The 255,846-nt window shown below is 47.6% G+C and overlaps 1 protein-coding gene and 1 pseudogene across 2 annotated transcripts; both read left to right on the top strand.

Moving 5' to 3' along the window:
- Positions 1-26,837: 26,837 nt before the first annotated feature.
- LOC311188285 (class I histocompatibility antigen, Gogo-OKO alpha chain-like) lies at positions 26,838-249,507 on the top strand (the record flags this gene model as incomplete). The annotated part of the gene is made up of 5 exons (XM_084259420.1): positions 26,838-27,084; positions 247,814-248,089; positions 248,662-248,937; positions 249,057-249,176; positions 249,452-249,507. The coding sequence occupies 5 exons, from the start codon at positions 26,838-26,840 to the stop codon at positions 249,505-249,507; spliced, it is 975 nt and encodes a 324-aa protein (XP_084115546.1).
- LOC311167654 (class I histocompatibility antigen, Gogo-OKO alpha chain-like) lies at positions 27,236-247,758 on the top strand (annotated as a pseudogene). The gene is made up of 8 exons: positions 27,236-27,559; positions 28,135-28,410; positions 175,085-175,279; positions 175,854-176,129; positions 176,250-176,393; positions 247,327-247,402; positions 247,457-247,621; positions 247,689-247,758. The product of its transcript is annotated as a class I histocompatibility antigen, Gogo-OKO alpha chain-like (transcript).
- Positions 249,508-255,846: the final 6,339 nt, after the last annotated feature.

Here is a 255,846-nt window from a genome sequence, read left to right as displayed (position 1 = left end):
ACCACCTTCTTGCGCCTCTTCACTTCCTGTGGTGTTGATGACTTACGCACCTTCATGTCCTTGGACACTTTCCTGACACCTTCAGAGACAGCCACGCCAGAAGCCATGTTTCCCGAGAAAGCAAGGAGAGCCAGGAAAGGCAAGAGCTGCTACGGCTGCTGCCAGAATCCGACTGCATGTGGCCTTTCCAGCCCCTTCTGTTTAGTATCAGATTCTCTATTTTATTTTTTTTTAAGATTTATTTAGATTCTCTATTTTAACAGAGGAGAAGCTGCAGCTCAGTGCAATAGAAGTTAAGACAGGGATGAAGACGACCCAGTCCCGCCTCTGCTGGAGCAGGAAAGTCATCAGGGAGAGACACAGGTCAGTGTGGGGAGGGATCTGATGGGCAGGGCTGGGCCAGTCTCCCCACCTCCTCACGTTATGCTAGTAGGAGCACAGACAGACACATGCAGGTACCCTTTGCAACAAGAGAAGTTAGGTGGTCTTTTCTTTTTAAAGATTTATTTATTTGTGCATATAAGAGCTGGGATACAGGCCAGAGTTGTGGGGGGGGGTGAGAGGATTCACCAGAGACAGAGTGAGGAACAGAACAGGCAGATCTACTGAAATACACTGCTGAGGGCAGCAGCGGGTGAATCAGGAGAGGTCTGCTGTGCCATGTGGGTAGCTCCCTGGCAGGGGATCGAACTCATGCTGTAGTGGCTGTGGCGAGCTTCATAGGTTGTATCTTAAACCCTTTCACCACCAGGGAGGCCCCAGAGTTTTACTTTAAAAGTTGGTTGGGGCAAAACCAGAAGACAGACCCTGATTAAAGTGCCCAGAAGATGAGACTAAGGAGCGATTATGGGGTGGGTGAGCTCCCCCATGGACTCCATCTACACTTTTCTTTTTTTAAAGATTTATTCATTTATGCATATAAGAGCTGGGATAAAGGCCAGAGATGCGGGGGGTGAGAGGATTCACCAGAGACAGAGTGGGGAACAGAACAGGCAGATTGACTGGAATACACTGCTGAGGGGAGCAGCGGGCGTGACAGGAGAGGTCTGTCTCGCCATGTGAGATGCACCCTGGCCGGTTGGGGACTGAACTCGCTCTGCAGAGGCAGCAGACCACCCCATAGTGCCGTGCCCAAGTCCATGTGCCACCAGGGAGGACCACCATCTACACTTTTCTAAGGGTCTTCCTACCCCACATATCCAGACTTAGTATTTCTCTCCTTCTCTTCCTGTAGGAAGAAAACATTTTGTGAGAGGTCAGGGAGGAGGCAGGACCAAGAAGTCCTGAGGAACTGGCCTGTCCTGGTCTTCAGGACAGGATCAGGGAACATGAGGAGAAAGCACTTGTGGGAGCTGGGCCAGCCTCCTCCGTCCTTAGCAGGGACATTTCCTTTTTACCTGCAGCTACTCAAGTGAGGTCCCCATGACCAAAGTCATCAGTTGAAATATTTGTCCTTCATTTTTCATACCAAGGAGTTTCATGAGCTTTACAAAAAAGTGTCAGCAAACCTGGCTCTCAGCTGAGAAAGTGCATGTATGTGAGATCATGCCTCACAGTATCAAGCAGATGTTAGACAAGAAATCTCAGACCTCATATGAGGTCTTCTCTACCTGAGAGCCTCTTCCTCCAAATCACAGGTCCAGTGAGCACAGCCCCAAGGAGAACCAGGACAGCAATGATGTCCACGGTGGGGAAGGAGGACTGAGGAGGTGGCTCTGGAAGGGAAAAGTTGAGACTCTGACTTTCAGGCCTCAGCCCCCATCCTGCTGGAGGGCTCCAGAAGGGCTCCTGATGCCCCTGAGAAGCTCTGTGCCCATGACCCCCTCCTTACCCCATCTCAGGACTCGGGGCTCCAGCAGCCCCTCATGCTGCACACGGCACGTGTATCTCTGCTCCTCTCCAGAAGGCACCACCACAGCCGCCCACTTCTGGAAGGTTCCATCCCCCCCAGGCCGGGTGTCCACCAGCTCCATGTCATGGGTCAGGTCCTCCCCATCTCACTGCCAGGTCAGGATGATGTCCACAGGGTAGAAGCCCAGGGCCCAGCACCTCAGGGTGACCTCATGGTCAGAGGTAGCATAGTGGGTCATGAGTGTCTTTAGGAGTTCTGAAAATTCATACTTTAGGTTACTTTCACAGGCCACTGAAGCAGCCTCATGTGACCATCCTGAGAATGGACAGATAATTGCACTGGGTGGACAGAGTGCAAAACTGGAACACCAGCCTGGCCTTGGATCACTGGGATAGTCTCTTAATCCTTGGAAAGTTCTAGAATCAGGGTGCAGCAGTTCAGGGTAGCAGGCTGCAGGGCTCTGAGGGAGAGACTAGAGAATTCTCGTCTTGACCTGGATAGAGGCCCAAGTGACTCAGGAAAGTTGGAGTCAGGATCCAAGACCTCTGAGAATCAGATGTGAGCAAGAAATACACGGTTCACCAGAACACCGCCAGGATCAGAGAGAATCAGTTATTTCAGGACTGTTCCTCACCTGGAGAGAGCGCCTTCCTTAATTGCCCCCAGGAAGGGCTGGCACTCTAGGGGTCACTTTCCAGGATCTGGACACCAAGGAGGACTCCTCACCTTCTGGGGCCATAGGAGGGTGGTATCTGGCCTTGAGCCCACTCTGCTTCCCTGTGCTGGACCCAGCCTTGGCCCTAGGGGAGGCCCGAGGCAACTCTTACTTGCACGCAGTGTCCGGTTCCCTTTCTTCAGTTTTCCTTGGAGCCACTGGCCACACTCGTGTTCCAGGCGGGGAGTGTGGAATTCCGAGCGAGGACCTCCTCCCACTCACCCTCCCAGGTCTGCACCTCCATGCCCGCTGGGGTCCTGGCGCGCAGCTCCTCCATCAGGGTGAGGGGATCAACGCCGTCGTAGGCGAACTGATTGAAGCGGCTTAGGCTACCGTCCAGGCCCACTTCACAGCCATCCCTCACCTGCAAGGTGTGAGGCACCGGCCGCCCCCGCCACGTCAGCCGCACCCACTTAGCACCTCCCATCCCCAGGCAAGCGCAGCTGCTGGGGATTTGTAATAAACTAAAATAGAAACAGGGTAAAATTTCCAAGGCCTCGGGGGAAGCTCGGACCCAGAGACTGGAGGGAACCCCTGTCCATAGGCGGGGATCACGCACCTGTTCCGCTCTGGTTGTAGTGTATCCGCAGGTTGCTCAGTCGGAGCCTGGACAGGTGTACGTGGCTCTCGACAATCCGCTTTTGGCTCTCCCAACCCCTCTAGCTCCATCCAGGGCACTGTTGCCTCCATTTTCAGACTCGGGTCATTGTTGTGGCACCGCAGGAACTGCGTGTCGTCCACGTAGCCCACGCAGATGAAGCGGGGTTCCCCGGGGCCAGGCCAGGACATCGCGGTGTGCAAATACATTACAGAGTGGGAGCCTGGGGGAGGGGAGGGGCTGAGACCCCAACTCTCCTCTGGGCGCCAGTGTCTGGGTCCGAGGATGAAGGGGCCGGGCAGGGGGAGAGAGCAAGGGGATTCGTGAGAGTAAAAAGGGGTGGCAGGAAAAGGTCAGGGCACAGGAGTGGGTGGAAGGGAGGAGCAGGACACCGAGGTGTGGGGTTTGATGTGGGTTGAGGAGAGGGCGGTCGGGGGACTCTTCCTGGGTCCTGGCCACTGCAGGGTCCTCTCACTCCTTCCAGGCCAAAGCCTGGAAGGACTTTTCTCCTCCGAACTTTTCCCCTCTGAACTTCGCACTCACCTGCCCAGGTCTCAGTCACGACCAGGGCCCCGGACAGCAGCAGGAGGTAGGTTGGGGGCGGCATATTCCGGATCCTCCTGGTCTGGGAAGACTCCAAAACCCAGTGCAGACTTACACCCCGAAAACCTTGACGCTGACTGACTTATGCGGACGGTCGTGTACAGGGAATTAGAGCTGGGCATGTACAGGGTGAAGGACTTGGCGCAGCCTGTGATAGGGCAAAGTGGAGATGAATATTCCCTGCGCTTGGCTCCCCACCCAAACACTGTCCTGAGGCCTGAAGCCCTGAGAACCAGCCTGAGAGCTGGGAGTGGGTCCCGACCGACCCTCCTGCAGGTGGCTCTTGGCTCTGGCGTCTTTGCTTCTGCATTGAGGAGCCTTTCTCACACCGTCTCTCTGAGTACCAGGGTCTGTTTAAATCAGCGATTCTCAAAATTTTTGTCTTTATGATCTGAATACACTCTCACAGATGAATGAGGATCCACGATAATTTTGTGGATTATATCTATCAATATTTGCCATACTAGAGATCGAAAATTAAAAAATACTTATTCATTTAGAACGATATTAGCAACCCTACATGTTAATAGGAATAAAATATTTTTATGAAAACTTTTATTACAAAATAAAAAGTATAGTGACAATGTTAGGGGGACAGGATGTCCTGAGCAAGCTTCATACAGGCTTTGTGGACTCCACCCCCACTCCAGACCAAAGCCATCAGGACACTGGGAATGACAAATCCCTTCATCACCACAGAGAGGGTTGCTGGGACCTGAGGGTGGGGTTAAGCTGCCAGATTTGGTATGAAACCTGACACATGGGCTTGTGTTGGCCGCACATGGCTCTTGGCTCGTCGCCAGCTCTCAGCGTGCCATTGGGATTCCAGGTCAGCAGAACTTGTAGGACGCATTCATGAATTTATCTCCCTCTTTTTCTCCCTGAGTTATTCATTTCTAAATTTCTCCTTCTTTTGTAAATAAACCTTTTATTAACCATTTGTGTGTGCCTGCAGTCAAGTCTTAATAAGGCCCTTTTAAGCGCGCAGGTGAGGACCCAGTCACACAACCCATTTCATATGGGGGTTGTCCTGTAAAAGTTTGGTGTTCAACGTGGTTGACCAGGTTACACCTCTGGTTGACCAGCCCAAAGTAACTTTCCTTGCGATGGTCACTGCAAGTGCCACTAGGTCTGCAGGATGCATGGTGTAATCTCTGTCTCAGGTCTTGAAAAGTCTGCTTTTTTTCCCCCTTGTGTACAGCTCTCTCTTGTGGGTGTATTTTTTAGTAAAGCCCGGCCTCAACCATGAGCTTAAGCAGTTTTATCCCTACTTTGAGTTCTTTCAGTTTTTTCCAGCCTTGAGTTTAAGTAGCCTTTTTCCATTAAATATTATCACCAGTTTTATAAATGTACATAATTTGATAAAACCTGGTATATGGTACATTTTTTTACTCCTGTACACATATGTGGGTGGTTTACAAGCCATCCCTACTTTACAATCTTTGCTTCTGGTTTTTTTTTTTTTTTGGTAATGTGCATAAGCGCCATTTGCTACATTCTTGTTTCCATGAGAGGTAGATGTTCTACTTCACATACTGAGAATGTGCAAGAACACATTCAGGCTCTTAACTTAGCTATGCAACAACAAATTCAGGCTCTTAGCTTAGCTATGCAACAACAAAATCAGGCTCTTGATTTAACTATTAAGAGTATGAGGGATGAAAACCGTAGTGTTTTTGAGTCAGCTTTTAAAAGCATGCAGGATCAAGCTTTTAAAAGTATGCAGGACCAGCTACAGGCTGCCCTCCATAAATTGGATATGGCAGAGGTTCAGCTGATGGCACAGAGAAGGGATAAACCTTCCCCTTCCCATGAGGACTGCAAGATGGCAGAGTTAGAAGAGGAGGATTATCACGTGTTAAACACCTTAAACACATCAGGACAAACACCGTTTCCGTGTGACAAGGCCCCTCCCACGCAGACTCCAGAGGTTTCACAGCCTCCACTGCGCTCCAGGGAAGAAAAAAAAAAGGCATCTCCCCCCACTAGATGGGGCACCCACTTTGGCAGGAAGAGTCACCCTGAAGCAGGACAATTTCCTCTCTGACAGATGCCGATGGGTGGCTTAAATGAACATGGGCGACCTGCTGGGTACTTTTGGTCACACCATCCCTTAAGCACCGCGGACCTCCTAACTTGGAGGAGCTCTGTCCCCTCATATCGGCAGGCTCCTAAGAGGATGGCGAACTTGTTTACCTCTGTGTTCCTCCCCCACCGCTCTAACTGGGCAGACACACAGTCCATGCCTCAAACTTTGCTGACTCTGCACAAGCAGAGAATGGTTTTCAGGAAAGCCAGGGAGGAGGCTGACTGTCTCCACCAACAGGACAGAGAATCCCCAGAGCCAGAGATGGTTGTCCCCAGAGCCATAGTGGTAGATCCTGAATGGGACCCCAACAATGGAGGAATGGCGATGTTAGAGCTCTACAAAAAATGTTTACTGGTAGGACTGCAGCAGGGAGTCCCCAAGCAAAAAAAAATTAACAAAATATTACAACTTGAACAAGGAGCTAACGAGAACCCATTGAAGTTCCTTGAGAGAATTATTCAGACGTGAACCAACCCCACGGATACTAACCCAGATGCCCCAGAAAATGCTCGTCTGATCACTATGGCGTTCATCACACATAGTGCCCCAGACATAAGGAGAAAGTAAGCAAAGGTGGACGGCGTCACAGAGATGAGTCCGTCCCAGGTAGTGGACATTTAGGGTTTATAATAATAGAGAGGACAGGAGACCGAAGCCTGTAGCGGTTTTTGTACAAAGAGAGCACAGGACAGGGTTTCAGGGAAACAGTCACAGACTGAGACGTGAACCCAGAAGTGAACCCAGGAGAAGAGAACCCCTAGGGAGAAATCAGTGTGCTCACTGCAGGGAAGAGGGACATTTGAAGTGCAGCTGTCCCAGATTACAGGGATGCGGCAGAGGTAATAATGACAGAAGACAGGACAGAAGACTGAGGACACCACGACATGATGATTCACCCAGGGGTGACTGGATGGAATATGGACGGAGCACACGGAACCCAGAGCCATGGAGAGAGGAAAGGAGAGAAATGGTAGCCCAGAGTAGAGGCTCAGGTGAAGATAGGAGGGAAGACGGAGAGTAGAAGGAATCTAGAGCCAAGAGCTGAGCAAAGGAGACAAATGATAGTACAGGGAGAAGGTTCAGATGAAGAATAGGGGTGCCCGGGGGCTCCACTAGATCTAAAGAAGCCCATTACAATAACCCCCTCAGAGCCCCGGTAACACTCGTTGTGGGGGATCGTCTGATTGATTTCTTGGTGGACACTGGAGCGACATTCTCAGTTCTGAATTCTAAATTGACTAAAGTGCGCAAAGAGACCGCAGCAGTCACTGGGATCCCAGGAAGGCCACAACAGAAAGCCTTCTTACAACCTCTGGATGCCGGCTGGGCACCACACAGCTCCAGCACAGCGTCCTGTACATGGAAGAATGTCCAATCCCGCTGCTTGGTTGTGACCTTTTAAGTAAGCTTAACGCACGAATTATGTTTTCACCCAAAATTCTGAGGCTTCACCTACAGGTACCTCCAGAACATGCTCTGTAGTTCCAGATGTTTTTTACTCAAGATGTTCCACCAAAAGTGAAGTTTTACCTTCAGAAATCATTGAACGAGTAAGTAAATGGGTATGGGCTGGTGGGACCCCAGGACGTGCGAAAAATGCAGAGCCTGTAAAGATAGAAGTGATTGAAGGGGGCCTCCCTGGTGGCACAGTGTGTTGAGTGCTGCGCTGTGAAGCTGTCCGCAGCCTCTGCTCCGCTGGTTCGATTCCTGGCCGGCCAGGGAGATGCCCACATGGCGGGGCAGGCCTCTCCTGCCTTGCCCACTGCTCCCCTCAGCAGTGTATTTCTGCCTGTTCTGTTCCCCATTCTGTCTCTGGTGAATCCTCTCACCATCCCTCGCTTGTGTCCTGTACCCCAGTTCTTGTATAAAAATAAATAAATATTTAAAAAAAAAAAGAAGTGAGAGAAGGGAACAAAACCCCAAGGAGGAAGCAATACCCCTTAAAGAAGGAGGCCTTGAGGGGAATTGAGCCAGTGTTAAAAAGATTCCTTCAATCTGGACTCATTAGGCCCTGCCGCTCACCATACAACACTCCGATGTTGCCAGTGAGGAAACCCCATACAGGCCGTTTTGTCCAAGATTTTTGGGCCATTAATGACATTGTCCAGGATTTATATCCCGACTGTGCCTAATCCCTACACCTTATTAACTGCCATACCTGGTGACTTTGGATGGTTTTCTATATTAGATCTTAAAGATGACTTTTTCTGTATCCCAATAGATGTTCAGGATCAACTGCTTTTTTTTTTTTTTAAAGAGGTATGTATTTTTATTTATTTATTTGTTTGTTTGTTTTGTTTATACATGCACTGGGTACAGTCAGAAGCGCGGGAGGGTGAGAGAATTCACCAGAGCCAGAGCGGGGAGCAGAGCAGGCAGAAGGACCGAAGTACACTGCTGAGGGGAGCAGCGGGCAGCAGGAGAGGTCTGCGCACCATGTGGGACCCTCCTCCGGTGTCCGGGGGGCAGCCGGGAATCGAACCGGTGCTGCAGAGGCCGCGGGCAGCTTCGCAACCCAGCGCTCAACTGCTGCACCACCAGGGAGGCCCAGGATCAACTGCTTTTTGCCTTTGAATGGCAAGACCCTAAGTCCAAGAGCACCCTCCGGTATTGCCGGCCTGTGCTTCCACAGGACCTCCCTGGTGGTGCAAGGAGTTAAGACGCAACCTATGAAGCTATCAGCAGCCACTGAAGCAGGAGTTCTAGCCCTAGCCAGGGAGCTACCCACATGGCACAGCAGACCTCTCCTGACTTGCCAGCTACTCCCCTCAGCAGTGTATTTCAGTCAGTCTGCCTGTTCTACTCCCCACTCTGTCTCCAGTGAATTCTCTCACCCTCCACGCCTCTGGCCCATACGCCAGTTCTTATATGTATAAATAAATCTTAAAAAAAAAAAAAAAAGAGTTATAGGTATCCCAGAAGGTGAGGAGAGAGACCAAGGCACTGAGACACTATTCAAGGAAATTAAGCATGGAGTTTGGTAATTGCGTCACCATTGCTTTATTAGCTATAAAATAAATAACAACTTTAGTCATGCAAGATGTTAACAAAGTGGAAATGGTGTGGGGTAAACAAGAACTGTACTACCTTTGCAACTTTTCTGTAAATTTAACAGTATTCTTTAAATGTTATTTTTTTTTAATGTCCTCAATACTAAATAGATTGTAGAAGGAAAAAATGATCCACTTTCCTGTTTTCCAGAGACTGGAATCCAGGGACTTGTTTTGTTATCCAGGGACTGGAGGGGTCCTGGGGAGAAAAGCTGGAAACCTCACACACAGGGCAGGCTCCAGAGTCTTCTCTCCTCTGAGTCCTGCTTCTCTGACTCCTCACAGAGTATCTAACCCCAGGACACCGGACCCCAGAGCCCCCAACTCTGCCCAATTCACACCCCGCCCCATCCTGGCGGCTCCACCAGAATCCGGAGCAGCGCGGCAGCGCCCCCGTGTGGCCACAGGGCTGAGCACAGGAGCCCAGAGCCGCCCTTTCTCCTGCTCAGCCAGGCCCTCCCCAGGCTCCCTGGGCTCCCAGCGGCAGGACAGGGATCTGCCACAAGGGGGCGCCCAAGTCTGTGTCAGTTTTAGTGTCCTCATTTTTAGTCTCCAGTGGACATGACAACTGGTTCCTAGATTCTGAGAAAATCCCCAAATATAAAGGTTGCCTCAGTCTCTTGGGATGGAAACTTAGATCCCAGGGTCCCTGTAATTTGTTTCTGCTTCTGCTTCCAAGGACAAAAGGCCTTCCTCCTGGGAATCACCTGACATTCTCCATCCTTGGAGGAGGGGAGGGCCTAGGAGAGCCCCCAGGGCACTGACTAGGAAGATGGGGAGACTCCTGGAAAAGAGAGAGAAGATGGAAATGGGGAATTTAGGGGACAGAGGTGGAAAGGGGTACAGTGGGGAGCCAGAGAGGACCGGGCAGGGACGGGGCAGCATCGGGGACACTGTGGGGGGAAGGTCTGTGTGGGCTGATCTCAATTACAATACCCAGTCAACCAGCAGATGAGAAGTGCCTGAAGAGCAGACTCACAACCCCTGAAAATATAGATGTGGAGCACATTTTCTAGTCACCTTCTTCCCCTTTTTCTTTTTTCCTTCCCCTTACAACTGCTACTGTATGATTATTCTATTAATAAAAAGGCCAGGATCTTGCTCTTCAGCAGCATGCTGCATTATGTAGCCTGCTCCATGACTCCCATTTCTTTATCAGTGTGGTGTTGCCAGATGCAACACTTGGTAAAACACCCATATTTCCAATAGCCAGTCAACTAGAAGGGAAAAAAGAACCTTATTGGATATATGCAAACTAACATTTTGACATGAGAAAATAGAATACTTAGTAAAAGTTTTACTGCTGCAAACCAGCCGCAACAGTCTGGGTGTCAGGGGTTCCTGAAATTTTGGACAGCGCCGGCGCAATTGTAGAAAATGAGTGAGGATGAGATGCAAACACTTAATCAGGGTGCGACCCGGACCATTGTCAGACAACATGAGTAGCATGGCTTCCAGCATTTTACATCCTCGGGAGAGAGAAAGAAAGGAAATATTTCAGTTAGCTTTTATATATATATATATTTTTATTGAAAGATATATCAGGGCCTCCCTGGTGGTGCAGGGGTTAAGATACAATCAATGAAGCTATCTGCAGCCACTGCAGCACTAGTTTGATCCCCAGCTAGAGAGCTACCCACATGGTGCAGCAGACCTCTCCTGACTTGCCTGCTGCTCCCCTCAGCAGTGTACTTCGTCAATCTGCCTGTTCTGTTCCCCACTTTTCTCTGGTGAATTCTCTCGCCCCCCTATCTCTGGCCTGTACCCCAGTTCTTATATGGATAAATACATAAATCTTTTTAAAAAAAGATATATCGGGCCTCCCCTGGTGGCGCAGGTGGTTGAGCCCTGTGCTGTGAAGCTGTCTGCAGCCTCTGCAGCGCCGGTTCTATCCCGGCCGGCTGGCGATGGTCCCAAATGGTGCAGCAGAACTCTCTTGTCATGCCCGCTGCTCTCTTCAGCAGTGTATTTTGTCAGTCTGCCTGTTCTGTTCCCCGCTCTGTCTCTGGTGAATCCTCTCACCCTCCTGCGCATCTAGCCTGTACCCTGGTTCTTGTGTAAATGAATAGATAAATCTTTTAAAAAAAGATATATATCAAAAGATATATTTATGGGCCCAGCTTTGCATAAGTTTTGTAGTTTTCTTTAGTTTCATGACAAAACTGTAGTTTTATTTCTTAGTGTGAAAGAAGTTTAAAAGAATTAATGTTCATAGAGAGAAAGGAAGAAATAACATTAGGAATAAAACACCCAAAGTTCCCCAGCCCCTCGTGGGTAAAGACCCAAACACACAGCCTTGGCCCAAAGCAGGCCACTGTGGCCTGAAAGGTCCCCCAATGCTAAGGCACCTTCAGGTGGGGACCTGGGAAGTGGATGAAAGGAGCCAGTAAGTCTGGGCCAAAAGGAGCAAAATTAAAGTACAAGGGAAAGGTCTGTCTCCCCCCTGGGTCTCTTCCAGGAGTCTCCTTCCACGTCTCTAAGTTCCTGGTTCAAGTCCAAAGCCAAGAAGCAAGGCGGCTTCTCCACACGCCTCTCTCCTGTGTGTCTCCCGGGGCTCTCTGCGCTGACAAACCTTTATGTTCTGAGCAAATCATCCATCAGAACAGCCTGTCACAGCTGACACTCTTGGTGTCTGTCATGAGCAGCCCCAGAACTTGCCATCAACCTCCTGGGTATCCTGCCCCTGGTACATCAGAAGGCATCAGTGTCCGGCACTCTTTGGGGCATCAGCAGGGCAGGATCTCAGTTTAAACAAGAGCTTTAGTTCAAAGAAAACAGATCATGAGTCATGTAGCATGTATGTGCAACCTGCATGTGTGCAGATTCCTCTACTAGGTATGGACCCTTCCTCCCTGGCCCCCTCTCAGAAAGACAGAGCTAAGGTAGGGGAGAGGACACTGTGGTTCTCACCCCTGTGCTCAATTGCAACCACTCAGGCTCAGGGAACAGCATGACGTTTCTCTAACAAACAGGAGAGCAGGGAAATAAAGAGTTTCTAAGGCCTCAGTGGCCGGCTGTGTCACCCAAGATAGTGTCCGCTGTGTCCAATAGTCCCAAATTAAGGCTGCCTGTGTAAGGTGGTACAGTCCCATCAGAGAGGGCCTGGAGCTGGTGGAACAGCCGGAAGCACTGGGCCAGGACCCAACCCATAGTGGCAGCAGGAGGTGTTCCCAGGGGGTGCTCCCCTCTGAGCATCACCCCAGCAGGCACAGCCACAGTCTGAATGCTGGGCCTGAAGGGAAGGAGGCAACAGCACCGGGAGGTGGTGCCGGACAGTCAGCAGCAATGACAGGTCTCAAAGCTGACCTTGCTGCTGTAGCCCCAGTGGGCTGCATGCCCTGGGGTGGTGTGTGGGGACAGAGAGCCTCTGCTGCAGAATTGGTTGCCGCCATTTCCATGACACTGACGGTGGCTGCTGGTAAAGTGCCCACCTACTGTACCCACTGCCACTCCCGCTGCTGAGTGCAGTGGCCACAGCTGTCAGGGTGGCCTCAGCCCTGTCCTCAAGCAGCGGCCTTCTGGAGCCTGCCAGAGCTGGTGGGGTCCATTCATACCCAGCTGATGCCCCCCAGCTATCATCCCTAGCTCAGTGAGGAGGTCCTTAGCGAAGCTGTCCTGTGGCACCCACTGCAGGGCGGCCTTGGTGCTGCCCAGAAGCAGCTCCTCTGAGGGGCCAGGGGTGGAGGAGCCAAGCCCTAGGGGCTCCTGTGCTTAACCCTGGCTTGCTCTGGGGGAGGGGCCCTCTGAAGTCTGTCTGCCCCCTGTCAGGAAACTCCCCCTCTGCCACCACCTCTAGAGCTGCGCCCACCAGCTCCCACCTGCACACACAGGGTGCCAGGGTAGGAAAGCCCCACTGCATCTGCCAGCCCTTTCAGACTCCTGCTCCCACTGGCCTCTGGCTGTGCCCACTGGGGCAGCTGCACCAACAAAGCCCACATGTCCCACCACTCAGGGGGCAGGACAGAGCTGGGTAAGCCACAGGGATCTGGAGTCAGTGTTACACACTACACTATTATATACAGACATATACACATTCACATGTATCTATTAATGCCTTTAGTAAATTTTACTTGAAAAATCTATGTTGTAAATTTGTATGAAACGAGTAAGAAATCCATCCAGGAATAGTGACAGATTTTCCTTATGCTGAACCACTTCCTCATGCCCACCTGGATATGCCTTCTGGGAGAGAAAGCAAAACAGACCCCCCAGCACATGTCTTGTCTTTTTCCTCCCAGGTCCTCACAGCTCCCTGATCACCGACATCAGGGGGATCCCAATTTGGCTGTGTTGCATCGGGCAACCCCACACTGACAAAGACGCGGGAGGCGTGGAGCAGGCTGCATAATGCAGACTGCCGCTGCGAGCAAGATCCTGACCGTTTTTATTGGTGGAATAATCATAGAGCATCAGCTACGTGCGTTAGGAGGACAAGGAGAAAGGATGGGTGAAACTCGGGAATGTCATCAAGGGCTTGGGGGGACATGAGTCTGCTGACTATGTTATCAGCTTGATGACCAAGTGTTGTAATCGAAAACTGGACCCCAAACCCCCGGCCATGTTTCTAATCTTATTAAGAAGGCATTCCAGGGCCTCCCTGGTGGCGCAGTGGTTGGGTGCTGGGTTGCGAAGCTGCCCGCAGCCTCTGAGGCGCCGGTTCGATCCCCGGCTGCTCCCCGGCCACTGGAGGAGGGTCCCACATGGTGCGCAGACCTCTCCTGCCACCCGCTGCTCCCCTCAGCAGTGTGCTTCGGTCCTTCTGCCTGCTCTGCTCCCCACTCTGACTCTGGTGAGTTCTCTCACCCTCCTGTGCTTCTGACTGTACCCAGTGCTTGTATGTATAAACAAAACAAACAAACAAATAAATGAACAAATCTTTAAAAAAAAAAAAAAAAAAAGAAGGCATTCCACTGATCAGCCTTTGGGGTCCCTTGTCATACATCAGTCCTCAGCGCCCAGGGTGTTCCCGGTCCTATCTCTTGATGCACACCCTTTCCAGAGTGATCCAGCTTTCTGCTCTTGATTGGTATGAAAGTCACCTTGTAAGGTTTGGCTCATATGACTGTGACTGGACCGTTCTGACCTTGGTATAGGAATGCAGAACTGCAGGTAACCGTAATGGTGGCTGAACGGGCCACTGAAGTCTGGCAGACCCACATAGTTGAGCCCCAGGATGTATGTGGGCGTGTTACAAACGCTCAGGTCTCGCCCAGATCCAGCAGCTCAGAGTGATGAACAGGGAGCCTGGGAATCTCTTCTTCATCATGCCCTGCGTGTGAGGCTGATGCACAGCCAGGTGGGAGTCATGGTTTTGACCTGCTGCTAAAAGTGTGATCTGAAACCAGCACATCAGCACCAGCGCTGTTATAAACACAGACTCTCGGGCTCTGTTCTAGACCTTCTCAGTCTTCATAAGCATCCCAGTGACTCCTCGGCTCACTGAAGTGGGCCTCTTTGATCTTTGTGTCTTCTCCACGTGGGGTCAGACTGTGCAGTGAGTGGGGCTTTGGTCTGATCAGGTCACCCAACAAATATCATTACATCATATCACCTCCCAGATCTATTTCTCAGTTTACATATTTCACCTGTGCTCCAGGCTTGTCTGACCTTTGCCACTGTCACTGTATTTTCAGTAACCCTCAGCTTCAACTCTCCTAATGAACACCTCGGATGCCATTTCCACAAATGTGCTACTTCTGAAGCCTGCTCGTGTCACCGAGGGCTCCACATCTCCACTTCACAGTCTGAGATGTTGGGTGGCATCCTGACCCATCTTTCTCACAACCCAGATGTTACATTAGGAAATGCTGTAAAGTCCACTTCTAAATATATCCAGATGCAAACACTTTATGTTACTTTCCTCATCATACCCCATAAAGCTACCAAATGTTCCATCTTAGAACCTGTGCTAGTTTCCCACATCTATCTTCCCACCTATCACCTTCACCTCTTGATTCTGCACAGCAGCCAGACTGAGGCTTCCAAAAAGAGGTTGCACCATGTCAATCTCTGCCCAGAAAGGTCCGGTAATCCCACATCTTACTCAGAGAAAAACCAGTCTTCAGTGACAAGAATAAATATTTGGCAGTTATTTCTTTTTAGGAAAATACATTTAGATGCACAATATTTTACAATTATTTCACAATATTTTACAATTATTTCATGATGGTTTGAAATAAAAACCATAAAATCTTTAGTTAAATAACCCCACATCTGGACTGAATCATGGTAGTATAGATATTTTTTAGAAATTCCAGTGTAGGGCCTCCCAGGTGGTGCAAGGGGTTAAGACACAACCTATGATGCTATCCTCAGCCACTGCAGCAAGACTTCGATCCCCGGCCAGCCAGGGAGCTACCCACATGGTGCAGCGGACCTCTCCTGACTTGCCTGCTGCTCCCCTCAGCAGTGTACTTCAGTCAATCTGCCTGTTCTGTTCCCCACTCTGTTTCTGGTGAATCCTCTCACTCCCCCGCTTCTGGCCTGTACCCCAGTTCTTGTATACATAAATAAATAAATCTTAAAAAATAAAGAAATTCCAGTTTATCTATTCATCAGTAAAATGCATTTCACAATGTCCCCAAAGAAGAAGCTTCCTGTGTGTCAGGAGTTGACAGTGTCATCACACCTGCTAGGAAGTGGGTCACTTGCACAGTCACTACTAGATTCCATCAGACCTGCTGTCATACTGAGGCTTCCCGTGAACAAAGTACTACAAGTGGTCATTGCCAGACCAGCAGGAAGACGGAGCTCACTCCTGACACCAGACACCACCTGAATCCTGTACTTATGTTCCCTTGTCATGGTGCTGAGCCTTGGTGCTATTAAGCACAATGAGTTTTCCTTAATGAATTTTGGGAGTTAAAGCAAAGGTATATTACCTGGCTCCCTCAATAATTTACTATCTCTCCAACTTTTTAAAAATTATTGATGAGACTATATAAGTTATAGATTCACTGGCTAGGAAGACACAGTGACCTCTTAGGTCAAACCCTGGTGTTTACCCATGAGGTTGGTTTCTCTTGGTCTCTCACCATGACCATCATCTATCTGTCAGCAGTGCCCTCAATGTGGAGTTTCAAATGCTGTCATTGCTATGTCTCCTGGCTGGATATAGATTATTTCCCCTCATTAAAAATATTTAATAATGGAGCAATAACGTGCTCAGGGTGTCCCCGGTGGTGCAGCGGGTTGTGCACAGTGCTACGAAGCTGTCCACAGCCTATGCAGCGCAGGTTCAATTCCTGGCCCACCAGAGAGTTATTGACATGGCATGGCAGACCTCTCCTGTCTCACCTGCTGCTCCCCTCAGCAGTGCTTTCAGTCCATCTGTTTGTTCGGCTCTCCACTCTGTCTCTGGTGAATTCTCTCACCTTCCCGCACCTCTGGCCTATACCCTATTTCTTGTATAAATAAATAAATCTTTAAAGAAAAAATAATGTGCTCAGTCTTTGTAAAGTCAGCATTGAATAATTTCTCTCTCTCTTTTTTGGAAAGATTTATTCATGCACAGAAGAACCGGGGCACAGGCCAGATGCATGGGAGGTGAGAAGATTCACCAGAGCCAGAGCAGGGAACAGAACAGGCAGACTGACGAAATACACTGCTGAGGGGCACAGCGGGCGAGACAGGAGAAGTCTGCCATGCCATGTGGGTTGCTCTGTGGCTGGCGAGGATCGAACCGGCACTGCAGAGGCTCCAGACAGCTACACAGTGCTGCGCTCAACCTTCTGCACCATCAGGGAGGCCCTAATTTCTCATTTTTCACAACCATTTCCTGCTTGCTGCTGTGCTTTTCTTCTGTCACCTTCTTCCATAACTGTGGTCTCTTTCCTTCAAAGGAGGAATGAGCCTCCAATTCTACCCCACAATGTAAATTATTGTTCACAGCTGAAGTCAAAAGAAGAGGTGAATGTCTGCATGGTGAGCTGAGCCACTAATAAGTGGCCTTAAGATCTGAAGACATGAAAATCACCATCATGAATGGAAACTGAATGGCTTCATCAGCACTATCCCCAGGGCCTCAGGGATCAAACCCCTGACCCACACTTACCTGCAACCTGAGTGTAGCTTCCTCCTTGTCTTCCTGTGGGATGAATCATCATGTGAGACAAGGGAGGAGTCAGCCCGTGCAGTCCTAAAGGAATCTTCTAATCCTGGAATACTTTGACTAAAGACCCAGGTCAGGACTGGGAAAAATGAAAAAAGGAAGTGCGGGGACTGGACCAAATGCCTTCTGGGCAACATGTGTGTGGATGGTACTTCCCATTAACCAGGCAGGGCAAGTTCTCCCTCGGACTTGAAAGCCCTCAGTGGACAAGAACCCCCAGTCCCTTCCCTACCTGAGTGCTTCTTCCTCCAGATCACAGCTGCAGCCACTGCAGCTCCAGTGAGCACAGCTCCAAGGAGAACCAGGTCAGCAATGATGCTTTTGAAGTTCTCAGAAGGGCTCCTGATTCCCTTGAGAAGAGGTCCTGTGCCCAAGTCCCCCTCCTTACCCCATCTCAAGATAAGGGGCTCCAGCAGCCCCTCATGCTGCACATAGTATGTGTCTCTCTGCTCCTCTCTAGAAGGCACCACCACAGCCAACCACTTCTGGAAGCTTCCATCACCTGCAGGCCTGGTGTCCACCCAATCCATGTCCTGCATCAGCTCTTCCCCATTTCTCTGCCAGTTCAGGCTGATGTCCACAGGGTAAAAGCCCAGGGCCCAGCACCTCGGGGTGACCTCATGCTCAGAGATGGGGTTGTGGGCCACATGTGCCCTTTGGGGGTCTGAGTGGGAAGAATCGGAAATTTTATGGTTTATATTTTCTCCATGGACACTGAAGCAGCTTCATGACGATCCTCAGAATGGACAGGACAATATGCTTGGAAGAAGGAAGCACAAACCCCAGAAACCAGCCTGGTCTGGGAGTCCGGGAGAGTAGGTGAGAGCCTGGGGTAGGATGCAGGTCTCTAAGCATTTTGTTGCTGACTTGGGTGGAGGGTAATGACACAGACAGGCAGGAGTGAGATCTCCAAAAATGCTCTCTGACTAAAAATCAAGATCTTGAGGGAGAAACTCATTGTTCCTAAGAAGACTGCCAGTGAAAAGGATCCTATGCAGGGTGATTTCAGGGGGTGGTCTCCCCTCTTTCTCAGGAGAAACTGGATTCCTTAACTGTCCCTCAGAAAAAATAGGAGCCGCTGGACCAGTCTCTACTACAGTTTTGAAATGTGACAGACAGCTCCTTCTCTGACCAGAAGGGGGCGCTTTTCTGACCATGATTCCGTTTTCCCTGAGGGGTGTAAGCCTCAGGGAGATGAAAGACTCCTCAGCACCTCTTACTTCTGAGCTGCAGCACCTCCTTCCCCATCTGCAGGAGTCTTGGGAGTCACTCCACGCACCTGCCCTCCAGGTTGTTCATTTTGTCCTTTGCCCAAACTTCCTCCTCCACTATGGCAGGTGCCGTAGCCTCTCGAAATCACTGTGGAATGGGATCTGTGACCTTCCCTGGGCAAATATTGTTCACCATCCTAGCTCTGATTGTAGTAGCTGCGCAGGTCCTCCAGGAGCCATGTAGGGGAGCTTTGAACCTCTGTGCCTATTGTATTTTGTTCTGTATCATTGTCCAGATGCTCCTGTCCCATCTGCTCTACCCTGGGCTCCAGCACCTCCACACTGTGACCTGGAGAGTCGCTGTCAAACCGCCTGAACTGTGTGTGTCGTCCATGTAGCCCACGGCGATGTACTGGGGCTCCTTGAGGCTGAGCTGGGAGGTCTTGGTGGTACAGGTCAGAAGCGTGGGAGGGTGAGAGGATTCACCAGGGACAGAGTAGGGAGCAGAACAGGCAGACGGACCGAAGACACTACTGAGGGGAGCAGTGGGCGAGACAGGAGAGGTCTGCTGTGCCATGTGGGCTTCTCCCTGGCCAGCGTAGAATTGAGCCAGTGCTGCAGAGCCTGCAGACAGCTTTGAGGTGCGACACTCAACCACTGTGCCACCGGAGGCCCTGGGAGATCTTGGTTTCGAAAAGCCTTAGATAGTGGGAGCCTGGAGGCAGGAAGGGGTGAAAGCCAGGCTGACCCATCTCCCTGGGTCCTGAGTCCCAGGAAGATGGGGCATGAGGGGAGAAAGTGTTCAGGGAAGGAGGAGCCTCCAGAGCTTGAAAAGGGGCATCAGGTGGAGAAGGAGTGGGTCTCAGGGAGACAGAAGAGGGAGCTAGTGTGGGAGGGACAGAAAGGCACTAGGACTGAGAGGAACCGTGGGGGGACAGAGGGGCCTAAGGCAACAGCCTCCACCAGAGAAGCCTTTTCTCTCCCCATCCTGCACTCACCAGCCTGGGCCTGGGACACAGCCCTGGAGAGAAGCAGCAGGAGGAGGTTGGGGGCCCCATGACCAGCACTGCTGGGGTCTGGGGAGCTTCTGACTCTAGGCTGGTGGACAGAGATTTAACTGGGGGCCATGCTGATTGGCTTCTCTGGGAACCTCCAGGCACTGGGGACTGAGAACTGGGGGGGAGTCACAAGTGTCCAGGGTTCAGCACAGGTGGTGGAGACAGAAGGGAGGCTAAGGGGGCAGTGGGGTATCCCCAACAGTAACCTTCCTGCCCTGGACACAGCCCTGGGGCCTGGAACTATGAGAACCAGACTAGGGCCCTGGGGCTTTGCTCTGTCCCTCCTCTCCTCACCCAGAGCTTTGTCACACTGTCTCCCCGATTCCAGGCCCAAGGACTGGGTCAGCGCTTCTCAGTCATTTTCCTTTCAGAATCTGCATAAAGTCTTACAGATACGTGAGGACGCCAAGTATACTTTTGTTTATGAGGTATTACTACCCCTATTTACCACCCTAGGAATAAAGCTGTGTTTAATCATGTAACTATTTCATTTAGAATAATATGTATAACCCAATGCATGTTAACAGAAAGTGTTCTTAACAGAAATAATATTTCTGAAAATAATCGGGGCAATGAGAAGAGTGGATCTTTTGCATTTTATATTTTTGCAATTGTCTTTCTTGTCTGTCTCATTAGAAGACCTTTGCATTTTCATATTTTCTTCTCCATTTGGTCTGTTGTTCTGGTTGAAGTCTATGAAAAAATACACACTGCCTTACTATTACTATGCAGACACTGCCTTACACAAATATGTTGAAGTAGTGTTTTCAGACAATTTGAAATATTCCACTTTGATACTACATTAAAACTATACAGGTGGTGTTTTGGTATTTTCTCCAAGGTTAATTGCAAAGTGAAACCTGAAACAGTATCATTGAATATTTCTTATTCTGTTACATTTCCATAGTGTTCTTGTAGAAATAAATTCTGGCCTTTTATCCAGGCAGAGGAAGAACAATCGGTACTTCAGGAATGGTGAGGTCAGCAGCTTTATTATTCATGTATGAGGTCCCAGACCTGGGTAGCCCCATAAGGTTTGAGCACTGGTTTAAAGACCAAGGGCATTTGGTTTGTTTCCAAAGCTTAGCTATTGTAAACAGTGCTGCTATAAACATAGGGGTGCAGGTGCTCTTTGGAATTAATGTTTCGGTGTCCTTTGGGTAAATACCTAGGAGTGGAATTGCTGGATCCTATGGAAGCTCTATGTTTAGTAGGTCCAGAAATCTCCACACAGCTCTCCATAGTGGTTGGACCAGTTTGCACTCCCACCAACAGTGCAGGAGAGTTCCTTTTTCTCTACATCCTCGCCAACATTTGTTGTTGCTAGTTTTTTTAATATGTGCCATTCTCACTGGTGTAAGATGGTATCTCATGGTAGTTTTGATTTGCATTTCCCTGATGACAAGTGATGTTGAACATTTTTTCATATGCCTGTTGGCCATTTGCATTTCCTCTTCAGAGATCAAGAAGGTGTGGTACATATACACCATGGAATATTACTCAGCATTCAAAAAAGATAAACACATGCAATTTGCAGCAACATGGATGGCGCTGGAAGGGATCATGCTCAGCGAAATAAGCCAGAAAGAAAAAGAAAACTACCGGATGGTCTCACTCATAGCAGGAATCTAGAAAACTTAAATAAGGGACCAGGAAAAAGAATAACTATAAGAAAGTGAAAATCAAAATCAACAAGCAACTATGAACCAGAGACACTCTATGGGGGTTGGGGGGCGGGGAGGGGAGGGATTGGGGTCAAAATAAGGGGGTTCCAATTGTATGGGGAATATAAAAATAAAATTTATTTTAAAAAAATCAACAAAACAAAACAAAACAAAAAATAAAGACCAAGGGTTCCTTTTATACACAACTGTGTCCATATCTCTTACATTGATAGTGATGTGGTTTTTGTGGTCTGTGGGTTTAGAATGTGGGGTCCTTGGGGTCACTCTGGGAAAGGTTTCACCAGAGCTCCTATTTCAGCGACACATGGAGATTTCTCCAGGCGAGTTTCTCCACGGGACAGAGACACTAGTTATATTTAAAGGGAAGGTTTATTAGGGCAAGAGACAGAAGAGTAAGACACTTACATAGACACAGGTGGGCAGGAAGAGCTGCTCCGAAAGGGACAGGTTTGCTGAGAGAGGCCTGCGTGGTTGCAGGCGAGCAGCCTTGAGGAGAGCTGCCTCCACGGAGGGAAGTCAGTGAGGAGAAGCCTTGGCAGGTACAGGTCATGGCTGGCAGGGAGGCTGCTGCCCTGCGGAGAGAGATATCTGTCACAGGTGGGCAGAGGGAGAGCTGCCCCAAGCTTGTGCAGACTGCACTGATATAGTCCTTTTCTGTTGGGAGGGGCCACTCCTTGTAAGCTTTAGGGTTAGTGGCTGATTTGGGATAACTTTGCAGAATCTGAAAAAGACCTGAAATTCCACAATGGGCTCAATCTCCCTATCTTTACCTTTGGATGCACCCTGGGATACCTGCTTGGATGTTATGCTTTGTAATCTAGGCTTTGGCGCCAAAGGATCTTAGTTTTCACAACTGTGTAGTCTGAGCAGAAGGATCCTAGTTTCCACAACTGTGTTGATGGTTATGCTAATCTCTTCTACCCCCATCCTTGTGAGAGCCAGTGTAGGACCAGGATGGCCACAGAGCAGGTTATTTATCATTCGGCAGATGGGGTAAAGGAGAGTCCTGGAGCCCGCATTGGTTTTATTAGGCTTTTATTGAGCTTTACATGTAGTGTGGCAAACAGGTACAGGGTAGGCAGGGGTGCCAGGGGGCCAGAAAGCCTGCAGGCCTCCTAGCCCCTGGCAAGTCTTCACTTTGGGCTTCTCTGGCTACTTTCTCCCCTTTTCTCTTCTGCTGCTCTCCTGCTTCTGCTTCTCTGGAGCCTATCTCAATACCCCTCCCACGGCCCACAGAAGTAAACCAGACAGCTTGCAACAATGTAACAACTGCAGGTGCCCCATCAGGCAAGGCAATCCTGATGGTGGAAGGGCAGAAAAGCCTGAAAACCATTTATCCTACAGCCAGGTTTCTGGTCTTGTGGTGCTTCCTTTCTTCAGTTGTTTTCATTCCTGTCCTCCATCAATAGAATCGTTTTCAGCAGTGCAGGGTCAGGACTGGATACAGTGCAGGTTTTCTGATCCCATGCAGACCGGGTAAAGGAGGAGTCAGAGTCCTCAGTGGGCTTTTTGCAGGTCTTTTATTGGGGTTCACCAGGCATATGGCAGGCAGAGGTGTTGGGGGGGCGGGACGCTGGCAGGCCTCCCAGCCCCTAGCAAATCCTCACTCTATCTGGGCTCTCTGGTGATCTCGGCTTCTCTTTCGGTTTCGGCTTCGGCTTCTACTGCTGCTGCTGGCATCCCCGTGACACCGCCCTTAAAAGCACAGTCTTAGCTCAGCTGAATCCCATCTACCTATGCCCACACCCTATTCCAGGTGCCCGCCATCAGGCATGCATTGAGGACAAGGATCCATCATCTATCCTGATGGCGGAAGGGCAGAAAAGCTTGATATTTTCTTTACCCTACAAGCAGGCACAACCAGTTGCTGCAAAGTCCCCAGACAAGGGGCGCCAGGCAAAGGGGGCAAGATGAGGTATTTGAGGATGCCCTTTAAGAGACAGGCCAGCTGGTTGACTGCCCAACGTTGTAGATAAGAGTGCTCAGGCCCTGGCCATGCATCTTAGAAGGGAAAGAGCTGTGAGTAAGCAAACTTGTTAATTATGCCTGCATGGGAGTGTTCATTGTGTTACAGGGCAGGGAGAGGAGCACCCCAGGCCCCGCAAACCTGCCTGCTCTAAATAGGTTCTGTCATCGGCCATATCAAGACAAAACATTTAAGACTGTAATGGAAAGGAAATTGAATACAATTAGTAAACTATATAGAAAAGACAAAGAATATAGTTTCTAAATCCAGCACCCAAAGTTACCCGTCCCCTCATGGGTAAAAGACCACCCGAATGGGATTGGCCCAGAGCGAGGCCCAAAAGCCTGCCACAAATCTAAAGCATCTTTTAGTGGGGACCCACAGAAAAGGATCAGAAATAACCAGACAAGTCTGGAGGGAAAAGAGCAAAATCAAAATCAAGATAAAAGCTAACATTGCTCTCCTCCCCATGGGTCTCTCACCCACGTCTGTTTCAGGACCAAAAGGCAAACGCAGTTTCTTCACATGTCTCTCTGTTCCATGTGCCTCCTCCATGTCTCCTTCTGGCTCCATCCTGCTTCATTTCTTCTTCTGTCTCCTCTCCAGGTTCTTCTCTTCTCTTTAGCTCCACCCTCCTTTGGGTGGGGCGAGGGAACATTTTCCTGGGCACCACTCTATTACAATTGCACCTAGACTGGAAATTCTGCTGGAATCTTTATATTCATTTGCTCAATAATATATTTTCTCATCACTCTCTTGCATATTGGTTGGGTCTTGTGCTAATGTGTGATTTTTTTTTTTAAAGTAATATATTGTTCCACTAAGTTATAAAGTCAAGGTCCATGCAGGAGGCCAAATGCAAAAACCCACCAGGCAGCCCACCTGGGAACAGCCCACCAGGCTTCACTGACCCCCACCATGGGTCCGTGAAGTCCGCCCGGGGCGCAATAAATTTTCCCTTCCTTTGAGAAAGTTTAGCCTGGCTCTCCTTTTCTTTACCAGGCCAAACCTTTCATAAAGCTCTTCAGTATTCATTACACTGGAATCAAATTATTTATTTTTTTAAAAGATTTATTTATTTATGCATACAAGAGCTGGAGAACAGACCAGAGGTGTGGGGGGTGAGAGGATTCACCAGACACAGAGTGGGGAACAGAACAGGCAGATTGACCAAAGGACACTGCTGAGGGTAGCAGTGGGCTAGTCAGGAGAGGTCTGCTATGCCATGTGGGTTGCTCCCTGGCTGGCCTGGGAATCCAGAGCAGATTGAGGCTGCAGAGGCTTCTGATTACCTTATAGGTTGCGTCTTAACCCCTTGCGCCACCAGGGAGGTCCCTGGAATCAAATTATTTAAAATTTTTTTTTTCACTTTATTTTGCACCACAAATCCCAATAGTAAAAATAGTATTGGAAGTTGTCAAGTTAGTAAATGATGGAGAACAGACTGGAAAGGAGGTTCCCCAAGACCAGAAATCTGGCTCACACAAGGAGCAGGGGGTAGAAGGGATTAACACAGCCACTGACACAGATCTAGAAACCAAGATCCTTAGGCACCAAAGCCTAGATTACAAAACAGAAAATCCAAGCAGGTATCAGACTGCTGTCTAGAGCACAGGCCCAAGGGTAAAGATATGGAGATTGAGCCCATGGTGGAATCTCTGGTCGCTTTCAGATTCTGCACAGTTATCCATAATCAGCAACTAACCCAAAGGCTCACAAGGAGTGGCCCCTCCCCAACAGAAGACTGTATTAGTGCGGTCTCTGCACAGGCTGGGGTAGCACTCCCTCTGTCCACCTGTGACTCTGCAGGTGCCTCTTTTCACCAAATCTCTCCTCCGCAGGGCAGCAGCCTCCTGCCTGCCCATGACCTGTATCATGCCTGCACTTCTCTTCATTGACCTCCCTCAGTGGAGGCAGCTCTCCTCAAGGCCGCCCACTTGCAACCATGCAGGCCTCTCTCAGCAAACCTGTCCCTTTCTGGGCAGCTCTTCCTGCCCACCTGTGTCTATGCAAATATCCTTTACTCTTCTGTCCCTTTCCCTAATAAACCTTTCCCTAATAAACCTGAGCAGCCCCGATATAAAAATGGGTTGCCTGGCTGTGGGTTCTCACCTGCGCGCATAAAAGGGACTTATTTGTACTCCACTACAGGCACACACAAAAGGTTAATAAAAGGGAAAGGGACATGAGGAAATGTACAACTCAGGGAGAAAATAGGGAAATAAAGTCTTTAATGCGTCCTACCCTATTCGCCAACCTGGAAACATAAAGGCACTCTCAGAGCTGGCCAAGTGCTGCCAGCTGGCGGAGAGCCAAAAAAAGAGCTCCCCACCAAAGCCCACGTGTCTGGTTTTATACCAAACCTGGCTGCTTAACCCCACCCTGAGGTCCCAGCCACCTTCCCTTGGGTGGTGACGGGATTTGTCTTTCCCAATGTCCTGATGGCTTTGGTCTGGAGTGGGGGTGGGGTCCACAAAGCCTGTATGGAATTAGCTTTAGGACATCCTTTTCCCCGTAAAAAACCTTCCCTTTAAATATAACTAGTGTCTCTGTCTTGTGAAGAAACTTGCCTGGGGAACTCTCCACGTACTGCTGAAATGGGAGCCCTGGTGACATCTTTCCCAGAGTGACCCCAAGGATCCCTCACTCCAAACCCACTGACTCAAAAACTCCATCATTAGCATATCATAGGTTATTAGTATTCTTTTTAAAAAAGATTTATTTATTTATGCACACAAGAACTGGAGTACAGGCCAGAGGTGTGGCAGGTGAGTGGATTCACCAAAGACAGAGAGTGGGGAGCAGAACAGGCAGATCTACAGAAATCCACTGCTGAGGGGAGCAGCAGGTGAGGCAGGAGAGGTCTGTGGTGCCATGTGAGTTGCTCCCTGGCCAACTTGTGCTGCTGCAGCTACAGGTCACTTCACAGTGCTGATGCTTAACCCCTTGCGCCACCAGGGAGGCCCCAGGTTATTTATATTCTAAAGTAAAGAAGCAATAACATCTTTTAAAAAGGTTTTATTCTAGTAAAGTAAATATTTAAAGCTGTAACCCACGTAACAAAATTATACATGGGATCCGTAATAATTTGTGAGACTGAACAGAGTTTCTGAAAGAAAAATGTCTGAGACTTGCGGACCCAGTCCCTGGGCCTGGACTCAGGGACACGGTGTGACAAAGGTCTCTGAGCAGGAGAGGAGGGGGCGGCAAAGTCCCAGTCTCGGGGTGTGGCTGTCTGGGTATCAGTCCCCAGCGCGGGGTGCAGGGCTGGAAGGTGACTGCTGGGGATTCGCCCTCTCCCCTCGGTTCCGCTTCTGGGCTCACAGCCTGGGCGGGTCCTCCTGCCTGGATACTGGTGACTCACCCCAGGGCTCACTCCCCAAAGAGGCAAACGCCCCAGAAAATATGTTCACTATTTGCAATGACAGCTACAGTGATTTCATCCTCCTGGGCTTCTCTGACAAGCCATATTTAGAGAAGATATTGTTTTGGGTAATTCTGATTTTTTATGGCTTGACTATTACAGGAAATATGATCATAATTCTTGTCTCCTGGAAGGATCCCAAACTCCACAGGGAGGGGACAGGGCGCTCCCAGAGGCGGGAGCGAGGGCGTGAGCGGGCGTGGGAAAGGCGCGACCTCGCCACCGCCCTAGTTGTCCCCCCACCTCGGCCCCGCCCCGTCCTGGCCCCTTTCCGTCCCCCGAGACCCCAGCCTCCTCTGGCCCCCCGAGTCCCGGCCATTTTCGTCCCGCAGCCGCTTTTCACTCTCATTCGTCTTTCACCCACTTTCTGTCTCGTGGGCGCCCCCTGGGACTCGAGCCCCCGAAGGGGAGAAGAACAGGCCGGGTCTCCCCTCCCGCCCCCAGGCCCCCACTCCCTGAGGACTTTCTACACCGCGATGACCCGGCCCGGCCTCGGGGAGCCCCGCTTCATGGCCGTGGGCTACGTGGACGACACGCAGTTCGGGTGGTTCCACAGCGACTCTCCGGGCCAGAGTGCGGAGCCGCGGGCGCCCTGGGCGGGGCAGGTGGAGCAGGAGGAGCAGGAGGAGCGGGACGGGAGGACTTGGATCCTAAGGGACCGCATACCTTGGTTCCCAGCGCACCTGGACTCCCTGCGCGGCCTCTACAACCAGAGCGAGACCGGTGAGCTGGCGCGGGTCCGGGCCGGGTCAGCACCCCCATCCCCACGGACGGGGGTCGCCCAGGGTCTCCCCCTCCAGGCTTCTCTGCAACCTGCCCGGGAACAGCCCTCGGGACTTTCACCCCCTTTCATTCTGTTTAGTTTATTCCCGGCGGGAGGGGGCGTGGGCGGGGAGATCCCGGAGTGACGGGGCAGGGTCAGGGTCTCACACCTTCCAGAACATGTTTGGCTGCGATGTGGGGCCCGACAGGCGCCTCCTCCGCGGGTATGATCAGTTCGCCTATGATGGCGCTGATTACCTGGCCCTGAACTAGAACCTGCGCTCCTGGACCGCTGTGGACACGGTCGCTCAGATCACCCGGCGCGAGTGGGAGGCCCAGGGTGAGGCAGAGAACTTCAGGAACTATGCGGAGGGCAGGTGCTTGAGGTGGCTGCGCACATGCCTGGAGTCCGGGAAGGAGACTCTGCAGCGCACGGGTAAGAGGGGCCTGGAGGCCTCCCGGTCCCCCCCTGCCTGGAGTCACTGCGGGAAATGAGTCCTCTCTCTAGTCCCGAGAGGGGGGCTCCCCTGGGTTTCATGTTCTGCACTAGAGAGACTCCCAGAGACTCTGGCTTCTCCTGAAGGACAGGGAAGGGATCCCGTCTCTCCTGAGAAAGACAGACAGTCCCTGACATCACACCTCACCGGGTCCTTTTGACCAGGCGGCCTGTTTGAGAACCACGAGTTTCTCTCTCAGTCTTTTTTCTGGTCTGAGAACATTTTCAGTTATGTGATTCCTGCTTTTCTGTGTCATTCACCTTCCACCCAGGTCAGGAATAAAAAGTCTGTGTTCCACTCCCTCTGCTTCATCCTACCCTGGGCTTTCCTCCTCATTCCAGAACTTTCTTAGGAATAGGAGAATCGCACAGATTCCCCAGATTAGCCTGTTTTTTACAGTTTATGCTTCTTCCTGCCACACCAGTTGTCTTGTCCATTGTGAGGATGCTCTCATGAGGAGTCTTCAGTGTCCATGGAGGAAACACAAAATGACTTTTCTGATTTACCACCTCAGATCCCCCAAGGACACATGTGACTCACCACCCCACCTCTGAGGATGAGGTTACCCTGAGGTGCTGGGCCCTGGGCTTCTACCCAGAGGACATCACCCTGACCTGGCAGCGAGATGGGGAGGACCTGACCCAGGAGATGGAGCTGGTGGAGACCAGGCCTGGGGGAGATGGAACCTTCCAGAAGTGGGCGGCTGTGGTGGTGCCTTCTGGAGAGGAGCAGAGATACATGTGCCACGTGCAGCATGAGGGACTGCTGGAGCCCCAAGTCCTGAGATGGGGTAAGGAGGAGGATGTGGGCACTGAGGCTGTTCTCAGGGCCATCAGGAGCCCTTCTGGAGCCCTTCAGAGGGTCAGGATAAGGTCTGGGGCTCAGGGTATGATCTTCCCTTCCCTTCCAGTGCCCCCTCCTCAGTCCTCCATCCCCACCGCGGGCATCATTGCTGGCCTGGTTCTCCTTGGAGCTGTGCTCACTGGAGCTGCGGTGGCTGCAGCTGTGATGTGGAGGAGGAAGCACTCAGGTAGGGAAGGGAGTGGGGGATCTTGTCCACTGGGGGCTTCCATGTCCCAGGCAGAACTTGCCCTGCCTGTTTATTGGGTAGTGCCATCCACACACATGTGTTGCCCAGAGGGCATTTGCTCCAGTCCCCCCTCACCTCCTTTCTTCTTTTTCCCCAGTCCTGACCTGGGTCTTTAGTCCCAGTTCTGGAAACTTCCCTGTGGTGCAGGATTAGAAGATTCCTTTAGGCTTCTGACCTGACTGCTCCCTGGTCTCACATGATTTTTCTACCCACAGGGAGACAAGGAGGAAGCTACACTCAGGCTCTAGGTAAGTGTAGATCAGTGGTTTGACCCTGAGCCCCTGGGGACAGTGTAAATGGACTCCATGGGGGAGTCACCCTCATCTGTCCCTCCTGTGGTGTCATCTCTTACCAGGTTCCGTTTTGTTCTCAACCAGGCAACAATAGTGCCCAGGGCTCTGATGTGTCTCTCAGCCCCTAAAGCATCTTTTAAAATGAATGTGATGAGGGCCCTCCACGGTGGCACAGTGGGTTGAACGTAGTGCTGTGAAGCTGTCCGCAGCCTCCGCAGTGCAGGTTCGATTCCCGGCCAGCCAGGAAGACTCCCACTTGGCAGGGCAGACATCTCCTCTCTCGCCCGCTGCTTCCCTCAGTGCTTTCAGTCCGTCTGTCTGTTCTGCTCCCCACTCTGGTGAATCCTGATTCACCAGATCTGGTGAATCAGGTCTCTGGTGAACCCTTTCACTCTCCCGCGACTTGGGCCTGTACCCCAGCTCTTATATAAATAAAAAAAATTTAAAAAATGAATGTAATGAGGCTTCTGTTATTCACACCCTTGACAGCACCTGGTATTGTGCAGAGTTTGCATTTTCAGTCTCTCCTAGGTGTGATGGTGTCACTGTTCTTAACTGTGATAGTGAGCATTTGTTCATATTTTCACTTTTCTATGAATACAGTTGCCGTTTGTATAGAAGTTTTGTACATTTTTACAGATGAGGTGCCATTCATTTATTACACTATTTTTGTCCTTATTAAAATTGGGTTATTTCTTTCTGATCATTGAGTTTTCGGCATTATTTGTAGATACAGTCCTTTGTCAGATTCGTGATTTGCAAATGTTTCCCCCCAACTCTGTGACCTGAACTCCTTTACTGATGGGAAAACGAACACTGTTGCCCAGACAGGAGCATGGAGATACATATATTTGGAAGAGAAAAGATAAATTGCTAGGTTTTGAGCAGATACTGGCTGATTGGGGTGTTGGGGGTGGAGGGGAATGACTTATGCGTATCCTTGAGTGTTATTTAGATGTCCTTGTATGAGCATGAAATATGCTTTCTAAAGTAAATTACACTTCATTCCTCAACTTATAAAACTCTTCACACATCATGACCAAATCACGTGTTAAGACCAGACTGACACGTGGGTTACAAGTAATGGACCTGCTCGTCATAGTTGCAAAGTCATGGTTTCCCTTTGGGTTTACTCTGGTATTGTCCATTCTTGGGGTGTTGGACACGTGTAATGACCTGTGTCCATCATGAGAATATCATACAGAGGATTTTCACTGCCCATAGTGTCTTCTGTGCTCCAAGGATTCAAAAGCAAAAAGGAACCAGTGGAATCACATCAGACTAAAAAGCTACATAGTGAAGGAAGCTATCCTTAAAATGAAAAGACAATATCAAATTGGAGAAACTATTTGTACATCATCAATCCAATAAGGATTTAATATCCAAGATCTACAAAGAACTCCAAAACAAGAAAACACCTCAAAACAGAGGAGAGGAGCTAAATAGGTACTTTTCTAAAAAAGATACACATGTGGCCAATAGATATATGGATACAAGTTTATCATCATGTGCTGTCAGAAAAAATGCCAATTAAAACCACAATGAAGGCCTCCCCTGGTGGCGCAGCGGGTGAGCACTGGGCTGCGAAGCTGCCAGCAGCCTCTGCAAGCCAGTTTGATCCCAGGCCACAGGCGAGGGTCCCACATGGTGCAACAGACCTCACCTGCCCCTCCTGCTGTTCCCCTCAGCAGTGTATTTCTTCGACAGCCTGCCTGTTCTGTTCCCTGCTCTGGCTTTGGTGAATTCTCTCACCCTCCTGCGCTTCTTACTGTACCCAGTGCTTGTATAAATAAATAAATAAATCTTTAAAAAATAAATAAAACCACAGTGAGTTCCCACCTCACATCTGTGAGAATGACCCATTGAAAGGTGTGGAGAAAAAGGAACTCTGGCACATGGTGGGTGGGAATGATGTCTTGTCCTGTCAGTGGGCAGAATGAGGGGTTCCCTGGACCTTCAAAACTGCACACTCTACATGGGATCTGCCATCAGCTGCATAAAGACAAAACATACACTAAAGTGTAAGACCTTCAATAGAAAAGAACTTTAATACAATTACTATAAAATAGAGAATCAGTGTGCAATAGAGAGAGAAGAAGAGAAAGAATATAGTTAGTATAGTTCCCAAGTGAAGCACCCAAAGTTACCCGTCCCCTCATGGGTCAATGCCCAGCCAAACAGGCTGGGCCCAAAGCAGGCCCACTGGGGCCCGAACGCCTGCCACAAGGTTAAGGCACCTACTGGTAGAGACCCATGGGAAAGGGTCAGGAGGGGCCAGGCAAGTCTGGAAGGAAAAGAACAAAATCTAAATCCATGACAAGATAACAGCGGTCATTGTCAGCCTCCCCATGAGTCTCTCACCCATGTTTTTAATCTTTCACATGTCTCTTTCCATGTCCCCAACTCCATGGCACAAGTCCAAGTGAGAAGCAAGGCGTGGTTTCTTCTTCCCATGTCTCTCTGCTCCATGCACCTCCTCAGTCTCCTTTCCCCATCTTGCTCCATGTCTTCCTCCTCTTCCTTAGCTTCTCATCCCTGCTCAGCCCCACCTTTCCTTAGGCGGGGCGGTAACTTGGTACCTCCGTTTTCTATGGATAGCACATTGGTCCTGCCCCTATGGGGAAAAAAAAAAAATGAAGGTTCCTCAAAATAGACCTGTCATATGGTCAAGGATCCCATTCCATGGTATTTATCCAAAGAAGTTAAAACACTAATTCCAAGGAATATGCACCTCCTACAGTCACTGCGGCACTGTCTACTATAACCAAGCTATGGAGACAACCTAAGTGCCCAACGGCAGATGAGGGGATAAAGAACACAAGCTATACACACTATGGAATACTACTCAGCTGTGAAAAAGATGAAATATTAAATTTGCAACAACATGATAGATATGGATGGGATTATGCTAAGTGAAATAAATTTGAAGGAAAAAGTTATATACAGATGATTTCATTCATATTTGGAATATAAAGAAACAAAGTTGGGACAGATGAAACTAAACCAAAACATATTCTATATATATGACTGTAGAATTGAAGCTATCGCTGGGGGTAAGAGTAGGAAACAAAGTAGGAAGAGGGCCCGATGGACTGTAGTGAAGACTACGGGTGCCCTTAGGGTGGGTGTGATGTGGTAACAAACATCTGAAGAGATGTGACCCTTGCCTCTGAACACATGCAGTGTGTAAACCAATGCTAACCTCAACTGAATAATACAATGAGGGGGAAAAGAAAAGAAAAAGGTAAATTGTCTCCTCTATTGGTCACTGACCTCAGGACTTGGCCTTCGCCTCCTCACTGCCATGCAGGGTGAGGGGCTGGTTGCCCACAAGGGCAGAGGCAGGAGGTGCAGGGACTCCTGGGGCTGCCCAGGCACTGCTGAGTAGAGACACTGCAGAGAGGGAGGCTCTGAGGGGACCAGAGACAGAGGGTCAGAGTACCCCAGTGCTGAGTGAGGGTCTGGTTCCCAAGGAGAGGGGAATGTGCGCATGTGTGTGTGTGTGCGTGTGTGTGTGTGTGTGTATAACAAGAATGACAGGGTACACAATATAAAATGATGGGAAGTCAATTAACATCAAGCCCCAGAATAAAGTAATTCAAATTTCACACAGTGTAAAGAGTGTCAGAACAACACCCCAATAAATACAGTTCCATGGAGAAGGAGCTTCTGAGTGGGACTGAAAAAGCATTAGACCTGCAGAAGAGGAGGAGGTTTATGGTTGGCTTGAGGTGTAAGGAGCTGGGCAGGACCCCTCCTCCTGTCCTGGCCCCTGCTAGGATGTGGTGGCATCTTCACCCCTGACAGCTCACTCATTACCCGAGTGTTAACATTATCAATGGTCCACTGCATTCCCAAGATGTCCTCCTGAAAGCATCCCCATTGCATAGTCCCAGCCTCTCTGCCTCAATCCCCACCCCCACTGCAATTCTCCAGGGTCTCACCTATAGGGGCGGAGATACACTTCAGAGCACAGGGACTGTGGCTGCCTGGGGGAGAACACAACAAAACTTGGTGAGAGATGAGACCACAGGAGAAACTGATGAGAGTGACTCTCTCATGGGCTCCATCTACGCCATTCCCAGGGCTCAGGGATCCAAGCCTTGACCACACTTACTTGCAGCCTGAGTGTAGCTTCCTCCTTGTCCTCCTGTGGGAAGAAGCATCAGGTGAGACCAGGGAGTAGTCAGGTCAGAAGTCCTAAAGGAATCTTCTAATCCTGCAGAACAGGGAAGTTTCCAGAACTGGGACTAAAGACCCAGGTCAGGACTGGGAAAAATGAAGAAAGGAGGTGAGGGGGGACTGGACCAAATGCCCTCTGGGCAACACCCGTGTGTGTGGATGGTACTTCCCATTAACCAGGCAGGGCAAGTTCTCCCTGGGACATGAAAGCCCCCAGTGGACAAGATCCCCCACTCCCTTCCCTACCTGAGCACTTCTTCTACCCCCTCACACATGAAGCCACCTTGTGTCCAATGAGCACCTCTAAAGAAAACCGAGCTGGAAATGAGGACCACGGCAAGGATGGAGAACTGAGGAGGTGGCACTGGAAGGGAAGGGAAGGTCAGACCCTGAACCTGAGGCCTTGGTCTGACTCTCTGAAGGTCTCCAGAAGGGCTTCTGATGGCCCCGAGTCAGCCTCTGTGCCCACATTTCCCTCCTTATCCCATCTCAGGACTAGGGGTGCTATCAACCCCTCATGCTGCACATGGCATGTGTATCTCTGCTCCTCTCCAGAAGGCACCTCCACAGCTGCCCACTTCTGGAAGTTTCCAGTCCCCACTGCCCCCGCCTGGTGTTCACCAGCTCTGTGTCCTGGGTCAGGTCCTCCCCAACTCGCTGCCAGGTCAGGGTGATGTCATCAGGGTAGAAGCCCAAGGCCCAGCACCTCAGGGTGACCTCATGCTCAGAGATGGGGTGATGGGTCACATATGGCGATTGGGGGGCCTGAGTAGGAAGAAATGGAATTTTAATGCTTTTTGTTTCCTCCATGGACACTGAAGCAGCCTCATGTGACCATCCTCCAGTGGAGAGAACAGTGTAGATGGAGGGAGGGGCACAAACCCCAGAAACCAGCCTGGTCTGGGAGTCCGGGAGAGCAGGTGAGAGCCCAGGGTGGGATGCAGGTCTCTGAGCATTTTGTTGCTGACCTGGGTGGAGGGTGATGACACAGACAGGCAGGAGTGAGATCTCCAAAAATGCTCTGACCAAAACACAAGATCTCGAGAGAGAAACTCGTTGCTCCTAAGATGGCGCCGGTCAAAAGGATCCAGTGAAGGGTGATTTCATGGGTGGTCTCCCCTCTTTCTCAGGAGGAACTGGATTCCTTAACTGTCCTTCAGAAAAAGTAGGAGCCTCCAGGCCAGTCTCCATCCCAGAGCTGGAAAACGTGGCCGACAGCTCCTTCTCTGGCCAGAAGGGGGCGCTTCCTCACCATGATTCCATTTCCCTGCGGGGTGCGCGCCTCAGGGAGATCAAAGGCCCCGCAGCCCTCTCACCTCTGAGCTGCGGCGCCTCCTTCCCTATCCCCAGGAGTCTGGGGGCCCCTCCACGCACCCGCCCCCATGCTGCTCCCGTCCTGCTCTGCCCGACCTTCCCCCTCCCCCTCGCGCTGGGGAGCTGAGCCGCGGGCCCGCCGGGTCCAGGCGCGCAGGTCCCCGCCCAGGGCGCGTCCCCGGCGCCGTCGTGGGGAGCTGGTCGTGCCCGCGGGGGAGGCGCCGTCGGGCCCCGCGGCGCAGCCCAGTGTCCTCTGGATCGTGGGAGACCCTGAGCCCGCCCTTCAGTCACCCCGTGGTCTCCCGCCCGCACCCGATCTCCCGCCCTGAATAAGCCCAAACTTAAATGAAACCTAAAGGGTGAAAGTCCCGCGGGCTCTTCCCTGGTCAAGGGGCCTGGCAGGGGCCAAGGCCTCAGGGGTCATGGGGGCCCCGAGACTAGGGGTGGGGGGTGGGGGCGGGAGCCGTGACCACCCCCACCCCCCCCACCCCCCCCCCCCCCCCCCCCCCCCCCGCCATCCCCGGCCAGCACTACTCCCTGGCCTGGCTCTGGCTTGGACACTTTGAGCCTCGGCCTAGTGTCTGCTGAGCCACGTCTCCTCGCCAGACCCTCCTGTGGTTCTGGTTGAAGTCTATGAAATAAATGTCTACAGCCTCACACAAATATGTTGGAGTAGTGTTTTCACATTACTGTGAATATTCCATTTTGATACTAAATTAAATCTATACAGGTGGTATTTTCTCCAAGGTTATTTGCAAAGTCCTCTCTTGCATAAAACTAACTGCAGTTAGTTTTAATGTGTGATTTTTTTAAAGTAATATATTGTTCCACAAGTTATAAAGCTCTTCAATGTTCATTACACCGGAATCAAATTATTTTAAAAAATTCGTTTTATTTTTCACCACAAATCCAAAAAGTAAAAGTAGTACTGGAAGTTGTCAAGTTAGTGATAGGACACAATTTTCCATGATTCTAGTTTTTTTCTGAGCACTTATATTTGGTCAAGGTGAAGTTACTGTCAGTTAGCAATTGTCAGTTGATTTTCTCAAAGGAGCACACACTCATTTTCAGGACAATGTCTGCTCATTAACCAAATCAAATAGCCACAGATTTTGTCATTCATTCCTTCATGTGAAGTCGGTATTGCCTACAAAAAAAAAAGAAAAACAGTCTAATTCATCTCATGCAAATATTTTCCTTAGCACATGGTAATTGGGGACTCAGCAGGAGTGTTGCATGTGCACTTGCCTGTCATCACATCAGGTGCTGTAAAATGTGGATTTGAGGATGATAGAATAATGATAATTTTTAATGCTTCAACCAAGACACTTTGAAATGAAACTGGCTTGGAGTTGTGTTTCTGAGGTAAGTAGTCGTGAAGAATAAGTGCAATTAGGAATATAAGCTCCATTTTTAGTAAGTTTTACCTCAGCAGATGGCAAAATAGTGAAAAAGCCAATGGTGTCTAAGTGGCGTTTTGAAAATAGTTTTGACCTCATGGCTCCTGTGACAGGCTCTGGGTGACTTCAAGGATTCCACAACCACACTTTGAGAAATGCTTTTCTCAGTGAACCGGGGAGCATCTCCCAAGTGTTCTCTGCCTTTGCCACCTCCTCACTTCCCAGCATCCCTCTCCCTGGCTGGCTCCTGCCTCCCCAATCTGCCTCCCCTGCAGATGCAATGGGGAGCAGAGAGAGGACCCGGAGACGTGGAGCTTGCTTTGTCATGAGAGATGGACAAGGAGTAAAGGTGACAAAGACACATGTAAACCCGACCTGAGCCAAAGGCTGGGAGGAAGGAGCGTGTTTATTATGAAAGTAGAGCAGTAGGAGCACTTCTATTATTTTAAATAATATCAAAAGATGTAAAAAATATATTAAAAACAGGGCCTCACTGGTGACATAAGGTTTAAGTCTGAGTGCTATCACTGCTTAGAACTGAGTTTGATCCCTGGCCAGGGAGCAACCCACATGGGGCAGCAGACCTCTCCTGTCTCACCCACCACTCCCCTCAGCAGTGGATTTCAGTGGAATTGGCCTATTCTGCTCCCTACTCTGTGTCTGGTGAATCCTCTCACCCTCTGCACCTCTGGCCTATACCCCAGTTTTTCTATGCATAAATAAATAAAAATGAATCTTAAAAACAAACAAAAAATTACATGCAGCATCCATCTCAGACCCAGCAAACAGCAGAGGCTGGAGACCCAGTGGTGGTGCAGGTGCAACAAGACACAATGTGGGACTCAGTCAGCTGGAGTCAGGCTTTGTCATCAAATGAGTTTGATGTCAAATTAGAGAGGGTCAGTCCACCATCCAGCTGTCAGGCCAGAAAGTCTGGGCTGGTCTGCAGCCCCAGCCAGTAGTCAGGCACCACCTGGGAGACTCAAGGGATAGCTTAAACTAGCCCTTTGTTTAATTTTTCTATATCTATATCTAAGTGACATATTTGTCTTTCTCCTTTGGGCTTAGCTCCATCCACGTTGCCCCAGATGGCATGAGTTTATGTTTCTTGATGAGTAGTATCCTATTATCTATGTACCATCCCTTCCACAGCTCGGCTACTGTAAATAGTGCTGCAGTGATCAGGGGGGTGCCAGTTTCCTTTGAAGTAGTGTAAGGTCCTCTGTGGGTGTGCTGGCACCTGCCGCCCTAAAGGGAGCCAGAGTCTCTGAGAGCAACTGCTTATTCTGCGCAGGGGGTTCCAGGAGGTTAGAAGTTCTGCAAACAGAACTTTTTTATTTTTTTAATTTTATTTATACAAGCACTGGGTACAGTCAGAAGCGCGGGAGGGTGAGAGAATTCACCAGAGCCAGAGTGGAGAGCAGAGCAGGCAGAATGAAGAAGTACACTGCTGAGGGGAGCAGCGGGCGGCAGGAAAGGACTGTCTCACCATGTGGGACCCTCACCTGTGGCCAGGGATTGAACCGGCGCTGCAGAGGCTGCGGGCAGTAGAGGCTGCAAGCAGCTTCGCAGCCCAACACTCAACCACTGTGCCGCCAGGGGAGGCCCCCAAGGTTGTTGTTTCCAGAGCCTGAAGTCTCTTGCAATTGTGCACACGATTGAGAACCACAGTGATGAGTCCCCTTCTGGGCACTATCCTTCCATCGGCTCTAGCCTGTAGGCCCCTATCGTATGGGTACTGTATTGCTCGAGCCCATGGTTTTGGCTTTGGGGCTTTTTGGCAGCCCTCTTGTCTTATAGCCTGTGCAGGTGGGTGCCACTGCGGCCTATCCTGACATCCCATCCTCATGCCCTGTGAATACCCTTTTCAGTTGGGATCCCAGCCGGTGTCAGAGACACCAAGGGTTAAAAGCTCTTTATGAGTTGCTGGACAACACCAGCAACAAACAGCTCTTTCAGACATGAGGTCCAGAGCCTTTGGTGCTCCTATGAGGTGATGTCAGACACTGACTGGAGGCCCCATCTCTGACAGAGGTCTTCATCCTCTCTTCCTCCCGCAGAGGTTGGCTACTGGATGCTGCTTGTCTTCTTTCAGCTTCTGGCCCTCCTTTCTTCGGAGGCCAGGAACAGAGTCTTCCCCTTCTTTCTTTGGAGTTTGGAACAGAGCCCCTCAGCTCCCTCTAACCCTGGCTTATATCACTCTTCAGGGTGTCCCAACATCAAGTCTGGTTGGACTATTTTTCTTTTTTTGTGCAGAAGAACTGGGGTATTGGCCAAAGGTGTAGAGTGAGCAGAACAGGCAGACTGAGTGAAACACACTGCTGAGGGGAGCAGCTGGCAAGGCAGGAGAGGTCTGCTGCGCCCTGTGGGTCAGATCCCAGCCAGGGATCAAACTCAGGCAGTAGTGGTGATGGTGCCGAGACTTAACCTCTAGGCCACCAGGGAGGCCCTGGACCATCTTCATCCTTGGCTGACTGGACCACCTGATTGGTCCTGCCCATAACCCAGGAAGCATGCAGAAAAGGGCAGTTCTGAAGAGCAACTGCTACAACGGACTTGTGGTGGAGCAGCAGAGTGGAGACCACCGCTGCTGCTGGCTCCCGCCACCAAGTCATCTCCCAGATCTGTGCCCAAAGATGCGGGGGACAGTCACAGGCCCCTCTTCCTGAGGCAGGCACTGTGGGACTTTGCCACCTGCCCAGACCCCTTCCCTCACCGAAGCAGAACTGCTTTCTAGTGCTCTCTGAAGTGAAGGATGCGGAGGCTCAGCCCTGTTCAGTGAAGCGCGACCCAGAGCCAAGTCTGGAACCAGGATGTCTCCACGTCTCCTCGTCTCTCCCCTACTGGCTCATGCCTCCAGCAGGGAGGTGACCTGCAGTCCCGAGGAACCCACCACTCCATGTCAGAGCCTAGGGCACAGGTGGTCACGGACCTGACAGGACTGCAGGGTCCTCAGTGCTCCCCAGCCCTGAGTTGGAGCCATCTCTGTCCCGGCCTAAGGACCTCCCTCCCGGAGGCCTCCGAGCCCTTCCCAGCTAGCGCAGGCCTTACCAGCTCCTTCAGCTCTGCCAGCTTCTCCCGTACCTGGCCGAGTTTCATGGCCAGCTCGCTCTTGGTGTGTTGCTCTGTTTGGAGGGAGCCGGTCATCTCCATACTCTGATGGGCCAGGACAGACAGAAGTAACAATGAGACGCCACCCAATACAGCTGGAGACCCAGAGCTCGGTGTCCCCTCCCACATCAGGAAGAGGTCATCCCCAGCCCAGGGCACCCCAGGCACCTTAGCTTCTTGCCAAGCGCTCTCTGGGCTCCGAATCTGATCATCTCCTGCACCCACCCTCTGCCCGGGACTCCCACGTCACCCGCTCTCCACGGGGATGAACACTGCCCACCTCAACACATCAGTCTCAAAAGCCACCCCTCCAGCCTCCAGACCCTTCAGAGCCAACTGCTCCCTCAGTTGCCACATCCCACCTTGCCGCCTAGCAAAGTGTCTGCTGCCAAGGGCCCATGGGAGATGGGTAAGTGTCCAGTTGATTTTTAAAAGACAACGGGCAAAATGTCCCAGTCACTCATCTCTGGTGAACCTCACGCACTTGCACTTCTGCTACAAAACTCACCTTAGTCCTTGCACCTATAACAAAAGCCCCCTTTCTCCTAAGCCTGCATTTCCCACTCCTAAGCTAAAATGAATTCATCACTTCGGAAAATCAACTGCAGTGTGGACTGTTGGTCTTTGCGGGACATGCCCAGAGGGCAAGGCCCGTGTTTGGGGCGGGGGTTTGTGGCTCTCCTAGTAGGACGGGCCCCTGAGCATTCACCCTGGAGGCTTGGAAGGCCCAAATCTCACACCCCTGCTCTGGAAGCTCTTCCCAAATGACCTCTCATCCTTCACGGTGTATTGTATCTTCTCCAAAATGATAAAGATGTGCGGGAAGGAAAACAACGATCAACCAAGCAGGTGAAATCGCAGACGTGGACACACCGAGGGTTAATGATGGCAACATAAAATCAGCCAGAGGCCAAATACCTCAACCAGACAAGCCTCGGGCATGCACGCTGGGAGAGGCCAAGCCAGAGAGGGGGTCTCGGCACGGCCTCACCTTCCTCCTGTCCAATGGGGGGAGGGCTACCCCATTGGAGCGGTTAAGGTCGGACACAGCACCTGCAGAATGTCCTGAATCTACAGGAGGTGAAAAGAGAAAAACAAGGGCAAGGGGAGGAAGAGAAAAGCGGCTTAGAGGAGACAAGAAGGTCAGAGAAGGAAAGAGAGAGCAGCTCTGGACGATGGATGATGGAGACATGGTCGAGGGATCATACCACGGCCTGTGCCTTCTTTCCAAACGGCCACTCACCACCTCGCCTGAGGCAGGAAGCAACATGAACCAAGAGATGATCAAAGCTACCAAATCAGTCTGGAAGACACTGATCTGGCCCAACAACTTCATCTTCCAGTTGAGGAAATTGAGGCCTGAGAAGGACGTGACTTTCCCTGGGATCACCCAGCAAGTCGGTGGCAAAGACGGACTCCCACCTCAGAGGACACCTAATCCCGAGCACCCAGGGCTCATCTGTGCCGCCCTAAAGGGAGAGGGTGTCCTCATTGACTGGCTTCCCCTTGAGGCTGGGGATGAGGGAAATTGCCAGAGCAAGAAGTCCATAGCGACGCCCTGTACTGAAGGCTCACTGCGCACCAGGCCCCGCACGAAGGGATGAATGCACAATCCTCTCACGGATGCTGCCTAGATTTAAGTAGAGCTGTAGCACCCTGACTCACAGGTGGACAAAGAGCTTAAACAGTGTCGCCCCAAATCAGATCCCCAGCAGAGCTACGGAGAGGCCGCACTCAGACCCAGGGTTCTTACCCACTTCTTTCATGCTCTTCACCTCTCACTCAGCTGCCCCTGGAGCACCCCTCTCCCAGCCTGGCTGAGCAAGACTTACATACTTACAACCACTTCCAGTGGTCTCTTGCAGGAAGCCCCATGATGTTTTTCCTTTGGTAGTCTCTCAACTGCGGAGAGGAAAAAGAGAGTTGAGGCTCACGAGAATGGCAAGCCCCTGTACTCACACCCCACTTTACAAGTTAGATTTGCCATCTGACGTCATGCCACCAACATCTCCACCAGGTGCTGTGAGTAGTCCCCCCATCCCATCCTCCCAATGACAGAAGAAATGGACTGATAACTTGGTTTAAAGAAAAAATGTTTAGGAATTTTCACTCAGTCTTCAGACTCGAACACTGGGATGCCATGAATCAGTAGCTGCCAGCAGGCAGCGCTGCTCAAGCTCCTGCACCAGTGGATGCTGATGGCAGGAGGCAGTGAGGGGACAGCCAGGGGCACAGCCAGGCCCATTTCAGAGCAATCTGTCACAATCTCACATATGTCTGCATACGTGCATTAACACAGAAGGCTTTTTTTCCTCAGGAGACTCAAGCAGAATTGATGCTTCAGTCGCCTGTTTATCCTGTGGTGAGCTGAGCAACCCATGTTGAGACGACTGGGGGAAGATTCCCAACTGGGAAGGTCAGTTTGCTGGGGTCTGATCCACAGAGGGTAAACAGATCACTCCAAAGAGCACTGATTGGGGGGCACTCTGGCCCCAGGGTCATAAAGAATTACAATGTGAGATGGAGAAGTCAGACAAAAATTGGAAAGTCTCCGTGGAGAAGTAGAAACCCCGCAGAAAACCAAACTAAACAATTCTTCCCAGTGTCTCCCAGAGCAGTTGCCAGCGTTTCAAGTTTACTAGGGAAGCGTAGGCTTTGTAGGCGCTCAGTGTTTAAAGGTGGGGTACAGTACAGAGCAAGCGAGCCTGAACCCTCTCCCGGGGTCGGGTCCCATGGTCTTGGGTCCCCTTCAAGTTGGTAATCTGAAGCCACAAGAGAAACCTGAAAGGGGGTTAGTCCTGGGGGCTGGGGCAACAAATTAAGCACCCAGCTCTTGATGTGACATAAGGATGGTTCCCAGGGATTGTGACGTAGCTACTTTCCACCCCTTGCCCCTCCACGCACATTCGCCGCTCCTCTTTGTCCTGGGCCAGCCCATTTATGAGAACCCCTTCTCTAGGTGCTGCTCCCTCATTACTGCTCTCTGGTCTGGCAGAGAGCCAAGGGGGTGGCTCAGGCCTGGTTATGAGGGTCTTCTGCAGGGATGCGATAACGTGGGTGGAGAAGGAGTTGGTCAAAGGTGGTAGGAGACATTTCCTGAATGTGAGCCTGTGTGAATTTCAGGAGGCAAGGAGCAAAAAGAAAAAAAAAAGTAAAGTCATCATTAGCATTGGCCCCAAGAGTGGGAGGAGCCATGACACTATAGGATTTTGAAACCATGTCAGCGGGGAATTGGAGCCCCCAATTTCCCTTTCCACGTCTTTGCGTAGTTTCATGAAGGCTTCCACATTTTGTTCTACAATCTTTGATTCATTGATACAATAACAATATTCTTCCCTGAGGAACAGGCAGGTGCCCCCCTTGTTAGTCGTCAACAGGTCCAGAGCCCGCCGGTTTTGGAGCATGGCCTGTGCCAGGGAGGGGAGCTGTCTTTGTGATGATGCTAAAGACACAGAGGTTTTTTCTAAGGAGGGGTAGATACCTTTAACCGAAATGTTAGAAGTGCAGGAAAGAAAGCCGACAAGGGCATCAGTTGGATAGCAGGGGTAGCTGTGATTGGAGTCCCATAGGGGGACTGAGAGTTGGGGAGTCTGGCAAGCAGCGTCTGTAATCTTGATCATAGTGGTATTGAGATGAATTGGAGATGCTGCCAGTAGAGGCCTCTGAAGGGAAGCACAGAGGAAACAAGAAAGGTATTAGATCCAAAAGAGTTATGTAGGAATAGTATAGCGTTTTGTATTTTACGAATCCAGGTTGGGGGTGTCTCAGTCTTTTCTGATGATGTTAGCTGATTTTGTAGGACTTGCTCTGAATGGAGGATGTCCTGGGAGACTTGGACTGTGGCATTTTGTGTCGGGACATAGTCCCTTGAGATGGGAAAATGTTGCCACTGTGTAGGAATGCCAGCCCGTGTACCCTGTGGCTTGGACTCCCTGTACCCAGCGTAGGTCCCAAGGACCTGAAATAGTATAGTTAACTTGATTCGTATTGAAACCCGTATTATGACAGATGGAGAGAACATTCGGCCTTTGTCTGGAAGGTGCACTGCACATGACGGGCAAGGGCACCTCCCATATTCTTTGTAGGTATTCTTGCAATGATAAGGTTTGATGGTAAAAGAAAGAAAACATGGTGTTCATAGTGTTGTTCATTGATGAAAGAGTTAGGGTGAGAGTGATGGGTGCTGTGCATCCGGCCTGTGGGCATCCGCAGTACCCACCAAGTGGGTACTCTCCGTGGATCCTGAGACAAAGGTCTCCCTAACTTTGAATTTCCACACATAGGACACTGAGCTAGGGGAGATTTTGACAAGAAATGCGCATCCTAGTAGGACCCAGGTTACAACATACATACTGTTTGTCTTCGGGCGCACGTTTGACCCGAGAGAGATGGTGCCAGCAGGGGTCTCCCAGAGGTGTTACCGCTATAGGCGTGATGAGAATGACTGTGTGCGGACCAGTCCATGGAGGCTGCAGTGGCTTTGGCTGAAGCGGTTTGAGCAGAACTTGGTCTCCTGGATGCAGTGGTGGGGAAGGTCAGTTGAGGAGGTCGAGATTCGGGCAGGACTGGGTAAGTACCGGTCTGCGTGTTCCTGGAGCAGTTGCAGAGCTCTCAGGAGAGTTTAGTCAGGTGACCCTTGATTAGCCCATTGGCGCGCTCCACTTTCCCTGAGGATTGTGGGTGGTGGGGAATGTGAAGCTTCCAGGTGATACCCAGAGCTGCGGAGACCTGCTGAGTAATCTTTGAGATAAAAGCTGGACCATTGTCAGATAGGACAGATGTGGGGAGGCCAACGCATGGGATAATGTGGTTAAGAAGGGCCTCGGTTACCCCCTGAGCCGTTTCTCTAGCTGCGGGGAAGGGCTTGACCCAACCTGTTATTGTATCAACCGTTGTGAGCAGATATTTAACTTTTTTGTGAGTAGGGAGGTGAGTAAAATCAACCTGCCAATCCTGTCCGGGTAAGTGTCCACGCAGCTGGTGAGCTGCAGAAGAAGGAGGTTGGCGAACTCCCCCTTGAGGTGATCCACGAGCACCGGTTTGACGATGGGAACACAGCTGCCAGACTTTTGCATTCAAGGAGGGGTGGAAGAGCAGACTCAGGATTTGGCGTTCATTAGGTTCTAAGTCGGAGTGATGGAGGGGACAGATAGAGAGAGAATAGGACCAGGATCTGCAGCAGAGTGAGTGGTGGGAGCCCTTGTTGCTGCATCAGCCTTGTTATTCCCTGTGGTCACATAAGAATTGTCCGTGTGGTGTCCTTCACAGTGGATAATGGCAACTTCAGTTGGAAGCTGCAAGGCCGCTAGAAGCTTAAGGGCAAGTTTAACGTTCATGATGGGGGACCCCTGGGTGGAGAGGAACCCCCTTTCCTGCCAAATCGCAGCAGGACTGTGAGCCATAAGGAAGGCATATGTTGAATCCGTATAGATCGTGACTTTCTTATGGTTGCTGAGGGTCAGGGCCCCGGTAAGTGCTCTGAATTCTGCCTTTCAGAAGGTGGTTCCCCCGGGCAGCTTTCCTGCCTCGATGACCTGATCGAGGGTAACCATGGCCTAGGCAGCCCTCCGCTGACCTCGCGCACCTTCGCAAGAGCTGCAGTCTACAGACAGAGCCCAGTAGGCAGCTGACAAAGGGGAGTCGGCCAAACCCAGTCTGGAGGTTTGCATTTCGCCCAGGATTTCAGGGCATGAATGAGCGGCAGAAGGGGGGCCAGAGACAGAAGAGGGGCTGGGTTGAGAGAAGTTGACTGAGTGAGACTCGCCAGAGGGTTTTCGATAAAGAGCACGTGGAAGGCCTGTGAGTGGGCAGGAGGGAGAGTGGAGAGCGGGCGGGGAGACAGGAGGGCCTGAAGGCTGTGCGAGGAATGTGCTTGGACAGGTCCTCCCAGAGTAAGTTTGAGGGGTTCCCGAATGAGTAGAGCTGCCGCCGCCAGGGCTCTAAGGCAAGGTTGCCAGCCCCTGACGGTGGGATCCATCTGCTTGGAGAGATAAGCGACAGGACACAGGGCTGGGCCCAGAGGCTGGGAAAGGCCACCTGCCGCCATACCCCTATGTGCGTCTGTGCACAGGAGAAAAGGCTTTTCTGGGTCAGGAAGGCCAAGGACAGGTGCCCTAAGGAGGATATGTGTGAGTAAAAGGAAGGCCCTGCAGACCTCCCCGGGAGATTGGAGACGTCCTTCGAGGGAGGCTTTTGCTGTGTCGTACAGTGGCTTGGCTAGGAAAGCAAAATTAGGGATCCAGTGACGGAAGAATCCGACCAAACCTAGGAAGGAAAGGATTTGTTCTGCCGATTCAGGGGAGGGAAGGTCCCGGATGGCCTGTTTGTGGTCCACCGTCAGCTGTTTGGAGGCAGGAGTTAGTGGAAGACCCAGATAGACGGCTGTGGGAACTGAAAGTTGGGCTTTGGACGGGGAGACACGGTATCCTTTTGAGCCCAGGAAGGTGAGGAGTTGTGCAGTGTGTTGCTGAGATTGTGGCAGAGAAGGTCTGCAGAGAAGGAGGCCAGCAACATATTAAAGGAGAGCCCAGAAAGGAGTTGGACTTACCTGCTACCTTGACTGTTACCCTGGGCTCCTTGAAGTCTATCGGGGTCGATGAGTCCGGGCCTCTTCAGTCCTCAGCTGCCAAACCGAAGACCGCCGGTGGCAAGAGTTGCAGGGGCTGGAAGGACTGGTCCACCGCAGCCAGGCATGGAGGGACAGTCACTTTTCCAGTGACCCTGGACGTTGCAGATGGGGCATGGTCCTGGCAGGTGTTGAGGCATTGTCTGGTCCAGTGGCCTTCTCGACCACATTTGAAGAAGGCTCCCAGCGGTGGTCGGTTGGGGGCCATGGGGCCCGTTGTCGTCCTCTGTCGGCCGGCAGGCACTGCGGTGGTTGAAGGAACATGGCCTGGCAGTCTCAAGGCCCTACCAGGGCCTGAGCTTGAAGCCCAGCCTTCTGGAGACTACGGGGTTCCCTCTCTGCCCTGTCCTGTTCCTTCCGGTTTTTAAAAACTGTCAAGGCCATATTCAGCAGATCCTGGATAGGGGTTTGAGGACAGTCCTCAGCCTTCTTTAAAAAAAAAAAAAAAAGGTTTATTTATTCATTTACACTAGAACAGGGGTCCAGGCCAGATATGTGGGAGGGTGAGAGGATTCACCAGAGACAGAGTGGGGAACAGATCAGGCCGACTGACGAAATACACTGCTGAAGGGAGTAGCGGGCGAGGCAGGAGAGGTCTGCTGTGCCATGTGGGACCCTTGCTGGCCGGCCGGCATGGAACCGGCACTGCAGAGGCCTCGGAGAGACTCACAGCGCGGCGCTTTGCCATCTGCGCCATCAGGGGAGTCCTCTCAAACTTCTTAAGCTTCTATTAATGTCAGGAGCTGACTGAGATATAAAATGGGTAGCCAGAACTGTTGAGCCTCCATTTGAGTCAGGGTCAAGCCTGGTATGGCGCTGGAACGCCTCCGTCAGGCGACTAAGGAAGGCAGCAGGGTTTTCTGAGGCAGACTGGGTGATCTCCCTGAGCTTAGCAAAATTTACACTTTTGTGCACAGCCTCTTGGAGACCAGCTAGGAGACAGGTAATAAAATGGTCTTGGTGAGTCCTGCCCTGGGGGCCCTGCCTGTGTCAGTCTGGAAGCCCCACCCCAGCTCTGGGCTGGGAACTGCTGCAGAGCCTGGGGCCATGGTTGTGTCAGTCACAGGGACCTGATCTGCTTGGTCTTGGGCAGACCTAAAAACCTGCTCCCTTTTGTCAGAGGTCAGGGTGGAAGAGAGGATCACATGTAATCATGACAAGTAAGGTCACAGGCTTGGGTAAGACAAGGAAACTCTTTGGTGTAGGTGGTGGGATTGTTAGTGAAAGAACCTGGAGGCTTTTCAGTCTGGGAGAGACCAGACAGAGAGGAAGGACCATGGACTCTAACTCCTCCTTCAGTCCCTGCCACTTCCCTGAGGGGACCCAGAAGAGGACCACCCAGAATGGGTGTGGTGGCTAGGAGGTGAAAAAAAGAGGGGAGGCCGGATTGGGGAGCTGGAGGAGGTGAAGACTGAGAATCTAGAGGATCAGAAAACGTTGAAGAGGGTCCAGAGAGGGGAAGAGTGAGAGGAGTCTCAAGACTTGGAGAGTGTGGCAGGTTTTCAGGAGGGAGGGGCTGGAGGGGGGCACGGGAGCACAAGAGAAAGCAAGCCTGGCCCTAAGGGATCTCTGACCATTTTCCATTGCGGTGACAGAACTCTTTAGGTCTGTAAGGATGGAGAAGTCAAAAGCGCCATGCTCGGCCCGTGGGAGCCATTGTCCAATTGGTATTGAGGCCACGCAGCGCTGCAGTAAAAGATGAGACGCTTAGGGCACATATCTGGCCTAAGCTCCAAGGGACCGAGGTTTGAGAGAAGGCATCTGCCGCGAGGGTGATAGATAAGCTTCAGTCAGAAGTTGGCTCTCAGAGAGAATTTGATTCCTATATTGGTCACACACACACTTAAGTTCATACAGGCAAGCCAACCCCAGGTTCCCAAAGTACCTCCGACTGAAGACAGCCACTGAGACTTGTCTTACCCGGGCCTTCCACCTAGGTGGATGTTCTCTGGCTGTGGAAGTCTCTAGGCTCGAGGACCTGCAGTGCAGATGGTCACGCAGGGTGTTGAGCTGATAGGCCGCTTGTGCCGCTGTCAGGGAGCAGGCCGTCAGGGAGCCTTCGAAATTCATGCTGGGGGTGCAGCCCCCATCCCCCTATGTGAGCTTGCTGCTGGGGCAGGGCAGCTGCCTTGGGAGCTTTGGAACCGGATCCACCACAGGGCAGAGGAGGTCTGACCCCTCCTCCTTATTGTGGCAACTGAGTCGCCTTCAGGAAGGCTCAGGTTGTCTGATGGCTTTGGAAAGCCTGAGGGTCCAAGCCACACCCTCGGCCCGCAGCCACCTTGCAACCAGGCAGGCCACAGAGCGCCTTGCCTCCATGCCTGCTGTTGCTGTTCCCGCCAGCACAGGGCCACGGCAGTCCCTGTGCCCCAGGTGAAGCACCGAAGCCCGCCTGCAGGCCCGTGGACCTGGGCCTGTTGTTCCATAGTGTCACTTCTCCTTTTTCAGCCAGGGGACCTCAGTGTCGGCTGACCTGGGCAAGTCGGCTTCTCTGAGTTCTACCCAAGCTGGTCAGTAAAACTTCCCCACAGACCTGCCTGCCCCCGCACCCCTACACTGATGCTGGCTCTTCTGCTTTTCCACACCAGGAAGGGCCCAGCCTCACCTACACGACCTGTGGTCCCCCAGCCAGCTGAGGCTCCCCTCTTAGACTTATAAGCCTGTGGCCACTAGCATCTGGCCTCCTGCCCTCCCTGCCTCCCCAGGGTCCATATGGGTAACTACTGTGCTTTCTGCCCACCCCAGGGGGCCCCCGGTGCTCCCTCCAGCCATCCTCTCAGCTCTGCCCTCCCTGGGCAAACAGTGGTATTCCCCTGTCTTTCTCCATCAGAAATGGTGGAGTCACGTGGGGCCTGAGGCCGCCTACTCCTGACACTAAGGGTGACCCTGGGCTGGCGGGTTGAAAGACAGGGGAGCAGAGAGGAGGGAGCCGGAGGGGGCTGATCACATGTCTGGCACAGGGGTGCACTGTCTCGTGTGTGTGAGAGGCCAGCGAGTGAGCAGGGAGAGGCTCCAGCTCCTGCTCCTGCATCCCCCCTCCCTGTCCCCCCTCTCCTCTCATCCAAAACCCCTGCCCACACCCTCCCCTGCTTCGTCTTCCCTCCCCACCTCCCCCCCAGCGCTGCAGCCCAGGCTGCACCTGCCTTCCCAGCTCTCCCCCTTCTCTGCCCTCCCCCGTTTTCTCTCTGCTTCTCTCCAGCTGCCAGCTGATCGGGTCAGGCAAGTCCATCCCATCCTGAGAGCCCCAGGGCCCCCTTCGGCCTCTAACCAGACCCCTCCTCTTCCTGGGACACCTCTCTTCCCGGGCCTGCCTGTGTGACTGTTCTGTGACTTGGCCCCCGGCCCCCAAGCCTCCCCCTTCATCTGTGACTTTAGTCTGTTGTGGTGGTGAGCTGACACCCCAGGCGTGACCTCGGTGACTCTTGTGCCTCCTCGGTGGTATTGTTCCTGCCCTGCTCTATGCATGTCTATAAATACACGGCACACACACACGTGCAAGCGCGCATCTCTGGTGCTGGGAACCGCTGGCTGTGCTGTCCTTCTGAGTCTTGTGGCCCAACTACAAGCAAACACTGTCACCCCAGCCACCCCCGCAAACACGTGCCGCCTCCGACGAGCCTCCCTGCCATTCCCTGCCTGTGCACAGTCAGCCCCCCCAGCCACCTTCCTGCCCCTTCCACGAGCATGGGGGTGCTGCTCCGGCAGCTTTGTGCTTCTGGCCGCGACCAGTCCTGCTGTCTCTTGGCTGAGAATGAAACCCATTTCTGAACAATGGGGAGCAACGTGTTGTGTGCTGGTTGTGTTCTGTGGCATTCAGGGGGAAGGGAAGGTTTAAGCATGGGGGCGCAGGGGTGCCTGGGAGGCCCCAGTTTTTCCCAGGCTGCTCGGGAAAGCACCTGCACTTAGCTGGTCTTCATCTGAACCCTGCTGTGGCCATCAGGGGTAGAGTGCCAGCCTGGAGGACTCATGGGGCCTGGGTGGGAGCCCCAGAAGAACAGGGTGAGAGGAGAAATGCCTAGGCTGGAAGCCAGTACTCTGGCCCTCCCGGGGCAGCAAGCAGCCCACAGGCCCTACAGGTCAGAGAGCTGAGGGGGATTAGATGCCCTGACAGGCAGCGCCAATGCGCACCTTGCACCCCGAAGCCTGCCCTCTGCTGGCAGGACCCACACCCAGCACAGCGCCTGAGCCCAGAACCCAGGGCCCCACCACGTGGTGAGTTCGGTTTATTCAGAAACAAAAGTGAAACACCAGGAACCACTCCCTGGCCTTGCCTCCTTCCTCTGTCCTGGGCGATCTATAAATAAGTTTCCTCGATGTCAACTGATTCATAGAAACCTCCTCTCCCAGGGGCCACCCCAGCCTCCGCTGTGATACAGGGGCCATCTCAGTCCCATGTACACATGTCCCAGCACAGTATGTACACCGCGGGGCGCCCGCGCGCCTTCCGCCTGGCCTCCACCAGCCACCCCGGCCCGGCTTCTGGTCAAGCCCAGTTTTCCACAGGGTTGGGGGAGTGTGTACCCCCAAATTGCCTCAGTAAGCCATGCATCCCCTCTATGGGTACTTTCTGTAAAAGAAGCAGTGAAGGCCACCTCTCTGCAAATCCGGGGTGGTCCCAAGATAATCAGGCTCAGAGGCCCATGGGACTTTTGCAAAGACAGCAAGTGGAGGCCACCCCCTTGTGGACTGCGGTGGCCTCATACCTGTGGGGCATTCGAGAGGAGCGACGGGGGAGGCCACCCCTTTGCGGATTGGGGTGGCCTCATGCCTGCAGGACTTATGTGAGGAGGGGGATGGGGGAGTTCTCCCCTTTGTGGATTGGGGTGGCCTCATACTTTTGTGAGGGGGTAAGGGGGAGACCACCCCTTTGTGCACTGGGGTGGCTTCAGGCCTGTGGATCTTTTGTGAGGGGCGGGACGGGAGAGGCCACTCCTCTGCAGATTGGGTGGCCTCATGCCCATGGGACTTTTGTGAGGCGGGAAGGAGTAGGCCACCCCTTTGCACATTGGGGTGGCCTCATGCCCGTGGGACTTTTGTGAGGAGGACAGCAGAAGCCACCCCTTTGTGGATTGGGGTAGCCTCATGCCCGCAGGACTTGAGGGGTGATGGGGGAGGCCACCCCTTTGCAGATTGGGGTGGCCTCATGCCCGCGGGCCTTTTGTGAGTGGGACAGGTTAACCTCAAGCTGCAAGACATGTGTAGTGAGCAGAGCCCCCCCTTAACAGGTGGGTTCCCACAAAATAATCGGGCACACAGTCCCATGGGGACTTTTGCTAGGTAGTAGGAGAGGCCTCCCCTTTGCAGATAGGGATCACCTCCAGAATAATTGGGTGCAACAAAAAGTAAAAATAAAAAAAATAAAGAAAAATCAAAACAATTATTGGGTCCAACAAAAAATTAAAAACAAAACAAAACAAAGAAAAACAAAAACAAAATTGGGTGCAAAGGCCCATGGGGAAATTTCAAAAGGGAGCAGGGGAGGCCACCCCTTTGTGGATCTGGGTGGTCTCAAATAAACCACTGCTATCTCTGTGGCTACACTCTAGACAGGTGTTGGTGCCCACCTGCCCCAGCTGGTATCTCTGTCTGCACTTAGCCCCCGTGCTGGGCTTTCAAAGTGCTGCCCCGCTCGACGTGGTTGGGGTGAGGTGGGGGGCACGTGGCCCAAAATTGCCTAATATAACCTAGGCCCTCTGCAAGAAGGACTGGTAAGGATTCAATTGGTCATTCAAGGAGCCCCTATATTGTAGAACGGAGCCCCCTAAATAACTAGCTGGATATTTCTAGCTCCTTGCCTCTGGAAGTATGATTAGTCCAGAGTTAAATGAAGACACAGCCCTAACCTCAGAGGCTAGGGTCTGCACCTATTTCACCCTATTAGATAGGGGAGTTGTTGTACCCCTTTTTTAAGCCCAGGGATGAAAGGACGACTGGGAAGGAGAGCCAAAGGATGGGGGGGGAAAGCCTGGGGAACAGGGATGGGTTGGTGAGGGCCAGGTGGGGGCAGAGCCTCCAGCCCCATGCCGGTGGCCTAGACCACCATTATCTTCACCTCGTTGTCGTCAGCCTGGTAGAAGAAGGGAAGGCATGGGCTGTTTCCAATGGTGACGCCTTCCTGGGAGTTCTGCATTTCTTGAAGCAGCTGAACGACCTGCTGCGCAGAGGCGTTCTCGAGGGGAGTCAGGCCCAGCTGGGCCTCACCCTGGGTCGGCTGCACATCGTGGACAAGGCTCACCTTACTTGGTTCTTTAGAGAGAGTAAGGGCATGAGCAGGGCACAGCGCAGGTTTTCTGATCCCATGCAGACCGGGTAAAGGAGGAGTCAGAGTCCTCAGTGGTTTTGCAGGTTTGTTATTGGGGTTCACCAGGCATATGGCAGGCAGGGGTGCTGGCTGGGGGGTTGGGAGGCTGGCAGGCCTCCGGCCCCCAGCAAATCTTCACTTTATCTGGGCTCTCTGGTGATCTTGGCTTCTCTACCGGCTTCAGCTTCGGCTTCTACTGCTGCTGCTGGCGTCCCCGTCACACCGCCCTTAAAAGCACAGTCTTAGCTCAGCTGAATCCCATCTACCTATGCCCACACCCTACTCCAGTTGCCCGCCATCAGGCATGCATTCAGGACAAGGATCCATCATCTATCCTGATGGCGGAAGGGCAGAAAAGCCTGATATTTTCTTTACCCTACAGAGAGACAGAGACAGGATGCTGTGTGCCTGGCGGAGTGTGCTCTTCCTGACCAGCCCCCCGTTAGGGGCTTTCCTCACCTTGGACGTTGGCGGTGCCAAGCTTCTTGGGGACTAGGCATGAGCTAGTGGGCTCAGCAGCAGGGTTCTGGGTGGGTGCTCAGGGCTTTGCCCGCCATTCGTTGCGTGCCTCCACCAGCCGCAAAACCAACTCTTGCAGCTCTAACAGCTTCACCTGGAAGCAGAGATGCTCAGAAGCCCGCCCCGCCCCCAGCCGCACCACCATGGAGCCAGAGCTCTGACTACCTTCATCTCCTCTTTGTCCTGGGCCAGCTGCCTTATGGACTCCTCCTTCTCTTGGTGCTCCTCCCTCATCACTGCTCTCTGGTTCTGGTAGAGAGCGATGTATTCTCCTAGGGGGAGGGCGCACAGACAGCTCAGCTGCTGGGGTCTCCCCAGCCTCTGCATAGCACCCCAGCTGCAGGGCACAAGCCTCCCTGCTCACCGATGGTGTCAGTCTCTCCAGACATCTGGATACATCGATGCTCCAGCTCCTCCATCCAGTCCTGTTATCCCACTTTTTCCTGCATGAGCTCGGTAAATCGGCCCTCGGCCAGACAGCGGGCTCAGGGGCTCAGCAGTGCCCCCTCCTCTCTGTGCAACCCCGCGCCAGCAAGTCCCCAAAGGAGAAGGATCCAAGTTGTCCTAAGGGTGGCTTCCATCTCTTTGGAGTGCTCCTTTAGGGGTGTCGGAAACTCTTCACCAGACTGAGACTAGCACTGGGGACAACACTCCACCAGAGTGTTGATGCTGTGTTGCTGGGCACTGTCCCTTACAGTTCCCTCCCTCTGTATTTATTTAGTTCCAACAGGGAGTCAGTTAGTTGGTGATTTTGTTCTGGTCATGAGGTGGCAGAGAGACCTGTCCTTGCAGACCTTTGCTTTTTCCCAGTGGTTCTCGGCTGGCCTTAGGCTATTTGTAGGTCACCGTGGAATCCTTGTCTTCCTCTGATGGCGCCCGGAGCCGCTCGATCACCTCTGTGGTGATTTCTTCACCGTTCTCCACAGTTCCCATTTGTGGGGTGCGGTGCCTGAAATAGTTCCTCTCTACTCAGTGTCCCACTTGATCTGTAGTTCGTTCTTGCAGTTTTTTTTTTTCCCCTCCTTTCCGTTGGTCGGAGAGAGCCTACTCAGTGGGTGGGGGAGGGTGGTGAAACTTTTCTCAGACGTGACCCAAGAACCCCAACTGTGAACCCAACACCTCTCCAAAATATCACTCCTCACCAATGTCAACGTTATAAAAACAAGCAAAGTCAGAGAAACAATCAGCAAGAGGCACATCGAGGAGAACTGGCTGTAACTGAGTGAGGCAATTTGGATTATGGAACATAAAATGTGCATTAGGGAAAACTGATGAAATTAAGCACGGAGTTTGGTAACTGTGTCAACATTGCTTCATTAGCTGTGAAAAAAAAAAAGACAACTGTATTCATGTAAGATGTTAAAGTGGAAATGGTGTGGGATTAATAAGAACTGTACTATCTTTGCAACTTTTCTGTAAATTTACCAGTATTCATTAAATGTTATGTTGTTTTTTTTTTAAGTCCTCAATACTAAATAGGTTGTAAAAGGAAAAAATGATCTACTTTCCTGTTTCCCAAGGTTTTGTTATCCAGAGGCTGGAGAGAGGGGTCCTGGGGAGAAAAGCTGGAAACCTCACACCCAGGGCATTCCCCCGAGTCTCCTGTCCTCTGAGCCCTGCTTCTCTGACTCCTCACAGAGCATCTCACCACCAGAATGCCGCCCTCCAGGACCCCCAACTCTGCCCATCTCAGAACCGGCCCTGTCCGGGCAGCTCCACCAGAATCCGAAACACTCCACCAGAATCGGGAAACAGTCAGACAACCCTTTTTATACCAGGGCTGCCCTGTAACAGTTTGGCGCAGTAAAGAAAAGGGGAGCCAAGCTAAACTTCCTCAAAGGAAGGGACAATTCATTGCGCCCCCAGGCAAGCGTCATACCCAAGATGGGTGTCCCTGAAATCGTGCCCGTTGTGGGGGGAGATGTCATTTCATAGGGTGAGGAGAGGTTAGGCAGGAAAACTGGGTTGGTAGCGGCGGGGAAACAGGCTTAGGGGGAACTAAGTTGTTTTTTCGTGGAGCCGAGTTGTTTTCTCCTGCTTATGGCTTCAGTTTCGGTTTGATGGAATCAGGGGTACTGGTGTCAGGGCCATCCTGTTGTTTGTATGTGGGCTTCCCCATTCCTGGCCCCTGCATCAACCTTTCGTACCAGCCTTTTGTTGAAAAGGGGCAATGGTTCTCTCTTTGGCTACTTCCTGCTGGACAGGGGCAAAGACCAGGGTGGGCGCTCAGGCCTGGTTATGAGACAGTCTTTGCAGCGCGAGGATATGGGTGGAGAAAGAGTTGGTTAAAGGTGGTATGGGACAATTCTTGGATCCGGTGTTGGATGAAATGGACTAAGCATGGGGCAAAAAGAAAAAAATGAGGAGATTAGGATAAGAAGCCCTGTGAGTGGTAATACCTGGTCCGAGGCTGTGCTGATCTGGAATTGCTGGGCATAGACAGAAGAACTGGAAGTGGCTTGAAGAGATGGGATTAGAAACAGAGGAAGGAGAGGGGCCTCCCCGGTGGTGCAGCGGTTGACGGTTGAGCGCTGGGTTGTGAAGCTGCCCACAGCCTCTACAGCACTGGTTCAATCCCTGGCCTCAAGGCGAGGGTCCCACATGGCGGGCAGACCTCTCCTGCCGCCCACTGCTCCCCTCAGCAGTGTGCTTCGTCAAGTCTGCCTGTTCTGCTCTTCGCTTTGTCTCTGGTGAGTTCTCTCACCCTCTTGTGTTTCTGACTGTACCCAGTGCTTGCATAAATAAATCTTTAAATAAAAAAAAAAAAAGAAACAGAGGAAGGAGAATCAGAGGGCCTCTACTCTATAGGCTGAGTGGGATGTGGACCAGGGATGCATTGATGCAAACCCGAGTTGGGCCCATGTGCTTGTATACATACTGCTTGTCCACAGGGACCACTTTGACCCTGGACAGCTGATGCCTTGACAGCCATTGGTGTAGTCAGGATGATCGTGTGTGGACCCATCCACTTTGGCGGAAGTGGTTTTGGAGAGATGGCTTTCAGAAGAACCTGGTCTCCAGGGCACAGCAGGTTGACAGGTGCATCAGGGGACAGAGGCACAGGTTGTGGCAGACAAAGGTCTGCGTGTTCTTGGAGCAGCTGTCTGAGCAAAGAGAAGTATGGAAAATATCCAGCCAACAGTGTAGGTTGGACGCGGAGCTCATGGTTAGTAAGAAGAGGTCTGCCATACATCCGTTCAAGGGGGCTCAGGAACAAGGGGCCATGGGGAGTGGTTCGGAGGTGCACTAAAGCCAGTGGGAGCAGCTCCACCCAGGATTTGTGGGCTCTGTGGAGAGTTTGGCTAGGTGGTCTCTGGTCAGACCATTTACCCGTTCTACCTTACCAGAGGATTGCAGTCGGGAGGGAATGTGTAGTTCCCAGGTGATGCCCAGGGAGGAGACCTGTGGAGTAATCTTTGAGATAAAGGCAGGTCCACTGTCCGAATGGTGATGGTGTCCCCCGTAGTAAGAAGAGGGTGTTACCTGCGTTAGGGAGTGGAACACCCGTGAAGCCTGGCAGGATGGAGAGTCGAGGATTGGGAGAGGGAGATGAGAGGGTCTTTGACAAAGAGAGTAGAAATCTAACAGACAAGAGGGTGATGGAGGGGAGAGAGCCTGATGAGTGAGCAGGTCCTGGAGCCAATGTGGAGAACTAACATTTACAGTTTGGCCCAGTGTGGGTTTTAAGGCCTTAGGTCTAGCGAGACGAGAAGCTGTCGCAAGTGCACGCAGGCAGGGCTGCCATCCTCTTACAGTGGGATCCATTTGTTTAGAGAAATAAGCAACTGCTCGCTGGACTGGTGTAGGTTGGCCCAGAACCCCTAGAGCAACGCCCTGTTCCTCATCTGTCAATAACAGGAATGGCTTTCCCGGGTCTGGGAGTGCGAAGGCTCATCTCAGAGAGCTTTTCCTGGATAAAGCAGAGAAAATGGGGTGTAGAAACAAATAAAAGCATGATCATGATCACCAGGCCTACTATGGGAAGGATCCATGGCAGTAAGGGAGAGTTGGTCCAAGTTTGGATGTCCTGGCCCCAGCTTCAGCTGACAAAAGGTCAGTCAGAGGGGGCTTTGCTTGTCAGATGAGCAAGCCCAGGAATGTGTTGGAGGAGGGGGAGACACCTGAGTACCCACGATTTCTCACCAAAACCTCCCTCTCAGACCTTCAACACTTTCTTTTGCTTGCTTTCATTCTAATGCCATTTCATTTTACCCATCTGGCTTTACATAATCTTAAGGCCCTTCAGAATATCCCTCTTCCATACATTTCTTTTTTCAAACACACATAATCACCTCACTTGCATTTACCAGACTTAGCAAAACCTTAGTTTTAGAAGGGAATTGAACACCATCTAAACAATGATGAAAAAACACAAATTTAAGGTAGACAGCCCCTGTAGTTTTTCATTCCTGTACCCAGTGATTTAATTGGCAGGGAATGGTGTCCAAAGCCTGCATCTGTTGGGCATATTAATGTTTCCAATTTGGCTAAGGTCACCCTGCAGGGTTTGAATCCAGGGAGGAGGAAGGGTGGGTAGCCCTCTGGAGAGGATTTTTAAAAGGAGAAATTCCAACTGGACTGACAATGTGTAAGAATCCCAAGTTGCAAAATCCCTTCTGCACGTACTCCATGACGAGCTGCAGCTTCAGCCCAGGGGACACTGGACACCTAGGTGTGCTCACTGCGGGACTGAGACTGATCATAGCCTAGGCTTCGTGGAGCAGGAAGATGTGCGGATTTTCCAGCTGAGCAGGTCATGGTGGATTAGGGCTGCTCTGTGAATAACCTCTGCCCACCTTGGAGAGTCCCGTTTGGATTCTAATATACTGGTCCCAGAGTCTTTCTTAAGGGGAACTAGAGAGCCTATCTTTGTGCTCCTTGCAATCTGCACGATTTACCACCCAGGCCCAAGCCTTTGCAAGAGCTCCTGCATCCTCTGCACCATCTGTGTGCCCAGGGGTGAGCAGCAGGTCTCTCCCACCAAGGGGGCAGTACCTAAGATGGGGGAGAGAGGCCTAGGGTTCTTCGCCTGTGGCCCTGGGACCTCTGGAGGCTCTGCCCACACAGCCCCACACCCCTCTCCTGGTCCTGTACCTGCTCAACTCTCCCCAACCCCTTCACACGCCAACCCTCACCCGCTCTGCTCCTCTCCAGATGCTTCACCAGTTTCGTTGCCTGCCTGGTCCTTCACCTGCTCTGCTCCAGGGACATCAGTGCTGCCCAGACTTCTGTGCTGCAGTCCTGTGAGTCTCATGCTGCTCTTGGCCCCTCTGACTGGGCCCAGCCCCGGAGCCTCTCCAGAGCCTCAACCTTCCCTGGTGTACTCCTGTTCACCATGGCCACTGAGTGGTTGTTCTTTGGGGGTGGGGGGTCTTCTGCCGGGTATGGCACTATTTTTAATCTTTGTTGCTCTCCAGTTCCAATGCTGCACAGCAGCAACAAAATTCTAGGATAATTTCTAATACTCTATCTCTGGCCCTGATGATTGCTGAAGGGGCCACTGCACTGGAAGGCCAGTCACATATTTGGGGACGTCTTAGGGTGGTGCTGGAGGGCTGGGGAGCTGGACTGATTGGGTTGGCCCTGCTTTCCTGGTCCCTCTCTAGCTGGGGTGCTGTCTCAGTGGTGCTGCCGTGCTCCCCAGTGTTCTCCAGCTGGAGGACTGACACCGCGGTGCTCCTGTGCTCCCCAGGGTCCTCCTGCTGGGGTCTAGCCACAGAGATGCTGGTGACCCCCAGGCATCCTCCAGCTCTGGGCCTAGCACAGAGGGACTGCCCTTTGGGGTGTCCTCTAGCAGGGGGCTTGGACCTGCAGCAGTGGTGTGCTGCTGCGCATCCTCCAGCTCAGGGACCTGGTGGAGTTGACCCTGTTGTCCGGGGTGGCATCCTTTCCCCTCTTTTGGATTTCCTGCTTTCGCAGGATTCCTGGCCTTGGGGCATTCCCCAAAACCTCAGGCTGAGGGAGTGGGGTGGGTATCCTTTCCAATCTTCTGCACTGGGTGTTTTCCCAGGATACCCGGCCTTGGGGTATTCCCCGAAACCTCAGGTGCCGGCGGGGTGGGTGTGGGTGGGGAGTCCTTGTAATCAGGGTAACCGGGATCCCGGAAGGTGACACGCTTCGGCACCTGGAAGGTAACGCGCCTGGGCCGCTTCTCGCCCTCCTCCTCATAGTCCTCCTCCCCCGCCTGCTTCCTGGAGCGGAGGATCAGGTAGGTGGCCATGACCTCGCGGTACTTGTTAGTGTCAATGGCCTCCCGAATTTCCTGCCTCTGGTAGCCCAGGCGCTCCATACCTTTGGTTATGGCCAGGTCCTGGGGCAGAGCGACGGCTCGCTGAAGGGCAGGAGTCCCCTGCTCGTTTCTGCTACCCAGGCGTGCTGCTGGATGCTCTCCAAGGTGCTGCGCTTCCAGGGGTCCCGTGCCAGCATTTTGGCCAGCAGGTCCCTGCCCTGGACCATGAAGTAGGTGGTCTGGTGGACGTTCCCACCCAGGACGCACTCCCTGATTGCCCTGAGGCTGGGCCCCCTGAAGGGCAGTGTGCCGGTCACCATTTCGTAGGGCATGATGCCCAGGCTCCACACGTCCACCTTGGGGCCGTTGTACTGCTGGCCAAGGTAGACCTTGGGGGCCCTGTATTCTGGGCGACAGCAGCACGTGCTCAGCGCCTGGGGGAAGCCTTGGACACTGAGCCCGAAGAGGTAAAGGACCTATACAAAGAAAACTATAAAACACTATTAAAAGAAATAGAAGAAGACACAAATAAATGGAAGGACATCCCCTGCTCATGGATTGGTAGAATAAACATTATTAAATGGCCATCCTACCAAAAGCAATATACAGATTCAATGCTATTCCAATCAAAATCTCAATGTCATTCTTCAAAGAACTAGAACAATTATTGATGAAATTCATATGGAATTACAAAAAACTCCGAATAGCCAAGCTCTCCTGAAAAAAAAAAAGAAGGGAATGGAGGCATCACACTCCCAGACTTCAAACTCTACTACAAAGCCATAATCATCAAAACTGCATGGTATTGGAAGAAGAACAGACACACAGACCAATGGAATCGAATAGAAAATCCAGAAATAAACCCACAGATTTATGTCAACTAATCTTTGACAAAGGAGCAAAGACTATGCATTGGAGCAAAGAAAGTTTGTTCAATAAATGGTGCTGGGAAAACTGGGTTGCCACATGCAAAAGAATGAAGCTTGACCACTACCTCACACCATACACAAAAATCAACTCAAAATGGATTAAAGAACTAGACATAAGACCTGAAACCACAAAATACATAGAAGGAAATATAGGCGAAACACTACATGATTTGCACATCAAAGACATCTTTACAAACACATCACCCAAAGCAGTGATAGTGAAGGCAAAGATAAACAGCTGGGACTACATCAAATTAAAGAGCTTCTGCACAGCAAAAGAGACAATAACAAAAACAAAGAGAAACCCCACCAACTGGGAGAACATTTTTTTTTATTTTTATTTTTTTTTTAATTTTGTTTTTTATTTATTTTTTTAATAATAAATTTTATTGTTATATTCCCCATACAATTGCTGTCCCCCCATTCTGACCCCAATCCCTCCCCTCCCGCCCCCGCCCCCCTAAAAGTGTCTCTGGTTCATAGTTTTTTGTTGATTTTGATTTTCACTTTCTTATAGTTATTCATTTTCCTGGTCCCTTATTTAAGTTTTCTAGATTCCTGCTATGAGTGAGACCATCCGGTATTTTTCTTTTTCTTTTTGGCTTATTTCGCTGAGCATGATCCCTTCCAGCGCCATCCATGTTGCGGGAGAACATTTTTTTACACAACACTAATGATAAAGAACTGATCACAAAAATCTGCAAAGAGCTGATGAGACTCAACAACAACAAAGAAAATAATCCAGTCAAAAATTGGGCAGAAGAGCTAAAAAGAAACTTCTCTGAAGAGGAAATGCAAATGGCCAACAGACATATGAAAAAATGTTCAACATCACTTGTAATCAGGGAAATGCAAATCAAAACTACCATGAGATACCATCTTACACCAGTGAGAATGGCACATATTAAAAAAACTAGCAACAACAAATATTGGCGAGGGTGTGGAGAAAAAGGAACTCTCTGCACTGTTGGTGGGAGTGCAAACTGGTCTAACCACTATGGAGAGCTGTGTGGAGATTTCTGGACCTACTAAACATAGAGCTTCCATATGATCCAGCAATTCCACTCCTAGGTATTTACCCAAAGGACACAGAAACATCAATTCCAAAGAACACCTGCACCCCTACGTTTATAGCAGCACTACTTACAATAGCTAAGCTTTGGAAACAGCCCAAATGCCCAAAAATAGATGACTGGATCAAGAAGATGTGGTACATATATACCATGGAATATTACTCAGCATTCAAAAAAGATAAACACATGCAGTTTGCAGCAACATGGATGGCGCTGGAAGGGATCATGCTCAGCGAAATAAGCCAGAAAGAAAAGCAAAACTACTGGATGGACTCACTCATAGCAGGAATCTAGAAAACTTAAATAAGGGACCAGGAAAATGAGTAACTATATGAAAGTAAAAATCAAAATCAACAAAAAACTTTGAACCAGTGACACTTTTTTGGGGGTGGGTGGCGGGAGGGGAGGGATTGGGGTCAGAATGGGGGGGGTTGCAATTGTTGGGGAATATAAAAATAAAATTTATTATTAAAAAAAAGAATAACTACTTTTTAAAACTAATGCACATGACCAAAGTTTTAAAAAAAAAATCAAAAAATCTGTTTGTATCACTATCTAATGCCTTAGGAGTATTAGTTATAAATGACAACTATATAAAGTCTAATAAAAAATTCCCAATTTTGAGATCAGGATTTAAGATTTTGGTAATCAAAAACTAGATCAAAACTTAATGGTTGAATTTGTAGCATTCAAGCCTTACAGTTTTCATGTTGAGTATCAATATTTTATGTTGAAATGTCTCTATTTTCAAAAGGAAGCACACAGTATTCAGGAAAAAAAAAAGAGTAATTGACCTAGTCTACATCAAAAAAGATAAGTTTGCATTTTGATGGTTAGTCCTAAATCTCTTGATAAAATTCTTTTCCAGAAAAATCCCAGATTGACTTCTTTCTTTCCCCTTGTCCTAGCAAAATCTAGCCTCATGGGCAAGTTCCTTAGCAACACTGTGTTCCTCACAGGTATGTAGGAAATGTATATGATATTAAGTCTCTCTTATTTTTCTTGGTTTTCATCAATCTATCTAGTACTTGCCTAAGAAAGAAATTTGGTTTTTGGGATGTTAGAATTTGCAACTCTGAAATTAATTTAAAATTCCTGTCCTAAGAAAAACTAACAGCTACAATTGGTATCTCTCCCTTAAATTTTTTCTTTTATCACTATTTAAATGGTGGCCAAATTTCATATAAAACTAAGGTCTTATTAAGTTTAAGAATGAGAATGTTAAACAATATCACTTTCTCTAAATATTGTTGAGCTTGCAGGTTTATTTTTTTGCTTGTTATAAGAAAACTAAAATTTAATGACATCTCACCTAAACAAATTAAGACAGTTAAAATATGTGTTTCTGTATGAGATATCCAAGATAATAGGGTGGTCCCCAGGTAAAGGGGAAGTTCCAGGTTCCCTGCCCAACCCAAAGGAAGAGAGAGAAGGGAGCTGAGAAGGAGAGAAGAAGCTGCAGTGGAGACTGAGAAGGAAAGAAGCAGGATGGAGCCAGAAGGAGACCTGGAGGAGGCACATGGAGCCGAGAGACACGTGCAGAAACTGCACTTGCCTTTTGGTCGTGGACTGGGTGACAACAGCATGGGCAAGAGACCGGTGGGGAGGTGACAATGGTGGTTTTTGTCTTGATTTTGATTTTGCTGTTTTCCTCCCACACTTGTCTGGTTGTTTCTGATCCTTTTCTGTGGGTCCCCACTGGAAGGCGCTTTAGACTTTGGAGAGGCTTTCAGGACTTGCTCTAGGCCAATCCTGTTTGGGTGGACTTTTCCCCACAAGGGGATGGGTAACTTTGGATGCTTATTTTAGAAACTATATTCTTTACCTTTCCTGCATTGTTTACTAATTGTATTAACGTTCCTTTTCATTTAAGTCTCATATGTTTTCTGTTGATGCGGCGGATGGCAGAACCTATTTAGAGCAGGCAAGTTTGTGGTGTCTGGGCTGCCCTTCTCCCTGACCTCTAACAGATTCTTTGTCTTTTCTGTATTGTTTACTAATTGTGTTAAAGTTCCTTTCCATTAAAGTCTTAAATGTTTTGTGTCCATGCGGCAGATGGCAGAAACTATTTAGAGCAAGCAGCTTTGGGGGTTCTGGGGTGCCCCTCTCCCTGCCCTGTAGTAGACTGACTACTGACACCTCCTGGATGACAAGTGATAGGGCCCAAGGACGTCACCAGGTCCCCAATGTCATGGTCTCTGTGGTTAAGCCTAGAGTAACCGTGGATGTCACAGGTAAGATATTAATTCTCTGATTGCTATAGGAGCCACTTACTCCATACTCACCCAGCATTCGGGACCCAGCTTCCCCTCCTCACAAAATAGGAATACCTTAATAGCAGACAGAATAGAAAGATTGGAAAGGAGGTACCCTGACACCAGAACCTGACTCACAAGGAGGTAGGGATAGAGGGAAATAGCATGACCATTAACTCAGCGGTAGAGGTCGTGACCCTTAGGCACCAGGGCCTTATCACAAGGCATGAGACCCAAGCAGGATCAGATGCTCTAGGGAGTGGAGCACAGGCCTGAGGGGAAAGATTTGGAGATTGGGCCCATCCTGGAATCTCCACTCCCCATCCTGGTATCTCCAGTGCCTCTTGGATTCTGCGTGGTTATCCAAAATCAGCAACCAACTGACGGCTCACAAGGAGTGACCCCCCCAAACAGAAGAGGACTGTGTCTGTAAATTCTCTGCACTGGCTCGGGGAAGCACTCCCTCTGCCCACCTGGGACTGTGTAGGTTCCTCTTCTTACCAACTCTCTCCCTCTGCAGGGCAGCAGCTTCCTGCCCGCCTATGACCTGTCAAGGCTGCCAGCCTTCAACCATGCAGGCCTCTCTCAGCAAAACCTGCCCCTTTCCCTTTCCCCAATAAACCTGTTTTTTAAATGTAACTACCGTCTCTGTCTCGTGGAGAAACTCGCCTGGGAAACTCGCCGCGTGCCACTGACAGGGGAGCTCTGCAGATACCTATCCCAGAGTGAAGCCCAGGACCCCGCTGTAACGCAACCAACCCATTCCAGGTGTGTTTATGAACGGTTCTAGCAGCCACATGCTCCTCGCTCTTGTTTGTAGTCGCCGCTCTCCTCCACACACTCCACTGTCCTCCTCCACCCTCGACACCGCACCCCCACCCTACTCCAGGTGCCGCCATCAGGCCTGCGTTCAGGCCCGCACAGATGCGTCATCTCTCCTAATGGCGGGAGAGCAGAAAAGCCTGATACTTTTTACCTTACCCTACAATCCACCCCCTCAGGGTTTTCTGCCAGACCATCTACATATAGACAATTTTGTTTCTTAGCAAACATAAACAACGCAGCCATGTCCCATAAAAGTAAATAGTACACATCACACTATAACAACAAAATACAACAGAACACAAGTTAGTCCAGGCGAGGTACCAACCTAGTGGCAAAAGACATTCATTGGCACCAGCAGATGATCCCCAAATCTGCTGCCGAAGGCACTGCAGCATGCAAAGTGGGAACTAGCTTATTTAACTCATGATAATCTACCGTCATGCGCCAAGAGCCATCGGCTTCTTCACTGGCCACACCAGTGAATTGTCGGGGCTGTGGGCAGTACGCACAATGCCCGCTTTCTCCAGTTCTGATATTGTGCCCAATTTCCTTGTAGACTCCGGGCAACTGATATTGGTTGGTATTAGTCACTCGCCTAGGGACTGGCAGTTGTGTGGGCAGATGCTTAGCGTGTCCTCTCACCACTGCCTTTACCACACGCACTCTAAGGTGAAACTCTCCGGCTGTGGTCTCTCGCCATAAGCCACATAGTACATCCACCCCCAGGATGTACTCCAGGACGGGCAACACATATACTTTATACTCTTTTGGGGGGTAATGGCCCAATCCCCAGAGATAGTCTCACTGCTGTCACCTTGACACTCTGGCCTCCATAGCCATCAATACAAGTAGACCTGTGAAATCTTTCTGGATTTCCATAGAGCAGAGTACATTCTGCTCCTGTGTCTACCAGAGCTAAAACCCTTTGCATGTTAGTTGGGGACCAGTGGATGGCAAGCTCCACATGTGGCCTCCGGTCCCCGCCCGTCCCCTGTGGACGGGTTCCTTGGCCCTCACCCTATTTGAAAGCGATCAGGCCTCACCCGAGGATAGGGTTGGCAGCAAGTGTCTTCCAGGCGCAGGACATGTGCCTGAGGCCTGGAGCTTCCAGGCTCCCTCTGAGCAGCAGTCCTTCTCATGGGCGTGAACCTCTGGTCTTCTTGCAGCTGCTGCCATAATTCCAACAAATATAGATTGGGCTGTGCGTGTATTTTAGTGCTATCTACACCTGCTCTCACTAAATCTGTCCACATTTGGTTATGGGTGACTTTAATAAATTCTGTGGTGCCAAGTAGATTCCTTTCCCTCCTTGGCATTCCTTTTGACTTTTCAACAACTACCCATATTCCCTCCTGAGTTTGAGAGCGCCAGTTCTCAACTTCGCCCAAGCTGGCTATCACTGTTGTGACGTCGTGTAGCTGACGACTCACATGGGGTGCTACAACTGCCATGAGGGATCCGAATGAGGATGAGGGGACATTTTTTAATACCAAGTCTCTCATCCCTGCTGTGAAACGCTCATCATCAGGACCACGGGAATTCACATTAAACATGGCCTGCTGCATCCCCAATTCCCGAAGGACCTGTACCAGCTCGGCGTACGTCTGCCATCCACTTACTGTGTCCGGCACGTCTCCTGCATCAGCCAGACTGTCCGTATGGCAGCCATTATCCATTCCCGGAGGGTGTGGTCGCCCTGGCCATACTGCTGGCTGTTCTGTAGCCTCTGTCGCAAGGATGGGTGTAAACCATGGAGGCCAGTCTCTCCATCACTTGTGCCGTGCAAATGATCCCATCCAGCCCCAGGCCCCACAAATGTAGCAGCCAGGCTGCCAAGGGTTCCCCTGGTTTCTGGTGGAAACTGTTTGTCCAAGTCCACCAGTTCCGCCTGGGTGTATGGTTGATAGGAAGTAAATTCTGTCATTTGTGGTGGTCCAGCAGCCTGACCACCCACCTGGGGCCATGGGTGGCTGCCGCTTTATTTCTGAGTCACCACTCAGCGGGCCCGGAGCATGGGACCAGCCTCCACCTCCTCTCCAGAGGAGTCCGGCATCTCAGGGGTCGCAGGTTGGTTTGCCATTGCTGGTTGTGACTCGGGCAAAGGGGCAGCCTCCCTCTCCTCCTGTCCTGAGGAGGGGTCTGGCATCTCTGGAGTCATGGGTTGGTTTCCCACCACCAGCTGCGATTCGGGCAAAGGGCCAGCCTCCCTCTCCTTCCTTTCTGAGCTGGAGTCTGGCATCTCCAGAATGGTGGGTTGGTTTCTCTGAACTTCTTCCTCCAGAATCCTCAAACATTGTAGTTTTCGCATCTTTTCCCGCATCTCATCCCATACTCGCTGGACTCTAGATTGCTCTTTCTGCCTGGACTCAAGCAGAGCTGTGAGAAACACCCATCCCACTGCTCCTGCCACCTCGCGGGAACTGCATCTGTAACAGGGTGGTCCCCAGGAAAGGGGGAGGTTCCCTGCCCCACCCAAGGGAGGGTGGAGCTGAGCAGGAAGAGGAGAAGCTGAAGAAGAGACTGAGGAAGGAAGCAGGATGGAGCAAGGAGACCTGGAGGAGGCGCATGGAGCCTAGAGACACGTGTAGAAACTGTGCTTGTCTTTTGGTCGTGGACTGGGTAACACAGATGTGGGTGAGACCCGTGGGGAGGTGACAATGGCAGCTTTTATCTTGATGTTGATTTTGCTCTTTTCCTTCCGGGCTTGTTCAGTTGTTTGTGACCCTTTTCTGTGGGTCCCCACTGGAAGATGCTTTAGACTTGTAGCAGGCTTTGGGGCCTTGCTCTGGGCCAATCCCATTTGGATGGACTTTTACCCACGAGGGGACGGGTAACTCTGGATGCTTCATTTAGAAACTAGACTCTTTGCCTTCCCTGTATTGTTTCCTAGTTTTATTAAAGTTCCTTCCCATTAAAGTCTCCTATGTTTTGTGTTGATGCGGCGGATGGCAGAACCCATGTAGAATAGGCAGGTTTGCGGGGTTTGGGCTGCCCCTCTCCCTGTCCTATAACACATCCACTCAGGGTTTCTTCTATTTCATACAGGGCCTGTTCCAACTGCCCTGGGGATCCATCTACCTCTGGCCATTCCTGGAGAGGTGCCCACAGGGCGAGGAGGTTGGCCACCGAGTACCATCTGCTCGTGGCTGGCCACCTGGTAACCCCTCCCCAGGTTCCAAAGGGTTTCGTCTGCGTAGAGCCGTCCTGCTTTGAACCATCCTGCCGTCTACGCTAGTTGTAGTGCAACCAACCCATCCCGGGTAGGTTTATGAACAGATCTAGCACCCACATGCTCTTCATCGCTGTTTGTAGTCACCGTCCTCCTCGTATGGGGTGGAACTGGGTGATCTCCCGTGCTTGTCAAAATTAACTGCCTTGGAGACAGGCTGCTGCTTGGAGCCTGGCTAAGAGGCAGCGAGCCCTGCCCCTGCGACCCGCATCAGTGTCAGTCTGGGATTCCCAGCCAGGCTCCTGGCGGGGACCTGCTTCAGGGCCTGGGGCATGGTTGTGTCAGTGAAGTGGCCTGATCTGGGTGGCCTTGAGCAGACTGAAAAACAAGTTCTCTTTGATTAGAGGTCAGGGTGGAAGAGAGGATAACGTGTAGTCATGACACCGAAGGTTATAGGTGTAACCTTAGGTGTAACCTTGGGTAAGATAACGAAATTCTTTGGTGTAGGTAGTGGGGTCCTTAGTGAAACAGCCGAGATGCTTTTCAATCTGGGAGAGATCAGACAGAGGGAAAGGATCGTGGACTCCACCTGCTCCTTCAGTCCCCGCAACCTCCCTAAGGGGACAAAGAGGACGACTGTGAGAGCAGGTGTGGTAGCTGGGAGGTGGAAGCGGGGGCAGGCCTGGGGAGCTGAAGGAGGTGAAGACTGAACATCTAGAGGACAAGAGAACGCAGAAGAGGAGAGGGCGAAGAGGGAGAGGAGAATGGAGACTTGGAAAGTACAACTGGTTTGCAGGAGGGAGAGATGGGAGGGCATGAGAAAGGGACACCTGGACTGGATGGGCTTCCCCAAATCAGAACCAGGAGCAATGGGGGTCGGCTGGCGTAGGCCCGCGGTTTATGGAACAGTCGACCAGGATGGGGGTGAGGAGAGGAGCCAGGTAACCAGGGGTGAGGGCCTCCTAGGAAGGAGGGTCAGGCAGGTGACTCACCCCAAGGATCAAGGCCGGTGGTGGATGTGAGGCGTCTGCCATGGAGAGGAGAGGTCCCAGGGACGGGAAGGCGGCCCCAGCGCCAGGGGACACAGCCTTCCAGGTTTCGGGCACCAAGATGAAAGGTTTGGCGCGGTAAAGAAAAGGGGAGCCAGGCTAAACTTTCTCAAAGGAAGGGACATTCATTGTGCCCCCAGGCGAGCTTTGCTGATTCAAGGTGGGGTGTCCCTGAAGTCACGCCCGTCGTGGGGGGAGATGTCATTTCATAGGGTGAGGAGAGGTTAGGCAGGAAAACTGGGTTGGCAGGGGGGAACAGGTTTAGGTGGAACAAAGTTGTTTTTTCGTGGAGCCGAGTTGTTTTCCCCTGCTTATGGCTTCAGTTTCGGTTTGATGGAATCAGGGGTACTGGTGTCAGGGCCATCTTGTTGTTTGTATGTGGGCTTCCCCATTCCTGGCCCCTGCATCGACCTTTCATACCAGCCTTTTGTTGATAGGAAAAGGGGCGACGGTTCTTTCTTTGGCTACTTCCTGCTGGACGGGGGCGAAGACCGGGGTGGGGGCTCAGGCCTGGTTATGAGAAGGTCTTTGCAGGGACAGGAGGACATGGGTGGAGGAGTTGGTTAAAGGTGCTACGGGGCGGATCTTGGATCCCGTGTTGGATGAAATGCAGTAAGCATGGGGCAAAAAGAAAAAAATAAGGTTAGGTTCAGAGGCCCTGTGAGTGCTAATACTTTGCCTGAGGCTGCGCTGATCTGGAATTTCCAGGTATAGACAGAAGAACGGGAAGTGGCTTGAAGTGATGGGATTAGAAACAGTGGGTCTCTGCTCTGTAGGCTGAGTGGAACCTGGACCAGGGGAGCAGTGATGCGTGCCCGAGTTGGGCCCAGCACTTGCATACATACTGCTTGAGTAGGTCCTGGAGCCGATGTGGAGAATTAACATCTACAGATTGGCCCAGTGTGGGTTTTAAGGCCTGTCTAGCGAGACGAGCAGCTGCCGCAAGTGCGTGCAGGCAGGGCTGCCATCCTCTTACAGTGGGATCCCTTTGTTTAGGGAAATAAGTAACTGGTCACTGGACAGCCCAGGTTGGCCCAGAACCCCTAGAGCAATGCCCTGTTGCTCATCTGTCAATAACAGGAATGGCTTTCCCGGGTCTGGGAGAGCGAAGGCTCATCTCAGAGAGCTTTGCGTGGATAAAGCAGAGAAAACAGGGTGTAGAAACAAAGAAAAGCATCATCATAATCACTGGGCCTACTAGGGGCAGGATCCATGGCAGTAAGGGAGAGCTGGTCCACATTTGGATGTCCTGGCCCCAGCTTCGGCTGACGAAGTATCGATCAGAGGGGACTTTGCTGGTCAGATGAGCAAGTCCATGAATGTGTTGGAGGAGGGGGAGACACCTGAGTACACATGATTTCTCACCAAAATCTCTCTCAGACCTTCAACACTTTCTTTTGCTTTCTTTCTTTCTTATGCCATTTCATTTTACCCATCTTGAACACCATCTAAACAATGATAAAAAACACAAATTTAAGGTAGACAGCCCCTGTAGCTTTTCGTTCCTGGACCCAGTGATTTACTTGACAGAGACTGGTGTCCAAAGCCCGCATCTGTTGGGCGATATTAACGTTTCCAATTTGGCTAAGGTCACCCTGCAGGGTTTGAATCCAGGGAGGAGGAGGGGTGGGTGGCCTTCTGGAGAGGATTTTTAAAAGGGGAAATACCAGTTGGGCTGACACTGTGTAAGAATCCCAAGCTGCAAAAATTTGAGGTGACAATGCTCACTGTGGGACTGAGTTTGGTCACAGCCTAGGGCTTCCTGGTGTAGGAAGATGTGCAGATTTTCCAGCTGAGCAGGTCGTGTGGAGTAAGGTTGGTCTGTGCATAAACTCTGTCCACCTTGAAGAGTCCTGTTTGGATTCTAATATACTGGTCCCCGAGTCTTTCTTAAGGGGAGCTAGAGACCTTCTCTATCTGCTCCTTGCAATCTGCACGTTTTACCACCTGGACCCAAGCCTTTGCGAGAGCTCCTGCATCCTCTATGCCATCCCTGTGCCCAGGATAGAGCAGCAGGTCTCTCCCAGCAAGGGGGCAGTATGGTCCTCAGGGAACTGAGCCTATGATGGGGGAGAGAGGCCCAGGGTTTCCTGCCTCTGGCCCTGGGGCCACCCACACAGCCTCATAGCCCTCCTGGGCCCTGTACCTGCTCAGCTCTCCCCAGCCCCTCCACACCCCACCACTCACCCACTCTGCTCCCCTCCAGGTGTTTCACCAGTTCCGTGGCCCTCCTGGCCCTTCACCTGCTCTGCTCAGGGACATCAGTTTTGCCCAGATTTCTGTGCTGCAGTCCCATGGGTCTCATGCTGCTCCTGGCTCCTGTGACTGGGCCCAGTCCCTGAGCCTCTCCAGAGCCTCAACCTTCCCTGGTGTACTCCTGTTCCCCATGGCCACTTTGTGCTTTGGGGTGGGGAGGCTTTTGTCTGGTGTGGTGCTATTTTTAGTCTTTGTTGCTCTGCAATTCGAATGTTGCACAGCAGCAACAAAATTCTAGGATAATATCTAATACCCTGTCTCTGGCCCTGATGATTGCTGAAGGGGCCACTGCACTGGAAGGCCAGCCACGTCTTGGGGGAGGTCTTAGGGGGGTGCTGGAGGCCTGTGGAGCTGGACAGATCGTGCTGGCCCTGCTTTCCTGGTCCCTCTCCAGCTGGGGGCCTGTCTCAGTGGTGCTGCCGTGCTCCCCAGTGTCCTCCAGCTGGAGGACTGACACCAAGGTGCTACTGTGCTCCCTGGTGTCCTCCTGCTGGGGTCTGGCCACAGAGGTGCTGGTGTCCCCCCAGGCGTCCTCCAGTACCGGGCCTAGCGCAGAGGGTCTGCCCTTCGGGGCATCATCTAACAGGTGGCCTGGCCCTGCGGCGGTGGTGTGCTTCTGGGCGTCCTCCAGCTCAGGGACTCCTGCGGAGATGACCCTGGTGCCCGGGGTGGCATCCTTTGCCCTCTTTTGGACTTCCTGCTTTCGCAGGATACCCGGCCTTGGGGTATTCCCCGAAACCTCAGGCTGCGGGAGGCTATCCTTGGAATCGGGGTCACCGGGCTCCCGGAAGGTGACGAGCTTTGGCACCTGGAAAGTGACGCGCCTGAGCCGCTCCTGGCCCTCCTCCTCATAGTCCTCCTCCCCCGCCTGCTTCCTGGAGCGGAGGATCAGGTAGGTGGCCATGACCTTGTCGTACTTGTTAGCGTCAATGGCCTCCCGAATTTCCTGCCTCTGGTAGCCCAGGCGCTCCATACCTTTGATTATGGCCGGGTCCTGGGGGCTGAGGGACGGCTCGCTGAAGGGCAGGAGTCCCTCAGTCTTTTCTGCTACCCAGGCGTGCTGTCGGATGCTCTCCAGGGTGCTGCGCCTCCAGGGGTCTGGTGCCAGCATTTTGGCCAGTAGGTCCTGGCATTGCTCCGTGAGATAGTCGGGCAGCTGGACCCGCCTGCCCACGACGCGCACCCTGATCGCCCAGAGGTTTGGGCCCCTGAAGGGCAGTGTGCCGGTCACCATTTTATAGAACACGACGCCCAGGCTCCACACGTCCACCTTGGGGCCATTGTAGCGCTGGCCAAGGTAGACCTCGGGGGCCCTGTATTCTGGGCGACAGCAGCACGTGCTCAGCGCCCGGTTGAAGGCCTGGACGCTGAGCCCAAAGTCCACCAGCTTGACTTTCCCCTCTCGGGTCAGCAGAATGTTCTCAGGCCTCACATCCCTGTGCGCGATGCCTTTGGCATGGCAGTAGCTGAGGGCCGCGAGGATCTGCCGAAAGAGCGGCCGGGCCTCGCGCTCGCCCAGGCGCCCACGCCTGTCCAGGAAGTCCTGCAGGTCCTCCCCCTGCACGTACTCCATGACCAGCTGCAGCTCCGGCCCGGTGTCCACCACCTGGAAGAGCTCCACGATGTTCGGGTGGTGAAGGGCCTTCATGCACCCCATCTCGCGGGCCAGGAGGCGGAGGTCGGGCACCTCGGACTTGCGGACGCCCCTGATGAGCACCTTCGTGCCCGTGAGCGCGTGCAGCGCCAACATCACCTTGGCGTGGGAGCCCCGCCCAAGCTCCCGCAGCACCAGGTAGCTTTGCCCTTGCCGTCCCTGGGACATAGCGCCTGTGCGCTCGACTACGCTGACCACCCTCACCAGCCCTGAGTATAAGCAAATACAAAACAAGGAAAATAAGGTAAAACTGCCCAAAACAAGGAAAATAAGGTAAAAAACAAAGAAAGAAAAATAAAATAACTAAAATAAATAGCCTAAACAAATAATTAAATAAATAAACCGATAAATAAAACAAAAGAGAACCAAAACAGGCTCTCACTGTCTCTCACGTCGTCCGGAGTGCACAGGTCACTGTCCAAAGCTTCCCGGCTCCTGAGGACACAGGCGCAGTCCGGGCGGGCCTGATGCAGGCGGTGCCGGTGCCGTCACAAGGGCTCTTTGTGGCGTCAGAGCCACAGGCCACAGCCATTGGCAGAGGGAACCGCCAGCGGTTTCTCAGCCTTAACGAAAAAGCTGCCGCTTAACGACAACCCTTGGAATGCCCGAGAGGCCCTTTCATCTGTCCTGAGCAATCCCGGCCTGGGATTTGGCTTTTCCAGGCGTCCCCATCCTAGCTCTGCCTTGTGCAGATGCTTTACTGTCGCGCTCACACTGTGGGGAGAACAGCAAACAGGGGGCGCAGGCGGTTGGGCGCGCGCTGGGGAGCTGTCCACAGCCTCTGCCGCGCCCGCGAGGGTCCAAGTGGTGCGCAGACCCCTCCTGCAGCGCCCGCTGCTCCCCTCAGCAGTGGATTTCATTCAGTCTGTCTGTGCTGTTCCAGGCTGTCTTTGGGGAATCCTCTCACCCTCCCGCGCATCTGGCCTGCACCCCGGTGCTTGCATAAATAAAATACATCTTTAAGAAAATTAAAAAAAAAATAAAGGCACAGTTACTGCTGTTGCAATGAACTAGTAAGGTTTAAATTCTAAAATTTTCAAGAGGTAATTTCAGGATTCTTTTTCAGCCTGTCTTTCTTTTTGGGGGGCTGTAATTGTGTCATGCAGTCAGTTTAGTAGAAAAATAACATTAAATAATAATACTATATGCACAAAAGTTCCTTTGAGAAGGAATATACTAACAAATCCAATAGGTCATAACAGTACCAGTGTGCTTCAAACTAAACAAAAATGTTAGGAAATTCAGAATACCGTTATATAGGTTGCTTTTAACACTTCAACCAAAATAAAGTGATTTAATAGTGATAAATATCAGGAAGTATAAGTATCATTGTTTTAATTCTATGTATATTACATATATCAATATGTGCACTTACATATATATTAATATCTGAGGAAGGAGATTTAGAGAGGCTAATTACTTTTTCCAAGGTTACCTATATATGATATTCACTCAAAAGAAACAATGACTAATTATTGAGAAACTACACTGTACTTTTGTAGAATTGATAGTGTTCTAGTGATCAAGATATAGAGAGATTGTTGTGATAAAACTGACTTTTCAGTGGCAGGGAATAAAAGCAATATAAATAAGTTTTAAAATATCCAACAGAGAAATAACAAATGGTGATAGGATCTGTACAAAGGATCGAAACAAACCAATTGAATTTTCAATGCCATTTAGGATAACATCAAAATATGAAACCCATCAAGATATTTTTAATAAAATGTATGTATCTGTAAAGCTATGAAAACATTATTCTTTCATGGAAATTATAAGACTTCAATAAATGACAATATGAACTCTATTTACAGACCAGGATGCATACAGCAAAGTTTGGGAGAAAGCACAATTGCAGAGGGGAGCACAGAGAGGCAGAAAGGACTGAATCACCCTGCAGTAAGAAAAAGCAGGTCAGTGTTTCATGTGGACAAAGGATAAGGAATTGTGAGACAAGGTCAAAGATATTCACAGAAACTAGTCACTCAGAACTTCCTAATTCAGGGGGATGGCCTGAACTTCATGCTAATTGTGAAAATGGAGAGAGGTGTTGGCGAGTGGAGTGAATTGAATAATTTGTGTTTGAGGAAAATCTCTTTGCATTGGGGAAACTAGATTGTAGGAGAACAAGATGCAACAGGGAAAACAACAGAGAAACTTGCAGTAGACAAAGAGAGAGGTGTGGGTCAGAATGGTACTTTGCTTAGGATGTTAGCTAATAGGGCTGCTTTGGATGGATATAGAAAGTGAGGGAAAGACAGAAATTAAAGATGCTGCCAAACTTTCTATCCTGAGCAACTTGGTAGATGTAATTGCTATTTGCTTTTTTTTTTTTTTAAAGATTTATGTATTTATTTATACAAGACCTGGGTACAGTCAGAAGTGGGGGAGGGTAAGAGAATTCACCAGAGCCAGAGCAGAGAACAGAATAGGCAGAGTGACAAAATACACTGCTGAGGGGAGCAGCGGGCACAACAGGAGAGTTCTGTGGTGCCATGTGAGACTCTCGCTGGTGGCCAGGGATCGAACCGGCACTGCAGAGTCTGCGGGCAGCTTCGCAACCTAGCACTCAACCGCTGCGCCACCAGGGGAGGCCCATGCTTTTTTTTTTTTAAGTTTTATTTTTATTTGCTGAATTCAGAGAACAAAGAGTAGAGGTTTGGGTAGATGGAAGATTGGTGTAGTTGAAGAGGTTAGGTTCCATCTTCTTTTATAAGAAATCACACCACTCTATCTAACAAAGATTATTGATATAGAATGTTGTGGGGAAGAATCAAGGTGGAGGCCCTGTTGCAGGGTGAAAGAGTTCACCAGATACAGATGGGAAATACCAGGTGAATTTATTGAAATACACTGCTAAAAGAAGCAGAGGGCGAAACAGGAAGGGTGGACTGCTCAGAGTTTGGGTCCTAAGTCTCTACGCTTTAGAACCATTGACTGGTTAGGGTGACTAGTCTTGGGTGTGTCCTGACTGATGATCTGAATCAGCATAGAGGATCATCAGTTCTGGGCCTCACTAGCTTAATGTCCATGTTTCCATGGCAGTTCCATCCACTCCCTTTATCATTCCAGCCTCCCAAACTTGCCTCTGGCCAAGGAGTGGGGGCTTGGTTTTCAAATTCTTAACGATACCTTGACAGACCAGAGGTGCAGGGGTGAAAAATTTCACCAGAGGCAGAGTGGAGAACAGAAAAGGCACATTTGTTCAAATACACTGCTAAGAGAAGCAGCTAGGGAGACAGGAAAGATCTGCAAGTGAAGAAAGATTTTGGGCTCCCTTTTATAAATAGTTTTGTCAGTTTTGCTTTGGGGAGTTAGTTTTGGGCTGGTTAGTACAGGGGTGTCTGATCCTGGGGGCTTGATCTTTGACCCAGAATGTGTCCTGGCCTTGCCTCCACATTCCTGGTCAAAGGGATCCATCTTACAGATTGGGACCCAGAGCAGCCTTATCCGTTCTCTCTGTGTTCAAGCCTCCCAAACCTTCCTGCTGGGCAAGGGGTAGGGGCTTAATTTTAACCTTATTTAACACTACCCCACCATTTGGTTTCTGTTTTTCTGCCACAGTGGGTAATTTCCTATATGCGATTTACATTCCATCTTCTTGGTCTTCACCTGTCTGCATCCATTAAATTTGGAAGTCTCTACTGACAGAAACAATCCAAAGCATGCACTTTATGACTTAACACTCTTATATCAATGAATGTCAAGTAAATTACCAAAAAGGGAACCCCAAATCCCCAAAGGCTAAACACGGAAGCAATTCTACATTTTCTTAAGAGAGAATTTCTGACAATTAAGTTGTAAGTTATGGTACAATCAAAAGAGCAAAAGGGGGTTGTATTGGGTTGCTTTATTTTTTTATTACTCATTCCCTGTCAAAACCATGTTTAATTACCAAATATTAAAACATGAGCCCATCAAATCAGCAAAAATAGTATAAATTCTGGAAAAAGGAAAGAAAATACTGTGATTTCCAGAGAAAGGATCATGTTGTCACTCCTGCAGTATACATCTGGCCCAACACGGGTGTCAGGGTGTCATTTCATAAGGTTAAAAACTAAGCTCTCACTCTTACCCCACAGTCATGTTTGAGAGACTTGAGCAGAGAAGGGCATCAATAAGGCTGCCACGGGAACTGGGCCGCTAGACTGACCACCATGGCAGATAAACCAGCCCAACTCCAGGAATGCAGAGGCAGGGCCTGCACATGTGTCTGTGTCAAGGGTCTGCACCCAAGAGCAGACACCCCAGCCGATAACCCGTGCAAACTGGCTCCCCATGTAAGAAACCCTATGGAACCCTAGTGTAAAAGTCTCAAATCCTTCACACACAGCTGTATAGCTCCCTCTTGCCCCCTGTTCCCTTGCATGGTATTTCAATAAATCCTCCTTTTCTGTTCTCTACTCCATCTCTGCCGCACTCTTACACCCCCATACCTCACGCCTCCCCCAGCTATGGTTCCACCACAAAGACTGCTTAATAATGTTTGTTCCACTTAACGAACTATCCAATCATCGCTTATATCACTGACCCTGAATTATTATTATTTCTGATATAAATGTTATTAACAGCATTAGCAAGCTAATATTGATGGGGCAATCAAAGATAAATTCACTGATTTTCAAACTCTAAAAAGTTCCTTTATTTTCTGTAGATTCAGAGACCTGCTAAGGGAAGAAGAACACAGGCTCAGATCTCTTTCTTCACCCTCCCTATGCCAGAGAAGCTGGGCGTGAATTTTTACAAATCATGACTGTAGAACAAGGATTGACAAATTTCTCTCTCCTCAAAGAATAAATATTTCAAACTTTATTTACCATATATTGTAGTTCCTTTTGCAACTACTAAAATCTGCACTACAGCAAGGAGATAGCCAAGGACAATTAACAAATGAATGTGGCTGGTTTTTCATTGTATTTACAAGGTTGAATTTAGCCTGAGGTGTCATTTTCTTGTTCTAAGGAAATCATTTCCCTTTTCTCCACAATTTTACATCTTTGGGTTTGCTCCATGAATTTTGAAGTGGCTGGAATTTAGGATGACTTAGGAAATTTGCATCAAAATGTGAGTCTTTGAGCAACCCTCATCCATCTTGGAGATTCTGACTCCCATGTATTATAGCAAAAACTGTAAAGAACACACAGCAATCAGAATAAATGTCCTCTGAAATTAAGACCTTTAAATGTCCCTTCATAGGCCATCAGTTGATTCCATTGTTTTTAAAAATTAACTGCTGAGGGAGAAAAAATTTAAAAAAGGAAAAGTATGAGGATTGCATCTAAGAGAGCAAGTCAAAATATCTCAGAATAGCTTTTACTTTTTTACATATATATACAAATGGAGCTTCGGAATTATCACAAATTTCATGAGCTCTAATAAACATCTTTGTGTTTCACTTCATTTTCTTTTAATTTTTACTGAAGTTCCACTGGTTTGTACCATTATATAGGGATAGTTTTTGGTGTACATTGAAAATTAACATTTGAATAAACAGTTTCTATTCTTCACCATACAAGAACTCCTTTACCCAAATTCCTCAGCCCCTTTTCCTGTTTCCCTCTGGCAGCAAATATTTGGTTCTTACAAACTAAGATGTTGTTTTTGGTTTGTTTTGTTTGTTCTTTTGTTTTGTTTCTTTATCATCTATATAGGAGTGAAATTGTTACAGGGTGGTCCCCAGGAAAGGGGAGGTTCCAGGTTCCCACCCCACCCAAGGGAGGGTGGAGCTGAGCAGGGAGAGAAGAAGCTGCAGAGGAAACTGAGGAAGGAAGGAAGCAGGATGGAGCCAGAAGGAGACCCAGAGGAGGCACGTAGAGCAGAGAGACGCGTGAAGAAACCACGCTTGCCTTTTGGTCGTGGACTGGGTGACACAGATGTGGGCGAGAGACCCATGGGGAGGTGGCAATGGCGGTTTTTGTCTTGCTTTTGATAATTTACTCTTTTCCTTCCAGACTTGTCTGGTGGTTTCTGATCCTTTTCTATGGGTCCCCACTGGAAGATGCCTTAGACCTGTGGCAGACTTTGGGACCTTATTCTGGGCCAATCCCTTTTGGATGGACTTTTACCAACAAGGGGACTGGTAACATTGGATACTTTATTTAGAAACTATAGAGACACACTGCAGGGGGAGGGGGTGCGGGGTGGGGGGAGGGAGGGAGGTCAGGGAGAGGAAGGACTAGAGTCAAAATAAGGGGGGGGTGCAATTGTATTGGGAATATAACCAAAATGAAAATGCATACATTGTGCCAAGAGGAAAAATGATGTAAGAATTATATAAAATAAAATATTTAAAAAAAAAGAAACTGTAGTCTCTGCCTTTCCTGTATTGTTTCCTAATTGTATTGAAGTTCCTTCCCAGTAAAGTCTCATATGTTTGTGGTGATGCGGTGGATGGCAGAACCCATTTAGAACAGGTAGGTTTGTGGTGTCTGGGCTGCTCCTCTCATTGCCCTGTAACAAAATGATATGGTGCTTTTATTATCCCTCTGACTTATTTTAGATAGCAAAATATAAATACTCTAGGTCAATCCATGTTGTTGCAAACGGCAGGATTTCATCTTCTTTATAGCTGAGTAGTCTCCCACTGTATATATATATGATATATATATATCATATATGTCACTTTTTTTTTATTTTATCATCTATCAGTGGGCTCTGAGTTTGTTTCTCTGTCTTGAGTGTTGTGAATAATGTTATGATGAACATGGTGTTCCATATATCTCTTTGAATTTAAGTTTGTATATTTTTGTGGTAAAGCTTGACAACTAAAGAGAAGTCAGCTAGCTGGGTCATGTGATATTTATTTTCTTAATTTTGTTGAGGGATTGCTACACTATTTCCATGATTAGAACAGTTTAAATTTGTAACAACAATCTACAAAGAATTTTTTCTCTCCACAACTTTACCATCACTTGTTTCTTGTCTATTTTGATAATAACCCTCTTAACAGATAGGAGATGATCGCTCATTTTGCTTCTGATTTGCTTTCTGAATAGGAGAGGAGGAACCACGTTCATGTGCCTGCTGCCATCTCTGTCTCCTGTGGACAAGGCTCTCTTCAACATCTCTGTCCACTTTTCAATGGGGACATTTGTTCTTTTGGTGATGAGTTTAATGAGTTCTTTATAAAATTTCTATATTAAGCCCTTGTCTGACATATGTAAGTATTTTCTCCAAATCATTAGCTTTTTTAATGGTGGTTTCTTTCACTCTATAGAAACCTTTTAGTTTAATATTGTCCCATTTGTTTATATTTGCTTTTGTTTCCTTTGCCAATGTAATCCGATTGACAAAAGTCATCTCTAAGGCTGATTAAGGAACTGTGTCATTTTTGTTTTTCTGTGTATTTTGTGATTTCAGAACTTATATCCATGTCTTTACTCCACTGTTGGTGGAAATGAAGACTGTTTCCTTTCCTAGAAAAGTAGGATAGGTATTTCTGAAAACACTAAAAATAGTTCTACCTGATGATCCAGCAATCCCATTCTTAGATATCTCTCTGAAGTATACAAAAACACTAATATGAAGGGATATGTGCACTCCTATGTTCATTGTAATAGTATTTTCAATACCAAAGTGTTAGAAGCAACCTAAGGGTCCAACAATAGATGAGTTGGTTACAAAAATATGGCGCACAACACACAAATACTACTCAGCTACTAAAAAAACCCCACTGGATTAAATCTTCCTCTTTGCAATAATATCGATGGTACCAGAAGAGACTATGACTCACAGAATTAGCTAGAAGAAAGATAATACCAGGGAGAGTAAATGGTTTGTCCACAGATCCAAAACTATAGCCTAACTTGAAAATAAAACAAAAATCTCTTACTTAGAGAGACCAATTTTCCATCAACTACTTAAAAATTTATGGGCACACAAAAATAGATGACTGGATCAAGAAGATGTGGTACATATATACCATGGAATATTACTCAGCATTCAAAAAAGATAAACACATGCAATTTGCAGCAACATGGATGGCGCTGGAAGGGATCATGCTCAGCGAAATAAGCCAAAAAGAAAAAGAAAAATACCGGATGGTCTCACTCATAGCAGGAATCTAGAAAACTTAAATAAGGGACCAGGAAAATGAATATAAGAAAGTGAAAATCAAAATCAACAAAAAACTATGAACCAGAGACACTTTTAGGGGGGCGGGAGGGGAGGGATTGGGGTCAGAATGGGGGGGCTGCAATTGTATGGGGAATATAACAATAAAATTTATTAAAATAAATAAATAAATAAATAGATAAAATGCAAACAGTCCTCAGGAAAAAAAAAAAAAAAATTATGGGCACAGAATGACCTGCATCTATTTCAAACATAGTGTTTTTCATTAGACTGTTCTTTCATTGCAATCTGGTTCAGTATGCAAACTTGAAACATAAAAAGGTAATGAAGGGCTATTTATTAAAAGAGATGGATAAAAGGGATCTGAAAAGCTTTATCCTTCAGGGCTACCATGTGAAACCCTGTCATTTGTTATTTTCCATTTTGTTATAATAAGAAGGAAAGGTTAAATATTTTCATATTAGTTTTTACTTTGACATTTTCCAAAAAGACTCTTTAATTTCAGAGTCACTTAAAAACCAGAAAAACTGTTCATATCAACCATGTAGTATATAGTCCTTACACATGCATACCAATTAATTTAAATCTAAAACTTGCCTGTGACATGATTCCTTGATCAGTAAAGATACATTCATTTTATAGTAAATTCTATATGGCCAATACTGCAGTGAGAAATTATTGGGAAAGGGGCCTCGCTGGTGGATTAGGGAGTAAGTCTCAGCTCTGTCACTGCTGTGGCCTGAGTTCAATTCCCCACGAGGGAGCTAAGCCACATAGGGTGCAGCAGCCTTCTCCTGCCATGCCTGCTGCTCCCTTGAGCAGTGTATTTCAGTACATCTGCCTGTTCTGCTCCCCACTCTCTCTGGTGAATCCTCTCAACCACTGCACCTCTGGTCTACTCCCCAGTTCTTCTATGCTTAAAAAAAATACATTGGAAAAAGGTGGCAGTCTTTGTTTGGAAAGTCTGCAAAGCAGATCAAGGAGAAAACGCTTTAATGAGAAACTATTTGAGAATAGTACAGAGCAATATGATGAAGGGATTAACATGGTAATTCAAACTAAAGCATAAACTAACTGAAGTATAAACATTTTGAGAATAAAGCAGTCAGCTAATTCTGTTACATTACATTCATTTATCAACTCTTAATCAACTTGCTTCAGTGTACTTCTGCTACATTGTCTAGTCCACAAATCACTATACAACAGAATACAACTTAAATATATGAAGGGAAACTTCATTATGGAAGTTTGTAGATGGCTCACAGCTATTCCATGCAAACACAGTTTGGGGAACCTCCCCTCAGGAAACCACAGAAAACAGGTCTTGGGCCCAAAGTCTCTACAAGGCTGGTGCCACAATATGCCCCCAGTGGGGCAGAGAAGTGTGCACCCGTGAGCCACAAATCCATGGTCCTCCTTGGAACCCAGGTCCAGGTTAGTTATTTAGGCTTGTGAAACAGGACTTGGGCCCTATTCCAAAATATGCAAGGGATCAAAACCATGGCAATACAACCATGCATTTCCATTACATTGTGAGTGCTCCTGCATCAGGAAATAATCTCCTCTTTCCACCACCATAGAGAACACTTGATTTTCCTAGGGCTACAAGAATTAAGGAGTGATGTTTTACTATCTCGTCTATTTCTTTCTCTACCACTGTTCCCTATTGGAATGGCATTAAAATTAGCCAAATCAGACTGGAAAGGAAGGAAAACAATGAAATAACTGCAGGGGACAAAATTTGAGGAACATTTTCCAGGACATAATTTGAGGAAATTCAAAGATTTTCTATATTATTGATGCAGATGTTGGCTACATAGATCAACTGAGGAGCAAACATTTTCTTACCCATGACCTAGATGTGGAATAAACGGAATTAGGAATTTCCTCCATATCTGAGGATTGGAAAGCTGATAGTATACCAGAGACTATGATTCAATGATTCAACTAAGAGGCCCACATAGTAAGACCTCCGTAATGGATCATGGCTTTTAGCAGTAATGTAAGCAAAACACCCAAAAGCAATAATTAATATATATATGCATGTGTTACACTAGTTTATAACACTGTATAAATTTTTGGAGTGCATCTTCACACCTATTAAGATGTGTAATTCCACACCACACACACCAACAGAGTTCTAATGAGCCTCCACTAACATGCTTCCCCTAACACACCCCAACCCTCCAGGATCAGGTCCTCCTGCCAATTTGTGTCTGTGCAAGCATGGACTTCTTTCTTTTCATATGTGTGCGTGTGTGTGTGTGTGTGCCCTCACCCCACTAAAAGGAGGACTCTGGTGAAGTTTTTCTTAGAGGTGACCCAAGAACCCCCATCTGTGACCCCAACACCTCTCCCAAGGAAACAAGGAAAGTCTGAGAAACTGTCATCCAGGCAAACTGGATGGGATTATTGTGCATAAAATGGACATTAGCAAAACCGAATGAAAGTATGTTGTTTAGTTATTATGTCAACATTGCTGCATTAGTGGTAAAAAAAAAAAAAAATCTGTACTCATGTAGGATGTTAACAAAATGGAAGTGGTGGGGGATAAACAAGACCTGTACTGCATTTGCAACTTTTCTGTGAATAGAACAGTATTCTTTAAATGTTATTTTTTAAAATACTCTCAATATTTAATAGGTTATAGAAGGAAAATTTTTTTTTCCAGTTTTCCCAGGTATCAACATCCAGGGACTGGAGAGAGGGGTCTAGGAGAAAAGCTGGAAACCTCACACACAGGGCAGGCTCCGGAGTCTCCTCTCCTCTGAGCCCTGCTGCTCAGACTCCTCACAGAGCATCTCACCCCAGGACACCGCCCTCCAGGACCCCCAACTCTGCCCACCTCAGCCCCAGCCCCGTCCTGGCGGCTCCACCAGAATCCGGAGCAGCGCGGCATCGCCCCCGTGTGGCCACAGGGCTGAGCACAGGAGCCCAGAGCTGCCCTTTCTCCTGCTCAGCCAGGCCCTCCCCAGGCTCCCTGGGCCCCCAGCGGCAGGACAGGGATCTGCTCACAAGGGGGCGCCCAAGTCCAGTGTCAGGTCAGAAGTCCCCAAATTTTCTTAGTCCTATGGACAAAGGACAAAAGCAGGTTTCCAGGTCATAACAGCTGATTCCCAGATTATGGGCTGATCCCCAAATATAGAGGTTCCTTCAGTCTCGGATGGATCCGTGGACTCCAGAGTCTCTGTACTTTGTTTCTGCTTCTGCTTCCAGGGAATTAACATTCAATTCTACCCAGGAGGCCAGGTCATCGCCCAAGAAAAGGACAAGGTTCCAGGATAACACCAAGACCCGTGGGCCGACCATCCATCCACGTCTTGCAGCAGGGGGAGCAGGAGTGATCAGAGCCGGGGAGAGACCCGGGGAGCTGGTGGTGGTGTGTGGTGGATCATTGGTGGAAGGGCAGCACGTAAGAGGAACAATAACTATAGAAAGATGACCCACGCTGTAAGGAAATAAATAAATAAATATACATCTTTTAAAAATTCTCCATCTCTGAATGAGGGGAGGTTGAGGAGATCCCCCGGGCATGACTAGGAAGACGGGAGGCTCCTGGAAATGGAGCAGAGGATGAAAATGGGGACTAGGGGATGGGGCCCAAAAGGAGTGGTGGGGGCACCAGGAAGGGTGGGACCAGGAAGGGGCAGCATCGGGGACACTGTGAGGGGAAGGTCTGTGTGGGTGACGCGGCTCTGGCTGGGGCTGGGAGAGTCTCTGTCTCCCCTGGTGGGACTGCAGAGGGGCTGGAGCTGTAATTGACCAGGGAATCACTTAAGTTTTGGGCCTTTCCTGTCCGTGCAGGGCTGGTGTGACTCAAATATGCACACTCAGGCTGATGAAGGAGAGAGGAGGAGAGGACAGATGGTTAGGAGGAGGCCCCCATTTCCTGAGCCACAACATCCTCCCCAACTCCCCAATGCTGGGATGCCAGGGAGATTCCTGGAATCAAGAGGAGGTGATTCAGGGAATCAAGAGGAGAAAGGCCTGTGCTGCCCTGGAGGGCCAGACCTGGGGGCTGATTCTGGGGCTCCAAGGCCCCACTCCCAGCTAGCAGGTCAGAGTCAGCCTGGCTCACAGCTCCAGGCTGCTGACAGCCCCTCTGTGCCGTGACCCTGAAGACACCACTCTGGGGATAGTATACAGAAAACAAAACAGCAAAATTAAATGGGAATCTAAAAACGGTAGAACTGATTTTTAAAAATCACATATTTTGAAGGACACTTCAGAGGACGTGGAATCCTTGTCTGACAGCTCATTGCAATCAGGACCTTGACCGTCACGTGAGCTACTCTGGCCTCCACTGTTTCTTGTGAGAAAACAGCCACTGATCACTTTATCGCCTGAATATTTTACTGGTTTGTACCAAATCTCTTCCTCCTTTGCACCTAAAACAAAGATCTGGCGTCTCCACAGTCTCTGAGGGGGAGGCGGCAGGAGGGGTCTCACTCAGAGGCTCCAGCTCTGGGTCCCATGAGGCTGCGATGGGGACGAGATGTTGGTGGATCTGAACGGCCGTGATCAGCGTGGAAGGACCTGCCTCAGAGCTCATGCATGTGGCTCCTGGAGAAAACCCTCAGGTCCTTGTCCTGTGGGCGTCCCCTTAGCTGAGGGTCCACCGTGTGCAGGGAGTCACCCCAGAGAAGGACCAGGAAGGGAGCCCAGGCGGGAAGTCTCAGCCACTGTGAGCCTGACTCTGTGACGTGGCGCGTCCCTTCTGCTTCAGTCTCCTCACGAGGAAGAGCCAGCAAGTCAGACACACTCACGGGGGGAACTGTCTCCCCTCCTGTGTATCCCAGAACTGGTGGAAATTTGATAACCAACACAGTAGACCTTCTGGACACTCATTATTTCCATTCTGTCCACATAAAAAATAAGCTGCCTCCCACCCAAGGCCCCTAAAGTCTCTCCCATCACAGAAGCAGCGTGACGTCAGCATCTCATTGCAGGACCCAGGACCACGCAGAGGAGGCGCCTTGAGAGCATCTGTGCAGTGAAGCCGTCTGTGCTCAGCAACTCGTGGGCTGAGACAGTTTCCTGCCCCACAAGCCCTCTATCAGTATACTGTGGAGGACAGACACAGGGCAACTTGTAGACCCATTTTTTCATGTTTTAAAAGCAAATTTATTGAGATATAACTTTTGGCCATTGAGTCATTTGTTGAAGGCTCAACTGTCATTTCCTTTTGGTAAGTGCAGAGCAGAGCAATCATCCCATAGTCTCCCTTGAGAACATCTCCATCACCACAACAACCTTGTTTACTGGGCCTGGGCCCATGGGCACCACCCCCACTTTCCCCTCCCCAGCCCTGGGCAGCCAGAGCCCACTCTCTGCCTCTGGGGATGGGCCAGGGAACTTCTCTCTAAACACATCCCAGGCGACTCAGCTGACACAGACCTGCAGTGGACATTTGGGGTACCCTAACCCAATGCATGCTGGTGCCCAGGAACATACTCCACAGGGTGTTAAGGTCACGGAGAACCACATGACCCCACCCAGGAGGCCCTGCAGCCTGGGGTGTGTGAGGAGAGAAGGGCTGCAATAGCTGCCTCAGAGGGGGCCAAGGCAGAGCCAGGGAGGTTCCTTCCTCAGCAGGAAGGGGTCATGGGAGCTGGGTCTTGAAAGCCACATGTGGGCACAGGAACAGAAGTGGCTCAGGGAGCTGATGAAAGGCCGACTACATGACCTCAGCAGTGACTTTCTCCATGTGACCTTGGAGATTCCTCCCCAGCACTCTGTGAGCTGGGAAGTGATACTGTCCTGACACCCCTCCCCCACACCCTCTCAGAAACAAGGACCTGGAGACTGAGGGGTTATGGCAGTGCCCAGGTCAGAACCCCAGCCACCTGGCTAATTTCTGAGCCTCTGGACCGACACCATCCTCCAAACTGACCAGGGGACCAAGGAGGCAGTGAGCCTGGAGCCCTCACCACCCGCTCCAGATACCACACATTTCTTGGCTGGATTTGACTAAGGACAAAAGCGCAGTAGTAAGTCATCATGTCATCACCCTTCATGGATAGGAATTGAACACACCAAAGAACAAGACACAGAGTGACTGGTTGTACCAAAAACAAAACCCAACTTGATGCTGCCTCCAGGAGACAGGATCAAAACAGCCCCACTGCGGGAGACAGGAATAGGCCAGGATGCTTCAGGAGCTGCCCAGGGTGGGCAGTTCACACCCCCACTGCTGGAGAAGCCAAGACAGGATGAGGATCCTGCAGGCGTGACTGTATTCTTTTTTGATACTCTTCTTTTTTTATTTTTTAACTTCACTTTTCACTTGTAAACACTATTTGCTTTCCCCCACCCCCTCAGGTGTAGTCCCCATAGAGTTTCCTTCTCCAAGGCACCCGTGCACCATCACCTCAGTCCCCTGTGCTCCCCCCACCCTCCCTCTGGTCCTCCGCACACTGGGGATCAGAGAGAGACTGAGACAGGGACACAGAGGAATGGGGCAGGGACAGAGAGGCCGAGAGGGACAGGGACACACACAGAGAGTGAGATGAGGACAGACCAAGAGGGGGAGAGAGAACATCAGAGGGACATACAGAAAGAGAAAGGGAGAGTCAGCCAGTGAGGACAGGGAAGGAGACAGAAGAGGCCTCGCTGGCATCACTCACTGTTGGAGTGGACACCCCCTGCCTTGGGTGGCCTCGTCCTAGTCAGAACCCAGTCCCAAGTCGATACAACCTCCAGGCAGGTGGGCAGGTGTGTGAGCAGGCAGGGTGCCCTGAGAAATCTGTGGCCGGCAGGTGTGCACTGTCTGTGGCCCTGGCACCTTGACTGGGCCCGCAAGGCCCTGTAGGGCATGGCCAGAGAGGAGCAGGGCTGACAGGCACACTGGGTGGGAGGACAGGCACCCCGGGTAGGAGATGTCTCAGCCCCCAGCAGGGCTGGCCAGGCCTGGGTGAGGCATAAGCAGGTGCCCTTCCCCAGGGGGGACCCTCCAAGTGCAGTGAGCCTGACACCAGCCTCCCCTCCAAGGGCAGCAGACAGGAGTGACCCACTCCCCAGGACCGCCCTGGGAAAGGCTCCACACTCTGGAGCTCCTCTGGGCCCATGGGAGACAGGAGCCTGGAGTTGCCGATGCTGCAGGGCCTGCTCCCTGGCAGGGAGGATGAGCCAGGTCAGCAGCCAGAGACCAGAGTGCCCGGCAGGGGCCCTGGCTACGTCTCGCCATGTCTCGCCATCCAAGGGCTCAGGGAGGCTGTGCTGCTGTCAGTGTTGTGGGCTGGGCCTGGCATGGAGGGTGAACAGGAAGTGGCCCAGGCAGCCATGGGATGGGGGGCATCTGTCTGAGCAGGAAGTCCAGGGAAGGGGACCCAGGAAGTGACATCACCTCCAAAAGATGACAGGGCACACATCACCTCGGAACCCTGGTCCCCAGGCAGTTGGTTCTGAACCAAACCTGACCCACCTCACTTGCCTGGTGGGCCTGGACCCGGCACCATATTTTGTTGCTGTTTGCCCAGGTCTCCCTGCAGTGGACCCAAAAAAGGTCCCCGAAACTCGTGTCGCACTCTGCTGAAAGGCATGAGGAGCCTGTGTCGACGTCTCTGGCCAGCACCAGCACTGCCCCTGAGGAAACTAGGGGGGCCCTCGGGACAGGTCAGGCCACGCCAGGGCTCTGATGCCCCCACTCCTCCCTTCCCCCTGTGAGTGTGGGTGTGCGAGCGGTGAGAGTGAGTGTGTGCCTGCTCAAGGAAGGAGGGTCTGGCCCACCCAGGAGGTGGGTCATGTCTACACCAGAACCAGCCTAGCTGGTGTTGGGACCCAGAGAGTCATGGCTGCTCCCTCTTGCCCCAGCTGGTTGCTACCCAGGAGGTATGTCTGTTTGCTCCCAGAAGGTGTTCTGTGTCCAGGAAGGTGAAGAGATCCAGAGAGTGCATTTTCCCGACTGTCCTCCCACAGCCCAGTGTGGGATCTGTCCCAGCACAGAGCCCTGGTTGAAGTGTACCCGCAATTTGAGATTGGGGCACATGTCCAAAGGAACTGGCTGGAGTACACAAAGGCCCTTGAGGAGCTGTCCGAGGGTAAGTGGCACAGTCTGGTGCATGGGCCCGACTGGGCAGGGTAGGGTCAGGTGCCCCTTGGAGGAGACCACACGGGCTAGATTCGGACCACGAGCAGTATGACCTGGCATCTGTAGCTGCCGAATTTGGGGAACAGAATCCCAGGGGCCCCCTATCTTGGGCTGGTCTCTGCTCAGGGCTCTAGCATGTGGTCTGTTTACAAAGGCAAGTGGCAATCTGGCATGTGGCTGATGGCCTGTCCTCTTGCATCTCTAGCCCCTTCTCAAGGAGCACAGCCAGGCTTCCCTGCTGCCCATGGGACAGGCCAGGAGACCAGCCAAGTTGCTGATTGGAGACAAGCAGACACTAGGGGTCCTGAAGGGACAGGAGAAGCCGCTCCTGCATATGCTGTTCCAGAGCAACAGGAGAGCCCAGCAGGCCTGCTGGGTCAGACAGACAATGCCCAGGATGCTGTAGGCGTCCTGGGCACTCTGAGCTTTGTGACCCCTGAATAGTCAGCCTGAAACTCCCCAGATTCCAGCAGGATGTCCCCGGGCTGCTAAGCTAATACCAGCCCTGCTGGGGAAACCAGGCCAGGACCTGCAACCTGTGGGACAACCTGCTGGGCACAAGCAAACACCACCTGTTTGCAGGGAGCCAGGCCCTAGCCAGGCCCCAGCAGGGCAGCTGGCAGTGGTGTGTTTACACCAGCCCCACTGTGGGAGACAGGTATAGGCCAGGATGCTTCAGGAGCTGCCCAGTGTGGGCAGTTCACACCCCTCCTTTCTGGGGAAGCCAAGACTGGTGCAGGATCCCCAAGACTTCTTTGAGGATTCTGAGATAAGAGGAGTGCTGTGGGAGGAACCAGACAATGACCAGGATACTGAACCCTATGGGGACAGTGCTGAGCTCACTCCACCCCTGCGGGACAGCCAGGCCCTGGTCAGGAGAATGCTGCCTATGCAAGAGCGTCCTGAGCTCAAACCACACCTGTGGGAGGAAGCCACTTCTGGCCAACATCCTGCAGGTTCAAGTGAGGGTGCTAAGCCACAGCAGCCCTGCCTGGGGAACCAGCCCCTGCAGGGATCCGGCAGCACAAGCAGAGGGTGCTCACCTGATACCATTCCTCCAGGGTCCCATGCCTGACCCCTGTCCTGCCTGTCCACCTCTGGTGCAGACTAAGCACCGCTGACCCCAAACCTCTCCTCACCCACCTCCCTAGCCACATGTCCTCATTTAATTTCTACTAACCCTGCACCCACAGACACCTGGCCGTCCTCTTGTAGTTCAAATCTTTGTTTCCTAATTAATTTCAAGTTGTTTTCGTTTTATTTCCTCCAAGGTTTCTTGTTCATTATGGAAATACTAATAAAGTTTGTTTTGTATCACCCAAGTTTTTTTACTCCTTTTGAGTCCAGTTCTGTCATAGTGCTGGCCTCCTTCTTGCTATGGCCTTGCAGAAGATCTACAACTAGTGTAAACTCTTTAGTCAAACCACTCACTGCCCAGGCCCCTCAGGCCCTGATTCCCTCACATGCCTGTTGCCTCTATTCTGAATTCTACCTGGGCGTTTTACAGAGAAGGAACCAAATCAGTGGTGACCTGGGATCTTCCCAAGTACACAATAGAGGTAGTACACATGGTAGGTGTAATGCAAATTTGGTTTGTTGGGCCTCCCTGGTGTCCCAGGGGTGAAGTCTCAGCACTGTTACCACTGAGGCCTGAGTCTAGCCCAGGCCAGGGAGCTGACCCTCCTAGGGCTCTGCAGACTTCTCCTGTCTCACCAGATGCTCCCCTTAGCAGTGTCTTTCAGTAAATCTACCTGTTCTGCTTCCTACTCTGTCTCCGGTGAATCCTCTCATTCCAGTGTAGCTTCAAGTCTACACTCTAGTTCTTCTCTGCAGAAAGAAAAAAAAAAAATGGGGATGCTCAATTTAAGTTAATTGGTAGGGTTTTACAAATGAGCAATATCTATCAAATCAGCCATATGTCATTACATAAGTATAATCAAGAAATCATTATTAATGTCTATATCAGTCCATGTTAGGACATCCATTTATAAGAACATATGTTTTAGGAGGAAGATATTAAGATTAGAGATGTAATGGGATATCCAGGGCTACAATTTCATTAAATAGCCTCACCCAGGAGCGCCCAATGAGACAGTGAGGAGTGGCAAGAGTTGCAGGCAGTGCCCTGATGACTTAATTTGAATGGTGGCAATGTTGACCTCCCTCCGTCATGGCTATAAAATAGACACCTGGCAGTGGTTTGTGACTTTCTGAATGATTCAGTGCTGAGAAGGAGCAAGATGAGAAGAAGGTGAACGTCAAAGGAAGTTAGGAATTGAGGCATTTTTGTCCATGGGAGTGGACACAGGGTGTAAGACCTTTGTGTCTCATGTGAGTCCTCACCTCAGAGAGCACCTCCACAGAGAATGTTCCCTTTGTGTGGACAACAGTGAACTTGTCTCCTTGGTCACCCTAGGGCTGATTCAACAGTCCCTAAAAAAGTCATAAAATTGAGATCAAGAGTGATTTGATCATACCTGAGTCCAGAGGCATGAGTTTCTTCTCATCATGGGTGATTCATCAGTCACTGCCACTCATGAATGCCCAGATTTCCAGTCAAAGAAATCACAGTCAAGCTCTTGCTGTGATTACATCACTTAGTAGACCAGACAGCTACATGGTAACAGGTGCATTTCTTCACCCAGTTTACCCTGTTATGGAGAGTGATTTGTTCTCAAGAATTGACATCCATTCTGGATGTAAGATTCCCTTCCCTGACTGCCAGCATCTCTATTCAAGAGCCAACAGATTGCCAATTTACCAGCATAGAGCCTATATAACATTGCCTCTGATATATAACATGTGCCTCTGGGCACATTTTATGGTGAAATAAGTATGACATTGGCAGCACGTCTGCAGGAATCACTGATTCTACCATACAGCATGTCACCTGGGAAGTTGACAGCATAATTGAAGGAGGAGAGACATTAAAAACTTTTAACATTTTATCTTGGGCAAAACACTCTGTGATGGTGGAAGGCAGCTTTCAACATGTGTTATACACATTGAAGTAATGGCCAATATATAATCTGTGTTCTAATATCGAGAAAGCATGGATCCTGCAACTAAGAGGTGAAAGAAGGACCAGCCGCTCTCACCATTACTCCTAATGATCCACTGGAGGAATTTATCCTTCCCACCCTACGCCTTTCACCCTATTAGATTAGAGGCTTCCCAGGGACGTGAGGTGGGAGGTTGGGAGGCATATTTGTACCAGCAAGGTTCTGCTGGATTTGATGTTATATCTACTGCCTACGCATTTATATTCCTTGAGCCAGTGAGCCACAATGAACTCTATTGTGATCGTTTTCAGGATAATTGACCCTGATTACTATAAGGAGCTAGGGTTGCTGCTGCACAATGGAGTAAGAAAGGAGCACACGTAGAAACTCTGGAGATCTGGGGCTTCTTGCCAAGTTGAAATACAAACAGCCCATGCAGAAACCATGTCTTGATGGGGGTGAGGGACTCAGCCTCCAAATCCACAGGGATGGAGAATGTAGGTTCGCTCCAGGGAGAGGGGAATCTGGAATGGGTGTGGGGGAAAGAGACGAAGCACATTGATAATGGTGTTGTGACCACATGCATTTGTGTAGGCTTGGCCCATTAACTGAGTTTTTTGTAGAGCTTGTCACTGACCACAACATCAAAGACCCTCTGACTGACTGGACTCCGCAGAGGGCGTGAGAACATTTGAGTGGTGTAAGGAGTAGACTGTATGGGACATTTCTCAGGCCTCATGTCTTCTATCCCTTCAGTTCACCTTTTTACTGCTATAGTTTATTGTTTCATAGTGAGCAGTTTCATGCAGGTATAATAACCTTTATATAGTCCAGTTGCACCTTATTTGTCACTTAGTCCAGTTGCACCTTATTTGTCACTTTCTGCCTCAGGTCCTTTCTGAAGCCATTCTGTGAGGTAACTGCTGCACTGGTCTGGCACCTGCTCACTCATGTGCAACCTAGGAGAGGGAATTAATAGCCCCTGTGGCGACCCTCGATCTATGGGAGATAGAAATCAGCAAGTAAATAGGTCCCTCCATCTTTCCTTCCATCGGTGGACAATTCTGAGGTGTATTCCACATAGCTCCTTAGAGGGCCCCACGGAGATTGAACCCCAGTTGCCCATGGCAGTACCCAGGTCAGTAAAGCACCCTGGTATCAACTTTTCTTCCACTCCCTGCTTTATGTTTCCTGTTCCCATGGTAATGAACCCAAATAAACTATTTGCATGCAAAACCTCAGGTTTTTTTCTGGCTAAGATACATGTGTTACTTGGGGAAAATGGAGATGGGGATAAAGCTGCTGATATGGGTGTGGAAAGGTATCCCAGGAAAATTATCATTTATGCTAAATGCTGTTTATGTAAAAACACATAGATATGTAAAGAGATGCATGCAAAAATGTCACCAAAATATTAATGCTTATTATTATGGTAAGATGACAAGATAATTTTTATTATATTTTTATATTTCAAAAGTTTCATATTTTATAAATGGTTTGAGTTGTTCACAATGAATGTGTGATATTTACATAATATAATCAGAGAAACGCAGTAAAAATGGGAGTACAAATAATGAGACAATAAATAGATCTTTGGGCCAAGGTGGTATTTCTCACTTTAGACATCTACACATAAAAATCTTTTTTTCCTGAAGCCAGAAAGCAAACCCTTCTCTATAGAAGTAAATAGAAGTTTTTCCTTGTCAAAACAAGTGTCAAGGCATGAGCAGAGCCCACTAGTTGCATAGCAAGGGCTGGACTTTAACCCGACCTCCACTGGAACCTCTTGCTCTCCTCACACACCATCCTCCAACCTTGCTGAAATCACATAACTCCAACTCCCACTTGGAGAAAAAGGAAAAAAATGTCCTAAACTCTTAGGCATTTGGTATTTCCTCAAAATTCTTACTTATGAGCGATAACAAGAGTAATTAAATTGGCTTATTTGTTCCAAAGGCTGATTTGGGCCCTGTGAGGAATGATGCCATCTATTTACAATTTTCTTTCCTCCGCTGTCCCTCCCTCTGATCCACAGTTTCAAGTCTTTTATTTATAATTGTCCTTAATATAGCTTGGTTCAGTTCCTAACTAGAACGTGCACTGGGAAGGAATTGAGACAGTATTTTTGAGAGGTGGGGAAAGTGATTGAACTCCTTTTATGAACTAGGATTTGAATTTTAGAAAATATAGGCAACTTTCTATTTCTTTTTAAATTTTTTTTATTTATATAAGAACTGGAGTATAGTCAGAGGCATGGGAGGGTGAAAGAATTCACCAGAGACAGAGCAGGGAGAAGAACAGGCAGACAGACAGAAGACACTGCTGAGGGGAGCAGCAGGCAAGGCAGGAGAGGTCTGCCGTGCCATGTGGGTTTCTCCCTTGGTGGCTGGGAAACAAACCCACACTGCAGAGGCTGCGGACAGCTTCACAGTGCAGTGTTCCACCCGCTGCACCACCAGGGAGGCCCACAACTTTCTATTTCACATCCCTCACAGAGGAAATCTTCAGGGTGAAGATTCTAAGTATGAAGGATTTTGAAATGTGTACTGGAATGAAGAAGGTTGGGGAAATCAGTTCCAAAATCATCAGGTGACAGCAGCTTCAAATATTATTAAATCCTGACTTGAGAATTGAAGAAAATTTCCCACTGGGGAAAAAAAATGGAATGAAATTTGATACTTGGCACTTGATTCTACAATCCAGAAGAAAGAAAAGGCAAACTTTCTGCAAACATCAGTTTAGGGACTTAAGCACACCAGAAGTATCTTTTTTTAACTTCAAGATGGATGCTTCTACCACCCCGTGGCGATTAAACAAACTGATGAACACTCTTTTAAGTTCAATGTTCTCTATTGAAAACCATAACTTATAAGACAAACTATCAGGTCATCCCCAAACGCCGGGTTTTCCTTAAACCTCAGGTTCTCACCATCCCCTGCTGCTGGGGGCTTTGTTGGCCCAGTCAGATAAGGTACTAGCAAGCAGCTAAGAAAAAGGGCCTCACACCGTGGGGCTAAAGATTTAACATCCCTTTGCTTGTTGTTCTTGGTCATAAAAAGAGAAAAATTTATCAGAAAGTATATTAGGCAATAAATTACACGTATCAGCATATTGTAAGTAAATAGCACGGAAAATTATCTGTTTAGAAATTAGTTATTAAACAATTTGGCCCACTTGACAATGGGAGACAATTTATTGTACATGCCTGACAAGCAATCCAGCACAACTATTATAGAAGGTCCTTCTATTGCCTTCTCTTGAAGCTTCTTGGGAAAGTTTTTTAATGAAGCTATTTGAGTTAAGGAGTTTCTAGGTAGAAAAAGTTCTGATAGTTGAGTAGCAGCTGGTCCCCGGCTGAAGGCCATGCAAATAAGAAAAGTCTTTTCTTGCTTAGGCTTTGGCTGATAGGGGTGTCCTGGCAGCTATCTACTGTCTTAGGTTATTGTTTAACTGAATCAATGAGTTTTAGTGTAAGGCTTAGTTTTTTGTGAACCTTGAAGTTTGCCTTCTTGCTGAGAGCACGTAGTGGCCAAAAGTCTATGGAAAAAAAGGATGCACTGATTGTTTCTGCTTTGTTTCTATGCACATGATATTCTAATCTCACGGCTTGCTGAAAAAGTATAAACAACCTGCTGAGTCTCTCGGCAGAAGATACTTGCACCTCATCCAGTGTCAGTGTCTCCTCACTACCTCATCCCCTTCCCCTCGGTCCTTTTCACCGCACCTAGACCGTCTTTTCCTTTCAAGGACTTCAGACCTGACATTTTGCTGAATGCTGGTCTGCGGCAATCCCCCATTCCACATGGCTCCTTAGAGGGAGCAAAGAATAAAGTTTTGCCTTACCCTAGGCCTTAGCCTTCCTTTACCTTGTCAATAAGATGTTCTCAAGGCATGGTCCTGTTTTGAGAAGGCAGTGGGTGGGGCGTTCTGAGCTAGGGTGCCTGAATGTCTTAGGATGCCTGTCTTTAGGATAAATGCCAGGTTTGGGATGAGCTAGCCACCCAGATGGAGGAGGCTTCGATTTTCGTAATATTAATTTAAATGTTATGTAGCTATCTAAGCACTCCAGGAAGCTTCTAGGGAGCAGGAAATGTCCTCTTGGTCTTGGTCAGCGGGGCAGTGGTTATCAGGTTTATAAAAAGTAAAAACCAATTTTCATGCACTAGATTATAAATAAGATATATTTCAGTTTAAAAAGTTATTAAAAACATATACCTTTACAATGTTCAGTGCCAGGGATAAAACCTCACACTATTCTCCTCATGACTTTGGACTGTCACTGCAAAAACATTGACTTCTCCTAAGAGAAAATTAGAACTTAGAGAAGAAATGGATATTTAATTGCAAGATACTTTGATAGGAGACAGTTATTTCCATTGAGGTGATTTGTTTCTTTTCCTTTTTAACATCACATTTGATTTATAGTTGATAGCACCTTTGAATGCTATTTAGTTATAAAACTGGAAATGCTTAATTCTTGCTTTCTGGCTCCTTTCTTAGGACGTGACTTCCATGACCGTCCTTGGACAACCTGCTGACCATGCTGCAGGCAACACTTGGCTGGAGCCTGCAGCCTGCATGGGGCAGTCCCGATGCCAGTGCAGATGGCGGGGAGTCTAGTGGCAGCTGGCTTTTGCTCTCCTCCCCACCCATGCACCCTGGGCTCTTGAAACAGAAGAGGATGTTCTCCAGACCATGGACCAGGTATATATTTCCAGTTTGGAATTGTTTGCTTTTGTCAAATCAGTCACTCTTTGGCTGACCGCAAAAGCTGTTTTCTTCTCAGGGTTTCTGTTTTTGTTCACCTATGAAATGAAGGAGCTGGTCTGACTTAAATCACCTGGGGTGATATAACCCAAACAGGAAAACAGGTGCTGTAGCAGACAGTGTTCAGGGCTCTGGTCTAAAGAATGCCCGTCCCTTGGCTTTTTCATAGAGAGCATGTTTTTCAAAAGCACATGACTGGTGCAACAAGTTTCATCACCTCTACCTCACTGAGTGGCACTCAAAATACACTAGCTTTGCAATGAGGTGCTGTGAGTATGCTCTGTATCTTGCGCATCCCTCCCCCATCCCTCAAGTCATCCACTCTTTGTGAGAATAAATGAAACCATTGAGAGTTATTATTATTATTATCAAATGTTTATGAAATAATTTCGACCACAAAATATTGCTAAAAAATACATATATAACATATATATAAATGTGTACATATAAATATATGTGTATAAATATATACAAATGTGTGTGTGTGTGCATATACAGAAATTTCCTATTTCTCCTTCACACTGCTTTCCCCAATGACATCAATCTTTGTGGAACCATCATTTCATAACATGATTACCCCTTCCCCACTCTTATCCCCCAGCCAGTCTTGGAATCTGAAAAAATCCTACTCTCAAATGGCAGCATATTTGCAGCACAAGAATGAGAAACTGAGAATAAGAATCCTTTCCTGGTTCTTGATCCACAGCTTATTGTCTTTATGCGATATGGCTTCTCAAGGACATAAAAAAAATTCCCTCAAACAAAAACCAATGGTTTATTTGTGTAAAGTAGAGGCAATGAACTCATGAATGCATGCATTAGCTTATTATTCTTCCTCTCAGAGGAGATGGATGGATGAATCTATTTATCTCTCTGTCTACACATCTCTCTCTCTCCATATGCAAAGAAAAGTGGTTTAAGTTGGGGAAGTCAGTGAGGAATGATAGGAGGATTTGGTTGAGATGTGGGAAACTGAAGACTTTGTCCCAGTCCTGCTTATAGAATGAACTTGGCAAGTCATTATCTGAGACTTCATTTCCTCTACAATGAGGGAGGAAGGCTGGGGGGACGTGCAGTCAGAGGCTCAAACTCTACAATTCTATGGAGTGATCTTGACAGTTTGGGCTTTCTCAGAAGCTAACTCCATGAAGGGGCTTAGCAGGAAGGATGCTTATTCAGGAGGAACTGAGGAGCATCACTGACTCTGGTATATAGCTTTAGGCAATTTGAGGCAATTTTTCCTGGTGATGCTTTCCAACTCTGGCCAATAGGTCTTCACTGAAGTGTTACAGGGCAAGAGAGGGACACCGCAGAACCCCCAAACCTGCCCATTCTAAATACGTTCTGCCGTCTGCCACACCAAGACAAAACATACAAGACCTTTAATGGAAAGTAACTTTAATACAATTAGTGTGCAGTACAGAAAAGACAAAGAATATAGTTTTGAAATCAAGCACCTAAAGTTACCCATGCCCTCATGGATGAATGCCCAGCCAAACAGGGTTGAACCAAAGCAGGGCCACTGAGGCCCAAAAGTCTGCCACAAGTCTAAAGCACCTTCTGGTGGGGACCCATAGAAAAGGGTCAGAAACAGCCAGCCAAGTCTGGAGGAAAAGTGCAAAATCAAAATCAAGATCAATGCTGCCATTGGTCTCTCACCCACATCTGTTTCAGTCCGTCTAGGACCAAACATCAAGTACAGCTTCTTCACATGTCTCTTCACTCCATGTGCCTCCTCTAGGTCTCCTTCTGGCTATCCATCCTGCTTCCTTCCTTCTCCAGTCTCCTCTTCAGTTTCTTCTCTTCCCTGCTCAGCTATACCCTCCCTTGGGTGGGGCAGGGAATCTGGCACCTCCCCTTTTCGTGGGAAGCTCCCTGTTACAGAAGGACCATCTGGGAGGCCCATCACCATGTCCACCACAATGTGAAAGCATAAGGTTGCTGTTAGTAAAATAATAGGATCTTAACATCATGCGGATATTGGAGATTATGCCACTCTACCTCTCTGTTGAACAGTGGAGGAAAATGTGGGGTTCAGTGACTTGCCCATGATCACTCAGCAAGATTACAGCAAAATAAGTCTGTTCTTTCCAGAACAAGACTATTCACATGGTATTCACCTGATGGAGGACAGGAATAGCAAAACTGCAAAGGCGGCCCCACAAGACCAGCAACCTGGCTCACACAGGAGGTGGGGGTAGAAGAGATTAGCATAGCTGTTGACACAGCTATGGAAACCAAGATCCTTAGGTGCCAAAGCCCAGATTACAAAGCATAAGATCCAAGCAGGTATCAAGCTGCTGTAGGGAGTGTCCAGAGCAAAGGTTCAAGGGTAAAGATATGGAGATCAAGTCCATTGTGGAATCTCCTGTGCTTTTCAGATTCTACATAGTTATCCAAAATAAGCAATTGGGCCTCCCTGGTGGCACAAGGGGTTAAGATGCAACCTATGAAGCTATCCACAGCCACTGCAGGACGAGTTCCATCCCCAGCCAGGGAGCAACCCACATGGCGCAGCAGACCTCTCCTGACTCGCCCGCTGCTCCCCTCAGCAGTGTATTTCAGTCAGTCTGCCTGTTCTGCTCCCCACTCTGTTCCTGGTGAATCCTCTCACCCCCCACACCTCTGGCCTGTACCCCAGCTCTTGTATGCATAAATAAATAGATCTTAAAAAAAAAAAAATAAGCAACTAATCTAAGGCTCACAAGGAGTGAGCCCCTCCCAAACAAGAGAAGACTTTATCAGTGCAGTCTCTGCACAGGCTCTGGGAGCCATCTCTCTGCCCACCTGTGCCTATGCAGGTGCTTCTTTTTAACAACTCTCTCCCTCTTTAGGGCAGCAGCTCCCTACCTGCCTGTGACCTGTACTTCCCCTCATTGACCTCCCTCAGCGGAGGCCGCTCTCCTCAAGGCCACCTGCCTGCAAACATGCAGGCCTCTCTTAGCAAACCTTCCCTTTCAGGGCAGCTCTTCCTGCCTGCTTGTGTCTATGCAAGTGTCCTTTATTCTTCTGTCCCTTTCCCTAACAAACCTGCTTTTTAAATATAACCAATGTCTCTGTCTTGTGGAGAAACTTGCCTGGGAAACTCACTGCGTGTTGCTGAAACGGGAGCTCTGGTGAAACCTTTCCCAGAGTGAGCCCAAGGACCCCGCACTCCAAACCCACTAACTCCAAAAAAATCCCATCACACCTGCTGAACTCTCCATAGGAGCATAAAGAGGCAGGTCACAAGTGTCCTGAGGGTGCCACACTGGCCTTGGCCTCGGTCACAGCCCAGGGGGTCTGGAGCTCTAGCCTGCATTTTATGACAACTCTTCTACTCCCAGTGCCTCAGCCTTTCAAAGAAAGTGGCATTCATGCCTCTTGCTTCCTTGGTGCCTGTTCAGGGAATTTTTTCAAGTGGATCTTTTCTCCTTGGCACCTGGTTAAAAAGGGGGAAGTTAAAAATGCATTAGGATTAAGCCCAGTGGTGATGGTGCCTTGGTGCCTTTGGCCATATGGGAAATTCTTCAATTCATCATGCAAAGCTGGATTGACAGAAAACAGGGCCAAGCCTGAGAGGATCAGGAACTGGCATTCCACCCCCCCCACCGATTTGCACAATTCACCAGCAAGTGTCTCTGGGGCTTGAGCTGAAGAGGCCCCAGGGGTTTGTGTTCAGAACCAGTCTCTGTGCCTGGCAGCACTTGGGGTGGGGGTAGGAGGCAGGAACCAGAGGTAAAACTGCCAGAAGTGGTTACATTTTGTAAGTAATGTGTCTTATCTTGTTCCATTCAGAGAGGAAAAGAAAATATCAGCCTCAGAGCCAAACCTATTTCTGGGGTTAATCCATCTCTGTACCACTGCTCCCTGTAAATCTCTCTTGCATTAGGTTCCAGGTGCTTTAGACTAATTAATGCACACACTGTGTTTCTGGGAAATTTAATAAGAGCTGGCTGTGTCTCTTGTAATTCGTGTTTCTGTGTCTTACCTCCACATCATGCGTTCATATGGAAATTAATTTAGTGCTCATCAGATAGCAGAGTGAATGGTCAAGGTGTGGGTTTCTCTTAAGCATTGTTGAAAGTCCTTCCCCCACCCTCCTGCAGGTGAATACTTAATATTATCCAAACAGGGAGAAACTACCTTGCTGACAATACACAGGAATGATTTTAGAGCTGAAGGTGTAACAAGGCAATCCCCAGGAAAGGGGAGTTTCCAGGTTCCTTGTGATACCGGAATTGTCAGGCCTAGTCTTCCAGCCTGGAACAGATCCCAGGCTGCAGGTGCAGCGCTGAGTCCCAGCCACTAGACCCCCACGGGATGGTGTCTCTGAAGCCGCAGCAGGAACTTCGCAGACTCTCAGGCAAGCAAGCAAGAAGACACAGGTTTGTTTTGAGAAAGAAAAAGTTTATTGAGGAGAAAATCCCTAAATTCTTCAGAAGTCCCCTCCTGCACTGTCCCTAAAACTGCCTAATTTCTAGCTTGCCCTGTGTCTCACTTGCCCCGTCATGGAAGTGTGGAGCTGAGCAGGGACGGGGAGCAAGAGAAGGCAGGAGAAAGAAGGAAGGGGATACCAAGACCAGCACCTGGAGGAGACAGTGGAGCAGAGAGACATGTGAAGAAGCTGTACTTACTTGTTCCTTGGCCTGGGGCTTGTATCAGGAACTTGGGGGATATGGAGGGAGACAATTGAAAGAGACAGAGATGTGGGGAAGAGACCTGTGGGGAGGCTGACAATGGCAGCCTTTATATTGATTTGGGTTTTGATTTTGATTTTGCTTGTTTCTTTTATTTATTTATTTTTTAGTTTTTTATTTTATTTTTATGCAAGGTCTGGGGTACAGGCCAGGTGCAGGGGAGGGTGAGAGAATTCACCAGAGACAGAGTGGGGAGCAGAACAGGCAGAAGGACCAAAGACACTGCTGAGGGGAGTAGCAGGCGATGCAGGAGAGGTCTGCCGCGCCGTGTGGGTATCTCCCTGGCCTGCCAGAATGGAACCCACACTGCAGAGGCTGCAGACAGTTTCACAGCCCTGCGCTCAGCCCGCTGAGCCATGGGGAGGCCCTGATTTTGCTCTTTTCCTTCTAGACTTTCCTGGCCCCTTTTGCCCCTTTCCTATGGGCCCCCACCAGGAAATGCCTTAGACTCGGGTCCTGTTTTGAGCTAACTCTGTTTGGCTGGGCATTTACCCACAAGCGCATGGGTAGTAGTTTTTGGTGCTTGATTCGGAAACTGTATTCTTCCTGTTTTTCTTCTCTTTATTGCACACTAATTGTATTAAAGTTGTTTTCCATTGAAGCTTTTATGCACTTGAGCATGTTTTGTCTTGATGTGCTGGGTGGCAGAACCTATTTAGAGCAGACAGGTTTGGAGGTCCTGGGGTACCCCTCGTCCTCCTGTAACAAAGGGATTCCTTCACTTTTCACATCTGGACCTGACCTGGCCCTCCATGGCCAGTGTGTTCCCATCACGCCCTGCCATGCCCTACCTGGGAACCCTCTAATTTAGCTGACATCTGGACACTTCCTAAATGTTCATTCTTTTCCAGGCCTTCTCGTCCCTTAGTATATGCTGGTCCCTTTGGCTGGACCATCTTTCTCTGCCTTCTTTACTAGAGAAACATCTGCTTCTCCTTTGAAGGCTCCTAAAATGTCACTCCTCCGAAGGATTGGAGTTGGGATTCCTCAATAATGAAGGTGTCATAGGGTTGCTGGTGGGAGACAAGCCTGCATGAGGAAACCCCAGGTGGCTGAGAAACTGATTCATTGTTCTCCCTCCCTGGAGAGATTTTTACAGGGGTCCTGCTCTTGCTTATTTGCTGCAGGGGGTCTTGTTGCCCCAGCCAGATAGGATACTGACAAGCAGCAAAGAGAAAGGGCCTCACACCATGGGGCTAAAGATCTGGCATCCCTTTGCTTTTTGTTCTTGGTCATAGAGAGAGAAAAATTTATTAGAGAGTATATTGGGCAGTGGATTGTACGTGTCAGCAGACTGTGGGTGGATGGCGCGGAAAATTATCTTTTTAGAAATTAGTTATTAAACAATTTGACCCACTTGACAATGGGAGACAATTTATTGTACATGCCTGACAAGCAAACCAGCACAACTATTATAGTAAGTCCTTCTTTTGCTTTTTTAGAAGTTCCTTTTTATTAGAAGTTTCTTAGGAAAGTTTTTAAATGAAGTTAACTGTGTTAAGAAGTTTCTAGGTAGAAAAAGTTCTGATGCTGAATAGCAGCCGGTCCCGGCTGAAGGCCATGCGAATAAGAAAAGTCTTTTCTTGCTTAAGCTTTAGTTGATAGGGATGTACTGGCGGCTATCCACTGTCTAGGTAATTGTCTAGCTGAAATCATAAGTTTTAGTGTTAGGTTTGGTTTTTTATCTATTAACCTTGAAGGCTACCGTCTAGCTGAAACCTGTAGGAGCCAGTAGTCCATGGGAATAGAATACTCTGATTGTCTCTGCTTTACACATGATAATGCATTTTTTTTCTGATTACTAAAATTGATTAAAGAAAGACCTGCTGAGTCTCTCAGCAGAAGATACTTGCACCTCATCCTGTGTCAGTGTCTCCTCACTACCTCATCCCCTTCCCCTCAGTCCTTTATACCACACCTAGGCCGTCTTTTCCTTTCAAGGACTCTGACCCAATATTTTGCCAAAAGCTGGTCTGCCGCACTTATTCAAGTAGGCCATCTGGGACTGCCTGCACTGTTTTCATTAGGCATTACTGGGCGGATTGTCAATAATTCCTTGTTGGCTACCCGAACTTAGCAGGCCTGGAAAAGCAGTGGGTGGGGATGGGGGGACAGTGAGAAAGAAGAGGGGGAAGACAGGAGGTGGCTAATGAGTCTTCCTCAGTGAGCACACAAAACAGTGAAGAGATGAAATATAAGCAAGAAGTGAATTTGCTTCCAAGGGAAAATTGGTGAAAATTATTTTTCCTGTGCTTTGGATTTCGTTTTTAAAAAATGCCTTTCTCTTTGGCCTCCCCTGGTGGCACAGCAATTGAGCGCTGGGCTGCGAAGCTGCCTGCAGGCTCTGCAGCACCAGTTCGATCCCAGCCACTGGTGAAGGTCCCACGTGGCGCACAGACCTCTCCTGCCGCCCGCTGCTCCCCTCAGCCGTGTATTTTGTCAGTCTGCCTGTTCTGTTCTCCGCTCTGGCTGTGGTGAATTCTCTCACCCTCCCGCACTTCTGACTGTACCCAGTGCTTGAATAAATAAATAAATAAATCTTAAAAAAAAAATGCCTTTCTCTTTAGTGGAGAAAAAAAAATTTAAGGTAAACCCACAATGAGGCACCACTTCATGCCCAAGAGAAAAGCCCATCTTGAAATAAAAAAAGACATCCTCTGCTTATGGATTGGAAGAATTAACATTATTAAAATGGCCATCCTACCAAAAGCAATTTACAGATTCAATGCTATTCCAATAAAAATTTCAATGACATTCTTCAAAGAAATAGAACAATTATTGATGAAATTTATATGGAATCACCAGAAACCCCAAATAGCCAAAGCTCGCTTGAAATAAAAAAGAAGGGAATGGAGTCATCACACTCCCAGACTTCAAACTATACTACAAAGCCATAATCATCAGAACTGCATAGTATTGGACCAAGAACAGACACATGGACCAATGGAACCGAATAGAAAATACAGATAAACCCACAGATTTATGGTCAGCTAATCTTTGACAAAGGAGCAAAGAATATGCACTGGAGCAAAGAAAGTTTGTTCAATAAATGGTGCTGGGAAAACTGGGTCGCTACATGCAAAAGAATGAAGCTTGACTACTACCTCACACCATGCACAAAAACCAACTCAAAATGGATTAAAGAACTAGACATAAGACCTGAAAATACATAGAAGGAAATACAGGCGAAACACTACATGACATGCACCTCAAAGACATCTTTACAGACACATCACCCAAAGCAGTGAGAGTGAAAGCAAAGATTAACAGCTGGGGGCCTCCCCAGTGGCGCAGCGGTTGAGCGCTGGGTTGCGAAGCTGCCCGCGGCCTCTGCGGCGCCAGTTCGATCCCCGGCTGCAACCTGGCCACAGGAGGAGGGTCCCACATGGTGCGCAGACCTACCTGCCACCCGCTGCTCCCCTCAGCAGTGTACTTTGGTCCTTCTGCCTGCTCTGCTCCCTTCTCTGGCTCTGGTGAATTCTCTCACCCTCCCGTGCTTCCGACTATACCCAGTGCATGTATAAAACAAACAAACAAACAAATAAATAAATAATAAGTAAATTAAAAAAAGTGCCTCTATAAAAAAAAAGAGGATTAAAAAAAAAAAGATTAACAGCTGGGACAACATCAAATTAAAGAGCTTCTGCACAGCAAAAGAGACAATAACCAAAACAAAGAGAAATCCCACCAACTGGGAGAAAATTTTTGCACAGGACACTAATGATAAAGGACTGATCACAAAAATCTACAAAGGGCTGATGAGACTCAACAAAAACAAAGAATATAATCCAGTGACAAAATGGGCAGAAGAGCTAAAAAGAAACTTCTTCAAAGAGGAAATGCAAATGGCCAACAGGCATATGAAAAAATGTTCAACATCACTTGTAATCAGGAAAATGCAATTCAAAACTACAATGAGATACCATCTTACACCAGTGAGAATGGCACATATTAAAAAACTAGCAACAACAAATGTTGGTGAGGTTGTGGAGAAAAAGGAACTCTCCTGCATTGCTGGTGGGAGTGCAAACTGGTCCAACCACTATGGAGAGCTGTGTGGAGGTTATTTGACCTACTAAAGATAGAGCTTCCATATGATCCAGCAATTCCACTCCTAGGTATTTACCCAAATGGCACAGAATCAGTAATTCCAAAGGGCACCTGCACGCCTTTGTTTATAGTAGCACTATTTACAATAGCTAAGCTATGGCAACAACCCAAATGCCCAGAAATAGATGACTGGAACAAGGAGATGTGGTACATATACACAATGGAATATTACTCAGCAAACAAAAAAGATAAACACATGCAGTTTGCAGCAACATGGATGGAGCTAGAAGGGATCATGCTCAGCGGAATAAGTCAGAAAGAAAAAGAAAAATACCACATCGTCTCACTCAGAGCAGGAATTTAAAAACCTAAATAAGGGACCAGGAAAAAGACTAATTAATACAAAGTAAAAATCAAAATCAACAAGCAACTATAAACCAGAGACACACTATGGGGGGGCGGGCAGGGAGAGAGAGGACTTGGGTCAAAACAAGGGGGGGTGCAATTGTATGGGGAATATAACCAATATGAAAATGCAGACATTGTGCAAAAATGAAAAATGATATAAGAATTATATAAAATAAAATATTAATTAAAAAAAAGAAAAAAAAGAAATGCTTTTATTCTTTTGGTGCAGCAGGAACATTGCTCCTCAAATAGTTTTCGCCCATGGGATGAGGAGATGTTGAGTGTTCTAACCTCAGTGTCTCTGACATTACATCCATGAGCTCCTACAAAGATTCACTTCTAAGACATCGTGGTTGTTTGAATGATTGTTCCCAAAAGGAATTGATAAATGGATCCATGTTCACCCCCAAAGAAATTTCTAATGGGCTGCAACAAGGTTCTATCTGTAACTCTCTAAACTTTATCATTCACTCACGAAGATGTGAAAGTCAGTCTCTGGATAAGTAGAATACAAAAGCAATGGATATAGGCTGCAAAGGTGTTCTGAAGTTCAGTTAGCAAAAACGATGTCACAATCACAAGAATAGAACAGGACATGAGACTAAACTGAGGTTTAAATATAAATGTTAAAGTGGGTTAAACTAATTGGTATTCAAAAAAAAAAAAAAAAGAAAAGAAAACTAAAACAACGTGTTCTCCAGTGAACACTGGCAGGGCTGTCCTTCCAGCACATCTTTTCCAGAAATTAACTCTCTACCTATACAGAATGGTAGCCACATAAGCACTTAAGGTACAACATGACGTAGGTGATAAGACCAGAAGTGGACACTTGAACAAGAAAGAGAATCTATTTCGAGTCCAAAATCAGATCTGAGAATGGTAAGACAGTCCCTTTTAGGAAGTCTGGGGTCTAAGAGGTAAAACCTTGGGTTGGCAGGTAGCCATATCTCCACTATGGGGGCAACACAGGGATCTGATCTGTATAGACAGGAACAGGAGAGACTTCTTTCTATTTTTAGTTTCCTTGGGTCAGTTGCTTCTGTGGCTGAGGTGCATCTTTATCTCTTAGTGTCATTCTACTGTAATAACCTGCCAGAATCTAGTAAATTCCCTTTTAACTCAAGCTAATTAAGTTTCTGTCATTTGCAACACAAAATGTCAGTAATAATATTTAAACTTGACCTCCAACATAGTGTCTGGAATAAGGGTGGACTAATAATAAAGTATTAAATCTCTAGATACTACTAATAAAGTATTAAATCTAAGCTCTGTCCTGATTATACTACGGTGGACTACAGTGGGTCATTTCCAGGTTCAGTTTTCTAAAGATAGTTCAAGGGATAGGTCTGAAGGAAGAGGATGTAGCTGTACAGAAATGTTTGAAGAGTTGTCATGTGGAAAACAGGGAAGCTGGTCTGTGTTGTCCAATGAACAAAATTTACAGCAAAAGTTGAAGGCTGGAATATAATATAAAAGTTTCCTTTCTCAGCATTAGAGCTATCCAGTATTATCTAGTGGAAGATCAAGGCCATCATCAATGGGAAGATTGTATCACGATTTGGATATTTACTTATTTGGTAATTTGAAATAGGTAGCATTTAATTGTTAGTTTATAATTTATTGAAGATTTTCCATACGTGAACTGTTGTGTTTGACATATGCTTTATATGAATTTACTCATGTAAACTTCATAATGATCATATGAAATAAGGATTGCCATATCCATTAAAATTATTTATCCACTATTGTGACAAAGGGTAATACTGTGGCAATTTTTAAAATGCAAAAGCTAATTTATGGAATGATGCTACTGTTAGTTTCAATTGTCATAAGTACTTGTAATTTTACCATTACATGGAATATTTTAAGTTAATAGATAGTTCTCAATTTTGAGTCAATTCTAGAGCAAATTATAACCTTTCAGATTTTTAATAAGTATAAGCTATAGCACTTCCATTTTCATTATGAGTAAGTTAGTTATAATTACTCAATTAACTCCCTGTTGTGCTTTCAGGAAGTGGTGAATAATGTGGTGAATAATGTCCTTTCATTTTTTTACATAGTAGGAAAACTGACTCTTGTCTTAATATTTCAGAGTTGTGAAATTCAATTATTTCATCTTTCATAGGTAGGTAAGACATGGAGTTTTACTTATTTACTTTACTACGGATCAAATCCCCAAATCTTTAAATTTATCTGCTCCATAAAGATTCCAAAACAAACTACTAAATGGTCTGCTTTACATCAGATTGAATGTGGAGGGAAGATAACCCAAAGTAGATAAGTAGCCCAACTTACCATATTCTTTATAAAATAACAAAATATTATCTATCACACTAAATTCTAACATACATTTTTTAGAGACTACAGAAATAAACCCATACTTATATGGACAATTAATCTATGACATAGGAGCCAAAAGTATACATTAGAGAAAGGAAACTTTCTTCAACAAATAGTACTAGGAAAACTGGACAGTCACATGCAGAAAAATGAAACTAGACCACTGTCTCATACCACATACAAAAGTTAACTCAAAATGGAATAGAGATGTGGATGTAAGACCTGAAATCATAAAAAATACATAGAAGAAAACATAAGCAGAACACTCTACCACATTGACTTCAGGGATGTATTTGGGGAATTGACTCCAACTGCAATGTAAACAGAAGCAAAAATAAACAAATGGGATGACACCCAACTGAAAAGTTTTGCACAGTGAAATAAACTATCATTAAAACAAAAAGATGCCCCACTGAGTGGAAGAAAATATTTGTATATCATATATCTGACAGGGGACTAATATCAAAGATCTACAAAATTCAGCAACAAAAATTATCCAATAAAATCGACACTTCTCCAAAGAAAACATGTAGATGACCAGCAGGAACATGAAAAAATGTTCATCATAACTTTTCATCATATATGAATCAAAACCACAATGGGTTACCTTCTTACATTGTGAGAATGACCCATACTGATAAGACCAGAACAGGTGTTGGGGAGGATGTTGGTGGGATGCAGACAGGGCTAGCCCTTATAGAAAACAGTATGGAGTTGCTCAAAATATTAAAAACAGATCTGATGGTTGATCTAACATTCCTAGGTATCTATCTGAAGTTAATTAGATATGCATTAGAAGAATTACAAAAAGACTAATTCAAAGGGATATTTGCACTCCTATGTTTGCTACAGCACTATTTGCATTGGTTATAGAAATAACCTCCTCAGTGCTCAAGGATAGATGAGTGGGTAAAGAAGTTGTGGCATACATGTAAATGAATATTACTCAGTTTAAAAACAGATGAAAATTTGCCAGAACAACATGCATAGAACTGGAGAGGATTTTGCTAAGGAACTAAGAAGAAGAAAGACAAATACTGGATGATTTGATTCATATGTGAAATACAGAGAAATAAACAAAAGGAGCAGACAAAACAAATAAAAACAAACTCCAGAAATATGGCTGCAGAATAGAGGCTAGAGAGGGGATGAGTGGGAAGGAGGCTCAGTGGTCTATGGCAGAGGATTCTGGGTATATATGTGTGGTAGGCATGGTGTGTAAACATATAGCTTATGAGGCATGAACCTATATCCCTAAATTATATACAGTGTTGTAAATCAATGTTCCCTCAAAAAGTTATAGAAACATTGAAAATACATTTTAGCTTAGAGAAACTCTGTAATTATCAATTTCGTTTTAAACCCAATTTTTTTACCAGACACTATAAAAATTCTGCTACAGTACAAGATTTTTGCTTAATTTCCCTCATTCTCTTTTCCTAGTTTGTCCTACATTTTTTTTCTTTTTAAAACGTCTGCTTAAAAGACTACACATAAATATACAAAGATCATAGCTAAACCAGATGCAGAGAGACTAGCAGTTAATGACAAATGCTGGAGATTCTTTTCAAGTTAAATATTCAGGACCAGGCAGCTGAGTAGGCCTAACAAAAGAACACGTGCTTATGAGGGATACAAAGATAGAGTAAGAAGAACTAGCTCTCATTGGGATAAAATTAAGTTATTAATGAAAGCATGTAAGAAGGATTTGAAATCAAAGTAACAGTGAAATTAAGTTAAATCATTTATTCACTCCTATACAAAAGGGAAATGTTATTGCAATTTGTAAAATTTCTTTTCAAAATTAATGCTTAGGACAAATGCTAGTATTTATAATATCTGCTGAAGGGAAAAAATCCCTTAATTATGCTTTAGTGACAGCATAATATTAAATCTGTTTCCAACTCCTACAGACTGGTAATAATCAATTTTTCTTCATATGAGTTAAAGTAGAAATAGAATTTCATAAAATACATCGTACACTTTTTTTTAGTAGATTTTTTTTTTTAAAGATTGACTTATTTATTTATACAAGCACTGGGTACAGTCAGAAGCGCGGGAGGTGAGAGAATTCACCAGAGCCAGAGCGGAGAGCAGAACAGGCAGAAGGTCCGAAGTACACTGCTCAGGGGAGCAGTGGGCAGCAGGAGAGGTCTGCGCGCCATGTGGGACCCTTGCCTGGCAGCCGGGGATCGAACCGGCACTGCAGATGCTGTGGGCAGCTTTGCAACCCAGCGCTCAACCGCTGTGCCACCAGGGGAGGCCCACATCGTACTTCTTGTACTGAAAGATCTCGTAGCTGAAATTCAGTTTGGTGCCTTACAGCTGCATGTAGTAAATGAACTGTCCATGTAGTTTGACTTCACCCAGAAGCTAAGGACCTCAGAAGCATTTTAAGATGTTTGTGAAACACAAATGAAGTGAGTTATCAGAGATATGCTGCAATATGTGTTTGAGATACGTGCTCATACATGTGGATAATATTTGTTCTCAAGCCAATGAATATTGCTGTTGCCAAAGTGGTCACTATTTAAAAAGTAATCAAATGAAGACAAGATAACTACTTTCATTAGGCAAGGTAGCACTGTTTTGTCTTAAATTTATTTCATAAAAATTCCTTTTTTAAGTATACAATAGAAGGTACTGAGAAAATAGTGTCTCAAAAATGTTTTAGAAATATTTATAGACTCAAATTATTTAGACTTGCTCTAGGACTTTGTTAGTGGGTATGGTGAGGCATCTTCATATCAAGGTGTGGAAAATTTTTCAAAAAATCTATATGGTATAATTCCAAGAACTTTTTATTATAGTTTTGATTTGCATTTTCCTGATGATAAGTGACAATGAATATTCTTTTCTTTTGATGTCTTCTGCTATCTCATATTTTTGTATTTTCACTGAATGAGAACAAAAACCAATGTTTTGTCTTCCACTGAGATAACATTTTTTCACAACACTGTGTATGATTCAGAGGTATAGGTTTATACCTCTTTAGGTATATTTTACCACACCACACCCACCACTAGACACCCTCACTCCTTCACATTATTCCCCTGTGTCTGCTACCCATCTGTATGTCTTAATTGGAGAAGTGTCTATTTTGTTCTCCTGCCCATTTTTTGATTAGGTTATTTGCTTTCTTTTTGCTAAGTTGTATGAGTTCTTTGTGGATTTTGTGCAGATTTTGGTAATCAGTCCTTTGTAGAATGTGTGATGTACAAATACTTTCTTCCTCTCAGTAGATATCTTTTATTTTAATGATAGTTTATTTTAATGATATTTATTTCACTGTGCAGAAGCTTTTAGTTTGTTATATTGCCATTTGTTTATTTTGCTTTTGTTTACCTTGCCTTTGGAGTCAAGTCCCCCAAAACATCCTTGAAGCCAATGTTGTGGAGTGTTTTGTCTATGTTTTTCTTCTATGTACTTTATGACTTAAGGTCTTACATTCATGTCTTTAATACATTTTGAGTTTATTTTTGTGTATGGTGTGAAACAGTGGTGTAGTTTAATTTTTGTGCATTTGGTTGTCCACTTTTCCCAGTGTCATTTATTGAAGGGGCTTTCCTTTTCCCAATGTATAGTCTTGGCTCTTTTGTTGAAGACTACTTGTCTGTATAAGCATGGGCTTATTTCTGGGTGTTTAATTGTATTCCAGTGGTCTACTTGTCTGTTTTATTCAATTACCATACTATTTTTATTACTATAGCTTCATGATATAGTCTGAAATCTAGTAGTGTAATTCTTCTGTTCTTTGTGGTTTGGATTGCTTTGGCAAGATACCACCCACCTCACACCTGTGAGAATGGCCCATAACAAAAATATCAGAAACAACAATATTGATGAGGAGAAAAAGAAACCCTCATATACTGTTGGTGGGACTGTACACTGGTTCAGCCTTTACGGAAACAGTATGGAGGTTTCTCAAAATAGTAAAATATATTTTCCATATGGTCTGGCAATTCTATTCCTAACTATCAATTTCCCAAAATGCAAAAACACTAACTTAAAGAGATAGATGAACTCCTATGCTAATTGCGGCACTATTTATAACAGCTGAGTTGTGGAAGTAGTCTAAGTTCCCGAGGACTGATGGGTGAATAAAGAATTTATGGTAAATTTACACAAAGAAATACTGTTCAACTACCACAAAAAAATGAAGTCATGCCATTTGCAACAACATGGAGGGAACTGATGGAACTGGAGGGGATTACACTAAGTAAGTTGGAGAAAGACAACTACTGGATGATTATACTCATATACGGAACATCAAAACCAAGGAACGGACACAATTAAATCAAACCCTAGAAATCCTACTATAGAATTGAGGTTACCAGAGGGCGTGTTGGGGGAGAGAAAGGGGGAACCACAATGGACTGGTGGAGGGTTGTGGGTGCTTTGGTGGTTGGTGTGGAATAACAATATGCATCTGAAGGGGTGTGCCGGTAAGAAGAGGGGGAAGCTTCAGGCTTTGCCCCCCTCCCACTGCACATGCGCACTCGGCAGAACGGCATGGCGCACCCTGTGGCACGGCGTGGCATGCGTGGCGTGGCGTGGCGTGGCGTGTGTGGCATGCGTAACAGGCGTGGCGTGCGTGGCGTGGCGTGCGTGGCGTGGCGTGGCGTGGCGCAGCGCAGCGCAGTGTGGTGCGGTGCCGAGGCCGGAGGAGGGGCTGGAGTGGCCGAGCAGACGGAGCGCGGCGACGGCTGAGCGCGGAGAGCGTGACGACACCAACGGGGCTGCTGGAGCCGGTAATGAACCTCCCCGGGGCGGCGGGTTGCCCAGTTCTTGCGTGTGTAAATAAATAAATCTTTAGAAAGAAAACATTTGTCCCAACAGAAGGTGTCCTTGGGGTACATCACACGTTCTCTCAGAGAAAACCCCTGTTCCCGTCTCTGCGTGACGCGCCCGCGCTGGTGCTCGTGACCGTCTTCGCGGTCACCCGGCTGCGGGTCGCGGCTCCTCGTGGTTCTCGCGTCCCCGCCCCGCCCAGCGCGAGTCCCCGGGCCTGGGCCCGAGACAGACGGGGAAGCGCGAGGCCGGGACACTCCCCGCGGGGATGCGGGTGACTGGACGGGCGTGTCCACTTCTGGGGCAGAGACTCCCTGGGTCCTGCTCCCTGGTGAGCTTGGCGGGTCCTCGAGGTCACTTTCCAGGGTGAATATGAAGTTAGAGAGAGAGAGAGAGAGAGAAGGGGGGGGGTAAATTTGAGAACTGCCCCTTCTTGTGTAACTGTGCAGACTTAGGCAAATCATTTTATTTCTCTGAACCTCAGATTCTTCAGTAACACTTTTCTTAAAATACCAGCCCCCCAGGAGGAGTGTGAGGAGGAAATGGAATGATGCGTGTGAAGAAGTGAGTGCAGTGTTTGTCAGGAGATGGTTCCACCATTCTCCTTCCTAATCCCACCGGAAAGAAGGGAATCCTGGTGAGGATAACGCAGTGCACTTTGTAGTCATGTAGACATGACAAAGGAAATGTGTCACTTTCATAGTTCTTAAAAATTAGAGTTTGAAAATTACTTTAAAATTACCTTGCTTTTGTTTTTATCTTTTTTTTTGAACTTAGGTCAGGTGACCTTATGGAAAGTATCCACAGTCACCCAACTAGGTAATGGCGAGATAATAATTCAAACAAGGGTGATATTTTGTTCCTAAATATGCTTTTTTGGATATCTTATCTTTATAAAGTATGTCTAAAAGTAATAGCACTTTATAATCACAAACCAATGCAAGATTTTCTCATCTAATTCCTACAAAAATATCTAGGTAGGTAGCATTATTTTCCCCATTAAGAAATCAGAATGGAGGTTCAGAGAAGTTAGGTGATATCTACAAGTCTTCAAATTATGAAGTACCCTCTGAGAACTGCTTTATGTGTATTCCATGAAATTTGACATCGTGTGTTTTTTTATGAGTTTGTTCAAAATATTTTCTAGTTTTGCTTGAGATTTGTTTGACCCAAGAAAATATGGTTTTGTGTATTAAGTGTATTAAAAATGTGTCTTTAAATTTCTGAGTATTTGCAGATTTAATGGATTTGAACCAATGATATTCATTGGTCAATTGTGGATATTTAATTTATTTAAATGAATTTAAATTAAAATTCAGTGGCTAAACCATTCTAGCCAAATTTTAATTGCTTAAATGTCATATGTGGATAATGGGTACCATATTTGGGCAGTACAGATATAGAACCTTTTCATCATTACAGAAAATTCTATTGTAATATTTTGTTAATGATTTCTAATCTAATACTGTTACAGCCTAAGAATATGCTTTGTTTGTATGATTTTGACTTTTGACATTTATTGAGACTTGTTTTATGTCTCAGAGTATAGTCTACCTTGGTGAATTTTTCAAGTGCACATGAGAAGATTATACAATTCTTTTCTGTTCTTGGGTGTAGTGTTCTATAACTTTCAACTAGGTTGATTTATATCTCCGATGTCTTTGTTAAATTTTTGTCTTGTTATCAATTGCTGAGAGATAGGTGCTAAAATCTACAACAATAATTTGGATCTGTCTATACTTTTTATTAGTTCATAAGAGAACTAGTAATATGACAGCTTTAAAATTTTTAAGATTTCTTGATGACTTAACCTTTTATCATTATGAAATGTCTATCTTGGTAATACTCTTTGAAGTCTACTTCTATTATAAAATATGGGATGGAAGATGTTTTATAATTAGTATTTCAGTGCTATATATTTTCCATTCTTTCATTTTCAATTTTTCTGTTGTCTTTTTTTTTAAGATTTATTTATTTATGCACACAAGAACTGGGGTGTAGACAATAGTTGCGAGGAGTGGGGGGAGTGAGAGGATTCATTAGAGAGAGTGGGGAGCAGAACAGGAAGATCTACTGAAATATACTGCTGAGGGGAGAAGTGGGCGAGACAGGACAGGTCTGCTGTGCCATGTGGGTTGTGCCCTGGCTGACTGAGGGTAGAACTCATGCTGCAGTGGTTGGGGAGAGCTTGATAGTGCATGTCTTTAACCCTTGCGCCACCAGGGAGGCCCCCTTTTCTGTTGTCGCTATGTTTAAAGAGTGTTACTTGTCAAAAACATCTACTTTGATGTTGCATTCTTTAGCCAGTCTGAGTCTGCATCTTTTAATTTCTTTTTTACTTATTATTAGTTATTATTAGTATATGTGGGTTTTAAACTACAATGCTGATATTTGATTTTAATTATTGCATTTGCTCTTTCTTTGTTCGTCCCTTTTTATTGTTAATTAAGTATTTTTAGGTAATCACTTTTATTTTTATTTTCTATGTTAGGTATTATCTTTAGTTATATCATTTTATGTTATTTTCTTAGTGGTTGATTTAAAGATTACATTATACATCTCTAACTTGTCATATGTATATAATAACAAAATTCTGTTACTTTACAATGTAAGGATATTAAAATAGCATATTTTTAATTATCACTCTCTCTTCCCCTGTGCTCTGTCTTGCCACACATTTTTTTAATTTCTAAATATGGTACAACCTAACATTACCTTGTTACTATTTTTACCTTAGAAGATTAATAGACTTTAAAATGTATGTATTTGTGTGTGTGTGAGTTTGTCACTTATATCTACTGACATGTCTTTTCTTTTTCCAGTGTTCTTCATACCTTCCTGAATAACTGGGTCTCTACTTGGTATTTTTCTTTTTGAACTAAACATTTTAGTATTCCTTTGGTATTTCTTAAATTAATACATTTTAGTATTCCTTATAGAAGTCTATTTAAGACAATTTCTTTCACCTTTTCCTTTGGGAAATATCTTTATTTTTGAAAGATAATTTAACTAGTTCTAGAATTCTAGACTAATATGTTTTTCTGTTTAACACTTTAAAGTTGTCATGGCCGTGTCTTGTAGTCTCTATTGATTCCAGTGAGGAGATACAATTTCTGTTGTTTTTCTCCTTTCTGTAATGTGTTTTGTTTTCTCTTGTGGCTTTTAAGTTTTTCTCTTCATGTTTGATTTTAAGCAGTTAGACAGTGATGTATAATTTTGGTATTTCTTTGTATTTATTCTTCTTTAGGTTTCTGAGTCTTTTGAATCTTGGGTCAATGGCTTTCATATGTTCTGGGCCATTAAAGTATTTCTCCTGGAAATCAAGTTATGTATTTATTGGCATGTTTATCTTGAACGCAAATATGTTTTAAAATCACATTGTCTGTTTTCAGTGACACTGATTCCTTCTTCTGCTGTATACAACATAATAAACTCATTGATAGTATTATTTATCTGTAATATAGCTTTCATCTCTAGCATTTGCATTTGACTCTGAAATGTCCAAACATGTTCACTTCTTCTATTTCTTTCATCTTAAATATTTATAAACATTATTTTAAAGTGTCTGCCTTATAATTCCAACAACAATTTTATTCTGTAGGTAAGATTTCATTTACTGTTTTCTCTTTGAGGAAATATTAGTTTTCTTACTTTTTCTATGTGTTTTGTAATTTGATTTTTTTTAAAAGATTTATTTATTTATTTATACATACAAGCACTGGGTACAGTCAGAAGTGCGGGAGGGTGAGAGAATTCACCAGAGCCAGAACGGGGAGCAGAGCAGGGAGAAGGACTGAAGCACACTGCTGAGGGGAGCAGTGGGCGGCAGGAGAGGTCTGCGCGCCATGTGGAGCCCTCCTCTGGTGGCCGGGAAGCAGCCGGGGATCGAACCGGGGCTGCAGAGAATGCGGGCAGCTTCGCAACCCAGCGCACAAACGCTGCGCCACCAGGAAGGACCTATAATTTGATTTTGATTAAAATTAAATTCAGAGATCATCAATTATAAAGGAATAGAAGAGTCTGAAGAAAACAGCAATCATCTCTAGAGAAAGGGCAGACTTTTGTTATCTGGCTCACCATTAGTGAGACGATTTGACACAATCTAGTCAGTAGTGGAGCTAGGCCTATAAGGTTTTGTGGCTTTAGTTATTCAGTTCACTGTAGGCTTCATGTAACGTGATAGAGGAATCACAACTTTCTGTAGGGGAAGAGAGGAAGTTTCTCCCTACCCCTTTGGATTCTTTTAGACTGGCTGAACAACAAATTAATGTCAGATACATCAGTAGGAAAAAAACAAAGATGAGTTACAAACATATGGAGAATTTAAGTGGATGTGAATTCCGGGGTCAGTGGGGGCAAATGAGGGTATACATCCTTAGCTAAGGAATAAGATAGAGGCCAGGGCCTTCAAGGAGAGAGGAAGGGAACTCACATTATGAGGACTGGGTGACTCATATGACAAAGACCAGATTTTCAATTTAGACGTTTGCCCTGCCTCATAGATAGGTTTCTACCATCGACGGGTTCTTTCTGGTAAAAAGCCTAATTCTGAACAATAGTTTCAATTTTCATTTTTCAAGATAGTTAAGGGAGTGGTAAAAGTTTCTCCTATGAGAACCTGCAGGGTCTTTATTAACCTTAGTTTGAAATAATGCACATGCCACATCTCCATCAAGCCTCTTCTAAAACACTTACAGAGGCCTATCCTCCACTTCCCTTTAGCAGAAACTGGGATACGAACACCTGGGAGTATTTAATCACTCCTTTCTTTCTTTTTTTTTAAAGATTTATTTATGCATACAAAAACTGGTGCACAGGCCAGAGTTGTGGGGGGGGGGGTGAGGATTCACCAGAGACAGAGCCGGGCACAGAACAGGCAGACTGACTGAAATACATTGCTGAGGGGAACAGCAGGCGAGTCAGGAGAGGTCTGCTGTGCCATGTAGGTTGCTCCCTGGCTGGGGATCAAACTCATGCTGCAGTGGCTGTGGGTAACTTCATAGGTTACATCTTAACCCCTGTGCCACCAGGGAGGCCAATCACTTCTTTCTTACCTTCACTTTTTAACAGGATCCGATTGCTTTTGCTTTATTCCTCTGTGGTAGTAGTCTCCTGAAAAGGGTTCAGATAGACTTTTTCCAAGACATCTAGATTTTTCCCCCCAATATATGTTATCTTGATATGTAGAACTAAGAGCAATTGAGATCCTCGATTGAACCTGTTACTACTTCTTCAAGAATGATTACCTAGATTTACTAAATTAAGGATATTTCCAGAAACAACCTTTTTTTTTTCTTCTTCTCTTTAAAATCAGAGGAACCTACCTTAAGGCAGGGCAAACATCCAGAGGGAAGATTTTGTGATATGAAGTTGTTCCCTCTGCGTAATGTGAAATGACCCCCAACCACTTTATACTTTAGATCCCTTCACACAGAATATAAACCCCAGACTTGCATCATTTATTTCAGAATTTATAATGTAGATTCTCCATATAGCTGTTATTAAATTTGATATTTTCTCCTACTTAATCTGTTTGATATAAATGTATTTGTCTAGTGTCAGAAGAACCCAGGGGGGTGGGGAAAAATTCCCCCCTGTATCCTAACATATCCACGCTCCTGCCCTCTACTAACTGTACATGGTCCCTTCCTAGTACTCAGTGCAAGGTCTGGGGTTTCTCTCCGTATCCCTGTTCTGCCCTTAGTCTTCAGGAGGTCTTTTGTAGTTGTGTTTGGGGTAAGCTGTCTACCTCCATTTCCTGGACCTTCAGTGGGGAGAAGAACCTAACCCAGGGTAAGGCCCATGTGTATCTCTGGGGTGACTCTGAGTTCTCCTGGAATCACTCTCATTTCTCCTTAGACTCCCATCTGTACCTGGAGACAGTAGCTGTTTTTCTCAGTTCTGCAGCTCCTCACCCAGAGGTACATGCTGCTCATCAGCAGCACCATAATGTGGATGTTCGGGACTTCCCCTAGTTCTTCCTCTCTGACTTCAGCAGGATTTCCATGCCTGAGTTCAGGTTCTCTCAGTTATCTCCCTGCCCCCTCAAGCTGTCCTGTGAAGGTCCATGGAAAAGGGCCAAAGGACAGGTGCAGGCCCCTGTGTCGAGCTCTTGGGGATTCTAAACCCTTTAAAATTGCGTTAAAGGCTCAGCTGCTTTTTCTTTTCAGCTTCCTTTTCCATTGGATTTGCTGCCCAGGATAAAAGCAGCTCTCCTAGGAGGTTGTTGTCACTTTTTGGATTAGGTTCATTAGGCTTTTTTACAACCTGAATTGTCTTTGGGCTTAAAAAAACATGATTTTTGTAGATTATCTGGGTTGCTCTTCTTAAGGTAGGAGCAGTGTTCTCTTGTGGATGTGAAAGTCAAGATAGATTTTTCTATCATGTTTTATGTTGAAATGGTTACAAGTGAACCCTAATTGACTTTTTAATGCATTCTCTTGAAATTCTCGTCATCACCATTAAAAACAGTTTTGCAATAACACCTTGAAACCATTTTTTCACAGCCTATTCAAACACTTGCAAGGGTAAATTTATATTTAAAGACTTCAATAGTTTTTCCTTTTCCTTTGTTGACAAATGATACGTTAAATTTTAGCTTACAATAATGCAATCAGAGTTCAAAAACTATATTTTACGTATCAAGTATTTGAAAGTAACAATGAAACTCTAATTTACAGAACATGAATACAGTCATCTGAGAAGCTAGCTAGATTGCCAGTAAGAGCACATGGGCCACAGAGCAACATTTATCCAATATATGTGAAAGAGATTTGGAGTTATATTGTGTGGGCCCATACCTGAAAGATGTCCTGACCACCTTCACCCCGACAACTTGCACCTTGGGCTGTGAGCCCTACTCTTCGAGCATTTGGAATACAAACTTGTGGGTACATGGGTCTCCTTGTCCATGATGGGCAGTGGCATGCTTTGCAGCTGGCTGCCGATGTAGTTGGAACTATTCTGAAAGTCATCGAGAGAATGTTAGGCCCCCTTTAGACCTCATCATGCTTGGGTCACCCTTCAAGGAGTCCTGGAAAGAACTTGTGTTTCTACCACTTCTGACTTCCTTAACTGTGCAGAGGGCTGAGGGAACCAGTACTTCTCCATCTTGTTAAACCATCAGCACACACCACTTGAGAAGCTCAGAGACAGAGCTTAATGTCCCACTGCTTCCAGGTCACTTAGCTTCCATCTCTACTTTTACTCAATCTTGTGTTCTGAGCTCTGTTTCCAGTTATCAAGTTGCCAGATAAAATGCATATAAAAATTTTTAGATCAACAATGCATGTGAAATCTTACTATAAGCATGTCTCAAGTAGTGTACTAGACATATACTAAAACCACTATGCATTCTTTATGTGACATTCTTTTTCGTTCTAGCATTCAACTAGCCTAGAGTTAATCAAACCTGATAATTTAGACTATTCAAAGATTTTTATTCTTATTTTTATTTTTTTAATCGTAGATTCCTGTATTTTTATTCATTAAATTTGGACACTCTTCTCGCTAGGATAGAGATAGTAATAAGGTAAACCCCTGACTATTTTAGTCCTTGATGAGTGATGTTGAGCTAGCCAGCACATTCAAATTTTTGTATCCTTCATACTTTTTGTATCCAGTGGACTTCTCAGTCTACTGACATGGTTGGGTGAGACTCAAGGAGATAATAAATGTAAATGATGTTGGTGTAAAATAAGTTGCTCTACAGAGGTAAAAGTCAGCATGATGATTACAGAAAATGACAGAATCTAATTAATGTGCCTGGGTCTTTAAACAGTCCTTTTGCACTGCTTTCCTTTTAGGCAGTTTAGCTGTCATTGGGGGAGGCAGAAGAGTGTCCTGGGGGATTTCTAAACCTGAGTCCTCGATTTGAATCATGACTGCCACTTAATGTGGGGGGACACTGTCCAAACTATTTGCCATTTCTATACCTCAGCCTCTCTCTTTGTGAAATTGAGGTACTGTTAGCACAGCTGGCACTCAGCATAGCACCCGCAGGTATCCAGTTCTCACCGCCCTAGCAGATCACTGCTGTTTCACTAAAAGGCAACTTTGTGTTCCTTCCATCACATCAAAGAGGAGATTGCCTCCTGGACCTTTTTATAAGCATTTCCTTAAGATATCACTGGATGTGCTGTGAAAAAGTTTCTATTATCAGAAGTTTGGAAAATGTTGCATATCACATGCTCTTTTGAAGCTTTACAGCACATATTTGCACATCAGAGCTTCTATATGCTCCATTATAAACAACTTCTACTTATTTACCCAGAATTTCTTAAACTCATTTATACATGAAACACCTTTCTTTATGACCCATCTATTAATATTCTGTGTAAGTATTTTCACCTGTCATCATTCCTATTAAGTCCTTTTTTTTTTTTTTTTTTTTTTTTAGACTCTTCCTTCCAATCCTTTTTAGGGTCAAAATAATTATTGTAGCTTAAAGATGAAGGGTCTAAAAATTACATGTCAGAAGAATCTAGTTAGCTAAAGATCCCAACTCTCTCTGAGGGTTCCTTTCTCTGCACCTCACTGCTCTTCCACATACAAGATGGCAAAATATTATTAGAACAGAGGACACCAGAATTCCCTTTAGAATGGACATTCTCTTAGGAAAAAAATATCTTTGTCAAAAAATTAATTGGATCCCCTATATTCCTCCTATAAGTGAAACCATCCAATTTTTGTTTGTTTGTTTTCCTTCTGATTTATGTCACTGAACATGATGTTATAAACATTAGTTGGAGAAAATAAGGGTCTCAAGAGAACCAAAGTGAAGTTTAAGGAGAGTCAGTAAGAAGGGTATTTGTTTCCACTTATTTCTCATGGATTTTTCATATGCTTATTTAGTAATTGTACATAGGGAAAGAAAAGTTAGTAGTTTATAGTAGTCACAAGTAGACTAGTGGCTATAAAGTTATAAACCTGATTGATGTGATGATTGTATAAATTTATTTTTCCTCATCAATGAAACCTGATTTCATGTTAAATTCTGTATTTTTTTTTATTTTTTTTTTATTTTTTATTTTTTATTTTTTTTTATAAATTTTATTGTTATATTCCCCATACAATTGCAGGCCCCCATTCTGACCTCAATCCCTCCCCTCCCGCCACCGCCCCCCTAAAAGTGTCTCTGGTTCATAGTTTTTTGTTGATTTTGATTTTCACTTTCTTATAGTTATTCATTTTCCTGGTCCCTTATTTAAGTTTTCTAGATTCCTGCTATGAGTGAGACCATCCGGTATTTTTCTTTTTCTTTTTGGCTTATTTCGCTGAGCATGATCCCTTCCAGCGCCATCCATGTTGCAGCAAATTGCATGTGTTTATCTTTTTTGAATGCTGAGTAATATTCCATGGTATATATGTACCACATCTTCTTGATCCAGTCATCTATTTTTGGGCATTTGGGTTGTTTCCAAAGCTTAGCTATTGTAAACAGTGCTGCTATAAACATAGGGGTGCAGGTGTTCTTTGGAATTGATGTTTCTGTGTCCTTTGGGTAAATACCTAGGAGTGGAATTGCTGGGTCATATGGAAGCTCTATGTTTAGTAGGTCCAGAAATCTCCACACAGCTTTCCACAGTGGTTGGACCAGTTTGCACTCCCACCAACAGTGCAGAAGAGTTCCTTTTTCTCCACACCCTCGCCAACATTTGTTGTTGCTAGTTTTTTTAATATGTGCCATTCTCACTGGTGTAAGATGGTATCTCATGGTAGTTTTGATTTGCATTTCCCTGATGACAAGTGATGTTGAACATTTTTTCATATGCCTGTTGGCCATTTGCATTTCCTCTTCAGAGAAGTTTCTTTTAAGCTCTTCTGCCCATTTTTTGACTGGATTATTTTCTTTGTTGTTGTTGAGTCTCATCAGCTCTTTGCAGATTTTTGTGATCAGTCCTTTATCATTAGTGTTGGGTGCAAAAATGTTCTCCCAGTTGGTGGGGTTTCTCTTTGTTTTTGTTATTGTCTCTTTTGCTGTGCAAAAGCTCTTTAATTTGATATAGTCCCAGCTGTTTATCTTTGCCTTCACTATCACTGCTTTGGGTGATGTGTCTGTAAAGATGTCTTTGATGTGCAAATCACTATTAAGTCCTTTTAAGGCAAGAGAGAAAGTCAAGAGGTACTATTGTACAGATAATCCAACACTATATAAAAGGGGGATATCATTTACCATTGCAAAATTAATCAAGAGAGGAAGTACAAATAGTGATAAAAAGCTACTGGTATCAGGAAATATATCTCAAATAAGCTCACAAAGCAAGAGTGACATAAATACATTATCTGTAGGTAGCATAGAATATATCCAAAATACTGAAACCGGTCAGGGGAGAGCACAAGACAGGCTGCTGTTTTTCATTGTTTGATTAACTGTAGGCTAGTTGAATACTAGAACAAAAAAGAATGTCAGATAAAAAATGAATAGTGTTTTTAGTATACCTCTAGTACACTACTTGAGACATAAGAATTCATGTCTACTTGAGAATTCCTTACAAAATCTGATTTTTAAAAAATGTTAATATACTAGCTGGATAAAAATTGCAAATACAAAAAAAAAAAAAAAAACCTTTGAATACGGAAAAGTGTTCAGACTAGGTGAACACTAGATTCAACCAACCCTAGAACCACTGAAAAAGGAATATCTGGGGACATTCCTTTACCCTCCAAGCCTCCGGAATTCTAATAGCAAACGGAGCAGTGATGAATCGCTGCTAGCCAGCTGGAACTTCATGCACTGCTTTTACTTGCTCCCTTTCTATTTTGTGTTTGACTTAATAGTCTTCTCCCCCTTTTCCCTTCTCACATTTCACGCCACCCTGCAATTCTTCATTGCAGTGTAAGATTAAAAAGAAATTAGTAAGCCCAAGGCAACTGGCTGATCATTGAATTCAACTACTGTGCCATCTAGTCAATAGTATGACTACTTTTCCTCCCAGCAACACCACATATGCCTGCTCTTTTATGGCATTTTTTAGCAAAAAGATCCTGAAAATCACTAGTAATCCTAAGATAACAAGAATTTCAAGATTCAATAAGCTTTCAAAATGGGATCCAGATGTATTCTTTAAGCCCTTTTAAATCACAAAGCAAGGCAAGGTGGCCTGACTGACTGATTAAATGATTATTTCTGCCTGGATTTAATTTTTGGCTCTTTTGGGAATTCATCTGCGGTCTAGAGTAAAGAATTAGTCTTTTACTCAGAAATCTGAATTTGGCTTCTCTTAGGTTTACATGTGTAGCACTCATTAGAGATGAATTCTTGTCTATTAAAACTCAGCTCAGAAATCACCTCATTTCTGAACCCCATTTTCTCCTCTCCTTCCTCAGACACTTTTACACATAATTGCTCTTAAGTTCACATACACATCTTTGTGCCTACACCTCCTAGGTTGAACTACAATCTGTGTCACAGTCTATACCCATTCTGCTTACTACAGGGTTCATTTTTAGACGCACAAAGGGTGTGTATAATCCTCTTCCTTTGCATATGGGCAGGACTTGTGCTTAAGGTGGGTTATTGTCCCATGGATCAGGTTACTTTATATGACAAAGATGAGGGAATAATATGTTCTATAAGATTTTCAGAGCAGGTGGCAGGGACACTGCACTACAGGGGTCTTGATTTTGGTCCACTGAGATTGATTTTGAACTTCTGATCTCCAGAACAATAAAATAACAACAAAATAACAGATTTGTGTTATTTTAAGCCACTGGCTGTGTGGTAATTTATTTCCATAGCAATAGAGATTTCAACCCCTGCCCCATTCTACATGATTTTTGGTGACTATTAATCATGTACTTTTCCACTCTTTCTTCTTCTTCAAAGAAAAGACATAACCCGGATTTTCTAGACCAAGATCAGAATGGAAGACAGTTGGATCAAAATCATCCCAGTGCATTCCCCAGGATATCTTAAATGAATTTCAACACCTGAGACCCCTGTATGTCCATCCTTCCCAATGTTGACTGGTTACCTCTGAGCCAGTTAGAATGCTAGTAAATTCCATTTGGTGTGGGCTTGGGGGTTTAAACCAGTCAAATGCAATTTCTTTTGCCTACAATCAAAATACCCTACCAGCTATCATTTAGTGAGAACTTATTTTCTTCTCCCCCAAATATTCTCTTCAGTTTGACTTTGCATTTGAGGTATTATGCTTTGTCTGTAATTAGGTTTTAACTCTATGATAACTCTTTATATTTCAACTCTTTACAACAACTGTTACAATAATTCTAGAATTATGTATTTTTAGTACCATTTCACTGAAGGGAAACAGACACAAAGTGTTAATGTGCCCAATGTCACATGGCTATTTTGTGGATCTTGTTCTTACAAGTCCACACACCCAGTGATCAAGTTATATTGTTTTCAGATAGGTGATGTCTGCCAAAGAAAGATGGAAGAGGCATTTCTCACAGAGGGAAGGAAGACCCCAAAGTTAAGGGCAAGGAGGAGGCTATGCATATAACCGTTACAGAGATAAAAGCTAAAGGAGGAGAGTATTTTCAGAGGGGAGGAAAATTGCTGACTAGAGGAACTAATCAATCAACCAGTGTTGGTTGTTCCTTCCAATTATTGTGTTTTGTGCTGTGATGTTTGGACAAAATATCAAGCGAAAAAATTAAGAGAACAAAAGACATGGTTCCTGTTCCCATGGTCTTAGTAATATAGCTCTGATGATAAGACCAGTGACCAATGGGCTCTTTGGAGGATTACAAGAGATAATACAAGGAAATCGCTTAGTAAGGTGTTTGGAAGTAATGAGGCTAAGTAAATATTTAGTCTAATTCCAGTTTTTTTTTTTTTTTAAGATTTATTTATTTACTTACTTAGTTACTTATACAAGCACTGGGTACAGTCAGAAGCGCGGGAGGGTGAGAGAATTCACCAGAGCCAGAGCGGGGAGCAGAGCAGGCAGAAGGACCAAAGTACACTGCTGAGGGGAGCAGCGGGCGGCAGAAGAGGTGTACCCGCCATGCAGGACCCTCCTCCGGTGGCCGGGGAGCAGCCGGGGATCGAACCAGTGCTGCAGAGGCTGCGGGCAGCTTTGCAACCCAGCGCTCAACTGCTGCGCCACCGGGGAGGCCCCTAATTCCAGTTTTGATCAGCCCTTCATCAGGGATAAATTCTTTGCTTAGACATGGTAATGCCTCCACCTGAGGTTTACCTTCCTCCTCTGGCTTCCAGCACTAGTGCGTTTCCTGTACACCTGTCTGAAGGTAATCTTACTTTCCTCTTCCTTCAGTTTCTTGGAGGGCTTTCACTTTGGGTTCCAACATATCACCAGTAATGCTTGTTGGATAATGTGGCAGGATGGAGTTTTCTCCTCTTACCTCATCCTCATTCCCTGGTCAGAAGTCCATTTTTGATGAGAAGGAACAACTATGGGCATACTAATGCATGAGCTGTATATTTAGCAATATTAGCCTATGAAAGGTTGACTATTCTCAGTGTTTCCTTTTGAGGTTGGATTATTTCAACCTAATGTCCTCCAGATGGAAGGAAGGGTCTAAAACCCTCCCCTCCAGGATCATCTAGGAAAAGTCGTTAGTCTGGGGCAGGAGCCTAAGGGAGGAGATGAGGTCTGGGGAAGGGACAGAGATAGAAAAATCAGAAGAGATATAGGGGAGAACTGACAGTGGATTAGGATGTGAACCAAGAGGTAATGAGAGAGGGGCCAGTACATTTCTTCATTACTTTAATGGATATTTCTAGCCATTCACTACATTTGAGGAAATGTGTTCATGGGACAATTCTCCTGACTTCAAGGATCTCAAATGACAGTGAAAACATGGACAATGCACTAGTGAATGGTGGAACAACTAGAAAATGTTGGAGAGTAGTAAGTCATAAAACAGAGAGAAAAGAGGGTGATACACTGGAGAGCATCTGGGGGTGAATGAGACAGGGATTCATCACAGGACACCAACACAACCTGGAGCTGGGACCTTCCATTTAACTAGTATGGCTGTCCTAGACACTGGAATCCAGGTTTAGCTGGGCCTTTATTAAGAATCATATCACTCTCCAATGTGTCCCTTCAGAAAGTGTTCTTGGTGCATTGCCTTAACCTCCCCCTCCTCCAGTGATCCGTTAAGGATCTTATTAAGGTTAAACACCTTGTATGGACCAGTGATGATACTGCAGCTCAAGTCATCATCTGTACTTCTAGACCCTTTTTTTAAAAAGATTTATTTATTCATGCATACAAGAACTGGGGTGCAGGCCAGATGTGCAGGAGGGTGAGAGGATTCACCAGAGACAGAGCAGGGGACAGAATAGGTGGACTGATGAAATACACTGCTGAGGGGAGCAGCGGGTGAGACAGGAGACCTTCATCATGTCAGCGTGTATTAGGAAACAGGTCAGACTGAGAACCTGAAGCTGTGTGGGGCTCCCCCTCCTGTGCACAGCCCTGTCCTTCTGGGAGCTCCATGAGAACCTGGAGAGACCTAAGGGTTCTCGCCCCTTGTCCTCTGCCCCGTGGCCACACGGGGGCGCTGCGGCGCCGTCCTAGTCTGGCAGCCAGGGGAGAGGCTGGGTGTGTGTGACTCAGGCTGAGAGGGTGAGCTGGGGCTGAGCATCACTGGGGGAGCGGGTGAGATGCCCTGTGAGCAACCCTGGCACCAGGCTGGGGTGGAGGCAGTGAGGAGAGGAGGCTCTGGAGCTGCCATCTTCTCTCCCCACAGCCTCTCTCTGCAGCCCCTTGATGACAACACCCTGGAGACTGCAAAGCAGTTGCTTTTCCCTTCAACTCCCCGTTCCTTTCATGAGGCCTTTTTTTTTTTTTTTTTTTTAATTGAAGCAACACTGATTTACAATACTGTGTGTGATTTAGGGGAATAATTTCACATCTCTTTGATGTGAAATTACCAAAGCAGATACGTTTCTCTTCCACTCCCTGTCCCTTTTCTGAGGGCTGTTTTTCAAATTGCAGTAACATTGATTTACAATTCATTTAGGGAATAGGCTCCCATCTCTTCAGAGGTAGTGACCAAACCACCCCCTCCACCCCAGCACCCAGAGTCCTTTTCCAGATCCACTGTGCCCCCCACACTCTGCTCTCCCCCTCCCTCCTGGACAGAGGCAGGGACCTGCTGTCTGGGTCCCTCAGGCCTCGCTCCTGCCACCTTCTGCAATGACAGTAAAGGTTTGTGGTTCTACTTTCTATTTCCTTGGCATATCCTTTCACCCTTTCACTTTTAAACTACATTTGTTTGTATAGAAAGTCTTTCTAACACACACAGAATACAAATCTCCTTGATATTATCCAATCTGAGAATTGCAGGCTTTTTTTGAATTTTATATAATTCTTACATCATTTTTCATTTTTGCATAGTGTATGCATTTGTATTTTGGTTATATTCCCCACACAATTCCCACCCCCCTTATTCTGACCCTAATCCCTCTTCTCCTCCCCCCGCCCCCCACTGTAGTGTGTCTCTGGTCTAGAGGTGCTTATTGATTTTGATTTTTACTTTATTGCAATTAGTCATTTTCCTGGTCCTTTATTTTGGTTTTCTAAATTCCTGCTATGAGTGAGACCATCCCGTATTTTTCTTTTTCTTTCTGGCTTATTTCGCTGAGCATGATCCCTTCCAGCTCCATCCATGTTGCTGCAAATGGCATGAGTTTATCCTTTCGGATTGCTGAGTAATATTCCGTGGTGTATACGTACCACACCTTCTTGATCTAGTCATCTATTTTTGGGCATTTGGGTTGTTTCCAAAGCTTAGCTATTGTAAACAGTGCTGCTATAAACATAGGAGTGCAGGTGCCCTTTGGAATTAATGTTTCTGTGTCATTTGGGTAAATACCTAGGAGTGGAATTTCTGGATCCAATGGAAGCTCTATCTTTAGTAGGTTGAGGAATCTCCACACAGCTCTCCATAGTGGTTGGACCAGTTTGCACTCCCACCAGCAGTGCAGGAGAGTTCCTTTATCTCCACATCCTCGCCAACATTTATTGTTGCTAGTTTTTTAATATGTGCCAGAGAATCACAGGCTTTTGATTAGGATTTAGCTAATTTTTTTTTTCAGTATAATAACAACTTTACTGAAGACGGGTGGTGGGAGCTCTGTTTGGTGTTGGGTCCAGGGAGCAGAACAAACGGGGGACCCTGGAGAAACCCTGAAGGAACAGCGTGACCCCATCACCTCAATCACTGCGAGGCCAGCAGCGAAAGTCCCTGAGCCCAGCCGCATCGAGTGCCCTCCTGGCAGGGTCTGGACTCCGCCCCACCCAAGCCTCTGAGGCCACAAAGCTGTGTGTCCAGGGGGCCGCCTCTAGAGCACCCACAGTGCCTAATTTATTTTTTATTATTATTTTATTTTATCTATTTTTACATCATTTCTCATTTTAATTTTTGCAAAATGTGTGCATTTTCATCTTGGTTATATTCCCCATACAATTCCCGCCCCCCTTATTTTGACCCTAATCCCTCCTCCCGCCCCCACCCTCCAGTGTGTCTCTGGTTTATAGTTGCTCGCTGATTTTGATTTTTACTTTATTGCAGTTAGTCTTTTTCCTGATCCCTTATTTAGGTTTTCTAAATTCCTGCTATGAGTGAGACCATCCAGTATTTGATATGGTAAGTCTATCACTCTGATGTTTATTTTTTCATTGCCTCGCATCTTTCTCATTCCATTTCATCATTTTCTACCTTTCTTTGATTCAAGCAAATAGTTTTCTGTGAAATTAATTCTTCTTGTGGCTTTAGATATATTTATTTCAGTACTTTTTATTGTTGTAAATACTTAAATCTTTCATTTTTCAATATCTACTTAATTGAACTACATTCCATAATATATAGGAAATTTACAGCAATATAGTTCTGTTTAACCATCTTAATGTTATTCATGTAATATATATATATTTATTAAACCAAAATAAACAGAAGCCAAATAAAACTGTAAAACAAAAAATGTAAGCAGTCATATCTGTTCAATAAGTTAAGACAAGCTATAAAAAAAGAGTATTCTGCATGTCTCTGTTGCTAGTTGTTGCTCTGACGTGTGAGTTATCATCTACTGTCACTTCCCGAGGCCTGGAAGAAATCCTTTAATATTCCTTGGGACAGAACTGCTAGCAATGAATTCTGTTTTTAATTAACTCTAGTGTATTTACTTTGTCTTCTTTCTCCCCACTTTTATTTCTTAAGATCTTTACATGAAATAAAATTTACCAGTTATAGACGGACAGTTAGGTAAATATAAATAATAGAATAAATAGATAAATAAATATTCTAAATAAATAGAATCCTGGAAGCACAGACATAGAGCACACACAGCACAGCCCCCTCATCCTAAAATGTCTCCTGCTCCTTTATACTGTTTTTTGAAATTTATTTATTTATATATTTTTACATTGGTCTTCATTTTTGTGCAGTGTTTGAATTCCCCTCTCAGGTGTTGTCCCCATGAAAGTGCCTCCACCAGGACACCTGGGAACATCACCACAGACTCTGCTGCTCTTCCCTCCCGTTTTGATCCATTTCCCTCCCTCTCCCCAGATGAATGTCTCCAATGTATAGTTTGCTGCTAGTTTTGTCTTTTTTCCCCAATCCCTTGTATGGTTTCCCTATGTTCCTCCTCTAAGTGAAACCATCCACTATTTTTCCTTTTCCTTCTGACTTATTTTTCACTGAGCATAATCCCCTCCAGCTCCATCTATGTTGCTGCATATGGCATCTTTATCTTTTTTGATTGCCGAGTAGTATTCCCTTACGTATATATGGCACATCTTCTTGATCCAGACATCTGATTTTGGGCATTTAGGTTGTTTCCATATCTTAGCTCTTATCAATAGCTGCACCTTTATATTTGATCCCTCTCCTTACCCCAGCCAGGCAACGTGTCTCCTTTCTAGCTGTACTCTGTAGTTTCTCACTCTATTAGATTTTATCATCATGAGGGAGTTCTCTGTATTTGCCAATGAATTCTATTATGAAATCTTTAATGGCTGATTTTGATAGAACCACTCCAATCTCCTTGTGATGTCTATCTTCATAGCTTATCTTTTTCCATCAATTTACCTTCAGTGTGTCTTTATATTGAAACTTCATCTCTTGTAAGCAATATATAGTTCACTTCTACAGTACTGTAAGTTTCAGCTTAATCTTCTTATCACCTGTGTGAGGCAGACAACCAAGACTCTATTAGTCCCATTTTACAGGCGAGAGTGGCAACATTCCCATATTTAGCATGACACAGACCTAGGACCCAAGCCCAGGGCTTCCACACTCATAACTTCTTTCTCCAAGACTTCTTTTGTTGTTGTCTAAGATGTATTTATTTATGGGCCTCCCTGGTGGTACAAGGGGTTAAGACACGACCTATGAAGCTGTCCACAGCCTCTGCAGCACCAGTTCGATCCCTGGCCAGGGAGCTACCCACATGGCACAGCAGACCTCTCCTGACTTTACTGCAGTGTATTTCAGTCAGTCTGCCTGTTCTGTACCCCACTCTGTCTCTGGTGCATCCTCTCACCCTCCACACCTCTGGCCTGTACCCCAGTGGTGGTTCCAGCTCAGGGCGCCTCACATTATGCAATCACAATGTCACGCTGAAGAAAATGCTTGGTGGACATGGAAGGGTCTACATAGAAGCTCATGCACGTGGCTGCTGGAAAAAAAGCTTCAGTTCTTCACCATGTGAGCATCTCCTTATCTGAGTGCCCACCAAGCAGAGCAAATGTCTTTCCCCCAGAGAGGATCAGGAGAGATCAAGCAGGAGATCACGACGCCTTTTGAGCCTCACTGTGAAGTAGCGCAGGCACCACAGCCTCCTCCATGAGCAGGGAGCCAGCAAGTTCAGGGACTCACAGGAGGGGAATTGGTCTTGACCTCTGGAGTGTATAAAAATACCTGTGGACATTTGAAAAACTTCTACTCTCCATCATCTGGCCACTAAATATTTATATTCTTTTGTCAAAGAAGGAAAATCATGCCGATACCTTGTAGAGAGTAGTCAAGCACCATGGAGAAAGCAGGTTTAATTCTAAATACATGAAAGACAAGATTTAACACATCTGGACTCTTTCATTTTTCTGGGGATTTCTTTTTTCCCCCACTGACGCTGGACATTTGCCAGAATCAGGTGAAATCTGCCCCTGCAGTGTGCACAGCTGGGCCCCTGCTCTGTTGCTTCAGTCTCCACTTGCTGCATTTTCATGCTGGGTCTTGAAGGGTTTGACTTGTCTCCGTGTGATTCAATGGTCAGCCAAGGTTTTGGACAATGTCTACCCAGATGTTGGCATTCACTCACTTGTTGGTTACCTTGTGCCTGGTGTACCCAAATGTCACCACCAAATCTGATGTTTAATTCCTCAAGTCAGTAAGATTTTTGCTGGTTCTCTGAGCTTGTGTGGATTGGGCAAGTCATCAGTCATAGGTGCAGACTGACAGATTGCACTAGGATGAGTCTGTCACTCAAGGGTAGAAGACCCTCTAAGTTCTTTCTGGTTTTCCGACAGTTTCTCTTGAGTGTCCCACACCTCAGCACAGTACAGTCATCAGCCATGGATTTGACAGAGTTTGTATTCAGATTTGGGCTCTTACCTCTCCATCTGTTGTTAAAATACATGTTAATTAAACTATTTGGACATGCCTTATTTTAAGGATATGCCAAAAATCCATGTAGAAAAATCCATGATTTCCATATGAAGGTAATTTTATTGTACATTATATTTTATTGTACTATTTTATTATACAACAAAGTATTGGGGGGCAGATACTGAAAGTTAAGAACATTCTAGATATGTACCGTCAATATGGTAGCTACTAGCTACGTATGGCTTTTTAATTTTAAATGATATATAGTAAAATATGCAACATTTCAGCTCATGAGCCACATTTCAAGTATTCAATAGTTAGAGGCACCATATTGGTCAGTACATATATTGAACATTTCTTTCTTCCTGAACGTTCTGTTGGACAGCACAGCTCTTCATGGTTTGGTAGCATCAAGTCAGATGCATTAAACACATGTAAAATCAAGGGGCCAATATTATCTCTCTTAAGGATGAGGTGAAGTCACTGGATGGGAATACATATTAAGTACGTGAAAAACAAAATCAAAAAAGATTATCAGTGAGTCTGGTGCCTCCAGATACAAACTGTCCCAGTTCCAAAGGGAAGCACCTCTCTCTCCACCTCCCTTCTCAGACTGAGCACTCTCTCATCATCTCTGAGGAATGAGTGCTCTTCCAGAGATTCCAGGGGCAAAGCTCTAAGAAAAACTTTGGAAATTGAAAATCCAAACCAAGGAGATGGATTCTGAGAGCTCAATAAGAGACAAGGCAGAGGATACTCGATAAGTGACAAAGGCAGAGACTATCCCTGGTTCACTGAGAAAAGCATTTCTAAAGTCGGTCTGTGGAAGCCTTGAGGTCACCCAGAACTTTTAACAAGATCCAGGAGGTCAAAACTATTTTTATAACATCACTTAGATACCATTTGCCTTTCACTATTTTGACATTTGCTAAGGTAAAACTTAGTAAGAATGGAAATTATAGTACCAACTGCAGTTGTAGTTATTTTTCACCACCACTTTCTTGCAGGAAAAAAAAAAAATCCAGACCAGTTTCCCTTCAGAATGTCCTAGTTAAATCATGAAAGCCTATTTTCTATTTATCATCCTGAAATCCACATTTTTTTAAAGGTCTGAAGCAATGACCAGGAAGTGCACTTAAGACGTGTCTGCTACAGTCCAAAGGGCCGTGTCCCGGGGGAAAAAATGTATGAAGTGAATTTGCCTCTTCTTTTAGGCAATATCATTTTTAATTGAAAGAATGAATGGCTAAAACCATGGTTCCTTAGACTAGTTGAATTGGCAGACACTTTCCTGAAAATGAATGTGAGTCTGTCCCTTTTAAAAATCAACTGAGGGCATTTGTTGCCTTGATAAAATGTAAACTTCCAGAATTATGGAAAATTGAGTCCTATTACTATAAACTCGACAACTTACAGTATGGACCAATTTTTCTTTTGGGATCTGTGGTAAAAAGTAAAACATATGATTTTTGATGACTTGATCCTAGAGTAATCAACACTGTATATATTTAATATGTAGTTGAAAGGTTTGGCGCGGTAAAGAAAAGGAGAACCAGGCTAAATTTCTCAAAGGAAGGGAAAATTTATTGTGCCCAGGGCGGACCTCAGGGACCCAAGGGGTGGGGGTCTGTGAGGCCGCGCACGTTGTCAGGGGGAAGCAGGCTTTTACAGGGTGAGGAGAGGTCAGGTGGGAGACTGGGTTTATAGGGCAGGGAAAGGATTTGTAGGGGGGGAGGTTAATTGTCTGAATCCTCTAGGCAGGCTTCCACATTCCTGTTCCCAGGTGGGCTTCCTGGTGGGTTTTTGCATTCAGGCCTCCTGCATGGACCCTTCATACCAGCCTTTTGTTGATAGGAAAAAGGGCAGAAGTTTCTTTCTTTGGCTACTTCCTGCTGGAAGGGGATGAAGACAAGGGAGTGGCTCAGGCCTCCTTATGAGGGTCTTCTGCAGGGATGGGAGAATGTGGGTGGAGAAGGAGTTGGTTAAAGGTGGTAGGAGGGCCTCCCCGGTGGCGCAGCGGTTGAGCGCTGGGTTGCGAAGCTGCCCGCAGCCTCTGCAGCGCCAGTTCGATTCCCGGCTGCTCCCCGGCCACCAGAGGAGGGTCCCACATGGCGCGCAGACCTCTCCTGCCGCCCGCTGCTCCCCTCAGCAGTGTACCTCGGTCCTTCTGCCTGCTCTGCTCCCCGCTCTGGCTCTGGTGAATTCTCTCACCCTCCTGCGCTTCTGACTGTACCCAGTGCTTGTATAAATAAATAAATAAATCTTAAAAAAAAAAAAAAGTCTTCTCACATTTAAAAAAAAAAAAAATAAAGGTGGTAGGAGACATTTCCCGAATGCGAGCCTGTGTGAATTTTAAGAGGCAAGGAGCAAAAAGAAAAAACGAGGTTATTATTAATATTGGCTCCAAGAGTGGGAGGAGCCATGAGGCTATAGGATTTTGAAACCATGTCAGCGGAGAGTTGGAGCCCCCGCTTTCCCTTTCCACGTCTTTGCGTAGTTTCATGAAGGCTTCCACATTTTGTTCTACAATCCCTGACTCACTGATATAGTAACAACATTCTTCCCTGAGGAACAGGCAGGTGCCCCCTTATCAGATGTTAACAGGTCCAGAGCCCACCAGTTTTGGAGAGCGGCCTGTGCCAAGGAGGGGAGCTGTCGTTGTAACGATGCTAAAGACACAGAGTTTTTTTCTAAGGAGGTATCTATCCTTTAACCAAAATGTTAGAAGTGCGGGAATGAAAGCCGAAAAGGGCGTCAGTTTGCTGGCAGGGGTAGCTGTGATTGGAGTCCCATAGGGGGACTGAGAGGTGGGGGAGTCTGGCAAGCAGCATCCATTATCTTGGCTGTAGTGGTATTGAGATTAATTGGAGCTGCCGCCAGTAGAGGCCTCTGAAGGGAAGCGCAGAGGAAACAAGAGGAGGTATTAGTCCCAAAAGAGTCATTTAGGAAGGGTATAACATTTTGGATTATATGAATCCACGCTGAGGGTGTCTCGGTCTTTTCTGATGATGTTATCTGATTTTATAGGACTTGTTCCGAATGGAGGATGCCCCGGGAGACTTGGACTGTGGCATTTTGTGTTGGGACATATTCCCTTGAGAAGGACAATGTTGCCAGCCAGTAGAAATACACTGCGGCTTGGACTCCCTGTACCCAATTTGGTCTCAAGGATCTGAAATAGCAGAGTTAACTTAATTCATACCGAAACCCGTATTATGATGGACCAGAGAGAACATGCAGCCTTTGTCTGGAAGGTGCACTGTGCATGACGGGTAAGGGCACCCCCTATATTATCTGTAGGTATTTTTGCAGTGATTTAAGGTTTGATGGTAAAAGAAATAAAAGACGGTGTTCATAGGATTAGTAATTGACGAAAGAGTTAGGGTGAGAGTGATGGGTGCTGTGCATCCGGCCTGTGGGCACTCCACAGTATCCACCACGTGGGTAGTCTCAGTGGATCCTGAGACAAAGGTTTCCCTAACTTTGAATTTCCATACATAGGACACTGGGCTAGGGGAGATTTTGAAAAGAAATGCGCATCCTAGTAGGACCCAGGTTAGGACATGCATACTGTTTGTCTTCCGGGGCACGTTTGACCAGAGAGAGATGGTGCCAGGAGGGGTCTCCCAGAAGTGTTACCACTATAGGCGTGGTGAGAAGGACCGTGTGTGGACCGGTCCACGGAGGCTGCAGTGGCTTTGGCTGAAGTGATTTGTGCAGGACTTGGTCTCCCGGCTGCAGTGGTGGGGAAGGTCAGTTGAAAAGGTCGAGATTCAAGGCAGGACTGGGTAAGTGCAGGTCTACGTGTTCCCAGAGCAGCTGCAGAGCTCTAACAAAAGTTTAGTCAGGTGATCCTTGATTAGCCCATTGGCGTGCCCCACTTTCCTTGAGGATTGTGGGTGGTGGGGAATGTGAAGCTTCCAGGTGACACCCAGAGCCACGGAGACCTGCTCAGTAACATTTGAGATAAAAAGCTGGACCATTGTGAGATTGGAGAGAGGTGAGGAGGCCAAAGCGTGGGATAATGTGGCTAAGAAGGGCCTCTGTTACCACCTGAGCCATTTTTCTAGCTGCAGGAAGACCTCGACCCAACGCGTTATTGTATTAACCATTGTTAGCAGATATTTAACCTTTTTGTGAGTAGGGAGTTGAGTAAAATCAACCTGCCAATCCTGTCTGGGTAAGTGTCCACGCAGCTGGTGAGCTGCAAGGCTCCTAAAAGCTTAAGTATAAGTTTAGCGTTCATGATGGGGGACCCCTTGGTGGAGAGGAACCCTCTTTCCTGCCAAATCGCAGCATGACTGTGAGCCATAAGGAAGGCATATGTTGAATCCGTATAGATGTTGACTTTCTTATGGTTGCGGAGGGTCAGGGCCCTGGTTAAATGCTATGAGTTTTGCCTTTTGGAAGGTGGTTTCTCTGGGCAGCTTTCCTGCCTCAATTACCTGATTGATGGTAACAATGGCCTAGGCAGCCCTCCGCTGACCTCGTGCATTTACACAAGAGCCACCAGTCTACACATACAGTAGGCATCTGACAAAGGGGAGTCAGTTAAACCCAGTCTGGAGGTTTGCATTTTTTTCCCCAGGATTTCAGGACACAAATGGACGACAGAAGGGGGCCAGAGACAGGCAGAAGAGGGGCTGGGTTGAGAGAATTAGACTGAATAAGACTCACCAGAGGGTTTTCGAGAAAGAGCACGTGGAAGTCCTGTGAGTGGGCAGGAGTGAGAGTGGAGAGAGGGCGGGGAGACAGGAGGGCCTGAAGGCAGTGTGAGGAATGTGCTTGGACAGGTCTTCCCAGGGTAAGTTTGAGGGGTTCCCGGGTGAGTAGAGCTGCCGCCGCCAGGGCTCTAAGGCGAGGTTGCCAGCCCCTGACTGTGGGATCCATCTGCTTGGAGAGATAAGCGACAGGACACAGGGCTGGGCCCAGAGGCTGGGAAAGGCCGCCTGCTGCAATGCCCCGACATGCGTCTGTGCACAGGAGGAAAGGCTTTTCTGGATGAGGAAGGCCAAGGGCAGGTGCCCTAAGGAGGATATGTGTGAGTAAAAGGAAGGCCCTTTGGACCTCCCCGGAGGATTGGAGACGTCCTTTGGGGGAGGCATTTGCTGTGTCGTACAGTGGCTTGGCTGGGAAAGCAAAATTAGGGATCCACGATGGAAGAATCTGACCAAACCTAGGAAGGAAAAGGGTTTGTTCTGCCGATTCAAGGGAGGGAAGGCCCCGGATGGCCTGTTTGTGGTCCACCGTCAGCTGTTTGGAGGAAGGAGTTAGTGGAAGACCCAGATAGACGGCTGTGGGAACTGAAAGTTGGGCTTTGGATGGGGAGACACGGTATCCTTTTGAGCCCAGGAAGGTGAGGAGTTGTGCAGTGTGTTGCTGAGATTGTGGCGGAGAAGGACTGCAGAGGAGGAGGCCAGCGACATCCTGGAGGAGAGTGCGGGGTGGAGTATGACGTGACGGGAGATCACTAGCTCATGCCTGACCAAACAGATGAGGGCTGTCCCGGAACCCCTGAGGCAGGACTGTCCAGGCCAGTTGCTGGGAGGTGTGTGTGTCCAGATCTTCCCAAGTAAAAGCAAATAGGAAGTAACCTTGAGGATCCAGAGGGATGGAAAAAAAGTCATTTTCAAGGTCAAGTACAGAGAAGCGTGTGGTAGAAGACAGTATATGAGATAGGAGGGTGTTGGGGTTGGCACTCCGGGATGGATAGGCATCACCGCCATGTTAATGAGGTGAAGGTCTCGCACTAGGCAGTAAGAACCGTCAGGCTTTTTAACGGGGAGGATGGGAGTATTACAGGGCGAGTTCATAGGAGTAAGGAGTCCCTTTCCCAGGAGTCATTGGATGATGGTTTGAGACCCTGACGGTGAGTGAGGGAGATTGGAAACTGGAGGCAAAAGGGAAAAGAAGGATCCTTAAGGCGAATGAGGACTGGGGTATGATGAGTGGCAACAATCAGGATAGAGATATTGTAGACCAGGGGGTTGACAGTGGGAGGAGACAGCGGGGAGTCCTGAGGAGGATCAGGAGATGTTTGGAGCAGTGGGAGGATGAGAGCAGCGCTAGGATCTTGGAACCATGAGTAGCCCCGAGTTTGGTCAGGCGGTCTCGACCCAGGAGTGGTGTGGGGCACAAGGCATGACTAGGAAAGAGTGGCCCAGTGGTCCTGGGCTGAGAAGGAAGGCCGTCAGCACCCGTAGCCGAGACCTGAGAAGGATAAACTTGACTGGAATAGGAGGGGAGGACAGAGAAGGCAGCCTCCGTGCCAACCAGAAAGGAGATGGACTTACCTGCTACCTTGAACATTACTCTGGGCTCCTCGAAGATTATTGGAGTCGATGAGTCCGGGCCTCTTCAGTCCTCAGCCGCCAAACCCAAGACTGCCGGTGGAAGTGTAGCAGGGACTGGAAGTGTTACAGGGCAGCCCCAATACAAAACGGGGTGCCTGACTGTGGGTCCTCACCCGTGTGCTTAAAAGGACTTATCAATGCTCTACTGCACGCACATACAAAAGATTAATAAAAGGTTCATTTATAAGGGAAGGGCAAATGAGGAAATGTACAACTCAGGGAGAAAAGTGGGAGATTAAATTTTAAATATGTCCTATCCAATCCGCCTATCTGGAATCCCAATGGCACTCTGAGAGCTGGCCGCAAGCCAGGAGTCCTGAAGCCAGGAGGTGAGTGAGAGGTAGACCCCAAGGCCCACGTGTTTGGTTTTTATACCAAATCTGGCTGCTTAACCCCACCCTCAGGTCCCAGCAACCTTCCCTTTGGTGGTGATGGGGTTTGTCTTTCCCAATGTCTCGATGGCTTTGGTCTGGAGTGGGGGTGGAGTCCACAAAGCCTGTATGGGATTAGCTCAGGACATCCTTTCCCCCTAACAATTCCCCCCTTTCACTTTTTGCCACCATTTCCATGGTGATAAAGATCAAATATGTGGATGCTGGGATATAATCTCAGATGAAAATTTTCCAGGGTTCCAGTGTGAAAGAAAGCCAGTCCCTCCAGGTATTGTCCATTGTGGAAAGCAAAAGTCCTCCATTCCTGGAAAAACAGTTCATCAGTCCAAGCCAAAAAAAAAAAAAAAAAAAAATCTGGAGGCATTAGCCAGAACAAGATAGCAAATACTTCAAAATCACAGGAAAAAAAATCTTAAAATGGTTAAAACCATTATGTAAAAACAAATTCTCTCAACTTTAATCCCAAATTTTGAACAGCATAGCAAAAGTTTGCAAACTAAATGTACTTTTAAACCATAGTACCTATTTTTGCATAAAATCATAGGGCAGAATAACTAAGCAGCAATTTTAGCTGGCTTTGTTGGAATACTCCATATAGGATCAGAGTGAACTGTTGACATCCGGTCCATGTAGGTTTCAGGAACAAAGTTGGTCTCATCAGACTCCTTCTAGGCTTTCCTCTTCTCGAGGGTACCAGGGACTTTTCGTTGGCCGGGTTGTCCAGTCCTGCCAATGGAGGCAGCTTCCTCACCTTCTTTGGATGTCTCTGGAACCCTACGAACAAAGCAAACAGGTTCTCCTCTTCTTGGTTCAGCTCTGTTTCAACTTTCTGGAAGAACTCCACTCAAAGCCACACAATAACACTCATGTCCAATTTTTTGTTCAAGCAGACAAAATCCCTATGGAATTTATGCAAAAACAGACTCTGAGATAAGTAGTAAAAGATTGCTACCACTATTTTTATGCTGTGTTGGTATCAAGGGGAGAGAAAATGCAAACACAAGTTAGCTTTGCTGGAAAAAAAAATGCAACCTTGCTGCAGATCCTGGTCACCAAAACAAGAAACTTTGTGGATTCAGAACAAAATGCAAAAAAAAAAAAAAAAAAATCAGTATTATGTGAAAGAAAACTTAGTAAATATCAAGTGTATTTCCAGGTCTATTCAGTCCTTTGTGGGAAAGTTTTATTCTCAACAGTTCCATCAATAGGAATCTGTTGAGACCCTTTTCTCCCTATATTTCCAGAAACCATTTCTATACAGGGCCTCCCCTGGTGGTGCAGCAGTTGAGCGCTGGTCTGCGAGGCTGCCTGAAGCCTCTGTAGCACCGGTTCGTTCCCCGGCCACCGGTGAGGGTCCAAAAAAAAAAAAAAATCTGTAGATATTAAACAATTGAAGTATACAATATTACAGGGCGACATTCACCATTGATAATTTACACACATATCAGGTCAAAGTGTTACCCATTTTCCCAAGTAACAGCGCTTCCCTTCTAGTTTTACTCTACTAGGTAAGCCAAATAGAACAAATTCATCGAACGCCTTTCCCAGGAGGAAAGGGAGAAACTTTGTGGAGTGTCTCAGGAGCTCTACTGCGGTTCCACAAAATTTCCTTGCATCAGCCAAATGACAGGCTACCAAATTTGTACTTGAATTTAGATTTCTGGGAAGCTTTGCCATAAGTATCAGAAAAACAACAGAAACAACAATATTCAATCTCTATGAAGGCATTGGCTTAGTTTAGTAGTACAATGTTGACAATCAAACCATAACCTTTAGTTTTTTTCTCATAACTGGAGATTCTCTCTTTTTTTTTTTTTCCAATGTCTATGGGCACAATGTGTACCAATTTTTCAACTACTGGAAGCCAAGACCAAGACACAAGGAAAGGACATACATACATACAACATATAGACACAAAGAACTCTTTAGTTAGCATTTATCACGCGTGGGATATCTCATACAACTGCAGTTTCACTGATAGGCCAAAGTAACAAAAACAAGCAGAGAAAAAAAAAAAACCTCAAAGTTATAAACAAAAAGTTAAAAGGAAATACCAAAATCAAGATTGAAAGTCTATCTGTGTAAAAAAAAAAAAAATACTGCCAGCATATGCATGATCCTAGATGTTATTTCATGTCTCCTAAACATTGAAAGGAAGATTGGTTAGAGCATGTTAGTTTTCTCAGGGTTTAGTTAGTTTTCTCATGTTAGTTTTCTCAGTCCTTGGGTATCCTGCAATAACTGGAAAAGAAGTCAGTAACATTCAAGTTTTTGTCTGTTTCTTAAACAAATATCTCAAGTCCTCAGTGGGTTCACAAGACCTGTGGGACTTCGTCTCTGGGTCAGTTCCTCTTGGGGCTTTCTTAACTCTGGAATGATGTACCCAGGGTTTTATGCCTGCAAGTTTCAGAGAAGTATATGTGCTCAGCAAAACATCATAGGGACCAGTCCATTTTTCTGACAGTTGATTTTGGGCATCCCCACACTGTCAAGTCTTCAGTAAGAACTGATCTCCAGGTCTGAAGGGATGCAGTGGTTGATCAGGAGGCATAGAGATCCTCAAGGTTGCAAAGTTATGAATTACTGCCAGAACCTCCTGGATGTGTTTCACATATTGTGTGATGCGGCAATCTTGTGCTATTTCCAGAAGTGAGGCCTGGAAGGGTCTTTCAAACACAATTTCAGAGGGGCTTAATTGTACTTAATTGTAGCCCACTTCTAGGTGCCACTCTTATGAGGAGGAGGGCAAGGGCTGGTACCTGGTCCCAACATAGCTGTGTTTCTTGGCACAGTTTTGCCAAGGCTTTCTTCAAGGTGTGGTTCATCTTTTCTGTTTACCCAGAAGACTGTGGTCTCCATGCAGCATGCAATTTCCAGTTGATCTGTAACGCACTGCTTTCTGCAGGAGTAATGTCAGAGACGAATACCGGCCCATTATCACTGTGGATGGAGCTGGACAACCCAAAGCAAGGGATTATCTCCTTCAGCAGCTGTTTTGCAACCTCAGAAGGTTTTTCCGTCATTGTGGGAAATGCTTCCACCCATCCCGAGAACATGTCCACAAAAACCAATACGTATATGAAATTGCCTGTTGTTCTAGGCATTTGTGTAAAGTCTACCTGCCAGTCCTCAAAAGGGCACTTGCCCCGATATTGAACCCCAATGTCTTTAGGGTGGCAGTCAGTCTTGGGGTTATTCCTGGCACATAGTTGACAACCTCGGGTGATCCGTTGTGCTATTGTATGTAAATATGGGCCCTTCAAATATGGGCGCACCGTTTCTAATAAGGCATCTCTCCCATAGTGAGATCCTTCGTGCAGATGTTTTAGCAACGTATATGCAAGGGCCTTTGGGAGGAGTATCATCCCATGGGAGTTTACTCTCCAAGTGGAGTTGGGGTCAAACTCAGTGAATCCCCATGCACGAGCTCTCTCCTCATCCCGCTCAGTGTATTCAGGAGCATACTGAGTCAGGTCCACAAGAGGGATGAGTGCACCCTGGAGGGCAGAACAGGCAGCGGCCTTAGCCACCGATCAGCTGTCCTGTTACACTTTGCCATGTCAGACCCACCCTTTTGGTGGCCAGGGCAATGCATCACAGCCACAGGTGATGGTAAAGCTACTGCCTTTAACAAGGCCAGGATTTCTAATGGATATTTGATGTCCTTGTTACTGGCAGTAAGGAGTCCCTGTTCCTTCCAAATGGCCACGTTTATGTGGAAAATCAAAAAGAGTACTTGGAGTCAGTAAATATATTGACTCTTTTACCTTTCAAGAGTTCCAACACATGGGTCAGGGCTATTAATTTGGCTTTTTGCGCTGATATACCTGCCGGAAGAGCCTTGGCCTCCACGGTGTTCTGGAGCGTCACCACTGCGTATCCCACGCATCGATGGCCTTGGTTCATGAAGCTGCTGCCATCTGTAAATAGCTCCCACTCTGGATCTGGCAGAGGCTGGTCAGTCAGATCTGGTCGGCTGGCATACACTGTGTCTATGATTTCTAAACAGTTATAGATTAAAGTGGCATCCTCAGGTCCATCTGCATTACTTGGAAGCAGTGTGGCGGGATTCAGGGAATTAGGAAACTGCAGCTTCACATTAGGATTGTCCAACAGAGCTGCTTGATATTTTCCCATTCGCCCAGCGGTCAATCAAAGTCCACCCTTCTGCTCCAGCAATGTCAAGACCTGATGTGCACACACACAGTGATGGGCTGACCCAATGTAAACTTCTCCGCCTCGTGTAGGTCACAATTGGCAGCGACAACACGCAAACATGGAGTAATATTCCATGGTGTATATGTACCACATCTTCTTGATCCAGTCATCTATTTTTGGGCATTTGGGTTGTTTCCATAACTTAACTATTGTAAATAGTGCTGCTATAAACATAGGGGTGCAGGTGCCCTTGAAATGAATGTTTCTGTGTCATTTGGGTCAATGCCTAGGAGTAGAATCATGCATGTAAATGTTTATAGCAGCACACCCATAAGTGTGAGCTGCCCATACCGACTTCCTTCCAAAGACAACAGCCTCTAAATAAATGGGAAAAAGAGAAGCTTTTCAGGAAGAAATCTGGGAAAGTGTGCCTTAGCCAGGTGTTGAAGGTTAACACCATCAGTGATGGATTAGGTGGACATAATGAGCACTGCCGTGGTGAGTGGACAATGTCCCTGCGCCCCTGGAGTCTGCTTCCCCAAACCCACAGTCCCAGTCAAAACAAAAAACCTAAATTGAGGGACAATAGTCCTGAGCAGTGCTCCTTGATGGAGGCTAAGAGTAGGAAATTTAGGGTGGAGGGGTCACAAGACCTGAAACTGGAGGTGGGGTTAGAAGTGATTAACATAGTCATTAAATCAATTATGGAAATGAAAATCGCTGTGGGCCAACTGCTATAGCAAGTATCACATGCTACAGGAAGTATAAGGAGGTGCAGACCAGAGGCGGGATACAGGGATGGAGCCATTGCAGAGACTCGCTGCTCCTGACAAATCAGCCCAGTCACACCATAGAAGTAATTAATTTAACAACAGATGACAATTCCACAAAGGAATGAGCCCTCCCAACTAGAACAGACCTCAGGGCCTTTTCTGCCCCAGGAAGACTCAGCTCTGCTTCCAAGGCTCCACCTAGGGCCTGCAGGCTTCTCCTCACACACCCGCCCTCTCCAAGGGCAGCTCCTCCTGTCTACTGGTGTCTCTGCACAAGCATCATCTTCTTTCCTTGTGTGTGTGTGTGTGTGTGTGTGTGTCCCCTCACGCCACTGAGAGGAGGACTCTGGTGAAGCTTTTCTTACAGGTGACCCAAGAACCTCCATCTGTGACCCCAACACCTCGCCCGAACATCACTCCTCACCAGTGTCAATGTTATAAAAACAAGGAAAGTCTGAGGAACTGTCATCCAGGCAAACTGGATGGGATTATGGAGCATCAAATGGACATTAGCAAAAACTGAAATGAAAGTATGGCGTTTAGTTATTATGTCAACATTGCTGCATTAGTTGTTAAAAAAAAAAAACTGTACTCGTGTAGGATGTTAACATGGAAATGGTGTGGGAGAAACAAGACGTGTACTGCCTTTGCAACTTTTCTGTAAATCGAACAGTATTCTTTAAATGTTATTTTTTTAAATACTCTCAATATTTAATAGGTTATAGAAGGAAATATTTTCTCTTTTCCAGTGGTCCCAGGAATCACTGTCCAGGGACTGGAGAGAGGGGTTCTGAGTAGAAAAGCTGGAAACCTCACACATAGGGCAGGCTCTGGAGTCTCCTCTCCTCTGAGCCCTGCTGCTCTGACTCCTCACAGAGCATCTCACCCCCAGGACGCCGCCCTCCAGGACCCCCAACTCTGGCCACCTCAGCCCCGCCCCGTCCTGGCGGCTCCACCAGAATCCGGAACAGGCGGCAGCGCCCCCGTGTGGCCACAGGGCTGAGCACAGGAGCCCAGAGCCGCCCTTTCTCCTGCTCAGCCAGGCCCTCCCCAGGCTCCCTGGGCCCCCAGCGGCAGGACAGGGATCTGCACACAAGGGGCCGCCCAAGTCCAGTGTCAGGTCTGAAGTCTTCAAATTTTCTTGGTCCTATGGCCAAAGGACAAAAGCAGGTTTCCAGGTCATAACAGCTGATTCCCAGATTATGGGCTGATCCCCAAATATAGAGGTTCCTTCAGTCTCGGATGGATCCTTGGACTCCAGAGTCTCTGTACTTTGTTTCTGCTTCTGCTTCCAGAGGTGAAATCACTTCCACCTGGGAATTAACATTCTATTCTACCCAGGAGCCCAGGTCCTCACCCAGGAAAAGGACAAGGTTCCAGGAAAACGCCAAGACCCGTGGGCCGACCACCGATCCACGTCTTACAGCAGGGGGGAGCAGGAGTGATCAGAGCCGGGGAGAGACACGAGGAGCTGGTGGTGGTGTGTGGTGGATCATTGGTGAAAGGGCCGCACCTAAGAGAAACAATAACCATAGAAAGATGACCCACGGTGTAAGGAAATAAATATACATATTTAAAAAATTTTCCATCCCTGAATGAGGGGAGGGTCGAGGAGAGCCCCCAGGGAATGACCAGGAAAATGGGGAGGCTCCTGGAAATGGAGCAGAGGATGAAAATGGGGACTAGGAAAATGGGCCCAAAAGGAGTGGTGGGGGCACCAGGAAGGGTGGGGCCAGGAAGGGGCAGCATGGGGACACTGTGAGGGGAAGGTCTGTGTGGGTGACGCGGCTCTGGCTGGGGCTGGGAGAGTCTCTGTCTCCCCTGGTGGGACTGCAGAGGGGCTGGAGCTGTAACTGACCAGGGAATCACTTAAGTTCTGGGCCTTTCCTGTCCGTGCAGGGCTGGTGTGACTCAAACACGCACACTCAGGCTGATGAAGGAGAGAGAGGAGGAGAGGACAGATGGTTTGGAGGAGGCCCCCATTTCCTGAGCCACGACATCCTCCCCAACTCCCCAATGCTCGGGTGGCAGGGAGATTCCTGGAATCAAGAGGAGGTGATTCAGGGAATCAAGAGGAGAAAGGTCTGTGTTGCTCTGGAGGGCCAGCCCTGGGGGCTGATTCTGGGGCTCCAGGGCCCCACTCCCTGCAGGCGGGTCAGAGTCAGCCCTGCTCACAGCTCCAGGCTGCTGACAGCCCCTCTGTGCCGTGACCCTGCAGACACCGCTCTGGGGATAGTATAAAGAAAACAAAAGAGTAAAACTAAATGGGAATCTAAAAACGGTAGAACTCATTTTTTAAAATCACATATTTTGAAGGACACTTCAGAGGATGTGGAATCCTTTTCTGACAGCTCATTGCTATCAGGACCTTGACTGTCACGTGAGCTACTCTGGCCTCCACTGTTTCTTGTGAGAAAACAGCCACTGATCACTTTATTGCCTGAATATTTTACTGGTTTGTACCAAATCACTTCCTACTTTGCACCTAAAACAAAGTTCTGGCGTCTCCACAGTCTCTGAGGGGGAGGCGGCAGGAGGGGCCTCCCTCAGAGGCTCCAGCTCTGGGTCCCACGAGGCTGCGATGGGGACGAGATGTTGGCGGATCTGAAAGGCCGTGATCAGCGTGGAAGGACCTGCCTCAGAGCTCATGCATGTGGCTCCTGGAGAAAACCCTCAGGTCCTTGTCCTGGGGGCATCCCCTTAGCTGAGGGTCCACCGTGTGCAGGGAGTCACCCCAGAGAGGGACCAGGAGGGGAGCCCAGGCGGGAAGTCTCAGCCCCTGTGAGCCTGACTCTGCACGTCCCTTCTGCTTCATTCTCCTCACAAGGAAGAGCCAGAGAGTCAGACACACTCACAGGGGGGAGTTGTCTCCCCTCATGTTTATCACAGAATTGGTGGAAAATCAAAAATCAACACAGAAGAACTTCTGGGCACTCATTATTTCCATTCTGCCCACATGAAAAATAAGCTGCCTCCCACCCAAGGCCCCCAAAAGTCTCTCCCATCACAGAAGCAGCGTAATGTCAGCATCTCATCACGTGACTCAGGACCATGCAGAGGAAGCTCTTTGAGAGCATCTGTGCAGTGAAGCCGTCTGTGCTCAGCTCCTCGTGGGCTGAGGCAGTTTCCTGCCCCACAAGCCCTGGATGTGGGTACAGTGGAGGACAGACACAGGGCAACTTGTAGACCCATTTCTTAATATGGTTCTAAAGCCACTTAATTGAGATATAACTTATGACCATCAAGTCACTAGTTGAGGCTCACCTCTCATGTCCTTCCTGTAAGTAATGAGCAGGGCGACCCCCTCTGTCCTTGCTCACCGGGCACCAGCCAGTCCCCCAAGGGCTGTTCCCTCCATGGGACCCTCACCCCCATCACTCCTCCCCAGGGCTTTGCTCCCATCCCACCATCTACACTGACCCCCTTAATGGACACAGGAACCTCCACATCCCTCCCTCCCCTGCTGCCCGACCTGCTCCCTGCCTGACCTCCTCTCAGCCCCTCTACAGGTGGGGGTGATACAGTTACAAATGACTAGTCTCTTAGACAGGCATTAACAAGGTTGTCTTTCCCCTATGTCCCTACAGGTTTGTCTTTGATGGGCATTAGCAAGACTAAGAGTTTGTCTTCCCCCCATTTGTTGCAATTTCCCCCTTGTTTGAGAGATTTATCTTGATGACTCATCTCCCAGATGAATGTTCCTGCATTTCCTTTTTTTTTTCATTTTATTTTTTTCCTTCTTTTTTTTTTTTTTAAAGATTTATTTATTAATGCATACCAGAACTGGGGTACAGGCCAGGGGGAGGGGGAAGGGGTGGTGAGAGGATTCACCAGAGACAGAGCGGGGAGCAGAACAGGCAGACTGATGAAATACGCTGCTGAGGGGAGCAGCGCACGAGACAGGAGACGTCTGCTGTGCCATGTGGGACCCTCACCCGCCGGCTGGGATCGAACTGGCGCTGCAGAGGCTGCAGACAGCTTCACAGCGCTGTGCTCAACCACCTGCGCCATAGGGGAGTCCCGGGGTATTTATTTTTTTTTAATAATACTCCAAGCCCTCACTGTTCCTTCTCTTCCGTGCTGCCACCTTTCAACCGCAATAGCAACCCTGTGCTGTCTGATTCTGTGTAGAAACGGGATGTCCTGGAGATGACCCACTCCCCACACTGCCTGGTTCCCCTCCCCCTCCCTGGTCATGGCCACTCATGGAGGCAGGACTAGTAAGGGACCTTCTATTACAAAGGAAAAGCACAACAATTAAAAGAAAACTGTGTATACATGTCTCTGGTGAAGCCTCTCACCCTCCTGTGCATCTGGCCTGTACCCCAGTTCTTGTATAAATAAATAAATAAATCTTTATAAAAAATACCCCAATATTCCTCTTGCTGCTGGAGAGGGGGGCACCCAGAGGAGGAGAACAGAACTGAGCACAAAACAGTCATAATTCCCTTCTGGGGGGAACGTGGTCTGCTTAAACCCAAGAGGGATCAGATCAAAGGTGGTTTGGGAAGGCCAGATCTGTCAGGGATGGAGGTTGGAAAAAGTTCTGGGGGTGGGGGGGCTTTTGGCAACTAGGTGGAGGCTTCATCCTCCCCCTGCTGGGATTCCCTAGTCCCTCTGGTCTGGCAGGAAGGGGGCAGCCTGCAACCCCTGTGGGCAGGTCTGGGGAAGCCAGATGTTTTAGGCAGGGGTTGGAAGGGGCTTGCCCTCCAGGAAGATGACATGCTACCCCCAGCTTCTCTGCCAGGGTAGAGTTTTTTTTTTTTAATTATGCATACAAGAGCTAGGGTGCAGGCCAGAGGTGTGGGGTGGGGAGTCAGAGGATTCACCAGAGACAGAGTGGGGAGCAGAACAGGCAGACTGACTGAAATACACTGCTGAGGGGAGCAGCGGGCGAGACAGGAGAGGTCTGCTGCGCCATGTGGGTAACTCCCTGGCCAGGGATCGAACTCATGCTGCAGTGGTTGCAGATAGCTTCATACTGCGGAGACATAACCCCTTACACCACCAGGGAGGCCCCAGCAGTTTGTAATTCATACTTGATCCATGTCAGCTTCTCCTTGGAGCTGGCAGAGATGATTTTGCACTTAAGGGTGCACACTCAGGGGCCCAGAAGATAAGCATCAAGGCCTCCTTCTTGCTCTCCTTGGTCTGTTAGGTTGCGTCATGGAGGGCACAGTCCTGGTCTGGCAGTATCTTGACAAAGATGGGTAGGGGTTGTTCATGGCCTGGCCCACATCAGCTACCAGGATTTCTCTGCCCTCCGGGATGATGTTCTTCTTGTCCTCACACGGGCAGAAGAGCACCACCTTCTTGCGCCTCTTCACTTCCTGTGGCGTTGATGACTTACACACCTTCATGCCCTTGGACACTTTCCTGACACCTTCAGAGACAGCCACGCTGGAAGCCATGTTTCCCGAGAAAGCAAGGAGAGCCAGGAAAGGCAAGAGCTGCTACGGCTGCTGCCAGAATCTGACTGCATGTGGCCTTTCCCAGCCCCTTCTGTTTAGTATCAGATTCTCTATTTTATTTTTTTTTAAGATTTATTTAGATTCTCTATTTTAACAGAGGAGAAGCTGCAGCTCAGTGCAATAGAAGTTAAGACAGGGATGAAGACGACCCAGTCCCACCTCTGCTGGAGCAGGAAAGTCATCAGGGAGAGACACAGGTCAGTGTGGGGAGGGATCTGGTGGGCAGGGCTGGGCCAGTCTCCCCACCTCCTCACATTATGCTAGTAGGAGCACAGACAGACACATGCAGGTACCCTTTGCAACAAGAGAAGTTAGGTGGTCTTTTCTTTTTAAAGATTTATATATTTGTGCATATAAGAGCTGGGATACAGGCCAGAGTTGTGGGGGGGGGTGGGTGAGAGGATTCACCAGAGACAGAGTGAGGAACAGAACAGGCAGATCTGCTGAAATACACTGCTGAGGGCAGCAGCGGGTGAATCAGGAGAGGTCTGCTGTGCCATGTGGGTAGCTCCCTGGCTGGGGATTGAACTCGTGCTGTAGTGGCTGTGGTGAGCTTCATAGGTTGTATCTTAAACCCTTTCACCACCAGGGAGGCCCCAGAGTTTTACTTTAAAAGTTGGTTGGGGCAAAACCAGAAGACAGACCCTGGTTAGAGTGCCCAGAAGATGAGACTAAGGAACGATTATGGGGTGGGTGAGCTCCCCCATGGACTCCATCTACACTTTTCTTTTTTTAAAGATTTATTCATTTATGCATATAAGAGCTGGGATAAAGGCCAGAAATGCGGGGGTGAGAGGATTCACCAGAGACAGAGTGGGGAACAGAACAGGCAGACTGACTGAAATACACTGCTGAGGGGAGCAGCGGGCGTGACAGGAGAGGTCTGTCTCGCCATGTGAGATGCACCCTGGCCGGTTGGGGACTGAACTCGCTCTGCAGAGGCAGCAGACCACCCCATAGTGCCGTGCCCAAGCCCATGTGCCACCAGGGAGGCCCACCATCTACACTTTTCTAAGGGCCTTCCTACCCCACATATCCAGACTTAGTATTTCTCTCCTTCTCTTCCTATAGGAAGAAAACATTTTGTGAGAGGTCAGGGAGGAGGCAGGACCAAGAAGTCCTGAGGAACTGGCCTGTCCTGGTCTTCAGGACAGGATCAGGGAACATGAGGAGAAAGCACTTGTGGGAGCTGGGCCAGCCTCCTCCGTCCTTAGCAGGGACATTTCCTTTTTACCTGCAGCTACTCAAGTGAGGTCCCCATGACCAAAGTCATCAGTTGAAATATTTGTCCTTCATTTTTCATACCAAGGAGTTTCATGAGCTTTACAAAAAAGTGTCAGCAAACCTGGCTCTCAGCTGAGAAAGTGCATGTATGTGAGATCATGCCTCACAGTATCAAGCAGATGTTAGACAAGAAATCTCAGATCTCATATGAGGTCTTCTCTACCTGAGAGCCTCTTCCTCCAAATCACAGCTCCAGTGAGCACAGCCCCAAGGAGAACCAGGACAGCAATGATGTCCACAGTGGGTAAGGAGGACTGAGGAGGTGGCTCTGGAAGGGAAAAGTTGAGACTCTGACTTTCAGGCCTCAGCCCCCATCCTGCTGGAGGGCTCCAGAAGGGCTCCTGATGCCCCTGAGAAGCTCTGTGCCCATGACCCCCTCCTTACCCCATCTCAGGACTCGGAGATCCAGCAGCCCCTCATGCTGCACACGACACGTGTATCTCTGCTCCTCTCCAGAAGGCACCACCACAGCCGCCCACTTCTGGAAGGTTCCATCCCCCCCAGGCTGGGTGTCCACCAGCTCCATGTCATGGGTCAGGTCCTCCCCATCTCACTGCCAGGTCAGGATGATGTCCACAGGGTAGAAGCCCAGGGCCCAGCACCTCAGGGTGACCTCATGGTCAGAGGTAGCATGGTGGGTCACGAGTGTCTTTAGGAGTTCTGAAAATTCATACTTTAGGTTACTTTCATAGGCCACTGAAGCAGCCTCATGTGACCATCCTGAGAATGGACAGATAATTGCACTGGGTGGACAGAGTGCAAAACTGGAACACCAGCCTGGCCTTCGATCACTGGGATAGTCTCCTAATCCTTGGAAAGTTCTAGAATCAGGGTGCAGCAGTTCAGGGAAGCAGGCTGCAGGGCTCTGAGGGAGAGACTAGAGACCTCTCGTCTTGACCTGGATAGAGGCCCAAGTGACTCAGGAAAGTTGGAGTCAGGATCCAAGACCTCTGAGAATCAGATGTGAGCAAGAAATACACGGTTCACCAGAACACCGCCAGGATCAGAGAGATCAGTTATTTCAGGACTGTTCCTCACCTGGAGAGAGAGCCTTCCTTAATTGCCCCCAGGAAGGGCTGGCACTCTAGGGGTCACTTTCCAGGATCTGGACACCAAGGAGGACTCCTCACCTTCTGGGGCCATAGGAGGGTGGTATCTGGCCTTGAGCCCACTTTGCTTCCCTGTGCTGGATGCCAGCCTTGGCCCTAGGGGAGGCCCGAGGCAACTCTTACTTGCACGCAGTGTCCGGTTCCCTTTCTTCAGTTGTCCTTGGAGCCACTGGCCACACTCGCGTTCCAGGCGGGGAGTGTGGAATTCCGAGCGAGGACCTCCTCCCACTCACCCTCCCAGGTCTGCACCTCCATGCCCGCTGGGGTCCTGGCGCGCAGCTCCTCCATCAGGGTGAGGGGATCAACGCCGTCGTAGGCGAACTGATTGAAGCGGCTTAGGCTACTGTCCAGGCCCACTTCACAGCCATCCCTCACCTGCAAGGTGTGAGGCACCGGCCGCCCCCGCCACGTCAGCCGCGCCCACTTAGCACCTCCCATCCCCAGGCAAGCGCAGCTGCTGGGGATTTGTAATAAACTAAAATAGAAACAGGGTAAAAGTTCCAAGGCCTCGAGGGGAAGCTCGGACCCAGAGACTGGAGGGAACCCCTGCCCGTAGGTGGGGATCACGCACCTGTTCCGCTCTGGTTGTAGTGTATCCGCAGGTTGCTCAGTCGGAGCCTGGACAGGTGTACGTGGCTCTCGACAATCCGCTTTTGGCTCTCCCAACCCCTCTAGCTCCATCCAGGGCACTGTTGCCTCCATTTTCAGACTCGGGTCATTGTTGTGGCACCGCAGGAACTGCGTGTCGTCCACGTAGCCCACGCAGATGAAGTGGGGTTCCCCGGGGCCAGGCCAGGACATCGCAGTGTGCAAGTACATTACAGAGTGGGAGTCTGGGGGAGGGGAGGGGCTGAGACCCCAACTCTCCTCTGGGCGCCAGTGTCTGGGTCCGAGGATGAAGGGGCCGGGCAGGGGGAGAGAGCAAGGGGATTCGTGAGAGTAAAAAGGGGTGGCAGGAAAAGGTGAGGGCACAGGAGTGGGTGGAAGGGAGGAGCAGGACACCGAGGTGTGGGGTTTGATGTGGGTGGAGGAGAGGGCGGTCGGGGGACTCTTCCTGGGTCCTGGCCACTGCAGGGTCCTCTCACTCCTTCCAGGCCAAAGCCTGGAAGGACTTTTCTTCTCCGAACTTTTCCCCTCCGAACTTCGCACTCACCTGCCCAGGTCTCAGTCACGACCAGGGCCCCGGACAGCAGCAGGAGGAAGGTTGGGGGCGGCATATTCCGGATCCTCCTGGTCTGGGAAGACTCCAAAACCCAGTGCAGACTTACACCCCGAAAACCTTGACGCTGACTGACTTATGCGGACGGTCGTGTACAGGGAAATAGAACTGGGCGTGTACAGGGTGAGGACTTGGCGCAGCCTGTGACAGAGCAAAGTGGAGATGAATATTCCCTTCGCTTGGCTCCCCACCCAAACACTGTCCTGAGGCCTGAAGCCCTGAGAACCAGCCTGAGAGCTGGGGCTGGGTCCCGACCCTCCTGCAGGTGGCTCTTGGCTCTGGCGTCTTTGCTTCTGCATTGAGTAGCCTTTCTCACACCCTCTCTCTGAGTACCAGGGTCTGTTTCAGTCAGTGATTCTCAAAATTTCTGTCTTTATGATCTGAATACACTCTCACAGATGAATGAGGATCCAAGGTAATTTTGTTGGTTATATCTATCAATATTTGCCATACTAGAGATCGAAAATTAAAAAATGCTTATTCATTTAGAATGATATTAACAACCCTACATGTTAATAGGAATAAAATATTTTTATAAAAACTTTTTTCCAAAATAAAAACTATAGTGACAATATTAGGGGGACAGGATGTCCTGAGCAAGCTTCATACAGGCTTTGTGGACTCCACCCCCACTCCAGACCAAAGCCATCAGGACATTGGGAAAGACAAATCCCATCACCACCAAAGGGAGGGTTGCTAGGACCTGAGGGTGGGCTTAAGCTGCCAGGTTTGGTATAAAACCAGACACGTGGGCTTGTGTTGGCCGCACATGGCTCTTGGCTCGTCCCCAGCTCTCAGCGTGCCCTTGGGATTCCAGGTCAGCAGAACTTGTAGGATGCATTCACGAATTTATCTCCCTCTTTATCTCCCTGAGTTATTCATTTCTAAATTTCCCCTTCTTTGGTAAATTAACTTTTTATTAACCATTTTTGTGTGCCTGCAGTGAAGCATTAATAAGGCCCTTCTAAGCGCGCAGGTGAGGACCCACAGTCACACAACCAGTTTCATAAGGGGGTTGTCCTGTAAAAGTTTGGTGTTCAACGTGGTTGACCAAGTTAAACCTGTGGTTGACCAGCCCAAAGTAACTTTCCTTGCGATGGTCACCACAAGTGCCACTAGGTCTGCAGGACGCGTGGTGTAATCTTTGTCTCAGGTCTTGAAAAGTCTGCTTTTTCCCCCGCTTATGTACAGCTCTCTCTTATGGGTGTGTTTTTGACCAAAGCATGGCCTCAACCATGAGCTTAAGCAGTTTTATCCCTACTTTGAGTTCTTTCGGTTTTTTCCAGCCTTGAGTTTAAGTAGCCTTTTTCCATTAAATATTATCACCAGTTTTATAAATGTACATAATTTGATAAAACCTGGTATATGGCACATTTTTTTTACTTCTGTACACAAATGTGGGTGGTTTATAAGCCATCCCTTCTTTACAGTCTTTGCTTCTGGGTTTTTTTTTTTTTTTTTTTGGTAATGTGCATAAGCGCCATTTGCTACATTCTTGTTTCTATGAGAGGTAGATGTTCTACTTCACATACTGAGAATGTGCAAGAACACATTCAGGCTCTTAACTTAGCCATGCAACAACAAATTCAGGCTCTTGATTTAACTATTAAGAGTATGAGGGATGAAAACCGTACTGTTTTTGAGTCAGCTTTTAAAAGCATGCAGGATCAAGCTTGTAAAAGTATGCAGGACCAGCTACAGGCCGCCCTCCACGAGGACTGCAAGAGGGCAGAGTTAGAAGAGGAGGATTATCACGTGTTAAACATCTTAAACACACCAAGACAAAGTCCTTCTCCGTGTGACAAGGCCCCGCCCACGCAGACTCCTGAGGCTTCACAGCCTCCACTGCCCTCCAGGGAAGAAAAAAAAAATGGCATCTCCCCCCACACTAGATGGGGCACCCACTTTTGCAGGAAGAATCACCCTGAAGCAGGACAGTTTCCTCTCCGACAGCTGCCAGTGGGTGGCTTGAATGAACATGGGTGACCTGCTGGGTACTTTTGGTCACACCATCCCTTTAGCACCGCGGACCTCCTAAATTGGAGGAGATCTGTCCCCTCATACCGGCAGGCTGCTAAGAGGATGGCGAACTTGTCTGCATTTATCTTCCTCTCCCAACGCCCTAACAGTCCATGCTCACTGCAGGGAGGAGGGACATTGGAAGTACAGTTGTCCCAGATTACAGGGGAGCAGCAGACACAATAATGACAGAAGACAGGACAGAAGACAGAGGACACCACGACAGGACGATTCACCCAGGGGTGACTGGACGGAATATAGACAGAGCACACAGAACCCAGAACCACGGAGAGAGGAAAGGAGAGAAATGATAGCCCAGAGTAGAGGCTCCGATGAAGATAGGAGGGAATATAGACAGAATAGAAGGAATCTAGAGCCAATTACAGAGGAAAGGAGACAAATGATATTCATGGAGAAGGTTCAGATGAAGAATAGGCGTTCCCGGGGGCTCCACTAAATCTAAAGAAGCCCATTACAATAACCGCCTCAGAGCCCCGATAACACTAGCTGTGGGGAATCGTCTGATTGATTTCTTGGTGGACACTGGAGCGACATTCTCAGTTCTGAATTCTAAATTGACTAAAGTGAGCAAAGAGACCGCAGCAGTCACTGGGATCCCAGGAAGGCCACAACAGAAAGCCTTCTTACAACCTCTGGATGCTGGCTGGGCACCACACAGCTCCAGCACAGCGTCCTGTACATGGAAGAGTGTCCAATCCCGCTGCTTGGTTGTGACCTTTTAAGTAAGCTTAACGCACAAATTATGTTTTCACCCAAAATTCTGAGGCTTCGCCTACAGGTACCTCCAGAACATGCTCTGTAGTTCCAGATGTTTTTTACTCAAGATGTTCCACCGAAAGTGAAGTTTTACTTTCAGAAATCATTGAACGAGTAAGTAAATGGGTATGGCTGGTGGGACCCCAGGACGTGCAAAAAATGCAGAGTCTATAAAGATAGAAGTGATTGCAGGGGGCCTCCCTGGTGGCACAGTGTGTTGAGTGCTGCGCTGTGAAGCTGTCTGCAGCCTCTGCAGCGCTGGTTCGATTCCTGGCCGGCCAGGGAGATTCCCACATGGCGGGTCAGGCCTCTCCTGCCTTTCCCACTGCTCCCCTCAGCAGTGTATTTCTGCCTGTTCTGTTCCCCATTCTGTCTCTGGTGAATCCTCTCACCATCCCTCGCTTGTGTCCTGTACCCCAGTTCTTGTATAAAAATAAATAAATCTTTAAAAAAATAAAAGAAGGATAGAAGGAAACAAAACCCGAAGGAGGAAGCAATACCCCTTAAAGAAGCAGGCCTTGAGGGGAATTGAGCCAGTGTTAAAAAGATTCCTTCAATCTGGACTCATTAGGCCCTGCCGCTCACCATACAACACTCCAATGTTGCCAGTGAGGAAACCCCATACAGGCCGTTTTGTCCAAGATTTTTGGGCGATTAATGACATTGTCCAGGATTTATATCCCGACTGTGCCTAATCCCTACACCTTATTAACTGCCATACCTGGTGACTTTGGATGGTTTTCTATATTAGATCTTAAAGATGACTTTTTCTGTATCCCAATAGATGTTCAGGATCAACTGCTTTTTTTTTTTAAAGAGGTATGTATTTTTATTTATTTATTTGTTTGTTTGTTTGTTTTGTTTATACATGCACTGGGTACAGTCAGAAGTGCGGGAGGGTGAGAGAATTCACCAGAGCCAGAGCGGGGAGCAGAGCAGGCAGAAGGACCGAAGTACACTGCTGAGGGGAGCAGCAGGCGGCAGGAGAGGTCTGCGCGCCATGTGGGAACCTCCTCCGGTGTCCGGGGAGCAGCCGGGAATCGAACCGGTGCTGCAGAGGCCGCGGGCAGCTTCACAACCCAGCGCTCAACTGCTGCACCACCAGGGAGGCCCAGGATCAACTGCTTTTTGCCTTTGAATGGCAAGACCCTGAGTAAAAGAGCACCCTCCGGTATTGCCGGCCTGTGCTTCCACAGGACCTCCCTGGTGGTGCAAGGAGTTAAGACGCAACCTATGAAGCTATCAGCAGCCACTGAAGCAGGAGTTCTAGCCCTAGCCAGGGAGCTACCCACATGGCACAGCAGACCTCTCCTGACTTGCCAGCTACTCCCCTCAGCAGTGTATTTCAGTCAGTCTGCCTGTTCTACTCCCCACTCTGTCTCCAGTGAATTCTCTCACCCTCCACGCCTCTGGCCCATACGCCAGTTCTTATATGTATAAATAAATCTTAAAAAAAAAAAAAAAGAGTTATAGGTATCCCAGAAGGTGAGGAGAGAGACCAAGGCACTGAGACACTATTCAAGGAAATTAAGCATGGAGTTTGGTAATTGCGTCACCATTGCTTTATTAGCTATAAAATAAATAACAACTTTAGTCATGCAAGATGTTAACAAAGTGGAAATGGTGTGGGGTAAACAAGAACTGTACTACCTTTGCAACTTTTCTGTAAATTTAACAGTATTCTTTAAATGTTATTTTTTTTAATGTCCTCAATACTAAATAGGTTGTAGAAGGAAAAAATGATCCACTTTCCTGTTTTCCAGGGACTGGAATCCAGGGACTTGTTTTGTTATCCAGGGACTGGAGGGGTCCTGGGGAGAAAAGCTGGAAACCTCACACACAGGGCAGGCTCCAGAGTCTCCTCTCCTCTGAGCCCTGCTTCTCTGACTCCTCCCAGAGCATCTCACCCCAGGACACCGCCCCTAGAACCCCCAACTCTGCCCAATTCACATGCCGCCCCATCCTGGTGGCTCCACCAGAATCCGGAGCAGCTCGGCAGCGCCCCCGTGTGGCCACAGGGCTGAGCACAGGAGACCAGAGCTGCCCTTTCTCCCGCTCAGCCAGACCCTCCCCAGGCCCTGGGCTTGCAGCGGCAGGACAGGGATCTGCCACAAGGGGGCGCCCAAGTCTGTGTCAGTTTAAGTGTCCTCATTTTTAGTCTCCAGTAGACATGACAACTGGTTCCTAGATTCTGAGAAAATCCCCAAATATAAAGGTTGCCTCAGTCTCTTGGGATGGAAACTTAGATCCCAGGGTCCCTGTAATTTGTTTCTGCTTCTGCTTCCAAGGACGAAAGCCCCTCCTCCTGGGAATCACCTGACATTCTCCATCCTTGGAGGAGGGGAGGGGCCTAGGAGAGCCCCCAGGGCACTGGCTAGGAAGATGGGGAGGCTCCTGGAAAAGAGAGCAGATGATGGAAATGGGGACTTTAGGGGACAGAGGTGGAAAGGGGTACAGTAGGGAGCCAGAGAGGACCGGGCAGGGAAGGGGCAGCATCGGGGACTCTGTTGGGGGAAGGTCTGTGAGGGCTGATCTCAATTACAATACCCAGTCAACTGGCAGATGAGAAGTGCCTGGAGAGCAGACTCACAACCCCTGAAACTATAGATGTGAGCACATTTTCTAGTCACCTTCTTCCCCTTTTTCTTTTTTCCTTCCCCTTACAACTGATACTGTATGATTATTCTATTAATAAAAAGGCCAGGATCTTGCTCTTCAGCAGCATGCTGCATTATGTAGCCTGCTCCATGACTCCCATTTCTTTATCAGTGTGGTGTTGCCAGATGCAACACTTGGTAAAACACCCATATTTCCAATAGTCAGTCAACTAGAAGGGAAAAAAGAACCTTATTGGATATATGCAAACTAACATTTTGCCATGAGAAAATAGAATACTTAGTAAAAGTTTTGCTGCTGCAAACTAGCCGCAACAGCCTGAGTGTCAGGGGTTCCTGAAGTATGGGACAGCATCGGTGCAATTGTAGAAAATGAGTGAGGATGAGATGCAAACACTTAATCGGGGTGCGGCCCGGACCCTTGTCAGACAACATGAGTAGCATGGCTTCCGGCATTTTACATCCTCGGGAGAGAGAAAGAAAGGAGATATTTCAGTTAGCTTTTATATATATATATATATATATATATATATATATATATTTATCAAAAGATTTATCAGGGCCTCCCTGGTGGTGCAGGGGTTAAGATACAATCAATGAAGCTATCTGCAGCCACTGCAGCACTAGTTTGATCCCCAGCTAGAGAGCTACCCACATGGTGTAGCAGACCTTTCCTGACTTGCCTGCTGCTCCCCTCAGCAGTGTACTTCGTCAATCTGCCTGTTCTGTTCCCCACTTGTCTCTGGTGAATTCTCTCGCCCCCCCTACCTCTGGCCTGTACCCCAGTTCTTATATGCATAAATACATAAATCTTTTTTAAAAAAGATATATCGGGCCTCCCCTGGTGGCGCAGGTGGTTGAGCGCTGCGCTGTGAAGCTGTCTGCAGCCTCTGCAGCGCCGGTTCTATCCCGGTCGGCTGGCGATGGTCCCAAATGGCGCAGCAGAACTCTCTTGTCATGCCCCCTGCTCTCTTCAGCAGTGTATTTTGTCAGTCTGCCTGTTCTGTTCCCCGCTCTGTCTCTGGTGAAGCCTCTCACCCTCCTGCGCATCTGGCCTGTACCCTGGTTCTTGTGTAAATGAATAGATAAATCTTTTTAAAAAAGATATATATCAAAAGATATATTTTCGTGACAAAACTGTAGTTTTATTTCTTAGTGTGAAAGAAGTTTAAAAGAATTAATGTTCATAGAGAGAAAGGAAGAAATAACATTAGGAATAAAACACCCAAAGTTCCCCAGCCCCTCGTGGGTAAAGACCCAAACACACAGCCTTGGCCCAAAGCAGGCCACTGTGGCCTGAAAGGTCCCCCAATGCTAAGGCACCTTCAGGTGGGGACCTGGAAAGTGGATGAAAGGAGCCAGTAAGTCTGGGCCAAAAGGAGCAAAATTAAAGTACAAGGGAAAGGTCTGTCTCCCCCATGGGTCTCTTCCAGGAGTCTCCTTCCACGTCTCTAAGTTCCTGGTTCAAGTCCAAAGCCAAGAAGCAAGGCGGCTTCTCCACATGTCTCTCTCCTGTGTGTCTCCCGGGGCTCTCTGCGCTGACAAACCTGTATGTTCTGAGAAAATCATCCATCATAACAGCCTGTCACAGCTGACACTCCTGGTGTCTGTCATGAGCAGCCCCAGAACTTGCCATCAACCTCCTGGGTATCCTGCCCCTGGTACATCAGAAGGCATCAGTGTCCGGCACTCTTTGGGGCATCAGCAGGGCAGGATTTCAGTTTAAACAAGAGCTTTAGTTCAAAGAAAACAGATCATGAGTCATGTAGCATGTATGTGCAGCCTGCATGTGTGCAGATTCCTCTACTAGGTATGGGCCCTTCCTCCCTGGCCCCCTCTCAGAAAGACAGAGCTAAGGTAGGGGAGAGGACACTGTGGTTCTCACCACTGTGCTCAATTGCAACCACTCAGGCTCAGGGAACAGCAATGAGGTTTCTCTAACAAACAGGAGAGCAGGGAAATAAAGAGTTTCTAAGGCCTCAGTGGCCAGCTGTGTCACCCCAGATAGTGTCCGCTGTGTCCAATAGTCCCAAATTAAGGCTGCCCGTGTAAGGTGGTACAGTCCCGTCAGGGAGGGCCTGGAGCTGGTGGAACAGCCGGAAGCACTGGGCCAGGACCCAACTCATAGTGGCAGCAGGAGGTGTTCCCAGGGGGTGCTCCCCTCTGAGCATCACCCCAGCAGGCACAGCCACAGTCTGAATGCTGGGCCAGAAGGGAAGGAGGCAACAGCACCGGGAGGTGGTGCCGGACAGTCAGCAGCAATGACAGGTCTCAAAGCTGACCTTGCTGCTGTAGCCCCAGTGGGCTGCATGCCCTGGGGTGGTGTGTGGGGACAGAGAGCCTCTGCTGCCAGATTGGTTGCCGCCATTTCCATGACACTGATGGTGGCTGCTGGTAAAGTGCCCACCTACTGTCACCCACTGCCACTCCCGCTGCTGGGTGCAGTGGCCACAGCTGTCAGGGTGGCCTCAGCCCTGTCCTCAAGCAGCGGCCTCCTGGAGCCTGCCAGAGCTGGTGGGGTTCATTCATACCCAGCTGATGCCCCCCAGCTATCATCCCTAGCGCAGTGAGGAGGTCCTCAGAGAAGCTGTCCTGTGGCACCCACTGCAGGGCAGCCTAGGTGCTGCCCAGAAGCAGCTCCTCTGAGGGGGCAGGGATGGAGGAGCTAAGCCCTAGGGGCTCCTGTGCTTCACCCTGGCTTGCTCTGGGGGAGGGGCCCTCTGAAGTCTGTCTGCCCCCTGGCAGGAAACTCCCCCTCTGCCACCACCTCTAGAGCTGTGCCCACCAGCTCCCACCCGCACACACAGGGTGCCAGGGCAGGAAAACCCCACTGCATCTGCCAGCCCTTTCAGACTTCTGCTCCCACTGGCCTCTGGCTGTGCCCACTGGGGCACCTGCACCAACAAAGCCCGCATGTCCCACCACTCGGGGCAGGACAGAGCTGGGTAAGCCACAGGGATCTGGACTCAGTGTTACACACTACACTATTATATACAGGCATATACACATTCACATGTATCTATTAATGCCTTTAGTAAATTTTACTTGAAAAAATCTATGTTGTAAATTTGTATGAAACGAGTAAGAAATCCATCCAGGAATAGTGACAGATTTTCCTTATGCTGAACCACTTCCTCATGCCCATCTGGATATGCCTTCTGGGAGAGAAAGCAAAACAGACCCCCCAGCACATGTCTTGTCTTTTTCTGCCCAGGTCCTCACAGCTCCCTGATCACCGACATCAGGGGGATCCCAATTTGGCTGTGTTGCATCGGGCAACCCCACACTGACAAAGACGCGGGAGGCGTGGAGCAGGCTGCATAATGCAGGCTGCCGCTGCGAGCAAGATCCTGACCGTTTTTATTGGTGGAATAATCATAGAGCATCAGCTACGTGCGTTAGGAGGACAAGGAGAAAGGATGGGTGAAACTCGGGAATGTCATCAAGGGCTTGGGGGGACATGAGTCTGCTGACTATGTTATCAGCTTGATGACCAAGTGTTGTAATCGAAAACTGGACCCCAAACCCCCGGCCATGTTTCTAATCTTATTAAGAAGGCATTCCACTGATCAGCCTCTGGGGTCCCTTGTCATACATCAGTCCTCAGCGCGCTGGGCGTTCCTGGTCATACCTCATGATGTACGAATCGGGAATGAGTTTATGCATCCGTCCTCAGCCCCCCGGGTGTTCCCGGTCCTACCTCTTGATGCACACCCTTTCCAGAGTGATCCAGCTTTCTGCTCTTGATTGGTATGAAAGCACCTTGTAAGGTTTGGCTCATATGACTGTGACTGGACCGTTCTGACCTTGGTATAGGAATGCAGAACTGCAGGTAACCGTAATGGTGGCTGAACGGGCCACTGAAGTCTGGCAGACCCACATGGTTGAGCCCCAGGATGTATGTGGGCATGTTACAAACGCTCAGGTCTCCCCAGATCCAGCAGCTCAGAGTGATGAACAGGGAGCCTGGGAATCTCTTCTTCAACATGTCCTGCATGTGAGGCTGACGCACAGCCAGGTGGGAGTCATGGTTTTGACCTGCTGCTAAAAGTGTGATCTGAAACCAGCACATCAGCACCAGCGCTGTTATAAACACAGACTCTCGGGCTCTGTTCTAGACCTTCTCAGTCTTCATAAGCATCCCAGTGACTCCTCGGCTCACTGAAGTGGGACTCTTTGATCTTTGTGTCTTCTCCACGTGGGGTCAGACTGTGCAGTGAGTGGGGCTTTGGTCTGATCAGGTCACCCAACAAATATCATTTACATCATATCACCTCCCAGATCTATTTCTCAGTTTACATATTTCACCTGTGCTCCAGGCTTGTCTGACCTTTGCCACCATCACTGTATTTTCAGTAACCCTCAGCTTCAACTCTCCTAATGAACACCTCGGATGCCATTTCCACAAATGTGCTACTTCTGAAGCCTGCTCGTGTCACCGAGGGCTCCACATCTCCACTTCACAGTCTGAGATGTTGGGTGGCATCCTGACCCATCTTTCTCACAACCCAGATGTTACATTAGGAAATGCTGTAAAGTCCATCCCTAAATATATCCAGATCCAAACACTGTGTTACTTTCCTCATCATACCCCATAAAGCTACCAAATTTTCCATCTTAGAACCTGTGCTAGTTTCCCACATTTATCTTCCCACCTATCACCTTCACCTCTTGATTCTGCACAGCAGCCAGACGGAGGCTTCCAAAAAGTAGTTGCACCATATCAATCTCTGCTCAGAAAGTTCTGGTAATCCCACATCTTACTCAGAGAAAAACCAGTCTTCAGTGACAAGAATAAATATTTGGCAGTTATTTCTTTTTAGGAAAAGTATAGGTTTTTCACTTTGAAAAAAGCAAAAGCACAATGTATCAGTTTAGCTAGAAATCCAGCAGCCAAATATACTACTTGGCCATCAATGTTCCCATTCCAAATACATTTAGATGCACACTATTTTACAATTATTTCATGATGGTTTTAAATTAAAAGCCATAAAATCTTTAGTTAAATAGCCCCACATCTGGACTGAATCATGGTAGTATAGATATTTTTTAGAAATTCCAGTGTAGGGCCTCCCTGGTGGTGCAAGGGGTTAAGACACAACCTATGATGCTATCCTCAGCCACTGCAGCAAGACTTCCATCCCTGGCCAGCCAGGGAGCTACCCGCATGGTGCAGCGGACCTCTCCTGACTTGCCTGCTGCTCCCCTCAGCAGTGTACTTCAGTCAATCTGCCTGTTCTGTTCCCCACTCTGTTTCTGGTGAATCCTCTCACTCCCCCACTTCTGGCCTGTACCCCAGTTCTTGTATACATAAATAAATAAATATTAAAAAATAAAGAAATTCCAGTTTATCTATTCACCAGTAAAATGCATTTCACAATGTCCCCAAAGAAGAAGCTTCCTGTGTGTCAGGAGTTGACAGTGTCATCACACCTGCTAGGAAGTGGGTCACTTGCACAGTCACTACTAGATTCCATCAGACCTGCTGTCATACTGAGGCTTCCCGTGAACAAAGTACTACAAGTGGTCATTGCCAGACCAGCAGGAAGACGGAGCTCACTCCTGACACCAGACACCACCTGAATCCTGTACTTATGTTCCCTTGTCATGGTGCTGAGCCTTGGTACTATTAAGCACAATGAGTTTTCCTTAATGAATTTTGGGAGTTAAAGCAAAGGTATATTACCTGGCTCCCTCAATAATTTACTATCTCTCCAACTTTTTAAAAATTATTGATGAGACTATATAAGTTAAAGATTCACTGGCTAGGAAGACACGGTGACCTCTTAGGTCAAACCCTGGTGTTTACCCATGAGGTTGGTTTCTCTTGGTCTCTCACCATGACCATCATCTATCTGTTAGCAGTGCCCTCAATGTGGAGTTTCAAATGCTGTCATTGCTATGTCTCCTGGCTGGATATAGATTATTTCCCCTCATTAAAAATATTTAATAATGGAGCAATAATGTGCTCAGGGTGTCCCCGGTGGTGCAACGGGTTGTGCACAGTGCTACGAAGCTGTCCACAGCCTATGCAGCGCAGGTTCACTTCCTGGCCCACCAGAGAGTTATTGACATGGCATGGCAGACCTCTCCTGTCTCACCTGCTGCTCCCCTCAGCAGTGCTTTCAGTCCGTCTGTTTGTTCTGCTCCCCACTCTGTCTCTGGTGAATTCTCTCACCTTCCCGCACCTCTGGCCTATACCCTATTTCTTGTCTAAATAAATAAATCTTTAAAGAAAAAATAATGTGCTCAGTCTTTGTAAAGTCAGCATTGAATAATTTCTCTCTCTCTTTTTTGGAAAGATTTATTCATGCACAGAAGAACCGGGGCACAGGCCAGATGCATGGGAGGTGAGAAGATTCACCAGAGCCAGAGCAGGGAACAGAACAGGCAGACTGACGAAATACACTGCTGAGGGGCACAGTGGGCGAGACAGGAGAAGTCTGCCATGCCATGTGGGTTGCTCTGTGGCTGGCGAGGATCGAACTGGCACTGCAGAGGCTGCAGACAGCTACACAGTGCTGCGCTCAACCTTCTGCACCATCAGGGAGGCCCTAATTTCTCATTTTTCACAACCATTTCCTGCTTGCTGCTGTGCTTTTCTTCTGTCACCTTCTTCCATAACTGTGGTCTCTTTCCTTCAAAGGAGGAATGAGCCTCCAATTCTACCCCACAATGTAAATTATTGTTCACAGCTGAAGTCAAAAGAAGAGGTGAATGTCTGTATGGTGAGCTGAGCCACTAATAAGTGGCCTTAAGATCTGAAGACATGAAAATCACCATCATGAATGGAAACTGAATGGCTTCATCAGCACTATCCCCAGGGCCTCTGGGATCAAATCCCTGACCCACACTTACCTGCAACCTGAGTGTAGCTTCCTCTTTGTCCTCCTGTGGGAAGAATCATCATGTGAGACAAGGGAGGAGTCAGCCCGTGCAGTCCTAAAGGAATCTTCTAATCCTGGAATACTTTGACTAAAGACCCAGGTTAGGACTGGGAAAAATGAAAAAAAGGAAGTGCGGGGACTGGACCAAATGCCTTCTGGGCAACATGTGTGTGGATGGTACTTCCCATTAACCAGGCAGGGCAAGTTCTCCCTCGGACTTGAAAGCCCTCAGTGGACAAGATCCCCCCAGTCCCTTCCCTACCTGAGTGCTTCTTCCTCCAGATCACAGCTACAGCCACTGCAGCTCCAGTGAGCACAGCTCCAAGGAGAACCAGGTCAGCAATGATGCTTTTGAAGTTCTCAGAAGGGCTCCTGATTCCCTTGAGAAGAGGCCCTGTGCCCAAGTCCCCCTCCTTACCCCATCTCAAGATAAGGGGCTCCAGCAGCCCCTCATGCTGCACATAGTATGTGTCTCTCTGCTCCTCTCTAGAAGGCACCACCACAGCCAACCACTTCTGGAAGCTTCCATCACCTGCAGGCCTGGCGTCCACCCAATCCATGTCCTGCATCAGCTCTTCCCCATTTCTCTGCCAGTTCAGGCTGATGTCCACAGGGTAAAAGCCCAGGGCCCAGCACCTCGGGGTGACCTCATGCTCAGAGATGGGGTTGTGGGCCACATGTGCCCTTTGGGGGTCTGAGTGGGAAGAATCGGAAATTTTATGGTTTATATTTTCTCCATGGACACTGAAGCAGCTTCATGACGATCCTCAGAATGGACAGGACAATATGCTTGGAAGAAGGAAGCACAACCCCCAGAAACCAGCCTGGTCTGGGAGTCCGGGAGAGTAGGTGAGAGCCTGAGGTAGGATGCGGGTCTCTAAGCATTTTGTTGCTGACTTGGGTGGAGGGTAATGACACAGACAGGCAGGAGTGAGATCTCCAAAAATGCTCTCTGACTAAATATCAAGATCTTGAGGGAGAAACTCATTGTTCCTAAGAAGACTGCCAGTGAAAAGGATCCTATGCAGGGTGATTTCAGGGGGTGGTCTCCCCTCTTTCTCAGGAGAAACTGGATTCCTTAACTGTCCCTCAGAAAAAATAGGAGCCTCTGGACCAGTGTCTACTACAGTTTTGAAATGTGACAGACAGCTCCTTCTCTGACCAGAAGGGGGCGCTTTTCTGACCATGATTCCGTTTTCCCTGAGGGGTGTAAGCCTCAGGGAGATGAAAGGCCCCTCAGCGCCTCTTACTTCTGAGCTGCAGCACCTCCTTCCCCATCTGCAGGAGTCTTGGGAGTCACTCCACGCACCTGCCCTCCAGGTTGTTCATTTTGTGCTTTGCCCAAACTCCTCCTCCACTATGGCAGGTGCCATAGCCTCTCGAAATCACTGTGGAATGGGATCTGTGACCTTCCCTGGGCAAATATTGTTCACCATCCTAGCTCTGATTGTAGTAGCTGCGCAGGTCCTCCAGGAGCCATGTAGGGCAGCTTTGAACCTCTGTGCCTCTTGTCTTTGGTTCTGTATCATTTTCCAGATCCTCCTGTCCCATCTGCTCTACCCTGGGCTCCAGCACCTCCACACTGTGACCTGGAGAGTCGCTGTCAAACCGCCTGAACTGTGTGTGTCGTCCATGTAGCCCACGGCGATGTACTGGGGCTCCTTGAGGCTGGGCTGGGAGGTCTTGGTGGTACAGGTCAGAAGCGTGGGAGGGTGAGAGGATTCACCAGGGACAGAGTAGGGAGCAGAACAGGCAGACGGACCGAAGACACTACTGAGGGGAGCAGTGGGCGAGACAGGAGAGGTCTGCTGTGCCATGTGGGCTTCTCCCTGGCCAGCGTAGAATTGAACCAGTGCTTCAGAGCCTGCAGACAGCTTTGCAGTGCGACGCTCAACCACTGTGCCACCGGAGGCCCTGGGAGATCTTGGTTTCGAAAAGCCTTAGATAGTGGGAGCCTGGAGGCAGGAAGGGGTGAAAGCCAGGCTGACCCATCTCCCTGGGTCCTGAGTCCCAGGAAGATGGGGCATGAGGGGAGAAAGTGTTCAGGGAAGGAGGAGCCTCCAGAGCTTGAAAAGGGGCATCAGGTGGAGAAGGAGTGGGACTCAGGGGGACAGAAGAGGGAGCTAGTGTGGGAGGGACAGAAAGGCACTAGGACTGAGAGGAACCGTGGGAGGACAGAGGGGCCTAAGTCAACAGCCTCCACCAGAGAAGCCTTTTCTCTCCCCATCCTGCACTCACCAGCCTGGGCCTGGGACACAGCCCTGGAGAGAAGCAGCAGGAGGAGGTTGGGGGCCCCATGACCAGCACTGCTGGGGTCTGGGGAGCTTCTGACTCTAGGCTGGTGGACAGAGACTTAACTGGGGGCCATGCTGATTGGCATCTCTGGGAACCTCCAGGCACTGGGGACTGAGAACTGGGGGGGAGTCACAAGTGTCCAGGGTCCAGCACAGGTGGTGGAGACAGAAGGGAGGCTAAGGGGGCAGTGGGGTATCCCCAACAGTAAGTAACCTTCCTGCCCTGGACACAGCCCTGGGGCCTGGAACTATGGGAACCAGACTAGGGCCCTGGGGCTTTGCTCTGCCCCCTCCTCTCCTCACCCAGAGCTTTGTCACACTGTCTCCCCGATTCCAGGCCCAAGGACTGGGTCAGCGCTTCTCAGTCATTTTCCTTTCAGAATCTGCATAAAGTCTTACAGATAAGTGAGGACGCCAAGTATACTTTTGTTTATGAGGTATTACTACCCCTATTTACCACCCTGGGAATAAAGCTGTGTTTAATCATGTAACTATTTCATTTAGAATAATATGTATAACCCAATGCATGTTAACAGAAAGTGTTCTTAACAGAAATAATATTTCTGAAAATAATCGGGGCAATGAGAAGAGTGGATCTTTTGCATTTTATATTTTTGCAATTGTCTTTCTTGTCTGTCTCATTAGAAGACCTTTGCATTTTCATATTTTCTTCTCCATTTGGTCTGTTGTTCTGGTTGAAGTCTATGAAAAAATACACACTGCCTTACTATAACTATGCAGACACTGCCTTACACAAATATGTTGAAGTAGTGTTTTCAGACAATTTGAAATATTCCACTTTGATACTACATTAAAACTATACAGGTGGTGTTTTGGTATTTTCTCCAAGGTTAATTGCAAAGTGAAACCTGAAACAGTATCATTGAATATTTCTTATTCTGTTACATTTCCATAGTGCTCTTGTAGAAATAAATTCTGGCCTTTTATCCAGGCAGAGGAAGAACAATCGGTACTTCAGGAATGGTGAGGTCAGAAGCTTTATTATTCATGTATGAGGTCCCAGACCTGGGTAGCCCCATAAGGTTTGAGCACCGGTTTAAAGACCAAGGGCATTTGGTTTGTTTCCAAAGCTTAGCTATTGTAAACAGTGCTGCTATAAACATAGGGGTGCAGGTGCTCTTTGGAACTGATGTTTCTGTGTCCTTTGGGTAAATACCTAGGAGTGGAATTGCTGGATCCTATGGAAGCTCTATGTTTAGTAGGTCCAGAAATCTCCACACAGCTCTCCATAGTGGTTGGACCAGTTTGCACTCCCACCAACAGCGCAGGAGAGTTCCTTTTTCTCTACATCCTCGCCAACATTTGTTGTTGCTAGTTTTTTTAATATGTGCCATTCTCACTGGGGTAAGATGGTATCTCATGGTAGTTTTGATTTGCATTTCCCTGATGACAAGTGATGTTCAACATTTTTTCATATGCCTGTTGGCCATTTGCATTTCCTCTTCAGAGATCAAGAAGGTGTGGTACATATACACCATGGAATATTACTCAGCATTCAAAAAAGATAAACACATGCAATTTGCAGCAACATGGATGGCGCTGGAAGGGATCATGCTCAGCGAAATAAGCAAGAAAGAAAAAGAAAAATACCGGATGGTCTCACTCATAGCAGGAATCTAGAAAACTTAAATAAGGGACCAGGAAAATGAATAACTATAAGAAAGTGAAAATCAAAATCAACAAACAACTATGAACCAGAGACACTCTATGGGGGTTGGGGGGCGGGGAGGGGAGGGATTGGGGTCAAAATAAGGGGGTTCCAATTGTATGGGGAATATAAAAATAAAATTTATTTTAAAAAAATCAACAAAACAAAACAAAACAAAAAATAAAGACCAAGGGTTCCTTTTATACACAACTGTGTCCATATCTCTTACATTGATAGTGATGTGGTTTTTGTGGTCTGTGGGTTTAGAATGTGGGGTCCTTGGGGTCACTCTGGGAAATGTTTCACCAGAGCTCCTATTTCAGCGACACATGGAGATTTCTCCAGGCGAGTTTCTCCACGGGACAGAGACACTAGTTATATTTAAAGGGAAGGTTTATTAGGGCAAGAGACAGAAGAGTAAGACACTTACATAGACACAGGTGGGCAGGAAGAGCTGCTCCGAAAGGGACAGGTTTGCTGAGAGAGGCCTGCGTGGTTGCAGGCGAGCGGCCTTGAGGAGAGCTGCCTCCACTGAGGGAAGTCAGTGAGGAGAAGCCTTGGCAGGTACAGGTCATGGCAAGCAGGGAGGCTGCTGCCCTGCGGAGAGAGGTATCTGTCACAGGTGGGCAGAGGGAGAGCTGCCCCAAGCTTGTGCAGACTGCACTGATATAGTCCTTTTCTGTTGGGAGGGGCCACTCCTTGTAAGCTTTAGGGTTAGTGGCTGATTTGGGATAACTTTGCAGAATCTGAAAAAGACCTGAAATTCCACAATGGGCTCAATCTCCCTATCTTTACCTTTGGATGTGCCCTGGGATACCTGCTTGGATGTTATGCTTTGTAATCTAGGCTTTGGCGCCAAAGGATCTTAGTTTTCACAACTGTGTAGTCTGTGCAGAAGGATCCTAGTTTCCACAACTGTGTTGATGGTTATGCTAATCTCTTCTACCCCCATCCTTGTGAGAGCCAGTGTAGGACCAGGATGTCCACAGAGCAGGTTATTTATGATTCGGCAGATGGGGTAAAGGAGAGTCCTGGAGCCCGCATTGGTTTTATTAGGCTTTTATTGAGCTTTACATGTAGTGTGGCAAACAGGTACAGGGTAGGCAGGGGAGCCAGGGGGCCAGAAAGCCTGCAGGCCTCCTAGCCCCTGGCAAGTCTTCACTTTGGGCTTCTCTGGCTACTTTCTCCCCTTTTCTCTTCTGCTGCTCTCCTGCTTCTGCTTCTCTGGAGCCTATCTCAATACCCCTCCCACGGCCCACAGAAGTAAACCAGACAGCTTGCAACAATGTAACAACTGCAGGTGCCCCATCAGGCAAGGCAATCCTGATGGTGGAAGGGCAGAAAAGCCTGAAAACCATTTATCCTACAGCCAGGTTTCTGGTCTTGTGGTGCTTCCTTTCTTCAGTTTTTTTCATTCCTGTCCTCCATCAATAGCATCGTTTTCAGCAGTGCAGGGTCAGGACTGGATACAGTGCAGGTTTTCTGATCCCATGCAGACCGGGTAAAGGAGGAGTCAGAGTCCTCCGTGGGTTTTTTGCAGGTCTTTTATTGGGGTTCACCAGGCATATGGCAGGCAGGGGTGTTGGGGGGGCGGGACGCTGGCAGGCCTCCCAGCCCCCAGCAAATCCTCACTCTATCTGGGCTCTCTGGTGATCTCGGCTTCTCTTTCGGTTTCGGCTTCGGCTTCTACTGCTGCTGCTGGCATCCCCGTGACACCGCCCTTAAAAGCACAGTCTTAGCTCAGCTGAATTCCATCTACCTATGCCCACACCCTATTCCAGGTGCCCGCCATCAGGCACGCATTCAGGACAAGGATCCATCATCTATCCTGATGGCGGAAGGGCAGAAAAGCTTGATATTTTCTTTACCCTACAAGCAGGCACAACCATTTGCTGCAAAGTCCCCAGACAAGGGGCGCCAGGCAAAGGGGGCAAGATGAGGTATTTGAGGATGCCCTTTAAGAGACAGGCCAGCTGGTTTACTGCCCAACGTTGTAGATAAGAGTGCTCAGGCCCTGGCCATGCATCTTAGAAGGGAAAGAGCTGTGAGTAAGCAAACTTGTTAATTATGCCTGCATGGGCGTGTTCATTGTGTTACAGGGCAGGGAGAGGAGCACCCCAGGCCCCGCAAACCTGCCTGCTCTAAATAGGTTCTGTCATCGGCCATATCAAGACAAAACATTTAAGACTGCAATGGAAAGGAAATTGAATACAATTAGTAAACTATATAGAAAAGACAAAGAATATAGTTTCTAAATCCAGCACCCAAAGTTACCCGTCCCCTCATGGGTAAAAGACCACCCGAATGGGATTGGCCCAGAGCGAGGCCCAAAAGCCTGCCACAAATCTAAAGCATCTTTTAGTGGGGACCCACAGAAAAGGATCAGAAATAACCAGACAACCAGACAAGTCTGGAGGGAAAAGAGCAAAATCAAAATCAAGATAAAAGCTAACATTGCTCTCCTCCCCATGGGTCTCTCACCCACGTCTGTTTCAGGACCAAAAGGCAAACGCAGTTTCTTCACATGTCTCTCTGTTCCATGTGCCTCCTCCATGTCTCCTTCTGGCTCCATCCTGCTTCATTTCTTCTTCTGTCTCCTCTCCAGGTTCTTCTCTTCTCTTTAGCTCCACCCTCCTTTGGGTGGGGCGAGGGAACATTTTCCTGGGCACCACTCTATTACAATTGCACCTAGACTGGAAATTCTGCTGGAATCTTTATATTCATTTGCTCAATAATATATTTTCTCATCACTCTCTTGCATATTGGTTGGGTCTTGTGCTAAAGTGTGATTTTTTTTTTTAAAGTAATATATTGTTCCACTAAGTTATAAAGTCAAGGTCCATGCAGGAGGCCAAATGCAAAAACCCACCAGGCAGCCCACCTGGGAACAGCCCACCAGGCTTCACTGACCCCCACCATGGGTCCGTGAAGTCCGCCCGGGGCGCAATAAATTTTCCCTTCCTTTGAGAAAGTTTAGCCTGGCTCTCCTTTTCTTTACCAGGCCAAACCTTTCATAAAGCTCTTCAGTATTCATTACACTGGAATCAAATTGTTTATTTTTTTAAAAGATTTATTTATTTATGCATACAAGAGCTGGAGAACAGACCAGAGGTGTGGGGGGTAAGAGGATTCACCAGACACAGAGTGGGGAACAGAACAGGCAGATTGACCAAAGGACACTGCTGAGGGTAGCAGTGGGCTAGTCAGGAGAGGTCTGCTATGCCATGTGGGTTGCTCCCTGGCTGGCCTGGGAATCCAGAGCAGATTGAGGCTGCAGAGGCTTCTGATTACCTCATAGGTTGCGTCTTAACCCCTTGCGCCACCAGGGAGGTCCCTGGAATCAAATTATTTAAAATTTTTTTTTTCACTTTATTTTGCACCACAAATCCCAATAGTAAAAATAGTATTGGAAGTTGTCAAGTTAGTAAATGATGGAGAACAGACTGGAAAGGAGGTTCCCCAAGACCAGAAATCTGGCTCACACAAGGAGCAGGGGGTAGAAGGGATTAACACAGCCACTGACACAGATCTAGAAACCAAGATCCGTAGGCACCAAAGCCTAGATTACAAAACAGAAAATCCAAGCAGGTATCAGACTGCTGTCTAGAGCACAGGCCCAAGGGTAAAGATATGGAGATTGAGCCCATGGTGGAATCTCTGGTCGCTTTCAGATTCTGCACAGTTATCCATAATCAGCAACTAACCCAAAGGCTCACAAGGAGTGGCCCCTCCCCAACAGAAGACTGTATTAGTGCGGTCTCTGCACAGGCTGGGGTAGCACTCCCTCTGTCCACCTGTGACTATGCAGGTGCCTCTTTTCACCAAATCTCTCCTCCGCAGGGCAGCAGCCTCCTGCCTGCCCATGACCTGTATCATGCCTGCACTTCTCTTCATTGACCTCCCTCAGTGGAGGCAGCTCTCCTCAAGGCTGCCCACTTGCAACCATGCAGGCCTCTCTCAGCAAACCTGTCCCTTTCTGGGCAGCTCTTCCTGCCCACCTGTGTCTATGCAAATATCCTTTACTCTTCTGTCCCTTTCCCTAATAAACCTTTCCCTAATAAACCTGAGCAGCCCCGATATAAAAATGGGTTGCCTGGCTGTGGGTTCTCACCTGCGCACATAAAAGGGACTTATTTGTACTCCACTGCAGGCACACACAAAAGGTTAATTAAAGGGAAAGGGAAATGAGGAAATGTACAACTCAGGGAGAAAATAGGGAAATAAAGTCTTTAATGCGTCCTACCCTATTCGCCAACCTGGAAACACAAAGGCACTCTCAGAGCTGGCCAAGCGCTGCCAGCTGGCGGAGAGCCAAAAAAAGAGCCCCCCACCAAAGCCCACATGTCTGGTTTTATACCAAACCTGGCTGCTTCACCCCACCCTCAGGTCCCAGCCACCTTCCCTTGGGTGGTGATGGGATTTGGAGTTCCCAGTGTCTTTGGCTTTGGCCTGGGGTGGGGGTGGAGTCCACAAAGCCTGTATGGAATTAGCTTTAGGACATCCTTTTCCCCGTAAAAAACCTTCCCTTTAAATATAACTATTGTCTCTGTCTCGTGAAGAAACTTGCCTGGGGAACTCTCCACGTACCGCTGAAATGGGAGCCCTGGTGACATCTTTCCCAGAGTGACCCCAAGGATCCCTCACTCCAAACCCACTGACTCAAAAACTCCATCATTAGCATATCATAGGTTATTAGTATTCTTTTTAAAAAAGATTTATTTATTTATGCACACAAGAACTGGAGTACAGGCCAGAGGTGTGGCAGGTGAGTGGATTCACCAAAGACAGAGAGTGGGGAGCAGAACAGGCAGATCTACAGAAATCCACTGCTGAGGGGAGCAGCAGGTGAGGCAGGAGAGGTCTGCGGTGCCATGTGAGTTGCTCCCTGCCCAACTTGTGCTGCTGCAGCTACAGGTCACTTCACAGTGCTGATGCTTAACCCCTTGCGCCACCAGGGAGGCCCCAGGTTATTTATATTCTAAAGTAAAGAAGCAATAACATCTTTTAAAAAGGTTTTATTCTAGTAAAGTAAATGTTTAAAGCTGTAACCCACGTAACAAAATTATACATGGGACCGGTAATAATTTGTGAGACTGAACAGAGTTTCTGAAAGAAAAATGTCTGAGAATTGCGGACCCAGTCCCTGGGCCTGGACTCAGGGACACGGTGTGGCAAAGGTCTCGGAGCAGGAGAGGAGGGGGCGGCAAAGTCCCAGGTCTCAGGTGTGGCTGTCTGGGTCTCAGTCCCCAGCGCGGGGTGCAGGGCTGGAAGGTGACTGCTGGGGATTCGCCCTCTCCCCTGGGTTCTGCTTCTGGGCTCACAGCCTGGGCGGGTCCTCTTGCCTGGATACTGGTGACTCACCCCAGGGCTCACTCCCCATTGCCTGGAGGTCTCCAGAGCAGCCAATCAGCAGCCCCGCGGCTCCCGTTCCAAAGCCCTCGCCCGCCCGCCGGGACTCCGTCTCCCCAGCCCGGGTGGAGGCGCGTCCTGGGGGATGGGGGGCGCAGCCCTCCTGCTCCTGCTCGCGGGGGCCGCGGCCCCGAGGGAGACCCGGGCGGGTGAGTGCGGGACGGGAGGGGACAGGGCGCTCCCAGAGGCGGGAGCTCGGGCGTGAGCGAGGGTGGGAAAGGCGCGACCCCGCCGCCGCCCTAGTTGTCCCCCCACCTCGGCCCCGCCCCGTCCTGGCCCCTTTCCGTCCCCCGAGACCCCAGCCTCCTCTGGCCCCCCGAGTCCCGGCCATTTTCGTCCCGCAGCCGCTTTTCACTCTCATTCGTCTTTCACCCACTTTCTGTCTCGTGGGCGCCCCCTGGGACTCGAGCCCCCGAAGGGGAGAAGAACAGGCCGGGTCTCCCCTCCCGCCCCCAGGCCCCCACTCCCTGAGGACTTTCTACACCGCGATGACCCGGCCTGGCCTCGGGGAGCCCCGCTTCATGGCCGTGGGCTACGTGGACGACACGCAGTTCGGGCGGTTCGACAGCGACTCCCCGGGCCAGAGCGCGGAGCCGCGGGCGCCCTGGGCGGGGCAGGTGGAGCAGGAGGAGCAGGAGGAGCGGGACGGGAGGACGCGGATCCTAAGGGACAGCGCACTGAGGTACTGAGAGCACCTGGACGCCCTGCGCGGCCTCTACAACCAGAGCGAGACCGGTGAGCTGGCGCGGGTCCGGGCCGGGTCAGCACCCCCATCCCCACGGACGGGGGTCGCCCAGGGTCTCCCCCTCCAGGCTTCTCTGCAACCTGCCCGGGAACAGCCCGCGGGACTTTCACCCCATTTCATTCTGTTTAGTTTATTCCCGGCGGGAGGGGGCGTGGGCGGGGAGATCCCGGGGTGACAGGGCTGGGACAGGCTCTCACACCTTCCAGAACATGTTTGGCTGCGACGTGGGGCCTGACAGGCGCCTCCTCCGCAGGTATGATCAGTTCGCAGCGCTGATTACCTGGCCCTGAACTAGAACCTGCGCTCCTGGACCACTGCGGACACGGCCGCTCAGATCACCCGGCGCGAGTGGGAGGCCCAGGGTGAGGCAGAGAAATTCAGGAACTATGCGGATGGCAGGTGCTTGAGGTGGCTGCGCACATGCCTGGAGTACGGGAAGGAGACTCTGCAGCGCACGGGTAAGAGGGGCCTGGAGGCCTCCCGGTCCCCCCCTGCCTGGAGTCACTGCGGGAAATGAGTCCTCTCTCTAGTCCAGAGAGGGGGGCTCCCCTGGGTTTCATGTTCTGCACTAGAGAGACTCCCAGAGACTCCGGCTTCTCCTGAAGGACAGGGAAGGGATCCCGTCTCTCCTGAGAAAGACAGACAGTCCCTGACATCACACGTCACCGGGTCCTTTTGACCAGGGGCCTGTTTGAGAACCACGAGTTTCTCTCTCAGTCTTGTTTCTGGTCTGAGAACATTTTCAGTTATGTGATTCCTGCTTTTCTGTGTCATTCACCTTCCACCCAGGTCAGGAATAAAAAGTCTGTGTTCCACTCCCTCTGCTTCATCCTACCCTGGGCTTTCCTCCTCATTCCAGAACTTTCTTAGGAATAGGAGAATTGCACAGATTCCCCAGATTAGCCTGTTTTTTACAGTTTATGCTTCTTCCTGCCACACCAGTTGTCTTGTCCATTGTGAGGATGCTCTCATGAGGATTCTTCAGTGTCCATGGAGGAAACACAAAATGACTTTTCTGATTTACCACCTCAGATCCCCCAAGGACACATGTGACTCACCACCCCACCTCTGAGGATGAGGTTACCCTGAGGTGCTGGGCCCTGGGCTTCTACCCAGTGGACATCACCCTGACCTGGCAGCGATATGGGGAGGACCTGACCCAGGAGATGGAGCTGGTGGAGACCAGGCCTGGGGGAGATGGAACCTTCCAGAAGTGGGCGGCTGTGGTGGTGCCTTCTGGAGAGGAGCAGAGATACACGTGCCACGTGCAGCATGAGGGGCTGCTGGAGCCCCAAGTCCTGAGATGGGGTAAGGAGGAGGATGTGGGCACTGAGGCTGTTCTCAGGGCCATCAGGAGCCCTTCTGGAGACCTTCAGAGAGTCAGGATAAGGTCTGGGGCTCAGGGTATGATCTTCCCTTCCCTTCCAGTGCCCCCTCCTCAGTCCTCCATCCCCACCGCGGGCATCATTGCTGGCCTGGTTCTCCTTGGAGCTGTGCTCACTGGAGCTGCGGTGGCTGCAGCTGTGATGTGGAGGAGGAAGCACTCAGGTAGGGAAGGGAGTGGGGGATCTTGTCCACTGGGGCTTCCATGTCCCAGGCAGAACTTGCCCTGCCTGTTTATTGGGAAGTGCCATCCACTCACATGTGTTGCCCAGAGGGCATTTGCTCCAGTCCCCCCTCACCTCCTTTCTTCTTTTTCCCCAGTCCTGACCTGGGTCTTTAGTCCCAGTTCTGGAAACTTCCCTGTGGTGCAGGATTAGAAGATTCCTTTAGGCTTCTGACCTGACTGCTCCCTGGTCTCACATGATTTTTCTACCCACAGGGAGACAAGGAGGAAGCTACACTCAGGCTCTAGGTAAGTGTAGATCAGTGGTTTGACCCTGAGCCCCTGGGGACAGTGTAAATGGACTCCATGGGGGAGTCACCCTCATCTGTCCCTCCTGTGGTGTCATCTCTTACCAGGTTCTGTTTTGTTCTCAACCAGGCAACAATAGTGCCCAGGGCTCTGATGTGTCTCTCAGCCCCTAAAGCATCTTTTAAAATGAATGTGATGAGGGCCCTCCACGGTGGCACAGTGGGTTGAACGTAGTGCTGTGAAGCTGTCCCCAGCCTCCGCAGTGCAGGTTCGATTCCCGGTCAGCCAGGAAGACTCCCACTTGGCAGGGCAGACATCTCCTCTCTCGTCCGCTGCTTCCCTCAGCAGTGCTTTCAGTCCGTCTGTCTGTTCTGCTCCCCACTCTGGTGAATCCTGATTCACCAGATCTGGTGAATCAGGTCTCTGGTGAACCCTTTCACTCTCCCGCGACTTGGGCCTGTACCCCAGCTCTTATATAAATAAATTTAAAAAAATGAATGTAATGAGGCTTCTGTTGTTCACACCCTTGACAGCACCTGGTATTGTGCAGAGTTTGCATTTTCAGTCTCTCCTAGGTGTGATGGTGTCACTGTTCTTAACTGTGATAGTGAGCATTTGTTCATATTTTCACTTTTCTATGAATACAGTTGCCGTTTGTATAGAAGTTTTGTACATTTTTACAGATGAGGTGCCATTCATTTATTACACTATTTTTGTCCTTATTAAAATTGGGTTATTTCTTTCTGATCATTGAGTTTTCGGCATTATTTGTAGATACAGTCCTTTGTCAGATTCGTGATTTGCAAATGTTTCCCCCCAACTCTGTGACCTGAACTCCTTTACTGATGGGAAAACGAACACTGTTGCCCAGACAGGAGCATGGAGATACATATATTTGGAAGAGAAAAGATAAATTGCTAGGTTTTGAGCAGATACTGGCTGATTGGGGTGTTGGGGGTGGAGGGGAATGACTTATGCGTATCCTTGAGTGTTATTTAAATGTCCTTGTATGAGCATGAAATATGCTTTCTAAAGTAAATTACACTTCATTCCTCAACTTATAAAACTCTTCACACATCATGACCAAATCACGTGTTAAGACCAGACTGACACGTGGGTTACAAGTAATGGACCTGCTCGTCATAGTTGCAAAGTCATGGTTTCCCTTTGGGTTTACTCTGGTATTGTCCATTCTTGGGGTGTTGGACACGTGTAATGACCTGTGTCCATCATGAGAATATCATACAGAGGATTTTCACTGCCCATAGTGTCTTCTGTGCTCCAAGGATTCAAAAGCAAAAAAGGAACCAGTGGAATCACATCAGACTAAAAAGCTACATAGTGAAGGAAGCTATCCTTAAAATGAAAAGACAATATCAAATTGGAGAAACTATTTGTACATCATCAATCCAATAAGGATTTAATATCCAAGGAGTTAGTGGAAGACCCAGATAGACGGCTGTGGGAACTGAAAGTTGGGCTTTGGACGGGGAGACACGGTATCCTTTTGAGCCCAGGAAGGTGAGGAGTTGTGCAGTGAGTTGCTGAGATTGTGGCAGAGAAGGTCTGCAGAGAAGGAGGCCAGCAACATATTAAAGGAGAGCCCAGAATAGAGTTGGACTTACCTGCTACCTTGACTGTTACCCTGGGCTCCTTGAAGTTTATCGGGGTCGATGAGTCCGGGCCTCTTCAGTCCTCAGCTGCCAAACCGAAGACCGCCGGTGGCAAGAGTTGCAGGGGCTGGAAGGACTGGTCCACCGCAGCCAGGCATGGAGGGACAGTCACTTTTCCAGTGACCCTGGACGTTGCAGATGGGGCATGGTCCTGGCAGGTGTTGGGGCATTGTCTGGTCCAGTGGCCTTCTCGACCACATTTGAAGCAGGCTCCCAGCGGTGGTCGGTTGGGGGCCATGGGGCCCGTTGTCGTCCTCTGTCGGGCGGCAGGCACTGCGGTGGTTGGAGGAACATGGCCTGGCGGTCTCAAGGCCCTACCAGGGCCTGAGCTTGAAGCCCAGCCTTCTGGAGACTACGGGGTTCCCTCTCTGCCCTGTCCTGTTCCTTCCGGTTTTTAAAAACTGTCAAGGCCATATTCAGCAGATCCTGGATAGGGGTTTGAGGACAGTCCTCAGCCTTCTTTAAAAAAAAAAAAAAAAAGGTTTATTTATTCATTTACACTAGAACAGGGGTCCAGGCCAGATATGTGGGAGGGTGAGAGGATTCACCAGAGACAGAGTGGGGAACAGATCAGGCAGACTGACGAAATACACTGCTGAAGGGAGTAGCGGGCGAGGCAGGAGAGGTCTGCTGTGCCATGTGGGACCCTCGCTGGCCGACCGGCATGGAACCGGCACTGTAGAGGCCTCGGAGAGACTCACAGCGCGGCGCTTTGCCATCTGCGCCATCAGGGGAGTCCTCTCAAACTTCTTAAGCTTCTATTAATGTCAGGAGCTGACTGAGATATAAAATGGGTTGCCATAAATGTTGAGCCTCCATTTGAGTCAGGGTCAAGCCTGGTATGGCGCTGGAACGCCTCCGTCAGGCGACTAAGGAAGGCAGGAGGGTTTTCTGAGGCAGACTGGGTGATCTCCCTGAGCTTAGCAAAATTTACACTTTTGAGCACAGCAGCTTGGAGACCAGCTAGGAGACAGGTAATAAAATGGTCTTGGTGAGTCCTGCCCCGGGGGCCCTGCCTGTGTCAGTCTGGTAGCCCCACCCCAGCTCTGGGCTGGGAACTGCTGCAGAGCCTGGGGCCATGGTTGTGTCAGTCACAGGGACCTGATCTGCATGGTCTTGGGCAGACCTAAAACCCTGCTCCCTTTTGTCAGAGGTCAGGGTGGAAGAGAGGATCACATGTAGTCATGACAAGTAAGGTCACAGGCTTGGGTAAGACAAGGAAACTCTTTGGTGTAGGTGGTGGGATTGTTAGTGAAAGAGCCAAGAAGCTTTTCAGTCTGGGAGAGACCAGACAGAGAGTATGGACCATGGACCCTAATTCCTCCTTCATTCCCTGCCACTTCCCTGAGGGGACCCAGAAGAGGACCACCCAGAACGGGTGTGGTGGCTAGGAGGTGAAAAAAAGAGGAGAGGCTGGATTGGGGAGCTGGAGGAGGTGAAGACTGAGAATTTAGAGGATCAGAAAACGTTGAAGAGGGTCCAGAGAGGGGAAGAGTGAGAGGAGTCTCAAGACTTGGAGAGTGTGGCAGGTTTTCAGGATGGAGGTGCTGGAGGGGGGCACGGGAGCACAAGAGAAAGACAGCCTGGCCCTAAGGGATCTCTGACCATTTTCCATTGCGGTGACAGAACTCTTTAGGTCTGTAAGGATGGAGAAGTCAAAAGCGCCATGCTCGGCCCGTGGGAGCCATTGTCCAATTGGTATTGAGGCCACGCAGCGCTGCAGTAAAAGATGAGACGCTTAGGGCACATATCTGGCCTAAGCTCCAAGGGACCAAGGTTTGAGAGAAGGCATCTGCCGCGAGGGTGATAGATAAGCTTCAGTCAGAAGTTGGCTCTCAGAGAGAATTTTATTCCTTTATTGGTCACACACACACTTAAGTTCATACAGGCAAGCCAACCCCAGGTTCCCAAAGTACCTCCGACTGAAGACAGCCACTGAGACTTGTCTTACCCGGGCCTTCCACCTAGGTGGATGTTCTCTGGCTGTGGAAGTCTCTAGGCTCGAGGACCTGCAGTGCAGATGGTCACGCAGGGTGTTGAGCTGATAGGCCGCTTGTGCCGCTGTCAGGGAGCAGGCCGTCAGGGAGCCTTCGAAATTCATGCTGGGGGTGCAGCCCCCATCCCCCTATGTGAGTGTGCTGCTGGGGCAGGGCAGCCACCTTGGGAGCTTTGGATCCGGATCCACCACAGGGCAGAGGAGGTCTGACCCCTCCTCCTTATTGTGGCAACTGAGTCACCTTCAGGAAGGCTCAGGTTGTCTGATGGCTTTGGAAAGCCTGAGGGTCCAAGCCACACCCTCGGCCCGCAGCCACCTTGCAACCAGGCAGGCCACAGAGCGCCTTGCCCTCCGTGCCTGCTGTTGCTGTTCCCGCCAGCACAGGGCCACGGCAGTCCCTGTGCCCCAGGTGAAGCACCGAAGCCTGCCTGCAGGCCCGTGGACCTGGGCCTGTTGTTCATAGTGTCACTTCTCCTTTTTCAGCCAGGGGACCTCAGTGTCGGCTGACCTGGGCAAGTCGGCTTCTCTGAGTTCTACCCAAGCTGGTCAGTAAAACTTGCCCCACAGACCTGCCTGCCCCCGCACCCCTACACTGATGCTTGCTCTTCTGCTTTTCCACACCAGGAAGGGCCCAGCCTCACCTACACGACCTGTGGTCCCCCAGCCAGCTGAGGCTCCCCTCTTAGACTTATAAGCCTGTGGCCACTAGCATCTGGCCTCCTGCCCTCCCTGCCTCCCCAGGGTCCATATGGGGAACTACTGTGCTTTCTGCCCACCCCAGGGGGCCCCCGGTGCTCCCTCCAGCCATCCTCTCAGCTCTGCCCTCCTGGGGCAAACAGTGGTATTCCCCTGTCTTTCTCCATCAGAAATGGTGGAGTCACGTGGGGCCCGAGGCCGCCTACTCCTGAGACTAAGGGTGACCCTGGGCAGGCGGGTTGAAAGACAGGGGAGCAGAGGGGAGGGAGCCGAGGGGGCCGATCAAATGTCTGGCACAGGGGTGCACTGTCTCGTGTGTGTGAGAGGCTGGCGAGTGAGCAGGGAGAGGCTCCAGCTCCTGCTCCTGCATCCCCCCTCCCTGTCCCCCTCCCCTCTCATCCAGAACCCCTGCCCACACCCTCCCCTGCTTCGTCTTCCCTCCCCACCTCCCCCCAGCGCTGCAGCCCAGGCTGCACCTGCCTTCCCAGCTCTCCCCCTTCTCTGCCCTCCCCCGTTTTCTCTCTGCTTCTCTCCAGCTGCCAGCTGATCTGGTCAGGCAAGTCCACCCCATCCTGAGAGCCCCAGGGCCCCCTTTGGCCTCTAACCAGACCCCTCCTCTTCCTGGGACACCTCTCTTCCTGGGACACCTCTCTTCCCGGTCCTGCCTGGGTGACTGTTCTGTGACTTGGCCCCCATCCCCCATGTCTCCCCCTTCATCTGTGACTTTAGTCTGTTGTGGCGGTGTGCTGACACCCCAGGCGTGACCTCGGTGACTCTTGTGCCCCCTCGGTGGTATTGCTCCTGCCCTGCTCTATGCATGTCTATAAATACACGGGCACACACACACGTGCAAGCGCGCATCTCTGGTGCTGGGAACGGCCGGCTGTGCTGTCCTTCTGAGTCTTGTGGCCCAACTACAAGCAAACACTGTCACCCCAGCCGCCCCCGCCAACACGTGCCACCTCCGACGAGCCTCCCTGCCATTCCCTGCCTGTGCACAGTCAGCCCCCCAGCCACCTTCCTGCCCCTTCCCCGAGCATGGGGGTGCTGTCCCAGCAGCTGTGTGCTTCTGGCCACGACCAGTCCTGCTGTCTCTTGGCTGAGAATGAAACCCATTTCTGAACAATGGGGAGCAACGTGTTGTGTGCTGGCTGTGTTCTGTGGAGTTCAGGGGGAAGGGAAGGTTTAAGCATGGGGGCGCAGGGGTGCCTGGGAGGCCCCAGTTTTTTCCAGGCTGCTCGGGAAAGCACCTGGACTTAGCTGGTCTTCATCGGAACCCTGCTGTGGCCATCAGGGGTAGAGTGCCAGCCGGGAGGACTCATGGGGCCTGGGTGGGAGCCCCAGAAGAACAGGGTGAGAGGAGAAATGCCTAGGCTGGAAGCCAGTACTCTGGCCCTCCCGGGGCGGCACGCAGCCCACAGGCCAGACAGGTCAGAGAGCTGAGGGGGATTGGATGCCCTGACAGGCAGCGCCAATGTGCACCTTGCACCCCGAAGCCTGCCCTCTGCTGGCAGGACCCACACCCAGCACAGCGCCTGAGCCCAGATCCCAGGGCCTGACCACGTGGTGAGTTCGGTTTATTCAGAAACAAAAGTGAAACACCAGGAACCACTCCCTGGCCTTGCCTCCTTCCTCTGTCCTGGGCGATCTATAAATCAGTTTCCTCGATGTCAATTGATTCATAGAAACCTCCTCTCCCAGGGGCCACCGCAGCCTCCGCTGTGATACAGGGGTCGTCTCAGCCCCATGTACACATGTCCCAGCACAGTATGTACACCGTGGGGCGCCCGCGTGCTTTCAGCCTGGCCTCCACCAGCCACCCCGGCCTGGCCTCCACCAGCCACCCTGGCCCGGCTTCTGGCCAAGCCCAGTTTTCCACAGGGTTGGGGGAGTGAGTACCCCCAAATTGCCTGAGTAAGCCATGCATCCCCTCTATGGGGACTTTCTGTAAAAGAAGCAGTGAAGGCCACCTCTCTGCAAATCCGGGGTGGCCCCAAGATAATCAGGCACAGAGGCCCACGGGACTTTTGCAAAGACAGCAAGTGGAGGCCACCCCCTTGTGGACTGCGGTGGCCTCATACCTGTGGGGCATTCGAGAGGAGCGACGGGGGAGGCCACCCCTTTGCGGATTGGGGTGGCCTCATGCCTGCAGGACTTTTGTGAGGAGGGGGATGGGGGCGTTCTCCCCTTTGTGGATTGGGGTGGCCTCATACTTTTGTGAGGGGGCAAGGGGGAGACCACCCCTTTGTGCACTGGGGTGGCTTCATGCCTGTGGATCTTTTGTGAGGGGCGGGACGGGAGAGGCCACTCCTCTGCAGATTGGGTGGCCTCATGCCCATGGGCCTTTTGTGAGGGGGGAAGGAGGAGGCCACCCCTTTGCAGATTGGGGAGGCCTCATGCCCGCGGACCTTTTGTGAGCGGGGACAGGGAAGGACACCCCTTTGAGGACTGTGGTGGCCTCATGCCCGCGGGACTTTTGTGAGTGGGACAGGGTAACCTCAAGCTGCAAGACATGTGTAGTGAGCAGAGCCCCCCTTAACAGGTGGGTTCCCACAAAATAATCGGGCACACATGCCCATGGGGACTTTTGCTAGGTAGTAGGAGAGGCCTCCCCTTTGCAGATAGGGATCACCTCCAGAATAATTGGGTGCAACAAAAAGTAAAAATAAAAAAAATAAAGAAAAATCAAAACAATTATTGGGTCCAACAAAAAATTAAAAACAAAACAAAACAAACAAACAAAAAAAAAAACAAAATTGGGTGCAAAGGCCCATGGGGAAATTTCAAAAGGGAGCAGGGGAGGCCACCCCTTTGTGGATCTGGGTGGTTTCAAATAAACCACTGCTATCTCTGTGGCTACACTCTAGACAGGTGTTGGTGCCCACCTGCCCCAGCTGGTATCTCTGTCTGGACTTAGCCCCCGTGCTGGGCTTTCAAAGTGCTGCCCCGCTCGACATGGTTGGGGTGAGGTGGGGGGCACGTGGCCCAAAATTGCCTAATATAACCTAGGCCCTCTGCAAGAAGGCCTGGTAAGGATTCAATTGGTCATTCAAGTAGCCCCTATATTGTAGAACGGAGCCCCCTAAATAACTAGCTGGATATTTCTAGCTCCTTGCCTCTGGAAGTATAATTAGTCCAGAGTTAAATTAAGACACAGCCCTAACCTCAGAGGCTAGGGTCTGCACCTATTTCACCCTATTAGATAGGGGAGTTGTTGGACCCCTTTTTTAAGCCGAGGGATGAAAGGACGACTGGGAAGGAAAGCCAAAGGATGGGGGGGAAAGCCTAGGGAACAGGGATGGGTTGGTGAGGGCCAGGTGGGGGCAGAGCCTCCGGCCCCATGCCGGTGGCCTAGACCACCATTATCTTCACCTCGTTGTCGTCAGCCTGGTAGAAGAAGGGAAGGCATGGGCTGTTTCCAATGGTGACGCCTTCCTGGGAGTTCTGCATTTCTTGAAGCAGCTGAACGACCTGTTGTGCAGAGGCATTCTCGAGGGGAGTCAGGCCCAGCTGGGCCTCACCCTGGGTCGGCTGCACATCGTGGACAAGGCTCACCTTACTTGGTTCTTTAGAGAGTGTAAGGGCAGGAGCAGGGCACAGCGCAGGTTTTCTGATCCCATGCAGACTGGGTAAAAGAGGAGTCAGAGTCCTCAGTGGTTTTGCAGGTTTTTTATTGGGGTTCACCAGGCATATGGCAGGCAGGGGTGCTTGCTGGGAGGCTGGCAGGCCTCCCAGCCCCCAGCAAATCTTCACTTTATCTGGGCTCTCTGGTGATCTCGGCTTCTTTTCCGGCTTCAGCTTCGGCTTCTACTGCTGCTGCTGGCGTCCCCGTGATGCCGCCCTTAAAAGCACAGTCTTAGCTCAGCTGAATCCCATCTACCTATGCCCACACCCTACTCCAGGTGCCCGCCATCAGGCATGCATTCAGGACAAGGATCCATCATCTATCCTGATGGCGGAAGGGCAGAAAAGCCTGATATTTTCTTTACCCTACAGAGAGACAGAGACAGGATGCTGTGTGTCTGGCGGAGTGTGCTCTTCCTGACCAGCCGCCCGTTAGGGGCTTTCCTCACCTTGGACGTTGGCGGTGCCAAGCTTCTTGGGGACTAGGCATGCGCTAGTGGGCTCAGCAGCAGGGTTCTGGGCAGGTGCCCAGGGCTTCGCCCGCCATTCGTTGCGTGCCTCCACCAGCCGCAAAACCAACTCTTGCAGCTCTAACAGCTTCACCTGGAAGCAGAGATGCTCAGAAGCCCGCCCTGCCCCCAGCCGCACCACCATGGAGCCAGAGCTCTGACTACCTTCATCTCCTCTTTGTCCTGGGCCAGCTGGCTTATGGACTCCTCCTTCTCTTGGTGCTCCTCCCTCATCACTGCTCTCTGGCTCTGGTAGAGAGCGATGTATTCTCCTAGGGGGAGGGCGCGCAGACAGCTCAGCTGCTGGGGTCTCCCCAGCCTCTGCATAGCACCCCAGCTGCAGGGCACAAGCCTCCCCGCTCACCGATGGTGTCAGTCTCTCCAGACATCTGGATACATCGATGCTCCAGCTCCTCCATCCAGTCCTGTAAGCCCACTTTCTCCTGCATGAGCTCGGTAAAGCGGCCCTCAGCCAGACAGCGGGCTCAGGGGCTCAGCAGTGCCAGCCTGCCCAGCACCCAGCCCGCCCAGCCCTCTGGAAAACCACACTGTAGGGTAAGATAAAACTATCAGGCTTTTCTGCCCTCCCGCCTTTAGGATAGATGAGGGAACCCTGTGGTCTCAATGCAAGCCTGATGCAGGCACCTGGAGTAGGGTGTGGGCATATGTAGATGGGATTCTCCTGGGCTAAGACTGGGCTTTTAAGGGTGGCATTCACAGCTAAAGCAGAGAAACGTAAGCAGAACCGAGAGAGCAGAGCAGCAGAGACCACCAGAGAACGCCAGAGAGCCCAGCAAGAGTGAAGACTTGCTGGGGGCTGGGAGGCCTGCCAGCCTCCTGACCCCCTAGCACCCCTACCTGCCATGTATCCAGTAAATCCCAATAAAAGCCTACAAAAGCCACTGAGGCTTCCAGGACTCTCTTCTCCTGGACCCAGTCTGCTGGATCAGAAAACCTGCCCCGTGTCCATTCCTTCCTCTCTTACAATTGGTGTAAGTCAGCAAGATGATCCATGTAGACCGGTATGGAGCCCTCTGAAGACTGGGAGGGACTGAGGAGCAGCAGACAGTGTTTGCCTGTGACAGCGCTGGACGTGTCATGGCGGGACAGGGGAAGGGCAAGGTGCGGGACCTGCGGGATGAGACCTCGCCTGGAGGAGGAGATGCCCGAGAGGACCAGCCAACAATCCCCGCCTAGGCAGCAAGAATCGTCGGGGGAGAAAGGACCACGACTCAGAGCTCCCCAGTGTGGACAAAGGGAAAAGCTGATTAACTTGGACTAATGGACTAACAATCCCGCCAGAAGGGGGAGGACCTTGCCAAGTTTGATATGTTTTGGGGACCCTGAGGAAGGATGGGATTGTACACCCCCAGAGATGGGAGTCTGGGGGTGTCAGTGGGCCTTGGTGGCCAAAGGCAGCCGGTGTACTGCCCAGCAGCTAAGCAGAGGAGAAAAGCCAACTGAGAAGGCAAAAGCTGGTGCTAAGTTCGGGAAGCCCTGAGCGGCTGTTACGCACTACGTAAGCTAAAGGCCAGTGAGTCTTTTAAAATCACCTGTGGGTGATGCCCTGCTCATAGTTGAGTGAGGGTGAGGAGCTGAGGAGCCCATCTTTGGGGGATGGGTAGGGAACGTGGCTTGTGGTGGAGCCCACAGCCAAAGAGGGGACCCAAGAGAGGCCGCATGTGGACTTGTATCCACGGATCCCCGACCCATGTGCTTGTGCAGTGGGTTGCCCTGAGTGCAGGGGCCTGCATGTTGGAGCGTTGGAGCGACCACAGATAGAAAACCCTGAGGGATGGGCGATTACCCCCAAAGAGTACAGAATCGCCAACCCAAGAGTGAGTGCATCCTGGGAGTGGATGCGGTGTGTGGCTTGTGGCCGAGACTGCAGCCGGAGGGGGCCGGGAGGCCTGATGGCTCCCGGCGTGTGACAGCTGATGCCTGAGTGGTTCCCTCCCTCGCATGAGCAGTGCCTTCGGCAGCGGAAGTGGTGGATCATCTACTGGTGCCAATAATTGTCTTTAGCAACTAGGTTGATGCCCTGCCTGGACTTATTTGTGTTCTGTTATATTTCATTGTGATATATTTCATTTGCTTTTGTGGGCCATGGCTGCAGTGTTCCTATTCGTCAAGAGAAACGTGTGTATCACTTGTATAGACTGTCTGGCAGAAAACCCTGAGGGGGTGGATTGTAGGGTAAGGTAAAAGTATCAGGCTTTTCTGCTCTCCCGCCCATAGGATGGATGATGGAACCCTGCAGTCCTGAATGCATGCCTGATGCGGGCACCTGGAGTAGGGTGTGGGCATAGGTAGATGGGATTCACCTGGGCTAAGATGGGCTTTTAAGGGTGGCGTCATGGGGACGCCAGCAGCAGCAGAGAAGCAGAAGCAGAACCGAGAGAGCAGAGCAGCAGAGACCACCAGAGAACGCCAGAGAGCCCAGAAAGAGTGAAGACTTGCTGCGGGCTGGGAGGCCTGTCAGCCTTCTGGCCCCCTAGCACCCCTACCTGCCATGTATCTGGTAAATCCCAATAAAGTCTGCAAAATTCACTGAGGCTTCCAGGACTCACTTCTCCTGTACCCGGTCTGCTGGATCAGAAAACCTGCCCTGTGGCCATTCCTTCCTGCCTTACACACACTCACCTGCAGTTTCTCCATGGATCCCTGAAGGGCCTGGAGGGTCTCCCCAGGCACACTCTCCCCCCGGGGGCTGGGGCCTCCATCTTCTCAGGCTCCTGGTCCCATGGGGCTACCTGCTGAGCCGGGAGCCAGCAGAGCAGCTTTTGCTCCTCTAGCTGGCCTGTGCAGCCGCGCCTGTTCTTCCTCAGCACTGGCCAAGGCCGAGTTACAAAATGCCACCTGTGGGCCAGAGGTGCAGGGTGCCTCTGTGGGCCCGGCAGGAGGTTGGGAGGCACACCTCTCAGGGCCTCCGTGGGCACACCTGAGATTCGAGGATGGTGTTGGTGTCTACCCACTAGCTCCCAGCAGAGGTGGGTGAAAGCTTAATCAAAGGGAGGGGAACCAAGAAGAAAGGTGTGCTGGTGGGAGGGGAAGGTGGGGCAGGGTAGTTGCCTCAGGGCCGAGCTCACTATGGCCTTGCAGCTGTCTAGATCGTCCGGGATGCTTAGTTTTGTCAGGGGACCCTTGTCCTCCTCTTCCTCCTCCTCTTCACTGTTCAGTCCATTTACTGTTGGGGGGGCAGCCAGAGGGGCTCAGAGAACCCCTGGGTTCTGAAGCAGCCCTGAAAGCCAGCAAGCTCTGCCCTCTCCTCTCTGTGCAACCCCGCGCCAGCAAGTCCCAAAAGGAGAAGGATCCAAGTTGTCCTAAGGGTGGCTTCCATCTCTTTGGAGTGCTCCTTTAGGGGTGTCGGAAACTGTTCACCAGACTGAGACTAGCACTGGGGACAACACTCCACCAGAGTGTTGATGCTGTGTTGCTGGGCACTGTCCCTTACAGTTCCCTCCCTCTGTATTTACTTAGTTCCAACAGGGAATCAGTTAGTTGGTGATTTTGTTCTGGTCATGAGGTGGCAGAGAGACCTGTCCTTGCTGACCTTTGCTTTTTCCCAGTGGTTCTCAGCTGGCCTTAGGCTATTTATAGGTCTCCGTGGAGTGCTTGTCTTCCTCTGATGGCGCCCAGAGCCGCTCGATCACATCTGTAGTGATTTCTTCACCGTTCTCCACAGTTCCCATTTGTGGGGTGCGGTGCCTGAAATAGTTCCTCTCTACTCAGTGTCCCACTTGATCTGTAGTTCGTTCTTGCAGTTTTTTTTTTTTTTCCCCTCCTTTCCATTGGTGGGAGAGAGCCTACTCAGTGGGTGGGGGAGGGTAGCAGGGTTCTGACTCTCCCTTTTTTAAAAAAAAGAAATAATAAAACTTCTCTTTGGCAGAGACAAAAAGTCTCTGTCTTGTGGGGAAACTCACTGTGTATGTGAAAGGGGGAATCTGGTGTAAATTTCTCAGACGTGACCCAAGAACCCCAGCTGTGAACCCAACACCTCTCCAAAATATCACTCCTCACCAATGTCAACGTTATAAAAACAAGCAAAGTCAGAGAAACAGTCAGCAAGAGGCACATCGAGGAGAACTGGCTGTAACTGAGTGAGGCAATTTGGATTATGGAACATAAAATGTGCATTAGGAAGAACTGATGAAATTAAGCACAGAGTTTGGTCACTGTGTCAACATTGCTTCATTAGCTGTGAAAAAAAAAAAGACAACTGTATTCATGTAAGATGTTAACAAAGTGGAAATGGTGTGGGATTAATAAGAACTGTACTATCTTTGCAACTTTTCTGTAAATTTAACAGTATTCATTAAATGTTATGTTTTTTTTTTTTAAAGTCCACAATAATAAATAGGTTGTAAAAGGAAAAAATGATCTACTTTCCTGTTTCCCCAGGTTTTGTTATCCAGAGGCTGGAGAGAGGGGTCCTGGGGAGTAAAGCTGGAAACCTCACACCCAGAGCATTCCCCTGAGTCTCCTGTCCTCTGAGCCCTGCTTCTCTGACTCCTCACAGAGCATCTCACCACCAGGATGCCGCCCTCCAGGACCCCCAACTCTGCCCATCTCAGAACCGGCCCTGTCCGGGCATCTCCACCCGAATCTGAAACACTCCACCAGAATCGGGAAACAGTCAGACAACCCTTTTTATACCGGGGCTGCCCTGAACAGTTTGGCGCAGTAAAGAAAAGGGGAGCCAAGCTAAACTTTCTCAAAGGAAGGGAAAATTCATTGCGCCCCCAGGCAAGCGTCGTACCCAAGATGGGTGTCCCTGAAATCGTGCACGTTGTGGGGGGAGATGTCATTTCATAGGGTGAGGAGAGGTTAGGCAGGAAAACTGGGTTGGTAGCGGGGGGAAACAGGCTTAGGGGGAACTAAGTTGTTTTTTTCATGGAGCTGAGTTGTTTTCTCCTGCTTATGGCTTCAGTTTTGGTTTGATGGATTCAGGGGTACTGGTGTCAGGGCCATCTTGTTGTTTGTATGTGGGCTTCCCCATTCCTGGCCCCTGCATCGACCTTTCATACCAGCCTTTTGTTGAAAAGGGGAAATGGTTCTCTCTTTGGCTACTTCCTGCTGGACAGGGGCGAAGACCAGGGTGGGCGCTCAGGCCTGGTTATGAGACAGTCTTTGCAGCGCGAGGATATGGGCGGAGAAGGAGTTGGTTAAAGGTGGTATGGGACAGTTCTTGGATCCGGTGTTGGTTGAAATGGAGTAAGCATGGGGCAAAAAGAAAAAATGAGGAGATTAGGATAAGAAGCCCTATGAGTGGTAATACCTGGTCCGAGGCTGTGCTGATCTGGAATTGCTGGGCATAGACAGAAGAACTGCAAGTGGCTTGAGGAGATGGGATTAGAAACAGAGGAAGGAGAGGGGCCTCCCCGGTGGTGCAGCGGTTGACGGTTGAGCGCTGGGTTGTGAAGCTGCCCACAGCCTCTACAGCACCGGTTCAATCCCTGGCCTCAAGGCGAGGGTCCCACATGGCGGGCAGACCTCTCCTGCCACCCACTGCTCCCCTCAGCAGTGTGCTTCGTCAAGTCTGCCTGTTCTGCTCTTCGCTTTGTCTCTGGTGAGTTCTCTCCCCCTCCTGTGCTTCTGACTGTACCCAGTGCTTGCATAAATAAATCTTAAAAAAAAAAAAAAGAAAAAGAAACAGAGGAAGGAGAATCAGAGGGCCTCTACTCTATAGGCTGAGTGGGATGTGGACCAGGGATGCATTGATGCAAACCCGAGTTGGGCCCATGTGCTTGTATATATACTGCTTGTCCACAGGGACCGCTTTGACCCTGGACAGCTGATGCCTTGACAGCCATTGGTGTAGTCAGGATGATCGTGTGTGGACCCATCCACTTTGGCGGAAGTGCTTTTGGAGAGATGGCTTTCAGAAGAACCTGGTCTCCAGGGCACAGCAGGTTGACAGGTGCATCAGGGGACGGAGGCACAGGTTGTGGCAGACAAAGGTCTGCGTGTTCTTGGAGCAGCTGTCTGAGCAAAGAGAAGTATGGAAAATATCCAGCCAACAGTGTAGGTTGGACGCGGAGCTCATGGTTAGTAAGAAGAGGTCTGCCATACATCCGTTCAAGGGGGCTCAGGAACAAGGGGCCATGGGGAGTGGCTCGGAGGTGCACTAAAGCCAGTGGGAGCAGCTCCACCCAGGATTTGTGGGCTCTGTGGAGAGTTTGGCTAGGTGGTCTCTGGTCAGACCATTTACCCATTCTACCTTACCAGAGGATTTCGGTTGGGAGGGAATGTGTAGTTTCCAGGTGATGCCCAGGGAGGAGACCTGTGCAGTAATCTTTGAGATAAAGGCAGGTCCACTGTCCAACTGGTGATGGTGTCCACCGTAGTAAGAAGAGGGTGTTACCTGCATTAGGGAGTGGAACACCCGTGAAGCCTGGCAGGATGGAGAGTCGAGGATTGGGAGAGGGACATGAGAGGGTCTTTGACAAAGAGAGTAGAAATCTAACAGACAAGAGGGTGATGGAGGGGAGAGAGCCTGATGAGTGAGCAGGTCCTGGAGCCAATGTGGAGAACTAACATTTACAGGTTGGCCCAGTGTGGGTTTTAAGGCCTGTCTAGCGAGACGAGAAGCTACCGCAAGTGCACGCAGGCAGGGCTGCCATCCTCTTACAGTGGGATCCATTTGTTTAGAGAAATAAGCAACTGCTCGCTGGACTGGTGTAGGTTGGCCCAGAACCCCTAGAGCAACGCCCTGTTGCTCATCTGTCAATAACAGGAATGGCCTTCCCGGGTCTGGGAGTGCGAAGGCTCATCTCAGAGAGCTTTTCCTGGATAAAGCAGAGAAAATGGGGTGTAGAAACAAATAAAAGCATGATCATGATCACCAGGTCTTCTATGGGAAGGATCCATGGCAGTAAGGGAGAGTTGGTCCAAGTTTGGATGTCCTGGCCCCAGCTTCAGCTGACAAAAGGTCAGTCAGAGGGGGCTTTGCTGGTCAGATGAGCAAGCCCATGAATGTGTTGGAGGAGGGGGAGACACCTGAGTACACACGATTTCTCACCAAAACCTCCCTGTCAGACCTTCAACACTTTCTTTTGCTTGCTTTCATTCTAATGCCATTTCATTTTACCCATCCGGCTTTACATTATCTTAAGGCCCTTCAGAATATCCCTCTTCCATACATTTCTTTTTTCAAACACTCATACCTCACCTCACTTGCATTTACCAGACGTAGCAAAACCTGAGTTTTAGAAGGGAATTGAACACCATCTAAACAATGATGAAAAAACACAAATTTAAGGTAGACAGCCCCTGTAGTTTTTCGTTCCTGTACCCAGTGATTTAATTGGCAGAGACTGGTGTCCAAAGCCTGCATCTGTTGGGCGATATTAATGTTTCCAATTTGGCTAAGGTCACCCTGCAGGGTTTGAATCCAGGGAGGAGGAGGGGTGGGTGGCCGTCTGGAGAGGATTTTTAAAAGGAGAAATTCCAGCTGGACTGACACTGTGTAAGAATCCCAAGTTGCAAAATCCCTTCTGCACGTACTCCATGACGAGCTGCAGCTTCAGCCCAGGGGACACTGGACACCTAGGTGTGCTCACTGCGGGACTGAGACTGATCATAGCCTAGGCTTCGTGGAGCAGGAAGATGTGCGGATTTTCCAGCTGAGCAGGTCATGGTGGATTAGGGCTGCTCTGTGAATAACCTCTGCCCACCTTGGAGAGTCCCGTTTGGATTCTAATATACTGGTCCCAGAGTCTTTCTTAAGGGGAGCTAGAGAGCCTATCTATGTGCTCCTTGCAATCTGCACGATTTACCACCCAGGCCCAAGCCTTTGCAAGAGCTCCTGCATCCTCTGCACCATCTGTGTGCCCAGGGGTGAGCAGCAGGTTTCTCCCACCAAGGGGGCAGTACCTAAGATGGGGGAGAGAGGCCCAGGGTTCCTCGCTTGTGGCCCTGGGACCTCTGGAGGCTCTGCCCACACAGCCCCACACCCCTCTCCTGGTCCTGTACCTGCTCAACTCTCCCCAACCCCCCCGCACGCCAACCCTCACCCGCTCTGCTCCTCTCCAGATGCTTCACCAGTTTCGTTGCCTGCCTGGTCCTTCACCTGCTCTGCTCCAGGGACATCAGTGCTGCCCAGACTTCTGTGCCGCAGTCCTGTGAGTCTCATGCTGCTCCTGGCCCCTCTGACTGGGCCCAGCCCCGGAGCCTCTCCAGAGCCTCAACCTTCCCTGGTGTACTCCTGTTCACCATGGCCACTGAGTGGTTGTTCTTTGGGGGTGGGGGGTCTTCTGCCGGGTATGGCGCTATTTTTAATCTTTGTTGCTCTCCAGTTCCAATGCTGCACAGCAGCAACAAAATTCTAGGATAATTTCTAATACTCTATCTCTGGCCCTGATGATTGCTGAAGGGGCCACTGCACTGGAAGGCCAGTCACATATTGGGGGACGTCTTAGGGTGGTGCTGGAGGGCTGGGGAGCTGGACTGATCGTGTTGGCCCTGCTTTCCTGGTCCCTCTCCAGCTGGGGGCCTGTCTCAGTGGTGCTGCCGTGCTCCCCAGTGTTCTCCAGCTGGGGTCTAGCCACAGAGGTGCTGGTGTCCCCCCAGGCATCCTCCAGCTCTGGGCCTAGCGCAGAGGGACTGCCCTTTGGGGTGTCCTCTAGCAGGGGGCTTGGACCTGCAGCAGTGGTGTGCTGCTGCGCATCCTCCAGCTCAGGGACCTGGTGGAGATGACCCTGTTGTCCGGGGTGGCATCCTTTCCCCTCTTTTGGACTTCCTGCTTTCGCAGGATTCCTGGCCTTGGGGCATTCCCCAAAACCTCAGGCTGAGGGAGTGTGGTGGGTATACTTTCCAATCTTCTGCACTGGGTGCTTTCCCAGGATACCCGGCCTTGGGGTATTCCCCGAAACCTCAGGTGCTGGCGGGGTGGGGGTGGGTGGGGAGTCCTTGTAATCAGGGTAACCGGGTCCCGGAAGGTGACGCGCTTCGGCACCTGGAAGGTAACGCGCCTGGGCCGATCCTCGCCCTCCTCCTCATAGTCCTCCTCCCCCGCCTGCTTCCTGGAGCAGAGGATCAGGTAGGTGGCCATGACCTCGCGGTACTTGTTAGTATCAATGGCCTCCCGAATTTCCTGCCTCTGGTAGCCCAGGCGCTCCATACCTTTGGTTATGGCCAGGTCCTGGGGGCACAGCGACGGCTCGCTGAAGGGCAGGAGTCCCCTGCTCGTTTCTGCTACCCAGGCATGCTGCTGGATGCTCTCCAGGGTGCTGCGCTTCCAGGGGTCCCGTGCCAGCATTTTGGCCAGCAGGTCCCCGCCCTGGACCATGAGGTAGGTGGTCTGGTGGACGTTCCCACCCAGAACGCACTCCCTGATTGCCCTGAGGCTGGGCCCCCTGAAGGGCAGTGTGCCGGTCACCATTTCGTAGGGCATGATGCCCAGGCTCCACACGTCCACCTTGGGGCCGTTGTACTGCTGGCCAAGGTAGACCTTGGGGGCCCTGTATTCTTGGCAACAGCAGCACGTGCTCAGCGCCTGGAGGAAGCCTTGGACACTGAGCCCGAAGAGGTAAAGGACCTATACAAAGAAAACTATAAAACACTATTAAAAGAAATAGAAGAAGACACAAATAAATGGAAAGACATCCCCTGCTCATGGATTGGTAGAATAAACATTATTAAATGGCCATCCTACCAAAAGCAATATACAGATTCAATGCTATTCCAATCAAAATCTCAATGTCATTCTTCAAAGAACTAGAACAATTATTGATGAAATTCATATGGAATTACAAAAAACTCTGAATAGCCAAGCTCTCCTGAAAAAAAAAGAAGGGAATGGAGGCATCACACTCCCAGACTTCAAACTCTGCTACAAAGCCATAATCATCAAAACTGCATGGTATTGGAACAAGAACAGACACACAGACCAATGGAATCGAATAGAAAATCCAGAAATAAACCCACAGATTTATGGTCAACTAATCTTTGACAAAGGAGCAAAGACTATGCATTGGAGCAAAGAAAGTTTGTTCAATAAATGGTGCTGGGAAAACTGGGTTGCCACATGCAAAAGAATGAAGCTTGACCACTACCTCACACCATACACAAAAATCAACTCAAAATGGATTAAAGAACTAGACATAAGACCTGAAACCATAAAATACATAGAAGGAAATATAGGCGAAACACTACATGATTTGCACATCAAAGACATCTTTACAAACACATCACCCAAAGCAGTGATAGTGAAGGCAAAGATAAACAGCTGGGACGACATCAAATTAAAGAGTTTCTGCACAGCAAAAGAGACAATAACCAAAAAGAGAAATCCCACCAACTGGGAGAAAATTTTTGCACACAACACTAATGATAAAGGACTGATCACAAAAATCTACAAAGAGCTGATGAGACTCAACAAAGCAAAGAAAATAATCCAGTGAAAAAATGTGCAGAAGAGCTAAAACGAAACTTCTTCAAAGAGGAAATGCAAATGGCCAACAGGCATATGAAAAAATGTTCAACATCACTTGTAATCAGGGAAATGCAAGCCAAAACTACAATGAGATACCATCTTACACCAGTGAGAATGGCATATATTAAAAAACTAGCAACAACAAATGTTGGTGAGGTTGTGGAGAAAAAGGAACTCTCCTGCATTGCTGGTGGGAGTGCAAACTGGTCCAACCACTATGGAGAGCTGTGTGGAGATTACTTGACGTACTAAAGATAGAGCTTCCATAGGATCCAGCAATTCCACTCCTAGGTATTTACCCAAAGGACACAGAAACAGTAATTCCAAAGAACACCTGCACCCCTAGGTTTATAGCAGTACTATTTACAATAGCTAAGCTATGGAAACAACACAAATGCCCAAAAATAGATGACTGGATCAAGGAGATGTGGTACATATACACAATGGAATATTACTCAGAAATCAAAAAAGATAAACACATGCAGTTTGCAGCAACATGGATAGAGCTAGAAGGGATCATGCTCAGCGAAATAAGTCAGAAAGAAAAAGAAAAATACCAGATGGTCTCACTCAGAGCAGGAATCTAGAAAACTTAAATAAGGGACCAGGAAAATGAGTAACTATAAGAAAGTTAATATCAAAATCAACAAAAAACTTTGAACCAGAGACACTTTTTTGGGGGTGGGTGGTGGGAGGGGAGGGATTGGGGTCAGAATGGGGGGGGGTTGCAATTGTTGGGGAATATAAACATAAAATTTATTATTAAAAAAAAAGAATACCTACTTTTTAAAACTAATGCACATGACCAAAGTTTTAAAAAAAAATCAAAAAATCTGTTTGTATCACTATCTAATGCCTTAGGAGTATTTGTTATAAATGACAACTATATAAAGTCTAATAAAAAATTCCCAATTTTGAGATCAGGATTTAAGATTTTGGTAATCAAAAACTAGATCAAAACTTAATGGTTGAATTTGTAGCATGCAAGCCTTACAGTTTTCATGTTGAGTATCAATATTTTATGTTGAAATGTCTCTATTTTCAAAAGGAAGCACACAGTATTCAGGAAAAAAAAAAGAGTAATTGACCTAGTCTACATCAAAAAAGATAAGTTTGCATTGTGATGATTAGTCCTAAATCTCTTGATAAAATTCTTTTCCAGAAAAATCCCAGATTGACTTCTTTCTTTCCCCTTGTCCTAGCAAAATCTAGCCTCATGGGCAAGTTCCTTAGCAACACTGTGTTCCTCACAGGTATGTAGGAAATGTATATGATATTAAATCTCTCTTATTTTTCTTGGTTTTCATCAATCTATCTAGTACTTGCCTAAGAAAGAAATTTGGTTTTTTGGGATGTTAGAATTTGCAACTCTGAAATTAATTTAAAATTCCTGTCCTAAGAAAAACTAACAGCTACAATTGGTATCTCTCCCTTAAATTTTTTCTTTTATCATTATTTAAATGGTGGCCAAATTTCATATAAAACTAAGGTCTTATTAAGTTTAAGAATGAGAATGTTAAACAATATCACTTTCTCTAAATATTGTTGAGCTTGCAGGTTTATTTTTTTGCTTGTTATTATAAGAAAACTAAAATTTAATGACATCTCACCTAAACAAATTAAGACAGTTAAAATATGTGTTTCTGTATGAGATATCCAAGATAATAGGGTGGTCCCCAGGTAAAGGGGAAGTTCCAGGTTCCCTGCCCAACCCAAAGGAAGAGAGAGAAGGGAGCTGAGAAGGGAGAGAAGAAGCTGCAGTGGAGACTGAGAAGGAAAGAAGCAGGATGGAGCCAGAAGGAGACCTGGAGGAGGCACATGGAGCCGAGAGACACGTGGAGAAACTGCACTTGCCTTTTGGTCGTGGACTGGGTGAAAACAGCACGGGCAAGAGACCGGTGGGGAGGTGACAATGGTGGTTTTTGTCTTGATTTTGATTTTGCTCTTTTCCTCCCACACTTGTCTGGTTGTTTCTGATCCTTTTCTGTGGGTCCCCACTGGAAGGCACTTTAGACTTTGGAGAGGCTTTCAGGCCTTGCTCTAGGCCAATCCTGTTTGGGTGGACTTTTCCCCACAAGGGGACGGGTAACTTTGGATGCTTGTTTTAGAAACTATATTCTTTACCTTTCCTGCATTGTTTACTAATTGTATTAACGTTCCTTTTCATTTAAGTCTCATATGTTTTCTGTTGATGCAGCAGATGGCAGAACCTATTTAGAGCAGGCAGGTTTGTGGTGTCTGGGCTGCCCTTCTCCCTGACCTCTAACAGATTCTTTGTCTTTTCTGTATTGTTTACTAATTGTGTTAAAGTTCCTTTCCATTAAAGTCTTAAATGTTTTGTGTCGATGGGGCAGATGGCAGAAACTATTTAGAGCAAGCAGCTTTGGGGGTTCTGGGGTGCCCCTCTCCCTGCCCTGTAGTAGACTGACTACTGACACCTCCTGGATGACAAGTGATAGGGCCCAAGGACGTCACCAGGTCCCCAATGTCATGGTCTCTGTGGTTAAGCCTAGAGTAACCCTGGATGTCACAGGTAAGATATTAATTCTCTGATTGCTATAGGAGCCACTTACTCCATACTCACCCAGCATTCGGGACCCAGCTTCCCCTCCTCACAAAATAGGAATGCCTTAATAGCAGACAGAATAGAAAGATTGGAAAGGAGGTACCCTGACAGCAGAACCTGACTCACAAGGAGGTAGGGATAGAGGGAAATAGCATGACCATTAACTCAACTGTAGAGGTCGTGACCCTTAGGCACCAGGGCCTTATCACAAGGCATGAGACCCAAGCAGGATCAGATGCTCTAGGGAGTGGAGCACAGGCCTGAGGGGAAAGATATGGAGATTGGGCCCATCCTGGAATCTCCACTCCCCATCCTGGTATCTCCAGTCCCTCTTGGATTCTGCGTGGTTATCCAAAATCAGCAACCAACTGACGGCTCACAAGGAGTGACCCCCCCAAACAGAAGAGGACTGTGTCTGTAAAGTCTCTGCACTGGCTCGGGGCAGCACTCCCTCTGCCCACCTGGGACTGTGTAGGTTCCTCTTCTTACCAACTCTCTCCCTCTGCAGGGCAGCAGCTTCTTGCCCGCCTATGACCTGTCAAGGCTGCCCGCCTTCAACCATGCAGGCCTCTCTCAGCAAAACCTGCCCATTTCCCTTTCCCCAATAAACCTGTTTTTTAAATATAACTACCGTCTCTGTCTCGTGGAGAAACTCGCCTGGGAAACTCGCCTCGTGCCACTGACAGGGGAGCTCTGCAGATACCTTTCCCAGAGTGAACCCCAGGACCCCGCTGTAACGCAACCAACCCATTCCAGGTGTGTTTATGAAAGGTTCTAGCAGCCACATGCTCCTCGCCCTTGTTTGTAGTCGCCGCTCTCCTCCGCACACTCCACTGCCCTCCTCCACCCTCGACACCGCACCCCCACCCTACTCCAGGTGCCGCCATCAGGCCTGCGTTCAGGCCCGCACGGATGCGTCATCTCTCCTAATGGCGGGAGAGCAGAAAAGCCTGATACTTTTTACCTTACCCTACAATCCACCCCCTCAGGGTTTTCTGCCAGACCATCTACATATAGACAATTTTGTTTCTTAGCAAACATAAACAACGCAGCCATGGCCCACAAAAGTAAATAGTACACATCACACTATAACAAAAAAGACAAGAGAACACAAGTTATTCCAGGCGAGGTACCAACCTAGTGGCAAAAGACATTCATTGGCACCAGCAGATGATCCCCAAATCTGCTGCCGAAGGCACTGCAGCATGCAAAGTGGGAACTAGCTTATTTAACTCATGATAAATCTACTGTCATACGCCAAGAGCCATCGGGCTTCTTCACTGGCCACACCGGTGAATTGTCGGGGCTGTGGGCAGTACGCACAATGCCCGCTTTCTCCAGTTCTGATACTGTGCCCAATTTCCTTGTAGACTCCGGGCAACTGATATTGGTTGGTATTAGTCACTTGCCTAGGGACTGGCAGTTGTGTGGGCAGATGCTTAGCGTGTCCTCTCACCACTGCCTTTACCACACGCACTCTAAGGTGAAACTCTCCGGCTGTGGTCTCTAGCCATAAGCCACTTAGTACATCCACCCCCAGGATGTACTCCAGGACGGGCGACACATATACTTTATACTCTTTTGGGGGGTAATGGCCCAATCCCCAGAGATAGTCTCACTGCTGTCACCTTGACACTCTGGCCTCCATAGCCATCAATACAAGTAGACCTGTGAAATCTTTCTGGATTTCCATAGAGCAGAGTACATTAGCTCTGTGTCTGCCAGAGCTAAAACCCTTTGCATGTTAGTTGGGGACCAGTGGGTGGCAAGCTCCACATGTGGCCTCCGGTCCCCGCCCGTCCCCTGTGGACGGGTTCCTTGGCCCTCACCCTATTTGAAAGCGATCAGGCCTCACCCGAGGATGGGGTTGGCAGCAAGTGTCTTCCAGGCGCAGGACATGTGCCTGAGGCCTGGAGCTTCCAGGCTCCCCCTGAGCAGCAGTCCTTCTCATGGGCGTGAACCTCTGGTCTTCTTGCAGCTGCTGCCATAATTCCAACAAATATAGATTGGGCTGTGCGTGTATTTTAGTGCTATTTACACCTGCTCTCAATAAATCTGTCCACATTTGGTTATGGGTGACTTTAATAAATTCTGTGGTGCCAAGAAGATTCCTTTCCCTCCTTGGCATTCCTTTTGACTTTTCAACAACTACCCATATTCCCTCCTGAGTTTGAGAGCGCCAGTTCTCAACTTCGCCCAAGCTGGCTATAACTGTTGTGACGTCGTGTAGCTGACGACTCACATGGGGTGCTGCAACTGCCAGGAGGGATCCAAATGAGGATGAGGGGACATTTTAATACCAAGTCTCTCATCCCTGCTGTGAAACACTCATCATCAGGACCACGGGAATTCACATTAAACATGGCCTGCCGCATCCCCAATTCCCGAAGGACCTGTACCAGCTCGGCGTACGTCTGCCATCCACTTACTGTGTCCGGCACGTCTCCTGCATCAGCCAGACTGTCCGTGTGGCAGCCATTATCCATTCCCGGAGGGTGTGGTCGCCCTGGCCATACTGCTGTCTGTTCTGTAGCCTCTGTCGCAAGGATGGGTGTAAACCATGGAGGCCAGTCTCTCCATCACTTGTGCCGTGCAAATGATCCCATCCAGCCCCAGGCCCCACAAATGTAGCAGCCAGGCTGCCAAGGGTTCTGGTGGAAACTGTTTGTCCAAGTCCACCAGTTCCGCCTGGGTGTATGGTTGATAGGAAGTAAATTCTGTCATTTGTGGTGGTCCAGCAGCCTGACCACCCACCTGGGGCCATGGGTGGCTGCCGCTTTATTTCTGAGTCACCACTCGGCGGGCCCGGAGCATGGGACCAGCCTCCACCTCCTCTCCAGAGGAGTCCGGCATCTCAGGGGTCGCAGGTTGGTTTGCCATTGCTGGTTGTGACTCGGGCAAAGGGCCAGCCTCCCTCTCCTCCTGTCCTGAGGAGGGGTCTGGCATCTCTGGAGTCATGGGTTGGTTTCCCACCACCAGCTGCGATTCGGGCAAAGGGCCAGCCTCCCTCTCCTTCCTTTCTGAGCTGGAGTCTGGCATCTCCAGAATGGTGGGTTGGTTTCTCTGAACTTCTTCCTCCAGAATCCTCAAACATTGTAGTTTTCGCATCTTTTCCCGCATCTCATCCCATACTCGCTGGACTCTAGATTGCTCTTTCTGCCTGGACTCAAGCAGAGCTGTGAGAAACACCCATCCCACTGCTCCTGCCACCTCGCGGGCACTGCATCTGTAACAGGGTGGTCCCCAGGAAAGGGGGAGGTTCCCTGCCCCACCCAAGGGAGGGTGGAGCTGAGCAGGAAGAGGAGAAGCTGAAGAAGAGACTGAGGAAGGAAGCAGGATGGAGCAAGGAGACCTGGAGGAGGCGCATGGAGCCTAGAGACACGTGAAGAAACTGTGCTTGTCTTTTGGTCGTGGACTGGGTGACACAGATGTGGGTGAGACCCGTGGGGAGGTGACAATGGCAGCTTTTTTCTTAATGTTGATTTTGCTCTTTTCCTTCCGGGCTTGTTCAGTTGTTTGTGACCCTTTTCTGTGGGTCCCCACTGGAAGATGCTTTAGACTTGTAGCAGGCTTTGGGGCCTTGTTCTGGGCCAATCCCATTTGGATGGACTTTTACCCACGAGGGGACGGGTAACTCTGGATGCTTCATTTAGAAACTAGACTCTTTGCCTTCCCTGTATTGTTTCCTAGTTTTATTAAAGTTCCTTCCCATTAAAGTCTCCTATGTTTTGTGTTGATGCGGCGGATGGCAGAACCCATGTAGAATAGGCAGGTTTGCGGGGTTTGGGCTGCCCCTCTCCCTGTCCTATAACACATCCACTCAGGGTTTCTTCTATTTCATACAGGGCCTGTTCCAACTGCCCTGGGGATCCATCTACCTCTGGCCATTCCTGGAGAGGTGCCCACAGGGCGAGGAGGTTGGCCACTGAGTACCATCTGCTCATGGCTGGCCACCTGGCAACCCCTCCCCAGGTTCCAGAGGGTTTCGTCTGCGTAGAGCCGTCCTGCTTTGAACCGTCCTGCCGTCTACGCTAGTTGTAGTGCAACCAACCCATCCCGGGTAGGTTTATGAACAGATCTAGCACCCACATGCTCTTCATTGCTGTTTGTAGTCACCGTCCTCCTCGTATGGGGTGGAACTGGGTGATCTCCCGTGCTTGTCAAAATTAACTGCCTTGGAGACAGGCTGCTGCTTGGAGCCTGGCTAAGAGGCAGCGAGCCCTGCCCCTGCGACCCGCATCAGTGTCAGTCTGGGATTCCCAGCCAGGCTCCTGGCGGGGACCTGCTTCAGGGCCTGGGGCATGGTTGTGTCAGTGAAGTGGCCTGATCTGCGTGGCCTCGAGCAGACTGAAAAACACGTTCTCTTTGATTAGAGGTCAGGGTGGAAGAGAGGATAACGTGTAGTCATGACACCGAAGGTTATAGGTGTAACCTTAGGTGTAACCTTGGGTAAGATAACGAAATTCTTTGGTGTAGGTAGTGGGGTCCTTAGTGAAACAGCCGAGATGCTTTTCAATCTGGGAGAGATCAGACAGAGGGAAAGGATCGTGGACTCCACCTGCTCCTTCAGTCCCCGCAACCTCCCTAAGGGGACAAAGAGGACGACTGTGAGAGCAGGTGTGGTAGCTGGGAGGTGGAAGCGGGGGCAGGCCTGGGGAGCTGAAGGAGGTGAAGACTGAACATCTAGAGGATCAGAGAACGCAGAAGAGGAGAGGGCGAAGAGGGAGAGGAGACTGGAGACTTGGAAAGTACAACTGGTTTGCAGGAGGGAGAGATGGGAGGGCATGAGAAGGGGACACCTGGACTGGATGGGCGTCCTCAAATCAGAACCAGGAGCAATGGGGGTCGGCTGGCGTAGGCCCGCGGTTTATGGAACAGTCGACCAGGATGGGGGTGAGGAGAGGAGCCAGGTAACCAGGGGTGAGGGCCTCCTAGGAAGGAGGGTCAGGCAGGTGACTCACCCCAAGGATCAAGGCCGGTGGTGGATGTGAGGCGTCTGCCATGGAGAGGAGAGTCCCAGGGACGGGAAGGCGGCCCCAGCGCCAGGGGACACAGCCTTCCAGGTTTCGGGCACCAAGATGAAAGGTTTGGCGCGGTAAAGAAAAGGGGAGCCAGGCTAAACTTTCTCAAAGGAAGGGACATTCATTGTGCCCCCAGGCGAGCTTTGCTGATTCAAGGTGGGGTGTCCCTGAAGTCACGACCATTGTGGGGGGAGATGTCATTTCATAGGGTGAGGAGAGGTTAGGCAGGAAAACTGGGTTGGCAGGGGGGAACAGGTTTAGGTGGAACAAAGTTGTTTTTTCGTGGAGCCGAGTTGTTTTTCCCTGCTTATGGCTTCAGTTTCGGTTTGATGGAATCAGGGGTACTGGTGTCAGGGCCATCTTGTTGTTTGTATGTGGGCTTCCCCATTCCTGGCCCCTGCATAGACCTTTCATACCAGCCTTTTGTTGATAGGAAAAGGGGCGACGGTTCTTTCTTTGGCTACTTCCTGCTGGACGGGGGCGAAGACCGGGGTGGGGGCTCAGGCCTGGTTATGAGAAGGTCTTTGCAGGGACACGAGGATATGGGTGGAGGAGTTGGTTAAAGGTGCTACGGGGTGGGTCTTGGATCCGGTGTTGGATGAAATGCAGTAAGCATGGGGCAAAAAGAAAAAAATAAGGTTAGGATCAGAGGCCCTGTGAGTGCTAATACCTTGCCTGAGGCTGCGCTGATCTGGAATTTCCAGGTATAGACAGAAGAAGGGGAAGTGGCTTGAAGTGATGGGATTAGAAACAGTGGGTCTCTGCTCTGTAGGCTGAGTGGAACCTGGACCAGGGGAGCAGTGATGCGTGCCCGAGTTGGGCCCAGCACTTGCATACATACTGCTTGAGTAGGTCCTGGAGCCAATGTGGAGAATTAACATCTACAGATTGGCCCAGTGTGGGTTTTAAGGCCTGTCTAGCGAGACGAGCAGCTGCCGCAAGTGCGTGCAGGCAGGGCTGCCATCCTCTTACAGTGGGATCCCTTTGTTTAGGGAAATAAGCAACTGGTCGCTGGACAGCCCAGGTTGGCCCAGAACCCCTAGAGCAATGCCCTGTTGCTCATCTGTCAATAACAGGAATGGCTTTCCCGGGTCTGGGAGAGCGAAGGCTCATCTCAGAGAGCTTTGCGTGGATAAAGCAGAGAAAACAGGGTGTAGAAACAAAGAAAAGCATCATCATAATCACTGGGCCTACTAGGGGCAGGATCCATGGCAGTAAGGGAGAGCTGGTCCACATTTGGATGTCCTGGCCCCAGCTTCGGCTGACGAAGTATCGATCAGAGGGGACTTTGCTGGTCAGATGAGCAAGTCCATGAATGTGTTGGAGGAGGGGGAGACACCTGAGTACACATGATTTCTCACCAAAATCTCTCTCAGACCTTCAACACTTTCTTTTGCTTTCTTTCTTATGCCATTTCATTTTACCCATCTTGAACACCATCTAAACAATGATGAAAAACACAAATTTAAGGTAGACAGCCCCTGTAGCTTTTCGTTCCTGGACCCAGTGATTTACTTGGCAGAGACTGGTGTCCAAAGCCTGCATCTGTTGGGCGATATTAACGTTTCCAATTTGGCTAAGGTCACCCTGCAGGGTTTGAATCCAGGGAGGAGGAGGGGTGGGTGGCCTTCTGGAGAGGATTTTTAAAAGGGGAAATACCAGTTGGGCTGACACTGTGTAAGAATCCCAAGCTGCAAAAATTTGAGGTGACAATGCTCACTGTGGGACTGAGTTTGATCACAGCCTAGGGCTTCCTGGTGTAGGAAGATGTGCAGATTTTCCAGCTGAGCAGGTCGTGTGGAGTAAGGTTGGTCTGTGCATAAACTCTGTCCACCTTGAAGAGTCCTGTTTGGATTCTAATATACTGGTCCCCGAGTCTTTCTTAAGGGGAGCTAGAGACCTTCTCTATCTGCTCCTTGCAATCTGCACGTTTTACCACCTGGACCCAAGCCTTTGCAAGAGCTCCTGCATCCTCTATGCCATCCCTGTGCCCAGGATAGAGCAGCAGGTCTCTCCCAGCAAGGGGGCAGTATGGTCCTCAGGGAACTGAGCCTATGATGGGGGAGAGAGGCCCAGGGTTTCCTGCCTCTGGCCCTGGGGCCACCCACACAGCCTCATACCCCTCCTGGGCCCTGTACCTGCTCAGCTCTCCCCAGCCCCTCCACACCCCACCACTCACCCACTCTGCTCCCCTCCAGGTGTTTCACCAGTTCCGTGGCCCTCCTGGCCCTTCACCTGCTCTGCTCAGGGACATCCGTTTTGCCCAGATTTCTGTGCTGCAGTCCCATGGGTCTCATGCTGCTCCTGGCTCCTGTGACTGGGCCCAGCCCCTGAGCCTCTCCAGAGCCTCAACCTTCCCTGGTGTACTCCTGTTCACCATGGCCACTTTGTGCTTTGGGGTGGGGAGGCTTTTGTCTGGTGTGGTGCTATTTTTACTCTTTGTTGCTCTGCAACTCGAATGCTGCACAGCAGCAACAAAATTCTAGGATAATATCTAATACCCTGTCTCTGGCCCTGATGATTGCTGAAGGGGCCACTGCACTGGAAGGCCAGCCACGTCTTGGGGGAGGTCTTAGGGGGGTGCTGGAGGCCTGTGGAGCTGGACAGATCGTGCTGGCCCTGCTTTCCTGGTCCCTCTCCAGCTGGGGGCCTGTCTCAGTGGTGCTGCCGTGCTCCCCAGTGTCCTCCAGCTGGAGGACTGACACCAAGGTGCTACTGTGCTCCCTGGTGTCCTCCTGCTGGGGTCTGGCCACAGAGGTGCTGGTGTCCCCCCAGGCGTCCTCCAGTACCGGGCCTAGCGCAGAGGGTCTGCCCTTCGGGGCATCATCTAACAGGCGGCCTGGCCCTGCGGCGGTGGTGTGCTTCTGGGCGTCCTCCAGCTCAGGGACTCCTGCGGAGATGACCCTGGTGCCCGGGGTGGCATCCTTTGCCCTCTTTTGGACTTCCTGCTTTCGCAGGATACCCGGCCTTGGGGTATTCCCCGAAACCTCAGGCTGCGGGAGGCTGTCCTTGGAATCGGGGTCACCGGGCTCCCGGAAGGTGACGAGCTTTGGCACCTGGAAAGTGACGCGCCTGGGCCGCTCCTGGCCCTCCTCCTCATAGTCCTCCTCCCCCGCCTGCTTCCTGGAGCGGAGGATCAGGTAGGTGGCCATGACCTTGTCGTACTTGTTAGCGTCAATGGCCTCCCGAATTTCCTGCCTCTGGTAGCCCAGGCGCTCCATACCTTTGATTATGGCCGGGTCCTGGGGGCTGAGGGACGGCTCGCTGAAGGGCAGGAGTCCCTCAGTCTTTTCTGCTACCCAGGCGTGCTGCCGGATGCTCTCCAGGGTGCTGCGCCTCCAGGGGTCTGGTGCCAGCATTTTGGCCAGTAGGTCCTGGCATTGCTCCGTGAGATAGTCGGGCAGCTGGACCCGCCTGCCCACGACGCGCACCCTGATCGCCCAGAGGTTTGGGCCCCTGAAGGGCAGTGTGCCGGTCACCATTTTATAGAACACGACGCCCAGGCTCCACACGTCCACCTTGGGGCCATTGTAGCGCTGGCCAAGGTAGACCTCGGGGGCCCTGTATTCTGGGCGACAGCAGCACCTGCTCAGCGCCCGGTTGAAGGCCTGGACGCTGAGCCCAAAGTCCACCAGCTTGACTTTCCCCTCTCGGGTCAGCAGAATGTTCTCAGGCCTCACATCCCTGTGCGCGATGCCTTTGGCATGGCAGTAGCTGAGGGCCGCGAGGATCTGCCGAAAGAGCGGCCGGGCCTCGCGCTCGCCCAGGCGCCCACGCCTGTCCAGGAAGTCCTGCAGGTCCTCCCCCTGCACGTACTCCATGACCAGCTGCAGCTCCGGCCCAGTGTCCACCACCTGGAAGAGCTCCACGATGTTCGGGTGGTGAAGGGCCTTCATGCACCCCATCTCGCGGGCCAGGAGGCGGAGGTCGGGCACCTCAGACTTGCGGACGCCCCTGATGAGCACCTTCGTGCCCGTGAGCGCGTGCAGCGCCAGCGTCACCTTGGCGTGGGAGCCCCGCCCCAGCTCCCCCAGCACCATGTAGCTTTGCCCTTGCCGTCCCTGGGACATAGCGCCTGTGCGCTTGACTACGCTGACCACCCTCACCAGCCCTGACTATAAGCAAATACAAAAAAAAACCAAAAACAAGGAAAATAAGGTAAAAAACAAAGAAAGAAAAATAAAATAACTAAAATAAATAGCCTAAACAAATAATTAAATAAATAAACCAATAAATAAAACAAAAGAGAACCAAAACAGGCTCTCACTGTCTCTCACGTCGTCCGGAGTGCACAGGTCACTGTCCAGAGCTTCCCGGCTCCTGAGGACACAGGCGCAGTCCGGGCGGGCCTGATGCAGGCGGTGCCGGTGCCGTCACAAGGGCTCTTTGTGGCGTCAGAGCCACAGGCCACAGCCATTGGCAGAGGGAACCGCCAGCGGTTTCTCAGCCTTAACGAAAAAGCTGCCGCTTAACGACAACCCTTGGAATGCCCGAGAGGCCCTTTCATCGGTCCTGAGCAATCCCGGCCTGGGATTTGGCTTTTCCAGGCGTCCCCATCCTAGCTCTGCCTTGTGCAGATGCTTTACTGTCGCGCTCACACTGTGGGGAGAACAGCAAACAGGGGGCGCAGGCGGTTGGGCGCGCGCTGGGGAGCTGTCCACAGCCTCTGCCGCGCCCGCGAGGGTCCACGTGGCGCGCAGACCCCCTCCTGCCCCGCCCGCTGCTCCCCTCAGCAGTGGATTTCAGTCAGTCTGTCTGTTCTGTTCCAGGCTGTCTTTGGGGAATCCTCTCACCCTCCCGCGCATCTGGCCTGCACCCCGGTGCTTGCATAAATAAAATACATCTTTAAGAAAATTAAAAAAAAAATAAAGGCACAGTTACTGCTGTTGCAATGAACTAGTAAGGTTTAAATTCTAAAATTTTCAAGAGGTAATTTCAGGATTCTTTTTCAGCCTGTCTTTCTTTTTGGGGGGCTGTAATTGTGTCATGCAGTCAGTTTAGTAGAAAAATAACATTAAATAATAATACTATATGCACAAAAGTTCCTTTGAGAAGGAATATACTAACAAATCCAATAGGTCATAACAGTACCAGTGTGCTTCAAACTAAACAAAAATGTTAGGAAATTCAGAATACTTTGTTTTTTAGGTTGCTTTTAACACTTCAACCAAAATAAAGTGATTTAATAGTGATAAATATCAGGAAGTATAAGTATCATTGGTTTAATTCTATGTATATTACATATATCAATATGTGCACTTACATATATATTAATATCTGAGGAAGGAGATTTAGAGAGGCTAATTACTTTTTCCAAGGTTACCTATATATGATATTCACTCAAAAGAAACAATGACTAATTATTGAGAAACTACACTGTACTTTTGTAGAATTGATAGTGTGCTAGTGATCAAGATATAGAGAGATTGTTGTGATAAAACTGACTTTTCAGTGGCAGGGAATAAAAGCAATATAAATAAGTTTTAAAATATCCAACAGAGAAATAACAAATGGTGATAGGAACTGTACAAAGGATCGAAACAAACCAATTGAATTTTCAATGCCATTTAGGATAACATCAAAATATGAAACCCATCAGGATATTTTTAATAAAATGTATGTATCTGTAAAGCTATGAAAACATTATTCTTTCATGGAAATGATAAGACTTCTGGGCCTCCCCGGTGGCGCAGCGGTTGAGCGCTGGGTTGCGAAACTGCGCGCGGCCTCTGTGGCGCCGGTTCAATCCCCGGCTGCTCCCCGGCCACCAGAGGAGGGTCCCACATGGCGTGCAGACCTCTCCTGCCGCCCGCTGCTCCCCTCAGCAGTGTACTTCGGTCCTTCTGCCTGCTCTGCTCCCCGCTCTGGCTCTGGTGAATTCTCTCACCCTCCCGTGCTTCTGACTGTACCCAGTGCATGTATAAACAAAACAAACAAACAAACCAGCAAACAAATAAATAAAGCATGCCTCTATAAAAAAAAAAAAAAAAAAAAAAGAAAGGAAATGATAAGACTTCAATAAATGACAATATGAACTCTATTGACAGACCAGGATGCATACAGCAAAGTTTGGGAGAAAGCACAATTGCAGAGGGGAGCACAGAGAGGCAGAAAGGACTGAATCACCCTGCAGTAAGAAAAAGGAGGTCAGTGTTTCATGTGGACAAAGGAGAAGGAATTGTGAGACAAGGTCAAAGATATTCACAGAAACTAGTCACTCAGAACTTCCTAATTCAGGGGGATGGCCTGAACTTCAACTAATTGTGAAAATGGAGAGAGGTGTTGGCGAGTGGAGTGAATTGAATAATTTGTGTTTGAGGAAAAATCTCTTTGCATTGGGGAAACTAGATTGTAGGAGAACAAGATGCAACAGGGAAAAAAACGGAGAAACTTGCAGTAGACAAAGAGAGAGGAGTGGGTCAGAGTGGTACTTTGCTTAGGATGTTAGCTAATAGGGCTGATTTGGATGGATATAGAAAGTGAGGGAAAGACAGAAATTAAAGATGCTGCCAAACTTTCTATCTTGAGCAACTTGGTAGATGTAATTGCTATTTGTTTTTTTGTTTTTTTTTTTTAAGATTTATGTATTTATTTATACAAGCCCTGGGTACAGTCAGAAGTGCGGGAGGGTAAGAGAATTCACCAGAACCAGAGCAGAGAACAGAATAGGCAGAGTGACGAAATACACTGCTGAGGGGAGCAGCGGGCACAACAGGAGAGTTCTGTGGTGCCATGTGAGACCCTCGCTGGTGGCCAGGTATTGAACCGGCACTGCAGATTCTGTGGGCAGCTTCGCAACCTAGTACTCAACCCCTGCGCCACTAGGGGAGGCCCATGCTTTTTTTTTTTTTTTTTAAGTTTTATTTTTATTTGCTGAATTCAGAGAACAAAGAGTGGAGGTTTGGGTAGATGGAAGATTGGTGTAGTTGAAGAGGTTAGGTTCCATCTTCTTTTATAAGAAATCACACCACTCTATCTAACAAAGATTATTGATATAGAATGTTGTGGGGAAGAATCAAGGTGGAGGCCCTGTTGCAGGGGTGAAAGAGTTCACCAGATACAGATGGGAAATACCAGGCGAATTTATTGAAATACACTGCTAAAAGAAGCAGAGGGCGAAACAGGAAGGGTGGACTGCTCAGAGTTTGGGTCCCAAGTCTCTACGCTTTAGAACCATTGACTGGTTAGGGTGACTAGTCTTGGGTGTGTCCTGACTGATGATCTGAATCAGCATAGAGGATCATCAGTTCTGGGCCTCACCAGCTTAAGGTCCATGTTTCCATGGCAGTTCCATCCACTCCCTTTATCATTCCAGCCTCCCAAACTTGCCTCTGGCCAAGGAGTGGGGGCTTGGTTTTCAAATTCTTAATGATACCTTGACAGACCACATGTGCAGGGGTGAAAAATTTCACCAGAGGCAGACTGGAGAACAGAAAAGGCACATTTGTTCAAATACACTGCTAAGAGAAGCAGCTAGGGAGACAGGAAAGATCTACAGGTGAAGAAAGATTTTGGGCTCCCTTTTATATAAACTATTTTATAAATAGTTTTGTCAGTTTTGCTTTGGGGAGTTAGTTTTGGGCTGGTTAGTACAGGGGTGTCTGATCCTGGGGGCTTGATCTTTGACCCAGAATGTGTCCTGGCCTTGCCTCCACATTCCTGGTCAAAGGGATCCATCTTACAGATTGGGACCCAGAGCAGCCTCATCAGTTCTCTCTGTGTTCAAGCCTCCCAAACCTTCCTGCTGGGCAAGGGGTAGGGGCTTAATTTTAACCTTATTGAACACTACCCCACCATTTGGTTTCTGTTTTTCTGCCACAGTGGATAATTTCCTATATGCGATTTACATTCCCTCTTCTTGGTCTTCACCTGTCTGCATCCATTAAATTTGGAAGTCTCTACTGACAGAAACAATTCAAAGCATGCACTTTATGACTTAACACTCTTATATCAATAAGTGTCAAGTAAATTACCAGAAAGGGAACCCCAAATCCCCAAAGGCTAAACACGGAAGCAATTCTACATTTTCTTAAGAGAGCATTTCTGACAATTAAGTTGTAAGTTATGGTACAATCAAAAGAGCAAAAGGGGGTTGAATTGGGTTGCTTTATTTTTTTATTACTCATTCCCTGTCAAAACCATGTTTAATTACCAAATATTAAAACATGAGCCCATCAAATCAGCAAAAATAGTATAAATTCTGGAAAAAGGAAAGAAAATACTGTGATTTCCAGAGAAAGGATTATGTTGTCACTCCTGAAGTATACATCTGGCCCAACACGGGTGTCAGGGTTTCATTTCATAAGGTTAAAAACTAAGCTCTCACTCTTACCCCACAGTCATGTTTGAGAGACTTGAGCAGAGAAGGGCATCAATAAGGCTGCCATGGGAACTGGGCCGCTAGACTGACCACCATGGCAGATAAACCAGCCCAACTCCAGGAATGCAGAGGCAGGGCCTGCACATGTGTCTGTGTCAAGGGTCTGCACCCAAGAGCAGACACCCCAGCCGATAACCTGTGCAAACTGGCTCCCCAAGTAAGAAACCCTATGGAACCCTAGTGTAAAAGTCTCAAATCCTTCACACACAGCTGTATAGCTCCCTCTTGCCCCCTGTTCCCTTGCAGGGTATTTCAATAAATCCTCCTTTTCTGTTCTCTACTCCATCTCTGCTGTTTATGAAATAATTTTGACCACAAGATATTGCTAAAAATACATATATAAAATATAAATGTGTATATAAAAATATATGTATATAAATATATACAAATATGTGTGTGTATACAGAAATTTCCTATTTCTCCTTCACACTGCTTTCCCCAATGACATCAATCTTTGTGGAACCATCATTTCATAACATGATTACCCTTCCCCACTCTTATCCCCCAGCCATCAGTCTTGGATTCTGAAAAAATCCTACTCTCAAATGGCAGCATATTTGCAGCACAAGAATGAGAATCTGAGAATAAGAAGCCTTTCCTGGTTCCTGAGCCACAGCTTATTGTCTTTATGTGATATGGCTTCTCAAGGACATAAAAAAATTCCCTCAAACAAAAGCCAATGGTTTATTTATATAAAGTAGAAGCAATGAGCTCATGAATGCATGCATTTGCTTATTATTCTTCCTCGCAGAGGAGATGGATGGATGACTCTATTTATCTCTCTGTCTACACCTCTCTCTCTCTCCATATGCAAAGAAAAGTGGTTTAAGTTGAGGAAATCAGTGAGTAATGATAGGAGGACTTGGTTGAGATGTGGGAAACTGAAGACTTAGTCCCAGCCCTGCTTATAGAATGAACTTGGCAAGTCATTATCTGAGACATCATTTCCTCTACAATGAGGGAAGAAGGCTGGGGGGACGTGCAGTCAGAGGCTCAAACTGTACAACTCTATGGAGTGACCTTGACAGGCTGGGCTTTCTCGGAAGCTGACTCCATAAAGGGGCTTAGCAGGAAGGCTGCTTATTCAGGAGGAACTGAGGAGCATCACTGACTCTGGTATATAGCTTTATGCAATTTGAGGCAATTTTTCCTGGTGACACTTTCCAACTCTGGACAATAAGGTCTTCACTTAAGTGTTACAGGGCAAGAGAGGGACACCCCAGAACCCCCAAACCTGCCCATTCTAAATACGTTCTGCCGTCTGCCACACCAAGACAAAACATACAAGACCTTTAATGGAAAGTAACTTTAATACAATTAGTGTGCAGTACAGAAAAGACAAAGTATATAGTTTCCAAATCAGGCACCTAAAGTTACCCATGCCCTCATGGGTGAATGCCCAGCCAAACTATAAACTATAAACCAGAGACACCCTATGGGGGCGCAGGGAGAGGAAGGACTCGGGTCAAAATAAAGGAGGGGGTGCAATTGTATGGGCAATATAACCAAAATGAAAATGCAGACATTGTGCAAAAATGAAAAATGATATAAGAATTATATAAAATAAAATATTAATTTAAAAAAAGAAAAAAAAAAGAAATGCTTTTATTCTTTTGGTGCAGCAGGAACATTGCTCCTCAAATTGTTTTCGCCCGTGGGATGAGGAGATGTTGAGTGTTGTAACCTCAGTGTCTCTGACATTTACATCCATGAGCTCCTACAAAGATTCACTTCTAAGACATCGTGGTTGTTTGAATGATTGTACCCAAAAGGTATTGATTAATGGATCCATGTTCACCCCCAAAGAAATTTCTAATGGGCTGCAACAAGGTTCTATCTGTAACTCTGTACACTTTATCATTCACTCATGAAGATGTGAATGTCAGACTCTGGATAATTAGAATACAAAAGCAATGGATATAGGCTGCAAAGGTGTTCTGAAGTTCAGTTAGTAAAAATGATGTCATAATCATAAGAATAGAACAGGACTTGAGACTAAACTGAGGTTTAAATATAAATGTTAATGTGGGTTAAACTAATTGCTATTCAAAAAAAAAAAAAGAAAACTAAAACAATGTGTTCTCCAGTGAACACTGGCAGGGCTGTCCTTCCAGCACATCTTTTCTAGAAATTAACTCTCTACCTATACAGAATGGTAGCCACATAAGCACTTAAGGTACAACATGACGTAGGTGATAAGACCAGAAGTGGACACTTTACCCAAGAAAGAGAATCTATTTCTGAGGATTCCAAAATCAGATCTGAGAATGGTAAGACAGTCCCTTTTAGGAAGTCTGGGGTCTAAGAAGTAAAACCTTGGGTTGGCAGGTAGCCATGTCTCCACTATGGGGGCAACACAGGGATCTGATCTGTATAGACAGTAACAGGAGAGGCTTCTTTCTAATTTTAGTTTCCTTGAGTCAGTTGCTTCTGTGGCTGAGGTGCATCTTTATCTCTTAGTGTCATTCTACTGTAATAACATGACAAAATCTAGTAAATTCCCTTTTAACTCAAGCTAATTAAGTTTCTGTCATTTGCAACACAAAATGTCAGTAATAATATTTAAACTTGACCTCCAACATCGTGTCTGGAATAAGGGTGGAATAATAATAAAGTATTAAATCTCTAGGTAGTACTAATAAAGTATTAAATCTAAGCTCTACCCTGATTATACTACGGTGGACTACAGTGGTCATTTCCAGGTTCAGTTTTCTAAAGATGACTGTCAAGGGGTAGGTCTGAAGGAAGAGGATGTAGCTGTACAGAAATGTTTGAAGAGTTGTCATGTGGAAAACAGGGAAGCTGGTCTGTGTTGTCCAATGAACAAAACTGACAGCAAAAGTTGAAGGCTGGAATGTAATATACAAGTTTCCTTTCTCAGTATTAGAGCTATCCAATAATGGATGGATTATCTAGTGGAAGATCAAGGCCATCATCAATGGGAAGATTGCCTCACAATTCGTATATTTACTTATTTGGTAATTTGAAATAGGTAGCAATTAATTGTTAGTTTATAATTTATTGAAGATTTTCCATACGTGAACTGTTTTGTTTGACATATGCTTTATATGAATTTACTCATGTAAACTTCATAATGATCATATGAAATAAGGAATGCCATATCCATTAAAATTATTTATCAACTATTGTGGCAAAGGGTAATATTGTGGCAATTTTTAAAATGCAAAAGCTAATTTCTGGAATGATGCTACTGTTCGTTTCAATTGTCATAAGTACTTGTAATTTTACCATTACATGGAATATTTTAGGTTAATAGATAGTTCTCAATTTTGACTCAATTCTATAACAAATTGTAACCTTTCAGGTTTTTAATAAGTATAAGCTATAGCACTTCCCTTTCCATTATGATTAAGTTAGTTATAATTACTCAATTAACTCCCTGTTCTGCTTTCAGGAAGTGGTGAATAATGTGGTGAATAATGTCCTTTCATTGTTTTACATAGTAGGAAAACTGACTCTTGTCTTAATATTTCAGAGTTGTGAAATTCAATTATTTCATCTTTCATAGGTAGGTAAGACATGGAGTTTTACTTATTTATTTTACTATGAATCAAATCCCCAAATCTTTAAATTTATCTGCTCCATAAAGATTCCAAAACAAACTACTAAGTGGTCTGCTTAACATCAGATTGAATGTGGAGGGAAGATAACCCAAAGTAGATAAGTAGCCCAACTTACCATATTCTTTATAAAATAACAAAATATTATCTATCACACTAAATACTAACATACATTTTTTAGAGACTACAGAAATAAACCCATACTTATATGGACAATTAATCTATGACAAAGGAGCCAAAATTATAGATTAGAGAAAGGAAACTTTCTTCAACAAATGGTACTAGGAAAACTGGACAGTCACATGCAGAAAAATGAAACTAGATCACTGTCTCATACCACATACAAAAGTTAACTCAAAATGGAATAGAGATGTGGATGTGAGATCTGAAATCATAAAAAATACATAGAAGAAAACATAAGCAGAACACTCTACTACATTGACTTCAGGGATGTATTTGGGGAATTGACTCCAACGGCAAGGTAAACAGAAGCAAAAATAAACAAATGGGATGACACCCAACTGAAAAGTTTGCACAGTGAAATAAACTATCATTAAAATAAAAAGATGCCCCACTGAGTGGAAGAAAATATTTGTATTTTCTAATATCAAAGATCTACAAAATTCAGCAACAAAAATTATCCAATAAAATAGACGCTTCTCCAAACAAAACATATAGATGACCAGCAGGAACATGAAAAAAATGTTCATCATCACTTTTCATCATATGTAAATCAAAACCACAATGGGTTACCACCTTACATTGTGAGAATGACCCATATTGATAAGACCAGAACAAGTGTTGGGGAGGATGTTGGTGGGATGCAGACAGGGCTAGCCCTTATAGAAAACAGTATGGAGTTTGCTCAAAATAAAAACAGATCTGATGGTTGATCCAACATTCCTAGGTATCTATCTGAAGTTACTTAGATATGCCCTAGAAGAATTACAAAAAGACTAATTCAAAGGGATATTTGCACTCCTATGTTCGCTACAGCACTATTTGCATTGGTTATAGAAATAACCTCAGTGCCCAAGGATAGATGAGTGGGTTAAGAAGTTGTGGCATACATGTACAATGAATATTACTCAGTTTAAAAATAGATGAAAATTTGCCAGAACAACATGCATAGAACTGGAGGGGATTATGCTAAGGAACTAAGAAGAAGAAAGACAAATACTGGATGATTTGATTCATATATGAAATACAGAGAAATAAACAAAAGGAACAGACAAAACTAATATAAACAAACTAGAAATATGGCTGCAGAATAGAGGCTACAGAGGGGATGAGTGGGAAGGAGGCTCAGTGGTCTACGGAGAGGGTTCTGGGTATACATGTGTGGTAGGCATGGTGTGGAAACATATAGCTTATGAGGCGTGAACCTATATCCCTAAATTATATACAGTGTTGTAAATCAATGTTCCCTCAAAAAGTTATAGAAACATTAAAAATATATTTTAGCTTAGAGAAACTCTGTAATTATCAATTTAATTTTAAACCCAATTTTTTTACCAGACACTATAAAAATTCTGCTACAGTACAAGATTTTTGCTTAATTTCCTCATTCTCTTTTCCTCGTTTGTCCTACATTTTTTTTTCTTTTTAAAATGTCTGCTTAAAAGACTATACACAAATATACAAAGATCATAGCTAAACCAGATGCAGAGAGACTAACAGTTAATGACAAATGCTGGAGATTCTTTTCCAGTTAAATATTGAGGACCAGGCGGCTGAGTAGGCCTAACAAAAGAACACATGCTTATGAGGGTTACAAAGATGGAGTAAGAAGAACTAGTTCTCATTTGGATAAAATTAAGTTATTTAATGAAAGCATGTAAGAAGGATTTGAAATCAAAGTAAAAGTGAAATTAAGTTAAATCATTTATTCACTCCTATACAAAAGGGAAATGTTTTTGCAATTTGTAAAATTTCTTTTCAAAATTAATGCTTAGGACAAATGCTAGTATTTGGTGCCTTACAGCTGCATGTAGTAAATGAACTGTCCATGTAGTTTGACTTCACCCAGAAGCTAAGGACCTCAGAAGCATTTTAAGATGTTTGTGAAACACAAATGAAGTGAGTCATCAGAGATATGCTGCAATATGTGTTTGAGATACATGCTCACACATGTGGATAATATTTGTTCTCAAGCAGATGAATATTGCTGTTGCCAAGGTGGTCACTATTTAGAAAGTAATCAAATGAAGGCAAGATAACTACTTTTGTTAGGCAAGGTAGCACTGTTTTGTCTTAAATTGATTTCATAAAAATTCCTTTTTTAAGTATACAATAGAAGGTACTGAGAAAATAGTGTCTGAAAAATGTTTTAGAGGGCCTCCCCAGTGGCGCAGAGGTTGAGCGCTGGCTTGCGAAGCTGCCCGCGGCCTCTGCGGCGCCGGTTCGATCCCCGGCTGCTCCCCGGCCACCGGAAGAGGGTCCCACATGGCACGCAGACCTCTCCTGCCGCCCGCTGCTCCCCTCAGCAGTGTCCTTCGCTCCCTCTGCCTGCTCTGCTCCCTGCTCTGGCTCTGGTGAATTCTCTCACCCTCCCGCACTTCTGACTGTACCCAGTGCATGTATAAACAAAACAAACAAACAAACAAATAAATAAATAAAAACATGCCTCTATAAAAAAAAAGTATATAGTGTTCTACTACTTACTTTTAAAAAAAATGTTTTAGAAATATTTATAGACTCGAATTATTTAGACTTGCTCTAGAACTTTGTTAGTGGGTATGGTGAGGCATCTTTATATTAAGGTGTGGAAAATTGTTCAAAAAATCTACATGGTATTGTAATCCAATGATAATTCCAAGAACTTTTTATTACAGTTTTGATTTGCATTTTCCTGATGATAAGTGACAATGAATATTCTTTTCCTTTGATGTCTTCTTTTGCTATCTCATATTTTTGTATTTTCACTGAATGAGAACAAAAACCAATGTTTTGTTTTCCACTGAGACAACATTGGCTCACAACACTGTCTATGATTCAGAGGTATAGGTTTACACCTCTTTAGGTATATTTTACCACACCACACCCACCACCAGGCACCCTCACTCCTCCACATTTTTCCCCTGTGTCTGTTCGCCATCTGTATGTCTTAATTGGAGAAGTGTCTATTTTGTTCTCCTGCCCATTTTTTTGATTAGGTTATTTGCTTTCCTTTTGCTAAGTTGTATGAGTTCTTTGTAGATTTTGTGCAGATTGTGGTATCAATCCCTTGTAGAATGTGTGATGTACAAATACTTTCTTCCCCTCAGTAGATATCTTTTATTTTAATGATAGTTTATTTTAACGATATTTAACTCACTGTGCAGAAGCTTTTAGTTTGTTATATTGCCATTTGTTTATTTATTTATTTATTTTTAAATCTATGAATGATGTATTTTATTTATTTTTTTTAAAGATTTGTTTATTTATTTATACAAGCACTGGGTACAGTCAGAAGCGCGGGAGGGCGAGAGAATTCACCAGAGCCAGAGCGGGGTGCAGAGCAGGCAGAAGGACCAAAGTACACTGCTGAGGGGAGCAGCGGGCGGCAGGAGAGGCCTGCGCGCCATGTGGGACCCTCCTCTGGTGGCCGGGGAGCAGCCGGGGATCGAACCGGCGCTGCAGAGACTGCGGGCAGCTTCGCAACCCAGCACTCAACCGCTGCGCCACCGGGGAGGCCCACCATTTGTTTATTTTGCTTTTGTTTACCTTGCCTTTGGAGTCAAGTCCCCCAAAACATCCTTGAAGCCAATGTTGTGGAGTGTTTTGTCTATGTTTTTCTTCTATGTATTTTATGACTTAAGGTCTTACCTTCATGTCTTTAATACATTTTGAGTTTACTTTTGTGTATGGTGTGAAACAGTGGTCTAGTGTAATTTCTCTGCATTTGGTTGTCCACTTTTCCCAGTGTCATTTATTGAAGGGGCTTTCCTTTTCCCAATGTATAGTCTTGGCTCTTTTGTTGAAGATTACTTGTCTGTATAAGCATGGGTTTATTTCTGGGTGTTTAATTGTATTCCAGTGGTCTACTTGTCTGTTTTATTCAGTTACCATACTTTTTTTTATTACTATAGCTTTGTGGTATAGTCTGAAGTCTAGTAGTGTAATGCTTCTGTTCTTTTTGGTTTGGATTGCTTTGGCAAGATATCACCCAACTCACACCTGTGAGAATGGCCCATAACAAAAATATCAGAAACAACAATATTGATGAGGAGAAAAAGAAACCCTCATATACTGTTCGTGGGACAGTACACTGTTCAGCCTTTATGGGAACAGGATGGAGGTTTCTCAAAAAAGTAAAATACATCTTCCATATGGTCTGGCAATTCCATTCCTAAGTATCTATTTCCCAAAATGCAAAAACACTGACTTAAAGAGATAGATGAATCCCTATGCTAATTGTGGCACTGTTTATAACAGCTGAGCTGTGGAAGTAGTCTAAGTTCCCAAGGACTGATGTGTGAATAAAGAATTTATGGTAAATTTACACAATGAAATACTGTTCAACTACCACAAAAAAATGAAGTCATGCCATTTGCAACAACATGGAGGGAACTGATGGAACTGGAGGGGATTACACTAAGTGAAGTAAGTTGGAGAAAGACAAATACTGGATGATTATACTCATATACGGAACATCAAAACAAAGGAACGGACACAATTAAATCAAACCCTAGAAATCCTACCATAGAATTGAGGTTATCAGAGGGGGTGTTGGGGGAGAAAAAGGGGGGAACCACAATGGACTGGTGGAGGGTTGTGGGTGCTTTGGTGGTACGTGTGGAATAACAACATGCATCTGAAGGGGTGTGGGGGTAAGTAGGGGGGAAGCTTCAGGCTTTTCTGCCCTCCCACTGTGCATGCGCACTAGGCCAAACGGCGTGGCGCGCTATGTGGCCTGGCGTGCGTGGCGTGCGTGGCGTGCATGGTGTGGCGCAGCGCAGCGCAGTGTGGTGCGGTGCCGAGGCCGGAGGAGGGGCTGGAGTGGCCGAGCAGACGGAGCGCGGCGATGGCTGAGCGCGGAGAGCGTGACGACACCAACGGGGCTGCTGGAGCCGGTAATGAACCTCCCCGGGGCGGCGGGTTGCCCAGTTCTTGCGTGTGTAAATAAATAAATCTTTAGAAAGAAAACATTTGCCCCAACAGAAGGTGTCCTTGGGGGACGTCACACGTTCTCTCAGAGAAAACCCCTGTTCCCGTCTCTGCGTGACGCGCCCGCGCTGGTGCTCGTGACCGTCTTCGCGGTCACCCGGCGGCGGGTCGCGGCTCCTGGTGCTTCTCGCGTCCCCGCCCCGCCCAGCGCGAGTCCCCGGGCCTGGGCCCGAGACAGACGGGGACGCGCGAGGCCCGGACGCTCCCCGCGGGGATGCGGGTGACTGGACGGGCGTGTCCACTTCTGGGGCAGAGACTCCCTGGGTCCTGCTCCCTGGTGAGCTTGGCGGGTCCTCGAGGTCACTTTCCAGGGTGAATATGAAGTTAGAGAGAGAGAGGGTGGGGGGTAAATTTGAGAACTGCGCCTTCTTGTGTAACTGTGCAGACTTAGGCAAATCATTTTATTTCTCTGAACCTCAGATTCTTCAGTAACACTTTTCTTAAAATACCAGCCCCCCAGGAGGAGTGTGAGGAGGAAATGGAATGATGCGTGTGAAGAAGTGAGTGCAGTGTTTGTCAGGAGATGGTTCCACCATTCTCCTTCCTGATCCCACAGGAAAGAAGGGAATCCTGGTGATGATAACGCAGTGCACTTTGTAGTCATGTAGACATTACAAAGGAAATGTCACACTTTCATAGTTCTTAAAAATTAGAGTTTGAAAATTACTTTAAAATTACCTTGCTTTTGTTTTTATCTTTTTTTTTTGAACTTAGGTCAGGTGACCTTATGGAAAGTATCCACAGTCACCCAATTAGGTAATGGCGAGATAATAATTCAAACATGGGTGATATTTTGTTCCTAAATATGCTTTTTTGGCTATCTTATCTTTATTAGGTATGTCTTAAAGTAATAGCACTTATAATCATCTAATTCCTACAAAAGTATCTAGGTAGGTAGCATTATTTTCCCCATTAAGAAATCAGAATGGAGGTTCAGAGAAGTTAGGTAATATCTACAAGTCTGCAAATTATGAAGTACCCTCTGAGAACTGCTTTATGTGTATTCCATGAAATTTGACATCGTGTGTTTTATTATGAGTTTGTTCAAAATATTTTCTAGTTTTGCTTGTGATTTGTTTGACCCAAGAAAATATGGTTTTGTGTATTAAGTATATTAAAAATGTGTCTTTAAATTTCTGAATATTTGGAGATGTAATGGATTTGAACTGTCCAATATGATATTCAGTGGTCAATTGTGGATATTTAATTTATTTAAATGAATTTAAATTAAAATTCAGTGGCTAAACCATTCTAGCCAAATATTAATTGCTTAAAAGTCATATGTGGATAATGGGTACCATATTTGGGCAGTAGAGATATAGAACCTTTTCATCATTACAGAAAATTCTATTGTAATATTTTGTTAATGATTTCTAATCTAATACTGTTACAGCCTAAGAACATGCTTTGTTTGTATGATTTTGACTTTTGACATTTACTGAGACTTGTTTTATGTCTCAGAGTATAGTCTACCTTGGTGAATTTTTCAAGTGCACATGAGAAGATAGTACAGTTCTTTTCTGTTCTTGGGTGTAGTGTTCTATAACTTTCAACTAAGTTGATTTATATCTCCGATGTCTTTGTCAAATTTTTGTCTTGTTATCAATTGCTGAGAGATAGGTGCTAAAATGTGCAACAATAATTTGGATCTGTCTATACTTTTTATTAGTTCATAAGAGAACTAGTAATATGACAGCTTTAAAATTTTTAAGATTTCTTGATGACTTGACCCTTTTATCATTATGAAATGCCTATCTTGGTAATACTCTTTGAAGTCTACTTCTATTATAAAATATGGTAATGGAAGATGTTTTATAATTAGTATTTCAATGCTATATATTTTCCATTCTTTCATTTTCAATTTTTCTGTTGTATGCCCGGCGTGGTGGCGCGCGCCTGTAGTCCCAGCTACTCAGGAGGCTGAGGCTGGAGGATCGCTTGAGCCCAGGAGTTCGGGGCTGCAGTGCGCCATGCCAATCGGGTGTCCGCACTAAGTTCGGCATCAATATGGTGACCTCCCGGGAGCGGGGGACCACCAAGTTGCCTAAGGAGGGGTGAACCGGCCCAGGTCGGAAACGGAGCTTGTAAAAACTCCCGTGCTGATCAATTTTTCTGTTGTCTTTTTTTTTTTTTAAGATTTATTTATTTATGCACACAAGAACTGGGGTGTAGACAAGAGTTGCGAGGGGTGGGGGGTAGTAAGAGGATTCACTAGAGAGAGTGGGGAGCAGAACAGGAAGATCTACTGAAATATACTGCTGAGGGGAGAAGTGGGCGAGACAGGACAGGTCTGCTGTGCCATGTGGGTTGCGCCCTGGCTGGCTGAGGGTAGAACTCATGCTGCAGTGGTTGGGGAGAGCATGATAGTGCATGTCTTTAACCCCTGCGCCACCAGGGAGGCCCTCTTTTCTGTTGTCGCGATGTTTAAAGAGTGTTACTTCTCAAAAACATCTACTGTGATGTTGCATTCTTTAGCCAGTCTGAGTCTGCATCTTTTAATTTCTTTTTTTAGTTATTACTAGTTATTATTAGTATATGTGGGTTTTAAACTACAATGCTGATATTTGATTTTAATTGTTGCATTTGCTCTTTCTTTGTTCCTCCCTTTTTATTGTTAATTAAGTATTTTTAGGTAATCACTTTTATTTTTATTTTCTATGTTAGGTATTATCTTTAGTTATATCATTTTATGTTATGTTCTTAGTGGTTGATTTAAAAATTACATTATACATCTCTAACTTGCCATATGTATATAATAACAAAATTCTGTTACTTTACAATGTAAGGATATTAAAATAGCATATTTTAATGATCACTCTCTCTTCCCCTGTGCTCTGTCTTGCCGCACATTTTTTTTTTAATTTCTAAATATGGTGCAACTTAACATTACCTTGTTACTATTTTTACCTTATAAGATTAATAGTCTTTAAAATGTATGTATTTGTGTGTGTATGTGTTTGTTACTTGTATCTACTGATATGTCTTTTCTCTTTCCAGTGTTCTTCATACCTTCCCAAATAACTGGGTCTCTACTTTGTATTTTTCTTTTTGAACTAAACATTTTAGTGTTCCTTTAGCATTCCTTGAACTAATGCATTTTAGTATTCCTTATCGAAGTCTATTTAAGACAATTTCTTTCACCTTTTCCTTGGGGAAATATCTTTATTTTTGAAAGATAATTTAACTAGTTCTAGAATTCTAGACTAATATGTTTTTCTGTTTAACACTTTAAGGTTGTCATGGCCGTGTCTTCTGGTCTCTATTGATTCCAATGAGGAGATATAATTTCTATTGTTTTTCTCCTTTCTGGAATATGTTTTGTTTCCCTTGTGGCTTTTAAGATTTTTCTCTTTATGTTTGATTTTAAGCAGTTAGACAGTGATGTATAATTTTGGTATTTCTTTGTATTTATTCTTCTTTAGGTTTCTGAGTCTATTGAATCTTGGGTCAATGGCTTTCATATGTTCTGGGCCATTAAAGTATTTCTCCTGGAAATCAAGTTATGTATTTATTAGCATGCTTATCTTGAACGCAAATATGTTTTAAAATCACATTGTCTGTTTTCAGTGACACTGATTCCTTCCTCTGCTGTATGCAACATAATAAACTCATTGACAGTATTATTTATCTGTAATATATCTTTCATTTCTAGCATTTGCATTTGACTCTGAAATTGTCCAAACATGTTCACTTATTCTATTTCTTTCATCTTAAATATTTATAAACATTGTTTTAAAGTGTCTGCCTTATAATTCCAACAACAATTTTATTCTGTAGGTAAGGTTTCATTTACTGTTTTCTCTTTGAGGAAATATTAGTTTTCTTACTTTTTCTGTGTTTTATAATTTGATTTTGATTAAGATTAAATTCAGACATCAACAGTTATAAACATGTTCACTTATTCTATTTCTTTCATCTTAAATATTTATAAACATTGTTTTAAAGTGTCTGCCTTATAATTCCAACAACAATTTTATTCTGTAGGTAAGGTTTCATTTACTGTTTTCTCTTTGAGGAAATATTAGTTTTCTTACTTTTTCTGTGTTTTATAATTTGATTTTGATTAAGATTAAATTCAGACATCATCAGTTATAAAGGAATAGTAGAGTCTGAAGAAAACAGCAATCATCTCTAGAGAAAGGACAGACTTTTGTTATCTGGCTCACCATTAGTGAGACGATTTGAGACAATCTAGTCAGTAGTGGAGCTAGGCCTGTAAGGTTTTGTGGCTTTAGTTATTTAGTTCACTATAGGTTTCATGTTACGTGGTAGAGGAATCACAACTTTCTGTAGGGGAAGAGAGGAAGTTTCTCCCTACCCCTTTGGGTTCTTTTAGACTGGCTGAACAACAAAGTAATGTCAGATACATCAGTAGGAAAAAAACAGAATTGAGTTACATGCATATGGAGAATTTCTTTTTTTAAAGATTTATTTATTTATTTATACAAGTACTGGGTACAGTCAGAAGCGCGGGAGGGTGAGAGAATTCACCAGAGCCAGAGGAGAGAGCAGAGCAGGCAGACTGACGAAATACACTGCTGAGGGGAGCAGCGGGCAGCAGGAGAGGTCTGAGCACCATGTGGGACCCTTGCCCTGCGGCCGGGAATCAAACTGGCACTGCAGAGACTGCGGGCAGCTTCGCAACCCAGCACTCAGCTGCTGAGCCACTGGGGAGGCCCCCATATGGAGAATTTAAGTGGATGTGAATTCCAGGGTCAGTGGGGGCAAATGAGGGTCTATGTCCTTCGCTAAGGAATAAGATAGAGGCCAGGGCCTTCAGGGAGAGGAAGGGAACTCACATTATGAGGCCTGGGTGACTCACATGACAAAGACCAGATTTTTGAATTAGATGTTTGCCCTGCCTTGTAGATAGGTTTCTACCATCGAAGGGTTCTTTCTGTAAAAAGCCTAATTCTGAATGATAGTCTCAATTTTCATTTTTCAAGATAGTTAAGGGAGTGGTAAAGGTTTCCCCTATGAGAACCTGCAGGGTCTTTATTAATCTTACTTTGAAATAATCCACATGCCAAATTGACACATCTCCATCAAGCCTCTCCTGAAACACTTACAGAGGCCTATCCTTCACTTCCCTTTAGCAGGAACTGGGATATGAACACTTGGGAGTATTTAATCACTTTTTTTTTAAAGATTTATTTATGCATACAAGAACTGGGGTACAGGCCAGAGTTGTGAGGGGTGTGAGGATTCACCAGAGACAGAGCTGGGCACAGAACAGGCAGACTGACTGAAATACATTGCTGAGGGGAACAGCAGGCGAGTCAGGAGAGGTCTGTTGTGCCATGTAGGTTGCTCCCTGGCGGGGCATCAAACTCATGCTGCAGTGGGTAGTGTCATAGGTTACGTCTTCACCCCTGCGCCACCAGGGAGGCCAATCACTTCTTTCTTACCTTCATTTTTAACACATTCTGTTTGCTTTTGCTTTATTCCTCTATGGTGGTAGTCTCCTGAAAAAGGTTCACATAGACTTTTTCTAAGATATCTAGATTCCCCCCCCATATATGTTATCTTAATATGTAGAACTAGGATCAATTGAGATCCTCAATTGAAACTGTTACTACTTCTTTAAGAATGATTACCTAAGTGGGCGGAGAAACATGGCGGCGAGGAGACGCTGCGAGTAAGATCTCCCATTAAAAAAAGTTAATAGGGAGGAAAAGCGGCAGGTCCCAGTGAGAACTGGGACACGGAAGATAAACGGACGACTCCAGCAAACTGCCCAAAGAAGAAAGTTGCCATAAAAGAGGACGAGAAGGGAGGGAAGCGCAGAACCCTGCTCCCCTCCCCCGCCCACAGAGGCGGCACTCTCCGACCGGCAGAGAGGAGGAAAACAACAAACCAAAACGCCCAACAAGAAAAACGGACGCAAGTGGGACTGTGAGTGGAAAGGAACTATTTCAGCCACCACACCCCGTGAATGGGAGCTGAGGCGAACCCTGCAGGATCCGCAGCAGAGGTGAGCTCCAGGCGCCATTAAAGAGAGCGCCGCCCCCCAGGAGGAGACCAGCACCAGCACACAGCCCCGGCCGCCCGGTAAGCTTGCGCGGAAAGTGGCGCAGATCCGGACCGTATCGCAGCTGCCCAGGTCCCCGTGCCTGCGACCTAGGCTTGCGGGGAGATGGCGGAGGCCCTCCCTGAGTGAGCAGGAACAAGGCGCCCAGGCAGGGGAGCGGGATTCAAAAGGCGCCATTCCCGCGCCACTGATCTGGGCTACAGCCCGCGTCCTGGAACTGAGGGCTTTGGAACTGAGACCCGGGGCACGAAATTAGGGGCGTGGGTTCCCCACGACGGTGGGGCACAAGGCAGACACAGCACCCCAAAGCCGTTGAGGTGTACCCTACCATCCCCGCTCTGCTCCCTGTCCCACGGGGTGGAAAATCAGCTCCCCAAGGGCTCTAGGAGAGATCTCTGGCGCCACCTAGCGACTTGACCCCAGCACAGGCTACTGAAGGAGCTAGTGGCCAGCTGGGGAGTTAGCCCACACCGGGCCCCTTCCGAACAAGTAGTCTGAGCCCACAGGGAGAGCGAGCACCCACAGCCGGGGCAGACCAGGCGCGCAGAAGTGTGTGCCTGAGACCAGACGCGCAGGGAGTGTGTCCCACATCACCATTTTAGAACAGGGACATTTCTTCAGTAAAGACTACCTGCAGAAGGCTTCCTCAGGAGCCAGAGGTGAGCGGGGGAAGTTCGCCCACGCCAGACCCCCTCTGGCCTGCAGTCCAAGCCCAGAGGGGAGCAGGAACCCACCGCCGGGGCAGACCAGGCGCACAGGGGAGTGTGTCCCCACATCGGCATTTTAGAACAGGGACCTTTCTCCAGTAAAGGCTGCTTGAAACTGACAGATGACTCCTGGAAGAACCAGAGGGGAACAGAGAAGCCAACCCAAGATGCCGGCCAGTCCCAACAACACAGTGTCCCAACGCATACGGCAAATTAGAAAACAGACAGTAGGGAGGAGAAGAACCACACGCAACCTAGCAACTCTCCAGAGAAAAAGCACACCACAAAAAGAAAGCCAGCCCCCAGATTGCAAAGACAATAACTTGGAAGAATTTCTGAGCCTTCCAGAAAGAGAATTTAAAATTGCCGTGATTAAAAAACTGACAGAAGTCATAAAGGAAAACAATGATAAGGGAAAAATAATCAACGATCAGAAGAATGCAATTGAGTCCCTAGAGAGGGAAAACAATGGTCAGAAGAAAGAAATTGAGTCCCTAAAGAGGGAAGTAAAAGAAATGCAGGAGATCAAAGAATTAATGGAAGAACTAAAGAATTCTGGGAAAAGCAATGAAAGCAGAATAGATGAAATGGAAGAACGAATAAGTAATCTTGAAGACACAGAAATAAAAAGAACCAAAACAGAAAAGGAAAGAGAAGTACGAAGGAAAAAGAACGAAGAAAGACTTCAGGAACTATCTGACTCCATGAGGAAAGGAAATATAAGAGTTATAGGAATACCAGAAGGAGAGGAGAGAGATGTAGGAACAGAGAAAATATTCAAAGAGATAATTGAAGAGAACTTCCCAAATGTGAAGAAGGAGCTGAAAATTGATATACAAGAAGCAAGAAGAACACCAAACTTCCACGACGAAAGGAAAAATACAGCAAGACACATAATAGTAAAGCTCCCAAGAATCCAGGACAAGGAAAAAATAATGAAGCTGGCAAGAGGGAAGAAACAGATAACATTCAAAGGAAAACCAATCAGGCTGACATCAGACTTCTCCGAAGAAACACTACGGGCAAGGAGAGAGTGGAGGGACATAGTCAACAGACTCCAAGAAAACAGATGCCAACCAAGAATACTCTATCCCGCAAAGCTCTCCTTCCTCTTTGAAGAAAGAATATGGACCTTCCCAGACAAACAGAAACTCCGGAATTTCATTGCAACTAAACCCCCACTCCAAAAAATACTACAAGGAGTCCTAAAGCCAGAACCTCAGAGGGACGAATAACAATGAAAGAAGGCCAAAAAAAAAAAAGTTATTAAAAGAATAAATAAATAAAATCAAAGGAAAGACAAACACAATGGCGAATACAGATGTTAACATATCAATATTAACTCTAAATGTAAATGGACTAAACTCTTCAATAAAAAGACACAGAGTTGCAGCCTGGATTAAGAAACAAAACCCAACCTTTTGCTGTCTCCAGGAAACACATTTAGCTACAAAAGATAAAAATAGGCTCAAAGTTAAAGGATGGAAAACAATCCTACAAGCAAATGGACCAAAAAAGAAAGCGGGAACAGCTATACTTATATCAGATAAAACAGATTTCAAACTCAAAAAGATAAAAAGAGACCCCAATGGTCACTACATTATGATCAAGGGGACAATACTTCAAGAAGAAATAACACTCATTAACATATACTCACCAAACGAAGGAGCACCAAAATATATCAGACAACTGTTGTCCTCTCTGAAAACAGACATCAGAGAAAACACATACGTAGTGGGAGACTTCAACACACCACTATCAACAATGGATAGATCAACAAGACAAAAAATAAGTAAAGAAACCAAAGCTCTAAATAAGGACCTAGAGCAATTAGGCTTAACAGACATCTATAGAACACTAAACCCCAAAAAAACGGAGTACACGTTTTTCTCAAGCGCACACGGATCATTCTCCAGGATCGATCACATACTGGGGCACAAGACAAACATCAACAGATACACCAAGATTGAAATCATATCAACCATCTTTTCTGACCATGAAGGCATCAAACTAGAAATAAACCATAAAAAGAAGGCAAGGAACTTTCCTACCTCATGGAGATTAAAAACCACACTACTGGAAGACCATTGGACTAATGAGGAGATCAAAGAAGAAATTAAAAAATTTTTTGAATTGAACGACAAGGAGGACACCAATATCCTAAATGTATGGGATGCAGCAAAAGCAGTAATAAGAGGAAAATATATAGCAATAGAAGCTCACATCAAGAAACAAGAAAGAACGCAAAGAAACAACCTAATCTCGAAGCTCAAAGATCTAGAAAAAGAACAACAAAAAAACCCCAAAACCAGTAGAAGAAAAGAAATAATAAAAACCAAAGCAGAAATAAATGAAATTGAAACTAAAAAAACAATCCAAAAGATCAATGAAACCAAGAGCTGGTTCTTTGAAAAAATCAATAAAATAGACAAACCCCTAGCCAGGCTCACAAAGGAAAAAAGGGAGAAAGCACAAATAAACAGGATCATCAATGAAAGAGGAGAAATCACAACGGACACAGCAGAAATCAAAAGAATAATCAGTAACTACTATGAACACTTATATGGAAACAAGTTTAACAATCTAGAGGAGATGGACAAATTCCTACAACTCTACAATCACCCAAAGCTAGATAAAGAAGAAATAGAACACCTAAACAGACCAATTACAATTAGCGAAATTGAAATGGTAATTAAAAAACCTCCCCAAAAACAAAAGCCCAGGACCTGATGGATTTACAAATGAATTCTACCAAAAATTCAGAGACGAATTAGTGCCTATCCTTCACAAACTCTTCCAAAAAATTGAGAAGGAAGGGACAATACCAAACACTTTTTATGAAGCCAACATTACACTAATACCAAAACCGAACAAGGACAACACAAAAAAGGAAAACTACAGGCCAATCTCCCTAATGAACACTGATGCAAAAATCCTCAATAAAATTTTAGCTATCAGAATCCAACAATGTATCCATAAGATAATTCACCACGACCAAGTTGGATTCATTCCAGGGGCACAAGGATGGTTTAACATCCGAAAATCAATCAACGTTATCCAACACATCAACAAAAAGAAATATAAAAACCATATGATAATATCAATAGATGCTGAGAAAGCTTTCGACAAAGTGCAACACCCATTCATGATAAAAGCCCTTGAAATTCTTGGGATACAAGGAACATACCTCAACATCATAAAGGCCATCTATGACAAGCCAACAACCAGTATCATTCTCAATGGTGAAAAGCTGAAAGCAATTCCATTAAGATCTGGAACAAGACAAGGATGTCCACTCTCACCATTGCTTTTCAATATAATACTGGAAGTCCTAGCCAGGGCAATAAGACAAGAGAAAGACATCCAAGGAATCCAAATAGGAAAAGAAGAAGTCAAACTATCACTATTTGCAGACAATATGATATTATACATAGAGAACCCCAAAAACTCCACAGAAAAGCTAATTCAACTCATCAATCAGTTCAGTAAAGTGGCAGGATACAAAATCAACACGCAAAAGTCAGTAGCCTTCCTATACACAAACAATAAATATGAAGAAGAAGAAATCAAAAAGACCATCCCTTTTGTTATTGAAACAAAAAAAATCAAATATTTGGGAATAAATCTAACAAAAGAGGTAAAGGACCTATACAAAGAAAACTATAAAACACTGTTAAAAGAAATAGAAGAAGACACAAAGAAATGGAGAGACATCCCCTGCTCATGGATTGGAAGAATAAACATTATTAAAATGGCCATCCTTCCAAAAGCAATATACAGATTCAATGCTATTCCAATCAGAATTTCAATGTCATTCTTCAAAGAAATAGAACAATTATTGATGAAATTCATATGGAATCACAAAAAACCCCGAATAGCCAAAGCTTTCCTGGAAAAAAAAGAAGGGAATGGAGGCATCAGACTCCCAGACTTCAAACTATACTACAAAGCCATAATCATCAAAACTGCATGGTATTGGAACAAGAACAGACATACAGACCAATGGAATCGAATAGAAAATCCAGAAATAAACCCACAGATTTATGGTCAACTAATCTTTGACAAAGGAGCAAAGAATATGCATTGGAGCAAAGAAAGTTTGTTCAATAAATGGTGCTGGGAAAACTGGGTCGCTACATGCAAAAGAATGAAGCTTGACCACCACCTCACACCATACACAAAAATCAACTCAAAATGGATTAAAGAACTAGACATAAGACCTGAAACCATAAAATATATAGAAGGAAATATAGGCAAAACAATACATGATTTGCACATCAAAGACATCTTTACAGACACATCACCCAAAGCAGTGATAGTGAAGGCAAAGATAAACAGCTGGGACTACATCAAATTAAAGAGCTTTTGCATAGCAAAAGAGACAATAACAAAAACAAAGAGAAACCCCACCAACTGGGAGAACATTTTTGCACCCAACACTAATGATAAAGGACTGATCACAAAAATCTGCAAAGAGCTGATGAGTCTCAACAACAACAAAGAAAATAATCCAGTCAAAAAATGGGCAGAAGAGCTTAAAAGAAACTTCTCTGAAGAGGAAATGCAAATGGCCAACAGGCATATGAAAAAATGTTCAACATCACTTGTCATCAGGGAAATGCAAATCAAAACTACCATGAGATACCATCTTACACCAGTGAGAATGGCACATATTAAAAAAACTAGCAACAACAAATGTTGGCGAGGGTGTGGAGAAAAAGGAACTCTTCTGCACTGTTGGTGGGAGTGCAAACTGGTCCAACCACTGTGGAAAGCTGTATGGAGATTTCTGGACCTACTAAACATAGAGCTTCCATATGATCCAGCAATTCCACTCCTAGGTATTTACCCAAAGGACACAGAAACATCAATTCCAAAGAACACCTGCACCCCTATGTTTATAGCAGCACTGTTTACAATAGCTAAGCTTTGGAAACAACCCAAATGCCCAAAAATAGATGACTGGATCAAGAAGATGTGGTACATATATACCATGGAATATTACTCAGCATTCAAAAAAGATAAACACATGCAATTTGCATCAACATGGATGGCGCTGGAAGGGATCATGCTCAGCGAAATAAGCCAAAAAGAAAAAGAAAAATACCGGATGGTCTCACTCATAGCAGGAATCTAGAAAACTTAAATAAGGGACCAGGAAAATGAATAACTATAAGAAAGTGAAAATCAAAATCAACAAAAAACTATGAACCAGAGACACTTTTAGGGGGGCGGGGGTGGGAGGGGAGGGATTGGGGTCAGAATGGGGGGGCTGCAATTGTATGGGGAATATAACAATAAAATTTATTTAAAAAAAAAAAAAAAAAAAGAATGATTACCTAGATTTACTAAATTTAGGATATTTCCAGAAACAACCTTTTTCTTTTTTCCTTTTTAAAATCAGAGGAACCTACCTTAAGGCAGGGCAAACATCCAGAGGGAAGATTTTGTCATATGAAGTTGTTCCCTCCTCGTCATGTGAAATGACCCACAACCACCTATAGTTTAGATCCCTTCACACAGAATATAAACCCCAGACTTGCATCATTTATTTCAGAATTTATAATGTAAACTCTCCATGTATCTGTTATTAAATTTGATATTTTCTCCTCCTCATCTGTTTGATATAAATGTATTTGTCTATTGTCAGAAGAACCCAGGGGGGTGGGGAAAAATTCCCCCCTGTATCCTAACACAGGTATCCACGCTCCTGCCCTCTACCAACTGTATATGGTACCTTCCTAGTACTCAGTGCAAGGTCTGGGGTTTCTCTCCGTATCCCTGTTCTGCCCTTAGTCTTCAGGAGGTCTTTTGTAGTTGTGTTTGGGGTGGGCTGTCTACCTCCATTTCCTGGACCTTCCCTCAGTGGGGAGAAGAACCTAACCCAGGGTAAGGCCCATGTGTATCTCTGGAGTGACTCTGAGTTCTCCCGGAATCACTCTCAGGTCTCCTCAGACTCCCATCTGTACCTGGGGACAGAGAGTAGATGTTTTTCTCAGTTCTGCAGCTCCTCACCCAGACGTACATGCTGCTCATCAGCAGCACCATGACGTGGGTGTTGGGGACTTCCCCTAGTTCTTCCTCTCTGACTTCAGCAGGATTTCCATGCCTGAGTTCAGGGTCTCTCAGTTATTTCCCTGCTCCCTCAGACTGTACTGTGAAGGTCCGTGGAAAAGGGCCAAAGGACATGCAGGCCCCTGTGTCTGAGCTCTTGGGGATTCTAAACCCTTTAAAATTGCATTAAAGGCTCAGCTGCTTTTTCTTTTCAGCTTCCTTTTCCCCTGGATTTGCTGCCCAGGATAAAAGCAGCTCTCCTAGGAGGTTGTTGTCACTTTTTGATTTTGGTTCATTAGGCTTTTTTACAACCTGAATTCTCTTCGGGCTTAAAAAAAAAAAAACCATGATTTTTGTAGATTATCTGGGCAGGAGCAGTGTTCTCTTGTGGATGTGAAAGTCAAGATAGCTTTTTCTATCATGTTTTATGTTGAAATGGTTACAAGTGAACTATGATTAACTTTTTAATGCATTCTCTTGAAATTCTCATCATCACCCATTAAAAATTTGGTGGAGCAGGCAGTTGAGTGCAGCACTGTGTAGCTGACCATGGCCTCTGCAATGCAGGTTCAATCCCAGCCACCCTGGGAGCTACCCACATGGAGCGGCAGACCTCTCCTGTCTCGCCTGCTGCTCCCCTCAGCAGTTTATTTCAGTCAGTCTGCCTGTTCTGTTCCCCGCTCTATCTCTGGTGAATCCGCTCACCCTCCTGCACATCTGGCCTGTACCCAGGTTCTTGTATAAATAAATAAATCTTAAAAAAAAAAATTGCACATAGGTGATTACACCTTGAAATCATTTTTACAGACTATTCAAACACTTGCAAGAGTAAATTTATATTTAAAGATTTTAATAGTTTTTCCTTTTAATTTATTGAAAGATGATATGTTGAATTTTAGCTTGCAATAATGCAATCAGAGTTCACAAACTATATTTTACATATCAAGTATTTGAAAGTAACAATGAAACTCTAATTTATAGAACATGAATACAGTCATCTGCGAAGCTAGCTAGATTGCCAGTAAGAGCACATGGGCCACAAAGCAACATTTATCCAATATATATGAAAGAGATTTGGAGTTATATTGTGTGGGCCCATATCTGAAAGGTGTCCTGACCACCTTCACCCCGACAACTTGCACCTTGGGCTGTGAGCCCTGCTCTTTGGGCATTTGGAATACAAACTTGTGGGTGCATGGGTCTCCTTGTCCATGATGGACAGTGGCATGCTTTGCAGCTGGCTACCAATATAGAAGGAACTATTCTGAAAGTCATCCGAGAGAACAATGGGCCCCCTTTAGACTTCATCATGTTCGGGTCAGCCTTCAAGGAGTCCTGGAAAGAACTTGTGTTTCTACCACTTCTGACTTCCTTAATTGTGCAGGGGGCTGAGGGAACCAGTACCTCTCCATCTTGTGAAACCATCAGCACACACCACTTGAGAAGCTCAGAGACAGAGCTTAATGTCACACTGCTCCAGGTCACTTAGCCTCCCATCTCTACTTTTACTTAATCCTGTATTCTGAGCTCTGTTTCCAGTTATCAAGTTGCCAGATAAAGTGCATATAGAAATTTTAGATCAACAATGCAGATGAAATCTTACTATAAGCATGTCTCAAGTAGTGTACTAGACATATACTAAAAACACTATTCATTCTTTATCTGACATATTTTTTCGTTCTAGCATTCAAGTAGCCTAGAGTTAATCTAACCTGATAATTTAGACTATTCAAAGATTTTTATTCTTATTTTTAATTTGTTTTATCGTAGAGTCCTGTATTTTTATTTGTTAAATTTGGACACCCTTCTCACTAGAATAGAGGTAGTAATAAGGTAAACCCCTGACTATTTTAGTCCTTGATGAGTGATGTTGAGTTAGCCAGCACATTCAAACTTTTGTATCCTTCTCAGTCCACTGACAGGGTTGGGTGAGACTCAAGGAGATAATAAATGTAGTAAAAGTTGCTCTATAGAGGTAAAAGTCAGCATGATGATTACAGAAAATGAGAGACTCTAATTAAAGTGCCTGGGTCTTTAAACAGTCCTTTTGCACTGCTTTCCTTTTAGGCAGTTTAGTTGTCATTGGGGGAGACAGAAGAGTGTCCTGGGGATTTCAAAACCTGAGTCCTCGATTTGAATCATGACTGCCACTTAATGTAGTGGGACACTGTACAAACTATTTGCCATTTCTATGCCTCAGCCTCTCTCTTTGTAAAATTGAGGTACTGTTAGCACAGCTAGCACTCAGTATAGCACCTGCAGGTATCCGGTTCTCAAGGCCCTAGCAGATCAGTACTGTTTCACTAAAAGGCAACTTTGTGTTCCTTCCATCACATCAAATAGAGGAGATTGCCTCCCGGACCTTTTTATAAGCATTTCCTTAAGATATCACTGGATGGGCCTCCCCTGTGGAGCAGCAGTTAAGCACTGGGCTTTGAAGCTGCCTGCAGCCTCTGCAGCACCAGTTGGATCCCTGGCCATTGGCCATGGTCCCACATGGTGCTCAGAACTCTCCTGCCGCACATGCCACTCCCCTCAGCAGTGCATTTCATCACTCTGCCTGTTCTGTTCCCCTCTCTGTCTCTGGTGAATTCTCTCACTCTCCCCCGCTTCTGACTGTACCCAGTGCTTGTATTAAAAAACAAAACAAAACAAAAAAAAAAAAAAAACAGATATCACTGGATGTGCTGTGAAAAAGTTTCTATTATCAGAAGTTTGGAAAATGTTGCATATCACATGCTCTTTTGAAGCTTTACAGCACATATTTGCACATCAGAGCTTCTGATATTCTCCATTATAAACAACTACTTATTTACCCAGAATTTCTTAAACTCATTTATGCATGAAACACCTTTTTTTGTGACCCATCTGTTAATATTCTATGTAACTATTTTCACCTGTCAACATTCCTGTTAAGTCCTTTTAAGGCAAGAGAGAAAGTGAAGAGGTACTATTGTACAGATAATCCAACACTAAATAAAAGGGGGATATCATTTAACTTTGCAAAATTAATCAAGAGAGGAAGTACAATTAGTGTAAAAAGCTACTGGTGTCAGGAAATATTTCTCAAATAAGCTCACAAAGCAAGAGTGACATGAATACACTATTTGTAGGTAGCATAGAATATATCCAAAATACTGAAAACGGTCAGGGGAGAGCACAAGACAGGCTGCTGTTTTTCATTGTTGGATTAACTCTAGGCTAGTTGAATGCTAGAATGAAAACGAATGTCAGATAAAGAATGAATAGTGGTTTTGGTATATGTCTAGTACACTACTTGAGACATGAGAATTCATGTCTACTTGAGAATTCCTCTACAAAACCTGATTTTAAAAAATGTTAATATACTAGCTGGATAAAAAAAATTACAAATACAAAAAAAAAAAAAACTTTTGAATACTGAAAAGTGTTCAGACTAGGTGAACACTGGATTCAACCAACCCTAGAACCATTGGAAAAGGAATGTCTGGGGACATTCCATTACCCTCCAATCCTCCACAATTCTAATAGCAAATGGAGCAGTGATGAATCGCTGCTAGCCAGCTGGAACTGCATGCACTGCTTTTACTTGCTCCCTTTCTATTTTATGTTTGACTTAATAGTCCTCTCCCCCTTTTTCCTTCTCACAATTCACACCACTCTGCAATTCTTCATTGCAGTGTAAGATTAAAAAGAAATTAGTAAGCCCAGGGCAACTGGCTGATTATTGAATTCAACTACTGTGCCATCTAGACAATAGTATGACTACTTTTCCTCCCAGCAACACCACACATGCCTGCTCTTTTATGGCATTTTTTAGCAAAAAGATCCTGAAAATCACTAGTAATCCTAAGATAACAAGAATTTCAAGATTCAATAAGCTTTTGAAAGGGGATCCAGATGTATTCTCTAAGCCCCTTTAAATCACAAAGCAAGGCAAGGTGGCCTGACTGACTGATTAAATGATTATTTCTGCCTGGACTTAATTTCTGGCATTTTTGGGAATTCATCTGTGGTCTAGAGTAAAGCATTAGTCTTAATCTCAGAAATCTGAATTTGGCTTCTCTTAGGTATACATGTGTAGCTCCCATTAGAGATGAATTCTTGTCTATTAAAACTCAGTTCAGAAATCATCTCCTTTCTGAACCCCATTTTCTCTCCTCCTTCCTTCGACACTTTTACACATAATTGCTCTTAAATTCACATACACACCTTTGTGCCTACACCTCCTAGGTTGTACTACAATCTGTGTAACAGTCTACACCCATTCTACTTACTAAAGGGTTCATTTTTAGACGCACAAAGGGTGTATATAATCCTCTTCCTTTGCATATGGGCAGGACTTGTGCCTAAGGTGGGTTATTGTCCCATGGATCAGGTTACTTTATATGACAAAGATGAGGGAATAATCCTGCTGTGATTACCATATGTTCTATAAAATTCTCAGAGCAGATGGCAGGGACACTGGACTACCAAGGTCTTGATTTTGGTCCACTGAGGTTAATTTTGAACTTCTGATCTCCAGAACAATAAAATAACAAATTTGTGTTATTTTAAGCCACTGGCTGTGTGGTAATTTATTTCCATAGCAGTAGAGATTTCAACCCCTGCCCCATTCTACATGATCTTTGGTGACTGTTAATCATGTACTTTTCCACTCCTTCTTCTTCTTCAAAAAAAAGACATAACCCAGATTTTCTAGACCAAGATCAGAATGGAAGACAGTTGGATCAAAATCATCCCAGTGCATCCCCCAGGATATCTTAAATGAATTTCAACACTTGAGATCCCTGTATGGCCATCCTTCCGAATGTTGACTGGTTACCTCTGAGCCAGTTAGAACGCTAGTAAATAACATTTGGTGTGGGCTTGGGGGTTTCAACCAGTCAAATGCAATTTCTTTTGCCTACAATCCAAGTACCCTACCAGCTATCATTTGGTGAGAACTTATTTTCTTCTCTCCCAAATATTCTCTGCAGTTTGACTTTACGTTTGAGATGTTGTGCTTTGTCTTTAATTAGGTTTTAACTCTATGATAATCAACTCTTTCTATTTCAACTCTTTACAAGAACTCTTACAACAATTATAGAATTATTTATTTTTAGTACCATTTCACTGTAGGGAAACAGACACAAAGTGTTAATGTGCCCAATGTCACATGGCTATTTTGTGGATCTTGTTCTTACAAGTCCGCCACCCAGCCACCAAGTTATATTGTTTTCAAATAGGTGATGTCTGCAAAGAACGAAGGAAAAGGCATTTCTCACAGAGGGAAGGAAGAACCCAAAGTTAAGGGCAAGAAGTAGGCTATGCATATAACTGTTAAAGATAGAAAAGCTAAAGGAGGAGAGTATTTTCAGAGGGGAGGAAAATCGCTGACTAGAGGAACTAATCAATCAACCAGTGTTGGCTGTTCCTCCCAGTATTGTGTTTTGTGCTGTGATGTTTGGACAAAATATCAAGCGAAAAGAATTAAGAGAACAAAAGACCTGGTTCCTGTTCCAGTGGTCTTAGTAATCTAGCTCTGATGATAAGACCAGTGACCAATGGTAGTAAATTAAAGGGCTCTTTGGAGGATTACAAGAGATAATGGAAGAGAAATCTCTTAGTAAGGTGTTTGGAAGTAATGAGGCTATATAAATATTTAGTCTAAATCCAGTTTTGATCAACACTTCATCAGGGATAAATTCTTCGCTTAGACATGGTAATGCCTCCACTGAGATTTACCTTCCTCCTCTGGCTTCCAACACTGGTGCGTTCCAACATATCACCAGTAATGCTTGTTGGATAATGTGGCAGGAAGGAGTTTTCTCCTCCTACCTCATCCTCATTCCCTGGTCAGAAGTCCATTTTTGACGAGAAGGAGCAACTATGGGCATAATAATGCATGAGGCTGTATATTTAGCAGTGTTAGCCTGTGAAAGGTTGACTATTTTCAGTGATTTCTTTTGAGGTTGGATTGTTTCAACCTAATGTTCTCCAGATGGAAGGAAGGGTCTAAAACCCTCCCCTACAGGATCATCTAGGAGAAGTTGTTAGTCTGGGTCAAGAGCCTAAGGGAAGTGATGAGGTCTGGGGAAGGGACAGAGATAGAAGAATCAAAAGATACAGGGGGGAACTGATGGTGGAATAGGATGTGAATGGAGAGGTAATGAGAGAGAGGCCAGTACATTTCTTCATTACTTCAGCAAATATTTCTAGCCATGCACTACATTTGAGGAAATGTGTTCATGGGAGAATTATCCTACCTTCAAGGATCTCAAATGACAGTGAAAACATGGACAATACACGAGTGAACTGGTGGAACAAGTAGAAAATGTTGGAGAGCAATAAGCCATAAAACAGAGAGAAAAGAGGGTAATAGACTGGAGAGCACCTGCGGGTGAATGAGACAGGGACTCATCACAGGACACAAACACAACCTGGAGCTCGGCCCTTGCATCCTAGACACTGGAATCCAGGTTTAGCCTTTATTAAGAATCAGATAACACTCTCCAATGTGTCCCTTAAGAAAGCGTTTTTAGTGTATTGCCTTAACCTCCCCCCTCCTCCAGTGATCCGTTAAGGATCTTATTAAGGCTAAACACCTTGTATGGATCAGTGATGACACTACAGCTCAGGTACTTCTAGACCCTATTTTTTTAAAGATTTATTTATTCATGCATACAAGAACCAGTGCGCAGGCCAGATGTGCGGGAGGGTGAGAGGATTCACCAGAGACAGAGCGGGGAACAGAACAGGTGACTGATGAAATACACTGCTGAGGGGAGCAGCGGGTGAGACAGGAGACCTTCATCACGTCAGCGTGTATTAGGAAACAGGTCAGACTGAGAACCAGAAGCTGTATGCTGCTCCCCACCCTGTGCACAGCCCTGTCCTTGTGGGAGCTCAAGGAGAACCTGGGAGATCACAGGGTTCTCTCCCCTTGTCCTCAGCCCCGTGGCCACACGGGGGCGCTGCGGCGCTGTCCTAGTCTGGCAGCCAGGGGAGAGGCTGGGTGTGTGTGTGACTCAGGCTGAGAGGGTGAGCTGGGGCTGAGCATCACTGGGGGAGGGGGTGAGATGCCCTGTGAGCAGCCCTGGCACCAGGCCGAGGTGGGGGGAGTGGGGGAGAGGAGAGGCAGCTCTGGAGCTGCCCCGTGTCTGAGGCGCCATCTTCTCTCCCCACAGCCTCTCTCTGCAGCCCCTCGATGACCACACCCTGGAGACCGCAAAGCAGATGCTTTTCCCTTCAGCTCCCCGTTCCTTTCCTGAGGCTTATTTTAATTTTTTTTTTTAATTGAAGTAACACTGATTTACAGTACTGTGTGTGATTTAGGGGAATAATTTCCCATCGAAATTACCAAAGTAGATATTTTTCTCTTCCACTCCCTGTCCCTTTGCTGAGGGCTGTTTTTCAAATTGCAGTAACATTGATTTACAATTCATGTAGGGAACAGGCTCCCATCTCTTCAGAGGTAGTGACCACACCACCCCCTTCCTCCAGCACCCAGAGTCCTTCCCCAGATCCACTGTGGCCCCCACATTCTGCTGTCCCCCTCCCTCCTGGACAGAGAGGCAGGGACCTGCTGTCTGGGTCCCTCAGGCCTTGCTCCTGCCGCCTCCTGCAATGACAGTAAAGGTTTGTGGTTCTGCTTTCTATTTCCTTGGCGTATCCTTTCACCCTTTCAGTTTTAACCTATATTTGTTTGTATAGAAAGTCTTTCTAACACACATAGAATACAAATCTCCTTGATATTGTCCAATCTGATAATCACAGGCTTTTTAAAACATTTTATATAATTCTTACATCATTTTTCATTTTTGTATAATGTATGCATTTTCTTTTTGGTTGTATTCCCCATACAATTCCCACCCCCCTTATTCTGACCCTAATCCCCCTTCTCCTCCCCCCGCCCCCCACTGTAGTGTGTCTCTGGTCTATAGTTGCTTGTTGATTTTGATTTTTTTTGTTGTTGTTGTTAAAGATTTATTTATTTATTTATACAAGCACTGGGTACAGTCAGAAGAGCGGGAGGGTGAGAGAATTAACCGGAGCCAGAGCAGGGAACAGAACAGGCAGAAGGACCGAAGTACACTGCTGAGGGGAGCAGCGGGCGGCAGGAGAGGTCTGCGCTGCCATGTGGGATCCTTGTGCGGTGGCTGGGGAGCAGCCGGGGATCCAACTGGCACTGCAGAGGCTGCAAGCAGCTTGGCAACCCAGCGGTCAACCACTGCGCCACCGGGGAGGCCCTGATTTTGATTTTTACTTTATTGCAATTATTCTTTTTCCTGGTCCCTTATTTAGGTTTTCTAGATTCCTGCTATGAGTGAGACCATCTGGTATTTTTCTTTTTCTTTCTGGCTTATTTTGCTGAGCATGATCCCTTCCAGCTCCATCCAAGTTGCTGCAAATGGCATGAGTTTATCTTTTTTGAATGCTGAGTAATATTCCATGGTGTATATGTACCACATCTTCTTGATCCAGTCATCTATTTTGGGCATTTGGGTTGTTGCCAAAGCTTAGCTATTGTAAATGGTGCTGCTATAAACATAGGGGTGCAGGTGCCCTTTGGAATTAATGTTTCTGTGTACTTTGGGTAAATACCTAGGAGTGGAATTGCTGGATCCTATGGAAGCTCTATGTTTAGTAGGTCCAGAAATCTCCACACAGCTCTCCATAGTGGCTGGACCAGTTTGCACTCCCACCAGCAGTGCAGGAGAGTTCCTTTATCTCCACATATTCGCCAACATTTGTTGTTTCTAGTTTTTTTTTAATATGTGCCAGAGAATCACAGGCTTTCATTGGGATTTAGTTAATTTTTTTTTTTTTTTTTTTAGTATAATAACAACTTTACTGAGGACGGGTGGTGGGAGCTTGGTTCAGTCGGAAGCTGCACCGGCTGCGGGTTCGGGCACTGGGGGCTCTGTTAGGTGCTCAGTTCTAGGAGCAGAACAAACTTGGGGCCGTGGAGAAACCCCAAAGGAACAGCGCGACCCCAGCACCACAATCACTATGAGGCCAGCGGCGAAGGTCCCTGAGCCCAGCCGCATCGCGCGCGCCCTCCTGGCGGGGTCTGGACTCTGCCTGACCCAAGCAAGCCTCTAAGGCCACTAAGCTGGGCGCTCAGGGGGCCACATCTCATGGCGCCGGCAGTGCCTAATTTCTTTATTTTTATTTTTATTTTATTTTATCTATTTTTTACATCATTTTTCATTTTCATTTTTGCACAATGTATGCATTTTCATCTTGGTTATATTCCCCGTACAATTCCTGCCCCCCTTTTTTTGACCCTAATCCCTCCTCTCCTCACGCCCCCGCCCCACAGTGTGTCTCTGGTTTATAGTTGCTTGTTGGTTTTGATTTTTACTTTATTATAAGTAGTCTTTTTCCTGGTCCCTTATTTAGATTTTCTAAATTCCTGCTATGAGTGAGACCATCCGGTTTTTGATATGGTTAGATTTGTCTGTCGTTTTGATGTTTATTTTTTCATTGTCTCACAACTTTTTCATTCCATTTTATCATTTTCTACCTTTATTTGATTTAAGGAAATATTTTTCTGTGAAATTAATTCTTCATGTGCTTTAAATATATTTATTTCAGTACTTTTTATTGTTGTAAATACTTTATCTTTCATTTTTCAATATCTACTTAATGGAACTACATCCCATAACATATAGGAAATTTACAGCAATATAGTTCTATTTAACCACCGTGATGTTATTCATGTAATATATATGTTAAACCAAAATAAACACAAGCCAAATAAAAGTATAAAACAAAAAATGTAAGCAATCATATCTGTTCAATATGTTAAGACAAGCCTCAAAAAAAGTACTCTGCATGTCTCTGTTGCTAGTTACTGCTGTAATGTGTGAGTTATTATCTACTGTCATTCCCGAGGCCTGGAAGAAATCCGTTAACATTCCTTGGGACAGAACTCCTAGCAATGAATTCTCTGTTTTTAATTCACTCTAGTGTATTAACTTTGTCTTCTTTCTCCCTGCTTTTATTTCTTAAGATCTTTACATGAAATAAAATTTACCAATTTTAGATGGACAGTTAGGTAAATATAAATAATAGAATAAATAGACAGATAAATGAATATTCTAAATAAATATAATCCTGGAACTACCATAGAACACAGACTGCACAGCCCCCTCATCCCAAAATGTCTCCTGCTCCTTTATATATTTTTTTGAAATTTATTTATGTATTTTTACATTGTTCTTCAATTTTATACAATGTTTGATTTCTCCTCTCAGGTGTTGTCCCCAAGAAAGTGCCTCCACCAGGACACCCGGGAACATCACCACAGACTCTGCTGCTCTTCCCTCCCCAGATGAATGTCTCCAATGTATCGTTTGCTGCTAGTTTTGTCTTTTTTCACCCATCCCTTGTATGGTTTCCTATGTTCCTCCTCTAAGTAAAACCATCCAGTATTTTTCCTTTTCCTTCTGACTTATATTTCACTGAGCATAATCCCTTCCAGCTCCATCTGTGTTACTGCAAATGGCATCTTTATCTTTTTTTGATTGCCGAGTAGTATTCCCTCGTGTATATATAGCACATCTTCTTGATGCAGACATCTGGTTTTGGGCATTTAGGTTGTTTCCATGTCTTAGCTCTTGGCAATAGCTGCACCTTTATATTTGATCCTCTTTCCATACCCCAGCCAGGCAACCGTGTCTCCTTTCTATCTGTACTCTGAAGTTTCTCACTCTGTTAGATTTTATCACCATGAGGGAGTTCTCTATATCTGCCAATGAATTCTATTTTGAAATCTTTTATGGCTGATTTTAATAGAACCACTCCAATCTCCTTATGATGTCTATTATCATAGATTATCTTTTTTCCATAAATTTATTTTCAATGTGTCTTTATATTGAAACTTCATTTCTTGTAAGCAATATATAGTTCACTTCTACATTACTGTAAGTTTAAGCATAATCCTCTTATCACCTGGGTGAGGCAGACAACCAAGACTCTATTAGTCCCATTTTACAGGTAAGAGTGGAAACATTCCCATATTTAGCATGACACAGACCTAGGACCCAAGCCCAGGTCTTCCACACTCATAACTTCTTTTTCAAAGACTTCTTTTGTTGTTTAAGATTTTATTTATTTATGGGCCTCCCTGGTTGTGCAAGGGTTTAAGATACAACCTATGAAGCTCTCCACAGCCTCTGCAGCACAAGTTTGATCCCCGGCCAGGAAACTACCCACATGGCACAGCAGACCTCTCCTGTCTTGCCCACTGCTGCCCTCAGCAGTGTATTTCAGTCAGTCTCCCTGTTCTGTTCCCCACTCTGTCTCTGGTGAATCCTCTCACCCTCCACACCTCTGGCCTGTACCCCAGTGGTGGTTCCAGCTCGGGGTCTCACGGGGCTGCAATCACGATGTCAGGCCGAAGAAAAGGCTTGATGGACATGGAAGGATCTTCATAAAGATTCATCCATGTGGCTGCTAGAAAAAGCTTCAGTTCCTCACCATGTGAGCATATCCTTATCTGAGTGCCCACGCAGCACAGCAAATGTCTTCCCCAGAGAGGAGCAGGAGAGATCAAGCAGGAGATCGTGGAGCCTTTTGAGCCTCACTCACTGTGAAGTAGCAAAGGCACCCCAGCCTCCTCCATGAGCAGGGAGCCAGCAAGTCCGGGGACTCACAGGAGGGGAATTGGTCTTGACCTCTTGAGTATATAAAAAAAACCTGTGAAGATTTGAAAAACTTCTACTGTCTATCATCTGGCCACTAAATATTTATATCCTTTTTGTCAAAGAAAGAAAATTATGCCGATACCTTGTAGAGAATAGTCAGGCTTTATTCAAAGAAGCACCATGAAGAAAACAGGCTTAAATCTAAATACGTGAAAGATATAAGATTTAACACATCTGGACTCTTATTTTTCTGGGGATTCCTTTTCTTGCCCACTGAAGTTGGACATTTGCCTGAACCAGGCGAAATCTGCCCCTGCAGTGTGCACAGCTGGGCTCCTGCTCTGTTGCTTCAGTCTCTACTTGCTGCATTTTCATCCTAGGTCTTGAAGGGTTTGACTTGTCTCCATGTGATTCAATGGTCAACCCAGGTTTTTTGTCTCCATGCGATTCAATGGTCAACCAAGGTTTTGGACAGTGTCTACCCAGATGTTGGCATTCACTCACTTGTTGGTTATCTTATTCCTGGTGTACTCAAATACCCAAAGACTGCCACGAAATCTGATGTTTGATTCCTCAAGTCAGTAAGATTTTTCTTCTGGTTCTCTGAGCTTGTGTGGATCGGGGAAGTCATGAGTCATACGTGCAGAATCACAGATTGCACCAGGATGAGTCTGTCACTCAAGGGTAGAACACCCTCTAAGTTCTTTCTGGTTTTCCAGCAGTTTCTCTTGAGTGTCCCACACCTCAGCACAGTTTAGTGGTCATTCAGGGATTTGACAGAGTTTGTATTCAGATTTGGGATTGCACCTCTCTCTCTCTGTTGTTAAAATACATGTTAATTAAACTATTTGGACATGCCATATTTTAAGGATATACTTAAACCCCATGTAGAAAAATTCATGATTTCCACAAGAAGATAATTTTATTATACATTATATTTTATTATACTATTTTATTATACAACAAAGTATTGGGGGGCAGATACTGAAAGTTAAGAACATTGTAGATATGTACTGTCAATATGGTAGTTACTAGCCACATATGGCTTTTTAATTTTAAATGATACATAGTTAAATATGCAACATCTCAGCTCATGAGCCACATGTCAAGTGTTCAATAGTTAGAGGCACCATATTGGTCAGTACATATATAGAACATTTTTTTCTTCCAGAACATTCTGTTTGACAGCACAGCTCTTCATGCTTTGGGAGCATCAAGTCAGATGCATTAAACACATGTAAAGTCAAGGGGCCAATATTATCTCTCTTAAAGAGGAGGTGAGGTCCCTGGATGGAAATACATACTAAGCAGGTGAAAAACAAAATCAAAGAAGATTATCAGTGGGTCTGGTGCCTCGGACTCATAAACTGTCCCAGTTCCAAAGGGAAGCACCTGTCTCTCCAACTCCCTTCTCAGACTGAAGACTCTCTCTCATCATCTCTGAAATGAGTTCTCTTCCAGGGAGTACAGGGGCAAAACTCTAAGAAAAACTTTGGAAATAGGAAATCCAAACCAAAGAGATGGATGCTGGCAGAGGACACTTGGGAGACTCTCCCTGGTTCACTGAGAAAAGCATTTCCAGAGTCGGTCTGTGGAATCCTTGAGGTCACCGAGAACCTTTTCCGGGATCCAGGAGGTCAAAACTATTTTTATAACATCACTTAGACACCATTTGCCTTTCACTATTTTGGCATTTGCTAAGGTAAAACTTAGTTATTTTCTTAAAAATGCTTTGTTAGCATACATTGGTTATTAATATTCTAAAGTAAAGAAGTAATTCCATCTTAAAGCGCCTTTATTCTAGTAAAGTAAATATTTAACGGTATAGCCCACATAAAAATTATACATGGGATCCTTAATAATTTGTGAGACTGTAGAGACACCCTGAAAGAAAAAGGTTTGAGAATCGCTGACCCAGTTCCTGGGCCTGGACTCGGGAGACGGTGTGACTCGGGAGAAGGTGCAGGAGAGGAGGGTCTCGGGGTGTGGCTCTCAAGGTCTCAGTCCCCAGGGCGCTGTCTGGGGCTGGAAGGTGACTGTCGGGGCTTCCTCACTTCCCCAGTTTCACTTCTCACAGCTCTTGTCGGGTCCTCCTTCCTGGATACTGGTGACTCACCCCGGGGCTCACTCCCCATTGCCTGGAGGTCTCCAGAGCAGCCAATCAGCAGCCCCGCGGCTCCCGTTCCAAAGCCCTCGCCCGCCCGCCGGGACTCCGTCTCCCCAGCCCGGGTGGAGGCGCGTCCTGGGGGATGGGGGGCGCAGCCCTCCTGCTCCTGCTCGCGGTGGCCGCGGCCCCGAGGGAGACCCGGGCGGGTGAGTGCCGGTTGGGAGGGGACAGGGCGCTCCCAGAGGCGGGAGCGAGGGCGTGGGCGGGCATGGGAAAGGCGCGACCTCGCCGCCGCCCTAGTTGTCCCCCAACGTCGGCCCCGCCCCGTCCTGGCCCCTTTCCGTCCCCCGAGACCCCAGCCTCCTCTGGCCCCCCGAGTCCCGGCCATTTTCGTCCCGCAGCCGCTTTTCACTCTCGCTCATCTTTCACCCACTTTCTGTCTCGCGCCCTGGGACTCGAGCCCCTGAAGGGGAGAAGAATAGCCCGGGTCTCCCCTCCCGCCCCCAGGCCCCCACTCCATGAGGCTTTTCTACACCGCGATGTCCGGGCCTGGTCCCGGTCAGCCCCGCTTCATCGCCGTGGGGTACGTGGACGACACGCAGTTCGGGCGGTTTGACAGCGACTCCCCGGGCCAGAGTGTGGAGACGCGGGCGCCATGGATGGAGCAGGTCGGGCAGGAGGAGCAGGACGAGGAGACGCAGCACCAAAGGGACAACACACTGAGGTTCCGAGCGCAACTGGACTCCCTGCGCAGCCTCTACAACCAGAGTGAGACCGGTGAGCTGGTGCGGGTCCGGGCCAGGTCAGCACCCCCATCCCCACGGACGGGGGGGGGGTGGGGGGGCTTCGCTTAGGGTCTCCCCCTCCAGGCTTCTCCACAACCTGCCCGGGTCCCTGGGAACAGTCAGCGGGACTTTCACCCGGTTTCATTCGGTTTAGTTTATTCAGGGTGGGTGCAGGCAGGGTGATCTCAGGGTGACGCGGGCGGGGACAGGCTCTCACACCTTCCAGAGGATGTCTGGCTGCGATGTGGGGCCCGACGGGCTCCTCCTCCGCGGATACAGCCAGTTCGCCTACGACGGTGCCGATTACATCGCCCTGAACGAGGACCTGCGCTCCTGGACCACAGCAGACACGGCTGCTCAGATCACCTGGCGAGAGTGGGAGGCCCAGGGTGTGGCAGAGCACTTCAGGAACTATGTGGGGGTCAGGTGCGTGGAGTGGCTGCGCAGATTCCTGGAGTACGGGAAGGAGACTCTGCAGCGCACGGGTAAGAGGGGCCTGGAGGCTCCCGGGCCCCCCTGCCTGGAGTCACTGCGGGAAATGAGTCCTCTCTCTAGTGCCGAGAGGGGGGCTCCCCTGGGTTTCATGTTCTGCACGAGAGAGACTCCCAGAGACTCCGGCTTCTCCTGAAGGACAGTGAAGGGATCCCGTCTCTCCTGAGAAAGACAGACAGTCCCTGACCTCACACGTCACCGGGTCCTTTTGACCAGGGGCCTGTTTGAGAACCACGAGTTTCTCTCTCAGTCTTGTTTCTGGTCTGAGAACATTTTCAGTTATGTGATTCCTGCTTTTCTGTGTCATTCACCTTCCACCCAGGTCAGGAATAAAAAGTCTGTGTTCCCCTCCCTCTGCTTCATCCTACCCTGGGTTCTCATCCTCATTCTAGGACTTTCTAAGGAATAGGAGAATCTCACAGATTCCCCAGATTAACCTGTTTTTTACATTTTATGCTTTTTCCTGCCACACTAGTTGTCTTGTCCATTGTGAGGATGGTCTCATGAGGATTCTTCAGTGTCCATGGAGGAAACATAAAGTGAGTTTTCTGATTTACCACCTCAGATCCCCCAAAGACACGCATGACCCACCACCCCACCTCTGAGGGTGAGGTCACCCTGAAGTGCTGGGCCCTGGGCTTCTACCCTGCGGACATCACCCTGACCTGGCAGCGAGATGGGGAGGACCTGACCCAGGAGATGGAGCTGGTGGACACCAGGCCTGGGGGAGATGGAACCTTCCAGAAGTGGGCGGCTGTGGTGGTGCCTTCTGGAGAGGAGCAGAGATACACGTGCCACGTGCAGCATGAGGGACTACTGGAGCCCCAAGTCCTGAGATGGGGTAAGGAGGAGGATGTGGGCACTGAGGCTGTTCTCAGGGCCATCAGGAGCCCTTCTGGAGCCCTTCAGAGGGTCAGGATAAGGTCTGGGGCTCAGGGTATGATCTTCCTTCCCTTCCAGTGCCCCCTCCTCAGTCCTCCATCCCCACCGCGGGCATCATTGCTGGCCTGGTTCTTCTTGGAGCTGTGCTCCCTGGAGCTGTGGTGGCTGCAGCTGTGATGTGGAGGAAGAAACTCTCAGGTAGGGAAAGGAGTGGGGGATCTTGTCCACTGGGGGCTTCCATGTCCCAGGCAGAACTTGCCCTACCTGTTTTTTGGGAAGTGCCATCCACACACGTGTGTTGCCCAGAGAGCATTTGCTCCAGTCCCCCCTCGCCTCCTTTCTTCTTTTTCACCAGTACTGACCTGGGTCTTTAGTCCCAGTTCTGGAAACTTCCCTGTGGTGCAGGATTAGAAGATTCCTTTCGGCTTCTGACCTGACTGCTCTCTGGTCTCACATGATTTTTCTACCCACAGGGAGACAAGGAGGAAGCTACACTCAGGCTCTAGGTAAGTGTAGATCAATGGTTTGACCCTGAGCCCCTGGGGACAGTGTAAATGGACTCCATGGGGGAGTCACCCTCATCAGTCCCTCCTGTGGTGTCATCTCTTACCAGGTTCTGTTTTGTTCTCAACCAGGCAACAATAGTGCCCAGGGCTCTGATGTGTCTCTCAGCCCCTAAAGCATCTTTTAAAATGAATGTGATGAGGGCCCTCCACGATGGCACAGTGGGTTGAACGCAGTGCTGTGAAGCTGTCCCCAGCCTCCGCAGTGCAGGTTCGATTCCCGGCCAGCCAGGAAGACTCCCACATGGCGGGGCAGACATCTCCTCTCTTGCCCGCTGCTCCCCTCAGCAGTGCTTTCAGTCCGTCTGTCTGTTCTGCTCCCCACTCTGGTGAATCCTGATTCACCAGATCTGGTGAATCAGGTCTCTGGTGAACCTTCTCACTCTCCCGCGACTTGGGCCTGTACCCCAGCTCTTATATAAATAAAAAAAATTTAAAAAATGAATGTAATGAGGCTTCTTTTGTTCACACCCTGGACAGCACCTGGTATTGTGCAGAGTTTGCATTTTCATTCTCTCCTAGGTGTGATGGTATCACTGTTCTTAACTGTGATAGTGAGCATTTGTTCATATTTTCACTTTTCTATGAATACAGTTGCTGTTTGTATAGAAGTTTTGTACATTTTTACAGATGAAGTGCTGTTCATTTATTACACTATTTTTGTCCTTATTAAAATTGGGTTATTTCTTTCTGATCATTGAGTTTTCGGCATTTTTTTGTAGATACAGTCCTTTGTCAGATTCGTGATTTGCAAATGTTTCCCCCCAACTCTGTGACCTGAACTCCTTTACTGATGGGAAAACAAACAGTATTGCCCAGACAGGAGCATGGAGATACATATATTTGGAAGAGAAAAGATAAATTGCTAGGTTTTGAGCAGATACTGGCTGACTGGGGTGTTTGAGGGTGGAGGGGAATGACTTATGTGTATCCTTGAGTGTTATTTAAATGTCCTTGTATGAGCATGAAATATGCTTTCTAAAGTAAATTGCATTTCATTCCTCAACTTGTAAAACTATTCACACATCATGACCAAACTAGGTGTTAAGACCAGACTGACATGTGGGTTACAAGTAATAGACCTGCTCGTCATAGTTGCAAAGTCATGGTTTCCCTTTGGGTTTACTCTGGTGTTGTCCGTTCTTGGGGTGTTGGACACATGTGTAATGTCCTGTGTCCATCATGAGAATATCATACAGAGTATTTTCACTGCCCATAGTGTCTTCTGTGCTCCAAGGAAGCAAAAGCAAAAAGAAACCAATGGAATCACATCAGACTAAAAAGCTTCTACATAGTGAAGGAAACTATCGTTAAAATGAAAAGACAGTATCAAATTGGAGAAACTATTTGTACATCATCAATCCAACATGGATATAATATCCAAGATCTACAAAGAACTCCAAAACAAGAAAACACCTCAAAACAGAGGAGAGGAGCTAAATAGGTACTTTTCTAAAAAAGATACACGTGTGGCCAATAGATATATGGATACAAGTTTATCATCATGTGCTGTCAGAAAAATGCCAATTCAAACCACAATAAAGGCCTCCCCTGGTGGCGCAGCGGTTGAGCAATGGGCTGCGAAGCTGCCAGCAGCCTCTGCCAGCCAGTTTGATCCCCGGCCGCAGGCGAGGGTCCCACATGGCGCAACAGACCTCACCTGCCTTTCTTGCTGCTCCCCTCAGCAGTGTATTTCTTCGACAGCCTGCCTGTTCTGTTCCCTGCTCTGGCTTTGGTGAATTCTCTCACCTGCCTGTGCTTCTGACTGTACCCAGTGCTTGTATAAATAAATAAATAATTATTGGGCCTCCCCGGTGGCGCAGCGGTTGAGCGCCGGGTTGCGAAGCTGCCCGCAGCCTCTGCAGTGCCAGTTCGATCCCCGGCTGCTCCCCGACCACCAGAGGAGGCTTCCCACATGGCGCGCAGACCTCTCCTGCCGCCCGCTGCTCCCCTCAGCAGTGTACTTCGGTCCTTCTGCCTGCTCTGCCCCCCGCTCTGGCTCTGGTGGATTCTCTCACCCTCCCGCGCTTCTGACTGTACCCAGTGCTTGTATGTATGTATGTATAAATCAATCAATAAATAAATCTTTAAAAAAATAAATAAATAATTCTTTAAAAAATAAATAAAACCACAGTGAGTTCCCACCTCACATCTGTGAGAATGACCCATTGAAAGGTGTGGAGGAAAAGGAATTCTGGCACATGGTGGGTGGGAATGATGTCTTGTCCTGTCAGTGGGCAGAATGAGGGGTTCCCTGGACCCTCAAAACTGCACACTCTACATGGGATCTGCCATCAGCTGCATAAAGACAAAACATACACTAAAGCGTAAGACCTTCAATAGAAAAGAACTTTAATACAATTACTATAAAACAGAGAATCAGTGTGCAATAGAGAGAAGAAGAGAAAGAATATAGTTAGAATAGTTCCCAAGTGAAGCACCCACAGTTACCTACCCCTCATGGGTAAATGCCCAGCCAAACAGGCTGGGCCCAAAGCAGGCCCACTGGGGCCCGAACGCCTGCCACAAGGCTAAGGCACCTACTGGTAGAGACCCATGGGAAAGGGGCAGGAGGGGCCAGGCAAGTCTGGAAGGAAAAGAACAAAATCAAAATCCACAACAAGATAACAGCTGCCATTGTCAGCATCCCCATGAGTCTCTCACCCGTGTTTTTAATCTCTTTCACATGACTCTTTCCATGTCCCCAGCTCCGTGGCACAAGTCCAAGTGAGAAGCAAGGCGTGGTTTCTTCTTCACATGTCTCTCTGCTCCATGCACCTCCTCTAGCCTCCTTTCCCCATCTTGCTCCACGTCTTCCTCCTCTTCCTTCGCTTTTCATCCCTGCTTAGCTCCTCCTTTCCTTAGGCAGGGCGGTAACTTGGTACCTCTGTTTTCTATGGATAGCACATTGGTCCTGCCCCTATGGAAAAAAAAAATGAAGGTTCCTCAAAATAGACCTGTCCCATGGTCAAGCATCCCATTCCATAGTATTTATCCAAAGAAGGTAAAAACACTAATTCCGAGGAATGTGCGCCTCCTACGGTCACTGCAGCGCTGTCTACCATAACCAAGCGATGGAGACAAACTAAGTGCCCAACGGCAGATGAGGGGATAAAGAACACAAGCTATACACACCGTGGAATACTACTCAGCTGTGAAAAAGATGAAATAATTGAATTTGCAACAATATGGATAGATGTGGATGGGATTATACTAAGTGAAATAAATTTGAAGGAAAAAGTTACATACAGATGATTTCATTCATATTTGGAATATAAAGAAACAAAGTTGGGACAGATGAAACTAAACCAAAGCATATTCTATATATATGACTGCAGAATTGAAGCTATGGCTGGGGGTAAGAGTAGGAAACAAAGTAGGGAGAGGGCCCAACAGACTATAGTGAAGACTACGGGTGCCCTTAGGGTGGGTGTGATTTGGTAACAAACATCTGAAGAGATGTGACCCTTGCCTCTGAACACATGCAGTGTGTAAACCAATGCTAACCTCAACTGAATAATACAATGAGGGGGAAAAGAAAAGAAAAAGGTAAATTGTCTCCTCCATTGGTCACTGACCTCAGGACTTGGCCTTCGCCTCCTCACTGTCATGCAGGGTGAGGGGCTGGTTGCCCACAAGGGCAGAGGCAGGAGGTGCAGGGACTCCTGGGGCTGCTCAGACACCGCTGAGTAGAGACACTGCAGAGAGGGAGGCTCTGAGGGGACCAGAGACAGAGGGCCAGAGTAACCCCAGTGCTGAGTGAGGGTCTGGTTCCCAAGGAGAGGGGAATGTGCGTGTGTGTGTGTGTGTGTGTGTAACAAGAATGACAGGGTACACAATATAAAATGATGGGAAGTCAATTAACATCAAGCCCCAGAATAAAGTAATTCAAATTTCACACAGTGTAAAGAGTGTCAGAACAACACCCCAATAAATACAGTTCCATGGAGAAGGAGCTTCTGAGTGGGACTGAAAAAGCATTGGACCTGCAGAAGAGGAGGAGGTTTAGAAATACCTCATGGTTGGCTTGAGGTGTAAGAAACTGGGCGGGACCCCTCCGCCTGTCCTGGCCCCTGCTAGGATGTGGTGGCATCTTCACCCCTGACAGCTCACTCATTACCCGAGTGTTAACATTATCAATGGTCCACTGCATTCCCAAGATGTCCTCCTGAAAGCATCCCCATTGCATAGTCCCAGCCTCTCTGCCTCAATCCCCACCCCCACTGCAATTCTCCAGGGTCTCACCTATAGGGGCGGAGATACACTTCAGAGCACAGGGACTGTGGCTGCCTGGGGGAGAACACAACAAAACTTGGTGAGAGATGAGACCACAGGAGAAACTGATGAGAGTGACTCCCCCATGGGCTCCATCTACACCATTCCCAGGGCTCAGGGATCCAAGCCTTGACCACACTTACTTGCAGCCTGAGTGTAGCTTCCTCCTTGTCCTCCTGTGGGAAGAAGCGTCAGGTGGGACCAGGGAGTAGCCAGGTCAGAAGTCCTAAAGGAATCTTCTAATCCTGCAGAACAGGGAAGTTTCCAGAACTGTGAGTAAAGTCCCAGGTCAGGCCTGGGAAAAATGAGGAAAGGAGATGAAGGGGGACTGGACCAAATGCCCTCTGGGCAACACCCGTGTGTGTGGATGATAATTCCCATTAACCAGGCAGGGCAAGTTCTCCCTGGCACATGAAAGCCCCCAGTGGACAAGATCACCCACTCCCTTCCCTACCTGAGCACTTCTTCTACCCCCTCACATATGAACCACCTTGTGTGCAATGAGCACACCAACAAAGAAAACAGAGCCGGAATTGAGGACCACAGCAAGGATGGAGAACTGAGGAGGTGGCACTGGAAGGGAAGGGAAGGTCAGACCCTGAGCCTGAGGCCTCGGTCTGACTCTCTGAAGGTCTCCAGAAGGGCTTCTGATGGCCCCGAGTCAGCCTTTGTGCCCACATTTCCCTTCATACCCCATCTCAGGACTAGGGGTGCTATCAGGCCTTCATGCTGCAAGTGACATGTGTATCTCTGCTCCTCTCCAGAAGGCACCTCCACAGCCGCCCACTTCTGGTAGTTTCCATTCCCCCCTACTCCCAGCCTGGTGTTCAAAGCTCCATTTCTTGGGGCCATGTCCGCCCCAACTCGCTGCCAGGTCAGGGTGATGTCCACAGGGTAGAAGCCCAAGGCCCAGCACCTCAGGGTGACCTCATGCTCAGAGATGGGGTGATGGGTCACATATGGAGATTGGGGGGCCTGAGTAGGAAGAAATGGAAATTTAATGCTTTTTGTTCCCTCCATGGACACTGAAGCAGCCTCATGTGACCATCCTGCAGTGGACAGAACAGTATGCTTGGAGGGAGGGGCACAAACCCAGAAACCAGCCTCGTCTGGGAGTCCGGGATAGCAGGTGGGAGCCCAGGGTGGGATGCAGGTCTCTATAAACATTTTGTTGCTGACTTGGGTGGAGGGTGATGACACAGATAGGCAGGAGTGAGATCTCCAAAAATGCTCTCTGACCAAAAAACAAGATCTCGAGAGAGAAACTCATTGTTCCTACAATGGCTGCTGGTCAAAAAGATCCAGCGAAGGGTGACTTCAGGGATGGTCTCCCCTCTTTCTCAGGAGAATTTCTATTCTTAAACTGTCCTTCAGAAAAAGTAGAACCCCCTGGACCAGTCTCCATCCCAGAGCTGGAAAACGTGGCCGACAGCTCCCTCTCTGGCCAGAAGGGGGCGCTTCCTCACCATGATCCCATTTCCCTGCGGGGTGCGAGCCTCAGGGAGATCAAAGCCCCGCAGCCCTCTCACCTCTGAGCTGTGGCGCCTCCTTCCCCATCCCCAGGAGTCTGGGGGCCCCTCCACGCACCCGCCCCCAGGCTGCTCCCGTCCTGCTCTGCCCGACCTTCCCCCTCCCCCTCGCGCCGGGGAGCTGAGCCGCGGGCCCGCCGGGTCCAGGCGCGCAGGTCCCCGCCCAGGGCGCGTCCCCAGCGCCGTCGTGGGGAGCTGGTCGTGCCCGCGGGGGAGGCGCCGTCGGGCCCCGCGGCGCAGCCCAGAGTCCTCTGGATCGTGGGAGACCCTGAGCCCGCCCTTCAGTCACCCCGTGGTCTCCTGCCAGCACCCTATCTCCCTCCCTGATAATCCCAAACTTAAATGAAACCTAAAGTGTGAAAGTCCCGCGGGCTCTTCCCTGGTCAAGGGGCCTGGCAGGGGCCCTGAGACTAGGGGTGGGGGGTGGGGGCGGGAGCGGTGACCACACACCCCCCCCCACCCCTGGCCAGCACTACTCCCAGGCCTGGCTCTGGCTTGGAC

This window comes from Talpa europaea (genome assembly GCF_964194135.1).
Source record: "Talpa europaea genome assembly, chromosome: 2".
Lineage (NCBI taxonomy): Eukaryota > Metazoa > Chordata > Mammalia > Eulipotyphla > Talpidae > Talpa > Talpa europaea.
Note: the sequence above shows the minus strand (reverse complement) of the source record. Positions and strands in the feature narration are given on the sequence as shown.